At 39.8% G+C, this 288358-nt stretch overlaps 1 protein-coding gene, 1 long non-coding RNA gene and 1 pseudogene across 3 annotated transcripts; 1 reads left to right on the plus strand and 2 right to left on the minus strand.

The window, feature by feature from the left end:
- Nucleotides 1-10452: 10452 nt before the first annotated feature.
- LOC118666877 lies at nt 10453-28997 on the minus strand. The gene is made up of 6 exons (XR_004971090.1): nt 28898-28997; nt 23851-23964; nt 16929-16995; nt 14450-14495; nt 11180-11351; nt 10453-10497 (listed from the first exon to the last, which is right to left on the minus strand). It is a non-coding gene; the product is annotated as an uncharacterized LOC118666877 (long non-coding RNA).
- A 26468-nt stretch (nt 28998-55465) lies between these two features.
- Nucleotides 55466-231400, minus strand: MPDZ (multiple PDZ domain crumbs cell polarity complex component). 2 transcript variants are annotated; one of them, XM_036331163.1, is made up of 51 exons: nt 228246-228348; nt 224797-224872; nt 221682-221798; nt 217738-217789; nt 201977-202040; nt 199904-200070; nt 168761-168970; nt 168145-168284; nt 167284-167497; nt 166408-166536; nt 164655-164864; nt 161705-161819; nt 161272-161360; nt 152971-153154; nt 152111-152182; nt 149219-149328; nt 146648-146794; nt 145624-145788; nt 142953-143138; nt 141655-141864; nt 139108-139224; nt 136190-136354; nt 128614-128883; nt 128233-128356; nt 120180-120378; nt 112928-113032; nt 108811-108903; nt 99756-99933; nt 96946-97056; nt 92367-92465; nt 91561-91632; nt 89214-89376; nt 86641-86837; nt 85096-85187; nt 84787-84877; nt 79418-79498; nt 73727-73819; nt 73565-73639; nt 71952-72126; nt 69650-69795; nt 68647-68730; nt 68241-68434; nt 65940-66087; nt 64034-64120; nt 63062-63152; nt 62148-62191; nt 61207-61329; nt 59684-59788; nt 59019-59131; nt 57882-58005; nt 55466-56043 (listed from the first exon to the last, which is right to left on the minus strand). In XM_036331163.1, exons 5-51 carry the CDS (start codon nt 201990-201992, stop codon nt 55897-55899), a joined length of 6270 nt encoding a protein of 2089 aa, XP_036187056.1. In that variant the 5' UTR covers nt 201993-202040; nt 217738-217789; nt 221682-221798; nt 224797-224872; nt 228246-228348; the 3' UTR covers nt 55466-55896. The 2 variants fall into 2 exon arrangements, with proteins under 2 accessions (XP_036187056.1, XP_036187057.1); XM_036331164.1 differs by lacking the exons at nt 217738-217789; nt 221682-221798; nt 224797-224872; nt 228246-228348 and adding an exon at nt 231141-231400.
- Nucleotides 231401-259611: 28211 nt separating this feature from the next.
- On the plus strand, nt 259612-262551 carry LOC118666833 (annotated as a pseudogene).
- Nucleotides 262552-288358: the final 25807 nt, after the last annotated feature.

A 288358-nucleotide genomic window follows, 5' to 3' on the forward strand; every position in this document is an offset into this window, starting at 1 on the left:
CAGGCTTGATCTCTGGCCCCGGTCGGGGTGCATGCAGGAAGCAACCAATCAATGTGTCTCTCACATCGCTGCTTCTCTCTCTCTATCTCTCCCTCTCTTTTTTCCACTTTATCTAAATATCAATGGAAAACTATCCTCGGGTAAGGATAAAATTTTTTTCTTCTTCAAATTGCCTTATCTTTGAAAATATTATAATAGTCTTAAGCCAGATTAGATTTACGTGGGAAATCTTGGAAACCACCCAATCCATTTTAAGCTCCTCTTCCTTGAAAAAAAAAAAAAATCCACAAAAAAACTACTCTTCAATAATTCAAGTCTGGGAAAATTTTTTTCTGATATTACAAAAAAATGTATATACTTATGATAAGTAAAAGCATAACTTCAAAAATCTTTTTTAGAAGCTTTACCTTTATAAAAACATCAATTCCTATATTCATTTAATGGCTAGTTTCTAAATACTTCCCCTTAGACTAGATCTGATTAAAATATACTATCTAGTTATTTTAATTCAGTATATTCAAATTATTGAAAATTAAAAACAAATTTATTTTATTTATTTATTTTTTATTATTAGTTAAGGTATTTCAAATGTGTCCTCATCCCCCCCATTAACCCCCAACCTCCCCCAACAAATTTATTTTTAATCACTCATCCCACTATCCACTCTAATTATACATTTGCAATATATGTGCACAGAATGTCTGAAAAATCAACCACAGGGAAGAAAACACGAGGCATATTTTACTTTTCAAATGCTCTCATTCTTAGGTGATTCTCAGTCACGTCTGTGCCTCTTTCCACATGAACTATTTCAACGCTCAGGAAGTAAAACCTCGAAAACAAAGCCTTCGTTGTTGCCCTAGACCTGCTTTTCTCCCCTGTGTCTTCTCCCAGGGCGCTGGCACATTCTGAAGAGAGCAATTCAAGGAACAGCCACACCTGCCCAGCTATTAATATTCACTGTATCCCAGCCTCTCCCAAGGGTTCACTGAATGAAAATACCTGGATTGTAACAAACTGTGTTTTTTTTTAAATCTTTTCAAATCCACAGTGATAAGACCTGTAAAACTCAGGGATTATTGTTTACAGCATCACAGTGATTCAAAGACACCTGAAGCTCTCACCTGATAGTTTGCACTTACCGGGCATGTGGAAGGTGCTATCTTCTGGGGTTTTCCGGGAGCACAGAATGCTGGCGTTTGCCTCTCTAACGGAATCATTTGTGATTTCTACATTCCTTCCATCATGAGATGCGTCTCCCCCTCAGTGTACTATTTCCTGAAATGAGGATGCAGGGAAAATCTATGTTAAAATGTAACATAGTAACTAGTGTTTCTTCCCCCAACCAGAAAATCTATAACTTACTGTATATTTAACTATGTAAGATTATGATAATAAAATCAATAGAACACAACTTGCAAGACTAGATCTGTTTGGAGAATGGCATAAAAACTATAAAGATATTAATTTAATGAGTTATAAAAAATTTCATATAATGAATGTTGCACAGTTATTAGGGGTTATATTTATGAAAATGTTTAATGACAAATAGAATTGGTGGTATCATTAAAACATCAATGGGAAAAATAAAGAGAACAAAACATGTGTACCATTTAAGCTCAGACTAGACCAGCCGTGGGCAAACTACGGCCCGCGGGCCAGATCCGGTCCGTTTGAAATGAATAAAACTAAAAAAAAAAAAAAAAGACCGTACCCTTTTATGTAATGATGTTTACTTTGAATTTATATTAGTTCACACAAACACTCCATCCATGCTTTTGTTCTGGCCCTCCGGTCCAGTTTAAGAACCCATTGTGGCCCTTGAGTCAAAAAGTTTGCCCACCCCTGGACTAGACCCTACTGTATCCTGACTAAACACAGGATTTAACGATCCTGAGTTCAAGTCCTTCCTCTGCCCTTTGTTTCCCGTGTGACATTGGAAAAGTTAATGAACATTCTGAGCCTCAGTTACCGCATCAAAAATGCTGAAAATTACAAAATTTATAGGGTTATGAAAATGAAATGAATGCGAAGCCCTTAGAACAATCCCAGCATGGCCTGCACGCCCACTGGAAGTAATTATGAGTTTATAGGAAAATACAATAATTCAGGACAGAAATCAAAAGTTAATTCATAAGAAACATTTTGACTGCTTCATTAAGAATTTTGGTATTTCCTAATTTTCTAGAGTGAGTACGTTCAATTTCAATCATCAGGGGAATAACGCAACAATGAAAACAATGCGTGTTAATACCGTGCTTACAGGCCAATCGCAGATAATAAGGAGGCTATACCTGCTATCGGTTCCTGAGGCAAGCTCGCCGTGGGAGGTCAGCTATGGGCCCTGCAGCTGCTCCCAGGCCAATCTTATGTCCGTCCTATTAGGAGTGTCTGTGAGAAATGCAGTGGGTGCCACCCAACACACTTGGGCACCCGAGAACATCAAGATGGAGAGGCAACGCTTTCAGAATCTTCTACACAGAGCTCTGAGAAAGCACAAAATAATAAACACAAAAAAGTGACGGTTCCATACTTTCTGCATTGAGAGAGGACATTCTTGAATTTTACAAGTACGGAGGACTGCACAAGCCTAGCGTTTCCTAACATGTGCATACCAATCAGGGAGGTGGGAATAAATCTATTTTTCATGCTGGTAGTTAATATTTCCCTTTAAGGTCCTATAAAAACAAGTCATTCTTAATTCAAAGATAAAAGGGAAAGTTACAATAAAAATTGTTAGAAAGGTATAATGAATCATTATAATGCTAAACTCCATGCTACGGCGGTTAGGGAATGCAAAATGTACCGTTTTTAACAATACGTAGCTGTAGACATGTATTGTGGTATATGTTAAACATATATATATACGTGTGTGTGTATACATATATATGCAAACGTATATATATTAAAGCTATACTTTTATATACTTAAAACTACTTTCATAGGCACATAGGTTTCTTGAGATTAGGACTATCTTCATATTTCTATTTTCTTAGTGCCAAACAGTGGTTTATGCATATGTAGCAGATATGAATTTGCAACCTCATATTCAGGTAATAAAAATAGCACACTTTACTTATTTATCTTAACCATTTGCCGGCCATAAGCATCTATAGACCAACTTCAAAATAATTTTTCATGAGAATTGTCAACTGAAAATATTCAAGAACACCTGAATTGTAATATATTTATTTTTTATAATATTCATTGCAAAATGATTTTTTAAATTAAATTCATAATATCGTGGTGTGTGGGGATGGTTTCCATTTTGGACACGTGGCAGTTAACTGGTTAATTAACTTAAAATTGACTCCAAGCCCTCATCCCAAAATGCCATCAGGAAATCCAACCGCAATTGGGACTGGGAAGTCCTCTCTTCTGCTCCAGGGTCAAACCCCGCCTCAAAGCGTGGGAGTCCTGCATGATGTGGGGCACGGGAGAGCGCGGGGGAGCCGGTCATCTGGCAACACTGGCAGCTGCTCAGAGGCGGAAGCTCGGGCTCTCACGGTCATTCTGCCTCTGTGTGGTCACGGGGCCTGTGAAGTTCGCCCAGCGTGGGAACCTCACTGCCAGGAGGCCACTTTCCCCCTGAGCCCCTTATCTTCCTGTTACAATCCTCAGGCTAGAAGGAGATGGCCCTGGGCTTCCCATATCCTTTATGTGATTTTACCCCTACCTGGGGTATAAAATAAAATGTTATGTTTTAATCAGGGAGAGATAAAAAGAACATAGATAATTTTTTCCACTCTCAATAAATCCTGACTTTCCATTGCATGGATGAGACCTTGAGACTTCCTCATGGAAGGACGAAGGCTAACTATTAACTCTTTCCTTTTCTGTTGCTAGAACATGCCTCTCACCCCAACACCCACAGCTCACGGGGGTCAGACAGGGGTTAACCTGAGGACACCAAGGAAGTAACGTCACAGAAAGCAAAGACACAGCAGAACACTCATGTCCAAAAGCCCATCGTTCACTCTCTCTCTCCTGCAGCCTCTGCCAGGACCCGTTCAAGAACCTGCAGGGCTGGGGCAAAATGAAAATGTGGGTCGATTTTTCAAAAAGTAATAAATGTTTCAAAAGGTGACCACAGAGCATTAAACCAGGCCCAAGGCCTTTCTAAGCCCGAGGCCCTCTGTGCCTTCACAGCTCACCGCCCCCGCAGCTACCTAGCCAGGTCTCCATCACCTTGCCTGGTATTCAACAACCTCCAAAATACTGTTTTGCTTTACATCTGCTCCCTTTGGAACCATCCTATACACACCCGAAAATGTTCCTAAGCAGACATATGGTTCTATCACATCCCTGTTTAAACTCTTCAATAAATCCCCAACAGGACTTATTATGCAAACTACACACAGGAACTTCAAGGCACACCCCTGGCTGGCTTCTGACTGACTGGCGATCTCCATCTCTTTCCACTTCCTGCTCCGCATGCCGTGCCCATCCTCAGTGTCAAATCCAATGTTGTGTAGGTATCACAGATTTAATCTTCAAACAACCAGAGGAAGTAGGAAAGTCAACCCTGGACCATGCCATCCGTGGAGCCTTCCTTTCATGCTGCTTGTTGCTGTCCTTTTGGGAGAGACACAGTCAGCACACAGGTTAATTTGTCAGCTCAGGAGAGTTTGAGAACCAGAAAAATGTAATGATGTTTCAAATATGCTTGAGCTGTGTAGGCACTATCAATGCCAGTATATCTAATCCCTCCACAGTACATCTTCTCCAATATTTCGAGATTGCATTGTTCATGTTTGTTTTCATTATTTTATTTGTTTGGTCATCCTTTGAGCAAAATTTTGTTGTATACTTGCATGTGTCAGGCACTTTGCTAGGCGCTCAGGCCAGAAAAATGAACAAGAAGAAAAAACAAAAAGATAGAACCCCTTTTTACAAGGAGGTGATAGCTTAAAGGAGAGGAGGAAGATAATTCAGTTAACAAAGCTATTACAATAAAATACACCGGGGCTACCATTTACTGAGTCCCTACAATGAGTCAAGTACAGCAAGGGGTATTTCACGTATGTTATTGCTTATCCTCAGAGAAGGTGGGCATTGCTATTCATATTTGACAAATGGGAAAAACGGGGCTCTGAGAATATAAATAACATGCCACAGAAGGATATACGCTAGTACGTAAATCCCAGTTCATTTGATTCCAAAGCTCTGTTCCTTCCACTATGTTGTGATGCTGTGTCTCATATACAGGGAGCATGGCACTCTAAACCTGGTCTGTAGCGAGAGAAGTGAGCATCCAGCCCTGTTCCAGGTTATCTAAGAAGCTAGGGAGAAGGAGATACGAAGTGATGGGCCTGGTGGGCAGGAGTGAAGAGAACACACTGCCAGACTCCAAAGAGCCTCCTTTTCCAGGAACCACAAGTCGTGTGGAAGGAACGGCCCGTGTATGGACACGTGGAGCCAAAGAGCTCGGCAAAGAGCCTTGGATCATCAGGGCTTTGCAGGCCACATAAAGAGCTTGGCCTTCCTTCCGTTGGTGAGGAGGGGGCCATTAGGAGGATGTAAGTGGGAAACGACACACCAGGTGAATTTCACAAAGACATCTGCTACCAATTTGGAGAGAACAGATGAAAGGAGGAAGAGACCACAGGCAGAAGGTCATTCAACAGGCCACTGTAGTCCAAGCAAAAAAAAAAAAAAAAAATGAAGTTAGCCTGGACAAAGTCAGTGGGAAGGAGAATAAAAAGAAGCAGCCCATTTTAAGAGTTTATAGCAAGAAGAGAGATTTGGTGTCCAATTAAATCAGGGTTTTGTGATGTAAGAACAAGGAATCTAAGTAGACTCCTAAGGGTTTCTAACTTAAACATCTGAGAGAATGGTGTTTTAACCTAATTGCTCCTCAGATTTACAACCCCAAGCGAGTGGGCTTCTGTTAGAATCTTCCATTTAAGAAATCATAACGGCCTTATCATTTTCTTTTCTTCACAAGTGAAGCAAACCTTCATTCATCCTGTTTTCTGAATCACATTGTTTTGCTGTTTCTTTTTTAATGGAAGACCTGCTTGAGTTCCATAATAACCTATAGTCATGTCTTCTTTTCTTCTTTTTTTCCAATCATACAGCACTCAACACCCAATTATCTTTATGTCGTCATTTCCTTCTTTTCATCTCGATTTTTCTCTAAGAAACCAGGGGCTATTCCAGGATCCAATGCTCCTCGCGGAAGGTCCTCACATTGTTATGTGTCTCTATCGCGCCCACAGCCTTTCCACAATCATTTTCCGTTTGACCTTGAGGCAGCTGGAGGAAAATGAAACTCCTTATTCCAAAACGAAGACAGTGAGACTTTCAGAGAGTTTGTGCCATACCTGATCAAGCTGGGATGGCACCCAGGGCTCAGGTTTTCTGAAACCATGTCCAGTGGTCTCTGGGCTCCTCTCTCTCCCAGCCAGATTTGAATTTTATTGACCAGTAACAAAGTCATGGAAGGAATTTCTTTAAAAAAATAAATAAATAAGGGACCAGCCCTAGCTGGTTTGGTTCAGTGCACAGAGCCTCAGCCCTTGGACCAAAGGGTCCCGGGTTCGATTCTCAGTCAAGGGCACGTACCTCAGTTGCAAGTTGGATCTCTGTCCCTGGTCGGGGAACATGCAGGAGACAACCAATCATCTCTCTCACATCGATGTTTCTCTTTCTGTGTGTCTCCCCCCCTTCCACTCACTCTCTCTAAGAAACAATGGAAAAATATTTTCGGATGAGGATTAGCAAAACAAACGAACAAAGATAAGGGACCAACAACTTTCGGGATCTGGGGAAGGTAAAGCTCAAGTCAGTTTCTGTTACATAAGGATTCATCTGGTCACTGGACTCTCCTTCCCACCCTCCGGAGACGCTGTGTGTGATTGGATTCAGGCAGTTTGCACGAGGATGCTCACTGCCCCTCTGCTCACTACGCACAACTGGCTACATCGGTTGGAAAAACCAACCCACGGAATAGACTCTGAAATTGGTACTGAAGCTTTGGCAGGGGACTGACTGAAAAGCGAAAACACAAAGCACAGCTTGTTTTGTTTTGTTAGTTTTGTGTGTTTTTTTTAACAGTAATTTCTAGTGGCGGAGACAGATGTTTCTTGAAGTGGCAAGAGATTTGCAAAGCAGAATGTTACAGCACTTACTGTAATTGCTTTATTAATATTGTATGTGTTTATGGCTTCTACCTTTTGGCTTGTGGCACCTCGTACTTCAAATGACATTGGGTTTCTTGATGACTGGCAGCTAATCTTTACTTCAGAGACCCTGGGAGCCACATCCCCAGCCTTGCTCTGCAGGGTGAAATCTTTCACGTGAAGCCACATGTTTGTTTGCTTCAGTTACACTGAGCAGCCCTCAAGGGGCACCGGAACACCATCAGAAATGGCAGTCCTAAACGTGCAGAAAAACTCTTCCTTTGCGGAGAAATGAATACCCAGCTACATGCCCATCTGTGCAACAGAACGGACCTATCACATCCTTCGCCAAGCCTCAGGACCGAATGTCAGCTGCAGCATCACGACAAGGATCTAAGACAGTGGTTCTCAACCTTCCTAATGCCACGACCCTTTAATACAGTTCCTCATGTTGTGGTGACCCCCACCCATAAAAGTTTTCGTTGCTACTTCATAACTGTAATTTTGCTACTGTTATGAATCGTCATGTAAATATCTGACATGCAGGATGTATTTTCATTGTTACAAATTGAACATAATTAAAGCATAGTGATTAATCACAAAACAATATATAATTATATATGTGTTTTCCCATGGTCTTAGGCGACCCCCGTGAAAGGGTCGTTCCACCCTCAAAGGGGTCGCGACCCACAGGTTGAGAACCGCTGATAAGAGATTGTGATTCAGGCTCTTGCAAAGACTGGATCTGTTAGGAGGAATCAAGTTTGCAACTGGCATGTCCTAACAACCTCCTTTGCGTGCTTGGCTTACTTTGCTTTGAAAAGTAGAGACCATATTTTTATTCTCTTCCAATGTGTTACTAAAAAGAGGGAAGAAGAAACGAATAAGGAAGTGAACCAACAAACAGACATTAAGTTTGGAGTTGATACGTTCTGAGGTTTGCTAACTGCTCATCCGAGGGGCTCCTAGCTGTTCCTGTATATTATCTCCCAGACTCTTGAACTCCAGCTGGGCGCTCACTGGGCTTTCCTGGGGGGAGGCTGGAAAGGGGCCTCTTTCCGGGAGATCTGGTCCGAGTTTCATGGTTGACATCATTATTGCAATTTGCTTCAGAACTGCCCCGAACCACAGCCTGGGGGTGAAGGGCAGGCCCCCCTCAGCCAAAGGCCATACGAGGTGAGTGAAACAGTAGCAAAGCCACGGGGAGATCCTGATCATAGAGTCATTTCCGAGAAGCGCTGGGACTTCCTTCTGAAACCAGCCAGCAGTGGAGGGCTGAGCTGGCATCATGGATTCAGAGTTTTGCACTATGGTGTGACAGTTAAATCCCTTTGGGCAAACATGACTGAAGGCCTCTATACATCACTCTGGAAAAAGAAGCCTCTTTCTTTAATTCATGTCCTAAGAGAAAGCCTAGTCCATATTTAACGTTAATTGACCGTATCACATTTTCTTTCCTGCCAAGAAATCTCCGTCCAGCCATGCATAATTCAGTGTGGTGGACAAGACCTCCATCCGTCTCCGAGGAGATGCTGCTGAGAGGGGCCGGGCAGCTGCTGGAGAGTCGCTTCCCAATGATATTGGATTAAGGCATTTTTAAATCAAGCAATTTAGATTGTTCATATATAGACAGATTAGTTGATGAAAAAAGGACAAACAAGAAATGTCATAAAAACATGTAGATTAAAAAATATATTTTTTTTTTATTGATTTCAGAGAGGAAGGGAGAGGGAGAGATAGAAACATCAATGATGAGAGAGAATCATTGATCGGCTGCCTCCTGCACGCCCCACACTGGGGATCAAGCCTGCAACCTGGGCATGTGCCCTGACCAGGAATCAAACCATGGTTCATAGGCCAACCCTCAACCACTGAGCCACACTGCGTAAAAACATGTAGATTTCTTTTTTTTTTTTTTTTTTTTTTAAATATATTTTATTGATTTTTTTACAGAGAGGAAGGGAGAGAGAGAGTTAGAAACATCGATGAGAGAGAAACATCGATCAGCTGCCTCCTGCACATTTCCCACTGGGGATGTGCCCACAACCCAGGTACATGCCCTTGACCGGAATCGAACCTGGGACCTTTCAGTCCGCAGGCCGACGCTCCATCCACTGAGCCAAACCAGTCTCGGCTAGATTTCTTTAATACACCATGCACAAGAAGCATAAATAAGTGCAGCTTGGAGCTAAGCACAGACACCTTTCTGTACTTCAGAGTCTTGATCTGGGTCAATGGCCCTTCTTTAATAGTGTGTGTGAAATGGCTTTTAGAACAAAGAAAGAAAAAAAAATAAGACTGCATATAATATATATATTTCAAGATGCCCCATTATTGCTGCCTTTAGTTTGCAAATATTAAGAAACTGAGTCAACATTTGTTTTTTGTTCTCATGGTCACAAAGTATCTATATATATAAAAACCTAAGCGACCAAAGGACCGAAGGACTGGTCGACTGGTCACTATGATTCGCACTGACCACCAGGGGGCAGACACTCAATGTAGGAGCTGCCCCCTGCTGGTTAGTGAACTCCCATAACCAACCTCCCACAATCCCTCCCCCTGGCCAGCTGGCCCTGATCAGCCCCAATCGGGACTAGGCAAGACAGCCCCAATGAGCTCCAATCACCGGCCAGGCCGTGCATGAATTCGTGCACCAGACCTTTAGTGACATGATAAAGAACTACTGGATCCCATATATTCAACCATGACAACCCTACAGTCACCTTGTTTTTATCCTTCCATAATCAACACTCCCTTCCCCAAATCTAACCGAATTCCTCTCCTTAAAAATAGACAAATGCTACTCTGCTAATACAAATAATAAACAATGGGGGATAAATCTCTATAGAAGTTACATTTCAGGTACTTAAGCTAATAACATCTTACAGGTAAACAGAGTATTTCTAAAGGCCAGGTTAACATAAAAAATATTATTAAAATACTGCCATTCCCTCAAGCTGTTCAACTGCACAACCAATCTGACATATTAACATACTGCAGAGTGAAGAGGCAGCACTTGCTACATTTCCCCCAGATTTTGTTTCATTTAAAATATTGTGTATAAAAGTCATAGTCAAGATACTGCTTACCCACAATCTCCCTGAAGTGCTTTGACAGCTAGGAGACCCTTTTTCAGTAGCTGAGCCATGTATACATGGATTTGCTGCCCCGGAATGCCTTTTTTTTTTTTTTTAAATCACTTACCAGCATTTAATTTCACTTTTCCTTATGGTTAAGGTTCGTTCTGACACTGAACCCTTTTTATTTGTGTGTGTGTGGGAACCAATTTTATAAATGGATAATGCTGACCAGAAGCTACCATATCTTACCTGTATCTTACATCTGATGCCTTCCTGGTCCACAGTGAATGCTTCCCCATTAGGAAGGAAGGAAGGAAGGAAGGAAGGAAGGAAGGAAGGAAGGAAGGAAGGAAGGAAGGAAGGAAGGAAGGAAGGGAGGGAAGGGAAGGAAAGGAACTCATGAATATTTTCTTCCAATTTCTTTTTTTTTCTCAAAATTCCAAGATGTGTATTTCTCAAGAATATTATGTTCCCTGGGCTGATCAGTATTCTCTTTCAATAAAACCACAGGGCATAGCTGTTGGGTACAGGAACTAAATGTCAGAAATTCAGTGCCTTGCTACTTGGCAGGAAACTCTGGCTGCAAGCTTTGTGTGTGATGTTTTTTCCACCTTCACTCTCTTATTGTGCTTTTTTTCAACAAAAGTTAGACAGTAATAACTAGTACATTTACACACCACAGTTAATGATTGTAATAGTATAAGGTAAGAGGATAAATACTTATTAACACAAAAAAATACAGTATAACCCTACAATGGATAGAAAAAATTATTTCAGCAGTTAATGAAAGCATGGATACATTTGACAGAATTACTTAAGGGAAGATAATCGCTTGCATGTCTCCTGGGGGGCAAATTAACTGGGTGTGTATGTGTTTAATCCTTTCAAGACCATAAAGTATAATTGTTATAAACTGCCACCCTCCTTGCCTCCTACCCAAGTCTGATGAGGCACCCCCCAGTTCTATCTTACCTTTTGGTAGTTAATTTGAGTTTCTCTTCCCAAGATGCACCACACAGTCTGCAGGGAAGGAGGCTGATAAAGCCATCCTAGGAAATCCTAGATGCTGTCCCCTGGGGTTAACTGTTGATCGCATAATGGACAATCAGAGCAGTGGCCATTTGGATGAAGAAGGGGGCGGGGCCTGTGGATAGCACAAAGAAACTAAGGGCGCTTTCAGAAAACATGCTATAGATTACATCAACTCATTTTTCATTATCCATCCCCTTGTGCCTTTGGATACTGCACTCTGTATTAACTTGCTGGCCTAGCCTCATTAAAGAATGCATATGTCAATGGGCTTTCCATGATCATCCTGTTACCTGCTAATCTAGCCATGGGCAAAGAGCTTTCCCTGGAATATATGGAATATATACCCTCGAGGCGAAGCCACTCATCACATACAGGGAGCGAATCTATCAAACTGCAGGGAGTAAAATAATCTTAGTTAAATATATTAGAAAGTAATTTAATAAGATGAGTAAATGAGCAGCTTAGTGCCAGGAGCTGACACTTCCTGATTAGAAATGTCATGAGAGTGGAGAAATTCTCTCGAGACAATTAATTTATAAAGGAAATTCATTTTATAGTTCTAGCAATTGGCGATGAGTCACTTAACTGCTCTGGCTCTCTGCTCAATCACAGCCTCTATACAAGGAGGAGGCTGGGCAAGGTGGCTGCGACTCTGGAATTATTTGAGTTAGGTTACATTTAAAATTCTGAGGATTAACAAAAAAAGGGGGGGGGAGACTTTAGAAGATGGGAACATAGATTATTTTAGAGTTCTTGATAATATAGACTTTAGCAAAATAGATTACAGTATGTGATGTGTAAGAATATGTGGGATTCTACAGCCAGAAAATCTAAAAATGTCCCCAAGAAGGGATGGGAAACACTGAAATTTTCAAGTAACCACAGCGGGGAAGAAAAGGAACACAACTGAAGGAACTGTGTCACTTGGAAGCAGGCACGAAAATGGAATTTGAACAGCAAGAGGTTTATGGGGGGAGAGGGTGGGCATGCCCGTGAAAGATGAAGAAGGAATCAGATTTGGGCAAGGAACACCCTAGGATGGCAGTGCAGATCTGACCCTTGGGGCAGACAAGCAGGCAGGGGGCAGGATTGGGCAGCACACCCAATGGGAACTGGGAATAGAAGATTGTTGAGTAGACACAGTCTGCCCAAATGGCCAGGAGCTAGGATCCCTGACACATGCCCAGATATTGGCTGGGGGCTTCTTAGAAAGTTTGCAGCCCCGGCCCACAGCTGAGGTGGTGACATCTCATTGTGGTTTTGATTTTCATTTCCCCGATGACTAGTGATGCTGAGCACATTTTCGTGTACCTGTTGGACATCTGTATGTCTTCCACAGAGGAGAGTTGTTATTAAAAAACCAGCAAGATTTTGTGAGAATGTGGGGAAAAGAGAACTGTAGCCCTGGCTGGCATGGCTTGGTTGGTTGGAACACTGTCCCGTTCACCAAAGGGTGGCAGGTTCAGTTGCTGGTCACAGCATATGCCCAAGTTGCAGGTTTAATCTCCAGTCAGGTCGTGTGTGGGAGGCAACCAATCAATGTTTCTTTCACGTTGATGTTTCTCTCTTTTCCCCTTCCTCTCTCTAAAATCAATTAAAAAATGTTTTGTTTTAAAAAGAAGAGAGAACTATTGTGCACTATTGTTGGAAATGTAAACTGGTGTAGCCACTATAAAAAACAGTATGGAGGCCCGGCCAGTGTGGCTCAGTGACCTATGAACCAGGAAGTCACGGTTCGATTCCCTGTCACGTTACATGCCTGGGTTGTGGACTCGATCCCCAGTGTGGGGTGTGCAGGAGGCAGTTGATCAATGATTCTCTGCCATCATTGATGTTTCTATATCTCTCTCCCTTTCTCTCTGAAATCAATAAAAATATTTAAAAAACAGTATGGAGGATGCTCAAAAAATTAAAAATAGAACTTTCATATAATCCAGCAATCCCACTGTATATATGTATGTATGTATGTATGTATATATATATAGGGAACTGAAATTGGGATCTCAGAGAGAAATCTGATCTCTCATGCTCATTGCAGCATTATTCACTATACCCCTGAAAGCAACCTAAATGTCCATTGATAGACATTGTGAACTATTTTTTAATTCAATACAATGTTCATCTTCCACTTTGCTCTAACGGTTGCATCTTGTAATGTATTGTACTATGTGTGAGGTGTTGGCCCATCTTTTCTAGTGCCATTTATAATTGTTGATTTAGTCAGTGCCAATGGATTCAGATCAAATGCTTTCTTTTTCTTCTATTCACCAATGTAGCACTGTAATGTGTTCATTTGAATTTCTTACAAAAACATGACAGGTTATCATGATATCTATGTAAGCTTAATTGATAATTAAATTAACATTAATGCTTTCAGAATAATGATATTATAAACTTATTTTTCTAGTCCAGAAACATAAGCATGGACAATTTTATAATTTCAAATAAAGGCATGAGCGGAGATAACAAAGTTAGTAATATGATTGGAGCAATAAAGGAAAAAAAGAAAGATTTGTCACAAATGTCACATTAAGTGGAAACTGAAATTTGTTAGGGCAAAACAAAATAGTTATAGAAAAAAATTAAGATATATGACTGTGCATTTGTCAACACCCATACAGAGTGGATTTTTTTAAGTGAAGGCACTTTTGAATAAGATTTACATTTAAATCAGTGCATTTGAGTAAAGAATATGGCCATGCATAATGCTGGTGACCTTCATTCAGTCCCTTAAAGGACTTAAACAGAAGAATGACCTCCCCCAAGGAAGGAGAAATTTTCCAACAGATGGCCTTCGGCCTTGAACCACATCAGCTCTTTCTTGGGTTTCTGGCCCACTCACCTACCCGCAGATTCCGCACTTGCAGTCTTCATAATCAAGCGAACCAGTTCTTTAAATACATCTCTCGATGTGCACACATCCTATGGGTGCTGTTTGCCTGATTACCCTGCCTAATGCTCACTGCATCTCACACCATTACCGCATGGGAAGCCCCATCGCCCAGCTCCATCATTCTCTCATTCCTGTGGTCAGAGCAGGGAATCTGAGCACCTTCCAGGTTCTTAAGGTCCTTGCTTGGACCTCCCTACTGAAGGCTGTTTCTGAGAAGGTCTCTTTCCAGAAACTGACATCTCAGAGACTGAGGACCTGGAAAGGAGAGTTTAAAGTTAATCCTTGGAAAGCACAGAGTTGGATGGGCAGAAACTTACCTGTCAATGTTCTACCTTTGATCCTCTTCCTGGCTCTGGATTGATGCTGAAAGACAAGAAAAGAATGAGAGTCTAGGACTTAATTCTCACTGCTCTCTCTAGGCAAGTTGCATTCATTCACCATTCATGAATAATATGCTTTTCTGGATTAAACCAATTAAGATCAGTTTTTCATCCCTGTTACTCATTTTTAACATGGATAAAAAATAATTTTCTATTGTTTCTTCTCTGAAAACTCAAGTTACAAAGGTTTCCTGCAGGAGGTCTTCAGTTGATATTCCCACCAGCAGTCCCTTGCTGAAGGCACAGATTCTCAGATCATTAGGAACATGTCTGCTCCATCCTTGAGCACAGATGGGATAGTATCTGATCAGAGGTTTTCAGAGACTCAGCCCTGCCCTGCAGGTGATGAATATGTTTATTACCTTGATTGTGTTTATGGTTTCACAAGTGTATGCATATGTTCAAACCTATCAAATTGTATCCATTAAATATGTGAAGTTTTGGGGGTATCAGTTACACCTCCATAAAGTTGTTAAAACATAGCTGATGGGGCCATTTATAACATGGTGTATCTGTCTGTTTTATCTACCCATGCTAGCTGGATGTTTAAGGATCCATACTACTTATGGTCTTAATTCTTAAGATTGAGTTAGGGTTAAGTGGAAAACTCAAGCACTTTATCATTTCCCTATTTGATTTTTTTTACAATTCCTTTGTTAATGCTAATGAGTCACACCTTGCCCAAAATTCCCAAACCTTTTCCATCCCTGGGATGAAGTTTGAGGAGATGCCAGCTCCTCTTATTCAGTTTCCTTCTATTTCAATACCATTTGCAGAGCTGCCTGCCCACGAAGGACTGACCAACCCGACCGATTCTCGCTCCAGAGTAAACACATTTCTATTCAGAGCATGCCCTTCATTCATCCTATCTCTGGCATGATCATGTGTGGCCCAACTGTATCCCTGACTGATCATTTTTTTAAAAATATGTTTTTAAAAAATTGATTTCAGAGAGAGGAAGGGAGAGGGAGAAAGAGATAGAAACATCAATGATGAGAGAAAATCATTGATTGGTTGCCTCCTGCATGCCCCACACTGGGGATCGAGCCCACAACCCAGGCAGGTACCCTGACAGGTAATTGAACTATGACCTCCTGGTTCATAGGTCGACCTCAACCACTGAGCCCTAACCCTAACCCCAATCCAACCCTAACCCTAAACCTAATCCTAACCCTAACCCTAGCCCTAACCCTAACCCTAACCCTATCTCTATGAACATTATTCTTTGTTCCAAACTTTTGAAATGCGGTTGCATCCATCATGACCCTTTGCTTCTAAGCTCTTCAGTGTGGATTTCCTAAGAAAAAGGATAGTCCACTACAGTTATCAACTTGCGTAACTTTAACATGGACACTCTTAACTGATCTCTATCTCAATTTTGTCCCTTAACCCACCTGGAAATTCCCGTACAGCATGTTTTTCCTCCAGTGCGGGACCCATCAAGAATAACCTATGGTGCTACTAATTGTGCTCCTTTAGTGTACTTTACATTGTGTCCTTTTAGTCTCCTGATATCTGTCTTTTAGGATGTTGACGTTTTTGAATAATGCAGTCAATGAACCATTGTTAGAGCTTCTTCTTCTTCTCACCTGGAAATAGTTTTCCTGAAGTTCATTTTTGCTTAAACTTCGAAGGATATTTTTAGTTACGGGAGTCCTTTGGCCTTTAAAATCAATCAGGGAGCCCACTGGTGTGGAGTTGGTTTTGGTTTAGGGTTAGGGTTAGGGTTGAGTTAGGGTTAGGGTTGGAAAGAGAGCAAATTGGATAAATGATAAACACTAAGTAAAGCTGGGCGAAGGGTATTGGGGGAGCCTTTACCATCCTTGCAACTTTTCTATAAGTTTCAAATTGTTTACTAATAATATAGTTTAAGAAATTGTCCATTTATCAGTCCTACTATCTTGAAATCCCTTAGAGAGGAACAGATTTTTGTTTCAACGGCTGTCATCATCCTACTCACCTCCTCAAAGTAAAAAATTTCAACTTCTCAACAGTTTTATTAGGTTCTGCTTTAGGCAAAACCACTGGGATCTTCTTATTACAACTGTGGTTCTAACATTGTCATGGGTTTTAAGTAATATTGGGGGAAATCCAAGGAAATAAAAATGCACACTACATTTAAAAACCACATAATTAAAAGAATCAGCCCTGGCCAGGTGGCTCAGTTGGTTGGAGCATCACCCAGTACACCAAAAGTTTGGGGTTCCATTCCTAGTCACATACCTAGGTTGGAGGTCCGATCCCTAGTTGGGGTGTGTATGGGAGGCAACTGATTGATGTTTCTCTCTCACATCAGTGTTTCTCTCTCTCCCTTCTCTCTCTAAAACATCAATTTAAAAAACGCACACACAACCTCCAGTGAGGATAAGAAAAAACATAAAAGAATCACACTAATATCATGATTTGAAACTCTTACCTTGTAACATACCAGCTGCATAATTTCGGAAATGTCATTTTACTTATTTTTTTTCCCATCTCTTTACCTGGAAAGCAGAGGTAAAAATCCCTCATCACTTGATAAATAGTAGTTATTATTAAAAATACTAACAGAATCAATAGTAGCTTTACAGGACCTGAAATGTCTTTATTCAGAAGATCCCATTTATTTTCTGAGTGCATCTAGCCAGCTCTAAGCTCAATAATCCATGGGACACAGTCTTGCAAACCTATCGCTTGATTGTCCTAACCAAGATAGAGTGTTCCATTTTTATTATTTCTGCAAGTTAATGTCACTGCCCCATAATGCTGACCTGCTGAGGACCAACTCCAAGTTGGCCCCACCCCATTTCAGCCTTCGCCTGGTGACCCTCTAGCGAGTCCTTTAACCTCAGCCCTTACTCTGACTTTGAGCCCCTCCCAGTGTTGGGTGAGCAGATGCCACTGAAGTTCTCTTTCTCTTCCAAGCATTTTTCCATTGGGATAAACCTGCCGTGTTTTGCTTTACCAGGCCTTTTGTTGACTTTTTGTGCGTCTCCCTTATTCGTCATTTCCTCTCTGAAAAGTCAATGTGTAATTGTCACTTTCTAACAGGGACATTCTGTTGCCAGCCCTCTGCAGAATAGAAACAAGTACTGTGGGCACAGGTATTCCCCACTCTGCACTCTGTGAGTGCATCAGTGTGAACGTGTAGGAGGACATCTATGGCTGCATGAATGTCTGAATTGCATTTGGAAAGTGCAGACGGCCCAGTGTGGGGATGAAGAATGGACCTCACCAGCTTCTTGACTGAGGAGATGAAAATTCCTGACTTGAAAGCTTAAGACAATGAATAAGCCTCTATCATACAGCCCCATTCTATATAATAAAAGCCTAATATGCTAAGCGTCTGGTCGTCCAGTCTGTTCAACCAACCAAAGCGTAATATGCTAATGATATGCTAATGCCACTCAACTGCTTGCTAGGATGTGCACTGACCACCAGGGGGCAAACGCTCCAACCAATAGGTTAGCTTGCTGCTGGGGTCCAGCTGATCTGGACTGAGCGAGAAGGGCTGGACGTGCCCTAGAGCCCTCCTGCGGTCCCTCCCCGGCTGGCCAACCTCCCGTGTTTGTCCCCAGCCCTGATTGTGCACCAGTGGGTTCCCTCGGCCTGGCCTGTGCCCTTTCAAAATCCAGGACTCCTTGGGGGATGTCGGAGAGCCAGTTTTGGCCTGATCCCGCAGGCCAGGGAACCCACTGGAGCACAAATTTGTGCACTGGGCCTCTTGTACTAAATATTACTGAATGATTATCATTCATAAAGAAAGAATACAAAGGTTTTGGCACCTGACACACATAGTCACAAAAACATAACATATAGCTGTGTTTTTGGAGACTTTTTTAAAAGCAATTTTTGTCTCAAATCCATTTTTCCAGGTGTTACTTTTAAGAAATCCTGCAGAGACTTAGCATGTTAGAGTTGCTTATAACAAAAAATCACATTGGGAAATAAGAAAAATGTTTCAAATCACAAGGTAGCTCGAAAACAATATAATGACCAATATTTCTGCTCTCTGCCTCCCTTCCCCTGCAGAGAAAATCATCACGTTTATTTCCAGGGAATCAGATAAGAATGGAGCACAGGCATTGAAAAATGCACCTCACAACTTGGGAAGGATCTAAGGGGAGCATTAGTTTAACTCTCCATTTTATATAAGAAACTGGGCCCCACAGGTTTGTCATGGACCACACAGCCCTGCACATTCCACCCACACTTCAGCCTTGTCTCTAATTTGCTTTCCCTTTATGAAGGCCTCTTCCAGGCTTTCTAGAGTAATATCTATGTATTTATTTCTAATTTAGTTGTATTCCTTCTGCTATATTGATTTTTTTCAACTCTAATGGAAAATCCCATTCTTGTTCACCGATATGGAATTTGATGGCTTTTGCATCTAAGAGTCCTTTTTTATTCCTTTTCTTCCACCTCTATTTTTCCAACATTATTGAACTCCCACTACTGAATGACAAGTACTGGGATAGATGCTGTGGGTAGACAAAGTCCCTGCCAGAAAGGGCTCAGAGTGCTGCTTGCGCTACTTTCATGGTCATTAGTGAGGGTATAACCCATCCACCATTTTTGCAATTCTCTTGGTTCTTCTCGCTCTTTCCTATTTGGCATGGAGATGGCCTAGCTAGCTAATACTGGTTGTATGTATTTACCTGAGTACTCATATTGCCTGCCCATCTCTTAATTCTTAAGTCTGTCCATCCAACTATGTATCCCATCAGCCTGCTGCCTAGGGCAGCAAATCGCCTGATGTAGTATCTGGCCTAGCATGGGCATGTTTAATTTTATCACCTAATTCTCACAATGAGCAGTCTTTGGTCCACAGGGTACACAGCCCTGAATGATGTACAATGGAAACCTTGCACACAGTGGTTTTTACCCCTGTCCCCTCAGGGATGACCATGTTGTTCAGGTGCTTCCTCTGTCGTTTTTTAAAGCTGTAAAATGAGATTTAAAAATAGTACCGTATAATCAAATCTCTTCAAAATACCAGCAGAGAATCAGTAAACCTCTGGAAACTTGAGTCTTCATGTTCTTCATGGTTAGTCTCTTAATTAACAGCTTAGAGATCCCACCTGCTGTCAAAATAATTGTGCCATCCTTTCACTTAATTTTTATATGACCTCAAGGGATTCCCTTTTTGTTTTGTTTTGTTTTGCTTTGTTTTGTTTTGTTTTGTTTTTTCCTTCCTGGAGACTCACTGCACTTCCCACATGACTGTTCTCATACAGTGTTTCAATGCACATGTGACCCCAAGGAAAAACAGAAAAGGAGAACCGTTGCTTCGTTAAAACGTGAGAGCCTTTTCGATGGGAGGGGCTCTGAGAGAAGGGAACTGCCTCGTTAAAACTTTGAGCTGTGCTTGAACACATCCTAAAATGATTTAATTGCCTGTTCCGGTTATAAATTATAAGCTGGGGAGTTTAAAGCCAACTCCCATTGACTAATAAAATGAAAAATATTGGGGTAGGCCAGATACTCGTTTTCTTTATGAATTGGCAAGATGAAATGTTCTTTACAAGTGACAGTTAACAAAAGTTAGATTAAAAAGATGCCCGGAGGGTATGTGATTCATAAGAAGTATGGAATCTGGATCTACCTCCAGATAAAGAGTGCTAATAAATTACATGCACATCAAATGTAGCTGCTGATACAGTAATAAATGTTAATGTAAAACAAAACTCAGAAGATCTGCTTTGGCAGCCTGCAACCTGCAGGCCAGCCTGGCAGCTGTGTCACTCAGACTTAATCAGGGGAAAGGATATATATATATATATATATATATATATATACACACACACACACACACACACACACACACACACACACACACATATTTACTTCAGAGAGGAAGAGGGAGAGAGAGATAGAAACGTTAATGATGAGAATCATTGATTGTCTGCCTACTGCACACCCCACACTGGGGATCAAGCCTGCAACCTGGGCATGTGCCCTGACCAGGAACCCAACCGTGAACTCCTAGTTCATTAGGTCAACACTCAACCACTGAGCAACACTGGCCAGGCAAGTCTGTATCTTTTTATATGAAACCGCAAGAACAGAACGCTCTGGGGCTACCTAATGAGAAGGCATTACAGTTCCCTTAAGAGAAATGGGTTCTTGGGGAGAAAAGATTTTGTGTAACAGTCCCCCAGAAGGTCAAGTAAGTGATGCTGCTGAAGAACTAGCATATAACAACAATAAGAAAAGATGAGCTTAGATGCTTGCATTCATGGTGTTTTAGGTAGACCACAATACTTGCCTAATCCCACTCTCCTTCACAAAATAATATCTGATTTTTTATTTCCACCTAATTCATTTGTATACTTGCTCTTTGCTTTCATCCCCAAAAGTACTCTCATTTTGAAAACTTTGATGACAAAATTAACGTTTTGGAGTTGGCTTGGATGTTCACTATATGCTGAAAATCGGGAAAGTGACATGAAATAAAAAGACCCCCCCCCCCGTATTGAAACTGGAAAACTGGTTCCCTATCTGCCTTGAGTTAGCTGTGAGACCACTTCCTGTGGAAATCCACTTCCTGTCTCTGCACCTCTATGTTTTCATTTATGACAGGAGGACCCTGGCCTCGGTGACCTGCACACTCCCTCCTAACTGCAAATTATGACTTCGTAAGCTCCGTCCTTGCACGCCCAAGGCTCATTCAAATGGCTTCAGGAATGTAAAAATAAGAGAGACATGTCCAAGCCCCCTCCCCAGATTTCCTAATCTAATTTATACAGTGTGGGACCTGGCCCTGGGGAGTTTGAAGACTCCCAGATGGTTGGAATGTGCAGCCAGGGTTGCTGACCACTGCCTCACGAACCAGCTTAGGCTTCCCATTTCTCAGCCCTTGTTCAGAATCTCTAACAGCATGTGCAATCGTCTGAATCATCCAATTTAGCATTCCTTTTCCCAGCTAGCTTAGGTTTTCCTTCCCAGATTGTTAATGTCTTTTTCTGTGTTGATCACTGAGCCAACCGCTGCTCACGGCAGGTTCTGGAAATATTTCTGAAAACTGAACCTTTTTATTGTCCATGTTCTTGAACTGCAAAATATGTGTAAGTGTTGATTTTATACATGAGGTTAGGTTTGCTTGAGTTTCTATCCTGTCTCAAAACCACCACAACTTATTGTAGTTAGTCTATTACTGAGATGTCTGTGCTAGACTGTGAACTCCATGAAAGCAGGGGCCACCCCATTCACCTTTGTTTTTTTTTTTTTTTTTTAAATATATTTTATTGATTTTTTTACAGAGAGGAAGGGAGAGAGAGAGAGAGTTAGAAACATCGATGAGAGAGAAACATCGATCAGCTGCCTCCTGCACATCTCCTACTGGGGATGTGCCCGCAACCCAAGTACATGCCCTTGACCGGAATCGAACCTGGGACCCTTCAGTCCGCAGGCCGACGCTCTATCCACTGAGCCAAACCGGTCTCGGCACCCCATTCACCTTTGTAATCCCTACCACTTACTACCTAGTCAGACCAAGAGAGGCATGGAATAAATCACCACTGAATGAATAACTGAATGCAGGAATAAGTGCTTGGATAAATGCATTTAAATTCATACCAGTGTATTGACTTGGTCATGGAAAGGGAGTATACAGTCATCTGTATCCTGAAGTGGGGCATGTGTGCGTGTGTGTGTGTGTGTGCATGGGCGTACATGTGCATGTATGTGCATATACATGGGTGTATGTGCATGTATGTGTCTATATGCATGTCGATTTCAGATGCACTATCACTGCAAGCATTCTTAAGAGGATCCAAAACTTGCTGAGTATTCGAAAGGATCCCTCAGCACCTCGTGGTTCTGCACAGCTGGTAGCTCTGCTCTCCATAGCTATCGTCCTGGGAAATATGGTATTAATACTGAGTGAACAGATGGTGTAGGGTGTGTTACTTAAGACAGTTTTGCCAGAAGGTAAATTTATGCTTTATAAATGCACTTCAAAACTATGCTATTTGATTTAATCACTTAATGCAAAGACAGCTGCATACTATATTTGCCTTAACTGCAGTTATATGGGTTATCTGCCAATCTGTTAATTATAGTATTTTGAAAGGCTTCAGGAAAACAACAGTAATTATACAGATTGGGGTGGGGGGGGGGAACATTTTTGAAGCCTAAATTCAGACATTCATTCCCAGCTAACAAAAAACTTATTGAAGATTTAGAAAACCTGTTAGGAAAGTGGGAGTGGATGTGATGGTTTTCCTTCTCAAGGGGCTTATGTGTGTCCTCATTCTGCATTAATGACCGTGGGCAACTGCGGGGAGATGGGGACAGAGGTGTGCTCCCACTGGACACGGCTCCAGCCCCTCCTGAGGTCTCTGAGCCAACTGTTCAACTCCTTCAAATTACAAAGAGGAGGAGGAAGGCGAGGAGGATGAAAAAGAGGACGAGGAGGGTCTGCTTTAATTATAAGCACAGTTTTTAATACTTTCCCATAACCTGCTTGCTCCCTGAGCTCTCACTACTGATCTTTTCTCTGTGAAACAGTTGCAGTAATTATTAAGCAGATTGAACTGGTACTTTATCAAGGAAGGGTGGGGGTAGTCTGACAGCTTCCTTTTCTTGCCAGCTCCTAGATGCCACATTTGCAGAAGTCTGACCCATTTCCCCTATCCTCTGGGAGTTCATGTTCAATGCATTTCATTGCCATTTTGAGAACAAGATTCCTGTGGGCAGCTGTACTAGGTGGGATAAAAGGCTGTACATCAGAGAATTCTGGAAAGAGTATTAGATTATCTGGTCTAACACTCTCATTTGACCAGTGAGGAAACTGGGGATCCAAGTCCCTTAATTCATTCACTTTCCCAAATTAGTTAAGAAAAACGGGGACTGTGACCAGGGAACCTCTTTTATCAGCTTAGGCCCTTTTAAAATGAACCCTGCTGCCTATGTAGAGGCTATAAAGCAACAATAATGAAACAGAAAGAGCAAAGACTGTATTTCCTGTCCTGTGTCTAAAGGAGAAGCCAGTAATGCCAACAGGAGTTGTCCTAATTGGCTGCCTAGGGCCTCCATGTTCCACAGCTTCCAGCGCTACCCACACTGGGAACGGTGCCCTGTGGAACTGTGCAACCCAGCCCAGAGGCTGCAAGGCACTGTACCCAAGGACTTTCCCAACATTAACACTGCTAACCCCTGGCGGTGCCAACATCATTCCATGCACTCCACTGCGAGGGAAAGCAGCTCTCAGAGGTTAACGTGCTGGTGTCACCCAGATGATTTCTCATGGAGTCTAATCCTCAGACTTGGAATTACTGGATCAAAAGGTATTGCCTTCCCAGGAAAACATTGGTGTTCTCGACATCCTCCCCCCCAAGTGGACTAAAAGTACTTACTCCCATTCTCCGAGGCCCTAGTACTGTGTCTGCTCTCCCCAGGCGAGTAGTTTTGTGACTTGTGACTCCCAGGCACAGCCGTTCATCTGACCAACGTCTTCACAGCCACGTTTTCTGCAACATTCAACAAACCTCAACTGAGAAACGGACAGGAGCTTAGGCCAGGTCCCCAGAGCAGCCATTTCCAGGTGGTCCTGGTCATGCTGGCACACAGGTGCCCAGCCAACCTAGAGGAGTATCATTTTTTCTCACTTCTTGTGTTAGGGGAAGGAAAGGCCAATGCCAAGGTGGGCAGGTGGAGGAGGAACTGGAGAGGGATGGCTTGGATCATGACCCTTCTTAAATCATATTCACCTCATGATAACTGCACCTAAGCTATGAAGGAGCTGGGAGGTACTTGCATCTTCAGTGGCTCCTAGTACTTCCATTTCCTTGCGGCTCTTTAGATCAAAATTGTGAAACTGGCAACTTATCTGAGTCTTCACGTTTCAGCTTTGATCCACTTTAATATAAAAAGGCAAGTGTTTTATTAAAATTTTAAAATGCATACCTATGTTTGATCACAATTTTCTTATGTTTCAGGCAATATTTTTATTACTATTCTTTGGCTGCTGCTTTCTCTAAGAAGTTCCTTTTCTGACTTTTTGCCATATCTCAAAAAAAAAAAAAATTAGTCATCTTTGAACGAAATAAGTGTATTCTCTACCCAGTTAAAGAAGTTCATACATGGGAGGCCAGCATTCCAAAATAGGAGAAATTCTTTCTGGTTTATACTGGGTATGGCACAGGATTGTGTGTGTGTGTGTGTGTGTGTGTGTGTGTGTGTACTCTTTGTGGTATAAAACAGCTATGAGCAAAGTTTCTGCCACTAGCCCAATTACCCATTCCTCTCCTTCCAAAGAATGCATTGTTCCTAGGAGGTTGTGCAAACTCGGGGGAATTCCAGCTTTTTAGAGATTCACAGCCCCACATAAAAAATCTAGGTGTCTCCTGGCATCCTCATTTAACCAGCACTGCACCTGGCAATCCTTTCCTTAGATACTGTGATTTAAAGTAGAAAGAAAAATCTCCCACTGTCATCAAAGTTATAACCTGTGTTTGCATCTGCCATTATCACTGCTGCTTTGGAGAGATTTCTGAAACAAGGGAGCAAAACCAACTTCATTCAATTGTCTACAAAATGGAAGCCTTCTCTTTTATAAATCACTTGTGTTTTCCTTGTATTTCATTTCATTTTTTAAAATCTAGTAAGTTTTACTTTTTAAATACGGAAAAAAAACCCAGACCCACTCAAATGTAGCCAACTGATCTTTAGGAAAAACAAAAAAAGGCAATTTAATAGAAATAGGATAGTCTTTCAATAAATAGCTGGAACAATGGCACGCTCATATGCAAAAATATGAATCCAAACACAGACCCTGCATCTTTCACAAAACATAATTCAAAAGGGGTCATAATCCGAAGTGAAAAATGCAAAACTATATAATTCCTAGAAGATAACATAAGAGAACTTCTAGATGATCTTCAGTTTGGGAGTTTTTAGATGCAACACTGAAAATATAAAAAAAATAAGTTGGATTTTACTAAGAAAAACTTCTGTTTTCTGAAAGATACTGTCAAGTGAATGAAAGACAAGGCATACATATACTTGGAGGAAGTATCTGCAAAATATTCATCTGAAGAGTTACTTGTGTACAACAGACACAAACTTTAAAAATTCCACAATAAGAAAACAACCCAATATAAAAATGGGCAAAAGGTGCCTGAATAGATATCTCACCAAAGAAGATATATATGTGGGAAATAAGCATGTAAGAATACTCTAAACATCACATCGCATAAGAGAAATTGTAAATTAAATCAACAATGAGATATACTACACACTTATCAGAATGGCTAAAATCCAAAACACTGACACCACCAAATGCTGGTGAGGGTGCAGAGCCACTGGAACTCTCCTCCACTCCTGGTGGGGACACAAACCGCCACAAGCATTGTGCAAGAAAGTCTGGCAGTTTCTCACAAAACTAAGCTTACCCTTTTCCCTAGCCAGTTTGGCTCAGTGGATAGAGTGTCAGCCTGTGGACTGAAGGGTCCCAGGTTTGATTCCAGTTAAGGGCACATGTCCAGGTTTTGGACGCGATCCCCAGTAGGGGGTGTGCAGGAGGCAGCCAATCAATGATTTTCTCTCATCATTGATATTTCTCTCTCTCTCTTCCTCTCCATTCCTCTCTAAAATCAATAATATATATATATATTATTCATTTCATTTATATATATTCATTTCATTTTATAAAACAATGTATATTATTGTATTTCATTTCATTTTTTAAAATCTAGTAAGTTTTACTTTTTAAATACAGAAAAAAAGAAACCCAGACCCACTCAAATGTAGCCAACTGATCTTTAGGAAAAACAAACAAAGGAAATTTAATAGAAATAGGATAGTCTTTCAACAAATAGCTGGAACAATGGCAGATATTTAAATTGGGTTGTTTTCTTATTGTGGAATTTTTAAAGGTTGCGTCTATTGTACACAAGTAACTCTTCAGATGAATATTTTGCAGATACTTCCATATATATATATTTAAACACATGACCCAGCATTCATACCCATTTGAGTTAAAAACTTAATGCCCACATACAAGCTTGCACATGTTAGGCAGCTTCGTTCATAATTACCAAAAACTAGAAGAAATCGAGAAGCCCCTTAATATGTGATTGACAAATAAACTGGTACATTCATATAATGGACTGTTATTCTGTGATAAAATAACTAAGCTATTGAGACATGAAAACCATGAAGGAATTTATTCTCTTTAGATAGATAGGAAATTATATGACATTCTACAAAAGGCAGAACCATCAAAGCAGTAAAAAGGTGAGTGGTTGCCAGGAGGAGGAGGGAGATGAACAGGTGAAGCACAGTGGATTTTAGGTGTTGAAACTATTTTGATGGTGCTGTAATGGCAGGTAAATGGCATTATGCCTTTGTCAAAACCCATAAGCTGTGCAATGTCAAGCGTGAACCTTAATGTAAAGTAGGACTTTAGTTACTGATAATGTATTGATATTGGTTCATTAATCATAGCAAATACAGCACATCAGTGCAAGATATTAATAAGGACAATTGTGTTAGGTTGGGAGGAGGGATATATGGGAACTCTGTCCTATGCGCTCAAATAGAAAAAAAAACTTTAAACATCACATTTATTTTAAGAGGCCAGAACTTTGGGGTGTCATGATATCATTTATGAAATGATTTGGAAACTCCTTTTTCAGATAACCTTAACAAACTGTGATAAGAAGCAAAAGTTATTTTTTTCTTAGAGTTTCTGAAATAATCAAGTCATTAGAAGGTGACATAAGTGAAAAATTTATTTAAACACCTTTCTAAAATTTTGTTTATAAATAGAATTTCAATTTTAAAAACTGAAATTAAATATGTTTATGGCATGACCTATTTGTGAAAGATGGATTCCAGAAAGATTATGAGCAATGACAGTGTTATTAGCATGTTGCATCGTTTCTCAAGATGTTGATGTGGAAGACTGCCTTCATTTAGATGTCCAAATACTGATTTTAATAAAATCTTTTAGAAATGTTAATCTACTCCCTCATGCACACACACACACACAAATAAGGAAACAATGGTTAAGAGAGATGAGGGGCCAGGAAACAGGACCCTGATGGGAGAGATGGGTGAGAGGAGAAGACATGCATGGGACCACAGGTGGAGTATGGAAAAGGGAAGGAACGCCTGTTGGTTTGTAAGGCATTTTATTTCTGGTGCAATACATAGTGTTAGAACTAGGTCAACATTAAATTTATAATATTCATACTCACATTATTTACTTATAGAATACAAATGACACTCTCCTATAAATTACATTTTGTGAAACAATTCTGGAGTGATCCCCTCTACTGCTCAGCATGGCCTGAAGGCCAAGGGTATATCTTCTTTGTCCACCAAGCTCTTCTTTCTCAGAGATTCTTCTCACACAGAGCCACACCCGCTGTACTTTAAGTTGCCCTAGAGTGCCTCTTAAGACTTTACACAGAAAACCTTCTGGTAAGTGATTTAGAAATGGATCAAGTAAACAAAGAATATCGGTTTCCAGTGCATGCCATGGCTGTCAGAAGCACAGCTGGAGCAGGGAGCTCTGAATGCAGCTTCCATCTGAGCAACTTAAGTCTCTCCTTGCCCGGGAATAGTGCAAAGGATGCCACTGAGAGCCATACCCCTTTTGAGGAATGAAAATGGCATTTGGCCATGCAGGTTGCAGGGCATGATGCCTTGTGTTGCTTTCAGTCTCAACAAGGTTCCTTATCCCAATGGAATCCCATCAGATTCTTGCAAATATAACGTATATCAACAATTCTGAATTCTCTACAGACTACAGAGACCTAAGTCTACTACTAACACTTATACTCACTTAGCTCTACCTGATTATTTTTCCTATCATATTTCCCCAATTAAATAGTAAATTCCTTAAAGTCAGGAAATATGTGTTTTCTATTTTTGGCTCCTAACACCACTCTTAATTGAAACACAGGGTGTGCTGAAGAAATGTTTAATTAAATTTTTAAAACTTTCACATAGATTTCATTCACACCGAAGTAAATATATTCAAAAGCATATGTGGTACGGGATGTAAATTTGTTGTGCTTCTCCCTTTCCTTCTTGAAAGGATTATTCTTGTTCTAAAATAAATTTCAAAACTATATGTTAAAATAAACATAACTGCCTTTCATTTTTATTTTCTCCAAGGTTATTGCAAATCCTCTCATATTAATGTCATGTGCTATCACTGTAGACTTACCTACAAGCTCAGGGATATGTGAAGATAGCTATTATAATACATGAGCATGTGGATTTTTAGAATTTCTCTAGACTCTGTCTATATGAGTACTTAGGTGTACTTTTTATTCAGCATTGATTCATATTTTGACATATGTGTGAATATATCTAGAAATAAAACAAAATCTGGCCAAGACATAAAACAGACTTTTGATAGAACTGTTGCCTTTCCACAATACAACTTACACAGAAATGGTTGAAAATGAAATCCTCGTTGCAGGCTTTCAACTTCCAGCCATGTTAACGTAACTGGGGTCAGACTTGTCATCTTGCTGTTCAAGGAAAATAACCTGCAAACTGGTCAAAATATCAGATAAAAGTATATTCAGGTGGTGGAATACAGGCAGTAACAGACAGTGATCCAGGAGGAGAAAATAATTGTGATGATTCCTATAACTCATCCTGATGATAAAAGCCTGAAGATTTGTTTTTGAAATCCTCAGCGAGGGGGGGGGGGGGGGAGAGTGAGAGAGAGAGAGAGAGAGAGAGAGAGAGAGAGAGAGAGAGAGAGAGAGAGAGAGAGGAAGAGAGAGAGAGAGAGAGAGAGAAACATTGATTGGTTGCCTTCTGTATACTCCCTGACTGAAGATCAAACCCACAGTCCAGGTATGTGCCCTGACTGAGTATTGAACCTGCAACCATTCAGTGCATGGGGCAACACTCAAGCAACTGAGCCACTCAGGCCAAAGTCTGAAGAATTTTTTAATGGACCATAGTGCAGGTAAACAGAACTCAAGCAGAACTCAGACAACAAATTTGGAGTTTGGGGAGGCCAGAAAAACTTGAATTTTCATACAGAGACACAGGACTATCCAGAAAATATCTCCAGAAATCTGAATAGGGGTTCCTGAACATAATATTGCACATGCATAGGATAAAACTCCACAAGGAAACCACTGGAATCCTGTAACATGAAGAGTTCTCAGAGCTCCCACAGGGCTGGGCGTGTATTTACAGTTTGTCAGAGTAGAGTCCTTGTTGAAAATGCAGGGTATTCAAAATGGACACTTAAAAATGTATGCCTTAGTCATACAGTTAAACTAGCTGTAGAGTAAAAGCTATTCTAGACCTGCCCTAATAGTGCTTAAAAGCAAGACTCCAAGGTATCAAGCTGATGTGTAAGTTATATAACTACCTGTCAGAATAAAACTCAAAAAAATATTTATATAAATAAAAAAACTATCCAGCACCTCACAAAATAACATTCACAATGTTTGACATCCAACCCAAACTGAAGGGTAGGGAAACATGACCTATAATGAGATTGATCAATCCATAAACACTGCTCAGAATTGACACAGAGAAGAAAGAATTTTAAAATATTAAAAGAGCACTAGTAAATTAAGGGACAAATTAGAGCACCTCATGCCAATGGTCTAACCGGAGTCCCTGAAAGAGAGGACAAGTGAGAAAGCATTTTTGAATAAATAATGGCTAAAACATTATTTAAATTTGTTTAAAATTATAAACTTACAGATCCATGAACCTCTAGTGTAAGAAACATTAACAGTATTTCTCAACACCAGTAGTAAAGAAAAACATCTAAGAAGCAGTCAAAGAAAAAAAAAAGCACATTCTGTACACAGGAACAAAGATAAAGATGACAGCAGATATCTTATCAAAATCGATGTACATGAGAAAAGAATAGGATAAGTTCTTTAAAATAGTAAAAGGGAAAAAAAAAACCTTTGCAAACTTAGAATTTTATATCTAGTAAAAAATATCTTTCAAAGGTAAAGACAAAAATAAACACTTTTAATTACAAAAGCTGAATTAATCATCAGAAAATCCACATTTACAAGAAATGTTAAAAGAAGTCCAACCAGGAGAAAAATGATACTAGATAGAAATATCGATCTAAAAAAGGACTAAAGCACGAACCAAGATGGTGGCATAGGTTAATGCCGGAGTTTGCTGCCTTGAACAACTACTTCAAAAGTGAAACTAAAAAACGGAATGGACATCACCCAGAACCACAGGAACGCTGGCTGAGTGGAAGTCCTACAACTAGGAGGAAAGAGAAACGCATACGGACACTCAGAGGAGGCGCAGTGCTGAAGTCAAATTCTGAGGTGCAGAGTGCGCGGAGCGGGCTGGCGGCGGAGGGCGCGGTTGGCGTTTTCAACCGGGAGGGAGTCGCAGACTCTGAGCTCCAGATACAGGCGAGTCTTTAGGGACCCAGACTCAAACAGGAGAAGCGGGACTGTCTGGCTTCGGTCAGAGCGAGTGCAGCTTTCTCTCTGAGGTTTGCAGCGGGTGCTGGGACTCAGAGAGGCAGAGCCCCTGGGGACAGGACTGAGAGCCACCATAACTGCTCTCTCCGGACTATCCTGTTGATCCTGTGCGACCCGACCCGCCCCACCCTGCCCCGCCCAAGCCCTGCACACAGGCATTTGCCGGATAGCCTCAGGCAAATGCCAGATTAGCACCTCCCTAGAGGACAGAAGTTCTCTCACTGCAGACACAGCTGATTCTCATAGCCACTTGGCCTGGAGGTCAAACCCTCCCTGGTATTAGCTACAACAAGCAAGGTTTAACTATAAGACTGCGCACAAAGACCACTAGGGGGTGCACCAAGGAAGCATAACAAAATGCGGAGACAAAGAAACAGGACAAAATTGTCAATGGAAGATATAGAGTTCAGAACCACACTTTTAAGGTCTCTCAAGAACTGTCTAGAAGCCGCCCATAAACTTAATGAGATCTACAAGAAAACTAATGAGACCCTCGATGTTATATTGGGGAACCAACTAGAAATTAAGCATACACGGGCTGAAATAACGAATATTATACAGACTCCCAACAGCAGACCAGAGGAGCGCAAGAATCAAGTCAATGATTTGAAATGCAAGGAAGCAAAAAACACCCAACCGGAAAAGCAAAATGAAAAAAGAATCCAAAAATGCGAGGATAGTGTAAGGAGCCTCTCGGACAGCTTCAAGCGTACCAACATCAGAATTATAGGGGTGCCAGAAGATGAGAGAGAGCAAGATATTGAAAACCTATTTGAAGAAATAATGACAGAAAACTTCCCCCACCTGGTGAAAGAAATGGACTTACAGGTCCAAGAAGCGCGGAGAACCACAAACAAAAGGAATCCAAAGAGGACCACACCAAGACACATCATAATTAAAATGCCAAGAGCAAAAGACAAAGAGAGAACCTTAAAAACAGCAAGAGAAAGAAACTCAGTTACCTACAAGGGAATACCCATACGACTGTCAGCTGATTTCTCAACAGAAACTTTGCAGGCCAGAAGGGAGTGGCAAGAAATATTCAAAGTGATGAATGCCAAGAACCTACAACCAAGATTACTTTATCCAGCAAAGCTATCATTCAGAATTGAAGGTCAGATAAAGAGCTTCACAGATAAGGAAAAGCTAAAGGAGTTCATCACCACCAAACCAGGATTATATGAAATGCTGAAAGGTATCCTTTAAGAAGAGGAAGAGGAAGAAAAAGGTAAAGATACAAATTATGAACAACAAATATGCATCTATCAACAAGTGAATCTAAGAATCAAGTGAATAAATAATCTGATGAACAGAATGAACTGGTGATTATAATAGAATCAGGGACATAGAAAGGGAATGGACTGACTATTCTTGGGGGGGAAAGGGGTGTGGGAGATGCGGGAAGAGACTGGACAAAAATCGTGCACCTATGGATGAGGACAGTGGGTGGGGAGTAAGGGCGGAGGGTGGGGCGGGAACTGGGAGGAGGGGAGTTATGGGGGGGGGGGGAAAGAGGAACAAATGTAATAATCTGAACAATAAAGATTTAATAAAAAAAAGGACTAAAGCACATGAAATGTTGCTTAACATGATTATTCATTAGAGATATACAAAGTAAGACAAAGTAAAACCACTATACACCTAACACCTCTTAGAATAACTGCAATAAAAAGAGTGACCATTGCCCTAGCTGATTTGTCTCAGTGGATAGAGCTTCGGCCTGAGGACTGAAGGGTCCCAGGTTCGATTCTGGTCAAGGGCACATGCCTGGGTTGCGGGCTTGATCCCCATTTGGGGATGTGCAGGAGGCAGCTGATTGATGATTCTCTCTCATCATTGATGTTTCTATCTCTCTTTCCCTTCTCTCTGAAATCAATAAAGATATATTTAAAAAAATAAAATAAAATAAAAAATAAAAAAAGAGTGACCATATGAAGTGTTGGTGAGGATATGAAGAAAGTGAAACTCATACTATATAATAAAAGGTTAATATGCAAATTGACTGAATGGGGGAACAACAGGTCACTATGATGCACACTGACCACCAAGGGGAAGACGCTCAACAAAGGAGCTGCCCCTGGTGGTTAGTGCACTACAACAGGGGGAGCGCTGCTTAGCCAGAAGACAGGCGGGGATCAGGCCTAAGCTGGCAGGCAGACAAAGGGCACAGGCTGGGCTGAGGGACCCCTCCGCCCCCAGTGCACGAATGTCATGCACCAGGCCTCTAGTATTTGATAGTGAAACTCATATTTGATAGTGGTACAGTTTGGAAGTTTCAGATAGATTATATATATATATATATATATATATATATATATATATATATATATATATAAAATTATAAATATATATATAAATACTAGGGGCCCAGTGCACGAAATTCATGCACTGAGGGGTGGGAGATGGTCCCTCAGTCCAGCCTGCCCCCTCTCACATACTGGGAACCCTCAGGGGATGTCCTACTGATGGCTTAGGCCCACTCCCTGCTCCAAGGGGAGCAGGCCTAAGCCACAGTCTGGCCTCCCTTTGTGGGAGGTGACCAGGCTGATCAGGGGAAGGCACCAGCCCCATCACCCCGCTGCTTCAGCCACTGCCAGTCACTGCAGCCACCAAGGTGTTTTCATCAACACGGACTCCAGTCCCTTCACCATGAAAAAATGACAACTTTCTTTAGGCATTTTCAAGATGTGTCTTTCATAGGATATGACATTTCTTTGTTATTTTTTAAAATTCTCACCTGAGGATATGTTTCCATTGATTTTTAGAGAATGTGGAAGAGAAAGGGAAAGAGAGAAACATCAAAGTGACAGGAACACTTTGGTTGGCTCCTGCATGAGCCCTGACCTGGGCCCCAGCCAGGGAGGAGCCTGCAACCTAGGTACATGCCCTTGGTCAGAATTGAACCCAGACCCTGTGGTCAGTAGGCTGAGGCATTATCCACTGAGCCAAACCGGCTAGGGCAGGATATGACACTTCTTAGCTCTCTAGCAGCGGACCTTCGTTTTTTTTCTCCAGGAGTGAGGTGGAAAAACCCTAGATCACTTTCTTGGATTCTTATTACCCAAGTTACTAAGAATATTACCAGTGGCATACAGGGAGCTTAGCCAATGAGCAGTCAGAAAAGGTGTTTCCTCTGTAGTTCACACCGATCCCCGGCTCGGCCCCTGCCCAGGCCTAAGGCCTCTGGCCAGGCATTAGGAATGGGCAGGGGACCCCCAACCTGCTCTGATTGCCGGCTCTGCCCCTGCCCAGGCCTCAAGCCTCTGGTGGAGCCTTAGGCCTGGGCAGAGGACCCCCAGCCTGCTCTCATCGCCTTCTCAGGCCTCAGGCCTCTGGCCGGGGCATTAGGCCTGGGCAGGGGACCCCCAGCCCACTCTCATCGCCTTCTCAGGCCTCAGGCCTCTGGCCGGGGCATTAGGCCTGGGCAGGGGACCCCCATCCTGCTCTGATAGCAGGCTCTGCCCCTGCCCAGGCCTCTGGCCCAGTGTTAGGCCTGGGCAGGGGACCCCCAGCCCCGTGTGATCGCCGACTCCACCCCTGCCAAGGCCTCAGGCCTTTGGCCCAGCATTAGGCCTGGGCAGAGGACCCCCAGCCCCCTCCGATTGACAGCTCTGCCCCTTCCCAGGCCTCAGGCCTCTGGCCAGGGTGTTAGGCCTGTGCAGGGGACCCCCATCCCGCTCTGATAACCTACCCAGGCCTAAGTCCGCTGGCCAGGGCATTAGGCCTGGGCAGGGGACCCCCAGCCCCATGTGATCACTGGCAGGGGCCCCCCTCATTTCTGATTACAGGCTCAGGCCCTGCCCATGAGTCCCCTAGCTCAGGCCCTTCCTATGCTGCTCAGAGCCCACACGAGGCCTACCTTGGAGTGACCTGGGTGCCCTATGATGTTTCCTGGACCCAGGCTACTGGTGCCTAGTATGCAAATTAACTGCCTAACTGCCATCTGAGTTGGGTTAATTTGCATATCTGCTCCTGATTGGCTGGTGGCTGTGGCTGGTGGGCGTGGCTGGTGGGTGTAGGGAAGGTATGGTCAATTTGCATGTTTCTCTTTTATTAGATTAGATATTTATATATAAATTATATATATATAAAGATATAAAGAAAGATATGTGTGTGTGTGTGTGTGTGTATATATATATATATATATATATATATATATATATATATATATAATTTATTAGAGACCTGATGCACTAAGATTCATGCAAGAATGGGCTTTTCTTCCCCTGGCTGCTGGCACCGCCTTTGCTCCGGCCAGAGCTGCCTTTCCACCTTCCCACACTGCCCAGAGGTCCCCAGCTGTCTGGCGCCTGTGTATGCAAATTAACCCACTATCTTTGTTGGGTTAATTTGCATACTCACTCCTGATTGGCTAGTAGGGGGTCATGAAGGTATGGTGAATTTGCATCTTTCTCTTTTATTAGTGTATATATATACATATATATATGTGTGTGTATATATACATATATATATATATACTTCCCTTATGATGCTACAATTCTACTGTAGGTTTTAACCAAGAGAAATAAAAACGTTATATGTATTCAACAACTTTGTCATGAATTTTCTTAGTATCTTTATTCATAACAGTTGAAAACTAAAAACGAATATCTATCACAGTGGTATGAATGAATAAACTGTGGATATCTGACAGATGGAATACTGCTCAGATATGAACTACTGCTCCATGCGACACAGATGACCTCACAACCAGGCTGAGCAAAAGATGCCAATACAAAGAAAATACATACTTTACATGATTTTATTCATATGGAATTTTAATAAAGGAAAACCAATCCGCAGTGACTTCTGCGGGCCAGGGACTGCCTGTGATGAGTATGGTAACTGAGGGGAGGGGAACTTGGAAAAACACACAATCAAATTTTGGGGGATACTGGAAACAAGTGACAAACAGATTAGGCAGAACATTTTGATTTCCTACAGATAAATCTGGTACATTTTATTTATAAATTATGCCTCATTAAAGATTATTTTGGTTACAGTTGGTTCTCCTGATCGGAGAACCCATTCATTAGTGAGATTTACACAATTCTCTATAGTTAATGTAGCTCAATTTGTCCTTTACTTAAAAAAAAAAAAAAAAAAAGAATGGGCATCAAAGAAAGAATAAAAAGTGTTTCGAGAGATATATGAGCTTGCTTTCAGAACAATCATTTATATAACTGAGATTAAAATGTAACCGGCCTTTTCAGCTGAGGCATATAAAGATCTGGGCTGCTGGAACTTGTTTTCCTGCTCTATTAAACAGCTGCAATATCACTGGCACTTATTAGGCATAAATCTCAGCGCAACCCTCCTGTTTAAAGGCTTGAGCAGAACAGCTGTATTCTGAGCTTTAATGATGCAGTTGAGGGCATGGTAGAGTCTGTAGGTGCAAGAAAGCTGTGCAATTTTCTCGTTAGTAACAATGACCCTTTTATTTGGCCTTGTGAGTCTCACTCTGTCCTATTTAAACTGTGAGACCTAAAGCAATGATTTGCCTATCTCCGTGCTCGGCAAACCGCGGCTCACGAGCCACATGCGGCTCTTTGGTCCCTTGAGTGTGGCTCTTCCACAAAATACCACATGCGGGTGCGCACGTACAGTGCGATTGAAACTTCGTGGCCCATGCGCAGAAATTGGTGTTTTGTGGAAGAGCCACACTCAAGGGGCCAAAGAGCCACATGTGGTTCGCGAGCCGCAGTTTGCGGAGCCGCAATTTGCTAACGACTTGCCTATCTGATCTTTATTTTCCTCATCTGTAAAATGGACATCATTGTTGCCATTATCCAGTTTTATACTGTGTGAATGAATCAAGTCATCATGAGCCCTCAAGGGTAATGGTTGAATAGGAAATAGAGTCCTGTACAAAATGCTAACAAGTTGGAGACGACCCAGAAGTAATGCTACAGTTAGCAGAGTGTGAGAGGAGGGCTACACTGTGCCACACCAGAAGAAGATTCAAGGTCTGTTACTCTCCAGGGGGAGCTGGTCCTCAAGTTCAACCGAAGGAATCCTGGCAAAGTGGTACAAGTTGGACTGTTAAACTGGATTAACCCTGGCTTAACTAAAGCCATCCTCTTTCCAGCTTAATGTTATCAAGTGTCTCTTTTAAGCATTATCTTATCAGTAGAAAGGAAGACACTGCGCCCCCCCAAAGAAAAACAAACAAAAGAAAAAACAAACACACCCAAAAATACTTCCTTAGTAAAACTTGCAAAATAAAAATATATTTTATCAAATTGGGCAATATTCATGAGTTAAATAGGAGTTCTGACAGATTTCCACTTCTGGAAAAAATACTTTCCCTGAAAAAACAATGCTCTCTTTGAGGTCTAAGGCAGTGGTTCTCAACCTTCCTAATGCCGCAACCCTTTAATACAGTTCCTCATGTTGTAGTGACCCCCAACCATAAAATTATTTTCATTACTACTTCATAACTGTAATTTTGCTACTATTTCAAATTGTAATGTAAATATCTGATATGCAGGATGTATTTTCATTGTTACAAACTGAACATAATTAAAGCATAGTGATTAATCACAAAACAATATGTAATTATATATGTGTTTTCTGGTGGTCTTAGGCGACCCCTGTGAAAGGGTCATTCAACCCCCAAAGGGGTCGCGACCCACAGGTTGAGAACCACTTGTCTAAGGATTTCTCTTCTGCTCTAAGCAGATGAAGGTGACACATTTGAGATTAACTCGGGTTTGTTTTTTGTTTTTTTTGTTTTTTTTTAAAAAGAAGTGTTAGAATCATCAGTAGTTGTCTCTCAAGGAGTCTCTTTTTAAAATATTATTACTGGATTATCTTGATAGGAGGGCCACTGTCTCTTTAAGATCATGTTCTTGTAGTTCCCTAGGAAGGTCCCATGCAAACTGAACCATACCATGAACAATAATAGACTTATACACAAGGGAGCAGGGTAAGCTGAGCCAGGATGATTTTGTCCACAAAGCTCTTATTGCAGAGCCTTTCCAGGAAGTTGCCTGTCAAGCCCTCGGCCACATCCAGAATTAAATCCCTTGCAAATCTCCAAAGTAAATTTGTGCAGGAAGGGCAGCTTGCCAAACCTATTTGTAGGAGTTACAAAAGGAAATTTTGGTGACAACATATAGGGAATTCAGAGAAAATTAAAATCATCCACACCAGTAACTGATAACACACTTTAAGACACTCTGTTTGCTTGCAATGACCTCAAACTTTGTTTAAAAATCCTCCACCGAAATAATTAAGTTCACTTAAACTGGAAAACAATGTGTGTCATGGAACGCTTTTGTGAGGAAATGAAAACTTTAACAAGAATTAGCAAATATTGGTGTTAAAATTAATTTACTTTAAAATGAGCAATAGCAAACTTTTATTAATCTAGAAAATTTAGCTCCAAAAGGGAGGGATAAGAGTTCCCAGCATAGTGTTTGGAATTTAGGTACATCTAATAGATGCTAATTTTTGATGAACAACTTAATTATGTACTCTATACCCAGCACTGTTTGGGGGGAATAAATATTCAAAATCATAGGTAAAGGTCTAACCATGTCTAATCAAGTTTTCTAAGGAAAGCTGATATTTCTTCAAGTGTTTCTCTATAGTATTCTATTCTTTAGCAAGTAAAATGACCACTTTTCAAGTAATGTTTATAAAAAAAATTAATTCTAAGTATTTCAAGGCCAAAGATCCCAGCTAAGTTTACTTTTTATTTTTCCTACAGAGGAAATTTTATGCACAAAATGCTGAAGATGCAGTGATATCACTTATAGAGCTGGAAGCAGAAACCAGAAAATGATTTCAGAAACCAGAAAAACATGACTTTTATCAGTCATGTGTCACAACATAACCTCTCTATTGGCTAAAACACAAAATAAGCACTCACAAAATCTATTTTCAACTTAAGTCAAAGAAAAATTTCAACCAAATCTTTAATTTTACCAGAAATAAAAAAGTCAAGTTTTCTTCTAAATTCTAACAATTATATGCAATAATAACATCAATGGAAAGCCAGGCTTCTAAGTATCAAGTTATTTCCTGGGGCTTTTATTTTCTGTTTCATCATATAAATTTATTATTCAGAATACAAATAGCTTGGGTTTATCACTTCTGGATTTTCTTACTTAAAGTTAGATTTTCAGGAAAGGGAGATTTTCTTAAAAATTGACTTTAGAATTAATTGTTGCAGTGCTCGGTATTATTACTTTTCAATAACCACAGGAAAGCTTGTGGATATACCCTTGTCTATGCCCTAAGCATTTACTTCAATAAAGAGCTAACTTTAGTCAAAAGAAAAAGAATATAATCACATCTTCAAATCTGGAAAAGGATATACCTCACATTCTCCTGCTTCGTATATTAGAAAGAAATACAGCTCCCTTTCTGAAGAGTCCATTTAGCCCTTGAGAATGAGAAGACAGGCAGGGTAATGCAGAATTAAGCTGAAGTAGCATGGGCTCTACTGTCCTCTAGTGGTTGTACTCTGGGAAAAAAATAAACTCATGGATTTCCTTTATTCTATAGTGGGTTTGTTTATTTTCCCTTTGAGAATTTAAACGGAAGGGAAAGGTCTTTAACCAATTGATGATATTTCCTAAAGTGTCAGGAACAGTCATATTTTACTTCATCATTCATACTTATCATTTGGTCCTTTATTTTTTTCGGGTCATTATGGAAGCAAACCAAATACAGCTTCAGCATGATGAAGGCATTGCTGGAAATTCCCCTCCCAGATCCCCCGGTTCAATAGCCTAGTTTCATAACCACATACATATTCTCCCCAAATGCTTCTATTTCACATGAATACCTAACTCTCTTTTTAGACCTTGAAGCTCAAGCGGTAAGACAAACCTGGCCCAATGGTGTCACTGTTGCCCTATATGTGCACAAGTGAATCAATATCATTTGTTGAACCAGTCTGCATTCAGACCAGCGCAGCCACTGTGGAGAACAGTATGGAGTTTCCTCAAAAAACTAAAAATGGAACTCCCATTTGACCCAGTGGTCCCACTTCTAGGAATATATCCGAAGAACACAGAAACACCAATCAGAAAGGATATATGCACCCCTGTGTTCATAGCAGCACAATTTACCATAGCTAAGATTTGGAAACAGCCTAAGTGCCCATCAGCAGATGAGTAGATTAAAAAACTGTGGTACATCTACACGATGGAATACTATGCTGCGGTAAAAAAGAAGGAATTATTACCATTTGCAACAGCATGGATGGAACTGGAGCACATTATGCTAAGCGAAATAAGCCAGTCAGAGAAAAACAAATATCACATGGTCTCACTATTTGGTGGAATATAATGAACAACATAAATTGATGAACAAAAACAGATCCAGAGACAGAGAAGCATCGATCAGACCGTCAAACCTCAGAGGAAAGGTAGGGGAGGGTGGGGGTAAGGGGGAGAGATCAACCAAAGGACTTGTATGCATGCACATAAGCATAACCAATAGACACAGATACCAGGGGCGTGAGGGCATGAGTGTAGGGGGGGTAGGGGGGAATAGGGGGACAAGGACACATATGTAATACCTTAATCAATAAAGAAAAAAAATACTCTCTCCATAAAAGAAAAGAAAGAAAGAAAGAAAAGCAAGACACAGTAAATAAAAAGAAAATCAGTTTTTGACAACCTCACGGCTGATGCTTCTGGGGGAACCTCATATTTTAATGTGGGTGTAAGGTTCTTTCATCTGTTACATTTACTTACTGTGTCTCAAAAACTGTAGGCTAATCCATGCACTCTTTAAAAATTTATACTAAGACATCTTAATAGTGTTCGCCACTAATCTAAATTTATCAACTTGTAATACACTTCCATTCACTGACTGTCCTTTATAATCACATTTTCCCAACTGCCTATACATAAACGAATACTTTTCAAACTGCACAAAATATTAAATCGTCATGAAATATTTCTGTCTGAAAAGCTGATATTGCAGTCCCTATTACACATGGACATTTAATAAAGCTCATGTAGGGAACCTTGAATCAGGAGTTACCACAATAGCACCTTCTGGTTAAGATGGCAGAGTAGGTTCTTCCACGTCCACATCAAAATCATCAAAATGATAATTAAACTACAGAACAACCATCAGGGCAAGGGCTGGAGGGACAGTTTTCTTCCAGGCAGAAGTGGTGACAGAGGCCACTGTTTCTTAGCTGAGCCCTTACCCCACAGAGCCAGCAGGCAGGAGCCATATCTGAGTCCCAATCAACCTGGCTCACACTGTTTGCTCCATCCTGGAGATTCCCTGAGACCTGGCACCACCCAACTTGTGAGGCCCACACAATCCATTCCAAGTGGCTTTTCTATACAAAAGGACCATCTTGGCTCATGCTGTAGAATTTCTTAAAAATCTCTCAAAGGTCCACAAATCCCATACAAGGAGCATCTGGCCTCAGCGTGCCCTGAACCTGTTGCTAAGCAGCCCCACGCCCAGCACTAGTGACAGCTGGCCTTAGTTTACAGCTTGGCCTCTTCTGGGCACCTCCACATCCAGCACAGGCAACAAACCATCTGCAGATCGCTTCGAAGTTTTTACCAGGTGGACCTAGGCAGGGCAAAGGCAGTGGCTGACCTTGGCTTGGACCACCTGAGAGGCCCCAGGAGACAGATTCAGACCATGCCCAAGCATCCACAAAGGACATACTCAAGGGCATACTCATTAGGCACCAGGGCCCTGATGAAGTGAGTCCACCTCCATGGGGTGGGCCCCTGCACATCACCCCCTCCACTGTTGTTGCAGCCAATCAACCTGGGCGGGGGGAGGGGGGGGCGCGGCAATTCCTTCCACTGACATGCCAACAGCAATCAAAGCATAACTACAACAGGAGGGTGCACATAGCCACAGGGGGAGGGTGCACCTGAAAGGGTGCACCACTGGGCCCTACAGGACACCTAATACATAAGGCCACTCTACCAAGATCAGGAGATATAGTAGTATCTAAAGAACAAAATAAGTGACTAAACAAAATAGAAACAGACTCTTAAATATGGAGAACATTTTGACAGTTGCCAGAAGGGAGATGGTTTGGGGGGATGGGTGAAAAAGGTAAAGGGATTAACCAGCACAAATTGGTAGTTACAAAATATTCATGGGATGTAAGGAACAGCATAGGAAACATCCTATCTAATAATAGACAAATAGGGTAATTAACCATACCTCCGCTATGCTTCCCATTGGCTAATCAGGGCGATATGCAAATTAACTGCCAACAAAGATGGCGGCCAGCAGCCACACAGTTGAAGTGAACAGGAGGCTTGCTTGCTCCAGTGATGGAGGAAGCCAAGGTTCCCTGCCTGCCGTGACCCTGCTCTGAGCTCCTAAAGCAACAGCTCCAAAAGCAACAATGTTTCAATTATAGAAGCTAAACAAACCCCAGATACCTGCTTTCAGCCAGCCGCGGCCTCAGAGCTGGAGCCAGCTCTCACCTCCAGTGACAGCTATAGAAGGTAAGTAAATCCCAGAATAAAAAGAAAAAGGAAAAAAGGAGAGGCTGGGAGCTTCAGTCGCCCACCAGCCTGAAGACGGCCCTCAGCCCCTCACCCAGACTGGCCAGGCACCCCAGTGGGAACCCCCACCCTGAAGGGGGTGTGACCACCCTGCAAACAGCCATCACTCCCTCACCCAAGCTGGCCAGGCACCCCAGTGGGGACCCCCAACCTGAAGGGGGTGTGACCAGTTCCAAACAACCATCAGCCCCTCACCCAGGCTGGCCAGGCACCCCAGTGGGGAACCCTACCCTAAAGAGGGTGTGACCAGCTTCAAACAGCCATCAGCCCCTCACCCAGGCTGGCCAGGCACCCAAGCGGCACCCCCACCCTGATCCGGGACACCCTTCAGTGCAAACCAGCCAGCACCCACCCGTGCACCAGGCCTCTATCCTATATAGTAAAAGGGTAATATTCAAACTGACCCTAAGAGCAGAAAGACTGGGAATGACTGGTCACTATGACACACACTGACCACCAGGGGGCAGACGCTCAATGCAGGAGCTGCCCTCTGGTGGTCAGTGTGCTCTCACAGGGGGGAGCTCTGCTCAGCACAAGCCAGGCTGATGGCTGCCAGTACAGCGGTGGTGGTGGGAGCCTCTCCTGCCTCCTCAGCAGCACTAAGGATGTCTGACTGCAGTTTAGGTCTGCTCCCCGCTGGCAAGTGGACATCCCCGGAGGTCTGCCGGGCTGCCAGATTGCCAGCTTAGGCCCAATCCCCCGGGGAGCAGGACTAAGCCAGCAAGTGGTCATCCCCCGAGGAGTCCTAGACTGCGAGAGGGCACAGGCCAGGCTGAAGGATGCGGCCCCCCCGCCCCCCCCCCCCCCGCCCCGAGTGCACAAATTTTTGTGCACTGGCCCTCTAGTAGTCAATAATACTGTAATAACTATGTATGGTGCCAGATGGGTACTAGACATATAAGGATGATCAGTCTGTAAGCTATACAAATGTCTAACCACTGGGTAGTACACCTGGAACTAATATTCATCAACTGTAATTGAAAAATTAAAAAAATATATATTTAAAAATAAAGAGTAACCACAATAGTATTCAAAATACAGCTTTGGTTAGTTTGTCTTAATTAACTGTCCTGAGACTTACTAAGGTACCTGGGATGGCAATAAACTGACAGGAGATTTGCCTTATAATGCCATGAGGAGGGCAGATAAAACATAAATCAACTCCAACTCACAGACCCACAGTAGATGATCAGGAATTGATCAAATTTAACAAGCTAGAGAGTAGGCCATTGGAATACTAAACTATGTTCATGTACAAGAACTTTCCAAGTGAGAACAGCCAACTTGGAAACAAACTTGACCATTAAAGGTCTGGCTTCTACTCTACACCCTAACCTTCCAATATCAACTAACTTAGTGGGTATGCCAAAAGCTGACCCAATCTTTCCCTCTCCAGGCCCATGCTTTCTGCATAGTGGATTGGATGGTGCACAGAGAAATCCTTTTTACCACTCACAAGTCAGTTAATTCCTCAAAAATAATAAACACACCCTCTTTACCTTCCTTGCTTTTAACTCCTGCCCAGTTCCTTTATATGAAAAAAAGAACCCCCAAACATTTTCCCTAAAATAAAAAACTAAAACATATTATGGCTTTCTACATGATCTCTTTTATATTCTATGGGGGTAAAAAGCTGAAGGAGGCCCAATCCTTCTGTCCAAAAACTCAAACTCTGTTGGGAAGAAAATAAGTAGCTAAATAACTCTCTCAGATCAAAATGTGGTGTGGTGCAGGTATGCTTTCTAAAAATCTATTCCTTGAAAATGAGTCTAGTGAGACCGGGTTTGGAAACGAGTATTCTATACTCAGTGAAGAGTTATAATATATTGTTATATATGACCTCTGTCTTTAAGTCTGATATATAATGAATCACTTTAATTGAGCTTAACCAATGTTCCAACAACTTATTTTTGGACCACAGAAGATTTTTGTTAATGAGTAATATATAACGTTTGAAAAATGCTGTGCCAGAGAGAAAAATTTACAGGCATTAGAAGATGAGTTCTGATTTAAAAATAGTTCCTATTTTCTGAGTGTTTTAGGTATTGTCCATGAGAAGCACTTTAACATATAGCTCCTGAAACAGAAAATTTTGTGAAGAATAAAGGATTTGCGGTCTTGAAAGATGAAAAACCTAGGGACATGTTGAAGAAAAGGCTATTCCAGCAAAAGGTATGTACACATAGGAACACGGAGGGCAATTGAAAATTATATATATATATATATATATATATATATATATATATATATATATATATATATATTTAAAAATAAAGAGTAACCACAATAGTAGTCAAAATACAACTGGCAATCATGTTTGGAAAAGTATAAAAAGAATGACTGGACTAGGACTTCACTGGAACGAAACTGTGGAATTAGACTGGAAAATCCGGGCAAAGTTGAGGATGCTTCAACAACTATGGCCACCTTTTTCTATGCAGTGGGAAGCCTAAGAGGCATCTGAGCAGAGAAAAGAACCGTGTCACTGATACACACAGATCAAAGAAAAGAGAAGGCACCGCCAGGACGCATAAAGAACCAGCGTCTTTCACTTCAGAGCTCTTGAACATGTCTAATAGTTTTCTTTAAAATCTCCACAAAAGCAGTACACTCCTCCTCCTCTAACGAAGTCGTTTCCTCAAACACTGACATCCAACACGTCTCAAACTGTTTGCCCAACTGATGCTGCACCCGGCTTGATATGTTGTGGAAAGTGTGCTTGATAAAATAACATTCACATCATATACTTTCTTTTTTAATAATAAAAACCTATCTTGGGGAGCAACTCTAATTGAGTAAGAAGAATTCACATTCCAGAAAAGTTAGAACCATAGAGCCAGCATCTACCTAGGTACCAGGTGCTCACGGACACCACCCACTGGGCCTCGCTTCTGGGGACGCCTGTGGACACAAGCAGAGATTGCATTCTGCCCTTTGTGCCCTTGAGACACTTTGTCTGCTATAAACACATACTCTAAGGATCACCATTCTCTTAGCCTAATTTTCTCAAAATTAAACAAAGCCTTTGAAAAGAAAAAAAAAGAGACAGAAGATGCAAACTAGCATTGGCCCCTATTGATGTATTCTTGGTCTCTTTTTCCTCCATCTGTCCAAAAATGATTCTATCATTCATTTATAATCACTAAGAACTTATGAAGCTCTTAGTAATTACATGCAATATGAGAGATTTTTGTAAATTCTGCCTTTTGTTCCCAAACTAGAATTAAAATTGGCCCTGCCTTTTCATTTCCCATTGACTCTGAAGAAGTCCATATTTAGCTTCCATTTACAATGGTAGAAATTTTATCAGAATAGGCTTGAGGGCAATGATTTTCCCTCTTATTCTAAACTAACTTTTTTCCCTTCTTCATCCCTTCCTTTTGCTTTCCTTCTACACAGCTGAGCAAGTGTTATTTTCAGTGTAGTCACAGAACCCATAATGTAAACAAAATAAAACAACACAGCGCCGCATCTATTATAAAACAGATAGTTCCAAGAGACAATAATGATAAAAACAGTGGAAATATCATACTTGGGAATGAGTGTGAGTTTAATCTTTAATGGATGATCTAGCGTGTATATTTTAAAATTAAATGCCTCAAAGAAAAAAATATGTACCATCTCATGCTTTTGGATATATGTTATTCATTAATAAAGCATTGGAATAGTAAAAATGATTCATTTCTAGAACTATATAACAGGAAAGTAACATAATATATGCTTAGATAGCATTGGTCAATTTGATAACTTATTCAAAATAGCCATAAACATGTGGGTTAGCTGCTATCTATAATAATAAAAGCATAAAATGCTAATTAGACCAGACATCCTTCCAGACCAGTGATGGCGAATCTTTTGAGCTCGGCGTGTCAGCATTTTGTAAAACCCTAACTTAACTCTGGTGCCGTGTCACATATAGAAATTTTTTGATATTTGCAACCATAGTAAAACAAAGACTTATATTTTTGATATTTATTTTATATATTTAAATGCCATTTAACAAAGAAAAATCAACCAAAAAAATGAGTTCAGAGGTGACACGCGTGTCATAGGTTCGCCATCACTGTTCCAGACGAAGCTGGGGCTTCTAGGGAAGCCCAGGTCTCAGGTGCCTGCTGGTGGCCAGAGTGAAGCCCAGGTCCCAGGTGTAAGAGGGAGGCCGGTGTTGGCAGCCGGGGAAAGGAAGGCCTACTCTTGCATGAATTTCATGCATCGGGACTCTAGTTTATAATAAGGCTCTATGCTTTAAAATGTTAAGAACATTCACATCCATTTGATATTTCGACTTTCAAAAATGGGAGATATTATCTCCATGAAGAAATATGTTTAGAGAAACTAAATACCTGGTCCTAGCCCTGGTCCTGGCTCCAATCACGTATTTTTCCCTCTGCCTTCAAATTTGGAACATTTTCTGTAATCACATTCAAATCTTTTAGTGACAAAATTTCTAGTCTTTCCAGTATTCAGAATCCCCATATGAAAAGTTAAGGTCCTATTATCAGTAACTTTTTCTTTTTTCCATTTGAATGTTGAAAAATAGGTAACCTAAGTAGCAACATCTCTAAAAATCAATGGAAAAATATCCTCAGGTGAGGATTAACCAAAACAAAACAAAACAAAACAAAACAAAAAACCCCCACAAAAAATGAAGGATGAAAATAAAATTTATCCTAATTTAACACAGAGGACTGGGGAAGAAAGATGATATGAGTGATGAATATTGTACAATTTCCTGTTTACTTTTAAAGCTAGATACTTAGCTTATTATTCAAGTAATGGGGATTGTAGAATGACTAAGAAACCTCTGACTAGGGTTAATAACTCTCACTCCAAATATATATTATTTAAAAAATTAAGTAGTAGCACATTCACTTCACCAACCAATGAGACTCTGCAGTTTGCAGTTCTCCTGGCATCATTTCTGCTTCCTGTTCTAGTAGAAATTATGAGAAAATTTATAGATTGATAAAGAAAGAGGGCACTTTACAAGTTATTCTTAAAGCCGGTATGTAAATTAATACTAAGGATGGCACTCCAGATGACCTCCACAATTCCACTATATGGACCACACAGCCCTTAACCCTTTGAGTGCCAACCAATATCCTAGGAACTATGCTAAAGTTGCCATGGCATTTTTGCTGATTTTACAGCAGTTTAGGAAAAAAATTATGAATCGCAAGTAAATGAAGTTATATATTCAAAAACTTAAGGAAACCTTTACTACATTTGTTTTCATCTTTGACATATAGTTTGCTGATTGTACTATAAAATACTAGTAGAAAAAAAAAATTGGCGATAGCAGTCCTGGCACTTTGGGCGAAAGACAGGAGGAGAGCGATCGCACTCCCCGGCACTAAGAGGGTTAAGTTACACTGACTTTACTATCTATATATATGAAAGCCTAAGTGACCGAACAACTGGAACGACTGGTCGCTATGACATGCACTGACCACCAGGGGGCAGACGCTCAATGCAGGAGCTGTCTCCTGGTGGTCAGTGTGCTCCAACAGCGGGAGCGCTGCTCAACTGAGACCTGTCCTGGCAGCCCACCAGCCCTCCAGCAGCCACTCACTCCATCAGTAGTCCTGCAGGTCCAATCTCTGGAGAATGGGCCAGGCACTGACTGACCAGTGCTGTTGACCTGATCCCGAAAGCACCACCGGTCTCTTGGAAGTCAGCCCTGGGCACCACGGCTGCTTCCCCTTCCAAGATGATACGCAAGGAAGAAACAATATAAAAGCGGCTGCCAGGTGGCTCCCGACAACCGGGCCAAATGTTAGTGGGACAGGTCTGGATCCCGGGACAGCAAGGGCATCCCACAGCTTGCCTGGAGGGCCAATCATGTCCTGGCACCCCCCTCCCACCCTCTTCGGGACCCCACCCATGCATGAATTCATGCACCAGGCCTCTGGTATTAATAATATTTCTGCCATTTATCTAGTGCTGTGATGGCGAACCTTTTGAGCTCGGCATGTCAGCATTTTGAAACACCCTAACTTAACTCTGGTGCCGTGTCACATATAGAAATTTTTTGATATTTGCAACCATAGTAAAACAAAGACTTGTATTTTTGATATTTATTTTATATATTTAAATGCCATTTAACAAAGAAAAATCAACCAAAAAAATGAGTTCGCGTGTCACCTCTGACACGCGTGTCATAGGTTCGCCATCACTGATCTAGTGCCATTGTGTGCAGATACTTCATCTCATTTGATCCTAGTAGAGCTTCGAGAAGGATGTTCTCAATCTTATTTTACAGTCCAGGTGGTTGAGGCTCAGAGAGGTCAGCTACCTTCTAGTCAAGAGCCAAGCCTGGGTAGCACCCGGGCCCTGAGAACCAGGGAGCCCATGCTGTTTACACTACATCTCAGAAAAATCTAGAGTTCCTTCAGCATAAGACACTCATCGGCTATGACTTACATTCATGCAAGGCCATCAAAGTGGGAGCTGAGATATTTGGGATTTCATTACATAGTTACCTGTAATGTACACAAAGGAAAAGCTTTAGAAAAAAATCAACTACTGAACAGGAGTAATAGGCCCTTACAAATAAATGTAAATGGACAGGATATAACTCCTATCCATTAGTTCTCCAAATGATAATAAAAATTACAAATAAAAATCTTGAACATATACTTCCTTTATTAACCCTGATATCAAGCTTAAAGGAAGAAGACATTATATGCTCCTTACCCTTTGAAACAAATAACTTTCCAAAAATGAGCCAGCATCTTTTATCACAGAATGAACACGTTACCAGATCTTTTTGATAGAAACTGTCTGAGAGTATTTTACTTTTTCTTTGTTTTTAAAAGATAAATAACAAATATAAACCTAAGAAAAATAACAGTTTTGTGTAGCAAATATTATAAAAGCATTTAAAATCACTCTCAAGCTAAAATGAGAGATTGTTGGCTGTGCTTTACCAGCATAGGTATCCAACTGCAACAAAATGAAGTTCATAGAAATTCATTCCTTAAATGAAGACAATGCATATTAAGTTTTAAAAAGATCAGTGGCATCTCTGAATTATCTGTAGCAAAAACATATTTGCTTAATTACAGCAACATATTTTTCTGGAGTAGCTACTTCTTAAAGAATTGAACAAGTTTATAAATACCTGTGTGATAATTGGCCCATCCACTTTGTACCTAGAGTAAAAAAATCAAATTAACTTATTTATGACTCTGTTAGTAAACTTACCATTTAAACTAATGTGAAAAAATTGAAAAGTAAAAATGTAAACTTAAGTACTTATTAGTTTGATAAAAAACTTTTTCTAATGGGACCAACATATCTATATAATAAAAACCCAGTGGTTTTAACGCAGTAACGACCAAAGACCAGTCACCAGGAGGTGACTTGACACTGCGTCCCACAGCACCAGCAGGACTTGACTTTGGGTCCCACTGCGCACCGGATCTGGGTATCAGGCGATTTCGTGCACTTGGCCCCTAGTTTTATTATATTTACAGAAAGGACAAAGAACATGATTATAATAATGACTTGTTTTTAAAATTAGGTAAACATTTCATGTAACTTATAGAATTCTGGTTTCTTCCTTTAAAAAGTAAGCATGCTTAGCAGTGTTTTTGTGTATTGTGTTGCCTTACAACGGCGATTTTCAACCTGTGTGCAGCAGTAATTTTTAAAACATGCAATACCTGACTATTTAGTCTGGGGCACTGACCTCTTTTCCCTTAGACTATCAAATTAAAAAAAATGACAACAGCCAACACACAATACCTGTTCACTGTGAATGAATAAAATTTATACCATTTTTTTGGTCAGGTTGGCAAAAAATATTTTGTGGTGTGCCTCAGGATTTTAGTAATTACCTTGTGTGTCATGAGATGAAAAAAGGTTGAAAATCGCTGCCTTACGCAAACTTGTCTGGAGCCAGTGGATGAACATATTTTAGACTCAGTTGAGAGATTTTTATCAGTACACTTAAAGGCAGCAGGGAGCATAATTAGGTACGCCTGCCATCTGCATAGCCCTCCAGGTGCAAGAGGAATTAGCTTTATTTAATATTACCACAACATTAATTTTACTCCATTAATTTATGTCATGTGTCCTTTATTTCAAACTCGGATTGCCAACACTAAAGCACTGAAGGTGATGACCCAATTCTGGTCTTAGTGAAAGCCTGATAAACAAAATCTTAAACAAGCTCATTAACTCAGAACACTTTCAAGAACAGAAATTGACTGGCTTGGATTCATATTTTTAAAGCATCTATAAACAAGACCTTTTTGATTTGAGTACAGTAGAGTCTTTCCAAAGAGAGTAAATCATGCGATGATCATTTTAAGTGGCACTGACAAGGCACTAGAAACGACCAAGTCACATACTGAAGAAGGTGTGCTATTGCACTTCCTGAAGTCCAGGGAGAATCTCTATTGAGTCACCACCACCATTCTAACATTTGCCCCTCGCCCTTTCTAACAAGTTCTGGTCCTTGTGAGGCAACAGTCTCTTCATAGAATTTAAGAACATGGCTTTTGCTCATAGTTACTTTCTATTTATGCAAATGTATTGATTTCTGTCAAATGTACTGCTTTTTCATTCGAGGTAGTGAGATACAATTACTCTTTTAAGCACATTTTAGTTAATCAGCCTACTTTAATGAAAAATATTTAATAATTAACAGTAGTGTTATATGAGGACATGGGAAGCACTATGAAGGATTACAAATCAAATCCTGCATCCAACTTCAGAAGAAAAAAACATGATCATACAATAATGAAAATTGAGGGCTATGAAATAAAACTATCGCATTTATATTATTCTATGTCTTCCAGGATATAACAACTACAACCACCTCTCGCTAGCTTATCTTGTACATGGTATTAATGTTTGATAGACAGTCATGTAATTTTCCAAAGCAAGGTAACTGTAAGTTCTACTGAATGTAATAATGTACCTTTCGGTTAATTAAATTTAAGATAGTGAAACTTTGAATGCCAAATATTTCAAGGTAGACGCAAGTGAAAAATCTTAATTTCTAGTACGTTGATAACAACAGAAGAGAGAAAAGGTAACTGTTTATTTCTGAAAATCCGCACATAAGATGGAGAATGGGGGAGATGAGAAAAAAGGGTCACATCGTACTCACAAAAGACACAACCTTCTGAAAGACCCTCCGGTGCTAAATGAGCATGGAAGCTCCCTCCTGAGGCGGCCTGAGCACGCAGGATGGTAGCACTTCTGGAAACTTCAAGAAACATTTTCAGTGAGAGATCCTGAGTTCACCATCACAGACTCTCCTCCTTCTAGGCAGAATTATTGTAACGAGCCTACGATTGAACTCTCTTTACTGGATGGATACGTATAATTCTTAGACAAATAATATAATTACTTTCTAATTTACATCAAAATGGACAATTATGGAATACCTGTATTGTGAATGGAAAAAGAAGCTGCAGTGCCAAGTATATGAAAAATCACTCTAAGGCCCAGCCAGTGTGGCTCAATGGTTGGGTGAAGTGCCAACCTATGAACCAGGAGGTCATGGTTTGATTCCCAGTCAGGGCACATGCCTGGGTTGCGGGCTCGATCCCCAAGTGGGATCTCATCACTGATGTTTCTATCTCTCTCCCTTTCCCTTCCTCTCTCCCTTTCCCTTCCTCCCTTCCCTTCTCTCTCTTTATATATTTATATTAAATCACTCTAAGAACATTCACTATGCTTAATTTCATGCTCTTTCATTTAGAAATTTTCTTGCCACCAACATGTCCTTTTTTCCTCTTTAGATAAAAAAGGCCAATCCCAGCTTACAAAAATATTCCCTTACACATTCATGCCTAGTAGACAATGTTGGGGAACATCTCTGCACAAATCAGATGCATTCCAGAATAGTGGTGGCTGACATGAAACAACACACCAGGGCTGCTGAGAGCAGGTGATGATGGTTTTGACATTCCCACACCTAGACACAAAAAAAAGGAAAAGAAGAAAGCCTATTTACTCCCATCTCCCTGCAGGCATCCTTCCAACTCCTCTATTGACTCCCACAAGAGATCTGAAGAAAGGCTCTCAATCCCTGGGAAGCATTCATCCTCAGACAACAAGTTCCTTGACCAGATCAGAGGCAGCAGGAAAGAGTCCCTTTGCTTCTTCAAATCTACCAAAATCTGCCTGATTGAGATTCATAAAAACAAACCAAGCAAGCAAGCAAATAATAACAAATACCTCTCCATTATCTTGTTTCATCTTTCATGAATTTTAATGTTTTTATGCTTCCATCTCAATCTTTGTTCTGATGTATGAATTCCACTGACTGGCTACACCTCATTGCTACTCCTGCTGTTACATATCAGTCAATGCTGAAGGTGAACCCATCATCATCACCACCATCACCACCACCACCACCACCACCACCACTATCACCACCACCCATTTGGAGGGGTCACAAAGAACATTGGAAATGTGGGGTATTCTCCATTGTAATTTAATGGCATAGCAATTACATTGAAGCAATTATGGTCAATCCACTGTCTTGAGTTGTGCATGGCATTAACACTATAAAATTCATGCTTTCAATTTCTTCGCGCAAACACTTTCTTCCTTCACTACATAGAACGCATATTCCAGAGAAAAATGATATAGAAAGCATAAGCCTTTGTCACTTCTTTCCAAAGCTGATGCATCTATCTTATTTTCCTCTTGATATTTTTCTTTCTCCCTTTCTTTCTTCCTCCCCTTCCCACTCCTTTCATGTGCTTCAATTTGTTAATTAACAGAAATTCAGAAGGGGAATTTTTCCCAAGTGTTTTTATATCCCTACAGTAGCATTCCCACTATTTTTTTCCCTTTTTCTTTTTGCATTTAGTATGCAGGTTGGAGCGAGCTAACTAAAACAAGGTAATACCGTGAAATGAATCACAGTCTGTAATTCAGTCATTCATATGTTCAACAAAAATGTATAGAGCCTCTCCTACTAGACAGACACAATGATAGTAGCTGAGGATTTAAAAATATTTAAAATACTGTACTAGTTTCTCAGGCCTTCCATAACAAAACACCACCAACTAGACAACGTATAACAGCAGAAGTGTATTCTTTCAAGGTGCTGGGGGCCAGAAGTCTGAAATCAAGGTGAAAACGGGTCCAGGCTCCCTCTGAAGAATCTAGAGAAAAATCCTTCCCTGTTTCTCTAACCACTGTGGTCTCAGGAGTTCTCTTTCCCCCTATTTCCAGGTAAGGCCACGGTCCGAGGTTCCTGGTGAACATGAATTTGGGGGTGTGTATCAGGCAGGTACAGATGCCCACTGAGCTGTTCTCCTTAGGATACTCCCACACATTCACTCACACTTCACTTTGGTTGGTTACCTTGTCTCCCCAGAATCTGACATAGTGTCCTTCATAAAAATCTTTGCTAGTTAAAACTTACAAAGGAGGGTAGCTCAGCTTCCAGTGGCCCACCTGACATACCTTCATGATGAAGGACTATTAAGGGATGACTGAGAAGCTAGACGTGTCACTGAGATACTAAAATGAATTTTGTTCCATCAAGTACCTCCGTTTACAATGATTGGTTAATAAGGAGAACAGCTCCCAAATTGCCCATGTGTAGAGTTGTCCATTCATTTTATGTAACTAAGAATCACAGAATTCCTGTATTTTAGATCTAGATACACGTATTGAGACAAAATAAGCTATTGTCTTATAGATGAGATAAATCAGAGGAAATGCACGTTCATTAGCTAATTAAAGGCAGAATCAACACAAGTTCCCCATCCTTGCTCAGCGTTCAAAACAGACATTTCATGCTTATTAATATCAATAATTTTCATGACGACTTTTCCATCTGAACACACTTCAGCTTGCACTCCCTGAAAGAACAACTTCTTCCTGCATTAACAGCGTCTCTGAAAGCCACGCCCGGGCAGACACTTTTCTTCCTACAAAGCTGCTTATCTTCTCTGCTCCACGAGGAGTCCGTCTTCAGCATCAGTACCAATTCCAGATGTAAAGAACATTGAGCTTTTCATAATACCGCCGTCCAAAGTTCCCCTAATCCTAACTATGGACGCCACATGTTCAGTTAGACATGATACCATAAAAATCAATTTTAAATTATAAGCCTTGAACATCATTACAAAACTTTTCCCCAGTAAAAAAACAAAAAACAAAAAAAAACAAAAACAACCAAAAATATGTCTGCTTTATTCGTGCACCATGAAAACTTCTTTATTCACTTCAATTCTGCATTCACACAAAAGTGCTGCAATAAAATATCTGTACACTACCTCTGTTACAAATATAGATAATATTTAAAGTGACTTTATATATTCTAATGTAGGAGTTTCACGCTCTAAAATGGGAATGAACACATGATAATTCCTCACCAGTTGTCTCAATAAACAGCTCCATCTGTTTCCCTTAGTCTGAAACCATTGTATTATAAGATGTTAATATAAAGCAATGGGGTAAAGTTATGTTAATCCCCTTTAATTTTTCTATCGATTTTCTAATGGCATACAAGCAAAATAACTACCAACACATTGCTTTTCTTCTCTCATTTAGATGATACTAACTGAAAACCAACTAACTGCACAGCGCGCGAACACGTTTTTAGTGTTGCATCCGTTAGAGCCAGCGCTGAGGTGCTGAGAGCCTTCGATGTTCCTCCACAGCTAGCACAGCTGCTTTAGAGAGAAATGACAGTCGGTACAGGGCGGCAACATCACTTCACTTGTAGAATCACAGGAGTGTTTTATAACAGGTCAAAAATGAGCACGACCACGGCCATGTGCCTCAAATGTTTTCTTTACAAACTTAGGGACACTGCTTTAGAGATTTGCTCTTTCCTCCATCTCAGAAACCACTTTCAGAGGAAACAATATATGTGCATGTTAAAGGTGGGAGATGCAACTTTTTATAATATTCAAATATTTTAAATACTGGTTATTTTTAAATTTTTTAATAGAAAGAAACTGATTTTTTTTTTAAAGTTAGTACTAGGGAGAGGGATAGATTGACAAAACGAGGCGTTTTTCATAAAACTTGACATTTCCTTCTTTATTTTATATTTTCACCCTGACTAAAGCCATTTCTCATGGTTAGCTTTAGAATTATTATTTTTTCTTCCTCTACTAACCAGTTTAGCAGGTAATAATTCTTGCCCGTGTCACTATAAAATGCCAGGTGTCTTCAGGAAGAGAGAGCGATTTCACTATGCCAACAGCCCTACCTTTGAGTTTACGCTCACCATAGGTAAGGAGGGGGGAAGCATGAGGCCAGTAGGCTGTCAGTGAGAAAACCAGTGGCACGTGAGAGTGACACATGTGAACGGTGGCTCCCCTACAGCCTCGAAGAGCACGGGGAACACAGCCTGGGAGAGGCACCCGCAGGGCCAGTTCTGTTCTCCCCGCAGGGTGGGATGGGAGCGAGGGGTTGCGTTGGCTCGACTCTGGCGGCCGCTTCAGGAGAGAACCGTCAGGGTGACCGTGCCTTTCGTCCGCTTCAGGATGGCCACGGCTTCTTCGTGGGTCACCCCTTCCAGACTCTGCCCATTGACGGCGATGATCTGATCGCCCCTTTTCAGACGCCCATCCTCGGAGGCTGCTCCCTGCAAAGATAAAGTAGGCTCGTTGACGTCTCAAAAAATGCTGCCTCACAGGCTTACAACAGAACAAGACCTGGGCAAGAATGTAAGTGGACCTGCAGGTCCACGCGGCTCTCCGTGCTCCCGGGGTGCTCCACAGCCACTCAGCAATCATGAGCACGCACGAAGGAGACCTTTCTCCTGCATGGTTTTAGCAATGGAATTCCTATTTGAGAAAGATTTAGCAGTCAACAGATTAGCTGAATGGTTTGTTTGGCTCTTCAGCATAGCAGGTAGGAACCCAAATTAATAAAGAGTATTTGGGAATTTGCCTAGTAGAAATGATTTCATAGAATCTAGGATTTTTTTTTTTTTAATCCTGCAGAAAGAAACAAAGGATTAGGTGGGAACAAAAGCAGTTTTTTTTTTGTTTGTTTGTTTTTTTTAATTAGGACAAGGGCATGAGGGCTGTGAAACCCAAAGGTTTGCAGAAGCATAAAGTCCACATGTATGCTGACAAGGGCAGGGCAAGGCACAAATCCTGCTAATGCTAACATAAATTCTTTCTGTGGTTTTAAAAAGGCAGCTCATGCTTGCTGGTACTTTACTTTCCAAGGGGAGGTGGAGTGTTCATATTCTTTGTGGGCCCTAATGATTAAGACTAAACACAGACATTGCTGTTCAAAAAAGAACCAAATCTTAAGGCATGCTTATGGAAGGCATTTATGCAATTAAATATAAGATTAAAATACTGAGAAGTTAATGAGAATCCATAATGATGAAATTCTTAAAATATGTTCTAACTAGCATGCCTTAAATAAACTGTTCCCGGGCTGAGGAAAAGGCCTGCGTGACTCTTCTATTCACTGGCAAAGTGGTTTGTATTTTTGGACTTACCGGTGGCTTTTAAAAAATCTCATAAATTAAGTCTATAGCTTCATTGCTGTATATACGGTATTTTAAACTGGTTAAAATACTAATTTTTTTCCAAAATAATAGAATGAAACCTCCATTGGTAGGCACTTTATGGACCACAGCACTAATCTCAAGCCCCTGGTGTTCCTTTGCTGTGTAAAATTTTCAGATTTTAGATTTTCTCCTATAGGAAATTTTGTTCAAATTTTGTAGTTCCTCAAAAATGCCTTAACATATTAACAATAATTCTATGGGTTTAAATTATTTTAATACTTCAGCAAAGCCACAGTAACTTTATTCTTTCTTATTCTAAACACTCTTAACACAGAACAGGTTTCTATATAATTACAACACTATACTAATGGTTTTTATTTTTTTTTTAATTAAATCCCTTAATTGCAAATTCTGATTTATTACAGGTGACAAAGCTTCTGGATACTCTTCAAAATATTTTAGTTATTATTTTTCTTTTATTCAATGGCATTAAACTGCAAAATAAATGCCAAATTAGTTAATCTGCATGTCAATTTTATATACTTTTCTGTTCCTGTTTTATATTTCACAACAAAAAAATACCAAAAAAAAGAAATGCCAGCATATTAGAGCATACATATTTAAAGTGCCCTATTTTCCAAAGACATTCAGTCATATGCCACGTGTTTTCAAAAGAAAAAATCAGATGTTACTGTCTAATGATCATTAATATTTTTATGTATATTAAGAATTCCCATGGAATTTCAGTTTGAGCCTTTTTTCCTTAAAACATAACTAAACCTCAAATTGTACAAAAATATTTAATGATCCATTCCTGTAGGGAGTTCCAAAAGAAAATGATCAACTGTTAACCATTTGGCATTACCTCGGGCCATAAACTAATAAGCCAGCTGCTGACCACTATTAATGAATGTTTAGTGGGGGAAGAGGGTGGTTAAAATTTGCAATCTTACCTTCGCAAATACTGTTTTAACGTAAATGGGTAAGTCTCCGTGAGGGCTGCCATACCCTCCTACTATACTGAAGCCCAAGCCATCTGGTCCTCGGTCCAGTGTAATAGACTTACACTGAGGAGGTCTATAGTAAAAGGAAGGAAAAACAGTGTCTAGATTCAAGAATTTACATATTATTGTGCATCAGCAAGTTAAGGATTATGTAAAACTAGCATCATTCTCTGTGTTACTGATGGTGAGTACATTACTGGTATTTTGGGCATGCTTGAATTGTCAGTCAGTGTGTGCTAGGCTCAGATTTTAAATTTACATAATCCAATGAGATTCTATTTAACACCCTAACTCTATTACTCATTATCAGTTCTCTTAAACTAACATATTCACAGCAGGTGCTCATTGCATGGAGAAGCTTATTCTTTTTTCCAGTGTATTTAAAGTGAGAGAGCTGCCCTAGCTGGTTTGGCTCAGTGGATAGAGCATTGGCCTGTGGACTGAAGGGTCACAGGTTCGATTCCAGTAGAGGGCGTGAAGGAGGGAGCCGATCAGTGAGTCTCTCTCATCATTGATGTTTCTCTCTCTCTCTCTCCCTCTCCCTTCCTCTCTGAAATCAATAAAAATATATAAAAATAAAATAAAATAAAATAAAGTGAGAGGGCTAAAGCGTAGAGGACCATCTTGGAATAAGTCATAAACATCAGTATTCCCAAGCTCTGAGAAAAAAAAATCAATGATCAATAATGTAAAAGCTGCATCAAATTATTTAAAAATGCTAATATGCTCCTCTATTCTCTCTCTATGTTCTAATTCTTTTGTACTCACATGGTGAATACTGTGAATTTTTTAATCAAAAAGATGATTGAGTAGGCAATGTTGGAATTTTTAAAAGGATAGGTCTGGCTTGTTCCATGTCACACAGGGTAGTGACATCAAGACTAAAATGTACTCCCCCAAAACTCAGAGCTGACAATGTAGGGTACACAGTGGCATGTCTATCTATCTATCTTTGATAAAATAAATCCGTGCCATAATTATTTAAAAGTTTAGAAACACTTGATTTTTATATTTTATCCCTCATCTCCTGTTATTTCACCTTTATGTGACCGGTAGGGACCTACACACCATAATATATGAGCTCACCCTAGGTCATCCTGAAATATACTGCTTGACGTCAACCCAGTCAAAGGAAGACTGGAACTGGCAGGCTCCTGCTGGTGCCCTGTGACCACACTCACATCTCCCCCAGCTACCACCTGTGCAGAGGAGAAGGATACAGAGAAAAACACAAGTTCATGTGATGAAGGATCAGTAATTTTTCTTCAAAAGCAGCATTTGCACTAAAACATGTATTTTATGGTCCACTTAATCATTTGTTAATATAATATACAGCCAAAGAGAGAGAAATTTCACAAGGTCCTGAGGCCTCTTCCACGGACAGTAAAGATATTTTACTACTTCAATTCTATCAAGATCTTTGATGGTTTCAAACATGGTCTCTCATGCAATTAATTTTTAAAGATCTTCAGATTACAAGCCACTTACACCATTCTGGCAATTTACTGCTAAGACCTTGCATTTTCCCCCCTTAGATATAATGTGTGAAACAACAAATGCATCAGGATAAATGTGACAGAATGTGTTTCTAACCTACTCTCTTAGAACTCTCAACATAATCATTCATGTTCAAGGGAAACGGTAAATGAAATAAGAGCAGGAGATTTAAGCGTTTTTACTGGTTTAACATGAAAGCTCCTGTGTCCTCAAGCTCCCCATATTCTGGGTTGTGCTTGGGAGAAAAATCTTACCTGCATTTCGATGGAGCCAGAAGCACTTTTCAGTAAGTTAACTGCTTGGGTGTGAGTCATCCCCTCAGTGGAAGTGCCACCAATAGTGACAATCCTATCCCCAACCTGCGAGGGAGAGAAAGTAACAGTCATCTGCAAAAGCAGCTGCAGAGAGAGGGACACTGAGGCCTGAGCAGTCCTTTCCTTCCCACCCTACACATCACACATATACTGCTATCAGCAACGGAAATCTACCCAAAGAAACCCCTAATTCCAAGCAGCAGCAACCAGAAGACAAAGTTATACATAATGACTGAGTCCTACAGTCTCCAGGGGGAGGGGGAAAATCACTCTTCTCTTTGTTTCTCCTGGGTAAGACATTGCTTCCTATTAAGAAAATAAGATATCCGATGCTCTTTGGAAACCAGAATTTCTCTGGACATTATAATTATACACATTATACTTGACGATATAAGTCAGGGGCGGGCAAACTGTGACCCAAAGGCCACGTCTGACCCACTGCTTATTTTGGTGAACAAAGTCTGCTATACTAACCTGGGTGCACTCATGGGGCAGAGCTTGTCATAGGCCCTCATGTCCACAAGCCCTAAAAGGGTCAGTGGCCATCACAGAAGAGTTTTCTGACCCTTGTGCTGTGTGTAACAATCAATTTTTAAGTGTCGTTCATATATATATATACATATAGATAGATAGATAGATAGATAGATAGATAGATAGATAGATAGATGGATAGATATAGATATAGATATCAAAGGAGACTGGACCATTCCCCATGTGGACACTATTTAAACTAAGAGGTGGCTATGTTTCGAGACCATTTTGACACGAGGCCACACAGACTTTACTTTACAGACGTGAATGGAATATTCACGATTTCACGACTGAACGGTTCGCATAAATTCCATCACAGCGCTCTATGTTTGGATAATCCCTCAACTTGGAAGCACGTTTTGTATAGTTTGACAATTTTTGTCACATTTACAGGAGGCCTGCAGTTTGTGACTTCTTGAAACACAAGAGTCTATTCTGGTATTATTATTTCTGAATTATTGTATTATGTATTTGTATTGCAACTGTAAACCTACTTTTGTCCATGCTTGTATATTGAACTGTTGCAAAACTGATAATCCAATGCAACACGAATGATCATTTTCAACTTCATAAAGTTCAATCAGCATTTAAACTATGAAATGTGTAAGGAAAACATTTTCACCCCATACTGGTGTTCTGAAACACTTCCTGTTTTAACTTCTTCTATAGAGTTTTAAACAAGTAAAAAATTTAAGAAACTACAGTAAATCTTCTCATTTAATTTGCTTGCAAATGTGCATACAATAGCAAATTCTCCTTTCTTTTACTTTTCTGCATCTTTTACTCAAAGCAAGCCCTGCTGTGGTTGGATTCACTGATTTAAAAGCAGATACAGACATTTAAAACTGCCTGCAACCGGTGGCAGATTCAAAAGGTTTATCAAAACTTTTGCCAAATTTGCAAAGGTGACCAGAACCATTAGTTCAACTTACTCTGAGTTTCTGGGTCTGAGCTGCCACCCCATTCGGGTGCATCATTGCAATAAATATAGGAACGTCACCAAGTGGGCTGCCCACTCCTCCAGCAATGCTGATTCCCAGTGAATCAGTAGGCCCCTGCCATGGAATAGAGAGAGTATTTGGGTCAATATAGTATTTTAATTGACTTTTGATTTTTTTTGGCACAATATTCTATAGTTAACAGATCCTCTAGGTGTAAGGGTGAAAAATGAAGCTCAAAAATTGCATTACTTTATCTGACACAGGTCCTCAGTGTGACTTAGTGAGGGAAATAGCATCTGCGAAAGAAATCACACCCGTGAAGTGAAAATCATGTTGTGAACTGACAAAGAGCAGGTACGCTGATGAAGTGAAACGGGCGCACTTCTTCCAACCAGAGAGGCCTGTGTCCAGAGCCAGGAACCCCCACTTACAGACGCTGGGACCTGGAACAAGTCCCCTCCCCTCAATGAACACTAGACCTTCACTCACAAAGTGTGACCACAGGCCTCTCACAAAGGGCTGCCGTGCACAGTAAGTGAGAGGCTGACGGGGCGCACAGAGCGTCTGCAAGCGTGTTCAGCACACAGGAAAGGCTCAAGGAATCGTAGCTGCTTTTATCTTCTCTCTGGTGCACGGCTGCTGGCGGAATCTGCATCTGGAAATAGGAACTATCTCCTGAAGGCAGCAGCCTACTCATCTGTGTGAGGTCGGGGCCGCGCTGATGCCGTTTTTGACAATACAGCACGTGCCAACAATGACTTTTCAAACAAGGAGCTACAATGAGAAAACTCAGCAAAGACTGACTATTTCTCCTGTGTATCGTACGTAACTTTTCAGACGGATAAAAAGCTTCTAGGAAAAGACCTATGCAGGTGCCTCTGAAGTCAACAGGGTTTGCACTGTTTTCTTCCCCCCACAAACCCCTGAGTTACCTTTTTTATTTCAACTGTTCTTAATCCCTGTATTTCTGATGCCACTAAAAAGGTGAAAAAGACAAAATATGGTTATTAAAGCTTTTTAAAAATTCAGTCAATGTCAGGAGCTAGATGGGACTAAATGACACACCCTTATTTTTTTTTTTTAAAGGGCTCTAAAGTTGCTAGAAACCATGATTAAGTCTGTCTCACACGAGGACTCTATTTCTCCAGTTGGAAAAATGCACACACTGTCCCATTACTTCTTATTTCAAGCACGAGTTATATAACTGAATAATCCCCTTTGAGTGAGACAAGGACAGAATGTGGTTTGGACAGAAAGACACATGTGCACAGCTGAGAGGAATAAAGTCATGGGTGCATTAAAAAGAATTCATGGACGGAAATGCCTACATTTCTAGAATATTAGTCATATTGCAAACAGAGAATGCCATATGGTTAGTTTCTTCAATTTGAACAACTTTCAACTGATGCTCCAAGCCAAAAACCCTCTGCATCATGATTTCATGTAATTAAAACACAGGAGGATCATATTAATTTTTTTCAATCAAAAATTGTGCAGTCCTCATGGAAAAAGAAGGCTTCTCTTAATGGCATCTTCTGATTAATCGGTGTTACATAAAACAAGGAAGGGAAATAAAAATCAAATATACCAATAGGCTCAGTGGGAAAAAAAATACAGAATGCGATTCTAATGTTTGGTATGTCTTGTAGGGTAAACATAAGACGGGAAAAGCTGCTGTAGGCATAGCTTCACGTCGTTCTGAGTTTTTGCCAACACACATCTTTCCACCTGGAATAGTAGGTGGAATGATTTGGGGGAAAGAGAGCTCAGAGGTAAATTAAAGCAGGAAGGAAAATCTGTCAAAATCAAACCAGTAAATCATGCTTAAACATGCAACCAATCTTACATGCGTTCTTCTTTGAGCTGCTTTCCAGCGACTCGGAGGCACTGGACCCAGACAGCGGGAACGTGAAGGACGACAGGCTGCATTCGCTCATCTACACACGCAAAACAGTGATTTTAGAGAGTGTGAAAGAACAATAGCCCCTCCACACCACTTATTTCAGAATTCAATTCTTCTATGCATCTAGAGAGAAACACCTGTTAAGTAACACTGGCATTTGATAACTGGATGGGCATTTAAGCAGTTTCTACTGACTTTATATTCTTTTTAAGGAAGACTTTGCGTACTGACCTAAATAAATTGAAGCTAAAAGGATGGATGAAAAAGATTCCAGCCTACCTAAAGTTTTAGTGGATTTTCATAATCTCATTCAAGCTAATCCTCTAAATTTAAACTGATACTGTACACAGATGGGGCTTCAAGACAGAATTGGGGCCAGTCAACAGGAAACTGATGGTCACCAGCGAGGGGTGAACAAGGGGTCTGCATGGACACATTGATGAAAATGGGCTTCTATCATCAGAAGACAGGAATGGCGAGAGGGGCTTGACAGGAGACCTAACTGTGTAACTCCGTCTTTTACATGTGTGAGATGCATCTGCAGTTCACTTACCTGGGATTCTTTTCAGTTGAGTACAGATGGATCAATGTTAATTATAAAATACTGTAAAAATAGAGTACCTTGGTAGGCTTTCCTACATTAACTGGTTAACTTTTGAGATTATGAAAAAAAGAGTCATGTCAGAAAATAGAATAAGTTCCTTAGAATGCCTAAACACTATTCAAGAGCTACACCTTGCTTCCCTGTCCTTCAGCTCTTGCTCTTCCCTATCTCAGACTCTGCGCCCCACTGTGCCCAGCTGCCGAGAGCCAGGCCTGTGTCCACGACCCTGAACCAGCCCACAGGCAAGACCATCTTTGAGTTCCTTTTGGCGTGTGGCCTGCAGTGCCCAGGTGAATCCCAGAGCTACCTACCTGGCTGCTCTGGGAGGGCCTCCTCTCTGAATGGAATGGTCCAGCTTTGATTCTTCCCACTTCCAAGGTCACTGTGCCTAGGGAACACTGGGGGAGCAGTGGGTTTATGGAAATGTTTACATAAAGTGCTACAGTTATCTTTAGGAGCACTTTTTACTCTTTAAGACTGAGTTTCTAAAGGCATCTTCCTTTTGGAATTTCCATAGTCAAGGATACCTTCAAAGCTTTGTAGAAAGACGCTTTTTAAAAAATAGAATTAGTCAAAGTAGTAACAACAAGCAGCAACAGCCACACCAAATGTCTGTCGTATGACCTCATAATTTACATGGGGACTCATAATTTACACTGAGAACTGGGCAATTATCTCAGGAAACACACTGATTTAGATAGGCTAAATGAACTAAATAACTCAGGTTCTAAAAACAAAACAAACAATAAAGCAACTTATTTTGCTCTTAATAGCAGAGATACTCAGATAAATGGCTGAGCTCTCTATTGTTCCACTGTTCCTGAATAAACAATACTTAAATTAGCCACGTTACCATAAACACAAAACAAGGACTGAAGGCCATTTCCCCGTGGCCCTTTACGGGAAAGGCATTACATCACAGGCTGCAAGAAATGCTACACAGTCTCTGGTGTGGAAACAACGCAAGGGGGTGTTGGGCGGCTGGGCTTTTGCAGTCAGACACACTGTTCTAAATCAGACTATGTGATTTACTGGCTGTGAGACCTGAACAGATTTCTAGCTTGATAAGTCTTTCCATTTTAAAAATGGAGACCATTCTAGATTGCTGTGATAGGATAACTTAGGACAGTGTCTAGCACAAATTAGTACTTCCACAGGTATTATTATGCTGCTTCTATGACAGGGGTTACAAAAGATGTTTCACTCGTAAGTGTATTGATCACAAATCAAATTTTTAAAAGTCAAAACCTGACCTGCACTATTCATAAGTTGTTTTTCTGTTTGTTTGGTATTTTGCGGGGAGGGGCAGGAACTTATCAAACTGTTCTTGAATCTACTTATATTTCTAGCTTACATAGCTGCAGGGGTTAACCAATTCCATGCATTAATTATTCAATGTGAGAAGTTATAACTCTTTCATCTACTTGCAACATATCTCATTTAAATGTCAAGGGAATCTGTTATTATAAAAATTTTTTAGCCCTAGCTGGTTTGCTCAGTGGATAGAGCATTGGCCTGCAGACTGAAGGGTCTCAGGTTTGATTCCAGCCAAGGGCACATGCCCGGGCTGCGGGCTCAATCCCCAGTAGGGGGAGTGTAGGAGGCAGTCAATCAATGATTCTCTCTTATCACTGATGTTTCTATCTCTATCTCTCTCTCCCTCTCCCTTCCTCTCTGAAATCAATAAAGAAATTAAAAAAAAAATTTTAAGCCAAATTTTCTGTTATAAAAGCAATTCACCCTCTATAGAAAATTTTGAAATGAAGAAAAGAACCAAGGATTCCATAGTTCCAATAATCACCTCATAATTATTGTTAAAAGAATTACTATAAGACTTTATTTCACATAGATGTTTCTACACTGTGAATAAAATTTTGTTTCACCTTCTCTATTATGTTTTTTTCATGTTAATTAGTTATCCTGAACATGACTTTTAAACAGATATGTTTGCCATGCACCCTTGCCATAGTTTTGTCAACTGTATTGCTTCCAGTTTTTCTATTATTACCAATAACACTGCAACAAATATCATGTGAAGATTTTGTGTATTGAAGATTATTTATTATGGAAATATAGTTTCTTACTTATCTTTTATTTGTGAGAACATTTTAAATAAGGAGGAGTCAGTACTTGTTGCACTGAGCTAGCTCAAGGTTAAATTCCTCTTTTTCTATATCATGGCACACAATTACCATATTCTGGGCATTTGATTTTTACCTTTAGCAAAGCGGCAACAGCTTCCTGTGTGGCATTACGGACATCTTCTCCGTTCACCATCAGTATCTGGTCTCCCTGCATCAGTCTTCCATCAGCATCTGCAATTCCTCCTTTGACAATGTCTGATACAAAGACGCCAGTGTCATTTCTGCAAACATAATTTTGATTTTCAATATTACTTTTTCTCAACTGTAATGCAATGCTTATTTAATAAAAGGCTGAAATCTTTTAACTGAAAATTTTATTTTATAAGTTTTTTTTTCTTCTCAAATCAACACTGGGGCAATATTAGAATTAATTTTTATGATAAATAATAGTTGATATCTTATAATATATACTAGATGCCTGGTGCACAAATTTGTGCACAGGTGGGGTCCCTCTGCCTGGCCAGCTGGGGTGAGGGACCATAGGAGGTTGGCCAGCCAGGGGAGGGACTGAGGAAGGTTGGCTAGCCACAGGAGGTTGGCTGTGGGAGCACACTGACCACCAGAGGCCAGCTCCTGTGTTGAGTATCTGCCCCCTGGTGGTCAGTGTGCATCACAGCAACCGGTCGACTGGTTGTTCAGTCACTTAGGCTTTTATACATATAGATTTCATAGATTAAATATGTCTTGCATAAGCATATTTATTTAACAACTATATAATATGTGTAGAAATGGCTATAATACTCATTGTATGGGTCACACAGCTACCAAATGGCAAAACAATGAGATGTAAGAGTCCGTCCTTGGTTACAAAATCTATTATTCTTTCTACACCATAATGAAGCCTTAAACAGATATAGACTTGCGCCTATAAAAATATGCTGCTATTACCATCAACATCATTAACATTATTAAAAATGAGTAACTAATGTGTATCTCAAACTAAGACCATTTGTTACCCCAAACTTAAGTACCCCTGCTGTGCTGCCTTTTATTTTAAATCATTATAGACCTAACTACCAATCAAGAGAGATTTATGTAAAATGAACAAATACTAACCTATTCCAATATTTTTATTTTTATTTATTTTTTTAAAAATATATTTTATTGATTTTTTACAGAGAGGAAGGGAGAGGGATAGAGAGTTAGAAATACTGATGAGAGAGAAGCATTGACCAGCTGCCTCCTGCACACCCCCTACTGGGGATGTGCCCGCAACCAAGGTACATGCCTTTGACTGGAATCGAACCTGGGACTGTTCAGTCCGCAGTCCGACGCTCTATCCACTGAGCCAAACCAGTTAGGGCTCCAATATTTTTTAAAAAGAACTATAAATAAACCAACAACTTCTTGAGATACAAAGGCAACTGAAAGGTGAACTGCACCACTTGCTCTTGCCAAGGTCGTGACCTCAAGCCCTTTCACCAACTGATTGTCTGCTTTCCCATCTTCAGAATAAAGGTGTTGGAACTTACTGTACTATATATTTGCTAATATTTCCTATATATAAATATTTAAATAAATTTGGTACTGAATTTACGTATACTCACCAATATGCCTCCGCAGCCTCTAAAGTTACTGTCTGTCCCCTTTTGATGGCAGGCTCTTGTTCATGCTGATCTTCTCTCTGGGGTATCCTCCATCCTCTTTCAGAAACCAACTATCCTTTACCACTTCTAGCTTCAGCTCAGGCACCTCTTTCTAAAGAAGTTTTCCTAATCTACTTCCCTTAAATAGAGTTACTTGGTTCATTTTGCCTTTGCTTCCATGGATCCCCACAATGCATTTCGGTCACTCATCAACAGATTCCTTTGTTGCAAGAATGCATTTAATTCTCAATCACCAAACTGAGTTTTCTGAGGTCAGGTACCATGTCTTTCTTTTTTTTTTTTTTTTTTAAATACATATATTTCATTGATTTTTTACAGAGAGGAAGGGAGAGGGATAGAGAGTTAGAAACATCGATGAGAGAGAAGCATTGATCAGCTGCCTCCTGCACACTCCCCACTGGGGATGTGCCCGCAACCAAGGTACGTGCCCTTAACCAGAATTGAACCTGGGACCCTTCTGTCCCCAGGTCGACGCTCTATCTACTGAACCAAACCGGTTAGGGCACCATGTCTTTCTTAACTCTGTCCTCCAGAATCCAATATATTTCCCGGCACATAGCAGGTACTCAAAAGTAACAAACAGCTTTTGTTGGGTACTTTCAAAAACCCTCAAAATGCTCACGGGAAAAGTTCAAAACCAGTGTCTTTGGATGTTCCACACTTACAGAACACTAGCTGTTGATAAAGATGTTACTACTGCTACTTCTCTTTAACATACCTCAGATTTCATCATTTCTGAAAGGTCACTATGTTTGCCCTTCTCTTACCTTTTACCAACAATACTTAATCCCAGGCCTTTCCCCGGCTTCTTCTGCAGCTCAATGGTGAGGGTGTCACACACGTCCTCCTCTTTGTATGGGGCCTCATCTCTGTAGAGTGTCAGGCGCACTCTTTGTGGCGTCTGTCTCAGGACATTTATTGCTTCATCATGAGTGGCCTTTCTCAAGTCAATGCCATTCACCTGTTCAGAAATGGGACACGGTCTCTGAGGAACCCAGTGAGTTAAGGAAAATTAAGGAAGAGGGGGGAGAGGAGAAACGGGAGGAAAAGGAGTAGAAGGGAAGTGAGGGGGGAAAGGGGGGGAAGAAAAGAGAAACAGACACACAAAGACCACCCTCCCCAGAGTAGCCTTTTCTTTGTTAACTGTAAAGGTCAAGTACACAGCATCTGTACCTCTAAAATCTGATCTCCAGCCCATAGTCTTCCATCTTTACATGCTGCTCCTTCCTCATACACTTCATGGATAATAATGGCACCCTAAGGACCCAGACAAGACACACCCATGTTTTATCCCATTTTCCCTAGGGATGGTGAGCAGAAATGGAGTCAAAACACACTGCATTTTTATAGACAGTGATACGGGTTACACACTCACAGGGTCCATACGTGAGTCACATATCAAAATTCAAAGAAAAGTATAACAACAATGTTTTTGCTAAAAAGGCTCAAAGAAGGTTAAACTTCTTTCTAATGATCGGGAGGCTTAAAGAAAAAATGGTGAAATATATAAATCACACACATATATAATAGATATACATCATTTCTCCTATCCACACGTGCAATGATTGGATTTCACAAGCATTTCTGACACTTAGAAAAATTTGCCTAGTCCTGGCCAGGTGGCTCAGTTGGTTGGGCACTGTCTTGTATTTCAAAAGTGTTTTGGGTTCGATTCCCGGTCAGGGCATACATCTGCGTTGCAGTTTCGAACCCCAGTTGGGGAGTGTATGGGAGGCAACCGATTGATGTTTTTCTCTCACATCTCTGTTTCTCTCTCAGGGTGAGGATTTAAATAAATAAAAGAAAAAAGAAAAATTTGCCTATGAATAATGCATAGATTCCTCTCAATATGTGTCTAACCCAATCATGTCCAATCAGTAAGAAGTAAATGAAAACACAGCAAGGACTTTGAACTCATAGAAATATTTTGAACCTGAAGGTCATAACCACAAGTTTAACAGAGTCTCACGGAGTCAGACTGGCCTACTCAAAATAAAAACCCCAGTACCCACCCACTTAAATATTTTCCCTACAAATGAAAATAACAAAGAACGATGCATTTTTCTAAGCCTTTATATGTCATTTAATAAAATTGATAGAAAGCTCCCTGACAAGCCTCTCAGGGCTGTCTGAAGGGGCTGCCTATGTGTCAAAGCATCTCTGGGTGTGTCCTCACCAGCAGGGTATCGGCGCCCCCGACGATGCTCAGGCCCAGCCCTGTCCGCCCTTTGGAAATCTCAATTGTTGTTTCGCAGCCCGGGATAATGGGGCAGGTTGTAGGATCAGAAGCAAAAACTGCTGGTGTTGACGACCTGCTTGTACCTAAAAATGAAATGAAATACAAATTGATTAGAAGGCATATGCAGTAAACTCACCACACTGGTTGTCTTTGGGAGAACGAGCAGAAAAATGGGCCCAAGACTGGGGACAAAGAAGACTTCAAAGTCACCTTAATCTTTCAGTGACATTCTAAACCACCAAACAAATATGATTAAACCCTCATTTTTAATTACAGTATGGGCACAAAATTACCTGCTAAATTATTTTCTGCACTCTTCTGCGTGTGGTTGTTTTTTTACATTGCTACAGATACTATGTAAAAAGCAACAAGAACAGAGAGTTGAACTGAACCTCTAGTTTCACTCCAATATTCTACATTCCACTGGAGCCAAACAAACCCTATGAAATCATGGTCGGTAAAGCTCAGAACCGAGGTGTGTGGCAGGACCTAAAACACAGCCCGGGAAGAGCACAGAGCACAGTGAACGTGAACAATTTTGGTCACGGCGCCTGCTTTTCAGGTCTTCTCTGACTTTGTCGCCTTTTCTTCTTATTCCAGAGTCTCTTTTCTTCTGCAACCAGGCTGAGCATTACACAGCTGAACTTAGTTAATACCTGAGTTTATAAAATGTCAAGTGAGACCCACTCACAGTGTCTTTCCTGCATCTCACTTGATGTTTTATAAACTCATATATTACATACTGCTACATATATGCTCATAATTGGATAGACAAGAATAGATCATGAAAAAACAAGGTGAACATACGTTCACACCTCATTTTATTCTAGTCTCCATAGCCTATGTTTAATGATACACCAAAGAGCAGGCAGCAAACAGCATATTTGGGGAAAGCTGGGACACTTGGTAAAGCAGCTTTATAGACAAGATGCTCTTTTTAGGAACTCAGAGACAGACTATTTTCTTGCTCCTGAAATGGTACGAGCAGGTGTAAGATGTTTTCTTTTAGTTATGTTTTCATTTAGCAGTTCATATTTTTATAGACAATGCTATTTAGGGATCAACATAAAATTAAAAATAAGAAAACTTCCATTCAATATTTAAATAATTCACTGAAATACCCTGTCTTTCTAAATAATCACTTTCATTAGATATGTATAACCTAAACTGCTATTTCCTTAAAAAACTTCTAAAGAACTGAATATTGCAGTTTCGAAGCCAAAAGAGATTTTTTCGCCAACTGCAAAAAAAAGTCAATGTGTTTAAGTACTTTTCTTTAATGCTGCAAAGCTTAAAACGTATTGTTTTAGTAAATTCTAGCGTAATTTTTCTTAAAAGATTACTGGAAGAAATAGTTTGTCCCAATATATTAGACTGGCATTTTAATGGGAGAAAAGTGTTGTCCCCGGGGTCCCATATAACCATTTCATTTGACAGGATCTACTGTTAGACCCCAATGACAGCACTCGGATTGACTACAAACACCCGTGGCAATGACCAGCATTTTTAAGCGTTTCCTGTAGTGCCAGGCAACTTTGATTCCTCTGATGAAGTGACATCACTGTATCCATTTTACAGTGTATCCATTTCAAACACTGAGATGAAGTTAAATTACTGCTCAGTATAAAAAAAAGACAATGGACAGCCCTGGCTTGTTTTCTCAATGGTTAGATCACCGGCCCAAGGGCTGAGTCTCAGGTTCAATTCCTGGTCAAGGGCACGTATCACATCTGGTCTGGGAACGAGTGGGAGGCAATCAATCGATTTATCTCTCTTCTGTTGATGTTTGTCTCTCTCTTCCCCCTCCTCCCTTTTAAAAATCAATGGAAAATATATCCTCACTCCTTGGGTGAGGATTTAAAAAAAAAAAGGAAATGTAGGAAACTATGTTTTTAATTCATTAGTCAGATACCTAGAGTCAAGGTACCCTTAGCAAAAGGTCCATGGGGAACGAAGGGTACCACTCCTTTGTTTTAGAGACGAAGAGGCTGAAACTCAGAGGGTGGATGGGTTTCCTAAGGCTGGTTAATATACAGCACACACATCACCCGTCTAATGGTCAGTACTCCTTCTTCCCCTTATACCAGCTTTCACCAAAGAGTACCGGGTGCCCTAACTATGGCCTTTCAAACACTGATCTCCAGGCAGGCAGCTGGCTCCCACTCCCCCATGGAGAGCGCCGCTGAGCCTGAGTGGGCCGAGTGTGCCAGGCTGCGGGACTCACGAGACCAGCCCTTACTTCGGACGGGCTCCGGTTCCGGGGAGCCAGGTGGTGGGACCATCGGAGCCTGGGAACTGTTCTTTTTTTCACCATTGGATGTACCAGCTGCTGAAGCAACAGCCTGGGAATCTGGATTCTCGGCCCGAATGGTAAGTTTCACTGTTGTCTTTGCTGATTTCAAAAGGCTGATAAACTGGCAGGGGGTTGGTGTGAAGGGGAAACAAAATTCAGAGACAGAGACAAATTAGTAGGCATATACAATGAAGTCACTATTATAGTTGGAATCTAAAACCATCTATGGAGGAGAGAAAAGTCAGAGGAAAATTCTTTCCTTGTCAAGATTTGAGGGGCCAAGAAAGAATGGTTATAGTTTCATTGCAGTTTCCTCAATTGTCTAATATTAAGGCCACAGTTACCTTCTACTGTAAGTCCAGTTCTGACTCTCCTCTTTCTTATCTAAGTATAGAGCTTTCAACTTTGTATATTTCCAATTAGTTACATCCATTTCTTTGGATCACTGCCTAATATATATGGGATATTTTACCACTCCTGACTCTACAGAGAATCTGAAGCAGCCTACACAAACATTTAAAAAATGGAATCGGGGTGGGAACTAGGTGAAGGGAAGGAATGGGGGAGGGGGCACATCTGTAATACTATCCATAAAGATTTGGAAACAAAAAGCAGGATAAGGAAAACTATGCAACAGAAAAATCAAGTCAAATGGAAAGTTATGTGAGTTAAAGGATCAACCTCTACAATTAAAACGAAATGAAACAAATGATTTCAGCTTCTTGCTGGCCAATGTAGAAATGGAAGCATTTGCACACCGACTCTCAAGAGGCCTGCTCCTCGCACTTCTGTATGAAAGGCCTCAAGTGAGATTCCTAAGGATTATGAACACTTCTGAGGAAGAGGAAATGCAGGTACAAATAAATGTTAATCCCAATAAAAGTTATACATATTTTTTGGGCTAACTTCAGCTGGCTTTATCTCATATTTAATGGCTGACTGCTAAAATCTGCTTATAAAGCAATATGCATAGTGGCTACTTATGGGACCTAACATTCATAAAAAATGTTCCTTGGTCTTGACACTAAGTTGACCCTTGTTTAGAAGTCTAAACTTTTCCTAAGGGAAAATGGAAATGATACTTTATAAAAAATGTCCACTAATTACTGAATTTACCAGGCAACATAAAATAGCTCAACACAGCCTTCACTGAAAAATAGTAAACAAAAATTGAAGAACTTCCAAATAATCTCTTCCTTTAAGGCTATCTGTCTATTATAGCCACATGGCTATAATTTCCAATGGCCAACCACACAGACAAACATATGGTCAGTACTCCTTCTTCCCTTTATACCAGCTTTCACCAAAGAGTACCAGGTGCCCTAACTATGGCCTTTCAAACACTGATCTCCAGGCAGGCAGCTGGTTCCCACTCCCCCATGGAGAGCGCCGCTGAGCCTGAGTGGGCCGAGTGTGCTAGGCTGCGGGACTCACGAGACCAGTACGTACACACAAACACAGGGACACACGCACACACACGCATACTGTGGCCATGCTTAAGGATAGGTTCACAGCACAATTTGTTTTTTGTTGTTTTTTTTTTTAAGAAAAAAAAGTACCTTTTCAACAGGATAGCCAATAACAACTTCATCATCAATAGCCAAGATCTGATCTCCAACTTTGAGACGCCCATCCTAAACGGAAGCATGGAACATTTGAATGATTCTGCAGAAGTAACTTTCTCCTCCACACTTTCTGACATGAAAAGGGGGAGGCCTCACCTTGGCCGCAACCCCGTGCTCTGTCAGACTCTTTATGATGACTCCTCTGAGTGTGTCTTCTTCACTGATAGCAATGCCCAAGCCCCCTTGATCCTAGAGAAATACAAACAAGACCGCTCAGAAAATCTGAAACATCAAATTTATTCAAATGGAAAGGTATGTGGCCATAATTTCTGAACATCATCGTCTACCCAGGGGCTAAAAAAGAAACTAAAACTGTTCTAACATCTATTATTAGAAATTTCTTCTTTTCTTAAGCAAACTTTCAAGTTTTTTAAATGGGAATAAATTCTCCTCCATCAAATATTCAAATACAGGGTGGAGCAAAAGTAGGTTTACAGTTGTTCCTATGGAAAATAATAATTAATCAATAATAATACAGGGACAAGCTGTATTTTCCATACCCACAACTGTAAACTGACTTTTGCCTAACCCGGTATGTTCACTTCTCCCAAATTTCTACTAGCTCTAGTATCTTTAGCATATGTATACTGCAACATATCTCTAGTAACTTTAGCAAAATGTCCTGGAAACAAAAATGCTTTCAATAATTCAATGAGTATAGGATGCTTGAGAATTTTCTTATGTGTAACTGGCTGGCTGAATCACAGTATCCCCCCCGCCCCACCCCCCGGCTTCCTCGTTCTGGCCTAGGCTTGCAAATAACACATGAGCCGGCTCCTACTCCCCCTCTGTGCCTCTTTCTTTAGCAGGTGGGCCGCGATGACTGCTGCAAGCTCTGTCCCTTCTGGGGCTCCGGACCCAGCGTGGTTTCTCTAGGGACTTGTGTTTTGATCTGGTGCAGAGTGAAAATGCTCTCAACTCTGGGCCCAAGGACCTGCCCTGAAAACCTGGCAAGGCTAGACAGCCACACCTACTTTGTATTTTCCACATCTGCTTTTATCAAAACCAAATGTTCCACAATACTGCCGTTTACCTTTAATATTAATGCTCATAAAATTAAAACAGGGTTCAACATTTTCATTCTGGTTTGAGCTGGGTTCCTCTTCCACTACAGTCTCCAAGCAGGGAAATATTAAGCAAAAAAGAGAAAAGGAAATCTCGCCATGTTTCTTCTGAAAGGTATACAAGAGCCAAAGCTTGCTATCAGGCCTTTAGGATCATGACCATGACATTCAGGCCAGGTTCCCTACCTTTAAAGATTGCCAGCATGGGGCTTTTCTGTGGGAGATAAACAATGCCTGACAACCTGCAGGCTCTCCCTGGGCATCTGTCCACCACTGCTCTCCTTCAGGCAATCAGTCATGGAGAGAAGACAAAACTGCACTTTTAGGGCGAACAGAACTCGGTCCTAATTTACTTCCGGCCTAGCTGAAGAAATCTGGATATGCCACTTAATATCTCTAAACCTCAATTTTCTTATCTAAAAAAAAAACAAAAAAGGAATAATAACATTTGCCCAACAGCAAGGCTGCTGTGAGGATTAAGTGCAGTAAGAAAGGGCGTGAAAGCTTGATGCATTACACAAGTGTTGTTCTAACACATATTCCTTCTGCTAATAACTCTACAGGACAAAACCAAGGTTACTTCAGATGAATTCTTGAAACATGCCAGTATTCTGAAACCCCAAACTCTGATCCAGCAGTCAAAGAATCAGCCTTGATGAATAGGAAGGTCAGTGTGATACCACACTGGCAAATCCCAATGCCAATGCAAAGCATAAACAATTTAGTTACCCTGTATTTGGGATTTTCCACAGTAATGGTCTTTCCTATTATTACAAAGAAACCTTTGTTTGAATAAGTAATACTCTATATCTATAGTGAGATATAGATATATTTGTTCTATTATTCTCTATTCACTTAATTGTAGTCAGGAAAGTTCTTTACTATTACAGCAGGCATTTGCTGGCTGTTTATCTAATACTCATTCTCATCTTACTCCTTTGTACAAACTCATGTATTTTCATTAGACTATCCAGTCCCCCTCCCTCTGCTGCCTCAAATAACACACACACTCTCCCCCTCTCTCTTTGCCTATGTTTTCAGTGATGGTGTTCAGTTATGTACACAAACCCTTTGATGTTCTTCCCTTCAAGAAGGGATTCTTGAGTGGGGCTGGGCTTGGTGACTTGATGGTAATAAACAAAATAAAGGAGAAGTGATGATGTGTAATTGCACAATTTTGTCAAAAAGGGCTTCTGAACTTCCTCCTTGCTTTTTTTCTTGGGTCATTTGCCATGCCACGAGGGCACTAAAGCAGTTCCATGCAGAGAAAACAGGCATCTTGCCAGCAGCCCTGTAAGTAAACCGTCTTGGTTGGCTGTAGTTCCTCCAGCCCCAACCGAATCTTCAGACGAGTTGCAGCCCTAGCTGGCAGTTTTTTAGCAACCGTACAAGTGAGTCTGAACCAGACCACCCAGCTAAACTGCTCCCGAATTCCTGATACACAGAAACTGTGAGAATAATAAATGTCTACTGTTTTAACCATTAATTTTGGAGGGAATTTCTTATGTAGCAATAGAAAAGTAGCTCCACAGATAGAGTCTGAATGACTGAAGTTAGTTGCACAATTCTATTCCATGGCTTAGGAAAAGGTATATGACCTGAACTGGTTCAACAGGATGAATTTCAAGAGTTTTGCTCAGAAGTTTGAGATAGTCACTCTATCTCCCAACCCCCACTATATGTGAGAGAAGTATCCCTTGGCCCCCATTATGGTTCGCAGCCACTCTAAAACTATGAGGAGGACCAGTCTTGGGGTCAAGCTGCCACTGTGTACAGCTGTGCAGGGGCAGGAAGAATGGGCCCTTATGACACTGCTGAGCCACATGGTCAACTGTCCTGAGACCACAAATCCCTCCTTTAAGACTGATGGGAGTCCGTTTTTGTATAAATATGCTGCAATCCCACTTAGAATATACTATGAAAACAAATACATACACATCTATAGACAATAATGGATTGTCAGGTAAGTAAGGATAATGGGGTGTGAGTGTTTCTCTCTCCGGAACACTACTGAGGTGTGTTTAGACAGCAGTTATTTTAGAGCAGAGACACAATGTGGATTTTCAAGCTGCCTTGATTTACACTATAATGAAATCTAGTAGCAACCCAGCTACAAAACAGTGAAACTCATTGAAACACAGAACCTTTGGTACCAGCAGAGGTACCATCCACTATTCTTTACTGTGTTAGCCATCAAGTGAATTTAGGAGCTATTAAATGTTCTACCTGAAAATTGTTAAAATACTCCATCTCACTAAGGGACATGTTTGGTACAGCCCACATGAAAATAAACTGTTCTCCTTTATAATCATGGAAAACCACTTGATTCAGTTCACCAGAAGGAAACAATAGTTCGTTTATCTTATCCTATATAATTCTTTTCTAATTGCTCAACTTTCCACCTCACTTCTGCCACAGCACACAGAGTCCTCAAAAATAGATCTTAGAAACTTTGCTTTGAGCTAGTGTTTAAAGCATCATCAAAAAATAAAAAATAGAAAAACATCACCATAAGGGGAATGTGAAACAAATTAAGGAAATATATTTATGAAGGAACACTTGTACAATTAAAGAGCTAAAAAAAAATGTAAACAGGAATTAAACGTAGAAATAAACTAAACAAACTACTCTTATTATCAGGAGGACTGTTTTAAAGTTGGAAGATACCCTAAAATTTAGAAGAAAAACTCTTAATTGTATTTGAAGACTGTCACCATATAAAATTAACTGGATATGAAACAGATCTCTGGGAATCATGTAATGTTGTTACCTGCTTTGATGTATATGTACTTCCTTACACAAAATGTGCTAAAAATAAATCTTTAACAAAAAAAAATATGTCTGTTAAACTGAATTAGCATTTCAGTCAGCCACTGGGTGTACATTTATAAACCACATACACATTATGAGCTTTTTGCTTACACTTATATTTTCCCACTTAAAAAAAAAAAGAATTAAAAAGAAAAAGATAATAGACCTGTCAAGAGAGTTTCTAAGGAGTCAAAACAGAACTCAAAATGACCTGTTACATGATTTCGAATTTTCATACAAAAACTATTCTCTCCTTCCTGCCTCTCCCAATCTTAACATCTTTCCCCTTGAGCACAAACTACGTGTAAGCATGCATTCACTCTTCCCTCCCTAATGCTTAGTATGAACTATGGTACACAATTCCACATAAGATAATGGGAGAGAAAGTGTAAGAGTTATTACTTCTCTCAACATGCAATTGAAATGTTAGATACTATACTCACCTGAAAGTTTAGCATAAGAGATATATTCTTGATTATATGACAAGTAAATGAAGACATTAATAGTAAGCATTATATAGGCCATAATATTGGAGAAATATTTCTAAATAAACAGAGGTGAGATTATGCTAGGTCTTGAGTTATGTAGGATTTGGATAAGCTTTAAAAAAAGCAGGGCATCCTGATATAAGCAAAGGCAAAGAGAGATGAATTCTTAAAATAATTTCCATGGGCTCTTGATTCAAGTCAGTTTGATGAAGTAGAGAATTCTTACAAGGAACATATTAGGGACTTGGGAAAGGTAACACTACCCTGAAATCAGCAGGGGAAAGAGGAAGGTATTGGCTCTCTTACATGGAAATAGCATGAGGGATTCTTGAAGTGTATAGACTTCTTGGTAGAAGAGGAAAAGGCTTTAATGACTTCTGTTCTTTTCTCTCTAACCTACAACACGAATTGTCCATTAAGAAGGACTTCTCTCATACAGAATTATCTATTGTAAAAAAGAATTATCTATTGTAAAAAAGCAACCAATAAAGTCACAGTATTTTTTTCTCCTAAATGCTTAACAGGGTCTGATCATGTGCCAGGCATTATGCCAACCACTTGATAAACAATTCATTTAATCTTTACAATTACCTACATCAAAGATCATATTGTCCTCTCCAGTTTACAGGTGAGAAGACTGAGGCCAAGGGAGATCACACACTGTGTCAAGTGTATACTTGATGAAGTGGGTCCTCAACCCTGAGGCACTCCTTCTAAGGCTTGGCCTCAGCATCATGCTGCACTGACTCACACCTGGAGCGTGGCAGCATCTCACTGAGTACCCTCCTATCCCCCACCCCTCCTCCCTCCTTCTCTTCCCCCTCAGCTCTCCAATGCTCTTTCTGCCTGTACTCTCGTTCATCCACTGTCCACCTGCAGACCAGCATGGCCCTGCAGCACCTAACAGCCTGTATAGGTTTCTATTCAGCAAACTACTTCTTTAAAGTGGTCATTTGAACTTAAGGTTCTGATCTTCTCAAAAGCAAATTCCTCACTGTCTATCAGTGAAACTTCTAGAATTGGAGCTTTCCATTTTATGAAGGAAAAGAAACCATCATTTCTGTTTCTTTATTCTTTTATTCCTGCCTTGGCAGATCCCTGGTAAATAGATCAAAAGAGGGACCACAAAATCTCGTACCTTGGGGTACCATAAAGGAGGAAAAGGAGGGTCCCTACTAAAGTATCAGTTAGCACAGTGGTTCTCACCCTTCAGCGTTCATTGCAGTCACTGAGAAGGCTTAGTAAAACACAGGCTGTGGGCCACCCCGTTACTCAGTAGGTCTGAGTGGCCCCAAGCACCTGCATTTTTAACAAGATCCTAGGTAATGCTGACTGATGTTGCTGATGGAGACCACACTTTTGAGAACCAGTGGATGAGGACAGCAATGTGAATATCATTTCACTCCAATTCAAAGCAGATTTACCTTGGGAAGCTCCAGATGTTGCACGTTTGTAAATGAACTGAAGTCCACAGCTGCATCGGAAGTGGCAACACTTGGTTCAGCCTGACAGAGAAAGAAATGGCAAAATGGGCAATGGAGTGTCGTATCTTTTTGTTTGTTAAATTATAAGAGCCACTTAGTCAAAATCATTTTATGTAATGCAATTCATTATTACTATTTGGAGAGAACAATACACTCTCTCCGGAACACTACTGAGGTGTGTTTAGACAGCAGTTATTTTAGAGCAGAGACACAATGTGGATTTTCAAGCTGCCTTGATTTATACTACAATGAAATCTAGTAGCAACCCAGCTACAAAACAGTGAAACGCATTGAAACACAGAACCTTTGGTACCAGAAGAGGTACCATCCACTATTCTTTACTGTGTTAGCCATCAAGTGAATTTAGGAGCTATTAAATGTTCTACCTGAAAATTGTTAAAATACTCCATCTCACTAAGGGACATGTTTGGTACAGCCCATAGGAAAATAAACTGTTCTCCTTTATAATCATGGAAAACCACTTGATTCAGTTCACCAGAAGGAGACAATAGTTCGTTTATCTTATCCTATATAATAATCCAATCTAATAAAAGAGAAACATGGTAATTGGCGTACAACCGCTACCCTTCCCATTGGCTAATCAGCGAGATATGCAAATTAACTGCCAGCCAAGACAGCGGCCAGCAGCCAGGCAGCTTGAAACTAACATGAGGCTTGCTTGCTTCAGTGACGGAGGACTACAACGTTCCCCGCCTGCCTTGCCGGCCTCTCAGCCTGCAGTTTCAAACATTGTAACAAATATAGATGCTAAACAAAACCCCAGAAACCAGCTTTCAGCTGCTGGGATCTCAGAGCTGGAGTTGATACAGAGTTTCGATTATAAAACCGAAACAAACCAGATACCTGCTTTCAGGAGTGGAGGCCTAAGAGCTGGAGCCTCAGAGCTAAAGCTGGCCCAGAATAAAAAAAATAAAAGAAAAAAAGCAGCAGTTGGGAGCTTCAGTCCCAGCCTGAAAACAGCCCTCAGCCCCTCACCCAGACTGGCCAGGCACCCCAGTGGGGACCCCCACCCTGAAGGGTGTGTGACCAGCTGCAAACAGCCATCATCCCCTCATCCAGGCTGGCCAGGCACCCCAGTGGGGGCCCCCACCCTGATCCAGGACACCCTTCAGGGCAAACCAGCCGGCCCCCACACGTGCACCAGGCCTCTATCCTATATAGTAAAAGGGTAATATGCCTCCCAGCACTGGGATCAGCGGAGTCACGAGGCCTCCCGGCACTGGGATCAGCATGACACGGGGCAGCGCCCAAACCCCCTGATCGCCCTGCGGCTCTGTGTGTGACAGGGGGCGGGGCCACAACCTCCCTATCCGCCCTGCTCTCTGTGTGACAGGGTGCGGCGCCCCAACCCCCCCGCCCCCCACGGGCCCTGCTCTGTGTGTGACGGGGTAGAGCCATAACCTCCCCATCGGCCCTGCCCTGAGTGTGACAGGGGGGGGCTCCCCCACCCCCTGATCGGCCCTGCTCTGTGGGTGATAGAGGGCGGCGCCCCAACCCCCTGATCCGCCCTGCCCTGAGTGTGACAGAGGGCGGTGCCCCAACTCCCCTATCGGCCCTGCTCTGTGCATGACAGGGGGGAGATCCCCAACCCCCTGATTGACCCTGCTCTGTGCGTGACAGGGTATGGAGCCCCAACCTCCCTGAAGGGCCCTGCTCTGTGCATGACAGGGGGCAGCGCCCCAACCCCGATTGGCCCTGCTCTGTGCATGACAGGGGGGAGCTCCCCAACCCCCTGATGGGCCCTGCTCTGTGCATGACAGGGTACGGAGCCCCAACCCCCCTGATGGGCCGTGCTCTGTGCGTGACAGGGAGTGGTGCCGCAACCGCCCCATCGACCCTGCCTTGAGTGTGACAGGGGGTGGTGCCCCAACCCCCCAATTGGCCCTACCCTGAGCGTGAGTGAGGGTGGCATCGCAACCTCCCGATCCGCCCTGCTCTGTGCATGACAGGGGAAGGTGCCCCAACTCCCCAATCGGCCCTGCTCTGAGCCCGACCAGGGTCTGCACCTAGGGATTGGGCCTGCCCTCTGCCATTCGGGAGCCGGCCTAAGCCAGCAGGTCATTATCTCCTGAGGGGTCCCAGACTGCGAGAGGGCACAGGCCGGGCTGAGGGACCCCCTTCCCCCCCGAGTGCACAAATTTTTGTGCACTGGGCCTCTAGTCCTATATAATAAAAGGCTAATATGCAAATCGACTGAACAGTGGAACTGGTTGCTATGATGTGCACTGACCACCAGGGGGCAGATTCTCAATGTAGGAGCTGCCCCCTGGTGGTCAGTGTGCTCCCACAGGGGGAGCACTGCTCAGCCAGAAGCCAGGCTCCCACACTGGGAGTGGGCCTAAGACATCAGTCGGACATCCCCAAGGGCTCCTACACTGCAAGAGGGCACAGGCCAGGCTGAGGACCCCCCCCACCCAAGTGCATGAATTTCATGCACCAGGCCTCTAGTGTATAGATAAAGCCCAATGCTTATATGTTTATTGAGGGAATAGTGTTTCCTTTTCTCACTGATGACACTCATGGCTCCTCTAATTTTCTCACTCTTTTTTTCTATTACTTCCTTCTATTCATCTGAAACATGTAGCCAAAGCTTTTCCAAATAAAAATAGGACTTCCACCAAAATCTCTTTTTTGGTCACCTTCTGGCCACTGCCTTCTTTGTTCTAACTTCTTACCCATTATTTGCTTTCTCAGAAATCACTAATAATCTCCTAATTGCCAACTCCAATGGACATTCTTTATTCATTTTCTTACCTCTTTGCAGTATTCAAGGTTGTAGAATATACCCTTCTATTTTTTTCAATGTTTGGGTGGGTTGTTATTTATATACTAGAGGCCCAGTGCAGGAATTTTTATACACTGAAAGGAAATCAATTAGAAGAAATATTTTAGAGGCCAGGGAGGGACCGCGGTAGGAATCCAGGGAGTGTCCAGCCCAGGGGTGGGCAACTTTTTGACTCGAGGGCCACAATGGGTTCTTAAACTGGACCGGAGGGCCAGAACAAAAGCATGGATGGCGTGTTTGTGGAACTAATACATGTTAACACTGCTGCTGAAGGAGCGGAGGGGAGAGCAAGAGGGGGATGGATCGAACGGGCTGGATCCGGCCCGCGGGCCATAGTTTGCCCACGGCTGGTCCAGCCTATCTTGCCCAGTCCTGATTGGGGCTGACTGGGCCTGGCAGGCCAGCCTGCAGGGGATGGGGGGGGCTCCAGGGTGTGTCTGGCTCGTCTCATTCAGTCCCTGTCAACTGGACCTCAACAGAAAGCTAACCTACCAATTGGAGCTTCTGCCCCCTCGTGGTCAGTGCGCATCGCGGTGACTGGTCGAGCAGTTGTCCAAACGGTTGACCTATTAGTTGGGCACTTCGCATATCAGGCTGTTACATACATACTACAGGCCTGGTATACGAAATTCGTGCACAGGGGTGGGGCGGTCCCCTCAGCCCAGCGTGCACTCTCTCCAATCTGGGACCCCTCAGGGGATGTCCGACTGCCAGTTTTTGGCCTAAACTGGCAGTCAGACATCCCTCTCACAATCCTGGACCACTGGCTCCTAATCGCTCACCTGCCTGCCTGCCTGCCTGGTCGCCCCCAGCTGCCCCCCCTGCCGGCCTGGTCACCCCTCATGGCTCACCCGCCAGCCTGGTCGCCCCATGCAGCCTGCTGTTCAGTCATTTGGTCATCCCTCACTAACCCCCCCTGCCAGCCTGGTCGTAGGCAGCCATCTTGTGAGGGCATGAGGGTTAATTTGCATATTATCTCTTTATTATATAGGATAGATAGCTATATCAGCTTTAACTATAAGGGACAAAGATGATCCATGGTTTTTTTTAAATACTTTTAAATTGATTTTTAGAGAGAGAGAGAAAAGAAAAACATCCATGTGAGAGCACAACATCAGCTGCCTCATGTGCTAGGAGCTTGCAAATGGCGGGGGGGGGGCGGGGGGTGAGAGAGGGGCATGTGCCCCCTGATCTGGAATTGAACCAGCAACCTTTTAGTGCACAGAGCAATGCCCAACTAACTGAGCCACACTGGTCAGGGCCCATTCTTCTTGAAATGTGGTCTCATCAGCTGTTATGCAGCACGTCCACCTGGCTCTACTTCATCAACTCTGACCATATGTATCAGCCTTCTTTCTGATTGTTATTACATAATCCTGACCTTGGCCCTGTTCTCTCTAAATGTTCTCTGTAGTCAAGTGCCTCAGCTTTCACACCAAATCTGCATCTAAGAGAATTCATCTCTGAACTCTAGACCAAATGTCCCAATGTAAACTATACTTCACTCTTAGGTTGCCTAAATACATGTCTTCTAGTTTTACAAATATTTATTCCTCTTTTTATTTATTTATATATTTTGATAAAAGTCACCCATCCATCAAGTCACCAAGTCAGACATCTGGAAACCTTGTACATCTTATCTGTTTCACCTGCCAGTCTATTATACCCTGCCCAAAGAACAGTACCTGATAGAATCAGGCAGACACGCAATAAATATTTGCTGGATAAATAAATTCTCAAATATTCATTTTTCCTTAATGACTACATTTAGTTGAGGATGAAGTAATGTCAATTTGGGTCCTAAACATCTGATGTCACCATTTCCATTTTTTATTTTATTGTTTTTTTACATTACTTAGAACCTTATTTTCTTTCTCCTGAACTACTCTTATAATTTTCTTATTACCCTTTACTTCACTTCCCAGCAACTTCTGATTTTTCTCTGCTCTGCACCATTTCCAGCAATGTCTTCAAAAATTACAGTTCTGATTCTTTGAGTTCCCAACAACATGGCCTCCAAGACAAAGTCTTCATCATATTCCTATGACCTGACCCATCTCCTTCCCTTGACAGTGACTCTGCCTCACCAGCTCCCCATCCCCCGCCTCACGCTGTTCAGTATGCTCTGCAATTTTTAATTGTCTGTATTTGCCGGATCTTCCACACCATTCCTCAACCCTCTGCTTCTTTGTGCCCCCAAGTCTTCTACTTCCAACCTACACATAATCTCCTCTATAACATCCTATTCTCTCTCCCTAGAGGTGGAATTGGCACCTCCTCTTCTAGTGCCTTCATTATTCCCTATGTGAACTCTACTAATAGCCTTCATGTTAGTGGTGAGCTTGCTTACTCGAGCGCTTCTTGTACTGGGCTATACCCTCCATGGGGGCCAAGGCTATGACTTATTTATCTTTTGACAGCCTTGTAAGGGTTCTATAATTGTTTGAATTAAGAAGTGGCATATCAATCAAATCTTCCAGAGAAACAAACATGAGCTACATACCTCCTTATTTTGAAGGTTCTCTGAGGTAGAAGGCAAAGATTCCACTGTATTTCCAGGACACACAGCCATCTGACTCACTGCATCTCTATTCCTAAAAGGAAATGCATTGACCTATCACATCATAACACTTCACATTATTTCAACATTTTACTTTAAGATTCAGAAGGATTATTACAGAAAATTCTGTAACCCCAAAGGCCTGGAACTGCAACACTAAAACATTTATAAATGCTTTATTTTCATTCAAAAATAACAGAACTGAAAGGCTAACGAACATTTTTTAGTAAACCAGAAAAAGAAAATGCTCACCTGATGAAAATTATTTTCACTTTAGAAGGGGCACATTTAATGATTGAGGAAGCATTCTGATGACTTCTTCCATATAAAATTTGCCCATTGATCTATGGGAAATAAATATCATTAATTGAGCCTGGAATTTTAATTTTGTAAATTTTTATCATCCTATCTAGCTAATGAAATATTTTTTTTATTTTAAACTAATATTTCATATATATATTTACATAATAAAAGGGTAATATACTAATTAGACTAGACATCCTTCCTTCTGGACAAAGCCGCAGCGGGCGGAGGCCACACTAGAGGCCCCCAGCCATGGTGGCAGCAGGCGGGGGCTGGGGCCAAGGGCCTTGCATGAATTTCATGCATTAGGCATATATATATCCTTTCCAGAACATGAACCTGACTTTGATGGTGAATAAAGAAAAGCTCATTTAGAAGCCAACAATAAAATGGTGTAATATGGCCTGAGCTCCAAGAGCTGAGGAGGCAGCACTTGGACTGACTGAAGGAGAGCAGACAGTGAGTTCCCTGGCAGGCACTGGGCCTCAGTGCGCTTTGTACAAAGCAGGGGCTCTGTGGGAGCATGTGTGACCTGCACAGAGCATCCAGAGAAGCCCTATACTGTTGTATTTTCTAATTAGTCTGAAAACTCAAGGCTTGGGCATGGGCCACTGGGAGAAGAAATGCTGACAGAACTAGGATGTGGCAGTACATTGTGTCTATGCAGCACAGCACCTGATGAAACTGCTGGTCTTCTAGTCCAGTGGTCGCCAACCTTTTGGACCTCACGGACCACCAGTGGTCCGCAGACCACCGGTTGGCGACTGCTGCTCCAAAGGTTTCCTTACACCAGCGGTCGCCAACCTTTCGAACCTCACGGACCACCAGTGGTTCATGGACCACCGGTTGGTGACTGCTGTTCTAGTCATTCAGCCATTGCTGACTGAGCCTTTCTAACCAATAGAGAAATACACAAGTACGGGAAGAACATTAAGGCAATACAAAAACGTGGATCCCAGCCTACAGGAGGCAAGGGCAAACAAAACAAGCAGATATAGTTCTAAAACTATAAAGCATGGTCCACAAGTTTATTTTGTTTGGAGGGCTGAATTACTGTTTTAGTTAGACTTAACCTTGACCCCAATGCACCCAACATCTGTCACTTGCACTATTAGGGATACAACTTTCAGAATGTCCAGTGGGCCAATCTCATCATGGGGATTGATCGGTCATCTGGATTTTCAAAAGCTCCTGATGAAAATGCAGCACACACACAAAAAAAGTTTTTGAAGTGTAATCTTTATTACTGTCTTGGGGCAAAAATTGTTTCTGGTGCTACATTGCCATGACCTTTCAATGGAAGTTAATGGGAACATGGACACTACTTAATAGAGATTTGCTTTAGTGCCAAATTTGCTGTAATGCATCTATTTTATTAGGCAAGCGATAGTTTTCTCCATCACTCTATGAGGCCCAGGTGAATTTTCTAGAAACTAATGCTTCCTCTGCACCGACTCTGCAAAAGTAAATTCAGCATTTTCCACAAGAAATTACCTCTAGAAGCTCATCTGCAATTTGTAACCGACCATCTTTCCCAGCTGCTCCATTGGGATCAATCCCGACTATAAAGACACTCATCCTGGATCGATCTTTGTTCCCAGCAAGACTTAGACCCAAACCACTTCGACCTTTCTCCAGTTCAATCATATGCAGCTCGCCGGCCAGAGTCCCATAACGTTCTCTGATATTTTCTGCACATAACAACAGTAAGAGTATAGGTATTGAGAGTTAATTCATAGTCAAATGCTACTTAGAATAGCCTCAAAAGGGCATTATTTGTACCAAAATATGCTTGGCAGTTAAGAAAACCAAAGCAGAGTGGCCACCTGGGTTTCTAGGACTACCCAAACTTTAAGGAATTTCTTTGCATTCAGGGTGCAGGGAGTATAATGTCTAGTTAACTGGTGTACCTGCGTGATCAGGTCCAAGAGTGGTCACATTAACAAACTCTCAGCTTGTGATTAAAACAGGAATTTAATTTATCATTTTCAAAGGAGAACAGAACACTGAGTATTCATCTTTTAAAAAATATGTATATTTTTTACTGATTTCTGAGAAGGGAGAGGGAGAGAGATAGAAACATCAAGGAGAGAGAATCATTGATTGGCTGCCTCCTGCACGCCCCATCCAGGCATGTGCCCTGACCAGGATTTGAACTATGACCTCTTGGTTCATAGGTTGACACTCAATCACTGAGCCATGCTGGCCAGGCGAATTATTTTTAATTTATATTTTTATTGATTTTTAGAAAGAGAGAGGAAGAGAGATTTGTTGTTGCACTTATGTATGCATTCTTTGGTTTGCTTCATGTGCCCTGACCAGAGATCAAACCCGCAACCTTGGTGTACTGGGACAATGCTCTAACCAACTGAGCTATCCATCCAGGGCAGGAGTATTCATCTTGATTGGTCCGTGGAAGCTTTTCTCTCACAGGAAAATCTACACTGCATGTCACATCATGTTGCACAGTTTCTTGGTCCATATATCCATACAAAAGGGAACGGGTTCATTATTGCACAGAGACATCAGGTCAGGAGAATTCGATGTACCTGTCCCAGCTTTCGGACACTTGTCCTAAGTAGATTAGACCATTCGTATCTCCCACCCCACATGTTCAATAGTTAGAATTTATTCTTTAAACTGAGAAAGCAAAGCCAAGTGTGGGGTCCCAGCCACAGGCGCAGTGGAGGAATCAGCCAGTAGCAGCACTAATTGTCAGGCTGTGAGGGAGCCATGCTAGAGGCCCTGTCCCAGGGAATCCACTCAACCACAGCTCCTTGACACATCAGTAAGAAACTGCTTTCTTAAGCCATGAAGTTTCGGGTAGCTTGTGACATGACAATAGGTAACTGAAATATTCCATTTAATGTTTTCCTCAGAGTATATTCTGGTGGATTAGTAATATACTCTAATTTCATTAAAAATAGACTGAGAACTGTAAACTTTAGAAAATGTTATTACATGGCTGATGACACGTATTCTATATTGATTCTTAATTGGATCAATTTCACAAACTGCCATTTCCTGAATCCTAGAGTTTAGCAACACACCTTTTACATTCTTATCTTCTGAAAAGCATGCCATTTTTCTTAAAGGAAATAATTATATATTTTAAATGAAACTTTTTAAAGTACTGACACAGTTATAACTTTTGGCTGAATTTTTAATATTACCCTATGAAATGGTTTATCTCCTTAGGAAACAAGAGACACAGCCATGATCCTAGCAACAGCTGCCTTTCCATACTTCCTGCACATCAGGAATTGTGGTCAGTATTCCTCAGACATTATCTAATTTAATGTTAGCAACTGGAGGTAAACGCTGCATTTTATTTATTTATTTTTTTAAAATATATTTTATTGATTTTTTACAGCGAGGAAGGGAGAGAGATAGAGAGTTAGAAACATCGATGAGAGAGAAACATAGATCAGCTGCCTCCTGCACACCCCTTACTGGGGATGTGCCCGCAACCAAGGTACGTGCCCTTGACCGGAATCGAACCTGGGACCTTTCAGTCCGCAGGCTGACACTCTATCCACGGAGCCAAACCGGCGAGGGCTAAACGCTGTATTTTAAAGAGAGGGACAAACCACTAAGCTAATGCTTAGAGGTGGTTAAACAACTGCCAAATGCCCAAAGTTGTTATCTCAACAATTATACTGTATTACCACCCTCGTAGTGAAAACACCAAAATTCAAGGCATACTATCAACAATGGGAAGACTCCGAGACCTAGAGCGGGGAGATGACTTGTTCAAGACCACAAGAAAGCTGGCCCAGTACTAGCTTCTGAGAGAGTGCCCCGCCCTCTTTAGTTCTCATAAAAATGGCAAAGTGGGCTTTCACAAGAATGCAGACCAGAAGGAACGGAAGAAAATGATTTCATGCCTTGGGAATGCATGCTGTATTCAAGCAAAAACAAACAGTGTTTTTTTTTCCCCTACACAAAACTGCAGTATTAATAACTAAAGCTGAAACATCCTTATTCATCCAGGGCATCGGCATTGAGAAACGCAGAGCTATTTTAATACCTCTGACAATTAAATGCATTACAAAAAGACAACTTACTCCAGCTGTAACCAAACTCATCCTCTTTGTCCCCTTCTTCTGAGACCCTGCTTGCAGATGACTGGGCATGATCACCGCTCATTTCTGCAAATGCTGAAGGAGGGGGTAGAGGCACATTGCACAATGGAGCCTTCTCTGGCTCTGGTTCTGACTGACTGGGTGCCTGTGGGAACAAGAGGAATGCTGTGGGTATGTGCAGATCAAAGGGAAAAAAGCTAAGGAAATGAAATAAGAAAATAATGTCAAAAACAAAAAACTGGCTTTAAAAGATATGATGTATAAATAATGGGGGGAAATAGATATATTTACAAATTGGTAGACAGGATTCAGGTAAGCTTCATACAAACAAAGTGCTATGTTCAGAAAACAATTCATTAAATTGTTACTTGGTATTTTAAGGTGATAAACTATTCAATAACTTAAATAACTTAAGATGAAAAATTATACAAACTTCCCCTTCTGGAAAAGAAGTTTCATTCAAAAGTTGTCATAAATGTCCAGGGGTCTGGGCAAGATTTGAGGGGGGGGGGGGAGTGGTCTAGAAAAGTCTTCCAAGAAACTAGAAAAAAATAGCCACGGATTAATAAAAAACCAAAGACGTTCAAAGCTTATTAGTGAGACTACATATAAATAATTTTTTATTGCTACCGAATCCTCTCTCCAAATGACTCAACGCATCCCTGAAAATGTTACACGTGCAAGTTCATCTCCCAGGGAGCCAGCTTGTTAGCATGGAGCACACAGACGTGGATCTGAGGGACAGCACCGTCATTCCCTTGCCAAAGTAGCTCGGAAGGTAAATGAGAAAACATGGGGAAAAACTGCATAGAATGGTGCACTTGCTGCCACAGAGGTCCTAATCCAAAGAAAGGACTTGGTATCATCAAGTTGCAGAAAATCAAACAAAATATTCAAGTTTAGAAGGACCTTAACTCAATGAATTCATTTTGTGGATTAATAACCTGAGGCCAAGAAAAGTGAAATGTTTTGTTTAAAATCACATAGTAGCACTAGAGTTCTTTTCGCTTAATTCTTAACCCAACCCAATGCACTTTCCATCATGCAGGCTGTCTCGTCCAATTTCCACCGTAAGATAGTGAGTACCTAATTCAAAGCTCAGAGATACCTGGCTGAAGTTCTAATCCTGGCATGACACTATCCCTGATGCCTTGAATCTCTATTATACTATCTTTCCTTATTTTACCTTTCATTCTACACAAAAATCCCTCTAATATGCCTTATTTTATTTTATATGTGTATATTTGGAAAAAGGGCTGTGATTTAAAAAGAAAAAAAAACTTCTTACAGAACACACAGAATGACAGGCACAAATAATTAGGGATTATTAATTGGTGTCAAGATTCAGAATACCAGAACATACACCTAATACTAAAATTACATGGCACTGAATGTAATATTTCTTTAATGATTCAGAAAGCCCTTCAGGATTCTAAGCTACGACACAATGATCATAATAAACACAAATTACTACTGCTTTTCTGGCAAAACTTATTGATAGAGACTTACAGGGCAATTGATTTTTCAAATTACAGAATGTGCTGTCTTAAAATATTCAGTTTACACACAATTGCCCAAACAGACAAGAATCATTAGTGCAAACAACATCCTTGTTACCTCCCCAAATGCTGGGCCACAAAACTCTCACATTAACAATGTACAAATAAAAAGTGAACAAACAAAAAACCTAATGCGACCCAATAAAGGTTCATTAAACATACTAAGTTGGTGGGGAATATGTAATTTAAAATTTTTCTAATTAATATAAAAAAAATTACTTCTCTGTAAAAATAGGAAATGTTAGCAAACATGAATTAAGCTCATTTAACTTTTAAAAATAGAATAAAATTAAACTTTCCCATATTTTAATAAATTGATGGGTACACATTTTATAGATATTACTTACTGCATAATTGTTCTGAGTTGTTATTTTCCTTAAAACAAACAAACAAAGTCTGCTTGCCTACAAACTGTTCAGGATCTTAGGCATGTTTCTATGCTGTGAGTATAAATTGAAACGGTGCCCTACCATAACTGAGGAATCATAAAAAGAATCCACGCCTGTGTTTACCAACGGCAACCAGGTGTTCTATTTTACTGCCCCTAAAACATTGATTCTCACTGAGATAGTATAGTAGATTGTCACTGACACTTCTTAAAAATCTGTTAATAAAAATGTAGCTGTTTAACAAAGATGGCTTAGTTTTCATTGGTAAACATGCAACTGCACTTGAAATCACTCCATGCAATGTACGCACACAGTGTAATGTACACACACAGCACACGACAGCACACCACATACTCATGAAAACTTCACACCAGGACAAACCTTAAATGGTGTGGGAGCAAAAGGGTTAGTTGGGGAACAATGGAAGACAACTCTACTTGAATTCTGCAATTCCTACAGTAACAGAAAACATATTCCTTCAGAGATAGTCTTTGGTTTTACTCGTTACAATACCATGAAATGCCAATGAATATTCATAAAATGCTTCCTGAGAGAAATTGTTCACAGCTTTCTTCCTTTTCACAATCGCATTATAGTATCTTTATCCTTGCAATTTTTTTCCAGTTTTGGATTTATAATTCCATCAGTTACGAGAATATCCCAAGTACAGATTTACAGGCACTGAAACAGCTACACATTTCCTGAGTCAGGCATTTACATGGATGCACTGTATGAATATTCCACAGACTCCTACACGTACACAATTTTCCGTGGAGTGGTTAACTCCTAGGAGAGCTTTTAGGACCACCTTATTTTGGTTTATTAAACATTTAAACCAATACACAGTTTTAAAGAAATTATGTGACAGTGATACATATATTTAACAAAGACTTCATAGTAAGTATCAGAAAATTTAACGCACAGCAAAATACAGAAAAGGCACTGAACTCACAATTATCCCTTCCTCTTCAGAAGGACCATCTAATTCAGCTATAAAGATGTTCTGGCAAGAAAATGTGCTTAAGAAAGGATTTACGGTACATGCCCACTCCAAGCACACAGTTGTCGTGTTTTGTTTTTCTCCCCTGCCCAAATCTAGTAAACAGTGAACTGGGACAAAGGCACGGCAGTAACACAGAACAAAACATGTGCAAAAGGCAAGGGCAAGACAATGGGCATTCTCCAACCTTGTCAGCGATGAACTGCAGAGAATCAGCAAATGGGTTAGTGCTGCTGAAGTTGTACTGAGGGTAAAGGCTGTGCGTCAAGGAAGGCAAGGGGGATTTCTAAAAGGAAACATAAGAGGCACTGAGCCCAAAGAAATGGATCCCAAACAACTCAGTTTTAAGAACAAAGTACTTACTGGTTTAAATAACTGTGTAAAACTAGATCCTGTCAGATCTAGTATTAATAATAACATCTTATGAAACAGTCTGGAACGAAAGGTTTATCTTTAGTGACCGGAATCTACACTTTGATCTCAATCTGGCCACAAAACTATGTGGGAAATGAGTCTGTCCAATGGATCCCAAATTTCTTTTGTTTTCACTGAATGACTTCACTCTCTGACAGATACACATATATTTGCCCACTTTATATAGTAATATATGTCCTATGTGTATCAGTAACTATCTTTCAAAATTGAAATCATATCAGTTTTCTAACTTTATATTTAAAAGCAAATTATGCTTTTTTGGTAAAACAAATAGTTTATCTTTTTTCCAGAATGCAAATTAAATATTTGTCTGCTAGTTCAGGGGTAAACTTCATTAGTCTTTTCATCTCATTTCCCAACAAAGAAAATTATCATATTTTGACTAGATGCTAACTTTGCTTAAGATCAATAGTATTTTTTAGTTAAAAACAGAAATCAACAATTTTTTTTAAATGAACCACCATATGGTATGTTTTCTATTTCTGCCTACTTTTTTGTGAAGGTAGAAATATTGATATATATTTTTAAAATTCCCTATAAAAGTTCCCACATTACTGGGGCATTTATGAGGCTCTTAGTAACATTGGAAATGCGGCCTTAGAGTGCTTCTCCTAGGTTTTGTGGCTTGCCTGCGATATACCAAGCTAGGACTAGTGCCTTTGAATATGCACATTAAAGGCAGGATGACTGCCAGACAGAATTTAGCATTTTCATAGTTAAAAAAAAAAAGTAATTTCCTTAGCACAATAAATTCTCCTCTTCATACCCACTATCTTTTTCTTTTATTGACTACATCTTTCAGGAGAAACTGCAGACATTTAAAATTCATTCTGGCTCCAGTGAAATGTTTGTGTTGCTTCTCTCTATAAAAAAAAGCTCTCCTGGCAAGCATGGAGAGTGGGAGAGGCCGTCACGTGACACCCCCTGCCTGGGAGCACTCTCTGGGGAGACTGCCTTCGCCCATGCTAATGCTGGTGCCACCTCACCCTTCAATCTGCTCTCCAGCAATGTTTCTCCTACACAGAGGAGACGGGAAAAGGAAACGGGCACCATGACATTTCTGCTCATCTCGACTTGCGCTCTGCTTTTCAGCTGAAAATGCCAACTCCTGCTTTACAAAAGAGAAGATCACAAATGCCTAGGAACGGGACCGCATATTACGGGGGAAGAAATGACGAGGCAGAGATCAGAAACGCTTCCTAGGCAGAAAACCCAATGCTGCGGAAGATCGAGCTTATTTCCAGTCTGCACACACGGAATTATTTGGTTGTATATTTCCTTTACAATTCTGCAGAATCACATAAAATAAAACCATAGTGGCAAGAAATACAATATGTAAAGAGAGTTCTAGTTTTTTGTGTTGTTTTGGGTTCTTTCTTCTTTTTTTTTTCATATGTAGCTCTTATAGGATTAGAATTTGGCCCAAGATTAGAATATAAAAGTACAGAATGAGCACAGCAAGGGAAGTGGTGGATCAGTCTGCTATTAAGGAAAGATTGATAGAAAAAGACTATATTTTTATTAATAAATTGATGATGAAACTTCTATTTATAGCTCCAAGGGCTGATAAAAATAGAAATGTTATTAATTAAGAAGCGGCATGGGGAAGACAGAACCATTCTCTGGCCCATGTTCACGGGCTCACGCTTGCCTGTGATGGTGCAGCCAGGCGGAATTCTGTGAAGTACCCGCTGGAAAAATGAACAGGGCTGGGCCTGGGGCTGGGGCTGGGGCCGGGAAGGCTTGTTCTTGAACAGTCTGAGAGCCACAGACTGGCTTTTCAGCCTCTGGGTAAGATTTCCTTTAAGCTCCATTCCATCCACAAATACAACATTTATCATGAAGAGACTCTTAGGTATTTGTGATTTTTTTCCTTTAGATTATGGGAAACTCGATTTCTTTCCATAGGGAAGTAAATTACTGAATACAAAGTATCTCTCATTTCAAATGCAAAGTTAACTCTAATTTCCCAAAGCAAAATGCATATGCAGAGAAGGGGGAAAAAAAATGCCTGTACCCTGCTCAGGATCCCAGCTGGATCTCTGTAATAAGAAACAGATTCACAAGAAAAAATTATATACATATTGATTTATTATAAGTTTTAAGTGACACCGACCCTTCAGGAGGAAATAAAGACCCGAAGAAAGGGTTAAACCTGCGTGTTCTTCTACTAGGATGGATGAAGAGTGGGTGGTCAGGGAAAGTGTCATTGGACAAGAGAATATGAGTTAAGTGGGGTGAACCAGGGGAGCGGGGAGGTCAGCAACATCTGTCCATTCAGGTTCCTCTCAGCATCCCTCCACCTTGGAGACAAGGATGCTCCTCTCTCCAGGCAGGAAGGGCACCTCCCACTGAGAGTCTTACAAGCTGCTTCAGGGGGAGAAGGGAAATCAGTCATTCCTGTAACCGCCTTTTCTCAAATTCCTTTAGCTTAAAATATTCAACAGCCAACATGCCGTATTTTGGGGTAGCATGTCCCGAACCCTTTTTGAGTAAATATGTCATTCTACGCAAGATTTATTCTGGAATAATTGCTATAAAATCAGGCATCATTATACCACATATAATGAAACAGGACTATTTTCCAGGTGCATGAAAGAGAAAAAACAAATAAACAAAAAAACCCACTTCCCAGCTCATTAGCAAATGTGACTGGCATTGAAAGAAATGTTTATAGTTTAAGTTTTAAAAAAGTAATATGGAGAATCCTATTCGGCACTTTATAGTATTGTCCTAAATGATAGAAAAGTTTGAAATTAAAAGTGAAACAAAAAAAGAAAGGAATAAAACCCACCCACACAAAAAATAGCTTTAACTTAAACAGCCATTTACCAACATTACCATGCTGTGTCTGTGTTTAACACCACAAATGGAAACAAACGTAGAAAGATTTATAGTTATTTAAACAAACTGAATAGCATATGAAAAGAATGCGGTGTGATGCAGCCCTCCATTTGGCAGATTTTCTTATCTGAATGAATAATTATTACCTAACAATAAACAACTGAGTGATTACAAACTGCAGATGTGAAGATAAAGGCTTACACTGAGAACTACTAAATTCACTCCTTACTGTACACTCAGAGCAGCGCTACACCTGTCCCGACAACAAAGGGAAGGACCAGTGGGACAGATCTTGTCACTTTTATTCCACGGCTCAGAAGACTGACAGATCTCATCCACAGAGCTGTGTGCTACGTCTCTTCCATCATTTGGGCATTGATATCTTAAATCCTTAATTTTAAAAGTTCAATGTATTTTCTATAAAAATTCCACATTTTAAGTTTTAGATCATTCTTTTACCTACCCTCACACATATTGACATTTTCCTTTTAAAGACAGCCAACCCCAGAGGCTAATAAAAGTTCTCTTTGAGAACCAGCCTGTCAGGGATTCTTACTTACATCTAGGCAACTCCTGTCTTTGGTGTGCAAGCCCTTCAGTGAACATGTATGTTTCTGAAGAACTTTCTAAGGGGTTTGCGGTCCAAATATATTTAAGAACTGCTGCACGTTAAAATAGCTTTCTTTTTACTGAGGCATAGAGAAGGCATCGAAAAATAATTTTAAACGCTTGGCATGATCTTCCTCTTCAGCAACATTAGGGCGTATCAAATACACAAAGCCTCACGTAGTATCGTCTCCATCAACAACTTTCACTGAACGCACTTATACTTTTAAAATATATTTTTGAAGCCATTTTACCTGTGATGACTGATGGTAAAATGAGTTAGGAGGTTTCTGTCCACCATACAGTGATGAAGGGCTATACAGTGATTGGGGCTGGGAGGTAGTAGTCATGAAGTCACTGGTATAGACACATACAGTTGGAACAAAATCCACCATGTGGAAATTTAATGTTCAGTGGGATAGACAAATGCAGTCAAGATCATTCACAGGTGATCATGGGATTGCATAAACTAGAAATTCTGTCTAAGGAAATAAATTTATAAAGAAAATGTAATCTCGCTGGCTTCTAAGGGACTTCACGAGAGGTCCTGGACTATTAACCTGAAAAAGACTACACCACATTCCTCTTGTAAGTACTCTGTGACTATAATGACATTAACAATTGTCCACCTAGATATCATTGGCCACCGATGAATCCTACCTCCTGTGTGTTGAAAACAGACTTCAAGTGCTTAGTAAACAAGATAGGAGGGGTTTCCACAACAACTCAATGAAAAAGACAAGCAAAACAATCTTTCACAAGTTTCCTGAGATTTCAAGACTCGGTATCTTTGCTTCCGGAGACAACTTGGCCCTTGAGACATTAGATTCCGAGTTGAACACTGCGTGGATATGCCTCCCTTGCCCTCTGCGTTTGCTTACCCTTGGTCTGTTTATAATGCTCTGTACCATAAAGACTACAGGGTTGCCTGCTTTCCGAATGGCTTCCACAGCTTGCTCATGGCTTGCATCTCTGAGGTCCAGCCCATCCACCTGCAATGGAAGGCCTCAGCTTAACATTTCAAGAAGCTAGAGAACAATAGAACAATTTGTGGTCTGGAGTTCTGAGGATCCAGGGGGAGGCTCCTGGAAAATCAGTGTCAGAACAAAAAATAACTACGGCTGTCTGTGAGGCTTCCAAACTTTTCATCTGTTCAGCAAACTTGCGGGCCCTTGTTTTGGACACAGATTTCTGTCTTCAATAATCAACTGAAATAGTCATCAATTAGAATCAAGGCTCTGCTTCTGCTTTCCTTACACTGCTTGGCTGCTCCTTTAATAAATCAGCATAATTAAAGAAATAATATAAGGGAACTAACTGCTTAGTAGCACTAACATCATCATGAAAGTCACTGTACAAATATTTTACAAATTCATTAGAGTGGTTTGGGAAGTGGTGGCTGATACATCGTGTATTTTTCTCTGTACAGGGATGCTTGAAGTTAAAAACAAAATGCTGGCGTTCAGAAGTTACAGGTTATGGTGAGGTTAGTTTTGCAAAGGAATCTGTGCAGTAGACATGACAGGAGCTAGAAGCCAAGAAATTGTGCTTACTTGTTAGTAATTCTTATACAAATAGGTTGGAAATGAAAGTTATTTGTAAGCTTTTATTGACCATGGTTTGTGAGGGAGGAAAAGAGTTTGAAAGGCCAAATGCTAATCCTGTTAGAAAACTATAGGATACTATATAGTTTTATCACTTCCAATTACCACAATATGGTATGTACAACAAAATAGCAAAATCAGAGTGGACACACTTCTGGAAAAGAAAATTATTATTTCTCTGCATTACCATATTTAAAAAACACACATATTTAATTGAAAACCTCCCTCAGATTGATACTTAGGTGATACTTAACATCTCTTTCAGTGGGTCTTGAAAATGAGTTCTAATGTTTTATAGAATAAAAGTTATATTAGTGAGTACTATACATCCCATTAGTGGGAAAGTTTAACAGGACATTTAATATCTTTGCTCATGTTCAAAGAACTCTACTTAGAAATCATTTGCAGGTCTCTACTCATCTAATCTACATATATTTTCAGAAACTCTTAGCAGAAACATGTTACAGAATCCCTAGAATTTCAGAAGCCTAAGGCTATCTTATTTATGAGAAAAGCCCCAAAACATAACAGCCCTCAACAAACCACTGCTGAACAACATTCAGTATTTTACCACTCACACAAAAATTCTTTTCCATTCTAAAGTGATACTTTAACATTCTTAATACATTTAAAAGATATTTTGGTGCAAACTATGATCAATCCTTTCCAGAAATAATTATAAATATTTCTTACTTTTTTTACTTAGGTGAAAGATATTTAATAATGAAGTATTCATAATATAAACTGCCTTGTGATAATCTAAAAATGGAAATTTTAGGTAGTACTCCAACTAAAAAAGAGCTCTTTAGAAGAAGGCCATCTAATCATCTAATGAGAGGTAAGTATACAGGAAGAGAGAGAAAACCCACCATTCTTCCTTGTAAGTGGTCAGAGGAGGAAGAAATATACATAGCCCTTGCTTTTTCCCAGTAATAATAAATCAATCAAGGAATAAACAAAGAAGTCCCCCAAATGCTAATTTTAAAATAATAGTTAATGTGTAACCTTCTTCTAAACAATTAAGGCATTTTAATGTGTAAGCTATATGGACTTAGAAAATGAGGGTCAATCATTTGCATAAAGTAAATATAATTGTCATTATAATAGTGAAGCAATCGGTTTCCATTTGGAAATTGTCTCTTTTAGTTTACTCTGTAAATCCTAACAACTCAGCAAATCTGGGGCAGGTATCTCTCCTCTGTCCTCTTTACTTAAACCATGCTCTCCTGATCAAAAAATGTATCACACTGCTCTGCAGTGACTTAATTGTCAGGCCTGTCCCACCTGGCAGGCACAGTGCCCTGTGTACTGTGGGATGCCCAGAGCCTGCGACAGCACCTGGAATGCAACAGCTGTTCCAGAAATATTTGTTAAGCAAATGAGTGAGTGACTCCTGAGGGAAGAGTCTATTTAAAATATTAAACTTTGATTTGAATTAAAGTATTAGGTACAATTTGACCAAATGCTTCTCTCTCATATATAACAAAATACACTTATATGTGTACACACATGCGTGGGCGTGCACACAGCCCTGAGTGATGAATGGAAAGCACTGAGGAGGAGAAAAACCTGTGCTTAGATGAGGATGGGGGCATTTATATGCAAGGTAATCAGGGTCTTAGCAAAAAAAAAAAAGACTCACTTGGAAAAAAATTTTCATCCAATAAAGTTTATAATGAAGTAACTATAAAGTGGTTTTAGAAATAAAATCTCATTGGAAACTTAATTATGATGAACATATTTTTTTTTGTGTGTGTGTGTATATATATATACTATTAAAGAATTATTTCCCCAGGAAATTTGCTTTGCTCTTTTAACCAGAACTTACTTATTTTATCTCAGAGCCAATGTTTTAAAACTGGTTGGTTGTACCTTCAGACATCAGTCTATACATCAAGATATATAATCTGTCACTATATTTTGAAGAGAGCAATTATGGGTGGAAAGAAACAAATAAGAAATGCTTTAACTGCGGGCACATTTTTCTCTAATGTTTGGTCAAGTAATGGTGTAATGGTGATGATTCCCTTGGTAGAGAGCATGGAAGAAGGCGACGATTTTAGCTCAGAAAGCTCAGTGGAAGGTACCTCGACTATTCTATCTCCAGGTTTCAAGGTTCCATTTTTGCCAGCTGGACTATCTTCAAGAACATGTTTGATGAAAATGCCCCTCATCACTTCACCGTTGCTTAGTCGACTCCCCATCCCTCGTCCACCAACAATGCTGATGCCCAAGGACTTGCTCGGTTCTCTCCAAAGTTCAACCCTGTAAAAAATAAACAAAATGTTAATACATAAAAAATAAATGAAATAAAAATAAGAAAACAGAGGGGGCAAGTTCATAACACTGGATTAGGCAATTTTTTTTAAATTTTTAGAAATGACACCAAAAGCAAAGACAATAATAAAAAGAATAGGCAAACTGGACTTCCACAAAATTAAGAACTTTTGTTTATCTAATGATACTTAGAGTAAAATGGCAACCCACAGAACAGGAGAAAATATTTGCAAATTTCATATGTGATAAGGGATTAATACCCAGAATATATAGAGAAACCCGAAAACTCAAGAACAAAAATAACCTGATTAAAAAATGGGCAAAGGACTTGAATAGACGTTCTCTAAAGAAGGTATACAAATGGCCCATAAGTACACGGAAAGATGCTTAACACCACTAATCATTAGGAAGATGCAAATCAAAACTACATTGAGATGCCATCTCACACCCATTAGTATGGCTACTTTAAAGAAAAACAAAGAAAATTTGTGCTGGCAAGGAAAATTTAGAGAAACTGAAGCAATTTGTACCCTTGTGTACTGTTGGCAGCAATGTAAAAAAGCTTATAGCCACTAGGAAAAAGGTATGGACATTCCTCAAAAAATTAAAAATAAAGTTACCATATAATGCAGCAATTCCATTTCTGGGTATATACCCAAATTAATTCCAAGCATGGTCTTAAAGAAATATTTCTACAAGCACTTTCATGGGAATATTATTCACAATAATGAAAAGGTAGAAGCAACCCAAGTGTCCATGTACAGATGAATAGATAAGAAAAATGGTATATACAAATAACGGTAAATAATTCAGTCTTTAAAAGGAAGGAAATTCTGACACATCCTACAACATAGAATAACCTTGAGAATATCATCCTAAGTGAAGTAAGCCAGCTAAGTGCAATAAAGCACAAGTACTATGTGATTTCACTTATATGATGTATCTAGTATAGCCACATCCATATGGACCTAAGAAGGGTGGTTGCTAGAAGGTGGTGGAGGAGGAAGTGGGGAATTACTAAATGAGTACAGAGTTTGAATTTTACGATGAAAATAGTTCCATAGAGGGATGGTGTTAATGGTTACACAGCAGTAGGAACATTCTTTTTTATTATTATTATTATTATTATTATTAGTTAAGGTATTACAAATGTGTCCTCATCCCCCCCATTAACCCCAATCTCCTCCCCCCCGCCCTGCACACTCATGCTCCCATCCCCCTGTTGTCCATGTCCATTGGTTTGGCTTATATACATGTATACAAGTCCTTCGGTTGATCTCTTCCCCTCACCCCCGCCCTCCCCTACTTTCCTTCTGGGGATTGATAGCCTGATTGCTGTTTCTCAGTCTTTGGGTCTGTCCCTTTTCATCAGTCTATATTGTTCTCTATAATCCACAAATGAGTGAGATCACGTGGTATTTATCTTTCTCTGACTGGCTTATTTCACTTAGCATAATGCTCTCCAGTTCCATCCATGCTGTTGCAAAAGGCAAGAGTTCCTTTTTTTTTACCACAGCATAGTATTCCATTGTGTATATGTACCACAGTTTTCTAATCCATTCATCTGCTGATGGGCACTTAGGCTGTTTCCAAATCTTAGCTATGGTGAATTGTGCTGCTATGAACATAGGGGTGCATATATCCTTTCTGATTGGCGTTTCTGGTTTCTTGGGATATATTCCTAGTAGTGGGATCACTGGGTCAAATGGGAGTTCCATTTTTAGTTTTTTGAGGTAGCTCCATACTGTTCTCCACGGTGGCTGCACCAGTCTGCATTCCCACCAGCAGTGCAGAAGCGTTCCTTTTTCTCCACATCCTCTCCAACACTTGTTGTTTGTTGATTTGTTGATGATAGCCATTCTGACAGGTGTGAGATGATAACGCATTGTCGTTTTGATTTGCATCTCTCATATAATTAGTGACTTTGAGCATGTTTTCATATGTCTTTCGGCCTTCTGTATGTCCTCTTTCGAAAAGTGTCTATCTAGGTCCATTGCCCATTTTTTTATTGGATTGTTTATCTTCCTTTTGTTAAGTTTCATGAGATCCCTGTAAATGTTGGAAATTAAACCCTTATCGGTGGTATCATTGGCAAATATGTTCTCCCATGTAGTGGGTCTTCTTGTTGTTTTGTTGATGGTTTCCTTTGCTGTGCAAAAGCTTTTTATTTTGATGAAGTCCCATTTGTTTATTTTCTCTTTAGTTCCCATTGCCCTAGGAGCATTATCAGAGAAGAAATTCCTTCGGCATATGTTTGCGATTTCGCTGCCTGTGGATTCCTCTAGTATTTTTATGGTTTCCCGTCTTATGATTAAGTCTTTTATCCATTTTGAGTTTATTTTTGTGTATGGTGTGAGTTGGTGGTCTAGTTTCATCTTTTTGCATGTATCTGTCCAATTTTCCCAACACCATTTATTAAAGAGACTGTCCTGACTCCATTGTATGCTCTTGCCTCCTTTGTCGAATATTAATTGGGCATAGTGGTTTGGGTCGATTTCTGGGGTCTCTATTCTATTCCATTGATCTATATGTCCGTTCTTGTGCCAGTACCAAGCTGTTTTAAGAACAGTGGCTTTGTAATACAGTTTGATATCTGGTATTGAGATCCCACCTACTTTGTTCTTTCTCAGGATTGCTGCAGCTATTCGGGGTCTTTTTTTATTCCAGATGAATTTTTGGAACGTTTGTTCTAGATTTGTGAAATATGCCGTTGGTAATTTAATGGGGATTGCATTGAATCTATAAATTGCTTTGGGTAGTATGGACATTTTGATGATGTTGATTCTACCAATCCATGAACACGGTATATTCTTCCATCTGTTTATGTCTTCCTTTATCTCTTTTTTCAGTGTCCTGTAGTTTTTGGCATATAAATCTTTTACCTCCTTAGTTAAGTTTATTCCTAGGTATTTTAATTTTTTGGTGCAATGGTAAATGGGATTGCTTCTGTAGTTTCACTTTCTGTAAGTTCACTATTGGTGTAAAGAAATGCCATGGATTTCTTAGCATTAATTTTGTATCCTGCTACATTGCCAAATTCATTTATTAAGTCTAATAATTTTTTGATGGAGTCTTTAGGGTTCTGTATGTACAGTATCATGTCATCTGCAAATAAGGACAGTTTTACTTCTTCTTTTCCAATCTGGATGCCTTTTATTTCTTCTTCTTGTCTGATCGCAACGGCTAGTACTTCCAGTACTATGTTGAACAGGAGTGGTGAGAGGGGGCATCCCTGTCTTGTTCCTGTTTTTAGGAGGAATGGTTTTAGTTTTTGCCCATTGAGTATGATGTTGGCTGTGGGTTTGTCATATACGGCTTTTATTATGGTGAGGTATGATCCCTCAATTCCTATCTTGCTGAGAGTTTTTATCAAGAAAGGGTGTTGGATTTTGTCAAATGCTTTTTCCGCATCAATTGATATGACTATGTGGTTTTTTTCTCTCAATTTGTTTATGTGATGTATCACGTTTATTGATTTGCAGATATTGTACCATCCTTGCATCCCTGGGATAAATCCTACTTGGTCATGGTGTATGATCTTTTTGATGTACTGCTGGATCCGATTTGCTAGGATTTTGTTGAGGATTTTGGCATCTATGTTCATGAGGGATATTGGCCTATAATTCTCTTTCATTGTATTGTCTTTATCTGGTTTTGGGATTAGGGTGATGTTGGCTTCATAGAATGAGCTGGGAAGTGTTCCTTCCTCTTGGATCTTTTGACATAGTCTGAGGAGGATAGGTTTTAGGTCTCCCTTGAATGTTTGGTAAAACTCCCCTGTGAAGCCATCTGGCCCCGGGCTTTTGTTTGCTGGAAGCTTTTTGATTACTGCTTCGATTTCCTCCATAGTTATTGGCCTATTGAGATTTTTAGATTCTTCCTGGTTAAGTTTTGGAAGGTTGTATTTTTCTAGGAATATGTCCATTTCCTCCAGGTTGTCTAGTGTGTTGGAGTAGAGTTGTTCATAGTATTTTCTAACAATCCTCTGTATTTCTATGGGGTCTGTTAGTAGGAACATTCTTGATGTCACTACTCTGCAGAGTTAAAAATGATTCAAATGGTTAAAAATAATAACTATTTTTAAATTCAATGGAATAAAATGTCTTTATATATTAAGTTTGCAAATATTGCTTGCTCAATTTATTAAAGTTTTGCCAGTGGTAAGACAAGATCGTTTTAAATATTTTCTCAATTATGTGTTTTATGGGATCTGATAAATACTAATGCATTTCTGAAGATGATTTTTTAAAATAAATATCAAACGTACACAGTCCAGGCTGGAACACAAACCAAGGTACTATGTTTCAGGAGTCTATTATTGTAGACATTTAGTAATCAAGAAATTCAGCTACCCCTGAACAGACAGTTCTAAGCTTAGCCACGCAATCAAGAGAAAGAACATTCCTGCACCCACTATGTTGGAAGCTGACGTATGTATAAGTCTTTCTTGCCAGGGCAGATCTGATAACTAACAGTGGTGGACAAGATCCCACATGATCTGATTGTTCCCACTACCATTCCCATAAAAACAACAACTGCCACTCTCCCTTTCCTCTCTCCATTCCAGCAACCACAGCATCTTGCAGTGCCTTCAGTTCAGCAGACATGCTCTCCTGACTGGGGCCTTGGCCCTTGCTACATCTTTTGTCTTGAATGCACTTCATCTACTCACATAATAAACACATGGCTCATATATAATCATTGCAAATATCTCTAAGAGCTGTGAATGAGCTGAAAGTACACATCTAGTGACAAGGTCGGGATATAAGCATAAGCTGATTTGCAGAGAGGTGTTTGGCCAAGATGAGGGAGCAGCTCAGGGAAGTGGAAAGAAACAGTCACCAGGCAGAGAACTCTGAGACAGGCAGACTGCAGCTGGCCTCTTGCAAAAGGAGGACAATACTGGACATTAAAGTAGGAGAAGAAAGCACGGCCCTAAAGTGCTCTCTACCTTGACATTTGAGGTGCTCCCAGAGGGGAGGAGGTTGGAGCCAGTACTCCAGTGAGTGGGGGAGGTCCCAGTAAAAAAGGCAGGGAACAGCAGAGCCCCCAGGTGGAGTGAGAGACTGGCTACTGGCCAGACAGTCAGATGACGAGACACTGCTTTGTTCCATATTTTTCTTTTTTCTTTACTAGAAATCTATAATCCTAGAGACTCTACCTGTTTAGTTTCAAAGCTCTCACCATGCTCCTTGATCTCATGAAATCTGTGTGAATAGTTTAAACTATTTAACATGCTCTTCATCACTTCCTTTCAGTCTAGAAATTCTGTGAAAGACAAAAACCAACACGCTTCCTTGTCTCTTTAAAGTGGTTCCTTAAGTAATATGGCAAAGTACGGAAGTCAGTAAATTTAGTCACTGTATTTAATATCTAAGAATCCAGAATACATGTGTGGGCCTCCTTAACTGTTCTCTTAAAAAATGAAACAGAGAAAAGAAAAGGAAGAATGAAAGAAAATATCTCCTAGCGTTCTCCACGGTGGGTATAAGTTAAAAAGTGATTTTTATAATTTCCTGATGATAAAAATAACAGCAACGGCAAACACTTATTGAGGGCTTACCATGTGCTCAGCATTATTATCTGAGTTCCATACACTTTCATTCAATTCCCACATCATCCATGTGGGGTGGACACTCTCATTAGCCCCATCTTACAAAGAGGCGGAGAGGCACAGAGAGGTTAAACAACCTTTGGATAAAAGTACCATAAGCTTGTGCAGCTTTGGCACAAAGGGTTTTCAAACACCCCACTGCCTGGAAGAAAGGCTGTGCCAACTGAACGCACTGGAGAAAATAAGGAGAGAGGGACTGCCGCCATGACCACAGTGCTGAGGAACGGACTTATCGCCGAATGGAGAGGGTAAGCATTCCATGGGTAGAAAAAGAAGACCCCAAAAGAAATACTTCATAGAACATATTCGGAGTTAGTTTTATGGGAAGATGACAGCCTTTCTTAGACCAAGACAGAGACTTAAATAGAATGAAGTTCAGAAAAGCAGAAGTAAAACAGCTCTGAGGCCAGGCTGCCCATGCTCTGAACAGAGGGTCTCTGGGTCCAGGTCCTGCTTTTTTGCTACTAACAACTGTGGGCCCTCTGCAACCCACTTAGCCTCTCTCTTGCTTTCCTCATCTGTGAAATGGAGCCAGAAGAGGCTCTACATGAGATTGCTGCTGTGATTACTAAATTGATGAAAACATAAAGTATGAAATGAAGCTTGACACACATGAAACAACCAGTAAGTCTACTATTTCTCTTACTATGATTATGATCCCTGATGTAATGTAATTGAGCAATATATAAAATCCAATCCATACGATACATGGGTAAATGTGAACTCCACCACCTCGATCCTCTTTTACCTACGTGTTTATTAACACAAGGCACCATTTTCTACCCATCAGACTGACAAAAACTTTTTTTAAATGATCATAAGAAGAAGTAACTAAGGATGTGAGGAAAAGGGAACTCTCTTAAGTTGGAAAACGAAGGAAAATGTGATAGAGCCATCTTGTAAAACAAGTTGACAATTTCTAGGAAAGTAAATTATACATTTAAATCTATGAACCAGCAATTCCACTTTGGGGTATATACATAGGTAAATTCTCATACATAACTATAAGGAAATTGATATATATATAATGCACATAATTATTATAGTAGCAAATAACTACTAACTACTCAAATATCAATCTGGGAATAAACCGTGGTACAGTCATATACTGAAATGTACTGCAACAACTAAACTGAATGAATTAGGTCTTCAAGAATCAGCATGATAGATCTCCAAAGCACTGGATTGAGAGAGAAGAGTAGACAAGCTGGAAATTGACACAGACAATGACAATCACATGCAAAATAAAACAGGAACACAGATTATTTGCAATTTTAAAATTTACACTTTGCTAAAAAGTATTCTCTATTTCCACACAAAGGGAAATTTTTTGACTGCATGAATAAATGTCCCAGCAGGTTTCCAATGTTATAAAACATATTCATAACACTCACTCCTCATTTATTAAGAGTCCTGGTTATTTTGGTAAGTTTCTATGAACATAATACTCTATGAACTTTCCCCCAAAAGTACCTAATGCTTCTGTAAAGAATATAGAAGAGTGCAGAGTATCTTCTTTAAGATATCTGGAAGCTCCAGACATTCTCTATAAGGTAGCTACCACTTTTAGAGACTTCTCTTAGGCTTACATAAAGGTTAAAAAATTTAGGGCAGAAATTGAAAAGCGTTGCTGAACAGAAGTTACATTAATTTTTTCTCATAAGAATACTTTGTAATGATTCCTGTGTTCAACACTTTCTGTTTGCTTAGTTGTCAGTGATGATGATGATGGTGATTGTTGACAAGGCCAACCACTGAGACTCATTCTGTACCAGGCACTATACTAAGAATTTTAAATGAATGATCACGCTGAATTGTCCCCAAAATGTAAAAAGTTCTATTATTAATCCCATTTTACAAATGAAGTAACTGAGACCTGGCGAAGACTTAGAATCTTGTCTTAGAAAGCGACAAAGTTAGAATTCAAATATAGCTCTGATTGCTCCATTTTGCACAGTGCCTTTTAAAAACTACGTTTCCTCCCACATTTATTAAAACTGTCCAACCGAACTTTTTATTTCCCTGTGATTATTGTCCTCCAACCAAATTCAAGTTTGTCATTATGGTCACCAACTACAAAATAATTTCATCTACTTTCTTTTGCTTCCATCCTCAAATAAGAAACTTAATATCTTATAATACATATTCTTGCCACAGATCTAGCACTTATATTCTGTTCTATGGGTAATATAAGAGAGACTATGACTTTTCTAAGTGGACTAAACAGCTTTTCAAGAATTCAGATCAAGAAATCATTTAGAATGGCTGGAAATGCTTGCAGTTTTTTGTGAAAGTAACCTGTTTTTTTTATACTTCAAGCGTGATAACCTAGAAAATATTTAAATGTGATGGCTGCTGCTTTTTATTCATTTGTGAGTAAAGAAAATGATGAAACTACTATATCTCTGAAGAGCAGAAATTATTCTCTCTTGTAGAATAAGTATTATTATTGTAGAATATTAAGTATTTACTACTGTGGAATACAGATTAAGTATTTACTAAGTGAAAGGCACAATGTGATGGTCACCTTTACATCTGCTTAGAGGGAGTGTCCAATGATTACCCATATTTTACACTTAATGCAAAATACCTTACATTTTTCTTTAATTACTTTGTATGTGTCTATATGCTGCCTACCTAAGTAAATTACAGCCTTTATGAAGGCAGGATTTATGTCTTATTCTTCCCTGTTGTCACAAAATCATGTGCTTCTTGTCTGAGTCTATAATTAGAACTCAATAAATTTCTATTAAATGAATTTGAATTTATGTAGCATGAACACAAAAATGTGGTGTAGTGATGCACGGTGATATATCTGATCATATTTAGGAAAGTCATCTTTTCTATTATACATGAAATTGAATAACAGCAGCCTGGGAATAACAAGGTTCTTACTGACACACCATCATAAATGCACACGCGTTTTGAATCTATAGTTTGTACAAATGTTAGATAAACTTTAATTAACATTTGATGGTATATTTAAGATTAAACCCTATAGAAAATACCCATTCTAACCACCTATGCATAATTTTCTTTAATTAATTTTAGTTAATCCCTATTACATGCCAAACGCTTGCACACGTTAGTTATAACCCTGTGTGATACATGTTATCTTCTCCACTGTATATATACATAAGAATATTAAACAACTTGCCCAACATCACAGTATCAAGTTACCATACAGCACTTGAAAGCACACCTCCCTATTTTTAAACACTGAGTGGGCTGAAGACAGAAACAGTCCTTACCGCCTGGGCTGATTCCAATTGCTGTACGCTGCATTTTGAAGTTCACTTTCTTCTCCCTCTCCTTCTTCTCGCTCTGGTAATTCTGGAATGTCTCTGTTAAAGAATTATACAGTGAGTACCCCAAAATCCTAGTAACCCATGCAAGACTGTTCTTTATTGACTTGGCTAAAAAAGGCAGAACTGCTTTCTATTTTCACCATACTTGGCCAATAAGTATACAACATTTTACACTAAGGGGAAAATAAAACCCCATTAAACAAAAACACACACTTTACATTACAATCTATCTATATATAGTGATGGAAGGAGACTTGCCCTGGGGTGGCAAACACACAATACAATCCAAAAATGATGTGCTGTAGGATTATATACCTGGAACCTGTATAATTTTAATAACCAATATCCCCCCATGAATTCAATAAAAAGTAACTTTATTGCTTTTGTAAAAAAAAGAAAAGAATCAATCTATAAGTTAATCTGAAGATACAGCTGAATACTAAGAGTCTTCTCTAGTCTCTTTCCTGATGATACATGGGTGAATAAAGGAATAAAATGAGAAGGGGATAAATCCTGAATTAAAAACAACCACAACAACTATTCAACAAGTATTTCTTAACTACACACCATGTGCAGGAAGACTGAAGCTCCGTGTGGGCTATGACTGCACAGCCCTTGTTGACAACTCCTGCCCTAAAAGAACTTATCAGTGAGCACGCAGGAGTTCAGCGTCTCTGCTTCCTAGGAATGGACTGATTTCCCTTCGATGGCTGAAGAAAGATGGAAGTGCTTATGGTCCAGCTTCAGCCCATCAGAAGGGCCAGACCCAGAGCACTTCATACTTCACTTCTCAGGTTCTGTAGGAGTAAAGATTTTGCCAAATGCCAGGCATGTAACAAAATATGTCCAGAGAGGCAACATGTAAGAGCAACAGAGGATGGGTAAATCACTTATGGTGTGTCTTATGCTGTTAGTAAAAATTGGATTTTTAGAGAAACATGCTCACATGTTTATTTGAAAGCAGAGGCTATAACATTCTGATTCAAAAGTGATTTTCCATTGACTTCTACAGAAACGGAAAAATCTAAAGAAAGTATACGTTCAAATTTTACCCATCTCCATCGACAGGATTACTCAACTCAGTCAGATGAATCTTTAGATAGTGAGAGCTGAAGTTACTAATCCAGCCGTGGGCAAACTACGGCCCGAGGGCCGGATCCGGCCCGTTTGAAATGAATAAAACTAAAAAAAAAAAGACCGTACCCTTTTACGTAATGATGTTTACTTTGAATTTATATTAGTTCACACAAACACTCCATCCATGCTTTTGTTCCGGCCCTCCGGTCCAGTTTAAGAACCCATTGTGGCCCTCGAGTCAAAAAGTTTGCCTACCCGTTAACTAATCCAACAACCCCCCCCCCCCCCCCCAACCTCCGTGTTTGAATGTGTTTTATAATATGTCTGGCAAGTAAATGTCCAGGCTTTACTTAAAGTTCTTATTTTTCTCTTTGACCTGAATGTTAGTTTTTAGTTTTCAACTGTTAAAAGGAAGCCTACCTGCCCACAGGCCCTGCCCATTAGTTGTGTGTTTGAATTCTCCTCCTGTGCACATTGAGGAACAAGGTTGTGCATGAGACTGGGGTTCTGCGAGTCTAAGCCTGACAGTGGGTAGGACTTCTAGGAATGGTGGTGGTGGTGGGGTGGGGGGAGTAAAATGACGCTAAGATGCTCACTGACAATGAGACAGTCTGAGTGAAGCTTTTATCCAGATAGAAACAAGGCAGAGAGATGAAAACTAGGACTAACCCTCTAGAAACATAACTGGAGAGAATATGACAGAAAAAGCAGCTGTGGAAGACAGACAAGAATAAGAATTTAGAAAGAGGCCCTAAAATATTCAGTGACTGCCATGGGGGTGGGGAGGTTTCTCACCCTGAACTCTAGGCTATGGGAGCTACTCAGAAGCGCTCTGACACAATGCCTCATACTCATGCCTCCTTAGCCATGAGGAGACTAGCATCCTGAACCCCAGTAAAACAAGCGATTCTATTGTCCTGAATCCTTTCGCTGACCCAGACACGCTCCTGTAACTGTGCCGACTCTTCTTCACTCGGCCCAGAGTGCGGTCTAGGGGACTCTAGTGCCCTGTGTTCCAAAGAGCAGAAGGGCCCATTCTCTTCCTACAGCACTCGCTCAGCCCCGAGTGGTGTTGAATACTAACGGCATCTCTGTCAGCTATTATGACTCCCTTTACATGTGTATTTAGCTGCCAGAAATTGGCACAAGGTCATACAGTAAAGTAGCAGTACTAAGCTTTTAAATGAGGCCGTTTTACTACAAAACCTGAGCTCCTAACCTCCATGCTATGCTGCCCACAGTTTTATCTCGGGTTGGGCAATTCTTTCTTTGGATCCAATGGTTCAAAACATGGAGCCTACCTACTCGCATCCTCATCTTGGCTCTTCCACGTATTAACTGTGAAACTTGGCCAAGTCACTCCGCCTCCCTCTGGTGCTGATTCCTACTCTGTAAAATGCAGGTCGCTTTGTTTTGAGCACCTTTATATTATTAGCAAATACACTTCCTCTGCAGTGAGGCAGCCATGACAGCGCTGCCCAAGGCAGGCCGCTCTCCTTTCTGTACTGGGGGAAGCACAGTGCTGAACATGGCGCTCTCTAACGCATTTCGGGTGCATTTAAGGCCTCAGCGTTTAAAGGAATATGATGCTACCTTGGCATATTGTTTAATTAAGCCATTTGAAATGATATTTCAGAGGAACATGGGAGTGACTGCTTTTAGCATTCTGGCAAAAAGCGTCAGGAAGATAGTGTTAACCCTAAGATGGACATTCCAGAGTGGAGTGTGGCTGAGCGCTGTACAGACAGGGTGGAGTGAATACCACTTTTTCCATTAAATTCCCGAGGTCACAGCATTCCTTCCCTTTATTAAACACATATCTTCCCTTCAGCACTTTCTGCATTACCATGGCCATGCGCAATTTGCAGAGGAAATAATGATGTCGTATCGTGATGCCTGCAGAGTCACTGGACACCAAAGTGCTCTGGGATGTTCTGACTTCCCAGAGAAGCCATAGAACTCTTCAGAGAAGACCTCAGTGTGCACACAAAGCCATTTCTGCCCTGCAGCATGCTTAAAGAGCAACCTGGTACTTAGCTGCCAATGCAACTGAAAAAACCGGTCCACCCGCGGCTGAGTGTGTAACATGGCACATTCTTCCTGGAAAAGCATTAACATTCTTTCTCTCCCTGTGCTGAACTCAGCAGCAGCATCAAAACCTAGTCCCTACCTTTCCTACGAGGGGGAAATATACCATTTTCCTGTATTATTTAGAGGTTCATAATACATTATGTATCAAGAGCATTGAAAAGGCATACATTTGCTCTGGCAGGTGTGGCTTAGCGGTTAGGTCATGGGTTTGATTTCCAGGCAGGGCACATATCCAGGCTGTGTGTTCAATCCCTGCTCAGGTACATATGGAAGGCAACAAACTGATATTTCTTTCTCACATCAATGTTTCTCTCTCCCTTTCCCTTCCTTGCTCTCTAAAATTAATACAAATATATCCTCTGGTGAGGAGTAAAAAATAAATAAAAGGCATACCCTCTGCTTCCTAACATGCATATATACCAAGATGTTCAGCTTAACATTCTCCAAGAATAAAAACTAACCATTACAAATGTTTCTCAATCTGTATGAATGTTAAAAAGAGGAATAAATAAAATTTCTGAAGATGTTTAAAAATACATACAAAATAGGAAAAAGCATGATAAAATACTACACAAATTGTAGCTTCCAAGAAATTGATGAAACAATATTCATAACTAAGGTGAAATCTCTAAACTCAGTATGTTAAAAGTGCTGTATTCAAGTGGTATAATTAAAGATTATTTTAATTTCTTGATTTGAATTTTCATATATTTTCCTAGTTTTCCACAGTATGTCATAATTACTTAAGCACAGGGGGGAAAGGTAAACATTTTCTTAATGTTGAAGAAGGAAAGGAATCCTCTTTCATTGCTAGTCCTCCCTGATTCTCGATTCAAAATTCCATAACCACCTATATCATTCATCTTTGTAGCAGATTTACTGTTTCATTTACCTGCCAGTGTATGGAGAAAAAATATCCAGTGCCATTATCCCTCCAGATTGTTGTCCCAAGCTTCTTCTAAACTCTTCCAAATGTTCTGCAGGCACGTAAGTAATTCTGCAACAGAACATAACCCATGAAAGCAAAGGGAAGCAAAGTTTTGGCTGGCTGTTAGGAAAAGCTCCCAAAATATAGAAATAAATAATACTGCTCCTTTATTCCTGCTTTATCACACAACTCATTTAGTCAGCTTACTCAGCAGAGAATCCAAAGATCAAAAAGACAACGTATCCTATAGGTAAGAATAACAGAAATTTAATCTCAAATTCTGCTGATAAACTAGGTGCTTTCCAAGAATCATATGGGTGAGGAAAAAAACAACATTTTTAATATTCCTAAATGAGAAGGCTAAAACAACTTTTTGGAATTAGAAAGATCTATAAATTCTTAGGAAAATGACTGTCAGTAATAACACTGATTTCATCCAAAGATTCTTGGTATCCTCAACAGAAACAAATTAAGCATACACTATTAAAACACTGAGTTTTTATATTATTTTATGTAAATAACTTTACAGTCTTACACAATACTGGTACAGAATTAATTATGGGTATTAACAAGCATTATCAATAGGTAAATGTTAGCTCTTATATTAAGTTATGAACTCTCTCAGTCTGAAGTTAAGACTAACTTTATGGAAAGACACTCTTACTAATTTGTAGCAACTCCTCATAAGCTCATTTTGGTTTCAGAGGAAAGCCTAGTGCATACACTTGAACAATCACTTCCTAGTTCAACGAGTACTGGGTGAAAGCCCATAATGTGGAAGGCACTGAGTTAGATGCTGACCACACTATAATGTTCAGAAAATGACGTGTGAAAATTCAAGTTGACCGCTGTCCTAGAAGGCTTTGTAGTTGATACCCTTAAGTGGGCTGTTCCAAGATCCTCAAATTAATGAAAAGGCAAGAGAAATTCTGCATTTGAAGCCAGCTCAGCATGTCTGCACAACTAAAAGAATATATAAGAATCATAAAGACGAGTAAACCAGCTCTCCATAACCCACCCATAAAGACAGTACATATAAAATCTCAGCACCAGAGCGCAGGATGAAAGCACTGTCTTTCATGTTACAATAAAAGACGAATTACATCAATGTCATAATTACTGAGTAGGAAGGCATGTAATTTCAGACGTAGTGGTTATTCTATAAAGAGTGACCTCACTCTGTGAGGTCACTGAGATCTGGAGTCGGGAGACACAGCGCTGCTGCTCATCAGGAGTGTGATGGGGGCGTAAATCACTACCACTCAATCCCGTATTCTCCATCGCAAAAAGGACACCCTTTTTCATGAGGCTCCTGTAAACTAGAGGCATAACACGAACGTAAGGCGGGGTGCTAACAGGGCCTCAGCACGGCTGATCACAATTCAGGGGCCCTTGGGAATCTCTTCATGACACTTTTACCTGGAGGATTAAAAACTCAAGCAGAGAGCACAGGTCACTGGGTTTAGGACTAGCCTGGGTGGAAGAGAGGTGCTCTAATTCTGACCCAACTTAATCTATAACAACACCTTCTCTGTGAATTAAAATATACTCAATAGTAAATTCACATTTAGCCCTTCAAAATAATAAGTTAGAAATACAAAACTCCTGGTACTGGAAAAGAAGACTGATTGTATTTTACATAAAAAATAAAGATACACATAAAACCCCAAACCTGCAAAGTCTATTCAAGAAAACTGGTATTATTTCCGAAGATTAAATATAATCAAACACATATAACTAAAACATTTAGAAAAACAGCCAGGAAGAGGGGAGGGGTGGGGGAAGTTAGAACACAATGGTGAAATAATGATAATCAGTGCAAAGTATTTAATTTTTAACTGGTTTGCGAAGGAAAAGATATTCCTATACTAAACAATATTGAAATGAATTTTCCTCTATACTTGTTCAAAGATGGTTTTCAAAGGGTGAGGGATAGGGAGTTTTACATTTTTCTCATATTTTAGGTAACAGTGATAAAGGTTAAAGAAGGCAGTTTTCATAAATATTTAGCCCAATATACACAGCCCGGCCACCAGAACAAGCATCCCATAATGCAACGGCACATCCAGAGCAAATCACCGAAACTAAATTAGGAACGGTGCAAATAACACGGACACTACGGATTTGAGAGCTATGTTAAAAATTCTTACATGTAAACTAACCTTTGGTTAGACGTGGAGTGGAAGAAAAAAAAGTAACGTTAGTGATGCCGAAATGCGATATGGCTCTTCACCCAGAGCCCGTGCCTGAACATGCAGCAGGATCACCCCCGACAAAGGAGCTTAAAATCTTAGTAGCTGGAAAATATGATTTTTAAATAGGTTCACAAGCATCAGTGCAATGTGAAACTGTAACAAACCCACAGCTCTGTTGTAATTTATGTCCTTATGTAAAATGAAGAAAAAAAAGAATCCAAAATGTATACCCTGAATCTATGCCTGGCTCTCTCCCTGCATCTGATGGTACAAAAGCATGGAATGGTTTTCACAGACAAGTTGTAACACACAGCCATAATGAGCTTTTTGAATCACCGATACTCACACATAAAGGGGGGCTCAGTTGTCAGCAGGTGCTGTAGAAAATCTAGAATGTGAGGCATACGCCGTGCGCGGCATCTTTTCACAATGGTGTTAACAAATGTCAATGTCTTGTGCTGAATATGCGATGCATACATATGTAGTTAAAAGTGGGTGCTCCTGGTTGATTTTCCCTTTTCCACCTCCCTCCCCATCTACACCTCCCCCAGAAAAGCATCTGCTCTCTACTGGTGTCTATAGCAATGATTATTAACAAGCATGGGAAAATGTAACTGCAATCAATCTTTTATTCCTTGATCAGGAATTCATCCCACACTTTGGGTTAAGGCAGGTGAATTCTGATTCCGCGCGGTAATTATCTGGCAGATGTTACCAGCAGCTGCTGCTAAGCGCAAAACCCTGGCTATTATTACAGAAATGTAAGAGCTCCTGGCAAGGTGGAGTGAGAAGTGAAACAGAATGCATTCTGGTGAGGCTTCACATCTGGTTTTCCATAGAAAATAATGGAACCTGGAACTTAAACTGGCTGTTCTTGAACTCTTGAAACTCAAATTAGTTACCCAGGCGTGCACGAAGGCACACTCTCCATGTTCCTAGCTCTCTATCATAAAAGGCAAAAAAGAAATCTGTGCATTGTCTCAACAAGCAATGCTTTTCCTAAAACCAAACAGTCATATAACTGAACCATTAAGTTGGTTTTTTTTTCCTGAGTCCCTCCAATACACTTCTCTACCACCACCCCAGATTAAGCTGAATTTGTAATAAGAAATAAAAGGGAAGAAACAGGAATGGAGCCTAAATCCGGGCAATGACTACAAAGCTTAATTAGCCAAGGGCAATGCATGGTTCCATTCAGAGTAAGGGAGGCCTAGACTTTCCTTCTGGGAGGATTACTCATAGCTTTCAAGGTAATTCTAAACCTTTAGCTTCATGAAAGCAAGAGATCTGGAAGGCAGAGGGCCAAAAACACTTCATGCAAAATGCATGGAACATGCTGCTCAGCCCTGGCCAGACTAAACGGAGATTTGTTTTATCATTTAGCACATTTTTTTTTTCTGAAAAAGGGTTATATGATTCTAATTTCTTTCCAACATTCACCCAATGGTCAAACCATAACCATCTGAATCACAGCTACAGTAGGACATTTTAGAAGAAATCAAAGTGTCATGTTGTTATGTTTGGGAGTGTGTGGGAGTGTGTGTGTATGCGAGAAAGAGATCGATTAACTGACTGATTTATTGACTGATTTCCAGAGAAGGGAAGGCGGTGGGATTTTCTTTTCTTTTTTTTTATTATAAGATACCACAGTACATTTTTGCCTCCTGGGATCTAAAAGCAAGTATTTATAAAGCGAACTCTCTAGACATCCCTCAAGGTCATCATGCTGCTGTGCACATGAAAAAGTAAATTCTGGTGTTGAGTCAAAGGGTGGGAACCACACACACACACACACACACACACACACACACACACACAGGCAGTAAATACGAGAAAAGGAGAAAGAAGACTTTTGGTGTTGAAAACGTACTGAATACATTTTCTGGAACAGGGTAAATGCACGACTTATGCCAAATCAATGTCACAATGGTCTCATTTTTGGGCTACCTTTGAAGATCTTCAGTAAATTAGAATGGAGGAAAAGGCTAGAACCAAGCACCAATTATGGCACTAAGAGACCTGCATCAGTGCTCCAAGCTCAATGCGGGCATTATCACACAACAAATCAAGTGATCAGTTACCAGGCCATCTGCATTTTATGCTGCATATAAACTGTATAAGCTAAACCTTTGCCATAAAGAATCTCTATGTGGATGCATACCATTTATCTTTTAAGCAAAAGAAATGGACATTGGACCACAAGGGATGAGAAAAGCACTTACTGTTTCTCTTTTTTTCTGAGTAGAGAGACACTGATTTTTTAATGATGTTTACTTGCATTCATGATATTAATAAGGTAATTATGGAAGAGTCACAGGATTTCATTCCATAAAATAAATGTCAAAAGACATACAAAAATTTGAAAGCCCATTAGTGAAATTCTGCCTGAAAAGAATCTACTCCAAACAATATATATTTTTCTACTTTTTATTGAAGGCATAATGAAAACCAGATTGAAAATATTGTTTTTCTTACCTAAGCTCTAGAAATATGTACTTTGCAAATGAATAATACAGAATGCAGACAATAAAATAGCATTCATACAAAAAATTCTCCCCTAATAGTAACTATTACATTAATTAAAGGTCAGCAATCTTTCCCTGAGCTCTTATTTTACTAGTTTATCCCTTATACAAAAATACAAATATCCAATGGTTAATGCTATAGGGAAAAGTCAAGCTGTTACATGAAGGAGGTACAACAATAAAGTCATGAACTAATTTTAGGTTGGTTCAGGAAATGTTTAATGCCTTAAAAACCAAACCACATATGTAATGTGCATTGGGCGCATTATGGAATTATGGGACATTTAAAGCACTTCCTCACAAAACATCCTATATGACCTATATTCAGACTATATCAACATATTGGTGAATTCCCTTGGATCATGAGGTTCAGCACAGGTAAATTACTCATCCAACTGGCACTGTTCTCTATGGTCTTGTCCATTACTGGCCCTCAAACAACCGGCTTAGTTCTAGGACCCATACAGGTCACATAGGTAGTGCACAATTCCTTATATGGAGGGCCAATTAAAACATCTTTATAAGATTTTAAGAGTGGACCTTCCTGTTCTGTGAGAGATGTCATCTCATATCTAAGGTTTTTGCAAAAAAATCATATAAAAAGTAAAATTAAAAGAGACAGCAACATTGTTTTAAAATATTTCTTTTTTTTTAATAGCAGGTATTTATTTATTTCAAGAAATTAAAGAAGTGACCCACTTGAGGAAAGTTAAGTTTCCCCTTCTTAAAAGGGGTGGGTGGATCATACACTGGAGACCCATTCCAGCTGATGTGCAGGACTTCCAGGAGTGGCTAGCGTGCTCCCTCCTATTCTAGGGGGAGCTGCAGATGGGGAGGGACTAGGGAAAGGATCTCTGGAGTATGCCCCCAATACTAGTTGCAGGTCAGCTCCACTTCATTCTTTTTGCGATAAATCAGAGCCCTTCAGGGTGATGCTGAGGCTGCTGTACTCCTGGGCTGTTCTGGTCCTTCTCCTTTTGATCTCCCTGAGGGGTTCCATGGGATCTTAGGATTGACTTGCCCTCTCACATCCAGCCAGAGGGGAGGGCCTTTTGGGTGGGAGTGTCCTCCGTTTCCTTTCTCTTACTAAGGGCTTCAGCATGGCGCTGGCAGACTCTCTGACTTCCATTCTGTTCACTTCCACTGTCTTTACTCAGCCAGGCTGAAATGCAGGGTCCAGCTCTTGGACCTTCTAAGGTCTCTGTAACAGGTCGGCTGGTCATCTCCCTCCTACAACCACACTCATACTGCACAGGGTGTTAACTGCTGCTGCCCCTGGCACTGCACCCTGGTCAGGCCCTGCCAGTGCAGGGTTAGGAAAGACAGTGAGTCCCTAAGCACAGAGTGTTTGCATGAAGCATGTTGTTGGACTCCTTCCCCACTAGCATAAGCGAGAGAGGTGGCCCCAGACACCTCAGTGACCACGAGAAGGCTCCTGACACTGACCAGGTTGTGGTCACTGGACTTTTCTTGTCCTTTGCCTCCAACACAGGTATGTGCATCACATCACAAGCTGGCAGGGCATGAGTACACTGTAAGCCTCCACTGGCGGTCTCAGGAAGAACACCAAGTCTTCCCAGTGTGCAAACTGATTCTTCCTTTGCATCTGAAGGGGGCATAATTATAGGTAAAAAGAGCGGCCAGTATAAGCTTCAAGAGGAGTGTTTTCCCTCATTATGGTAGATGGACATCTTTACAGACTTCAAAGGAGGCAGCCTGGTCAGCTCAGAGCTCTTGGCTGACTTGAGTCCCCTTCCCCGGTTGTGGCCATATTTGACACCAACTGCACAGCTGACACCAGGTGGTGCCAGCAGCATGACAACATTACTGGAGCGGGGCTGGTGCAGGCGGTGCCCACAGTGACCATTCGCACACTGTGTGCACATTGATCACTATTTCTCTCTTGCTGACCTGGATGAAGTTGCTCTCAAACATGGGAATGTGCTGGAACAGGCGCACGCATCCTTGCTGCAGCTGCCCCATGGAACCACGGAACACGAGCAGCACGACAGGTGGCTGCCATGGGCACCACCCTCCCACAGCTTCCTGTTACTACTCATGTCTGTCTTTCATTAAGACCGTTGCACATCCTCTCTGGAATCTCCACCTGGGTCTGAAACGCAGCCCCTCAGGGCCGCCTTTAAACTTTTGCTGTCTATTATGGCCTGCAGCCCTCACACATAGCACCCTGTCCTCATGCCCAGAGCTGCCCCCACAGGAAGAGGCAGCGTCCTCCTGCAAACAGCCACCCATCCTGGAGCCGAGAGTGCAAGGCATGCATGCTCAGTCCTAAAATATTTCAACACTGTTATCTTAAAAATGATCAAAAATCAAAACTATTCAGGAATAGTCAAACCTGTAAGTGACTTACATTAAATAATTATGTGGTTTTTGTATATCAAGTAAAAATGTATTTGAGGGGGGGAAAACACCTCTGATTATTGAACTGAAATTCCTGAACTTTCCAAGCCAAACTGGGGTCCCAATGATACTTACTTAATGTCAGGCCCAATGAGGGAATGCCTTCTCAACATGGCTCGTGCCTGGGCGTTGGTTAAACTGATAGTAGATTCTTCATTAATAGACAAGATGCAGTCCCCAACGGCAATCCGGCCATCTCGACTAATGGCACCTCCATGAATAATGCTTCGGACAATCACACCCAAGCCATCTTTGTTAGCGCTTACTGTCATCCCTATGGTAATGGAAGAACACAGATATGGATTAAATTTGCAATTTTCAAATTCACTTTTATTTGAAAGTCACATAATCCCTATGAATTAGCACTAATTTTTCAAGCCAATAAAAAGCAATTAAAATGAAAGACACATAGGCCTACACTACAGTGAATGTATTTTAGGCGAACTGGTGTGTTACCCCTTATATAGAAAGCTCTCCCAGGGAGCATGTTTTCACAATATCCAATCAATTTCACAACAGGAGTCCATCTTATATGTATAAGAGAGTAAAAAACAGGACCATGAATGGAAAATTAGTTCAATACATCAAGAAACTCTGTGCTACTACTTTATTCCCAAATCATTTGTTCATTCAGTATAGACTTCTTAAATGCTTACTATGTGCCAAATACTATGTTGGTGGCTTGAGATAAAAAAAGCGTAACAGAATTCCTAACATCAAGAAGCTTGTATTAAGTCCTATCCTCAGTGCCTATCACAGTGCCTGTTGAACTAAGCTGATGTGAACTTAATACTAATCTACTCCCATTTTATCTCCAAATCTGAATTTCCATAAGCTCCAGATCTGGATATTTAATTGCCCTCCTGACATGCGCCCTGGATGCATAACAAGAAGTGCACCTTCATATGCATAAAACTGAATTCCCAGGCTTCTACCTCCCTTTGTTTCTCCATGTCTTCCCCTTTTTGGGGTTGACACCACAACACTGCTCTCCATTGCTTCAAGCAGGCATGCTGAAATCAATCTTGACTCCTACCTCTTTCTCACCCTTTATTCTTAATCCATCACCCAGTCCTGTTATTTCTATCTCCAGAACTTATCCTGAATCCTTGCATTTTCTCCATTTCCTTACTAACCCTAGACTAGGCTAGCACTTTCTCTTGCCTCACTTTTCAAAACAGCCTCCTGTTTGGCTTCCAGTGCATTTTTCTCAGCAGACAGAGATGACAAATCACATCACTCCCTTGGTAAAAACCCTTTAATAACCTACTGTTATGCTAACATACAACACACCTACTTGCACATTCTTTGGGCCTGGTGTCCTGGCCCTCTGAACATGCATCCTTCTTTGTTCAATGTCCTCCTTGGCTCCCTGTGTTCCAGCAACTGTGCTTCAGAAATTCACCTGGTCTCTCCCCATTTCAGAGGGACCGACAGCCTCTCAGCAGCTCCTGCACAGCTAACTCCTCACTTCAATATCACTTTCTCAAAAATGACATTCACAACAAGCCTCACCCAAATTTATAATCCCTTCTCATCCTACCCTCACTCTACTCCTTCAAAAATATAAAACCTTTTAAATTATGTTAACACGTTACGTAAAATAATGTTAATTCACTTCAATCAAGTGCTAGAAGTTCCTTCCAAAACAAGATAACATAACTAAACCAGGTAAGGAGAGTACTTATAAAAACATTTTTCTGAGGAAAGTGACAATTCCCTCTTTAAATATTTATTTATTTTTGGAAAAAAACACAAAGTAATACTTTCTGACTAAAGATTAATTCTAATTATACCAATTTAGATATGTTTTTTAAATATTTTGAAAATATTTAAAAATTTGCTTATAGCCTTAGATTTCATGCCTGGATATGGGGAATCCAGGCTACTAGATATCATTTTCTGACATAAACGAACCATTATAAAAAGAATTCAAAATATTCTTTTAAGACTCACACTAATGATTTTTAAATGCATTGTCATGAAGGAAACATCTCTGTTGATCATAAGCGAATAAACATGTTTAGACGCTGTTTCATCCCAGATGGGTCTCTTATGAGCAAAGAGGCTGGCCTGAAATGTTTCAACAGGTTCTCTAGTTTGCTCTGATGCTGCCACCCTTCGCACTAAGCTCCACCAATGTACTACAGTGACATCAAAATGTATGAGTATAAAACAAAATTTCACTCAGTGGCCCATACTGGGACTCCAACACTGCATCTTGTTCTCATTAGCACCACGCACTCTACAACACAGCAAGCCACAAATCTGGGGAGGACACCATGAGTTATGGTCAACATGACCTCTAACTTCATTTTTAATAGCATCTTTAACTCCCAGCTCCAGCAGCTATTACGGCTGTCATAAACCAAGAGATAGACATCAGTTGTCTCAGCTTGTATTTTCCTTTAGCCAAATGATCATTTTCAGGGTTCAACAACTTCAAGGTAATATCCACTAACTAGATTTTGATTGTAACTTATAAGATCTCCCAATTTCTTCTGGGAGGAAGAATAGTAGGAATAGCCTAAATCGTATACTGTAGAACTAGAGAACCGGTTCCAAATTGGAGTTCCACCACTTCTAATCAGTGTGGCATTGGGCAACTGACTTAACCTCACACTAGATCTCATTTTATCATTTTACTTATCTGTAAAATGGGGATAATGCCTATTTTTAGGGTTGTATTAAATGAGAAAATAAGTACATAATAAAAACTTATGTAGAATACCTTTCAAAGTCCCCAACCCAAAGTGCTCAACAAAGTACAAAACATAAACAAATGACAACTCACAAAATATATTTAAGATGCCTCTCTATACTAATCAAAAGCTACATTGCTCTCTAAGGGCTCAAGAAAACCATAATTCAGCTTCACAATGACACTTGTTATCACAGCAATCTCCATGTAGCCTTGGGTAACTCAAGCACTGATGTGTATTGTGTAGTATGTGAAAACCAGAGAGACTGAAGTTTGAGTTCTGATTCCACCTCCTAAAGACTGAGCACTTTCAGAAAAATGAGTGAGTATGTTTATGTTTCTATACCTAATCTGTGAAGAGAGGATTGGTCTTTCTTTCCCTTCTACCTTATTACCTTCAAGCCCTAATACAACATATCTACAGAAATGAGAACAGACCTACCAAAAATCATTAAGATTAAAAGTTTAAAAGGTCACTATATGCATGTGTACATATGTGCATATATTTGCATATGACATTTCCTCCCTAAATTTAACAGAGTTAAAAAAAAGTGACTCATGAAATCAAAGCAAATGGATTATGACAACTTTTACAGAACCTATCCAGAAAACAAAACCTAAAAACAAGCTCATGTAAGTTAAGGGGAGACTGTGAACCTAGAAAAAGTGTTCAGCTGTTCATTGATAGACCTTTCATAACATACTCACCTATCAGCACAAAGCAAGCCTCTACCTGGATTTTCTAAAATGCTATCACATTTCTTGTAACTTCAAGTTGTAAAGGCAACACCTTCCTACATTAAAAGCTTAAATGGTTGCTTTAATTAAATTAATGTTTTACGCAGATTTTAAAAATAGGCATTTCTCACAATTCCTTTACATTTAGTTACTCTAAGTGCTGCGGAAATCTGAATAGTGAACATCTCCTATCAAACGAGACAACACAGAAATGTTCTTGCGTTAGCAAAGTGAATTGGAACTCCAAAATGCTGGGCCTCAGGAAATCGCACATCCAGGAAAAGCCCTATCTACATTTTGAGTATGTAAATTAATTCAAATGAATCACAAAAGTAAAACTAAAAGTTACTCTATTTATATTAAAACTAGTGGCCCGGTGCACGAATTCATGCACACTCAAAGTAGATTATTTAGAAGAAATATTTTAATATTGCTATTCGCCCTTTCTCTAAAATAGAAGTGTCAACCAAATTCACGATCGACAATGACAGATGGAAACACATGCGCACAACTGGCGCCAGTGAGAACTTCATATGTATCGCGCATGCACAAGTCAACTTAGCTTTTAATAGATATAAACCTGCTTAATTAGACCTGCTTTCTGATTTAGCTAAACTTTTTTCCAGCCCAGTGAAGCACCCCAACTTCTCTTCAGGTAATTGTCAGCAACACAGCAGTAAATATCAACACAAAGCAGATTATTATTATAGATCACTCAGGGAGAACAAAGGGGAAAATATTTAACTGCAGCAGTGTTTGACTATGTTCTGCCCAGTGAGAAAATCTGAAGTTATTTTCAAGGTCCACCATTTCTTACTTCTTTTCAGTTGGGTCAAGTTTCTAAACTTTCTAAATATCTGTTTTCTGGCTAATGAAAAGAAAATAGGATTCCAACAAGTCTCCTATCTACCTTCTCCAGGACTTCTGTGAGGATCAAATGAGATGAGGCACAGGAAAACGCTTCACAGACATTTGGTTAAAGTGTAAATGTTTCCACCTGTGTTTCTGGAACTCCAAGGAGGCTAGTTGCTAGGGAGAGGAAGCCAGGCGTTGCCATGTGATGTCATTCCCCGGCACCCACACAACCGTTTCAGGGGTGGGCTGGGCTATGGGCTGCATTTTGCGCCATGGGGTCTTGGCAGCCTCGGCTGCGATTTGGTGGGCTGTCACTCCAGGGTGGTGACAGGGCCTGTGTCCCACTTGGGGGAAGCCAAGTGTTGCTTTCTGGGGGCCAAGTCCACAGTGCCGTTTCTCTATGCATGTCACAGCAGCTCCTGCGTTAAGCATCTGCCTCCTGATGGTCAGTGTGTGTCATAGCGACTGATTGGAAGGTGGGAAGGACACTTAGCATATTATCCTTTTAAATAGATAGATTTGGTTAATAAGCTAATGGCACTATGTCTGCACACTTCTAGGTTTTGTCACACACAGCAAATGAAAGGACTCTCTTATACTTTAATGTTATAATCAAGCTATTGAGGTTTAAATGGATTTTCTGATATGACAGAAAGCAAGGACACTTCACCTTTCACTATTTCCCCCCAAAGAGATTAATCATAATTAGTATATTTTAAAAACCAAAACTTAAAAGCTATGGTGGAATCACCTTAAGTGTCCAATAACAGATAAATGAACAAACAACCTGTGGTTGCTCTGGCCAGTGTGGCTCAGTTGGTTAAGTATCACCCAGTGCACTGAGAGGCTGCCAGATTTCTGCTCAGGGCACATGCCCGGGGTTGCAGGCTCATTCCCAGGCAGGAGGCATGCTGGAGGCAGCCAGTCAATGTTTCTCTCTTTCTGCTCCTCCTCCCTTCCTCTCGCTCTAAAAAATCAATTAAAAAAGTGGTATGTGTGTTTATTTACATATAATGAAATATTCTACCTTCAAAAGGAGGAAATTCTGACACATGCTGCAACATAGAACCTTGAGGGCATTATGCTAGGTGAAATATGCCAGTCACAATAAGACAAATACTCTATGACTTCACTTACATGATGTACCAACAGTAGTCAAAATGTATAGGAACAGATGATAGAATGATGGTTGCTAGGAGGTAGGAGACAGGGAAAATTGGGAATTATTATTTAATAGGCACGGAGTTTCAGTCAGAGAAGATGAAAAGGTCTGGAGATGGTAGTGGTGGTTGTACTACAATGTGAATGTACCAAATGTTACAGAAATGTACATTTAAAAATGGTTAAAATGGTAAGTTTTATGTTAAGTATCTTGTATCACACTTAAAAAATAAGGTGTCTGGCCTGGCCAGTGTGGCTCAGCAGTTGAGCATCGACCCAGGAACCAAGAGGTCACCAGTTCAATTCCCGCTCAGGGCACATGCCCAAGTTGCTGGCTCCATCTCCAGTGGGGGAATGCAGGCGGCAGCCTATTGATTATGTTTCTCTTTCATCAATGCTTCTATCTCTCTATCCCTCTCCCTTCCTCTCTGCAAAAATCAATAAAAACATATTTAAATCCTGACGATTTAATAGAATATATTAAAAATCTACATGATTTTTCTGAACAGATGAAGAAGAAGATTTGAAAAATTCAACATTCCCTTAGCAAACTAAAAATAAGTAAGCAAGCCAAAGTGGTCAGATTGTAAAATCAGATGTACTCAAACCATGGCTCTTACAAGAGCCTCCAACTGTTTCCAATCTAATTCTCCAAACTAAGCCAGCATGATCTTCCTAAAACACAAACCCCATCATGTCACTCTTCTGCCCTTAGCTCTCGCTTATGTAGGAGTTTAAGCCCCGAGGGTGTTACAGCAGAAGTCCTGTGTCCTGCCCATGAGCCCACCCCACAGCCATCTTCCATCTACCCTACCTTTAACTTCAATTCTTACTTTGCTCACATACTTCATCCATACCAAACGACACCCAGTAACGCTTCCCATTTCTCTGCCTTAGCTCTAATCACTTCCAGCTTTTCCTAACTCCTCAACTATGTGGTAAAACTCTACTCCTCCTTTTTAAAGAACTAAATCAAATACCTTCTCCTCCTTGAAACCTTTCTAAACTGCGCACACTCAGAGAGCAGGGATCAGTTATTCCCTCTTTTAAGCCTTCAATGTTCTATGTATGAGTGTCTATCATAGTACGCAATGCATTTAGGACTTTCTGTGTCAATTAGCTAATTTCTTAAACTCATGTTCCCTGAGAAAAGTAACTGACTCCTGGTTTCTCTAGACAGTGGCTATAATATAGAGAAAAATGAACGTTTGATAGCTGGGTTAAAATAATAGAATTGAGTTTCTCAAAACAATAGGGATTTTTACAAAACCTCTGTTTTATGAGTTGGTCAAAAAATGAGTTTTATGACAAATTAAATGAGAAATGCTGCACTCTATAACATCTTCTTAAAGAGGCGCATGCACATCTGAGTATTAAAGATACTGAGATGTAGCATAAACAGAAGCCCATCTCCTTAAATTCATCACATTTCAAACTTGGAAGCCATGTATAACTCCTACTTACATCCTGCAGAACCAGTATTCTAAGTAACATGCTTTCGGAAACATTGCATTAACAGATGAATTATTTCTGACATGCTTTGATATTTATAATATCTGTCTCAAATTAGTGAATTACAGAAAGTTCAGGAGTTTACGTTTTATATCATTCCATTAAATGTAAATATAGGCGACATGTTATAACTAAGTAAAAATTCTCTACTATAATTCTCCATTTGGCTGCTGTTGGTAGAACCCAGCCACCACCAAATGGGACAAAATCGAGAATGAGACCTAGACTAGAATCCCACTCACCATGTGAGCCCCGCTGGACTTCTTTGCCAAGTCTCAAGTTTAACAAGGAAAGAAGACCCCGCCGTGAGACATCAATGTAAAGGGCACTGGTTGGTCACATGCCAGAAGGAGTAAGATCCCTGATGCAGCGCTGACCAGAGTCCTGGACAACACTCTGCATTCAGAGCAGCTGTTCTAACATCCTACATCTACTTTCCATCAGAGAGCGCTGGGGACAGAGCTGAGTCACATGACTGCTTAACTTGAAAGAAAAATAAAAAAAGAACAAATGTGCTCTGCCTCAATAGAGCTTTAGTTATTAAAATTAGGATTTCATTTTTACAGAAACTTTTCTTTGCCCAACTCTGAAGGCTGTATGATTATTAACTAGCCACAACCCCTCCTGGCTAAGAAAGGACACAAAACTCCTGCCACCTGGGAAGGACAATTATAAATCGCATTTACATTTTGGTAGTGGCACACCTGGCTGTCTTTTTAGTCTTTCTTTCAGTGAATGAAAGAAATTAAATACAAACTGACTTAATGCATAACTGGTAACATTCAAAAAAGCTAATAATTTGCTTTTCCAAAGAATTTAGAATTCCAAATTGCTGACTTTTCATTTTCTAAGAATTTCTTTTCTGATTTGCTGTTTCATACACAAACAATTCTGTGTATCTTTTACTTGAATGTAAATGAGGCCACTGCATACTCTTAAGTAATTAAGAGAGTGAGGGATTTAAGCTAGTCTGAACTAAACAAACCTGTTAACCATTTCAGGAAAGATAATGCGCACATAAAAAGAGAAACCGTAAAAACTACAGTAAAATTTAAAACATCTATTTTCTTACCTGTAGTCAAAAATATCAAAACCGGTTCAATTTTTCCTCTTTGTGAGGGCGTTGGTTGGGAAGGTAGGTGTGGAAAATAAGGAACTTACCTAGGCTAGAATTGCCTTTTGCTATGGTAATAGTCTTCTCAAAAAATTCTCTGGATATATTCTGCAGCATGATATGCTCGGCAGCAGAGGCCAGGGAGCTCTGTTGATTTAAGAACTCAGAGCCCTGACGAAAGAAAAAAATAAGTCACATGGAAAGGGAAATTAGACTTTGGAATATGATTTCAACATCACACACATTCTCTCATTGGTTGTGCTTTATTCCACAAGAATCCATAGCCAAGACAAGTTCATAGGTTGGCTTCTGGAAAACCTCAGCGTCAGGAGAGCACCAGCTCCACATGGGGAGCTGAGCTAGAATACTTCCCTGTCCCAACCTCATGACCTCATCCTAACACACCCGCCGTATCTTTAAAATAGTACCTTTCCCGTTGAATCAGGCAGCAGAGAAGTAAGCTCTGCACTTGATATAACTTCCCTGGGTAGGTGAGACTCAGCCCACATGCCTGTGTTTTCACATCCATATTGTTGTTCAGGTGTATAATCATTTACAATAAACCCAGAAGCAGGTCCCGTGCTCAAGTCTACGGAAGATGGGCTGTCATCCTGTCTTTGCAGGAGGTTCTGGGTGTAGAGTTCTTCCAAAGGCACTTGCAGATCAAGTATTGGATCCGAAGAACTGTCAGTAACATCCTGAAGATGAGAGAATAGAAAAGCAAAAATTATGGCCAGAATTACTTCAATGTATTTTGTAGGATCCTTTCTTAATGGCTGACTACTTAGTGGGGGAAAAAAACCTAAACACAGCATAATTATTCATTAGTTAAAAAGCATTAGCAAACATACAAATTCATCACTTAGCTGATATTCTGTATACCTTTGTGTTTATAAGTGCTTTTCTTTTTTTTTATATATATATTTTATTGATTTTTTACAGAGAGGAAGGTAGAGAGACAGAGAGTCAGAAACATCGATGAGAGAGAAACATCGATCAGCTGCCTCCTGCACATCTCCCACTGGGGATGTGTCCGCAACCCAGGTACATGCCCTTGACCGGAATCGAACCTGGGACCTTTCAGTCCGCAGGCCGACGCTCTATCCACTGAGCCAAACCGGTTTCGGCTATAAGTGCTTTTCAATGCATTTCCTGCAATCATGTATCTCATGTTACACTTGTACACTATACTGTATATGAGATCATTTAGATACATTAGTATGTTCTATTCACATACTATATGAATATAGTTCAATATAAATGGGAAAGCAAGTAACATATTTCTAAATCTTACTTAAAGAGCAGCCTGAGTTCCTAAGTATTATAAGGTCAGTTGCATAAAAGAATGACATTAATTGATTCAGGTTCACAAGAACCTTCGAGGGAAAATTATTTCAACAGATATTTATAGGTATTTGTGGAAAAGAACAGAAAGCCACACAATTCATATTATTGTAGGGAATTTTTTTCATAAATATTGTGCAAGATATAACAGAAGAAATACTAAAATGGGGTATTATAAGATGTAGGTTCTAATTCAGGCTCTCTCATTAACAATCTGTACATTATAGAACCTCTCTTGGCTTTATATTTCTAAAATTCCCTAAACTCTAAAATTCCATAGTTCTACATAAATGCATGTATGTACTTACAACAGATATACTGTATCACTTATGTGCTTTGGGCAAGCAGTAGCTCCATGAACTGCGGCTGTTGAGTAAACTTAGCAATTTTCTCTTCAATTCTTTGATGGATGTTTTGAAAGTATAAAAGCAGTATATGAATACAGTGTCACTGGCAAAGATTCAAGCGATACAGGTGTATAGTGTGTATGCACACTATATTAAAGTCTTCCTGTATGGCTCCTACTTCTCCTCCTCACCCCAGTAAAACTGGCTGGCTTCAGTTGTACGTTTATGAACCAGATTTTAAAATTCATTTGCATTACACATATATATCCAAATGCACACACTCACACATCCAAGCACACATAAACATTTCAAAACCTAAACAGAACCATACACTACACAGGTTTTCCTCACCCATGGATATGTTTACTGATTTTAGAGAGAAAGGAAGAGAAAGAAGGGTTTTGGAGAGAGGGAGAAAAACATTGATGTAAGAGAGAAACAGACCAATTGCCTCCCGTGTGTGCTGACAGGAATTGAACCTTCAACCTTTTGGTGTACAAACAATGCCCTAACCAACTGAAATACCTGGCCAGGGTGCTACTTGCTTTTCTGAAGTAAACTTATACCCTGACATGAGAAATTCCCATGTCGATGAATAAAAGTCAACTTCAATCTTCTTAAGGCTATAAAATCTCCCTAAGTCTGAAAGGCCTAATGTGCAGACTCTGGCGCCCAGCTGCCTTAGTTGAGATGCTGGCTTCATCAGTAGGTACCTCTTTCAGCTTTGACAAGTTACTTAAATGTACTCTGTTCATTGGTTCCCTCCTCTATCAATGAGGGAAAATAATAGGACCTAGTCCAGGGATGGTGGGAGGATAGAGAGAGTTAAAACCACAAAGTACTAAAAACATTGCCTGACTTACTAGAAAGTGCCTGATTACTATTAGGCATTGCTGTTATTTTTCTGCACATCTTTGTGGACCCGTGAAAATTTATTTAGTATAAACTCCTACAATTAGAGCTATTGTTCAAATGATATGTACACTTACAATGCTGTGCATAGCAAATGGGCTTCCAATTAGCGGTTCAGTGCTTTACTAAGTGCACCCCTGACAACAGGTGAGGACATGCCATTTGTATGCCTCCTGTGAACTCTCTCTTTATATACTTTACCAAGGATTCTAGCACATGGTATTCACTTCCTGTGGCCATGGATATATTCTGAATATAGTCTTTGTGATATACACTAGAAATCTTTCCCCAGCTCGTTACTTCTAAGTTTGTATGATCTGTACATGCAGGAGTTAAATTCTATATGTAATCAAGAATTCTTTATGTATTTTTTAACAAATTTCTTTTTTTAAACATATTTTTTGATTTTTTAGAGAGAGGAAGAGAGAGGGATAGAGAGTTAGAAACATCGATGAGAGAGAAACATTGATCAGCTGCCTCCTGCACATCTCCCACTGGGAATGTGCCCGCAACCCAGGTGCATGCCCTTGACCGGAATCGAACCTGGGACCTTTCAGTCCGCAGGCCGATGCTCTATCCACTGAGCTAAACCGGTTTCGGCTAAAGAAATTCTTTATACAATTAAATTTGTCAATTTGTTGTTTGCTTTTGGGTTTTACATATTGCTTAATAAGTCCTTCCTCTGCACAAAGTAAACAAAATTCTTTCTAGTACTTTTCTTCTATTTTATAATTGCTTTGTTTTCAGATTCAGTTTTGAACCATCTAGGATTTATTTCAGGGTGTGGTGTGAGGTATGGAGTCTCTTTTCATTTTTCTAAGCAGGTAATCAATTGCTCCAACACAATTATCTTTCCTCTCCCTCAATAAAAAGTTTTTCTCTCTCTGGAATTAACATATTCATGGTACAAAGAACTGAGAAAAATGGAAATATCAAACAAGCAAATAATATCTTTAGAATCCTCAGGAAAAAATGATAGAAAAATATTCTTCTCTGTACTCCTAGAGCCTCATCAATAACCTGTTAGCCCCTCCACCCAACTTTGATTATTTTAGCCTTCAGTCTTATTAAAAATAGCAGTGTACTTACTAAAGCAATTGGTTAGCTTCTGTATTCTAAATTTATCATGATAACTAGCAGTAAGTCATCTCTCCCACGCCCTAAATAAACCTAACAACAAAAACCACTTTTCATCAGAAAAAGAGATCAAGTTGCCCTCCTTAGCTGGGGTTTACTGTAAATTGAGTAACAAATTTCCATGCATTATTCATGAAGGAGTTAACACAGACACACAGAAAAGAAAGAGCTAATCAACACAGCAGACAACATAAGCCTACTGAAGAAATGTTTCTGGTTGCTGAACAACCGAGTTTTATTTTTAAAAGTCTTATGGATCTAAAAGAAAAACAAGAAGAACCCTCATGTATGTCCAAAAATAACTGCAACTTGGTATCTAAATGAAGTTGAGATATCAAAAATCCATCTAACATGTGCCTCCACTTGATATAGTCTTGTTTTCGTGGGGGGGGGGGGGAATGGGGAAAGGTTAAATAAAAATGTCAAATTTACTTGAAACAGGTCTATTTCTTAAATGTAGTGAATAAGCTAAGGTTGTACTAGGGCACAGTATTTACCCAGATAATATATTTTACATAGGCTGGCTAAATGTTTAAACATTCACTGGACACAACCTGCTTTTTTCTAATAAGCAGTCTGCCACTGAAGTGTTCTTAAGACTTTTGGAAAATATATCATAAGCATAGCTGCTCCAACTCACCTTGTTTCCCACTCTTTCTGAGATCGGGTATACGTCCTTTATTGTTTATACACTGGCTCTCCTAAGCAAAAAGGCAACATCTTTTATATTTTGAAAACGTGCAGTTCTGTCACTAGGATTTCCACAACCATTCTCATCATCTTGACTAGAGTGATTTAATTAGTTTTTGACACTAATCCTCTCCTCCAAACAATACACATATTTTAAACAGGGATATAAAGATAGCAATATTCTAGGCTATAGAATGACAATAAGTGAAGATTTGGGAATTTTTTTTTTTAATATATCACAGGATCCATGAGATGTGTTTGGTGTAGGAGGTGCAAAAAGCAGTTTCTATCTTGACAAACACCAACTTCACTGTGCACCAGAATCAACAGCATATCCTAGGGGACTGATGTTCAGAAATGAAGGACATGTACCAACTAGTAATCATTTCATGCCTGGAGCAAGAGCGAGAAGTGTGTGCACAAGGGACGGTAGGGCCTGCAGGTGAGGATTAGGTGAAGGGGAGACTCATTACATAGCAATTATATTTTTATTGGGTGTATTTTTAAGCCAAAATAGGAAAAAAAAAATAAATGAAAACATCCTCTCCCCCAAAATATGTTGAGCTTTTAAACAAAAGTCTAGAACAGCCGTGGGCAAACTACGGCCCGCAGGCCGGATCCAGCCCGTTTGAAATGAATAACACTAAAAAAAAAAAAAAAAAAAAGACCGTACCCGTAATGATGTTTACTTTGCATTTATATTAGTTCACACAAACACTCCATCCATGCTTTTGTTCCGGCCCTCCGGTCCAGTTTAAAACCCATTGTGGCCCTCGCTCGAGTCAAAAAGTTTGCCCACCCCTGGTCTAGAAGCATTTAAGTTTGAAAACAATTCTCTCTGCATTTGTTATATCTTTGAAGGTGATGAGGAAAAGGGGATATAAAGATTAATCAAACAATTAAAACCTAGAACAGTAAGAAAGGAAAAATCCCCCTGGCTTTCTGCCTTTAAAATCCACATTTCAATAGCCTACTTGTATTAATCCAAATGCCCTGGAAGCAGCTATATTTTTCAGATTTTTGAGTGATGGTTATTTCCCTTAAGTCCTGATATGATTACTAATCAAATTAAGGAGGCACCACTCATTTAAAAGGAAAAGACAGCAGAAGAGACTCCCAGGGGGGAGAGTGCTGTACAGAGGAGCTCACTCTGCCTGGGGCTGAGGTCCTCTGGGGTCTAAGCTGCTGCACGGCTCCGAGGGCTCTGCATGAGGAAGTCCTCCCTTCAGGGTGGGTTCCTGCTCTGGGGAACCAGTTCTTACCACTCCCAGCACACCTGACCACGGAGATGAGTCCTCTCACCAACGAATGGACACATAAAATTACCTGTGTGCTTCCAGACATGACTTAAGGCTATAAGACTTACTACATATTTAGCAATGTCAAAAACCTGAGGAGTCACTGAGACCTTCACACCCTATTTCATCCTTCTTCACATCAGTTATCATATACTATACAATCTTATTTTATCAATTAAAAAGTCCCAATCTGAGCTCAATTTCTTTACGAAAAACGGTCAATTTGATATGCCATAACAAATTACTATTCTGTCTTTTGAAAGTAAATTTAGTGCAGGGACAAAAAGATGAGTGCATCAACTAACTTTTTATTTATTTACACGCAATTTTCTAGTAAATATCTACATGCTAAAAAGATGCCACAGAAAACAAAAACAAAATCAAAACAAAACAAACAAAAACGTTGCAGAGATTCACCACTTCCTAAGAACAGTGCTACTCTCAAAGGAAACTAAAAGCACACAGGGGTTTCACAATTTGTTTTAAAACACCCTCATTAATGCCTTCTTTGTTGTTTTGCAGTTTAAATATTTCAGTTGATAAGCCAGCTTGCCAAAATTTGCTTCAACAAAAGAGTAAACTGCTTGGGAAATGAAAAAAAAAATAGGAGGCAAACAGACTTCAGGAAGCCAATATGTTGTGCTGCATACAGCCAGCATTTGCCCTGTAAAATATATGCTTCTCAGTATGCAGATTGTGTAATCCCTTTAAGTAACAATTACAAAGTTAAACAATGCAATCTGTCCCACTGGCAAGAATTGTGCTATGCTGTGGATTAGAAGATTCCATTAGGAGATGAACTCAGCTTCCAGCCCTGAGGCCAGGAAAGGCTGAACAGGGTCCAGACAGGACGCTGTCACAGAGGCAGGCTCAGGTGTGGTGAGAGAGGAGCAGATGCTCCATTCAAGATTGTACCTTGCAAACCAATTCAAAGAGACTGCCCAGCATCATTTGCAAGAATAACAGGTGTACCTTGAACATAAAAGAAAATGCTTTGATTGTTCTGGCCAAAAAATACTTGTTAATTCAGGAAAAGAGGAAAACTGTGCTAGACCTAGGAAAACACTACTTTCCAACTTACCCATAGGTTCAAATTCCTTTCCCACTGAACGTATGTGGAAAATATATATTTCACATAATTAAGAAAGAATTATTGTCCAGTCTTTTTATCTTAATTGTTATTGGTGGTATATTTCCAACATAGAAAATTAAAGACATATATCCACATATAAAAGCTTTGCCAAAATTTAACAGATCTTAACATTTTGCCATATTTTCTTCAATCTCTGTTTCTACTTACAACAATGAAGTGTATTAAGCTAAATTCCATGATTCCTTTTTTAAGAATAACTTCTTTCCTGAAGTTGAAAGGTACGATTCCTACAAATTCTTAGTTTTTTTAACACATACACATACTCATAAAAATACACTGAACTGCTTTGTATATCAATGTCTAGAAAATATAAACAATGCCAACAAATCAATAGAAAGATAAGCAACCCATTATAAACTTAGAGGCCACTGATAGAAGTGAAACCCGAATGGCCAATATATGAAAAAGTATTCAACCTCACTAGTAATCGGGAACCCCAAATTAAATAGTAAGATACCATTTAACACCCAAAAGATTGGATAGGTTTTATAGATCATGTCACTAAGAAAATAAACAAAGTTGGAGAATTTATACCAATAATCTATTTCTAATATAGAAATGGACAGATATGTCAAATAGCAACCAGATTCTTCAATCATATCCAGTGACTTAAACATATTTTGCTATTCACGATGATTTTTGTGCATTCTTTGGTCTCATTTTATATAAAATCCTATGACAGCATTAAGTTTAACTTAGCTAGTAAATATCAAATTAATGCAAGAAATATTTTACTATCCAACTTTGCATGGAAGTCAGTTATGAAATCATGATAAAATAACTGTAATTTTTTTCCAACGGAGACACAGTTAAAAACACAATTTGAGAAATAATTTTCATTAATTTTTTTCATTTTAACAAGAAAATCCTAATCACAGCTTTGAACCTCTGTGTTCATCACTCTGCATAACAGACCCTAGAATTAAACAGTCCCTGGGAGTCATATCTGACCCAATCAATACCACCTAAATGAAACTGAACTTCAATCTGGTAATGAATCCATGACTTGAGAAATAGAACGTATCTGACTTGCTACTCCTACAACTCAACTCCGCATAAACAGTGACCTCTGGAAAGTTACACACAAGGTTCTCCCATAAACGAGTTGGCATTCCCTGTGTACCTTGGGAGGAGAAGGTGGAAGGGAGGGACCATAGTTCAGGCGATCACTACAAGCACTGCTGTGAAGAGATAAAATAGAGGCTGGAGTAGAGTAGATACTGTCATCGGGAGAGTAGTGAGACTCAAATGCAGATTCATCGGCTAAGTCAGCATCGTTTGTGTCCACCTAGGGATAAAAACAATAATGTCAGTTGGAAATTCTGTTCTATTACAAAGTCTCCACTTGAAACCAAAAGGTCCCTGGTATCATTCCTTTGTCTATGCCATTTTCTACATGACCTCTTCAACCCCTCAGAGGCTAATGCAAGAGTACAAGGATGAACTGCTCACCTGCAGCTGAGCCTGCTGGTGTCAAAGGCTATTTTTATTCCATCAATAAGGGACTAAAGGTAACAATCAATAAAGAACCTGGATCAATTCTAAGTTTAGAAATGTCATAAATTAAGGGAAATATTTGCTTTTTTCCAAGTTCACATTATTTTAAAATAATACCTGCCCAAATCTTAGAATTTCATAATAAAATGAATGAGGTCAGCTCTTTTCCTATTCAACTAAAATAAACTTCTTCAACAGAACTGCGAGGCAATCCTGTATTCATAAATCACACCAAGACGATATATTGTGTTTAAAATGCCTTTAAGTAGACTTAAAAACCAGTCAACAGACCCAGAACTTGATGGTGATCATCAGAAACCAAAGAGAAAAATCTGGCATTTCATGCTGAAATTACACTGGCAAACAAGGTGCCTAATTATGATCTAGTTATGGTAAAACTATTAGTTATAAATGGCTATAGTTGGAAAACTCACATAGAGTGAGGTAGCAAATTTCACTACGTATTAACTAAAAATCCTATTACTATCTTCTGTGGCAGAACCAAGTGAAAGATTCAAGGCATGATAACTCTGAAGCTCTCCTTACAATTCACTCACTGTTACATCTAAGAACAGGTAGAACTGACATAAATACTACCCTTATACAATACTACCACCCTTTTCTGCTTTAATGGTAAAACCTGGTATGTTCTATTTCTTTGTGATTTCAACTTACACATTTAGCCAGGAGAAGTTGCACTAAAACATTACAACAGGTCATATTCTTGCAAAAAACATGAGAGGAATAAAGATGAGCAATTTCAAAATAAACTTCTCTAATAACATTTCTTCAATACATGTTCAAAATCACTAGTGAGTATCTATGTGGAGATTTATCCTTTATGAATGTACATTATGTACCATAATCCAAACATTAAATCTTTAACATTTGCTATCTACAAAGATAGTATTAACTAAGCCTTGGGCCATAAATTATAATAAAAAAAGATCCTAACAATCAATTCATCTAATTATTGTAGAAATAAAAATGCCAGGGTTCAGAAAAGTTGAGTGACCAGTAGAAGATTATACAGCTAGTTAGGGAGAAGGCCCAGGACACTTCCTACCATAAGATGTTGAGCTCACGGGAAAATGGAACTAATCTTCTCTTTGGTATTCATTTAAGGAGATTCAAGGAAGCTGTGTCAACTCTAGAAAAAAATGTATTTCTTGGGGCTCTTTTAGAGACAATGATACATTTCTGACTTACCACATTTCAAAAGAATTTTCTATGGCTGAAGACTACTTGACATATTTATACCATAATACTTTATGTAGTTCATAGAGTTCTAAACTATCTAGTTTTTAAGTGTTAACATAATCCTATCTAACAAAAGAGTAATATGCAAATTGACCATCACTCCAACACACAAGATGGTCGCCCCCATGTGGACACAAGATGGCCAGCAGGGGAGGGCAGTTGGGAGGGACCAGGCCTGCAGGGGAGGGCAGTGGGGGCGATCAGGCCTGCAAGGGAGGGCAGCTGGGGGAGACCAGGATGGCAGGGGAGGATAGTTAGGGGCAACTGGGCCAGCAGGGGAGCAATTAGGCATCGATCAGGCTGGCAGGGGAGTGGTTAGGGGCAATCAGGCAGGCAGGCAGGCAAGCGGTTGGAAGCCAGCAGTCCTGGATTGTGAGAGGGATGTCCGACTGCCCGTTTAGGCCCGATCCCCTAAACAGGCAGTCGGACATCCCTTGAGGGGTCCCAGATTGGAGAGGGTGAAGGCTGGGCTGAGGGACAACCCCTCTGTGCACGAATTTCGTACACCAGGCCTCTAGTCCTATATAATAAAAGGCAAATATGCAAATTGACTGAACGGCGGAATGACCGGTCGCTATGATGTGCACTGACAACCAGGGCACAGACACTCAACGCAGGAGCTGTACCCTGGTGGTCAGTGTACTCCCATAAGGAGAGCACTGCTCAGCCAGAAGCCCTGAGCCGGGTTCACAGCTGGCGAGTGCAGCAGCCATGGCGGGAGCCCCTCCCGCTTGCACAGCAGCACTAAGGATGTCCGACTGCCAGCTTAGCTCAGCAGGCCTAAGCTGTCAGTTGGACTTCCCCTGAGGGCTCCGAGACTATGAGAGGGTATAGGCCGGGCTGAGGGTCCCCCCCAACCCCCCCCCCCCAACGCGTGCATGAATTCCATGCACTGGGCCTCTAGTATAGACCTGTTATCTCCTTAAAAGGCAGGCAAAATGCTGATTTCTGGCTAAATACTGAAACAGTAAACGAATGCCTAGGAAGACTCAGTATGAAATGAGAGTAAATAAGTGCTCCGACAACATTTGGTATGATGTACAGATTAATTCTACCTGTTGACATAATGCCTTGCTAAATAAATTTTCCACGAATCCAACAAATAGTTTTCACATAGGTTTGTTTTTCTTCCCATTTTGAATTATTAGAACTATTGGAGTTGAGAAAATGTTCCGTTTCACAAATATAATGAACAAAGAATACAGTAAGACTTTAGAATATTTTGCAAGATAAAATAAGACATAAGATTTTTTAAAGAAAGCTTGAAAAGCTGTGGCCACTAACCAGAGCCAAGTCAGCCCTGAAGAGGGCTTTGTCAGCCAGCCCTTCCTCCTGGAAGGAGTGTGGGGGGTAGAGGAAGGAATCCTCCTTGGCAGAAACATAACCTTCTTCTGGCGAAAGCTGCAGGGAGAATGAAGTCCAGCGAGTGAGGATGCGATCATGAAAAGAAAAGAGAATGGAAGGAGAGGGAAGAGGGGAGAGGGAGCGGGAGAAAAAGTTAAAGGAGGAGAGAAAAAAATGGGAAAGTTTTCATATGATACCACATGACTTTAACATAGAACGATGAGCATAAAATATGATAAATATTCATATTTAACATTTGTATTTGTTAAGATACAATGAGTTTATTTGAATACCAACACCATCTGTTAGATAAGAATCCTTTTCAACTAAGTTTTTTCATCCTTCTCATAAAAGATGATCAAAATCAATAATATAACAAATATTTTATATTAAAGTAATCATCTGGTCATTTTTATGTGACAAATATTCTGGCTAAACAAGTTCTTAATATAGAAATAAGGCAACTTTTAACACACTGACAGGAAACCTAACATCTTTATTCCAACCTCAGAGAAAATAGGCTAATAGCCTATACAATAAAAGGCTAATATGCAAATCGACCAAAATGCGAATGACCGGTCGCTATGATGTGCACTGACCATAAGGGGGCAGACGCTTGATGCAGGAGCTGCCTCTGGTGGTCAGTGAGTTCCCACAGGGGGAGCCCCACTTAGCCAGAAGCTGGGCTAAAGGCTGGTGAGCGCAGCCGTGGTGGTAGGAGACTCTCCCATCTCCACAGCAGTGCTAAGGAGCAGCGAGCCAAGTAGTAAGGAGCACCAAGCAGGCAGGTGATAAGGAGCAAGGGCTCCTAAACTGTGAGAGGGATGTCCGACTGCTGGGTTAGGCCCACTCTCCATGGACATCCCCCACAGGATCCAGGACTGCGAGAGGGCATAGGCCAGGTTGAGGGACGCCCCCCCCCCCCCCCCAGTGCATGAATTTCATGTACCGGACCTCTAGTACTTAGATAACTGTCATGCCTACATCACCTCGTATCATCAATTACATACCAAAGTGTTTTAGGAAAAAAAGTTTCTCTTCTTGTTCCACAAATATGAGTTAGTAGGTAGTACACTTCTCTTTATAAAAAGATATTTTTCATATTATTGCAATGCATATGGAATTTGAAATAGTTAACATTCTCATGAAAGAAATTTATTTTGGAACTAGCTAGGGAAAAACAGTATGCTTTTTAATAACTGGCATGGATCCTCCTAAGAGCAGTAAAAACATATATGGAATTAATGTTTGCCATTTTCTTTATTGAACAATAAGACTAGAACCAAATGTATGGTCAATCTTAACATACAGGGTGGAGCAAAAGTAGGTTTGAGTCATGAGTATGTGAAACACAGAGTTTCTTCTTGTACTATTATTTATTGATTATATTATTTTCCATATGAAGAACTGTAAGCCCACTTTTGCCGCACCCTGTATATGCAGAGTCCCAATGGCTTATCTTCATTTTTATATCCCCCCTCATATCGGTCTTCTGTTGTAATTTCTACAATTCTGGTTTGATTTCAGGTTACATTAACATATTCTTCCTCCCTCCCTTCCTCTCCCTCTTTCTGTTTTTATAAATATATTTTCATAGGTTTCTAATTCTTTGTGGAATAAAAAGTGAAGAACAAAAAAAAATGTAATTAACATTTAAAACAATAAGAAAGCTTACTATTTCAGTCAACAAATTTTTCCTTGATGTTTATGCAAATATATCCATGTGTCTGTGGTTTCTTAGGAGGAGTATTTGCCCTTTCACTTAAGAATACATTTATACACTGAAAAACAAACAAACAAACAAAAAAACTCCCAAAGAGTGAGAATGTCTCTCAGATTTCACTGCAACTCAGTCTTACTGGTAAGTGCTGTGTTGCAATCACTTTACCTACTAAACGTATTGGCATTATGTAAGCATGTCATTAGTTATTTTTAATATTGCAATAATTAATGACATGAGGGCTCTTCCATCCCTCAGGAAGCCACACGCTGATGAATCCACTTTGGAAAGTTCAATTTCTTGCTTTGCAGTAATTAGACAACAACTGTGTTGAAATTGACAGAATGTAGGACCTCAAGCCACTCTACAGAGAGTCTACTTTATCCCACCCAAATTACACATTCTGCTGCTAGTTGTTAATGCTGATAATTTCTCTAATACTCTACTGTATTGGTATGGATATTTTAAGGCATTATTTCTTTGAAAATATTTCATTCTGTATTATCATGACATTATGATCAAATACAAAAGGTGAAAAATGAAGCACAAAACAATGTTACCCATTTATTTCTGAACTTCCTGTTTTATTTCCTTTAAAAAAATCTTACTCAACATTAAATTTTTATTCTCAAAAGCCAGTAACAATTGTGTTTATAAAAAGTACCAAAAGTCATGATTCATCATAAGAACATGTGAAGCTAAAAATAAGCGCAGAAGCCATTTTATTTGGAAATATTGAAAAGAATCAGTAAAATCCAAATTCTTACGGGTAAAGGCTTGGCAACTCCTATTTTCACCGTGCCTGACGGGGCCCCCTTCAGGGCCTGCACAGCTTCCTCGAGACTGCTGCTCTCCAGGTTCACGTCATTGACAAACATGAGGCGATCCCCAGGAAGAAGGCGTCCATCCTTTTCAGCAACACCACCAGGAACCAAAGAACGAATTACGATCACAGTGCTGGCTGGATCCACAGGGTCCTGACAGAAGGAAAAAGGACAGAACAGGCAGCTCCATTTTACACTGGGAAATATGTGCACAGGCTGCTCCCCCTGAACTGTAATGGATGGGTGTCTTTAAAAAAGTTCATCAACCCTTCTAATGAATTATCTGGGCAAAGGTTCCCTTCTAGAGTTTAGGAAGAAATCACCCTAAACAAGCTCCCTCTCTTGGCATCATTCCTGAGTCGACCTTTCAAATTGTACACAGGTAAGTTGAAAATAATTTTAACGTTTGTCAAATGTTGTAACTATCATCTGAGGGTAGACAGATGTCAGATATATGAATTATTAACACCAGCGTTTGTTTAATAGGGAATAACGGCTCTGGAGCATCAGTAGTTGTGAGTATACTAAAGGTAGGGCCTCTCTCTTGAAATAAGGAAGTGTAAAGAGAGGCCGTACAGAATTTGGTGATGCAGTGTAAGATATACAGCAACGTTAGTATCAGCACAAGGCTCCAGAATCAGGCCCTGTGAACGACACAACCCAGAGGAGTCATCGGAGATGGCAACTGGCTCAGTATTAATTAATGAGGAGCAACAGCTGTGTCTATCCAACGGGCTGCAGCATTCCCTCAGCTACTCACACTACAGAACACAATGCAAGGTAAGGATGCAGTCACATTTGACCAATTTAAGCTTATTCATAAATTTAGTCAAAGGATAGGAATGCTGGAATTTATAATATAGCCAATTATAAATCTCTTATTCACTTCAGACACAATAAATATCTAATACTTTCTGTCTTAACATTAAAATATGAACCATTGATTAAGTGCATGGAAATAAAAATAGTTTGGACATACTCCCCAATGTCCAAAACAACAAAACAAAATGATATTTCTACGAAATTCCTCAAGAGTTACAATATAAAAGAGCTCAAGGAATTCAATATTTTAAAAAAATCCTTTAAGATAATCAATGAATCATATAAATTACTATTTTGAAGGTTTTCCTAGGAATAAGAAAATGCCTTTGATGACTAAAATATTATCTGCCTTTTCTCTATCAACATGTCTTTGTATATATCATCTTTAATTTTTAAAAACTGTTAAAAGTCAGATTTACCTGATAATCTAAAATGCTAAAGCCAAGTCCTTTGCTGCCTTTCTCCAGCTCAATGTGCTGAACGTCCGCCTCCCACATGGCCAAAGGTCCGTGAACCTTCCCTGGATCCCGACCCACATCGGGCATCTCCAGCGCAGGCTCCTCGGTCTCAGAAGACCCGATGAACTCGCCAAGATCTACATGAGGCTGGTGACAGACCAGACAGCTCTTATTTCAGAGGCACTAGGTGAGAGGATACACATAACAGCACTACAGGAAAAAGTGAGATTCTCAGTGTCTTTCCAGAAAAAAGTACTCTCAAATAAGGGTAGCAACAGCTTATCAGGAAACCCTTAGGAATTAAGGTCATAGTTACTGAAAGTTATTAGGCAAGAAGAAATGCCTAACTTATGACAGGCGTTAAAATTATATGGTTCTTTTGGAAATTTATATATATATTTTTTAAAGTATTGGAGATCTCCCCCTCTTTTTCCCCCCTGACCTCCTCCACCCCGCACTCACTCTACCCCCCAGGCCTACTGCAATATTGTATGTGTCCGTGGGTTATGCATATAAGTTTTTTGGTTAATTACCTACCCCCCTCTTCCCTCTGAGATTAAAAAAAAAAGTATGCACCAGGCTGTCATGGCTCAATGATTGAGCGTAGACCTATGAACTAGGAGGTCATGGTTGGAATCCCAGTCAGGACACATGCCTGCATTGCCAGAGGCAGCTGATCAATGATTCTCTCTCATCATTGATATTTCTACATCTCTCTCCCTCTCCTTTCCTCTCTGAAATCAATAAAAATATATTTTTTAAAAAAGTATGGTTTAAAGATCTTACATAAAAATATTCAAAGGGCACAGGCCAGTGTTTCCAAGTGGTTAGAGTTCAACCTGTTCACCGGTGTCTCAGGTTCAATTCTTGATCAAGGGCATGTACCCAGGTTGCAAGTTTGATCTCTGGCCCCAGTCGGGGCAGAAGCAGGAGGCTCCTAATCAATGTGTCTCTCTCACATAGATGCTTCTCTCTCTCTCTCTCTCTCTCTCTCTCTCTCTCTCTCTCTCTCTCTCTCTCACCCCTATTCCCTCTAAAAAAATCAATGGAAAAATATCCTCCTGTGAGGATTAACAAAATATATATAAATACAACAGTTACATCTCAGAGCATGACTGTGGGTGATTTGCACTTATTTCATCAGTGTCTGAATCACCTCCCTAGACAGAAGAAAAACAGTAAGCTATTTTGATAAAAAGTAATTATGATAAATAAAAACTCATGAAGAAATGGCTCAATGTAAAAGTTCCATGTTTTATGCACCCGTCTTGTTCACAAGATTCTTTCATTAATAAATTAACGTGCTCAGTTGCCAGACAAGATTGGAAGTCAGAAGGGCTGGGGCTTGAAAATTGTCTCTAGGATTTCTCATATGCTGCCTTGAGCAATATTCTTAACCTGGGCTTCATAACTACCCATCTCATACATTTCTGAAGATTAAATGAGGTAACGATGATAAATCATCTGGTACAGAAACAGAGGCTCAAACTGTTAGCTTCTTTGATAAAAATACATTAAAGTGACTCTAGATTAATTCAGCTGTTAATCTAGAAGAATACATTAAATTCTAGTTTGCACACTCTCTTCACTTTTATTCAATTATTGAATAGCCTAGGACCATGGATGCAAGTCTGTCCACTTGTTTTATTGTACTAATCACATTTATATCACATAAAAATGTGTATGGTTATGTGGGGTACTACATAACTACAATTTGGACTTACGTTTATTATTCTACCCTGTTCTAATCACCCATGTGAATATTAAACTATACACTTTATTCTTCAAAGTTTTCAAAATTATCTCATTTTACTGATTCCCTCAGTATAATGTAAATCAAATCCTAACATCATCTCTAATTATATCTTAAAAGGGATTTCAATTAGATTGCAAATATACAAAGTCCAATTCATAACTTCAGATATCTACTGTGAATCTTTGGAAAGGCCAATGAGCTCCATTTCTTGACATTATGATCTGAATGGAAAAGAATGAGCAAACAGAAAAATGGGAATTTCTGGATGTCACAGAGTATTATCTGACGTAGTATTACGAGTTCAAATTTCTCATTTTTTAAAGTTATTGATAGTGTGCAAATAAGACCAACACATGCAGAAACGATGTGTCCATCCATATTTTAACCATTCCCTGAGCAGTAACTGTGTGCCAGGCCCTGAGCTCAGTAGGTTACATAAAAGTATCACTCACCACATAGACAGTATATACTCACTATTTATGTACTTCAATTTTCTGCTCCATGAATGGGGACTTCATACTAGTAGTATGAATAAATTATATAAGCATATCATGGGCAATGAAATAAAATATCCATATAAGACCTTATTTTAGCTGTAGAGTAATGCTCCAAGACAGGCAACATGACTTACATTGCACAGAGGAAAAAACTGAGATTCAGAAAAGTGAAATGACTTGCCCAAGGTCCCAGAGGCTAGGAAATGCCAAGCCTGATTCAAACCCAGGTCTGTCTGACTCCGAGGTTTATCTTATAAGCCATGGCACAATGTAAGGAAACCAAACACCAAATAAAAGAAAACAGGCCTAAAAAAATTTCAAACACCATTTAGCCTTTCCATTATATATTCAGATTAGTCTCATATCCATTATCCAATACCTTTTCTGTTAGTTCAATGTCACATAGGTCCAGGCCATCCAATTCTGACTGGGTGGTGGGTGGCACAGTGCGACGACAGCACACCATGGTCACTTCTATAGGCAACTCTTTTAAAATGTTCACCACATCTTGGTGATTTTCCCCAAGCAATGTTATGCCATTCACCTGAGGAAAAAGAGAAGTTGTCCAAGAAAGAACATTTCACAGCATGAATATTCTTTAGAGAACAATTTTTCATTAAGTAAATATAAATTTTACTATTACCACAGTTCTCCTGTACTCAGAACTGTAATTAGACTCCTAACAATACTATTCAAAATGTTTTACACACAAGGTTAGAGTCTGTTGGATTTGGACCTTCTGCAGCACTCAGAAAAATCACTAGCTTGCATCCATGTTTGATCTCCCAGAGTAGTAGTTTGGAAGGAAGAGTTAATAAAAACTTCCCCAAAGGAAGAATGGGAAAAGGGATTATTTTAAAAATTTACATTTTATATTATTATTAAGTGAAAATGTCAAAATGGAAAATGGCACATATTATGCACTAGCATGCTTTTTATAAAAGCGAGGCAAAAGAATACATTCATATTTCGTATTTATGCTTAAAGATATCCAGAAGGTTGCCCAGACACAAATGTAATTAGTTAACTAAGGAAGGGAGATAGGAACTGGGTGAATTGGAATAGGAAAAAGGCTTTTTATTGTAAAGCTTTTGCATTCTTTGTGATTTTGAAATATGTAAATGTTATTACATATTCTACAAATTGAATAAATGTTTTAAAAATTTTAAAGAAGTTTTTATAGTTCTCTTTAATTAAAACAAACTCAGCATGGAATACATCTGAAAATTAGTCCAAATATAGATTTGAAATTTCTGCTTTGGGTGGAATTTTATTTGTAGATCTCCCTTGAGTATCCTTTAGAGGGGAAATTTAAATAAGAACTTAATTATTCACCATGAAACCTCCTGCAGCCTTTTAAGAATTCTCTTTGGGGAGGGAGGGTAAAATGGCATAGCTCTTACCTCCAATAGCTCATCTCCACTGAAAAGCTTCCCACTGTGTCCAACAGGACCTTCCGGTAGAACAGATCGGATAAAATGATGTCCCACTGTTGCTTCCAGACTTATCCCCAAACCACTGCTCTCACTGAACTTGCTCACATGGGCCACCTAAAAACATAAAAATCATCACAGTTCTAATATCTTTTATTTTTTAATTCTCAAATATGTATTTTATTAGTGGCTCGGTGCATGGATTTGTGCACATTGAAAGGAAATTAATTAGAGGGTGGCTGATGGTGAGGGGACTGGGCGAGATGGGCTGGACATGCCCTGGAGCCAACCTCCCTTGGTTTCTTCCCCCACTGGTCGCACCTGGGGTAGCGCCGGGGCTCAAAGAGCTTCTGCTGAGTGAGCAGGGTCCTTCTGGCAGGTGGGGTCCCTCGGCCTGGCCTGCGGGTATTGGGCCAAAACCTGTTCTCTGACATCCCCTGAGGGATCCCAGAGTACCAGAGAGCACTCTGCAAAGTTGCTGTTGTACAGGGTGTGGAATGCAAACGCAAGTGTGCAGTAAACCAGATTTGGGCCGACGGTGCTCCAGCAACAATAAAACCCTCAGCCAAAGGTGCAATTGTGTGGGCCTGTGAGGAATTGGGCCCCCTCCCCCCTGGTTCCAGGGTGCATCACCCCAGAACCGCCACTGCCAAGTCACTGCAGCTCAGCAGCTCCTGCATTGAGTGTCTGTCCCCTGGTGGTCAGTCTGTGTCATACCTACAGGCTGGTTGGATGGTCGCTTAGCCTTTTATATATATGGATATATATATAGATGTTTGCTCAAAGCAGATCAAGTTTCTCGCAAAAGTTCAAAAACATTATAAAGTAGCAAAGCTTTTCCTTTGAAAGAGTACTGATTATCTGTCAGTTTCATGAACCAACAGAAACCAAAAGGAAGCAGCGAGATGCAAGAACCTCAGATGCTTTGCTGTGCCTATAGACACTGATAAGGATGGAAGGTAGTGTAAACTGCTACAGATAAAACCAACACCTGAGCTCAAACAACAGTATAGGAAAGACACCCACTTAGCGCTTACTTTGTGCCAGGGACTGTGCTAACCCCACTACACAGATAATCTCATTTTCTTCTCAGGAATAGATATAGTTTCTATCCTCGTTTCCCAGAGAGGTTACCTTAACCACAGTCACACAGCTAGAAAAGAGCTTTGAACCTCAGCTGTCTGAACCTAGAGCCCACACTTCTCACTTATGTGGTTTTGAGGGACAACACTGGTCTTTAAAAGTCTTCCAGGACCCCACTCACAAGGCCCATCAATCCTCCTTTCTGCTGCACCACTCCCCACAATGATTACATCTATGCTGTATAACTATGTCGCCGAATATTTAAAGTCAGATCTATGTCTAATTTACTTTTGTTGAGAGCCAGTAAATAGCTTAATTCTTTTTTACTTACAGCACACTTGTGTCCTTGACAGATTGGGAGTGAGATGTGCACAAAGGCCATTAAAAGGTCCCAGCCTCAGGTCTGACATCTGACTAGTCAACACTTGCCTAGTCAAAAGGTTCCCTTCACTATTCAGTTACCAGCAGAAGAGGTGCAGTCTCAGTTATGCAAGCCAGCTTCCTCATAGATGGAACATCTCAACTTTCTTTTCATGTTAAATTAACAACAGTGAAGCTGCACTTTATTGTATTTTTTCCTCAGTGCAATTTAAAATGGTAATAACAGCTGTACTTACTCATTTCTTAACTGACAGTTAAACATCTTGAGTATTTAAAAAAAAGATCATTGTCATGAGTATTCAATGAATACTGCTTGGCACAAAGTGCTCAATAAATGTTAGTTATTAATAATATATGAAATCTGCTGTCTTTTATCTCTTCTAATCTAGAGTTACTTGAATATTATAAGCAATAAGAGAAATTCAAACTAATCTAGTATTACATTTTCCTTTTGAAATCCCTGAAATTTGCAGGTGCACATCTAAAGGCTGGTAATGTGTGTCACCCTTGTTAAACCTCTTTTTAGGAAGCAAATGATAATTGCTATCCTAGCTATGCAAACTATTAATAAACATAAAACATTCAATATGGCGTAAGTGATATGAAAAAAGCGGACAGAAGTACACACCTCTTAAGGAAAATAAATACATGAGAGTGATAATAGGAAAAAGTACTTTTACAATTTTGTATATAGGTCATGATTCATTTTTATCTTTAAGTGAACACTGTCATTGTTTTCTGATTCTTTCTATGAATCCCAAGTTTAATAATCAGAAAAACAACCTTCCTAGTATCTATATAAGATATACTACCACCAGGAATACTAAAATATTGATGATTTATGAGTTCTAAAACTTCAATGCCATTTATTTCAGTTCCCTGGTTACAATCAAACTTTCTCCAAATTGAATTTTTTAAATACCTGAGTCAGCACACTTAGATCTCTTAAAAAAAAAAAACGCTGGACATTTGCTATTTCTCAAAGACTCTGTATGACCAACACTTTCATTGCTCTCATGAACTTCTTCATCAAATACAGTTACAAGTGAGGAAGTTGGGGAGGGTAAGGTAACCTACCGCTATTTCATAATTAATTCCCATAATCCTTTGCCACTTTTTCAGCAGGGCAGCTTCCCGTTGCTGTGCATCTTCCATTTCTTCTATTTCAGCCAACAGCAAGGGATACCCTAAAAGAGTCAACACAATTAAGTCAGTGACAAACCACAAAAATTATCCTTATTTTAACATTCTGTACCAGGGGAGATCAGAACCTGTCTATCATACAAAGTCTGACTCATCACCCAATAGATACTCTACTTCTCTACATATTTAGAACCCTAACATCTGCACGTTCAAACACTACTTTCTTTTCTGAGAAGTCTTTTAAATCTTGACCACATTTCCAATAAAGTATCCATATATTATCTGACATGTATTTAAAAGAACCAGAGCCCCGAGTCCCTCCAGGTTTCACTTGGTGGTCTTTTGTGTCTCTACAGTCAAAAACCATGCTGCCTTTTATGTTAGTTTATCTACTTCATTTTCAATTGGTTCTACAGAGTAAAGAAGAACCAAGCCACACCTTAACAAAAACAGACAGAAGAAATTAACAAAGAATATATGCAACTCCATGTACAATGAGTATAAAAATAAGAAAAACTTGAGAAACAGAGTGCACATTAAAATAAAACCCCATAATTGGAATTGCACTAATTGGTAAAAAGAAAAAAAAATTGGAAAGAAATTCACTAAACAAATTATGTAAACACTATTGAATTAAAATATTTAGCTAAAGTAAGAAAATGGTTGAAAAGAATTTGCAAGTCATATTCAAATATTTCCATATTTCATCATAGTTCATCCTCATGAAGGTTGTCTTTTAAAAAAATCTCTACAAGGCACACTCTAAGTTAAAATTTTAATATCCTTGCCGAAACCGGTTTGGCTCGGTGGATAGAGCGTCGGCCTGTGGACTGAAGGGTCCCAGGTTCGATTCCGGTCAAGGGCATGTGCCTGGGTTGCGGGCATATTCCCAGTGGGAGATGTGCAGGAGGCAGCTGATCGATGTTTCTCTCTCATCGATGTTTCTGACTCTCTATCTCTCTCCCTTCCTCTCTGTAAAAAATCAATAAAATATATTAAAAAAAATGTTAAAAAAAATTTTAATATCCTTGTTAGCATTCAAATTTCAAATGTAAAGAGTGTTGTAAAAATCAGATTTCTCAACTGCCTCCTATTTAACGGAATTAATAAGCTTTCACTCTAGGTCTATTCTGCACATGTTATGCCTTGAATTAATAAAATGAATCGGTTTCTCTTTGAGAAATTGAAAACAATTATATATATATATATATTTCCCCCCAGCTTCAGACTAGCCCACCCAAATGAGTGTGTTCTTTCCAAAATTCAATTCAGTCCAGAGAGAATCACCACGCAGGGATGAACACAGATTCTTTCAACTTGTTAAGGGTTGGAAAGAGGAGTCAGCTCAGAGCCCTACCTCCTCACTCACCCCCCTTTCTCTGATTCTGCTGTCCATACAGAGCTGGGTAGTGATTCAAACAGGATGGGCTTCTGAATGCAAAAAGTGGGGAATCTGTATTCTGGCTACTAACAAATGTGAGATCTTTCTTCATACAACCCACATGCACAATCCCCCATTCTCCTCCTTCCCTAACTGCCCCAAGTCAATATGTCAGACAGATTTTAAAAATCATGAAGTCCAGTCCTCTGACCTTACTGAGAGTCAAGTGACTGTGACTTATCCAGGCTCACACAATGAGTCAAATTTCTTTGGAGGTGGCAACTTACTCCCTTGTCTAGGGACCAACCACTAGCATAGATGCATCAGAACACACATTTTTCCAAAGGAATTTGGGGGCCTTGATTCTCAGTCTAGAGCCTCACCCATCTATCCTTGCACACAAAGCCAACTACGTGGTCTGAGCTTCCAGACAATGCCCACATCCATCCTCACTTACTATCTCATTTTTGTCCTTTCTCCCTACTCCTGATAATAACTTACACTTTAGCCTAAATAATTTCTTCACCAATTAGTGTAAAAATGGCAGAATGCAATTAACACCAGTGAATCTTACACATCTCACTGCAGGTATATCTTTGCAAACACAAACACTGCTTTAAAATAATAAAGGTCAATAAAAAATGTCAGCAAAAAATAATTTAATAATGGAGCAGTAGGTATTCTAAAGAACTACAAAGCTTCAATAAAATTATTTCGTGCAGGATGGGATTCAAATGAAGGGAGAGCAGTCTCGTTCTTTGCTCAGTGGATTTAAGTTACTAAACTACCGAGAGCAACCTGACAGAGAAGGGAGGCACATAGCTCCCAGGCTAAAAAGATCACCACAACACTCAGGCATAATTACATATTAAAACAATGTTACTCTAAAAAATGTTTAAGCAGCTTCATGGATCCCAGGTTTATAAGTGAAAGAAATCTAATTTCTCTCTAATATTCCTTTCAGAACCAATTTCCCAATATTAAAGTTTCCCAATATTAAAGTTTTAAAAAATGGAGACGAAAAAGCCTCCCAAATTGGACAGTTTCATTCCTAGTAGCTTTACAGCTTTACAGATTCCCTGGTATTTATTTTAAATATGCTTTATAATTTTATGTTTGCTTGTTCATTAAGATAGACATATGTTGGCTGTATAGAAATACGGGGGTTGAAATAAAAACCATGTATTTACTGATTGAGTCCCAAAGGGTTCTAGTTTAAAAAAATGTAGAAGATCGAGTCAGTAAGAAAATATGCCAGCTATCAATGAACTATTTCAATCTACTAGAGCAATTAATCATATATATAAATAAGGATTTAAAAGATCTCTTTTTTGAAAGTGTTCTTCTGTAATTTACAATATGTCCATAGAGGCTCATGCACATTTATAAAAGTCAGTTATCTATAAAGCATATAAAGAACAAAACAACCTGCTCCAGGTGTTTACCTTCTTCCTCAATGGGTAATATGCTGGTGTTTCTCCTCAAACATAAAGAATCTTCATCTTTTTCATAATTTTCTTAAAGAAAAGAATATGTTAGTAGTTATATCTGTTATAGAAGCATTTGAATTTTTCACACCCCACTGTATATATTTGAATCCCCAAATAAGAAATTGTTTAGGTAGGGAAACTCTTCAATAACTACTTATTCTTAAAGGAACGTTTTCTTGTTAATGGGAGAAAGAAGTAATAAATTTCCCCTGTGATTTGCCTCCCTGTCTCCTCATACTGTAATAAGTAGTTTATGACATAAATACTAGAATGGTTAGCAGTTTGAGAAATGAAGCAGCACTTTCCAACCAACAGCCCGACTTCTACCAGTAAACCTTGAGCCCAGTGAGCTACATAGGGATGCCAGTGTTTCCCAGAAATACTCATGGGTAAGCAGGTTATCAACGACATTTCTAAATGGGAAATTAAAATCCATTCCTTCAAGGAAAGGCTGAGGAGTCAGAAACATCCTGGGGCTCAAATGCATAATCCAGGCAGATAGGTTCTGCCTAAGGAGAAAACATGATGAGGACACTGAAAAAGTAAGGAGGCACAGCAAGGTAAATGACTGTGTATGTTTCGGAAATGGTGACTGAATAAATAGGACAGGAAGTAATCTGCTTTATTCTTAAGTCCGTTCTACAGTTAATGAACACATTCTTGCTCCAATTCATCCCAACTTTATTAAATTTGCTTTTTACTTGGTTCATACTAAATAGTGAAGACTAAATACTATTTTTTAAATAACTTTAGAATTAGAAAAAAACATGAAATGATATAAGGGTGTAACTGAAAACCAGATAACTTGGCATTACCTTTGCTTATGCTGGCATCAGCAGGAGATAAAACCACATCTTTTGTGACGTCCTCCCTTGCCGGGAGCTCAGCTTCCTGTTTCGTTCCTCTCCTCATCAGTGTCAGGTGCACAGTCTGTCCTGTGTGTCTCAGCACCTCTACTGCTTGTTGGTTGGTAAAACCCTGAAGGTTTGTACCATCTACCTGGTAAGAACAAGACATGTTAAAAATTGAATGGATATTTGTATTACCGATTCACCAAATGCGTATTTACCGCCTGTTAGTGTGAGAAGAATGGGGAGTGAGGATTCCCCTAGCAGGGAATGGGCTGACGCCTGTTTGGGGACCAGTACTAGTTTACAATCACTAGAATCACTCAGGAGGGTTTTGTTTGTTTTGCTTAATACAGATTATGGGGTCTCATTTCTAGAAATTATGAGCTAACAGTTAGAGGGTGGGGCCCAGGATTCATACCATTAAAAATATTTGTTTCCACTCCTCAGCATCTAGGAAGCAGAGTAAGCAGGCTCTCCAGAGAATTTGTGGTAAAGAAATGATGAACTGAAAGCTTTGTACTCAGTGTCATGTATGTGAAAATGAAATTGTGGTTGAGATGCTACTCTTATTTATACCCTGTGCTAAACTAAGTTGTGAGAGGGGCCACCAAGAATAAATTTAAATTCAAGTGGTTAAGAAATAAACATTGTGTACATTTAGGACATGAAAGAGGTGCGTTGTTAAAATAAGGGAAAATTTAAGAGGCCTGTTTTTGTTTTAAAGAGAGAAGAGTTCTGAATCCCTACCACACCCACTTAGATGGTTCTTCCTTGACCTCAATTCAGAAGAGCTGTGTCACCTCAAGGAGGGAAGGATGCAGGGGACTGTGTGTAATTCCGCCAGAAGAATAAGAAAAAGGCTTTGACTGTGAAGCAAGAGAAAAGTGCTGTTATGTTGGGAACTGCTCAACAACCTGGCTTTGTTGGAAAATAGACCAGAGGAATGCCACTCCCATGGAAAGACCCAGTACCCCTCGGAACGATGGTACCCAAAAGAAAGAATCTACGGAACAAACTGCTGAGAAACAAGGGGCCAAAGTTAGATGAAAAATCCACTATTTTCTATGTAAAGTTAAGTCAAATATCTCCACTAGGATCTCCCAGGAAAACAAATGTCAGAGATGGTAGTAGCACCAAAGAAATTGCTATAATGGAATAATCATGGACTTTCCATTTCAGAATTCAGTTCAAATTACTCAGTATCTCCATCTGTCATATGGGAATAATGGTACTTCCCAAATTTACAGTGCATGCCACTCTGGACCAGGAAGATACTCATCAACTGTTATTATTAGTAGCAGAGTGAAGAAGTGATTAATAAACATGAAAATCCCGAGCTTTCATGGGAGCAGTTTCTGTTCCATATAATTAAACCCATCATTCCTATGAGACAAGGTCCCCAAAGCCTAAACCAGGCCCCAGGCCAGCTCTGGTCCCTCATTATCGAAGGAAGGGCGTTAAGCCGTGGCTTCAGATCCAGTGGTGCCACAGACAAGACTGCAGTTCAGAAAATGCCTTTGTGCTATCTCAAGAAGAGATCTAACATTCTCACAGTACAGATATATCAATTAACAGGAACAGTTATAGGGAGAAATACTAGCTGGAACAATTCAAAAATCCCAGTTTCTTAGCACACTCAATTAGCTGGCCACGCCCGCCTCCAACACAGCCTATACCTATATGTATAAAAAGTCACAGAACATCATAGGCAACATCTGACATCTTTCCATATTCACATGCTTGTTTAATAATATTTTGATTAATTATTACCTCATACTGCTTTTAGCCAAGTTCTCTGTATATCAACCTAAAAAAAATGAGTGTATATGTTTTTATTTAATGACAAGTTTGGCCAACTTTAAAAATAGAGTCCTTTTATCATATAATTCTTACATACTATATATACTAGTAAAGTGGGGGGGAAATGTGTTCATTTACTCTATTCTTTTGCCCTGTATGATCATAGTGAAACCCTAGAGCACAATCTGTGAAACAGGAATCCTACAAAAAAGTTTTAATGTTATAAAATAATAATTCCTCAAAACATTAAGAAATGATTTCTTACTCTTCTCACCACCTCAACAATTATAAAATGAAAATAATGTATAGCTCAAAATAGCTGTTACCAGACAGCTAGAAAATGTTAACAGACATTGAGAAAAACAAATGCAGTTGTGAAAACACAACTGGGGTGAAGAACTTGACTACCACTATCTCAAAAGTCCACAAGATGGTGATATTTTGCACTAAATTAAGGCATAATCAAAGCATTTCATGATGTTCCCTAAGCATTTAAGGTGCTTCTAAAAATACTGCTTAAAGTCAAAAATCGGAACATTGATGATAATGAAGACAAGTGATTTTATTAAAAGAAAAAAGATTTCACAAGAAGGCTGCTTCCACTTTTGGATCAACAATTTCCTTTATCACTGACCTTGCCTAAGCAAAATTATATTTAAGGTTCCACTTATCTTATATAATAAAAGGCCAGCCACCATAAGCATAACGACCTGAACAACCAGAGACCAGAACCACCACGGCCCCTCGCCGGGCTGGCCCCGGCCCTAAGCAAGTAGTTAGGGGCAATCAGGCAGGCAAGCAGAGTGGTTAGGGGCGATCAGGCAGGCAGACCAGCGAATACCGGTGATCAGGTAGACAGCCAAGTAGTTAGGGGAGATCAGGTAGGCAGGCCAATGGTTAGGGGAATCAGATAGGCAGACGGCCCCTCCCCGGGCTGGCTCTGCCCCCAAGCATGCGGTTAGGGGCAATCAGGCAGGCAGGCAGAGTGGATAGGGGTAATCAGGCAGGCAGATCAGCGGTTAGGGGTGATCAGGCAGGCAGACCAGTGGTTAGGGGTGATCAGGTAGGCAGGCCAGCAGTTAGGGGCAATCAGGTAGGCAGACGGCCCCTCGCCGGGCAGGCCCCCCCAAGCAAGCAGTTAAGGGTGATCAAGTAGGCAGGCAAGTGGTTAGGGGCAATCAGGTAGGCAGATGGCCCCTTGCAGGGCTGGCCCCACCCCCCAGCAAAGAAAGAGGGAGACCCAGGCCACGGTGGCAGGTGTGCAGCTGGCCAGCGATCACCCGGCAGAGGGAGGCCCAGGCCAGCCAAGTCATCGCACCCCACACCTGTCAACTGCAGAGGGAGGCCACCGGTGGCAGCGGAAGTGGGAGGCGGGCAGCGCTGCACAGATGGCAAGCAGTGGCAGTGGCAGGGGTGGGGCCAGCTGCTTGCAGCAGGGGGAAAAAAAGCCCCAATAGGCCCTTATCTCAGGCCAGGCCTAGTGAACCTACCCGAGGGGTCCTGGATTGTGGGAAGGTGCAGGCCTGGCTGAGGGATCCCCCTGAGTGCACGAATTTTCATGCACCGGGCCTCTAGTAGAAGAATGAAAAGAATGACAAGAAGGAGGGAAGCTACTACGAGACTCTTTCAAATGTGTAAGGGCTTCATTTCAGGCTCTTAATAAATATCTGCTTAATTTATCAAATTGCACTTAGGTGCAAAGTATTACACTAGGTATTTAAAATAAATGACTCATATGGTTTTCCTAAAAACTCTACAAGAGACATTTCCGTATTGCAATTTTGTAGGTGAAAGCAGCTTACTAAAACTTAAACATATGCCCAAGAAATGAAAACATACATCTATACAAAACTTACACATGAAAGTTCACAGAGGCATTATCCCCCCAAAAGAGGAAGCAACCTAGATGCTCATCAATTGATGAATGGATAAATAAAATGTGGTATACCCATACAGTGGATTATCATTCAGAAATGAAGAATTTCTTTTTATATGCTACAACTTGGATGAACCTTGAAAACATTATGCTAAGCAAAAAAAGCTAATCACAAATTACCACTTATTATATGATTCCATTTACATGAAATGTCCAGAACAGGCAAATCTGCACAGAAATTAGATCAGTAGTTGTCTAGCATTGAGATGATGGGGGAATTGGGGAGTAACTCCTAGTGTATATGGGGGTTTCTTTATTGGATAATGAAAATATACTAAAATTGATTGTGGTAATTGATACACAATTGTGAGTACCCAAAAACTACTGAATTATACACTTTAAATGGGTAAATTGGATGTCATGTGAGTTGTATCTCAAGAGAATTTTTAAAAACTTTCTAATGAGTTAAATTATACAGCTTAGGGGGAAAAAACGTAGCTGTGTTTTCAATTTTGAATTCAGTATCAAATATGTATTTAGAATCTGTATTCACTCTCCTTTCCTTTACTCAAAAACAAAAAAAAAAACACACTTAAAGTAGTTAATTTTCAGTGTAGGTTAAAATGGAGATACCATGGGAAGGCTCTTTACAGGAACCAGCCAGCTCAGAGGCGAGCACATCCAATCTTTATAGTCGATTAAGAGGTGAACAGGTGCAGTTAGGAGTTTTACAGAACTAAGCACCATAACTCAGGGAGCTGAATACAGGAGCAAATGGCAACAGATAAAGGACACCTCTACCTTTCCTGTTAAATTATGGTAGAAAACACATAACATAAAACTTATCATCTTAACCCAGCCGTGGGCAAACTACGGCCCGCGGGCCGGATCCGGCCCGTTTGAAATGAATAAAACTAAAAAAAAAAAAAAAAAAAGACCGTACCCTTTTATGTAATGATGTTTACTTTGAATTTATATTAGTTCACACAAACACTCCATCCACGCTTTTGTTCTGGCCCTCCGGTCCAGTTTAAGAACCCATTGTGGCCCTCGAGTCAAAAAGTTTGCCCACCCCTGTCTTAAACTTTTCTAACTATACATAAAGTTCAGGAGTGTTAAGTATATTCACACTGTCATACACTAGATCTCCAGATGTTTTCATCCAGCAAGGTGAAACTCTGTACCCATTAAACAGCAGCTGCTCATTTCCCCCTCCACCCAATCCCTCAAAACGACCAATCTGCCTTCTGATTGTATGATTTTAACTACTCTAGGCACTTCATGTAAGTGGAATCATATAGTACTTGTCCTTTTATGATTGGCTTATTTTACTTAGCATAATGTCCTCAAGGTTCATCCATGTTGTAGGATGTGGCAGAATTTCCTTCTTTGTATCATTAATTTTCCATTGTATATACATCACATTTTGTTTATCTATTCATCCATCGAAGGACACCAACATTACTTCCTTATCTTAGCTATTGTGAATAATGCTGCTATGACCAAGAACTATTCTATCCTAACATTCTACTTTCTTACATTCCCAAGGAAACCACAGATACTTAATTAAGATTAAACAAACACATCCTATCTAATAAAAGAGAAGCATGGTAATTAGCCGTACATCCGCTACTCTTCCCATTGGTTAATCAGGGCGATATGCAAATTAACTGTCAGCCAAGATGGCGGCCGGCAGCCAGGCAGCTTGAAGCAAACATGAGGCTTGCTTGCTTCAGTGACGGAAGAAGCCAACGTTCCCCACCTGCCGCTGCCGGCCTCTGAGCTTGCAGTTTGAAACATTGTTACAAATATAGAAGCTAAACAAAACCCCAGAAACCTGCTTTCAGCCAGCCGGGATCTCAGAGCTGGAGTTGAAACAGTGTTTCGATTATAGAACCCAAACAAACCAGATACCTGCTTTCAGCAGCCGAGGCCTAAGAGCTGGAGCCAAGCCTCAGAGCTAAAGCTGGCCCAGAATAAAAAAAAGAAAAAAAAGAGCAGTTGGGAGCTTCAGTCACCTGCCAGCCTGAAAACAGCCCTCAGCCCCTCACCCAGACTGGCCAGGCACCCCAGTGGGGACCCCCACCCTGAAGGGTGTGTGACCAGCTGCAAACAGCCATCATCCCCTCATCCAGGCTGGCCAGGCACTCCAGTGGGGACCCCCACCCTGATCCAGGACACCCTTCAGGGCAAACCAGCCGGCCCCCACCCATGCACCAGGCCTCTATCCTATATAGTAAAAGGGTAATATGCCTCCCAGCACCGGGATCAGCGTGACAGGGGGCAGCGTCCAAACCCCCTGATCACCCTGAGGCTGTGTGTGTGACAGGGGGCGGGGCCATCCGCCCTGCTCTGTTCGTGACAGGGGAAGGCACCCCAACCCCCTGATCAGCCCTGCTCTGTGCCTGATAGGGGGGAGCTCCCCAACCCCCTGATCGGCCCTGCTCTGTGTGTGACAGGGTGCAGCGCCCCAACCCCCCCCATGGGCCCTGCTCTGTGTGTGACGGGGTAGAGCCATAATCTCATCATTGGCCCTGCCCTGAGTGTGACCGTGGCAGCGGCCCAGCCCCCTAATCAGCCCTGCTCTGTGGGTGATAGAGGGCGGGGCCCCAACCCTCCCTCCCCCCACAGGCCCTGCTCTGTGTGTGATGGGGTAGAGCCAAAACCTCCCCATCGGCCCTGCCCTGAGTGTGACAGGGCGCGGCGCCCCAACTCCCTGATGGGCCCTGCTCTGTGCATGACAGGGGTGAGCTTCCCAACCCCCTGATCGGCCCTGCTCTGTGCGTGACAGGGGGGAGATCCCCAACCCCCTGTTCGACCCTGCTCTGTGAGTGACAGGGTACGGAGCCCCAACCCCCCTGATGGGCCCTGCTCTGTGAGTGACAGGGGGCAGTGCCCCAACCGCCTGATTGGTCCTGCTCTGTGCGTGACAGGGGGTGGCGTCGCAACCTCCCCATCGACCCTGCCTTGAGTGTGACAGGGGGCGGTGCCCCAACCCCACAATCGGCCCTACCCTGAGCATGACTGAGGGTGGCATCGCAACCTCCCGATCCACCCTGCTCTCTGCATGACAGGGGGTGGTGCCCCAACTCCCCAATCAGCCCTGCTCTGAGCCCGACTAGGGGCTGCACCTAGGGATTGGGCCTGCCCTCTGCCACCCGGGATCAGGCCTAAGCCAGCAAGTCGTTATCTCCCGAGGGGTCCCAGACTGCAAGAGGGCACAGGCCGGGCTGAGGGACCCCCCCCTTCTCCCCCAAGTGCACAAATTTTTGTGCACCGGGCCTCTTGTGTGTGTGTGTGTATATATATATATATATATATATATATGGCTAAGTGACTGGCCATTAGGTATGATGCGCTCTTACCACCAGGGGGCAGATGCTCAACACAGGAGCCACTGAGCAACAGCATCTTTGCAGAGTGCCCTCTCACACTCTAGGACGCCCCAGGGAATGTCGGACTACTGGTTTTGGCCCGATCCCCGCAGGCCAGGCTGAGGGACCCCACGTGCTGTAGGGACCCTGCTCACTCTGCAGATACCCTTCGAGCCCCGGTGTCACCCCAGGTGCAGCAGGCTGGGGAGGGACTGCGGGAAGTTGGCTCCAGGGCGTGTCCAGCCCATCTCACCTAGTCTCGCCCCACTGGCCACCTTCTAATTAATTTCCTTTCAATGTGCACTAATCCGTGCACTGGGCCTCCAGTATTAAAATAAACTGGAATTCCTCAAAATGTCTTCCAAAGGATATTAACATGTGTTTGAAGATAGAAAGAAACCATATTAAAGAAGTTTAGGAAATACTTATGTAAAAGAGTTAAACAAGTTTCTCTTCTGCAGAACTTCTCAGTCTTTGATTTTTTTTCCATGTCCATTGTGAATCCCTAAGAGAGTATATCGCCTGCAGTTTTTCCTGAAGTTTTTAACCAGGAAGCCCTCTTTGCAGGGTCTTTGGGGTTTGTGTTCTCAGAAGGAGTTAGGTAGTCCCGTTTCCAGCGAACACTGAACTGGAAGTTAGATCCTTTTGTACACTGCCTTGAACAGCCATGTGCTCAAAGCCTAGTGATGTTACTACAGTAAGAATGGTGGGTTGATTAATTAGAGAGGTTGTATCTTTTCTGTATTCTTGTATAGTCTTAGAGCTAAAAGTAGCCTTGGTGATGGAGTCAACAATAACAGTGTCGTTCTGCTAACCTAAGGAAGAAAATGCAAACATCCCAAATTCAGATGCAAGCAAACCAGAGGCTATGACAACTGGTCTTTACCTGGGTGTCTGCAACTACAGTCTAACTATGATATGAATGTACTAGTAACCAATGTATAACTATTATATTAATGTTATAACCAGAAATCTGATATGTCATAAATCATTCACAAATGAAGTCCCACCTTGAGAGGTGAAATCGGTAAAGCTTCTATTGAATGCTCTTAATTCCAAAAAATAATAAAACCGATCATTGTAATGAGAGTCAAATTAACAAAGCAAGCTTAAATTAGTATCAAGCTAAATGTAGTTCTCAAAACTGAGTAAAGGAGGAGAATGCACTTCTCAACGATGACAATTAAACAAAGCAAAATTAAATGTGCTACTCACTGCTATAATTTGGTCTCCAATTTGGATTCTGCCATCATGTTCCACAGCGCTGCTCTTCGTAATGCTCTTTACAAAGATTCCTGAAGGTTCTAAGATTGGAAATAGTTGTGTGTTTTTTATTATTTATGAAAATCACTCAACTAAATAATATCCATCCTCTAGTATCCAAATATACAGTCCTAATTTTGAGGGAATATACATCAGCAAGCCACACAAACAAAACCAGTAGTAGAAACTTAGGCCAGAGGATGAGACAATGGTTTTGTCTCATAAATACAAAATCACAATCACATACATTAAGTTGTTCCTAGAAAAGTTTTCAATCTGTTTATCCAATAATATAAAAATATATAAATATGATTCAATAACGCATAAGGTAATTACATTAGAGGCAATTGTCAAGTTAAAAAAACATATCAATGTTTAAAACTACCTAGTTTTTTATCTCCAATGTAACCAGCAATGGTAATTCCCAATCCCTGGACATTTTTAGTGAGTTCCACATCAAATGTCTCACTGTCTTCACTTTTCTGAGTGGAAGCATCAACCTAAAATAAAGTAGATAAGTAAATACCCAGAAAAATAAACATGTAAACAAACAAGGTAACTCAAAAAGCCGCATCTTTATTTTGGAATAAGGTGTAATTAGGCGTCAGAGAACTCTGCTGGAGGCTCACTGTGTGATTGATTACTCCTTCAGTCTTGTTAACGTGCACTGAGCATCATATTTGTGCCACAAGGGAATGTCAGCAGAAAACCTGAACACACCCCCTATCACAGAAATACAATGCTGTTTGTGTAAACAAAACTTCAGAAATCAAATAGTTTCTTAGGATCAAATTCCATTCTCCAAGATAATCATCTGCATGTGTTAAGGATTTAGGAGGTTGAAAGAACTCACATTTTGAATTCAGATCAAGTTCAAATCTGGCTTTGCTATTGAATTTTTCTAACTTTCAAATGTCTATCAGGAATAAGGACAACAGTCCAGCTCACATTTACTGCGGTAGGCACAATCACTGTCAGCTTTTCTCTGGGGAAACTGAGGAACACAGACCTTTCCAAGGACAAACAGTAAGAATTCTAGCAGAGGCAGAATTCAAATGCAGACAGGCTGGTTGCAGAACCCCGGCTCTTAAGTGCTCTGCAGTATGTAAAGCCCCAGGGGAATGCAGGGGCCACTGTGTCCTCTCAGGACACTTTGCTACTGTTACTATGCCAAGTTGACAGTTGATTCTAACACCATAAGTATGACTTCCTCTATCCTTCAGAAATATTATTAAAATACTGATGATTACTATTTAAAATATATTTTTACTGATATCAGAGAGGAAGGGAGAAGGAGAGAAACATTAATGATGAGAGAGAATCACTGACTGGCTGCCTCCTGCACACCCCCTACTGGGGACCGAGCCCACAACCCAGGCATGTGCCCTTGACCAAAATCGAACCCAGGACCCTCCAGTCCACAGACCGACACTCTATCCACAGAGCCAGACTGGCTAGGGCTGATGATTATTTTTTTTTTTAAATCAGTGAAATGTACCCATGAACCATTTAAAATGGTCCCTGTATTTGTTTTGTAAATTCATACTCTAATTTTAAAAGCTACCTGTAAGGAAAGTCTGCCTTTCTGCTATGATTCCCTTACTTCCTGCAATGATAGCAGAACACAGGTTTCTTTAACATGCAGCACTGCTATTAATTCTATGTTGGCCTGAAGGGCAAGAGTCCCTGAATTAAGCATTAGTGGATTAGTGCAATAAGTTCTCATTAAGCTATTGGCATTATATACTAAAGGGGTGTCAGCATTTTACAAATAACCCTAAGAAGATCAGGACAGAATTCAGGCTATCGGTTTGAATAGACATGCTGGTTGGGGCTAGCTGGTGATGTTTTCTGATTTTTTTTAAGTAAACTCTGATTGTATCTCACTGATAATTCACCTAAACGAGATATAATTTTATTGTAAAGTTCCATTTAGTTTTCCTCACTGCACATAATTATCTGTGCAAACTTAGCAAAAAGTTTAAAGTTTAGATAATTACAAGAAAATGACAGGATGAAATCTGCTTCAATGGAAACAAATGTGTTTTCTATTTTTAATAAGACTTATGCGAGTGCTATTTTAGAGGGTGGCAATTTGACTATCGAATGGTTTTAAAAGGGGCACAAGCTTCAGAAATGATGATATGCACAGAATAGATATTTTTCTAAGCTTTCAATTACATGAAGTGGGTCTCGGTATTGCATTCATTTATATATGCTGAATAAAATGTTTTTGTTTACCACAAAAGAATGCCACTTAAATACTTTCATAAACAAGCTTTCTTTCTTTCTGCAAAAAATAGCAACCAAACTCAATCTTGAAAACAAGAGAATCATGGAAATTTCAAGTGTTCTAATAAAGTTTAAAAGGGTCTGTGGAAGAGGTTAGGATACTAAAAAAAGAATTCGAAGCAACTGGTTAGAACAAAAACTTCAATAGAAAAAATCAGATGTTTTTAGAACTATTAGAGAAAAATGTAGAATTTACATTTGCTATAAAGCTAATCTAAAAACTGAGTGTAATTCTCTCCTTAAATATATGATTTCTAGATAAAATGGTTTTGTTGAATTTTTTATGCACTACAGTCATACTGTGATCTGAAGTATTTGTGATAATCACCACATTTGAAAAATTATGAAATTTTTAAGCTCTTGTTATATTGTTACAAACATAGATGGGAGGTTATGCATATGGGTAAAGCTTTTGTTACAATCTCAAAAACATAACTTTTATTTAAAAATTTATAATAACTGGCTGAAGAATAGTGACTTCTCATTATAAATCTGATAACAGTTGTATGATATGCCATAAAACAATATTAAAAGGTGTTAATAAGCTTTATTCACCACACCCTACTGAGGGCCTTCAATGTAAGAAAAAGTATCCAACATTTCCGGTATTTGTAACAAATAATTCCTTAATACTTTTCTGTATTACAGAACATTATTCTCATAAATGTACTGCTTAGAGAAAAATGTAAAATAGTCATCTAGAATTTTTAAGCAATCTATTTTTCATCTGTTACACATTATTCATAATTAATAACATATTATTTGTGCCGAAACATTTCTATATTTGAATTTTGTTTCATTTTTAAAAAAATGTATCTTTATTGTTCAAAGTATTACAAATATCCCTTTTGTCTCCCCACTGACCCCCTTCTAGCGCACACCTGCCGCCCCACCCTAAGGCCTTCACCGCACTCTTGTCCGTGTCAATCGGTTTTGCATATATCCCTAACATATAAATATTAATAAATCTAGTTTCAAAACAAACATCCTATCATTTAGGTGCTATTGTCTATGACTTACCCCATGAACTTTCACCTACTTACCCGCATCTCTGGTGTAGAGGATGGGGATGAGGACACGGTGATGCCCAGAGAGGTGGGTGCTGCCGGTTCTTCTAGGGCACCTCTTGCAATCATCAGTTTAACTCTGTTTCCACACTGCCTGAGGACTTGTGCTACTTGCTCACTGCTCATCCCTGCTAGATCTGTGTCACCGATCTTTAGAATGTGGTCTCCACTGCACAATCGCCCATGCTGAATAAAAAGAGATTGGTTTATCAGGCTTTGTTTTTATTACCTCATCAGAGAAGTCCTAAATGAGGGAAAGGGAATAAAAAATCAATGATACGAAATATCAATCATAGGACACTACACATGTGGCTGTGATTTTAACTGTTTTTTTAACTACATTTTTGAAGCAGCCTAATATCACTCAATGTGATATAAGTAACTAAAATTCACAAATATTCCTTAAATTGATAGTCGATATAAGCTTTTCAATTTGATTTCTACCTACTAGATACAAGAAAATATTAAGCCTCTTTGTGAATTTTTTGAGGGATAGAGGAAGAAAATGCCATTAAACAAAGATATAGTATAAGTCACTATACAAATATATATTACACAAAATATAGTATGAACCACAAGAAAGCAATGACACCACAATTTTCTGCCTTGCCATTTAGTTATAAATATTTCTAAAGAATTCATTTGCAGATGGTATCATGGTGAGATAAAAATTCAGATAGATGGGGAGTGGCAAGCAGTCTTATAAGCCTCTATACAGTGGCCACTAGGATTTTGTGCAAGAATGAAAATGTTCTGTATTGTCCAATACGGCAGCTACAAGCAACCTGCAGCTATAGAGCACATGAAATGTAGCCAGACCAAATGAGGAACTAAACTTGTAACTTTGTTTATTTTAATTAATTTAAATTTGAATTTAAAAAGTGACATCTGGCAATTACCCACAGTATTGAACAGTGCGGCTCTACACTGAAGATAAAACTTATTTATCACAAGTCTGTCAACTAAAGGGATTTCACCAGATACTGCTAGATATTGGCTAATATTTTTAAAAATGTCAAACTATTGTGTTACTGTCAATATCTCTGCCAATAAATCTGACTTTCACATATGAATATGACAAATAGATGAACATGACTCCTAAGTTCAAATACAACTATAAAAGCAAACATCATTATGAAAAGTTACAAAGCACAAATATACTTACATTAGTTGAACTTGTCTAAGAAGACATAAATTATAATAATCAACTAAAATTTTGCCACATAGATTCCAACATGGCAATTCTAGCATAAATGGCAATTCTTTAATGTATAACTCCCAGTGACAAAAACAGGCCAGGTTTCATAGACAAAGACGACACCAGTGACGCATCCCTAAAAGGACAAGATGAACCTTGTGCTTTTTCCTACTACAGCACTGTTCTTTTTTCAATAGAATCTTGTGGCCATAAAACAGTTGACTAGGTTTATAAATTTGATTTACGATCATAAAATAAAGAACTGCTATCTCTACAATGATCAAAACCATAACTTGGGCTTTAGTCTGGTGGTCTATTCCTTTAACTCAAGATCAATCTTCCCCTTTCAATGGTATTTCTCCCCAAGTTTTAAAAAAAACAATTTAGGGACAGCCCAGCAAAACAGAAGAGTCTAACTCAGCTTCTTTGATATTATCTAAGGCCACAGTTTCTTCTTTCTGGCAGATAATGTAAAAGATGAAGCCATGCTATTTAATAAAACAGCATGAACACCTGTTGGGAGTAGCTTACTTGATCAGCCACTCCTCCCGGCAGAATGGTTTTTACTATTACACCAGTTGCTTTTCCTCCGACAATGCCAAATCCCAGACCAGATCCATCATTCACCAATTCAATAGTTTCCACATGCTGCCAGTGAACCTGAAAATAAAGCTCCTGTAAGAATCTGAACATATTTAGGAAAAACTAAAATTTTCATTACAGTTGAGATTTCTGTGAAAGTTATTTTATGAGTAATATTAAATAATTGAGTTCAAACATAAAAATGAGTCGTAAGACATGTCTCTTTTGTTTAGTTACATGTTCGTTTCAAAAGATAGTTACTGCATAATCAATCTTGAAATTATAAACACATCATCACAGTGACCACATTTAACCAGGTAAAGATAGGCATTGATTTGGGAGACCTTTTGTAGAACTTTTTCTTTAAAAAGGAAAGATCAAGGAAAAAACTTTTATGTATTAAAAATGTTTTCTGCATTATCCTGCCTTGCAAGATTCCAAATTTAGATTACTTCTTAACGTCATCATAGACAGCTAACTATAACAATAATACAAAGTATAATTGACAAATTACAAAGCAAACTCAAGATTATATCTGTCGGCAGATAGAGTCAATTTTGTAAAAGGTCTGATTCATTTTCATTTGAGAGATGTTACCAAATAAAAAAGGAAACTATACAAAATATTGTAAAAATAGTTTTAGAAGCCAGAAACTTATCAAAATTAAATAACAACTATTCCGGGCGAGGGAGAGATAAAAGAATAAAAAGGCAAAAACTCAAGAAATACAAAGAACCTAAGGAAAATGTAAAATAGTCATCTAGAAACCTATAAAAAAGAAGTAGAAAATGAGTCCTATTCCTTGTGAAAATCTTACATACACACCGGATTAGAGTGAGCGGAAATTGTGCTGGCTGCGGATGGGGAGCGGGAAACCATGGGACTGATGAGCTGAGGCAACGAGCCTCTGGCAATAATGAGCTGCACAGTGTCCTTGGCTTTCTGCAGGATGCTGATGGCCTGCTGATGTGTGATCGTCTGATCAAGTGCCTGTCCATTGATGGCAAGGATTTGGTCAGTTTCCTTCAATCTTCCATCTCTATCAAGAATGAGAAAGGAGGTAAAAGATACCTGATGGCTCCCAAGACAATGACAGCTTTTCTGGCGTACAGCATCAGATTACTTTAACTCTATTTTCTAAATCCACAATTAGGTAGCTTTTTCTGGGACTTTGACTTTTAAAAGCATAGACTTTGGCTCCAGTGTATCTAATGAACTCCCCCCATTGTAGAGCCCTCTTCTTTCAGCGACCTAACCTTTTCATTAAAACTTGGATGTGCCTATCTTCTACAAATAAAAGCGAGGAGGCATATAATTTACTTCTTGCTTTGAGTATATTAATAAAATCTTTTAAATTATCATGGGCCACATGGATAGTTTTCTAAATAATAATTTTAAAATATAATCAGAAGAGTCCATTTACTAACATTCAGAAGATGTCCTCATCAAATTTTTCTTTCCTTACTAAAAAGTGATTAAGTTATAACTATATTGAAAAGCTACTCTTCTTTCAAAAGGACTAACATTTTATCAAAGCAATGCCAATGACGTCTAAAAAACTGGTTATTATCATTATTTTTGGATTCCTGTTTGTTTCCATTCATTTTGCTTCTCTACACTCTCCCAGGGTGATCAACACCTCCCGAATATGGTATCAAACCCAGACCAGCAGCCTGCCAGTCTCACCTGTGAGCCACACTGCCCTCTTGGATCTCCTGCACAAATATTCCCAGTTCTCCCCGGTTGTCACTCCTCAGTCCCACAACACTGAACCCGAGGCCTCCACAGGGAGGTTTGAGGAGCTCAAAGACTTCTACATGGCGACCCTGTCCAGGAAGCAAAGCAAGAAATAAAATTAAAAGCTAATCCTTGCACTTGTAGTCATCTTATTAGTGGCATTCCTTTGTTTAAAAAAACTCAATAAATTCTTTTTTTTTCTAAAATAACCTTGATCCCTCATCACCTAGAATGAGACATTTTATTTATACTGGAGACTATTTCTAGAACATAAAACATAACACTCAGTTGAAAATGTGATAATTTAAAGAAATGGAATAGAAAAATCTCTGAGCCATCCAAACAAAATCTACTTCATTTTCATTCCAATTTTTTTCAGATGTTATCAATGTCTTAATAAATAATAATATATTTAATACTACATTTAATACATATATATTTAATGTATATTTAACATGTTACATAAGATGAACATATAAATATTCTTCAAATTATCCAGGACTTGATTACATTCTTTTAAGATATTATACACTCTATCACAATTAAAAAGAAAAAATGTTCTTACCTGGGCCATATTTTTGATCAGTTGATCAAATTCATCACAAGCAGTTTTCCCATTGATGTGTGGAGTACCTGCAGCTGTAAGTACTTCCAGATTCCCATTGTTTTGGGACGATAACAATGATTCATTTTGCAGAGTACTAATGACAGCCGGGCTGAGATGTGGAATATGGGCACATTCTACATTTGAAATTGCTGAAGTTGCAATGTTTACCTAAGATTAATATGAAAGTCATTAACAATTTCAACATCCCATAAACAATTAAATAGGAAACATCCCAAAAGAGATAATAATGAAGTACAAACCAAATTTCAAACTGGTCTTGCCTTTCAATTAAGCAATTATATTTCAAAAATTTATTTCAATGTGAAAAATTAAAATAACATGCAAAAAACTGTGTAGATGTGCAATGCATCACTATTTATTAGATAACAAAATATTTTTAAATTTATATCCAGTGTTCAACTTCAGGGTACTCGTTAAAGCACATGCAAAAACATACACACCTTATACACTTTAAAGTAAAAAAAAAAGCTACAATATAATATGATTCAATGAACTTTATTAAACATTGGAATAATATAAAACAAACAAGCAATACTAACACTAGTTATTCCAGAGAGATGGGACTCCAGGAGGCCATTTCCTTTCCATATTGTGTGAATTTTTATAACAATGTATGTAGCAAAGAATTTGGTCTTCCCCAAAGAGCAGTCTGGCTCTTGTCTGTGGCACCTAGGAATTAAATTCTAAACCCCTGGGATTTCCCAGACAATAGGAGCATCTTTGTTATTCATGGTAGGCGTCAAGGTCACAAGATATCAACTCAAATTCTGAGACTATGTTCAGCCACTGGTGCAGTCAGTCAATGAATCATACCTATGAAGTGATCTGTATAATAAAGAGCCAGGGTCATAACAACTGGTTACGACCTAAGGCTCCACCAGACCGGAAGTCAGTGCTGGGTTGCCCTGCCGACCCAGCACTAACTGGGGCCACTGTGGACGCCCTGACCCAGCACTGACTGCCTAGGGGGCTGCAGATCACACCCAGAGAGAGGCCTGCAGAGAGAGAGAGAGGCAGGGTCTGATCCGTAGCCTCTGTAGCAGCCGTTGATCAGAACTTGCCTCTCTTTCTCTCCTGACCTGGCCAACAGCCTTGCCTCCATTTCTCTCCAAGTCTCCACCGGAGCTGATCAGCCTCGCCTTTCTGATCAGGCCCCGTTGATAGGCCCAGAGACACTGACTGGCATAGAAACTGACCAATCAGAACCAAATCTGGGTCAACTGTGAGGAGCCAATGGCTGCCTAAGAGGCGGAGCTTTTGACTCTGACTGGGATAGAAACTGACCAATCAGAACCAAATTGGCCAGCAGAGGAGGGTAGTTGGGACGAGATCAGACCGGCAGGGGAGGGCAGTTAGGGGTGATCAGGCAGGTAGGCAGAGGCAGTTAGGGGCAATAAGGCAGGCAGGCAGGTGAGTGGTTAGGAGCCAGCGGTCCCAGATTGTGAGAGGGATCGGGCCTAAACCAGTGGTTGGACATCCCCCGAGGGGTCCCCAATTGGAGTGGGTGCAGGTTGGGCGGAGGGAACCCCCCCCCTCCGTGAACGATTTCATGCACTGGGCCTCTAGTGTTCAAATAAAAACTCTGAACACAGAGCTCAGGTGAGCTTGCTGGATGGCAATACTCCATGCATACTGCCATGCATTGATTCGGGGAAAGATATCTCCTAAGAAAAATAAAAGCTTTGGTTTGAAATCCTACCAGACCGAGCTATGTGTCTCTTCCTTTAGCTAATATTTGACCTGCAATCTTTCCGTAAAATAGACCACACCCATGAGTTTAGTAGCCCAGTAAGTTCTTTGGTCCTTCCAGTTAAATGTTGGAGGGACGTTTTGGGAACAAACCTCCTAAACTTGCAATTGGTTCTGTGCTGTGGTGATTCTTTCCTCTAACTCAGTATTTGAGTTGAACTCCTTTGCTGTTGCTCTCAGAAGTCTTGGGCAGAGTTGCCAATCTGGAGGACTTTAAACTTCACAAACTGGCAAATTCCAGATACAATGATATAATGTAAACAACAACAAAAATAATTCCATTTTGGAAAAGTATTCTCTAATTACTTTTGTGTACCTGCTATAAGGAGCCCCAAGTTAAAACTAAATAATTGACAGAAGAGTGCAAACAGCCAATCCTGATTTCATATTTCCACAGGGTGTCTGGAATCTAACTTTATACCTGTAATTATTTATCAGCAAGGTGATACCAATTGTGTTTCAGGATCACTCTCTGAACTCATCCCCTTGCACTGTGTCCCCATAGCTCCAGCTATACTGACCACTTCACCTTTCCTCAAACTGCCAAGCTGCCCCCTTTACCAGTCAGGTACATCCTTCCCTCAAGTATTTTCCTTCATGGTTCTTATTGCCACCCAGCATGTACCCTGTTGCCATGGAGCTTTCATCTCAGTCAAGACAGACTAGATAGAATGTGGAATTCTCCAGTGGAGGAATCTATTTTTTTTCTGAATTACATCCTCATTATCTAGAAGAGTGCCTAGCACAGAGTTGGCATTCAACAAACATTTGCAGAATACATGTCTATTCATTTTATAAGGACCTACTCTAATATCATCTCCCCAACAAGCCTCCAAATAACTTTATTTTCATTTTACAGATGAGAAAATTAGCAAAGTCTCACACTATATATAGCAGACACCGTATAAGTTAGCTTTTTTTCATCATGGCATTCTTACCATATTTGTATTATATATATATAGAAAAAGTCATTTAAGATATCATTTCTGCAAATAGGATATTAGGTAAAGAGCTTCCACTAACAGAAGTAATCAAAATATTTCACAATGTATCACCAATCTGTGCCTTAAAAACAAAACAGAAAACTCAACAACTTACCAAAGTTACCAATTATTCAACCATAATAATTGCTATCTTCAACCACAGATGAAAAAGAGATCAATGTGCTTAGATGAGGCTTCTGGGAATACTTTCAAATGGGTATTTTAAATCTAGAGCAGGCACATGATCAATTATTATTTTTTCAAAAGCAAGCTTCTTATGCCAAACCTGCTTATTTTTTTATCCTGAGCCCGGCACTTCAATAAAGCCTGCCAGCAGAAGATACACGGCTCAGGTTGAAGCAGATGGCATAATGAAATTTTTGACATGCTGAGGATCCAACACACCCAGACCTAAGGCCTATGGGGCATTTTATAGGAACAATATTTGGGTTTCTACTATGGTAAGCCAGAATTAACAAATCACATTCCAAGAGCAGAGTGTACCCACGTGAAGGTAACTGATGAAGCATCAGCTCGGATCCATGTAAGACAAGGTGGGAGGGCACCCCAAGGGCAAAGCTACAGCACCAGAGCAAGTCTATTATTACATGAAAATGTGTAAAAGTGTTAAATATCAGTGTTTTCTCCAAATATGTGAGAGGTTTAGCCAACGTCAATGACTCCTCCTGTCTTCTCCTGGCCCTTGAAGTTCACATACAGCATTACACTAGTGAAATAAACCAGTCAGAGAAAGACAAGTATCACAGGATCTCACTCATATTGTTCATGGAATCTAATTAACACATAAACTGATGAACAAAACAGATCCAGAGACACAGGAGCATGTAACACACTGTGGAATCTCAGAGGGAAGGCAGAGGTGAGTGGGTGGGTGGGTGGGAAGAGATCAACCAAATAACTTGTATGCACATATGCATAACCCATGGACACAGATACTAGGGCGGTGAAAGCCTGGGGTGGGGAGTAGGGGTGGGCTAGAAGGGGTCCATGGGGGGGGGGCGGAAAGGAGGCATTTAATACAATAAAGAATTTGAAAAATCAATGGAAAAATATCCAAGGTGAGGCTTAACAAAAAAATACAAGCCAACAATAAATCTTGTGAATTTAAAAAAACCGAAAAGCAAATATTAAAGGCATCACACATGTAAAAACTCTAATTTAATTATGTTATCATACAAAAGGCTTGTTTTTAAATTTTCAAGTTTATGCCCATAAAAAAAGCACAAAGTCTCCTTCAGATTTTTCTATGACTTTATTAAAACAGCTTTCTGAACTACTCTCCTTGAGAAATGAGAACGGATTTTATTCTCCTTGATAAACTTGTTCATATGTTTATGAATGAAAAATGTTTAATAAAAATAACCTGACTCCCACCTTGCTTTTTAGAATATTAAATAAACAGAAGGAAACACAACTATGGTGATTTTTACATATAGATAAACAATCTGTATAATTTATGGAAGTTGTTAGTAAATGAGCAATAGATACCAAATAACTATGTGTTCTCTAACGTCTGGCTGAATATTTCAGTCTAAACAGGCCTTTTATGTTCTTAGTAAATAAACATATAAATTAATTAATAAGTTTTAATTAGTTCTAATACCTAAAATATAATTCAAATAAAGATTATGTGAAGTATTCAATTAAAAATTTGTCAAATTCTTCTTAAATGAAACACCTTCTTAGTATTTAGATGTCTAGGAGAAGCCCTCTTGTAAGATGCAGTTAAAATCAGTACTTGGTTATTATTCTAAAAGGTCAGATGAAGCAGAAATAATAACAAAGGACAAATATATAACGTAAGCACTTTATTTTAACTTAAAACATATGTATATTCATTCACAAATATCTTAATAATGGGAGGGCTCCCCCTTCTTTCTTGCATAAATCAAACTCATATAATAAGGCATTATTTTCAAATTCAGCCTCTGAACACAGAGCAGGAATTTGAACACTTGGGAAATAACTTCATTAAAGAAACTTAAATTTTTAAGAACTCTTTCACTCAATGTTTAATAGTTTAGTCAAAGACAACCAATTCACCAGGAATAGTTTTATCCATTCATCTATGTAGTTTTTCAAAACAATTTAAATAAATTTTCATAAATTTTTGTCATAAGTTTATATATTATACTAGAGGCCCGGTGCATGAAATTCATGCACTGTGTGTGTGTGTGTGTGTGTGTGTGTGTGTGTACCTTAGCCTGGCCTGTGCCCTCTCGCAGTCCAGAACCCCTCACTCCTTCCCGCCCGCCTACTTGCTGCTCCTTACCGCTCGGCTTGCTGCTCCTTCCTTAGCACTGCCACGGAGGCAGGACAGGCTCCGGCCACCGCTGCTGTGCTCGCCAGTTGTGATCCCGGCTTCTGGCTGAGCAGCATTTCCCCTATGGGAGCACACTGACCACCAGGGAGCAGCTCCTGCATTGAGTGTCTGCCCCTGGTGACCAGCTTTTAGATATCCTGTATAATCCTATATAATAAAAGGCTAATATGCAAATAGACTGAACATCAGAACAACCGAACAATCAGTCGCTATGATGTGCATTAACCACAAGGGGGCGTGTATGGAACATGGTGATCAGTGCACATCATAATGACTGGTCTATCGGTCATTCGGTTGCTTAGGCTTTTAGATATCCTATATAATTGTATATAATAAAAGGCTAATATGCAAATAGACTGAACATCAGAACAACCGAACAATCGGTCGCTATGATGTGCATTAACCACAAGGGGGCATGTATGGAACATGGTGATCAGTGCACATCATAATGACTGGTCTACCGGTCATTCGGTTGCTTAGGCTTTTAGATATCCTATATAATCGTATATAATAAAAGGCTAATATGCAAATAGACTGAACATCAGAACAACCGAACAATCGGTCGCTATGACGTGTGTTGACCACCAGGTGGCAGAGCATGGAACACGGCGGGCATCAGCAGCAGCGGCATGATGGAGCAGGTGAGTGGGGGCGCCAGACCAAGGTGGGGTGCCGAGGCTGTTATCGGAAAAGCCTCTGGTGGTTACTGAAAATTCTTTGCTCCCGTGTGCCGCAGTCTGCCCAGCATTCGCACCTGCTGCTGGCGCCAGCCCTGATTGCACCTGTTGCCAGTGTGGGAGCCACCACTGACACCCACTGCTGGTGCCTGGCATTGACCCTGATCACTCGGCTCTGTCAGCGGATGTGAACGGCGGCTGCTGGCCTGACTGCCCCTCAGGGATTCTCCACTTCCCCCTGCTCCTGAGGGGCGATCAGGGCCGGCAGCCGCCTCTCACACCCGCTGCCAACACCAGAGCCGCTGCTTGCACCCACTGCTGGCACCAGCCCCGCTCGCACCTGCAGCCATCCCTGGAGCCACTGCTCATCCCCGCTAGCAGTGCCCGGCGCTGGTCCCAATCGCTCAGCACCATCAGCGGGTGTGAATGTGGCCAGCGCCTGTCAGCACATGGGAGTGGTGGCAGCAGGAGCAGGGCTGCTGTCAGACAGGGAACCAAGGGCCATGTTGGGAGGGGACGGGCAAGGACGTGGAGGATGGGCTGAGACCCACCCCTGTGCCCACTGCAGCCTTGTGGCCCACAGTTCCTTTCAAGATGCACGAATTCATGCACTGGGCCCCTAGTATAGATTATAAAGCCAAAGAATTGTAAAAATATTTATAACTAACCTAAATAGTTATAGTTTTTGATAAATACACACTTACTTGATAAGCGATGCAGAAGCACAAAAAAATAAAATATCTGAATAAACAAGTGTTTAATGCTCTGGACAAAAGTCAGTATGTCATACAGAAGAAATGGACAGAATCCTTTCACCTAGACAGTGGTTCTCAACCTTCTGGCCCTTTAAATACAGTTCCTCATGTTGTGACCCAACCATAATATTATTTTCGTTGCTACTTCATAACTGTAATGTTGCTACTGTTATGAATCGCAATGTAAATATCTGATATGCAGGATGGTCTTAGGCAACCCCTGTGAAAGGGTCGTTTGACCGCCAAAGGGGTCGCGACCCACAGGTTGAGAACCACTGACCTAGAAAGTCGCTAATTTGGAGCATGTGTGCTGAGAGAGAGTTCCTTCTGCTTGTAGTAGTATCCCAAGAAAACAAAAATCACCTTTAGTTCTATATACAATTAAGCTCACCCTGTGGGAATAGCTCTATCAGAGTAACCCTTCTATATGAGCAATTAAAAGATTTATATAAAGAATTATTTTTTAAAAAATTAGTTTTAGCCCTGGCCAGGTTGCTCAGTTGGTTGGAGCGTCATCCTGTACATCAAAAGTTGCAGGATCAATCCCTGTCAGGTCATGCAAATAGTGGAGGCAATGGATTGATGTTTCTTTCTCACTTGGAAGTTTCTATCTGTCTACCTTTCTCTCCTTAAACAATATCCTTGGGTAAGGATTAAAAAATGTTTAAAAAACTTTAAATATATAAAAAAAAGAACACATCACTCCTGCTATATTCTATGCATTAGAAGCAACTCAATAGGCCCAGCCTACACCCAAGAGAAGAGATCACAACAAGAGCATGAAGAGATCACACAAGGCAGAGATGATCTTAAAAGCTAACACGGCTATCACAGCAAAACAGCTGAAAGCCATAACAGAGGAAAAATCTTAAAAGCCACTACAGCAAAAAGCACTTTATCTTCCAAGAAAAAGAAAAGTAACAATTGACTTAACGCACTGCAGGCAGATCATGAGCATTCTCTTGTTTTCATATTACACAGTGTTTTACATAAATGTTAAAGGCATGCCTTAAAATTAAATACCCATTGCCTTTTGAAGTTATTTATTACATGTTCTTACAAGCTAATATCTTTTTAAAGTATGACACTTTGTAAAACATTTTTTGTACTGGTTCAATAGAAACTTATCTGCCACTGGATAAAGCTAGAAATAAAACTACTAGTGCCCATTGTGTTAAGTGAATCAATGAAAGAAGACAACATTTAACAATTTAGAAGAAGAACAAAAATACTTGACAATCTAGTGCTTTCAGAACACCTCCTCCCTCTACACGTCACACACAAAGTATCGTGTTGTCTCAGATTTGTACAAAAAAATAACAAAAAAATAAAATAAAATAAATAAATTATTAGGCAGGAAGAAAATGATCCCTGGTGAAATTTCCTTTATGTAGAAAAGACTGAAGAGCACCAAAAGAATTTAAAAATGGGAGTAAATCAATAGAAATTGCTTAAAACAATAAACAATCTAAACTTACTGAGTTTTAAATACATGTAGACTTAAAGTACTGCAGGATAATCACACAAAACACAGGAGTAGAGAAATGGGGCTTAAGTGAATTAAGTTCCTTGCAATTTCCAGGAAGTAGTGATAATACTAATTAAAGTAAAAATAAAGTAAATTAAGGGTACAGATATCTGACAAATGACTCATATTTGGCCTATATAAAGAAAACTCAAAACGTAATACTTAAATACATATTTCCAATTAGAAAATCAATAAAAACACTTCAGCAATGTGCATATATGGATTTCAAATAAGAATATAAAAAATGTTCAGTATAATTACCCATTAGATAAATGCAAATGAAAAGCATAAAGAATGTGTGTGTGTGTGTGTGTGTAAAAGCCTAAGCCACTGAAGGACCTGTCGACAGGTCAACTGGTTGCTATGACATGCACTGACCACCAGGGGGCAACTCCTGCATTGAGCATCTGCTCCTTGGTGATCAGTGCACTCCCACAGCCAACCTCCTGCAGCCGGCCAACCTCCCATGGTCCATCCCCCTGGCCGGGCCCCCTCCCCCGACCGATCGGCCCTGATCACTGGCCAGGCTGAGAGACCCCACCTGTGCACAAATTCGTGCACCAGGCCTCTAGTATCTCTATACACATTTCAAAATGATTAAATAAAAAACAGTGGCAACACCAAATGCTGATGAGGATGTGTAGAAAATGGATTGCTCAGACATTGCTGGTAGAAAGGTAAAATGTTAGAGCCCCTCTGAAAAACAGTTTGTCAGTTTCTAAAAAAAGTACTAAACATGCATTTACCATGTAGCACAGTAATTATACTCCTGGACATTTACTGTAGAGAGATTAAAAAATTATGTCCATGCAAAAGCAGGCTTTATCTATAATAGTAAGAAAGTGGAAACAAAATGTACCTCCATAGGTACATCCAAACCACTGAATAATATGGAATTACACTCAGCAATAAAAAGAAAAACTATTAATATACACAACAACTTGGGTAATCTCAAAAGATCATATACATTACGATTATCTATAACTAGAGGCTGGGTGCATGAAACTCATGCACGGGGAAGGGGGGTCCCCTCAGCCCCGCCTGCACCCTCTCCAATCCGGGACCCTTTGGGGGATGTCCGACTGACATCCCTCTCACAATTCTGGACTGCTGGCTCCTGATCACTCACCTGCCTGCCTGCCTGGTCACCCCTAACTGCCCCCATTCCCCCGCGCTGACCTGATCACCCCTCACTGCCTCTACGTGCCGGTCTGATCACCCCTAACTGCCCCCACTGCCGGCCTGGTCGCCCCTAATTGCCCCCCCGCTGACAGCCAGGTCATCCCCAACTGCCCCCTCCCTGCTGGCCTGGTCACTCCTAACTGTCCCCCCACCGGCCTGGTAACCCCTTACTGTACCCCCCCGCCAGCCTGGTCACCCCTGACTGCCCCCATGCCGGCCTAGTCGCTCCTCACTGCCCCCCCCCCGCCAGCCTAATTGCCCCCAATTGTCCCCCCCTGCTGGCCTGGTCACCCCCAACCGTACCCCCACTGCTGGCCTGGTTGCCCCTAACTGCCCCCACCCCCCGCCGGCCTGGGTGCCTCTTACTGCCTATCTTGCCAGCCTGGTCACCCCAAACTGCCCCCCTGCCGGCCTCGTCACTCCCAATGCCCCCCGTGCTGGACTGGTTGCCCCCAACTCCCCCCCCCGCCCCGCCAGCCTGGTTGCCCCTCACAGCCTCCCCACCGGCCCGGTTGCCCCATGCAGCCTGCTGCTCAGTCATGTGGTCATCCCTTGCTAACCCCCCTGCTGGCCTGGTTGTAGGCAGCCATCTTGTGAGGGTTAATTTGCATATTACCTCTTTATAATATAGGATAATAAAAGCATGATATGCTAATTAGACCAGACGTCCTTCCAGACAACCTTCCGGAAAAAGCCGGGGCTACGAGGGAAGCCTGGGTCCAGGTGCCTGTCTACAGCCAGAGGGAAGCCCAGGTCCTGGGTGCCAGAGGGAAGCCGGTACCAGCAGCCAGGGGAAGGAAGGCCTACTCTTGCATGAATTTCATGCATTGGGCCTCTAGTATTTTTATAACATTCTTGAAATTATTAAATTACAGGGAAAGAAATGCTCGCCAACAAATAGGGATGGTGTGGGGAGGGAGCTGGGCATGACGATCACAGGGTAGCATAAGCAAGATCTTTGTGGTGATGGAATAGATATATATCTAGATTGTGGTGGTGGCCACACAACCTATGCAAGTAATAAAAATGACACAAATGGAAATCATTAGTGCACATTATACCAATATCAGTTTCCTGCTTTTAATACTTTACTATAAATATTAAGATGTAACCACTGGAAGAAACTTGGAGACATATATACAGAACCTCTCTATACTATATTAAAAACTTACTGTGAATCTAGAATTATTGCAAAATAAAAAGTTTTTAAAAGTTGACTCAAATAGTTCAAGGATATTTACTGTAATCTTTAGAGTAACTACTAAGAGAATAATAAAATTAAGGAAAAATAACATACCAATATAGAAAGGAGATGAAATAAAAAGGTAACAGAAAAGAAGACAAAACTGAATGGGTAAAACACAAAGAAAACAGAAAATGGCAAATAAAATGAAAAATTATCAATAATTATATTAAATGTAAAGGGGTTAACTATGTAAAGTAAAAATCTGTCAAATTATAGAATACAATAAAAGCCAAATACATGCTGCTTACCAAAGATATAAGTTAATAATAAAGAAAAAAGATAAAGAGAACAATGGAAAGACAGAGAAAAGATATACCATACATACATTAACCAGAATAACCTTGGTAAAGCTAAACTAATATCAGACATGCAGTCTTTAAGGCCATAAGCATGGTGATCAAGAGGGACAAATCACAGAGATAAAGGTTCAATTCAGTAAGAAGATAAAACCTCAGTAATGTAAAAATATAACCTCAAAACACATAGGTCAAAAGGACTCAGAATCCAAATGAGAAATAGCCAAAACCACAATCATAAGTAGAGATTAAACACCTCTCTCTCAGTAACTAATGGAATAGAAAAAATTAGTAAGGATCTAGAACAGCCGTGGGCAAACTACGGCCCGCAGGCCGGATCCGGCCCCTTTGAAATGAATAAAACTAAAAAAAAAAAAAAAAAAAAAAGACCGTACCCTTTTATGTAATGATCTTTACTTTGCATTTATATTAGTTCACACAAACACTCCATCCATGCTTTTGTTCCGGCCCTCCGGTCCAGTTTAAGAACCCATTGTAGCCCTCGAGTCAAAAAGTTTGCCCACCCCTGATCTAGAAGATATGAACAACATTCTAAATAAAATTGACCTAATTGACCAATATAGAACACTGCACTCAACAACTGCTCAATGCACATTCTTTTCAAATACAAAAGAAATATTTATCAAAGTAGACTACAGGTATTCCTAAAGTACCTATCATCAAATCTCAATGAACTGATAGCATACAGAAGTTCTCTATTACAGAAGAATTAAGCTAGAAATCAAAAACAAATAACAAGAAAAAAATCTTAGTCAATTGGATAATATATTTCAAGAAATTATAATTAAAAAAAATAAAACATTTGAAACTGAATGATAATAATAAAGATACAACACATCAAAATTATGGGGTGCAGTTAAAGCAATGCTTAGAAAGAAATTTATAGACTTATAAAATAAATAGACTAACAGAAGAAATGAAAGACAAAAAAATCAGTGAGCTGAACAGTACACCAAACTTGAAAAAGAAAATAACGTTAGACCAAAATTCAAGAAAATAGAAAACAATACATTAAAGAAATTCCACAACGTCAAAAGTTGGTCTTTAGAAAGAAGAAAAGATGAATAAAATAAATTCCTAGCAACACTGATCAAAAAAACAAACAAACAAAAAAAAAACAAAAAAACCTGCACAAGGCATAAATTTCCAAATTTGGGAATAAAAAGAGGGACCTAATTAGACTCTATACAGTGGTTCCCAAACTTATTTGGCCTACTGCCGGGAGCCGGTCCATGCTTGCTGTTTCAACGGACCTGGCATATATGGCATACTGTTCTTAATATGTTTGCTCACCTTCTTGGCACTATGTGTTTTAACCAAGGTCTCTGAGAAAGGTTGTTTCCCCAGGTAGGGATTTTCCCCTGAAGTTAGGGAGGGAATAAAACCTCTTAACTAAGTGCCAGGCAGGTAATTAATCACTTTAACTATGAACAATCATGCTTAAGCTACATAATCTTTACTCCCTGGAATGGAGATAAGAAACACCCTAACCTTTGTAATAGAGATTGATAGGATTGAATCAACTGGTATAAATACAGATGTAACAAGACAGCAACACACAGAACTTAGAAGACAGAACTTAGAAGACAGAACCTACACAGAACCTAGAGACAGAAGAACTTCACTGGAGAGAACATGGCAAAAGATCCTGGACAGAAACTGGCAACAGAACCTAGAGACAGAACCTAGCGAGAGAACATGGCAAAAGATCCTGGACTGAACCTGACTATAGAACATGGCAAGAGAACCTGACTAGAACCTGGTGACTGAACCTGGCTGGAGAACCTAGCCAGAACCTGGCTGAAGAACCTGGCTACAGAATCTGGTGACCGAACCTGGCTGGGGAACCTGGGGAACCTGGCTGGAGAACCTAGCAAGAGAACATGGACACAGAACCTGGCTGGAGATCCTAACCAGAACTTCGCTGGAGATCCTGAAGAACTTGGCTGGAGATCCTGGCTAGAGATCCTGGCTAGGCTGCTGATCAACTGAACGCTGTCTCCGTGTCATTCCTTCTTCGCCGACTCCATCCACGCCTTTGGGGACCCCTGGATCTGCTGGGGTTGGACCCCGGCAGCCTACCGCCCCCTTTCCAGAAAAAAATATTACTCAGCGCCCCCTGGAAATTAATTTTTTTTTTAATTTTAATAGCAATTAAACAGAAAGATATATGTATTAATGTTTCTACCTTTTTCGTAAAATATAGTAAAGAAAGGTGTAAATTAGAAACATTGAAGTTTGAAATTATGAAACTATTTATTGAACTCAGAATAGAAAGGTAATACAAAAAAAGTTAAAACAAATGCACCTGTGGCCATCACGCCCCCCCTGGATCGCTGCAGCGCCCACCAGGGGGCGGTAGCGCCCACTTTGGGAATCACTGCTCTATAGGTATACACAATAAAAGCCAAATACATGCTGAAACCGGTTTGGCTCAGTGGATAGGGCGGCGGCCTGCGGACAGAAAGGTCCCAGGTTCGATTCTGGTCAAGGGCATGTACCTGGGTTGCAGGCATATCCCCAGTAGGAGATGTGCAGGAGGCAGCTGATCGATGTTTCTAACTCTATCTCTCTCTCCCTTCCTCTCTGTAAAAAAATCAATAAAATATATTTAAAAAAAAATAAGTCATATATATAAAAAAAAAAAGCCAAATACATGCTGCTTACCAAAGATACAGTCTATAGCAATCTTTCTGGGGAAAAAAGTTATGAAATAAACTAATACCTTAAAAACCAAATTTAGAAAAATGTCAATAATTTTTGCCCAGCCAGCTCAGCTCAGTGATTCAGCATCTACCTATGAATCAGGAAGTCATGGGTTTGATTCCCAGTTAGGGCACATGCCTGGGTTGTGGGCTCGATCCCCAATGAGGGACCTGCAGGAGGCAGCCAATCAATTACTGTTACCATTGATGTTTCTAATCTCTCTCCCCCTCTCCCTTCTCTGAAATTAATAAAACTATATTTTAAAAGAATGTCAATAATTTTGTATCTATTAACAAATTTGAGGCCATTATTAAAAATCTTCCCACACATACTTAAAAAATTAACATCAATTTTCTAAACCCTTTCATTGGCAAGAAAAAGAAGTAACTGCTTTAAACTTTTGAGACCAATTTAACCTTGAAAAAACCTAAGAAGGACATTACTAGACAGGAAAAATTATTGATACAAAAATACTGAACAAGAATGTTAACAAGAATGTTAACACACTAAATCCAAGAGACATTAAAAAGACAATGATTACAACTAAATGGCAACACCAAAAATGTAAGGTGTCCCCCAAAAAATACACACTGTAATAGTGGATAACTCGCTTAATTTTCACTCCTTTTCAGAGTTAAACTGATTTGAAATCATGGGTAAAGCCAGACTAAGCTTTGAACAAAGAAAATTTATCCACTAGACTTTTTTGTGGGGATACTTAAAAGATAAAGTTTACAGTACAAAACTGGCAACAATTGACAAATTGAGGGCACACCAAAATGGAATAAAATGATTCATGATGTTTGCAATTCCATCGCTTCACGTTATCGGCAGTGCCTGGACCAGAATGGTCATCAGTTTGAAAACGGGGGTTGACAAAAAAAATCATTTATTTAGATTCTTTTAAATTTTGAAAATCAACTGTATGTTAATAAATTCTGATTTTATAATCATTCAAAGTGCGTTTACATTTCTGGGGGACAACCTATATGTAAAAATTTATAGATCGATCCAAAAAAATGACTGACAAACCAATAGAAAAGTAGGCAAAAGAAGCAGGAACTCCACAAAGGATATCCAAATGACCAATAAGCATATGAAAAGGTACACAACATATTGAGTTTTCAGGAAAATGCTAATTAAAACAATATGATATTACAACATAAGCCCAGAGTAGCTAAAATTGGGGAAAAAGGAATTTAAAAGTGGTGTGCCAAGTGTAAGCAATGATGTGCAGCAATGAGATATTCATAATTAGAGTGAGAGTATAGACCTACAACTACCTGGAAAAACAGTTTGACAGAATCTATAAATGCTGAATGTATACCTTAGGAAATAGAAATTTCACTCTTAAGTAAATATCCAAGAGAAATGAACACTTATGAACATCAAATGACATGTGCATGGCAATTTCATTTACAATAGCCCCAAACTGGAGACAACAAAATTACAATCAACAAAAGAAAGGACAAATATATTCTAGTATATTCATACAATGAAAAATGGAAAAGAACTTCAGCTATATATAATGTAAGTGAATGTCACAGACAAAATAGTAAGAAAAATAAGCCAGGCACAATATGTATATGTATATGTATATGTATATGTATATGTATATGTATATGTATATGTATATGTATAAATATACTGAGTGGCCAGACTATTATGATCACCTGACGTTTGTAGGCAAATTAGCTATAATTTCGCGCTGAAGTTCCTAGAGGGCCAGACCATTATAAATAGGGAAGCAGGTTGTTTACCACTACAGAAGTGATACTTTTCTGAAGATATGACAGCCTTTGAATGTGATACACACACACACACACACATACACACACACACACACTGAGTGGCCAGATTATTATGACCACCCCATTAGTACTTCGTTGGGCCACCTTTTGCCTTCAATACTGCGGCGATTCTTCTTGGCATTGACTCCACAAGATGTTGAAAGGTGATGCAAGGAATCTGACACCATGCCTGATGAACAGCACTGTCCAGTTCTGTGAGATTTGATGGTTGTAGAACCAGCTGCCTGATGGCTCTTTTAACTTCGTCCCACAAATGCTCAATTGGATTGAGATCTGGTGATGGTGGGGGCCACCTAAGCAAGGTAAAGTCTCCCTCATGTTCTTGAAACCACTCCTGCACAATACGAGCACCGTGGCATGGCGCATTGTCTTGTTGGAAGAAGCCATCTCCATTGGGATACGCCATCAACATGGTAGGATGAACTTGATCAGCAACGATACTTAGGTGTGTTGTGCTATTCAGAGGTTGTTCCACACAAATTAAAGGGCCCAAATCATGCCAGGAAAACATGCCCCAAACCATAACACTGCCCCCAGCAGCTTGAAGGGTTGTACTCATGCATGTAGGGTGCATGCTTTCATGCTGTTTCCGCCAAATTCTCACTCTGCCATCTGCATGATGCAACTGGAAACGTGATTCATCAGACCATCTGACTTTTTTCCAATGCTCGACTGTCCAATCCTTGTGTTCCTGGGCAAATTGGAGACGTTTTATCTTGGTAACTGCAGACAGCAAAGGTGTTTGAACAGGCCTTAGGCTTCCATATCCCATGTGATGCAGTGTACAGTTAATTTGCCTACAAACGTCAGGTGGTCATAATAATCTGCCCACTCAGTATGTATGTATGTGTATGTGTGTGTGTGTGTGTGTGTGTGTGTATACATATACATATACATATACATGTGTGTGTATAAACATATATATATGTATATGTGTGTGTGCATGTATACGTATACGTATACGTATACATATCCCACCTTCAAAGGTTGTTAAATCGCGTTGTTTACCCATATCTTCAGAAAAAAAATCACTTCTACTGTCGTGGTAAACACCCTGCTTCCCTATTTATAATGGACTGGCCCTCTAGCAACTTCAGCACGAAATTATAGGTAATTTGCCTACAAACGTCAGGTAGTCATAATAATCTGGCCTGTGTGTGTGTATGTGTGTGTACAGACTGCATTTATATAAAATTCAAATACTTATTTGTGGGATAAAAGTCAAAACAGGGTATTATCTGACTTTTATCTGGAATCTAAAAAAGCTATCTCATAGAAAGAGAGAGCAGATTGGGGGTTGCCAGAGGTTTGGGGCAGGAAGAAAGGGAGAGATGGTGGTCAAAGGTACAAACCTCCAGTTATAGGATGAATAAGTTACAGGATCTATACATCATGGTGACTATAGTTAATGATTCGGTATTGTAAACTTGAAAACTGCTAAGAGAGTAGATCTTAAATGTTTTCACCACACACACACACACACACACACACAGTAATTATGTAAGTTTATGGATAACTCACCCAATTGTGGCATTCATTTCACAATACATATGTATGTCAAATATCATGTTCTATATCTTAAACTTACACGATGTTATATATTAATTATATCTCAAATAGGCTACACAAAAATAGTGATTCCTTTTAGGGAGAAGGTTAGGACTGACTGAGGGGACACCAGCAGTCTTAGGAGTGTTGGTAACTGTCTATATTGTTATTTAGGTGAAGGGTTATATGTGTATATTTGATTTCTAAAAAATCCTTGAGCTATATAATTTTCCCCTTTACTGTACACGTTTTTTAAACATTTGTTTTTTAAGTTTGCAAAATAACTGATACAACCAGAATACAGAACCTGGACACCCCAATGAATGACATAAAACTACTTCTCTTTAAAAAAGTAGAAATAGCCTCTACATATCAAGCTAAACCTTTTACGACACTGAATTTACAGTTCAATTACCAGGCACTCACCCTAAATAAAGGAAACTATAGAAAGTACATGTCTATCTGAATATGGAGCTTCCTCTATTACTGTGATGGATGACCCTCCTCAGGCTTCTTATGAATTTAATGGGCTGATTTCCATTCCCAGAATAAATCCTTTAACAGGTACGCAAATCAACATGAATCGTCAGCAAATGTGTTTTACCCCCAACAATTATACATTTTTGAAACTGGTAATCATTTATCTGCAGATCAAATTACAAGAAGAAAAAAATAACCATTATGTTATCTTATACTTTTACACGCTGGGACTAGGCTGACATAATTGAGAGATTTCAAAATTATAAACTGCTTTTTATGTTTTTCCCCCAATAATAATACCTACTCTATAAAATTAATATCATACCAAAAATACCAAAAAATCAATGACTTAAATATTTTGATTATATTAACATGATCTAAGTACTTAATCTTAACTAAATTCTTCAAGTATGCAGAGTCACATAACGAAATCTACTACAAAAATATTGAAATATTGTCTTCTTAAGTTTCATCTATCTTTCCTGGGTTGTTAATTGAAAAGGAAGTTAATGTGTTTAGTTCTATTTAAATGGCCAACATCAATCTTTCCAAAGTATTGTCTACAAAGATGACTGCTTAGGATCAAAAGGAATTTACTTGCGGTTCCGTTACTGCAACTTTCAATGCTCAGTATAGCAACAAGAATAAAATGATCCAAGCACTATGGACATTTGATGGGCATTACATTTCTATCATTGGAAAGCCAAAATGTATATTATCTTGAAGGAAGAAAAATGACCACTTCTTTGGCAACCCTAACTTCACAGACTTCAAAAAAAATTATAAACATGTACTGCTAGCTCGACTTCCCACTTTTTTAATAATTCCTTAATATAATGAGAAATAAGAAATAGGCACTCTCTGGGGAATCTGACAAAACAGGTGTACCTCATAGAAAGGGAAACTTTTTAAAATCTGCACCTTGTCCTTTTTTTTTTTCTCAAAACAAATAAACAAAAAAAAAGTGAATTTACAAAAATGCTGTAAAACACTCTCTGGAACTGATCCCAAGTATGAAATGCAAAGATGGATAGGATGTGGAGGGTATTCAATGACATACAGCACCTAAAATCCTAGCTATCACAGGAAAAAATATTTTTTATACATAATAGAACTGCATTTCAAGTTTGCAACCAAAGGAGGCCTCCTTTTACATAAATCTTTCAGTGAAATACTGATTAGAGCACAACTCTGATGCATTATTGAACAGGCAAAAACCCTAGCACAATAATTGATGGTGGCACTTTGATTTAATGATCCTTATTTTTAAAGCTAATCAAAGAAATGGAGTTGCATGTTCAAAGGGGATTAGCTTAATGTGATGAGACTATTTTGGACATAAAGTCGCTCATAGCTCCTGAACTAAACAAGATACAAAATGTAGCAGCAAGTTATATAGGGGTGAGGGGCATTTTCAAATGAAATAAGCATAATTTTACATTTTCTATAAGACCTTCCTTTCATTCATTCAAATACTTAGTGAGCACCTCAAATATTTAAGACATTAGGCTCTAGTTGAAGAGAAAGCAATTAAAGAGGCAAATAAATGCTTTCTATAACCACTAATATGTTAAATATCCTATAAAATTACTCCATCAGGATTAATTCACCCACCTTTCTTTTACTAGATATGATTACTGAGTAGCAAAGCCGATAGTGGTCTAAAAACCACATTATAATTTGCAGATATTTTAAAGTAGCTGTTGACTATCATTAGCTGATCAATTTAAAAGGTAAGGAGATTGAATTTAGAGAATAATTTTTTAACCCAAGAATGTTTAGCCTAAATAAAAACTGTTTTAAAATGAATAGTCATTCTAAGTAATCAAAATGCAAATTTTCTGTCTTGTCCCTATATATAAAGTACAGAGTTTCAGTGCCATATTTGTCTTAAAATCTCCCTGTGCTAAAAAGGATAAACTATGAACCATGAAACTCAAGATGGAAAGCCAAGAACACTCAAACCTGAAGAAGAAAATGTATTAAAGAGTAAGTAAGATTCTTGTCTTCTCCCTTTCGGTATTTAGACAACTATATATGGATGATTACCATCCTACCCAAGCCAATGCTGATTGCATTAGCTTATTAAGTGACAAGATCAAGTACAAGACTTTGTACTGTTATACAATGTCATCAACCTAAGTAAAAGGCCAAGTAGCAGGTTATGCTATTTTATAATGTTCTAATTTTCACACAAAACTGCATCTATAAAGATTTTATTCATTCTTAAAATTACATCATAAAATATATCGATTAAAATGCATACTCACTAAAATGTTGGCCTCAGACAGCATAATGAAGAGTACTCCATGTATATTTTGTAAAGTAATTTTTAAAGGTCTAAATTTAACTAAACTATTTAGAAATATTCTACATAAAAGGATCAGACCACCAATTTCCTAAAACATATATGAACACTTTGATAAAGACTAGAAAATAACTTGAAATTAAAACAGTCACAGTTTTGTTTTAAACTATTTTCATTATGCATTGTTATAAAAATCTTTTGAAGTTTACCACTTAAAAAAAGTTAGGTTGCCGAAACCGGTTTGGCTCAGTGGATAGAGTGTCGGCCTGTGGACTGAAAGGTCCCGGGTTCGATTCCGGTCAAGGGCATGTGCCTGGGTTGCGGGCATATCCCCAGTGGGAGATGTGCGGGAGGCAGCTGATCGATGTTTCTCTCTCATCGATGTTTCTAACTCTCTGTCTCTCTCCCTTCCTCTCTGTAAAAAATCAATAAAATATATTTAAAAAAAAAATTAGGTCCAATAATGAAGTAAAATATAACAAGATCTTTAATCTATCCCCCGACTTTCCACTAAGATTCCAATTAGATTTCCCTAATTTCAAAAACAGTGTTTTTTTTGTCACAGGATTTGATTATTTTAATAATACCTTTATTTTTTATTCGCATCACTAGGAATCTGTGGTAGGATGAAAAAGGAAAATGACAGCAAATTCTTCTCATCTCCTCTCATCAGGAGCAACAGTCTATTTCCCCACCCACTGAATCACTAGAAAAAGTTCTTGATGGAATAGTAAAATTATTAATCTTTTAAAATCTTGACTTGTGTGTACAGCAAGCATGTCAAACTCAAAGGCTAACCAAGGCCAAATAAACGAGGCATGTGGCCCGCAGGCCATGAGTTTGACATGCTTGGTGTATAGTATATCTTTTTAAAGTACTTGTACTGCATAAAAATTAAAATTATTGTCTAGCGGAAAACCACTATTACTTGAGTTGCAACCTGAACTAGCTATAATTTTTTCATGAGCACCATTATTACTTAAAAAAATTACTGAATATCAGAAAGTGATTACTTAGCTATATGGCAGATAATTTTTTGAAAATGAAGGAAGGAAGCCTGTCACTTCAAGGAAAACAACTGACAGCAATTGTGGTCATAATAAAATTTGAGCTTTCAAGTGATAATTAGAATTTTGGAAAACTTGTATTTGCCACCTTAAGCATGACAACTTTCCATAACTTAAAGACTTTGTTGATAAGATGAGTAGCTCCAAGTGTAATTTTTTTTTTGTATTATACAATGAAGCGTAAGTTTTCTACCTTTCACATTTTCCAGATGACCAGTATGATACAAAATTATGCATAGGTTTGATATATTCGACCCGGCCAGTGTTGCTCAGTGATTGAGCATCAACATATGAACCAGGAGGTCACAGTTCTATTCGTGGTCAGGGCACATGCTCTGGTTGCCAGCTTGATTCCCACTTGGGGGGCGTGCAGGAGGCAACCGATCAATGACTCTCATCATTGATGTTTCTCTCTCTTCCTCTCTAAAATTAATAAAAATATACTTAAAATAAAATAAAATATTCAAAGAGCAAGAGAAACAGACTTAAATAAATACAAAATTTTCATTGATTTGGTTTCAGATTCTACATTGTAACTAAACTTTGAGAAACTACCAAGAAGAGCTCGGTAGCCCTATCAAAAAAAGATATCCACAAGTTTCTAAAAAGGCTATATTACAGCTTTTCAGAGCTAAATATCTGTGTGACATCAGATTTTCTCTAAATGTATCAACTAAGTAAGATCACAAATCCAAACAGATCAAATGCATAAGCAGATATGAGAATCCAGTTATTTTCTATTAAGTTACAATAAAGAGATGTGCAAACATGTAAAGCAATGCCACTCTTCTCACTAATCTACATATATAAAAGGCTAAGTGACCTGCTGACCATCTGACTGCCTGACCAGCCAGTACATATAATGCACACTGACCACCAGGGGGCAGACACTCAACACAGGAGATGCCGAGCTGTGGTAACTTGGCAGCTGCAGTTCTCAGGTGACGCACCCCAGAACCAGAGAGGAGGGAGCCCAATTCCTCGCGGGGCTGCGCACCCACCTTCGGCCATGGGTGCACGAATTCGTTCATTGGGCCACTAGTTTTTAAATATCATGGGTTTATTACAGCTAGTTTAAAATTATTAATAAATAATTTAAAATATTTCTCAATTTTAATTTCTAACCTCATAAATACTGATGTATAAAAAACATAAACAAAAGCGCACTGTGGTCCCTAGTAACTTTTAAGAATAAAATCAGGTCATGAGACTGAAATGTTTGAGAACTACTGCCTTAGACAATTAAATTTCAAATAGGAGGAAAAGGAATAAGAAGAGAACTAATATGTATTAAGTGCTTGGTAAGCATCAGAGTTGCTAGATCCATGTTATTTAGTTCCCACTTTACAACTAAAGAAGGGAAAAAAAGAGGGTCAATGAAGAGATACACACACACACACACACACACACACACACACAACATGTGCATTTTCATGTTAAGAAATAAACCCTTGCTTATCAAGGAAATCACAAGGAAATCATTAAAATATGTTCATTAAGACATTTATGAGGACAGCGAAACAGACCATGACACAGCTTCATGATTAAGACCTGGGTTCTCAAGCCAGCCTGCCTGCCTTCAAATACTAGCTTGACCACTTAACTTCTGTGCCTCTGTTTCCCCATCTGTAAAGTGAGGAAAATAATATCATCTACTTCATAATATTGTTGTAATGATGAAAAGGTAACTGTAGAGAATAGTTCACAGTAAGAACTTAATACCTGCTAATTGCTATGATGAGGAGGAGAAAGAGAACATCTTATCAATATGGTTACTATGAGAAAAACTCCGAATTTTCAATGCAACTTCATTTATTTGGTTAATTTATTTATGTTAAAAATTAGTTCTCTAATAAGGAAGGATACATTATTAATGTACAACAGTTGTGAGTATTTAAAAATATTCATGTACTCATTAATTAAGCAATCATTTGTTGAGTGAGTCAAGTATCATGTTAGGTAGAAGGTATTCAAAGATGGAAATGGCATGGTTTTTATTCCCAGTAAGTGGACTCCAAGCAAACCTGAACTACAATCCATTCCTACACTGCTCTGCATGCTGAACAAACGGCAAGCGGAGCACAGCACGCACACCCAGCCTAGGCATGTGTGTTGACGGGTATTTGCAGAATGTCTTTTCTTTATTTAAATCTCAACACTTCTGTGCTTTCTTAGCAAAACTGCCAAGGGAAAAAATGTAAAGAATGTAGCTTAAGAAAAAATAATGTTCTTATCAAAAAATGCTGACATACAAAATTTCTACATCAAAGGGGAGAAGATATCAAAATGAAGTTAATCTAATTTAAATGTCAAGAAAAACAGTAATTCAGAAAAATGAAAATTTAGGCAAACGACATGTTAGAATTTTTGCAGTGTTTTTTCTATCAGTCCTACATTTTCAGAAGACAAAATGGATTCGCTGTTCACAATCTGCTTACAGAAAAATAAAAATAAAACAAAACCTTACAGGCAAGTATAAATACATACAAGGGTGTGCAAAAGTAGTTTTACAGTTCATACAGAAAAAGACACCCAGGTTGTGATAATTACAACAGCTTTCATTAATTTTGTTTTGTGTAATCACCACTGTAAACCCCTGTATATGAAAATGAACACATGAAGACTAATATTACTTTGCCATATTGCCTCTCCATTCCACTATTTTCATTTACTTTAAAGTTGAGCATAATTATAAATAAAACCTGAATGAAAGTTTTAGTTTATATTTTAAAGGCCCTCTGGTTAAAATGTGGGGGCAAAATTTAAGACAAATGACAATCTTAATAAATTTGAGCTTATAAAATGTTTCGTTTAAGTGCAATTCTCTTTAGGAATGCTATTAACAGTCCCCCCTCCCCCCAACTTATTTGTTCCTTTATATTAGAGAAGTAAGAGTTTAGAAATAATGTAATTAAAAGTAAAAAGCATTGGCTTTAGGATCAGACAGACTTATATTCTTCTAAGTCGACCAATGAATAATTTTGTGGTCCAGATTAAGTTACATAACATCTTTCCTTCTTTTTCTTTTTCTTTTTTTAGATGCAGAGAACATTTTAATGGTTGCTAGATGTGAGGGAGGTTGGTGAGATGGTGAAAAGAACTGAAGGAATTAAGATGTACAAACTGGTAGTTACAAATAGTCGTGGGACTGTAATACATAACATCTTTAAACCCCATTTTCCTCGCTGGACAAAATAGAGATAACCCCCATCTACTTCTGAGCAGATGGACTGGTTAAATGAGACAAAGTCCATAGTACATGAGGGCTTCATAAAGGTAACTGTTATTGTTGCAATAGCTTCAAAGGTAAGCTGACTATTCTTAAATTCTTGGGTTAAAAAAAAACTCGTTTAGGTTATACCCAGTAAATTTCACATTTTTTCCCTCCAAAGAGCATTTAACTTTGTCACAAAAACACCACACAATTAACACCATTTGCTGTTTTAGACACACATGCATACCCAATGGCAAGATGGTGTTGCATTTTAATCCAGCACTGTATAAAAAGCTTGAACAGTGCCTCTTGCCCAGCATAAAACAAGAATTTCAGTCCTTTCAAAGGCTCTATATTTGCAAACGTTTAGTTAAAGGAACAAACATTTAAAAGCTGTTATTGTACCAAAAATAAAGTATTTGAAATTCCTACAGTAAATAAACTTTATGGTAAATGTAGAAACATAAGAATCACTTCTTTTCTTTAAACTTCTCTTAGACCATGTACTTCAGAGTCTCAAGACACAGACACTTTTCTGGTACGTGGCTGCAATGATCTCCCATAAAAGTAAAACCATTTCAGGGATAAGGAAAACCTCTTTTCATTCTCACAAGCTGTATGAACTGGGACGAATTCTACTCCGGTTTTTAGATAATTCCTGTTAATGGGGTAAAGGCTTATTTTCTTTCTTTTCTCTAATATATTTTTATTGATTTCAGAGAGGAAAGGAGAGGGAAAGAGAGAAAGAAACATCAATGATGAGAGAGAGAATCACTGATCGGCTGCCTCCTGCACGCCCCCTACTGGGCATTAGGCCCACAACCCAGGCATGTGCCCTTGACCGGAATCGAATCCAGGACCCTTCTGTCTGAAGGCCGACGCTCTATCCACTGAACCAAACAAGCCAGGGCCATATCTTCTTTCTTTCTGTCCCCCTCCCCTTACCGACACCAAGTCATAATTTAACTTACACATTTTGAGAGACAGGAGTCACTGCAAGCCTACGGATGAATCAGCTTCATTTCCGTCTCCACTTAGAAACCACAGAGAGAGGGGGCATGTTTCTGTCATTTACATAAGGAGTAAAATAAAGCTGAGGAAACAGGCACTTCTGCCCTTGGAGACACGAATGGCACAAAACAGTATCTTTGTGATTTCCAAAGTCAAAGACAGAGCAACAAAAGGCTCAGCTATCAAAATTCTCATCTCTCCATCAATTGTAAAAAGCTAAATGTAAGAAATTATCAGAACCACTGATGCTACGGCTTAAACGTAGCAGATACCACAACACTCTGGCCATGAGCTGGATTGAGAAGTCTTACACACATGTGCCTGTAGAATGGTGGCCCTGCAGGCATGCCCCAGAACAGTGAGTTCCATCCAGCACCCTCGCTGGTATCACGTATCTGAAAGTGATTCTCTGAAACACACACGGACTACCTATTTTTCAAGGTTCCCTAAAAGTTGCTCCTGTTTGAAGACAAAGTACCAGAGAAAACAAAACAGGGTGTACATTCCCTCATGCACATTCTGGCAGAAAAGCCATCACTTTTATAAATTAGAATGTGATGTAATCTTAGTGTGTATTCTTAGTGTATTTCATTCTTAGAAAGATGAAAGAATCATCTCTTAGGAGACCAACTGATGTATTTTACAATTATAATTGAAGCTCTTATCTATCAAACTGTTATTAAAACTCTGACCTTAATTTTATATTATGTGTCTTTTACTACATTTTTTTTTAAATTTAGAGAAATAAAAGAAATGCGATTGTTAAAATATTGTATCTAATGGAACGGTCAGAAGATAGAATTAATACAATTTCAACTTGATACAATGAAGTTTGACACAGAAAGCTGAATGCAAAAGAGCAAAGATGGTTTAAAAGACAAAACCTTAAATTACAGAATCCTTCACAATCTGGCTGGAAAGTTTCCTCTCTTGGCAATAACCTGCATATATTCAATTTCTCTGATAATACAAGTCTGCATGTGACTATTTCACAGTTTGGCAACCTCAGTCCTGAACACTTTATAGACTCGACCGTTCTGTTTAGGAGGGTTGTTATGTGCAGCGAGGGTGGGTGTTCACCATGCCAGCGGCATGCCGTCCTCATCTCCAAATTAGGACAACCAAAAATGTCTCCGGACATTGCCAAATGTCCCCTAGGAAGGGAGAATGTCAAATCACACCCAGCTGAGAACTGCTCTATTCCCATGTAAACATTGTTCCCACCACCTAAATAATTTCTCCCATCTCTGCAGAAAACTCCTAATCTCTCTTCAAGGTCCATCTTACATGCTATCTCCAGTGCGAACTTCAAGTCAAAGTTAGCAATCCGTTCCTCTCATACCACCTGCCTTCTTGTTTTTCTATTTGATTACATAAGAATATACATATGTTCTGTTTTCCTGTCTGGACAACAAGAACCTCCATCTTATTTATTCACTATAGTTTATTTATTTCAGGTGTTCAGTAAAGGTTTATTAATAAGTGATTATGAGCCTTCTTTTATAAAGCATCCCTGAGATAACCCTTCCACTGTCAAGGGAAAATTTGGTTCACTGAATGAGGTCTCACACCAAGCAATAAATAATTCTCCAGCTTTTTCGTTTCATTTTGTTTTGTCTTTGCCCCTGGGAAATGGAAATTAAAAGATATACTCAATTTTAGTAAACCAAGGTCCTAGAAATATCTACTTCTCTGATATTTTTATTTGATCTTTGTGTAGATTTATCTTTGCATCACCTGTTAGGCAACATGTTTTGCCATCAGAAGTTTTGTCAAATTTGTTTTTGGAATGTGAACAGTAAAACTTGGAAACAAAGAAATATAAACCAAGCAGGTAAATCTTAGAAACCAAACTGAGGAAAAACTTAGAAACAGAAATGCAAACCAAAAATTCATACCATGAAGATCATATTTCAGGAATAAAAATGAGCCTAGCTGGTGTGGTTCAGTGGTTGAGTGTCAACCTATGAACCAGGAGGTCACAGTTCGATTCCTGGTCAGGGCACATGGCTGTGTTGTGAGCTCGATCCCCAGTAGGGACGTTCGGGAGGCAGCCAACCAATGATTTTCTCTCATCACTGATGTTTCTCTTTCTCTCTCTCTCTCTCTCTCTCTCTCTCTCTCTCTCTCTCTCTCTCTCTCTCTCTCTAGCTCCCTTTCTCCCTCCCTCTCTGAAATAAATAAAATTGTATGTTTAAAAAGCATAAAAATGAAAAAGAATATAATAATGTTCACTAACACAAAAGAGTAATTTCCAACTTGATTTGATGTTAAGTCAGTATCTCTCTAGCTTTTTCAAGTGATGTCAAAATTTTCAAGGAAAAATTTAGAAAAATCTGGTTTAATTTTGTGTATATATGCATTATGCATCTAATTCTAGATGATATGTATAGGAGCCAAGACTTTTCTGGGAGAAAGCTGAATGAACCAGAAGCCTGGAAATATCAAACAACAAGACCAAAAACAAAAAAGAGAGTGTTACTCTCCAAAAAATCCTGAAAATCATTACAAGGAGAGTCCTCTAAAATATTCAGAGCCTCGGAGCTTGGTTCCCACATCAGCAGCTCTTGTAACATGAATTACCCACATCATTTCTTCAATCTTACTGTTGGTCTCTGTTGCCATAACTTAAAAAAGAAAAACTCAGCAATATAAACTTTAAAATATTAGTCCCAAATTTCTATGAACATGGATGGACCGTGAGAACGTCATGCTAAGTGAAATAATATGTGGGATATAAAACTGAAACTCATGATCACAAACAACAGTGTGGTGGTTGCCAGAGGGAAGGGGGTGGAGGGAGATGGGGTCCTAATATAAGGTAACAGGAGAAGATTTGACTTTGGGTGGTGGGCACATGGTGCAGTATACAGATCTTGTAACACAGAAACTCACACCTGAAACCTATATGTTCATGTTGACCAATGTCACCCCAATAAACTTAATAAATAAAATTTTTAAAAATTAATAATTTTAATCCACAGTTTTCTTACAAATAACTCAGGGTAAAAGATGTTTGATTTCGTGCCTGTGGTCAATTCATATGGCAAAGCAATTAATTCATCAAGAAAGTAACATGCACCTATACTGGACGGGAGAAACATCATAGAATAAATATGCAAATCCAATTTTCTCATGGCTGACAAATTCCTATTATCAAACTGCTAATGTGTTTATTTGCCCCGATATGGCTGGATTTTTGTCATGAATACACATTGAGCTCCGCAGTTCTTAGCTATGATGGCTAGGTGACAGGGAGGACACGACAGCAGAATTTGTACTTGACAGATCACTGACACACAGTCCCATTTCTCTTTTCTCCTTCTCTTCACTTAACAGGAATCATGCAGTAGGAAATAAACTGGAGCCATTAGCGATTATTCAGGTTTAATAGCACACATCCTTTTAGCTGGCGGTGAGAACAATACACAGTGTGGCAGAGTTAAACAGAGGCATCAATTATACTCTCAGACCTGTGAATATTTCTGACAATATTTAAATAGCACATCCCTGCAGGGCATGGCTTTCTTTGCCCTCTCAGTTACACACCTGCCAAGTGCTTAATTTGCCAAAGGGAAACAGTTTGATATCTAAGGGCAGTCTTAATACTGAAGAGCAAATTAGAAAAATTAAACATTATTGAATAGAAGTAATGAGGAGGATCTGAGGGGAAGAAATACTAGGCTTAATTCAACATGGCATGTCAGCATCTGTCGGTAAAGCAACAATACGATCATGTTCTCCAATATGCTGCATTTACCTTAAGCTTTTGAATTATTCACTTCCTTTGATTTTTGAAAAGACAGGAGAATTATGGTGAAGAAAAATCAGAGGGATCCAATATACCAATACTAAAAAAGATGGTGATAGTCACTTGCACCTATTGTGCATATAAAAAGATACCCCTGAAAAGATAATTTAGGACCAGCCTAAACAAAAGCTAGCCATTGATCAGATCTGTGTAGCTACTGATTTCAAAGCACAAAAAAACTTCATTCCTTTGATGCACTAATTAAACTACAAATATTAACAAATTACTAGTTGGAAAACTATATGGAAAATTTAAATCTAACATAAAGTTTAGAATATTTTTGTTTAAACTTTAAAACAAAAAATAATAGAAATTTTTGAAATGTTACTCTAGTCATACAAGAAAACAAAATCTGGTTCAATAAACAAATGAAGTTGAATTAGTAAAGAATGGAGACTAAAGTGACAATTCAAAACAACTGAGAACTTATCAGCGGTTTTAACAGAAGTTAAACTTTTATCAGCTAAGCACCTGCCTTTGGGGGAGAGTGGATGATGTGAGACAGGTTGCAGAGTTAAAAAAGGGTTATGAAAGGATGAATTCTAGTTCTAGTCTAATCTCTCTAAGCTGTTGTGATAAACAGGGTGTCGGCCACATGGTCCTCCTTGGCCCCTTACAGTACTTGGACAGGTGAACAAAGAGCCAAAAGTCCAAAGGCACATAAGACATGCCTATAGAATTCACCAACCTCACAGCTTACTTAGTTCTGAAATGTATCAGCATCTAGTACTGTGTGCCATACATTCCCAAGGAGGATGCAGCTGAATCATGTGGGGCCCATATCCTACTTCTACCTGGAAATGGTAAAACAAGCTCCACAACAAATAGGCCTCTTTTTCCCTCCCTTCCATAGCCCTGGTAAGTACAAACACTATTCCGCTTACATGAGATGACTAGAAGGGGTATTTTGACAGTTATCTCATTGGGCTTGTAGTATTTCCTGACATACTTACTAGTACTTTTTGTTTCAACTTTTCCTCTCATTCTAATCATACCTTCGTACTACAATAAAGGGAGAAGACATCTGCTCAACTTCACACACTCTGAATAATAACCAGGTAGTTTTCCACATCATAATCACACCTACATTCAGGATATTGGTTCTCCAAAACCTCGCCCATCCATTCTGAAAACGAGCACCTAAAACCAATCTTTACAATAACTTGCAAAGGGGACAAATACGACTGAGTATAACAAACACATACCTTCTTCTTAATTCATGATAATGACTTTAAAAATCACTACATAGAAACTCACTAGAGAAAAAGATTTTTAAATATTCTTCCTGATGTTTTGGCTACCAAAATATATAGATTAAGAACTTTCATGACATTAAACAAATTCCTTCTCTATCGCTACTATTGGTTCTTTTTGCATTTGGCACATTCTTTTTAGTTTTTTTGTGGGTTTTTTTTTTTCACTGGAGCTGAACTTTCACTGAATTATAAAACTAGTCTTCAAGTTTCATTTTTCACCTTTTAAGGCAGAATGATTGCTAGCAAGTCACCCATTACCATTAAAGTAATGTGAAAAATATTAGAATGGGAGTTAGCTTGGAATGGAGGCATTGACTGACTTTAAGCCTTGTGAGGATAATAACAATTTTAAAAATATATTCTTTAAACCCTGAGAAATGGCAATTAAAATAAGTAAATTCAAAGAACAGCTGACTTCAATTTTCATTCTGTCATTGTGATATGTTTCGGTTTTAATATAAATGCTAGGACTTTTTAATGCTCATAATTTTTACAGAAAAAAAATACTGTGTTGTTACATTTAGAAGTTCCAGTGTTTGTCACCATCTGATGCTGTCACGAAAGGAATTGCTACTTACACTTCTTTAAGAAGTGAGAACTGCAATTCCTCTAACTGATGACAATGTAATTATTCCTTTTACTGTCAAAATAGAGGTGATTTCCCTTCCTCACACACGATTACACATGCAAATCCAGGCTTATCTGAAATCTTGTGAGTGTACTGAATGTCTGAATCTGAAAGAGCAAGACCACAGGAACAATGAGCTGTGGTGATGATGGGAACCAAGTCTACAGCCATCCACCCTAAACATATTCTATTACCCCCTCCTCCTGTAGGGGCTCATTCTTTAGCATTCACACAGCTTTCAACACAATGTCATATCATCTACAGTATACAGCAACAGCCTTTACAAAAATAACTAGGGGGGGAAAGCCACAGTGAATCTGAGTGTCTCATTTGGAGGTTTAAATGACTTCATTAACTATTCATTAACACATACAAAAATCAGCTTTCCAGAACCACACAAGCCTTTCCTAAGATCTGTGCCATCCCGTGGACGCCTGCTTTGGGTGAAGGATGTCCTACCTGGTCTTTCAGCTGCTGTACAGAGGTCTGGAGGTTCAGAATCTGACTGAAGAGTGGGCTTTGCAAGACCGACTTCAGAAGGTTCAGCTTGTCTTCGTTTGCCACATCCCCACGCTCTCGCAACTTGGCTTGCAAGCGCTCTGCTGCCTGCAGGGCCCGGTTTTTGTCTACACCAAAGAGCAGCACCCGTCAATAACAGGATCAAAACACACGCGCACATCAACCCATGCTCACAGACATCCTAAAACTGTTCCTTTTGAGACCATAAAACTGACTCAGAAAAAAAAAGAGGGACTGAAATGTGTCACTATAAACATGTCCCTCAGACCTTGAGGTCTCTCCTAAGAGTCTGTTGGGAAGCAGGAGTTAGAGTATAGGCTACACGCAGCTAATTGTAAAGTACAGAAACTAATTCGGATAAAGTATATTTGAGTTCTAAAGCCAGCTATTTGAACTTTTTAATAAAAACTACTGAAGACTAAATGCTCTTGGATCTTGCAAATGCTGACATTTTCACCTTTAAAAATTTCATTTACACATAAGAAAAAACAGAAATATAACTAACTCACAAATAAATGAATGTGGATAATGTTATAACATCCAAAATATGACAATTTCATATCTTAAGAGCAAAGCTTTCTATACTTGAGAATTTACTTGAAAATATATCACAATAATGCATATCTCTTCAAAAGCACCACTTTTTAATACTTCAACTGTTTTTCCAAAAATTTAAATAGCAAATTTACATATGCATTATTGCATTATTATATATCCATTATCACCAGAAACACTTTTTATGTATAATATTAAAGGTGGAATTAAACAGAAATTGGAAATTAAAACACGAATTAATGTTGACTGTGAGTTTACAAACATATACAAATTTAAACAAACAATATTTACTCATATGCAGAATTTTAAAAGCAAATAATGATAAAAAGACACATGAGAACTTTATTCTGGGTCATATTTCCTATGGTATCTCTGAATAAAAATCTAGTACTAATTCCTCTGTCACTTCTTGGAAGGTGTGCAATTTAGTAACAACTTGCAGAATAAAAATTAGAAAGAAATAATTTAATTTAATTGCTCTCCACTTTCTTGTGAGGAGGTTTCCTGTGTGGAGAGCAGTCTTTATCATGTGGGACTTTAGTATCAAATGGGTGCATTTTCTTTTTTTATGATAAGGGGTGTGTATCGTGCACTGTGCTCCATGCATTTTCATTACTGGCACAGCACTAGGAACAAAAGTCACAGTAATGATTCCCATGATCAGAAAAACAGTTCCTTCTTTTTCTACCACCCACTCCCACCCTACCCCTCAACACACACAGCTGTCAGGACACCAGCAGCACTCATCAAGGTGCCAGACAGAAATCCAGATACCTTTCCACACTCACACTTGAGGGGTTCCCTGCAGTAGGGGCGGACTGTGGTGTCAGAGGAGGGACAACAGCAACTGGGTGTACCATACCTGACACACCCCAAAACTAGTTCCACAAACCAGCTTCTCTACAGCTAAACAACAGTATAAAAAAATTAACCCATGATCTGGGGAAATCTGAATATTTCAACTTAAATGATCTCATGTAGAAATTAAACTGCCTTCTATCATCACTGAAGCTTGTCAGCCTACGTTTTTGTTACTTATCTTTAGCAACTTAAAAGCAAGCACTCAGTAGTATTTTACCTGCTATAAAGTAAAAATATGGCATTGGAAATTATCTTTTTCAGTATTAAAAATACTGTTAAACTTTCTGGTGCTATTCAGAAATAAACATGAGCCAACATTAGGTTCATACATGAGAAGTGGGTTTACATTAAGCATAAAACCCATAATTAGTAAAACATCTCATGTGCTTTTAACTTTTGCTTATAAATGTTTTGTAACACTTCAGATAAAATTTTCCAAATATAGAAACACATTACCTACTATCATGCTAGAAGATAAAGACTTTTAAAAACTAAGTTACGAAAGATAGAATTCTGTTATATAGAATATACTGTTTTTCAAAGATCCTAGTGGAATGAGTTTCAATTTTTATAAAAATAGAAAGGAATAGATCTTACCTATCGTTTCTAACATTTTATTTTCGAAGTTCAGTGTTCTCTATACAGCAACCAAAACAGAACTCTAGGGAAAAAAGAAATAGAATGAAATGGTTATTTTTATCAGCAAATAGAACGGCCGGACAACTGAACAACCAAACAACCGGTCGCTATGACATTCACTGAACATCAGGGGGCGAGCGTGGAACATGGCGGGCATAGGCAGCAGGCAGCAGAGCATGGAACATGGCGGGCGTTGGCTGCGGCAGGATGGTGGAGCAGGTGAGCGGGGGCGCCAGACCACGGTAGGGTGCTGGTCACTGTCATTGGGGGTGAACCTCTGGTGGTTACTGAAAATTCTTTGCTCCCTCCTGTGTGCCACAGTCCCACCCGGCGCTTGCACCTGCTGCCGGCGCCGGCCCCGCTCGCACCCACTGCCGGCGCTGGAGCTGCCACTTGCAACTGCTGCCAGTGCCCGGTGCCGGTCCCGATCACTCAGCGCTGTCTGTGGGTGCGAGCGGTGGCTGCCAGCCCCAATCACCCCTGTGGGCTTCTCCACTTCTCCCTGCTCCTGAGGGGCAATCGGGGCAGCAGCAACCACTCACACCTGCTGACGGTGCTGGCCCCGCTCGCACCCACTGCTGGTGCCGGCCCCAATCGCCCTGCGCTGTAAGCAGGTGCAAGCGGGCTGGTGCTGTCAGCATGTAGGAGCGGCAGTGCAGGAGCAGGGCTGCCAGCAGAGATGGGACTGTGGGCCGTGGCAGGATGGGCCGAGACCCACCCCTGTGCCCACTGCAGCCTCGAGGCCCAAAGTTCCTCTCAAGGTGCACAAATTCGTGCAATGGGCCCCAAGTATATTATAAAAAGCACTTGATGCTATTGTAATTCCTTTGACCATTAAAATCTTGTTGACTTAAAAGACAATTTCCTAATAGGCCAAAAAAGTGATCATTTTAGGACTAATTCAAAATTATCTTTTATTTGCAGGTAATACTTGCAAAATAAGGCAAAATGTATGAAATATCTTTTAAAGAAGATGACAGACGTATCCAAATCTTTCCTTAAGATCTCTTCAACACAGCACACAAAAATCTTGGATTCCTTTAAAAATCCTTACCTACAGAGTAAGCTTACTAGACTCTGCATGAGAAATTCTGTGGGCAAAAAAATGACAACATAAAAAGTAGAGGTGACCCTGGCCTTGAATACTCAGTCTTAACTGGGGAGGCAAGTCCATATATCCCAAGTAGAAATGAACTGTGACACTCAAGCAGAATGTGAGTCACTGGAATATAATTACATGAAAGCAGAGATGAAAAACTGAGTACAAGAGTGTTAAATAAAAGAAGATTCTTCAAAGGTTTTCAAAATACCCTCCTGACTATAATATTCTCTTCCTTCTCATCAAAAACAATAAAAAAACTTCTCAACTCCTTCAATTAACACAGATCTCATCTTTCGGTGACAATGCTTATCTAGAAAGTTTTAAGTATGAATTCAGATCTCCACTGACAACGCCCACATCATCAACCCATCTTTAATCTTTGCTGTCCAACAATTTTGCACAATGTCTCCATAGATACAGGTACCCTCTGTCTTACAGGAAACTTAGTCAATAATTCCTTCAGTGGAGAAAATGAATCTCCCTGAGAAGGAACAAAAGTGTTATTTCTTTAAGAGAAAATGCATTTAGAAGGAATGGAAGTATGTGATGTATATGAACACACGCATAGACCATCAATGCCTGAAATTAGCTGTGTAATAACAGCAAACAGTACTTACTGACTTTCCTTACCTCAATTTAGAATATACTATTTAAAACATCAACTCCATTTCAAACAAATAGCTCAACCACTGGCACCTGTTTTAAAATGTGCCCTCACCCTGGCAGGTTTTCTAAGTGGTTAGAGCAGGGGTCCACAAACTTTTTAAACAGGGGGCCAGTTCACTGTCCCTCAGACCGTTGGAGGGCTGGACTATAGTTTAAAAAAAAACTATGAACAAATTACTATGCACACTGCACATATCTTATTTTGAAGGAAAAAACAAAACGGGAACAAATACAATATTTGTATTTGCATGTGGCCCGCAGGCCGTAGTTTGAGGACCCCTGGGTTAGAGTGTTGGCCTGCAGACTGAAGGGTCTCAGGTTCAATTCCTGGTCTAGGGCATGTACCTCAGTTGCAGGTTCAATCCCTGGCCCGTCAGAGCACGTGCAGGAGGCAACCAATCAATAATGTCCCTTTCTTTCTCTTTCTCTCTCTTCTCTTCTCTTCTCTTCTCTTCTCTTCTCTTCTCTTCTCTTCTCTTTTCTTTTCCCTCTCTCTCTCTCTCTCTCTCTCTCTCTCTCCAGCCGCCCCCCGCCCCCCCCCCCCCCACACACACACACTTCATCCTCCCTGCTTTTCATTTCATTTCACTTTCTCTGGAGATCAATGGAAAGATATCCTTGGGCAAGGACAAAAATAAATAAATAAATAAATAAATAAGTGCCACAACAAGAAGGCATTAGCTCCAGCCTGGAGTTGAATAGTGGTGTGGGCTTGCTCAAGAGGCCTAGCGTCCGAACCTCAGTTTCCTAGAAAACACATTTACTCATTGTGAGTAAATGAGATAAAATACACCAATTTCCAGATCACTACATAAAGTGTAACTATGAAATATATATTCAGGATCAATGCTGAGCCCATGTAGATGAGCAGTCCAATATCAGGCACTGATTGCCTGATTTCATGGGAAAATACAGCAAGATCTTAAAAATACACTAGTCATATTTTTTATTCTTACTGACAAGGAGACTATAACATTCCTTCATAAAATAGCATACAATTAGGTTCCCCACCCCTCAAAAAAGTTATTAATGTCTGACAATTAAAAAGTATAAGTACAGATACCCCAATATAAGAAGCCCACATAAGTATATTTAATTAACTCACCCATAGGAAGCATGGTAGCAATGAAAGAGCCTGGATTAGGGAGTCTGATGATTTCAGCCTGACCACTTACTGCATGTGCTTAAGTTGCTTATCTATCTTTTCTGAACTTGAAAATCTCTAATTCACATGAATGGTATTCATAAAGTTTGGAAAGGGTAAAATTATATACATAGGTGTTAATTTATTATTATATCTACATCTTGGTATACTCAATAAAATTTGGTTCTATTCTATTTCCCTTATAAAATATTAACTTCAGAAAGCTAGGCAGTATTGGCCTGAGGTGGAGGGGGAGGCACCCTATGAATTTAGAGGCCCACTGATGGAGAAGGAGTCTACAGAGAAAGAGAAGTCAGTTCCCAACTGAGAAAAACACTGCCATCCAAGAGTTCATCTAAAGTCAATTATGTGAAAAAAGAATTACTTCCTTTTTTCAGAAAAAAATTTATCATAGTTTCGTGGGTTTTTTTTTAAAGGCTCAAGCTGCAAGTCACTGATATTAGCGCTCAGATGAGAGCGCCACCCCTCTGGATTTCAGGGATAGAAAATTAATTTCAGCTTGTCCGATCTGTTCTGATGTCCCTAAAATAAATGTGTGACTTTTTTTTGGTGGTTTTCCAGATTTCACCATTATTAACCATGGTAGAGACAAGAGATTTTAAAAAACGTGTTCCTTTCTATGTCCTATATCCCTATCCCAAGGATTCAGTTCTAAGTATAAAGAAACTCATTTGTAATCACAGAATTTTTGAGATGCAGAGCTGGAGTCTACTCCCATCAAACTGTAGACACAACTCCTCCTTCTCACCCTTTCACCAGCCCCCTATCACCCTTCCCTCATTACCCATCTCAACACTATATGGAAGTAGAAGGGTGTCTGAGTGGTAACAGTGGGTCATAGTCAGAGGGTAAGACTTTAAAAAGATACAATACATGTCGGAAGAATGCCAAGTTCTGAGGGTTTTTTTCTTTAGGGCAATTCATGTGACCAGTGAGGATGATGAATCAGGGGCAGTAAAGAGAAGAAATGACATGTGGACACAATAACAAAGTAGTCAACACTAATGCTAAAGTAGAAGTAATAATAGCAGCAAACACAGCACCAACCACAAGCTGGGCCCTGTTCAAAGCGTATTACACAATTAAGTCCTTTAGCCCTCACCTCATCCACTCACTTGAGAAAACTGAAGCAGAGGAAGGTTAACTAACTTGCCCAAGGACATACTACTAGAAGTGATGGAGCCAGGATTTCAGCCCAGGCAATTTGGCCCCAGAGTTAATTAACAATTTAATTTCTCCAATATCTTGCCTCTTGATAGGAAGAAAATTCACCTTACCATTCTTATTCCTCTTTCCTAGCTAAATTTGAACTTCAGATACATTTAAAAAATTGCGGTATAAGTATATCCCATGCAATACTTGGGGCATATTTATACTAAACACTAAGTTGTTGATTATCTAAACTTCAAATTTAGCCCTAGCTGGTTTGGCTCAGTGGATAGAGCATTGGCCTGCAGACTGAAGGGTCCCAGATTCAATTCCAGTCAAGGGCACATGCCTGGGCTGCATGCAGGAGGCAGCTGATCAATGATTCTCTCTCATCATTGATGTTTCTAACTCTCTCTCTCTCCCCTTCTCCCCTTCTCTCTGAAATCAATTCTATACATATAAGAAGCCAGCGACCGGAACGCTGAAACAACTGAAACAACTGGTCACTATGATGCCCACTGAGGCCAGTGAACCCGCCCGATTGGGGGGCAGGGCTGGCCGTCCCACAAACTCTCCCCAAGGCCAGATCCACCCCCAATTGGCCCCATACCCCTATCGGGGGTGGGGCCCTCCGGCCAATAGTCCAAGGCCCCTTCCCCGAGCTGGCCCAGCCCGGATCAGGCCCTGATCAGGGCAGGCGGCCAGCCAACCTCCTGCCATCTCCTCCTCCCAACAGGCCTGGCCCTGATCCGCCCCGATTGGGGCCGGGCCCGCCGGACCCCACCCGTGCACGAATTCGTGCACTGGGCCTCTAGTAAAATATATTTAAAAATATATGTGGAATATAATGATCAATATAATTTGATGAACAAGAATAGATCCAGAGACAAATGGTGGGGGGAGGGGTGTTAGAGAGCAACCAAAGGACTTGTATGCATGCATATTAGCATAACCAATGGACACAGGCACTGGGGCAGTGGGGGCTTGCCCAGAGTGGGAATGGCGGGGGGGGGGGGGGAGGTCAATTGGGGGAAAAGAAGACATATGTAAAACTTTAGACAATAAAAAACAAAACAAAAACAAAGGTATACAAAAACAAACAACACAGATTTAAATAAATAAAAATAAATAAAATGCAAATTTAACTGGGCATCCATTATTTTACCCAGAAACCCTGCTTATCAATATATTACCTTAGAATAAACCTCAAATTTTCAAAATCATTTTTAAGGCCTTTATGATTCCTGCAAAACTTTAACATAATGACAGAACTGCCAAATCCTTTAGAAATCTCTGGAGACTTTAGCTGTGAGACCACAGGATTCTCCAACGATGGGCCGGTTACACCAGTTTCAGCAGAGGATAAAAATCCAATAGAATATTTGGTTTTACTGATAAACAGAAACTTAATAACTAACTAATCATTTTACTTTTCAAAAAGTTGTACTGGTAATGTGTACGCACAGCTTTTATGTAGTAGACAATCAGTGCTTGAGACATAAAACAAACCATTCTGCCCAATGCAGATTATATGGCAACTAACAAGTGAAAATGTTTTAGGCTAAAAATAACTCTACTAAGAGAAACTGTCCCAAATGCACACAATTTTCTAGTTTTCTTAAACAATTCTGACTGTAAAAGGAATACAACATTCAAAGCTTGCTGCAATGGTTGCGGCTTGTCAAAGTTGCTCAGCATCTGTTACTGCATTTAAATTCAGCATTTGTCCCATTCATAGCTGCACCGGCACCACCTGAAGTTAGCAGGCAAAGGCAAGGCTGTAGTCATTTGCAGGCAGTTTGTCATAAAGTCAATTGGCCATGACAACAAAACTTAACACTTTCAGTCAAAATTCATATTCTAGTATAATGCGACTGATGAACTATTGCTCCAAAAGCATAGAAATGACCCACTACCCACCCACTACCCACCAGCATCACGCAGTCATCCAACAGAAAACACTCAGCCATTTAGCATTTGTTCTGAACTTCTCCCTCGTTCTTTTTTTTAAAAATTTTGTTTTATTGCTTAAAGTATTACAAAGAGTATTACATATGTCTCCTTTTTTTTGCTCCCCTTGACCTTCCCCCGGCCTCCCCTACACCCCAGTGTCTTGGTTATGCTTATATGCATGTATACAAGTCCTTCGGTCTCCCTCGTTCTTATAGGCTTGATTGAATAAACATTCATGAACAATATTTTTATTTTCAAGTTAACATTTATGAATTTTTTGAATTCCTTCAATAACAGAATTTATTAACTCATTTTACACCACCCCCTGCTCCCCCCCCCACACACACACACACATGCACATCAAAGACAAGCAAGTATCAAGGAACCTTGCCTTTACAACACACTTTAAATACTGTTTAACAGCCTTGCCCTCCTTTATAAAATGGAAAGATAAATCAGACCTGCCCAAAGTGAAAATGCGGAAGGGGATGGAGGGGTCACAGGGTTAAAAAAGACCTCAAATTCTGTTACTCCTATTCAACAATACACGGGCTACCTGCATGAATGACATGTTGTTGGGTGGAAGAATTAGAGAATTGAGGACACGGTCTGGGAACTCATAGGCCAAGTGACTAAAGGAAAAACTAGTAAACAGACACAAGAAAACAAGGACACCAAACCCAGAAAGAAACAGCTTCTGAGACCCCTGCACAGGGTCCTGAAGAACAGGTAGGACTAGGGACAGAAGGAATAATGAAAGCGCTTCCCTCCTATAGACCAGGGTGCACAGTACCTTCTGAGAACTGCAAGGAGTTTCATACACCGGGTCTGGGGCTGAAGGAAAAGGAAGGACAGAGGCAGAGGTGATGAGGCTGGAGAGGTGGGTACAGACCAAATGACTGAGGGCCCTGCATATCATTCTTAACCAGCTTAAATGTTTAATTTTGAAGTTTATTTTGGTACAGTGAGTTGTTTTGTTTCAGAAAGGCCACCCTGAAAATGGTGTGGAAGACTTGTAAGAAGCAAGAGAAACTGACAAAAAATAATGTCAGGGAAGAGACAATTTTTTAAAATGGAGATGAAAGTGAAAATTAAATAAACATGGGAGACAACTTTAAGAATTAATTAAGAGCTACAAGTAACAGGACCTGACGATGTGGATGTAATGAGGATGAGTCCAGCATGAATTCCAGCTCTCCTGCTTAAGTTGCTGATTGGATGGTAATACCAATCGCCTAGATAAAGAATATATAAAGACTAGCAGGTCAATGGCATGACTGTTTTAGAAATAAAATCTGTCCTTATCAAGAGTTTCAAAGGCTGAATTATAGTACCTTATAATGCTGCTATGAATTGAATTGTATGCCCCCAAAACTCACATGTTGAAGCTCTAACCTTCCATGTGATTGTATTTGGAGATAAGACTTCTAAGACCTTATAAGGAAAGAAAGAGATATCATTCTACCCTCCCTTCCTCCTTCCTCCCCTGTCTCTCCACATGCAAACACCAAAGATAGGCCAAGTGAGGACCCAGTGACTATCCACAAGCCAGACAGTTCTCCCAGAAAGCAAACCCTGCCAAATCTGATGGCAGACTTTCCAACCTCCAGAACCATGAGGAAATAAATGTCTGTTATTTAAGCCACACAGTCTATGGTATCTGCTATGGCAACCCAAATTGAACAGGTAAGGGCAAAAGTAGGTTTACAGCTGTGAATATGCAACGCACAAAGTTTATTCTTGTATTATTAGTTACTGTATTATTTCCCATGAACTATAAACCTGCTTTTGCCCCTACCCTGTAGATTTCAACTTTCCCACAGCCCCTGCTCCAAGAAATACACTATCACACACTATGCTATGCCCCTCTCCTCCAACCAGAGCCAGTGGAACAAGGGTTGGGCTCCTTACCCAAAGGAAGACAATCTTTTTTTTTTTTTAAATATATTTTATTGATTTTTTTACAGAGAGGAAGGGAGAGAGATAGAGAGTTAGAAACATCGATGAGAGAGAAACATCGATCAGCTGCCTCCTGCACATCTCCCACTGGGGATGTGCCTGCAACCCAGGTACATGCCCTTGACCGGAATCGAACCTGGGACCCTTCAGTCCGCAGGCCGATGCTCTATCCACTGAGCCAAACCGGTTTCGGCCCAAAGGAAGACAATCTTAAGTGCTGATCTGAAAGGTAGAATGGGCTAGAGCCGTGGTTGGCAAACTGCAGCTCGCAAGCCACATGCGGCTCTTTGGCCCCTTGAGTGTGGCTCTTCCTAAGCCTTAGGAGCACCCTAATTAAGTTAATAACAATGTACCTACCTATATAGTTTAAGTTTAAAAAATTTGGCTCTCAAAAGAAATTTCAATCGTTGTACTGTTGATATTTGGCTCTGTTGACTAATGAGTTTGCTGACCACTGGGCTAGAGTCTCTTCTGGGAACTTAAGAAGAGAAACATTCAGAGAATAAACTAGTGGAGCCAGAGTTGAAAAGATTGAAGGAGGATGAGTAAAGGAGGAAGAGGCACATGCCAGCCTGAGTTATGAGAGAACAAAACAAGTCAGTTGATACGAGACAGAAGAACACAGCTTGGGAGACCCAACACAGTCAACAGGATGGAAACAGACTGGTCCCTAAGATGCAGTCACTGTCACCAATTCTTACAATGAACTCCATTTGGCAACAGGTAATTAGTGTGAGGCTCTTCCTTCCTTTCAAACAACCTGCTTTGGTACAGCACCATACCATCACATCCCACACAAAGCAATCCCCCCAAGCACTCCCGCTTAAGAAGTACCCTTCCTCCATGTGAACACTCTACTTCCAATCAAGACCTGAAGGACCTACAAGCAAAGATAACTATGAGAGGACCACTGAGATAATGAAGCATCCTTAATTTCATCAGAAAAACAAGGCATGGGGTAGCCGCTATTATGGCAGATGAATAAAATACTATGAAGTATTCCGTTTTGATCAGTGCCTGAGAAAAGCCATCAGGTTTCAACTAAACAAAGCATTCACCCACTATTGAAATAGCAAGGCTAGACCCAACTGATAAGGTTTCATTCTATAAATGAAACCACAGTAACTGAGAACAACATTTTAAATAATGGTATTTTTAGCCAAAATATTCCAGACATGGGAGGCTAGAAGTAATAGTTTCACTGCAAGCTCCACTAGAAACAAAAGCCAAATATGTGTGTCAAAAATTTAAAAAACAGGAAAAAACAGATATGGAATTTATAAACCAGGAGGGAAAAAGATGAAATAAAGACTCAGATAATCTACGAGAGGTGGGGAGCAGGAAAAAAAAAGTAACAGTAAACACAAAAACAAGGCGGCTGAAATAAATCTAGATTTCTGTATTCACAATAAATACTAATGGGTCGGACTCACTCATTGGTTTGGCTCAGTGGGTAGAGCATTGGCCTATGGACTGAAGGGTCCCTGGTTCGATTCCGGTTAAGGGCACATGCCTGAATTGCAGGCTCAGTCCCCGGTGGGGAGCATGCAGGAGGCAGCAGATCAATGATTCTCTCATCACTGATGTTTCTCTCTCTCTCCCTCTCCATTCCTCTCTGAAATCAATAAAAATTTATTTTTTTAAAAAAGACTCCATCTTTTAAAAAAATTGTTCAAAAATGAAACTGAGATTTGCAAAATAACTATATTTTGATATCATTTAAGTATATTTGTAAAATGTGTAAAATAATATATGCCACAGATAAATATTAAAATCTACATTTTAATATTACTTTTAATATTACTTTTTTTTTTCTGTTCCCCACCTCTCGTAGATTATCTGAGTCTTTATTTCATCTTTTTCCCTCCTGGTTTATAAATTCCATATCTGTTTTTTCGTGTTTTTTAAAATTTTGACATATTAAAATCTACATTTGCCATTTTTCATAATAAAAATTAGGAAAATACTCTATTACAGAGATTTTTCAACTTTTTTTCATCTCATGGCACATATAAACTAATTACTAAAATTCTGCAGCACATCAAAAAATGTTTCTTTTGCCAATATGACAAAAAAAAAAGGTATACTTTTGATTCACTGACACTGGACGGCTATTGCTGTGTTAGCTGTTATTATTTTTTTTAATTTCACAATTTAAGAGAAAAGACTTCAGTGCCCCTGACTAAAATAGTCAGGCACTGCATGTTTTAAAAATTCTTGTGGCACACCAGTGTGCCCCTTGTGACACATCAGTTGAAAATCGCTGCTCTTATATGAGAAAGCAGCATATTAATCTACAGTGTGCTGACATATATAAATCAAAATCATTACTTTGACCAATAATCCACGTACGCTAACCAAATTTTGGTAAAAATAATATTAGCTCATTCCTTTCCTAGGAATTTCCTACTACGGACAACCAAACCTGTTGCAAAGAAAAATATATATAACACAGAAGTTAAAATATTTTATTATAGCCATAGTTACACAACAAATGTATGTATACTAACAAACATGTTCATTAAATTATTTCGGTTTTGAAAGTTACTTCCTTTCATTTTTGAGATTGTTGGCCTGAGGTGAAAGGTTCATTGTCTTTTCTAAAAGTATACATGTTCTTACCTTAATTGCAGATTCCTTAAAGCACAAATAGCTTTATAAAGACATTTTACCAGATTCACAGTCACTTCCAGGATAACTAATTCTATTTTGGGATGCTTTTGACTTAAGCTCCCTTATTTATTGCTCACACCCAACCATGAAGTCAATCTTAGAATTAGTCCCCCAAAACATGTAGCTCACTGGCATGCTAAAGCTCACTGAGGTATGGTTAGATGACAAATTAGTTGTACTAGCATGTACTCTGCAATTAAAATCTCGGCTGCTATTATTAATCAGCTGCCTACTTGAAAGACTGAACTTTCATTTTTTTAATACAGTACACAAATCTATTCTATGATCTATTTCTATTTATTTCCTTCCTCCTCCACCCTCATCTAGAATTAAAAAAAAAATAAAACAAAAAACAAGCAAAATGAATACACAGATACATGTTAGATAACTATAGATTCCAATATTTTCTCTCTGGACACCCTTTTACATGTTTTCTATCTATAATGTTCACTCTTAATACAGCCTTACAGGACAGGGGCCCTCAACTGTTAATTCACACTAAACATGATGACTCAGAGAAAAGATTTAGTTTAGATGCCTCTGAGACCGAAGATGTAGACTCCTGTGCTCTCTCACTCCCGAGTTAAACTCAGGGGAATTTAGGTTTCTTGGGCCGTTTGCCCCTGTTGTTACCACATTTTCAGTGCTAAACACCAAGACCCGACAGGCCCGCATGCTTCTTAGGCAGAATCATGCAGAGGATTCCTTCAGGGGCTGTCCTTGCAGGCAAACAACAGCAGGCCGCTGGGGGCCCATAGAACACTCATTCCAGCCGCCTTCTACTCTTGGGGAAACAAAAACTGCGCACAGGGATTAACTCCCTGCCCCAGAATTCCAGGTGCCGGTCCTCCAACGCCAACAAATTCTCCGGAGAAATTACTGTGGGTCCCTGCCGCCTGCCCTTTTGCCGCCTGGAAGGGGGCAGTTCTCCAGAGGGCCCAGGGAGGCCCTGCCCACAGTGCTTAGGAAAAGCAGGGACACTCACCGTGTCCCCATGAGACCCACAGGCTGGCAGCTGCCCTGTGCTAGGACTTGCCAGTTGCTGAAGGAGGTAACCGTACAGAAGACCTCTGTCGTTCCTCAGGCCCCCTCCCAACTTATTTCCTCTCCCCAGCTGCCTTACGTTCATGCCCTTCACCAAAGATCACTTCCACTGAGTTTGTGAGGTCTTCATGTTGATAGTGGGGCAGGACAATACGTGGATTTGTCAGTTGTGACTTGAATGATTCCTCAGGGTCAAGTCCTAAAACAGCGATTTTCAACCTTTTTTTTTTTTAATCTCATGGCACACATAAATTACTAAAATTCTACAGCACTAAAATAAAATATTTTAAATTTTTTGCTGATCTGACAAAAAAAAATTAGGTATAATTTTGATTCATTCACACCAAACAGCTATTGTTGTGTTGGCTGCTGTCATTTTTTTTTTATTTGACAATCAAAGGGAAAAGAGGTCAGTGCCATGACTAAACAGTTAGTATTGAATGTTTTCAAAATTCTTGCATCACACCGGATGAAAATCACTCTCCTAAGGTACAGTGAACAGGAACCACTTTCCTAATACAGACAAACCTATGGAATTGGGAGGTGGGAAGGTAGAACAAAATATTATAACCTTCAACTTGTTTCCCCACCCAACTACCTCACGTTCATGCCCTTCACCAAAGATCAGTTCCTAGGGCTTTCCCCCATAACTTTTAAAGTAACTCTACTACCCACCCACCCCCACCCCCATTTCCCTATTAATGCTCCAAACTGTTTCTCCCATTCTGAAATCTTTTCTACAAAAATTATGAAGAGTGCCGTCTGTCATATCGCCTACTTAGTATCACCGAGCTGTAAGAACTACACATAATTAGATATTTTTATCCTTCCCCATCAATCAGTGCCTCCTAAATTCATTTTGTGCCTTTCATAATTTCCCTTTGCTGAATGTGGACAGGAATAAAGATCAAGTTTCAAACCTTACTTAGAAAAAGACAGGCTCAAATTTCTAACGGGAAATCCTCTGGGAAGAAAACAGCATATTGGAGCGGCATCTACCTTGGCTGCTTCCCTTTCCTGTACAATGCCTGTGGGGACCAGTGGTCTGTACCCCCAGGAGGTTTAGTGTTAGCTCTTTGCTCTGAGAAGCACCACACGTGTACTGAGAAGGGCTCATGAATGACCTCTCTCTCTCTCTCTCTCTCTCTCTCTCTCTCTCTCTGACCGCACTCTGCAATACTTTTCATGGAGCAATTTAGAACTCTTAAATTCATCCAGAAGAAGTCATTTCAAATTGATCTGAAATTATTAATGCTTAATTAAGTATTAATGCTTAATAAATTGTTAATGCTTAATAATTTCACTTATCTGAAGACAAAAGAAAATTTTGTGAGCTTTTACTCATTCTAAAGCATAACTTGCTAACACGACATTTCACAGATGTGGAAATACAAGGTCAAAGAGATGACTTTCTCAAGGTCACATAATCTGGGCATTTTATTAAGCAACCATATTTCTACAGCCATTATTATGTGGAGGTACTGAAAGTCTATGTAATAAAACATCAACAAGTACCTGAAAGTTTCAGCCAAAAATAATCTAATTCAGCTCTAAGAAAATTTGCAGGCAGAGAAGAAATTATAGGCTTAAAAGCCTTACTCAATCACATTGGGTGTGTATCCTGAGTAGATTCCCTAAGTAACAAACTGTTTAAATTTCCATGCCATTTTGCTGATTAAAAACAAAAAATAAGAACCAACAACAATTTTATTCCTCAGTTACAAAATTTATCACCAAATACTCCCTTCAAGAGGTAACAGTTTTCAAATATATATTCACCCTTGGATGTCTAAAATGTAGGCTTGGTTGGAACACTCAAATGAAAGCAGTCATTTATTTGACACTTTTAGAAACTGCTATTCAGTAACAACTAATAACACTGCATTTAAGAACTGATTGCTATTGCATCTACTGTAATAATAACTTCTCCAAAGTATAAAATGGTTCTGTAAGTGAGATTTTTAGGCAAGCAGCCACCATTAATTTTATTGTTTGAAAAGCTTTCATATCTCCTTAAACAGAGCATGTGGTTTGCACACATGCATTTCCCTGAAACCTAACAACTTTGTATTAGATACACCCAATTTCAAGTAAGAATATTGAGGCTCAGAGAGATAAAGTGTTTACCCTTACATTCATGAAGTTTTTTAACAGAGCAAACATTTAAAGCCAACCCAAGTCTGACTGACATCAAGGCAAGTCCCTTCCACCAAATCATAGCTCTAGACTCTAATAAGAATATTAAAGAAAAGCAAGCCCTGGCTGGTTTGCTAAGTGGTTGGAGCATCAGCCAATGGGACGAAGCGTCAAGGGTTCAATTCCCAGTCAAGACCAAGCATGTGTTGTGCAGAAGGCAACCAATTGGTGTATCTCTCGCACATCGATGTTTCTCTTTATTTCTTTTTTTCTTTCCCTCCCTCTCTCTTACTCAGTCTCTCTCCTCCCCCCCCTTCCGCTCTCTCTAGAAATCAATGGAAAAAAATATCGTCATGTGAGGATTAGTAAAAAAAAAAAAGCAGAAGAGCAAAAAGGTATTTACCTTCAGATTAACTAGTCCCAGACAGCTATGCTTTCACAGTTCCCAGCCTGCTTTATAAAATGCTCTTAAAAAAGCACACCATCAGATTTTGGTCAGCACCAAACCCTACTGGAGCAAATTCCACTTAATGGGGTCAGCCTCATATAGTTTTCAATTTTTAAAACATTTATGACAAGAAAAATAAAGGTTTATTATAGTACATAGTCAATTATAAAGTAATTCAGAATCAAGTAAAGAACCAAGTGCTTCCAGGGAGGAGAGCCCTGACAGGGCTGCTCACCGTTCCAGTCCTGTGTGTGCACCTATGTTTCTGTGCCCATGTGTGCATGTGTGGGTGCCTGTGCATGTGCACATGTGTATGTGTGGATGGGGAGGGGAGGGTTTCCAGGCATGCACCCTTCTGCAACCTCATTTCCCTAGATGTGGACACCGCTGGTTAGTCCTCTCCCTCCTTGGCATTTTCTGTGACCCCCATATCAGAATTTCCAAAGCCCCTGCTGTGGAACATGAGCCACTTCCAACTTTTCACTCCCACCTCTGTCCTGAAGGGAACATCTGCATCCATAAGTCTTTATTGAGGACGGGTCTCCAGAAGTGGAGATTCTCGGTCTAAGGTAAACTCAATTTTAAGATGTTGCGGCAGTTCTCTATATCTGAGGTCATTTGTCCACTTTGGGCCTTGTTTGGGAAAGCAAGGGTGCCGAGACCTGGGGTTGAGACCTCAGGGAGGGAGGCAGAAGGAGGGGCTGGAAGTGAAGGAGATGAAGATAGCTGAGAGTGACCCACCACCTGGAAGGTCCGGTTCATCCTGCCTGTGCCCTGGCCCATGTCCCCCCCCACCCTGCCCCGAGCCCACATAAGCCCCACCCTGCTCCATAGCTCAACCGAGCTGAGCAGCCTGGCCCTGCCATCCAGGACACTGCAGGGTGTGGGCCTGCACATTCTGGCCTGCTCCCTCTCCCTGCAAACACAGAGCTCCTCTTAGTCAGGAAAGCAGATCTAGGGAGGCTCAGCCAATCACAGGGACCACCATGAACGTGCTCTATGCAGGGGAAGTTCTCAACTGCAACAGCAGGACCCACTTGATCTTGGGTGAGAAGGGACCTTACAAGGGATCTCATGGAAGGTGCCAGAAGGTCAGAGCACAGGCTTGTGGCTGTGGGCAGGCCTCAGAAGGCAAACCACAGAGGTGGTCCTCCAGCAGTGAACTCTGCCCAGGCCCTGTGCCAGCCCAGCCCACACAGCCAGCTTCTGTGAGTGGGGCTCTGCTCACTGGGGACGAGGGAGAAAGCCCTCATCTCATTCAGTCAGGTCAGGTGGAGTCTGTTTGGTCTGAGGCTGCCAGATGAAGGCCACAGCCAGCGAAATGTGTCTTGTCTGCCCAGAAATGGGACAGTAGATAAGAAAAAGGTGTGGTACATACATACAAGGGAGTAATACTCAGTCACAAAAAAAGAATATAACCTTACCATTTGTGACAGCTTGGCTGGACCTAGAGAATATCACTTCAAGTGAATAAGTCTGTCAGAGAAAGATAAACACCATATGAATCCACTTATGTGTGGCACCTAAGGAGCAAAATGAATAAACAAAACAGAAACAAGGGGGTTGGGGACTGGGGAAACAGTGAAGGGATTAAGAAGTACAAATTGGTAGCCACAAGATACAGGGAAGTACAGCATAAGGACTATAGTAATACTGTAATAACGATGTAAGGTGGGTACGTGGAATATCAGGTGGGTACGTGGACTATCAAGGGGAACAGTTTGTAAAGTACATGATTGTCTAATAACCCCTATGCTGTACACCTGAACCTAATACAAAGTAATATTAAATGTAAACTGTAACATATATATATGCCCAAGCGACTGTGATGAGTGGAGGACTAGATGACTGGCCGGTAGCTATGACACGCACTGACCACCAGGGGGCAGAAGCTCAAATCAGGAGCTGCCTCCTGGTGGTCAGTGCACTCCCACAGCCCACCTCCTGTAGCCAGCCAACCTCCTGCGGTCCCTCCCCAAGGCTGGCTGGCCCCAGTCAGCCCTGATCAAGACTGGGCAAGATGGCTCCAATCGGCCCTGATCGCCGGACAGGACCCCACCTGTGAACTAATGTGCACTGGGCCTCTAGTTGAGAATTAAAACAAAAGAACACACTACTGTTTTGCTAGTTGTGAGATCCTGGGCAAGTCACTTAACTTCTCTAAGAGGCTATTGTAAAGTGGGCATTAGCAATAACATACGCAAAGTGCCTGGAAATAATCGGCATACAGAAGCTATTGCTATCGTCATTTTGACTTCTATTAACCTCTGGACACTAATATCTCTGTTTTGCCATTTCGAATTTGCTATCAGATTAACCATGTTTATTAAATAGGTAACTCCTTAAAACACATAAAATTCCATCATTTCTGGACTGGGACTGACTTGTAAATTGCACCATTTTTTCCCCCTGCAGTAAACAAAGCAGGTGGCTTTAGACATCTCCTTTCCCATTGCTAGAAACTACACATAGTTTTTGTTCTAATGAGGAACTTCAAAGTCACGCCCTACAATGGTTCAAAGAGGTAGAAATGAAGTCAGTAATTGCAAACTCCAAAATTCAGTTTGCCAAAGAACTGACACTTACTTAAAAGTGTTATCTACTAGAAAAGACAGATGGGGAGGCAGTAAGTTTGCTGTAGAGCAAGACCCAGATAAACATACAGGGGAGGAAAGGAGAAAGAAAAAATGAGGTGAGGAAGCTAAAAGAGAGAAGAGATAGAAAGATGGAGTGGCAGCAAGATAACTTAGAAAGCGCTCAGAAAATCCCTTAGCATTCACCAGGGTAACAGGAGCTGGAGCAGGGTGTCAACTGCGGTTACAGATGCACAGGAAGGACTGAATCATTTCCCACCCAAGTGAAATCTGATCTTGCTCAGAAAGTGAGAAATGCTGTTGAGGCACTGGGCATTATTATTAACAACAGCATTGGCAACAGGATGGCTAACGACGGTTTCCTAGCTTTAAGAAAATCAATAGCTGCTCTGCTCCTGCCGCTCAGTGGTTGAGCTTAGACCCAGGAACCAAGAGGTCTCTGGTTCCACTCCCAGTCAGGGTGCATGCCCTGGTTCCAGGCTTGATCACCAGTGGGGCGTGTTCAGGAAAAGCTGATTGATGATGTTCCTCTCTCATCGGCGTTTCTCTCTCTCTATCCTTCTCCCTTCCTCTCTAATAATCAATGAAAAACACATTTTTTTAAAAAAGGAAATCAACAGCCAAAAAAATTACATAAATATCCTATTTCTATAACATATTCAAAAACCCCACTGTATTATTTCCGCAAGTTTTAACTAAACACATTGCCCTAGGCATCGGGCACAGGATCCTTCCACTCTCATTTAAATGAACATGCACTTTTAATTTGATTTTGAATTCATAATTTTGTTACTTTTTATGTAAGAGGTCCACCCCACATTCTATAAACTCCACCCGCTCCAAATCTGTACATATCTATATCTGAAGCATATGGCAAAGCAGAATAAGGACAGCACCTAACTTCTGAGCTCTCGATTTAGTGGAAAACAGTAATTACACTGCAACATGATGCACTGAATTCTGTGTGAGGACAGAGGAATCCAATGCCGGCACCATGAGTCAGAAAGAATTTGGAGGAAATGTGACATGTGAATCATCCTGAAGGATGAACAATTAGAACCATGAGTAGTAAAAGCATCTCTTGCTAAGGGAAGGCTGTCTGCTAAGGCAATGAAATCGTAACGAACACATGACTGTGGTTTTAATGTAATGACAGTGGTTCTATAGTACTAGGCCACCAAACTAGACAGGAGCTAGAAAAGCCATGTTTCCATATCTCCTTGGGACTCTGCCCTGCAGACAGGCATAGTGAGTAGATACAATGGGGAGTGGAGGAGAGATTACTAAAATTTATTTTCTGGAAAAACAAGTCTGGCCAAAGGACAAACAATTCACCAAAGAGACAAAAGAACTAATGATAGTACAACCATATGTTAGGCTGTTAAAACAGCCCTATCAAAAATAAGGTAAGCCTAGAATAAGGCAGTGGCAAGGAAAAAGACAGGAGATACACTCATTAGAGGGAATAAAAAGATTCAATAACCCCTAGAAGTATGTTGGGGGCAGGTGGAATGAGTGAGAGACAGCAACAGAGATTGACTCACTAAGTTTTTAATCTGGGAAACTAGAAACATTGGGACATCCTTAGGTTAAAGAAAAACCACGGAAATAGAAATGTCATCTGTTTTTAGAGGAAGGAGTGGAAATACATTCCTTTCCGACATATTGATCTTGAAATACCTTTGTAAAATAGGAATCGGCAGAATTAAAGTGCCACGAGGGCAGTAATTTTTGTTTTGTTGTTGACGGTTCCTTTTATTTTTTTTTTCCTCACAAGGTTATTATTCCCAGAACCAGTAATATTGGCTGGCCCAGAGTAGGCACTTGATAAATATTTGTTGAAAGAGTGAATCAATTACATCTGTGAATGTAAGGTGAAAAGAATTCAGACATAGAAAAAAAGTAAATCACTAGCCTCTAGGTCAGTGGTTCTCAACCTTCTGGCCCTTTAAATACAGTTCCTCATGTTGTGACCCAACCATAAAATTATTTTCGTTGCTACTTCCTAACTGTAATGTTGCTACTGTTATGAATCGTAATGTAAATATCTGATATTCAGGATGGTCTTAGGCGACCCCTGTGAAAGGGTCGTTCAACCACCAAAGGGGTCGCGATCCACAGGTTGAGAACCGCTGTTCTAGGTGTTGCTGAAGTTAAAGCAGATTTGATTTATCGATAAGAAGTCATAGAGATGAACAAGAGGGGAGAATGGAGGGAGGATGGAACATTGGCCAACATGAACATTAAAAATATATATTATATTTTAGAATTATTTCAGTGGTAGAATCAATAAGAAATAAAGACCCTTCATGCTTCATCACACCAAATATCACACTCACAAGCACTCAACATACTAGGCCAGCAATCGTGTTTTATTTAGCTGATACTAAATAAGGCTTACTTGACATCACTTTGCTTCCTATACCAACATGAAAACAAATTACTTACGGAAAATAACCTTAATAAGGTCAAATTAAATATAGGAGAAGATAAAGTATCTTAAACAGACTTCACACAATTATCTGTAAGGTAAGTTAAAAATCCTAGTAGAATAAAAAACATACCAGCAAGTTTCAAGATTAAAGTCTCTCTCTGTATATGGAGGGGAATACTATAAAAAAAAATATAAAACTGGGCATAATCCTCTCTTATTCCCTTCCATACTCAATCAGAACATTCAACTTTGGATAACACGCATATACTCAAGAAAAAATGTCCACAGTAATAAAATCAGTGTTTTTCATGATCTGTACTAAAGAATTACTAGAGAAAACCTTGTATTCCTCCGTCAGCGAAGAGGTGTCACTGTCTGAATCAGCTGAGAATCTTGTTAGTCAGTGGTAGTCTACATTGCTGAGAATACACTGAGGCAGAGGGGGTAATGGGGACATCTGTAATAGTCAACAGTAAAAATAAACAAGTTAAATGTGAAATATACATGAGGAATTACAGGCCAGGTCCAACCATATGCAAACTGATGAATCCAGAGTCCAGGCAAACTTTTAAGTTGTTATTTTTAGGAAGAACTTGATGGATTATTATGTCTGCAATTATAATATCTGTCTCTTAATGTTATGCCATGCATTACATATTTGAATGGCGATTTTGTATTTCTGTGGTTGATTATTCTTGTAACTGACGAGATGATAGAAGGGGGGAGAAGAGGAACTTATGTATAGCTATTTTGCTGCAATAACATGAGGAATTTGTTGAGATTAAAATTCTTCTTTGTCTGTTTTTTGCCTGATATTCCATTTGTTTTTATGTCAAGAATGAATGCACCTGAAAGACTGGAACAAAGTGCACACATTCACAAACAGGAAACAATATAATAAAGCCTGGACCACCTTCGGTGCAAAGGCAAAGAAAAACTAGTCAGCAAAAGGAGTGAGAGTTTACACAGTTTACAGCATACTGGCAAGATTCCAAGTAGTTCAGATACATAAAAAAATATATTAAAAAAAACACAAATTAATATGAACCTACCTGAACATGAGCCCTAGAATCCTAGCCATACAAGATAAATTAGCATGGCCCAATTCAATTCCCTAATTACTGATTCACAGATAAATAAATATAATAGGTTACAACGATTTAGTTACCATATGTAATTCCATAGGACTCACTAGAGCCATCTTGACAACTGGTATTTTCTCTCTGAACACATTTTAAAAGGTTTTATTCTCTTTCAAAAAACATGACTATTTGCTTCTTAATTAACTCATCCACTGTTTAACAACATTCATTAGCTGTATTTTACTATGCTACTCAAAGGACTAAATGTTAATAAGATTATAAACCAATTTTTACTTTTTTTGGTAATCCAGAGAGCACGTCTGCCTAAAATGGTGTTGTTTTGGGGTTTTGCCACTTAATTTCAATTAACTGATCAAAAAGTACAGGCAGACATATAAATGCTTAAAGTGGCAAAAAGTCTGAATAATTTCTGCCAGAATATTGTGTATGCACACAATGATGATTATCCCCACTTCAACTCTTAGTATGTTTGATGGTCTTAGCCGTAAACATATACTACATGAAAATTATTTGGATAATTTAGGCACCAAATTACTCCTTTGTTAACCAATTCACTATATGGTTGTCACATAAATTTGTCACAAGTGGTGATAAAGCAATCAAAAATAAAGAAGTGCAAAAAATTAGCAAGTCAGAGCATTAGGCAAGCAGTCTGGAAAACAGAGCTTCGGCTCCCTTAGGAAACAGACCATGCTGTGCTTATACTCTTCACAAGATAGGATGCAAAAGCTGTGGTGCTCATGTGACTTTTAAAAAAAAGTAATCACTTGGTAGCTTTAAAAATTAGAAAACTTTACATCTCTTCATTTTAAACTTACTGGTAGGTTTTTTAAAAGTATGATTTACATAGTTTCAAACTTCAAGTAACAAATAAGGGCACTTAAATTTTGTTTATGAATACTGTCAAACACAAAAGTGTGACACACGCAGTTTAAACCAAGAAAAACACTCTACAAGACAATGTACAAAGCATAAAAGAATCCTAAACTATTTAAATATTCCTGAATGGTATATCTATACAATGATCTAGTACTCAGCAATAAATAATAATGAATTATTAATACAGGCAACCTGGATAAATCCCAAAATACAGAGTAAAAGAAGTCTAACAAAAAGAATATACGGTAAGATCCATTTATTAAAGCTCTAGTCTAGAGAATGTGAACTAATCTATAGGGAGAGAAAGCAAGTCAGTGTTTACTTGGTGATGGGAGATAGTCAGAAGGGGAGGCTGGGAAGGATTACACAGGGGCAGGAGCAAAGCTTATGTCCACTGTCTTGACTGTGGGGATGGTTTCTCAAAATTCAACAAATTATACACTTTCAATTTGTGTAGTTCACCATGTCAGTTGTAAAGTATGCCGCAATTAAACAATCCTTCCTCTGAGAAAGGGTGGAACCTGAATGTCCTGGTTCAGCACCCAACCAATGTCCACTGAACTTAATGGAGCTGGCTAGGGACCAATAATCCAGGCCCGGGGGGTGTTTCTTCTTTTGTTTTCCTACCTCAGAACAGATCTAAAAGTACTTTGTGACTCAGCCTGACCCAACATATATAGTCAGCAGATTCTATCAGAATAAAGAGGCATTCTGTGCTGTACTTTTCTAAGTGGGAAGAGAATAACTAACTACTCCCAGCAGAACCGTGAATGTGGAAGGAAGTGGGTGGGGTGGGAGGAAAGGCAGAACTCCAACTCCACTGAATCCTAGAGTTGAGGCCTCCCCAGGTCCTGCAGTGGGAAATAAATGTCTCCCAGAGGCAGATTTCACACTTTGACTAATTAAAATTAAATACTCAGGGGAGGCTGGGAGAAGTGGGACACAGCGAGGGGAACATTAACCTAAAGCAGCGTGAACGTTATCCAGTAATACCTTAGACAAACAGGACCTGCTAAGGGGGCCTAGCAATATTTAAGAAAAGCTGGGCATACCTGGTATAGATCAGATAGTATCTTTTAAGTTGTGGAATAATTTTTTAACTTCATGATTCTATCCTCGTGGTTTTGTTAGGTCACTGATGTCCAGAAATGACAGATTTCCATGACCATTTCTACATCCAGTTCCCTGATACAAGGCATGCCAGGGGCCCACCCAATTCCATAAGATAAAGCTATTCTAGGATTAACTATAGGTCCAGGTAACAAATAACTGTAAGCAGAAATCAAGATTTAAACATGCATTCTCCACTGGTGTCCTGTGTGCCACATGGTAGTTAACCTCCTCACAGTCAAGAGACATTGGTTCAAATAGATGCTATTAAAGAAGATACGGATGTTTAACAATCTCAGATCCCATGTCCTCACTGAGAAAATGAGCAATCAGTGAAATCTGTTGATCAACATCTCTACTTACCCGTTTGTTATATCAAAATAATTTAGCATCCTCAGTTCACAAACTTGTGTTTTCTTTGGGGGGAAGGAGGTTGCACCTAGGTGATAGAATTACAGGTAAATTTTTTTTTCCTTCTCTTAGCTAGTCTATGTCTTCCACATACATATTTTAAAAATATGCTTTTTTATTTTTTATCATAAAAAAGTTACCAGAAGAAATCACTATCTTACATGTTTTACTCTAATTTTAAGATATAAGCACTAAACAGTAAACTGTCTCAAAACAAACTCAAATGATCAACATTAAGTCATCAACACAATCTAAATAGGTTTTTCCTCAAGATCTCTCTCTCTCTCTCTCTCTCTCTCTCTCTCTCTCTCCCTCTCTTCGGTGTGTGTGTTGCTAATATTTCTGTTTTTCCCCTTCTTACGAGTGTTTCCTTTTTCACGTTCCCCTCATGCATTTATTTATATCACCTTAGATCTGGAGGTGGAGTTGTTTACAAGGAAATAACAATGAGTGCTGTTTTCACAAATATAAATCAAGCTAAAAGGAGGATAAAAATATGTATTCCTAGACCAAACAAATTTCACCACCACACGCAGAAAAAAAAAAAAAAAGAGTAAGAACTTTAAGTCTCCTTTTACCGTTTTTTTTTTAAACTCAGCTGGCCAAATTTGGAGGAATTGCTTTAACAGTCCTCTATTCTAAAGAATTGCTTTAACATTATAAATAATTATAATTTCAACACTTAAAAACATTTTCATTATTTTGTGATACAGCAAACATATTATTACTTTTAAAATCTTTTATCTTTCCGAAATGCGAAGGTTTCTGGGGAAAAAAAGATTATGCCAAATATTTGCCCACAAAATATGCAGAGGATATATGCCGGAGTCCAACCCCAGCAGGTCCAGGGGTCCCCAAAGGTGTAGACGGAGTCGGCGAAGAAGGAAGGACACGGAGACAGTGTTCAGTTGATCAGCAGCCTAGCCAGGATCTCCAGCCAGGATCTCCAGCCAAGTTCTGGTCTGGATCTCCAGCGAAGTTCTGCTGTTTATTGTCTTGTTACATCCGTATTTATACCAGTTGATTTTAATCCTGTCAATTTCTATTACAAAGGTTAGGGCGTTTCTTATCTCCATTCCAGGGAGTAAAGATTATGTAGCTTAAGCATGATTGTTTGTAGTGATTAACTACCCGCCTGGCACTTAGTTAAGGAGTTTCATCCCCTCCCTGACTTCAGGGAAAAATTCCTACCTGGGGAAACAACCTTTCTAGGAGAGGCATCCCCTCCCTGACTTCAGGGAAAAATTCCTACCTGGGGAAACAACCTTTCTTGGAGAGGTGACCTTGGTTAAAACACACAGCGCTAAGGGGAGCAAACATATTAAGAACAGTATGCTATATACGCCAGGTCCCTTGAAACATATGCTGTGCAGATGTTTCTTTCCTGCAGCGACTGTGTCAAGCAGCAAGGATGGACCGGCTTCCGGCAGATATATACATAGTTTTTAGATGAAGGTAATTTAAAGAATAAAAAAATGCTGCTTAATCAGACTCCAAAACTATTATGAAAATATTTTATGACACATTTAAAAAGAAAATGAAGGCTCTCTGTACAAAAGCGAATGCCAATTTCCCAGTAAACACCAGGATAAAGAAAACAAGTGGCCTCAGGCCAAAGCTAAAATACCTTGTCCTCAAATAGCAGTTTCCTTTATTCACAAACATCAAATTACACAATAATACTTAGTTATACTACCACAACAGCCCCCACAGGACCCCCTCCCTTACCCTGAACCAGTCCATTCTTCACGCTCTCACCAGTATACAGCCTAGTCTATGAGAGCCTTGCAGTCTCTTTAAGAACTCTTTTCTGGGCTGACCTATGTCCCCAAATTTGTATGTTGAAATCCTAACCAGTACCTCAGAATATGACCGTATTTGGAGATAGGGTCTTTAAAGAAGAAAGGTTAAATGAGGTCACTGGGGTGGTCCCTAACCCAGTATGACTGGTGTCCTCTTAAGAGATTAGGACACAGGCTTTCACAGATGGTAGCCCATGTGACGACAAGGGAGAAGGTGGCCGTCTACAAGTAGTCAGCAAGCAATCCTATGCCGATGTCTCATTTATTTGAATCCCTGTAACTTTTATTAAACATAGAACCTTTTATTCTTTTCTCTGTGTATTTTTCCAATTAAGATCATAAACTATAGCAGTATATTGATTTCGTGTTCTCCCTAGTGTCTAGCCCAATACAATATGCCTCCAATTCCATCTACTACTATCTACTAAATGAGTAACTACCTCGGACCTTCATGGGAAATATTTCACAGGAAGGCAATGGATTACTTAACATCAGTTTCCTTTATCTAGAAGTAGTTTTTCATCTCATTGTTACTTGCCCTATAATTATAATTATTTAATCACAGTATACCAACTTTACTATACTAAATATAATTTCCCAACTGTATTTATATGGATGCTCTCCTATGAATGACACTAGTTTATAAGAGACAAAATAATACCTTTCTTCTGGTAAGTATGGGGTTAATGATGTATGTGACAATGTAACTATATCAAACTAATGCCTATTTTAGGAAAAGTGTGTTTTTCAAGCAGATATAACTGATTGGGAAATAAAATCCTAAATAATAAAAGCCTAATATGCAAATCGACCGAACAGCAGAATGACCATTCGGTGGGAGGTGGAGGCTGGCAAGCGGGCGGTGCCAGGCCAGCCAAGGTACCTGCCAGTGGGCAGAGGGAGGGGACGGTGATCGGTGGACAGTGATCAGTGGACAGCGATCAGTGGGTGGTGGCGACTGGCGGTAGAGGGGTGATGGGGGGGCAGGGCCAGCCGCTTGCCACCAGCGCTGTCCCCTGATCTGCTCACCAGTCGCCTCCCACAAAGGGAGACGACTGCGGCTTAGGGCCCATGGGGAGCGGGCCTAAACCATCAATTGGACATCCCCCAAGGGCGCCTGGACTGCGAGAGGGCGTGGGCTGGGCTGAGGAACGCCCCCCGCCGCCCCTGCCCCCCGCCCAAGTGCAGGAATTTTCATGCACTGGGCCTCTAGTCATGATGTAAGATACAGTCATTCACAGGCACCATCAAGCAGTTCTGAATCTATGGGAAGCTCTCTGCTTCTTTACATTAAAGTACAGGACCTGTCACTGGCATATGTGTTGTTTGCTCCAGCATATATGAGGACATTTCCAGTCCAACACATCAACTTTAAGAACTCTGTTATGGGCTCAAGATATCTTATGAAAGTCACAGAGTTCTCTGCGCATGTTATAAATATACAAAATGGAGCCAACCTGCAAGTCAACCTAAAAGAGTCAAGTCTATGATGTCAGACTTGGGATGTAATCTGGAGAGCATAATCTGCCTTTAACTCAGACAGTTATCTTCCAGGTACATTCGTTTTCACATGCCAGCTTCTAAATCCCTTAATCTTACCTCTAGACAATGGGCTCACTTCTTTATTTGTAAAGCACAGCCTCCCCGCCAGCAGCTAAAGACGAAAGTCCTGCATCAAGACAAAATTACACTTCAAGGATTCCCATGAACATGTCCTGAGCACACCCACCTTGCTGAGCTATAATAAACTCTGGAACAGGCCTCTACTCCCTCACAGTATATGTGCAGTTAAAAGGTATCTAAAATGGAAAGACATCTTTAAGGGCCAAACGGAGCAATGTCTACATGATAGGATTTGGAGAACAATAAAAACTGACTGACATCTCTCTTTTCCCAAGCCACAACAGCCAGGCCTAGGAGATAAAAGGAGGATATGTGTTAAGGAGAGAAGAAAAACCAGAAACAAAAAAGAGGAGAAGAAATATTGGGAAAAGCAAAGGAAAAAAAAAGGAACCCAAGTAAGAGGTATGGTACCCATATGATTGACCTATTATTAGTATGTTGGAGATAAATTTTATCAGTTTTTTGTTAGTTTTAGCAAATGAGGAAGAAAAGAGGAGTAGGGAAGAGTTCACACTAGCTTTGCCTTGTCCTCTGAAAAGAACCCATGACATGCTCTAACCCCTTGCTCTCTTAACCTAAATAAATAAAACTATAGTCCTCAAACCTACTCAGGTAACAGAACGGCTAGAAGTTACTAGAACCCATTGCAGAAAGCCTTGAAATATGGCCATCTATATTAAAGTTAAAATATGTAAATACACAATGTCTGCTCATTAGAAACTCCAGTTTACCCTAGATTCCAACAGAGAAAGATACCAAAAAGTTGAGAATAAAACTTGGAAATGAGAAAATCCAACACATTGATTTATAATTAGTTTAATTTTGGAGGGGGGGAGTCTGCCAGTTCAAGGGGCACCAAAAACAGGACCTGAAAGGCAATAAAATTAAACAATGCACCTATCACAAAAGGGAGTATTTAAGCAATATTTTTCCTTACAGAGCCACATAGTAAATATTTCAGACTTTGAAGGGTATACACCTCTGTCTTAGCTATGCAACTCAACTCTGCCATTAAATGTTAAAGCAGCCATGCACCGCAAGAATGAGACACCGACAACAGGATTAAGTGTGGCTGTGCTCCAACCAAACTTAAATATGGACACACATTTGATTTTCATATAATTTTCACATGAGAAACAGTCTTTTGATTTTGTCTTTCAACCACTTAAAAATGTACAAGCCATCCCTAGCTCCCAAACCTTAGAGGCAAAAACCAGTGCAGGAGGCCAACTTGGCCTATGGCCCTTAAGTCTACAGACCCTCTGCTTGTTTTGTTTGAACCTAATGTGAAGTCTGAGCAGGGATAGAGCCCAATCTAGACAGAAACGCGCATCTGTAAAGTACTCCACTAAGGAGCAGTGTATCTAGGCATCCCAGACAAGATTACGCCCTCCCCACCCCTCCCTCAGGCGAAGCACAGGTGCATCCATCCAGAGCTCTCTCTCTGCATTGCATTAGAAGTTCAAGCCAAGGAACTCTAGGGTTTTTAAATACAATTGTTTACTTAAATTCTACCAGGCACTAAATGCATATATTACAACTGTAGATGATTCAACCTTAAAAGAAAAAAAAAGTTCATTATAAACACCTGCACCAAACCATCCCCTGGTTCGTTTTTCAGATCAGGTGTTATTTATTCTGTAAAATGTATCCTAAATGAGTAATGCCTACCCAAAACACAGAAGGATGTTTACACCACAGCTGTCCATCAACGCTGGACCATAGATCGGCCACTTTTCACATTCTTCCCCCTCTCAACATCAAAACAACACGGAGGGGTTTCCTTCAGGCCTGGCAAAGCCATGGTCATCTTATCTGCTGCTACCCCTGAAACCCTAGTCGCCACCCCAACCCTCCCCACCCAAGGCACACAGCGCCCCCGCCCGGGTTCCTTCCCAGCAGCGCAACTTCAGCAGCCCCGCCCGCGGAGAGGGCCCGAGATGTCTCACGTTCCCAACTCGCCTCGCCCCCGACCAGCGGCGCCCACCTCCCGCCCTCGCAGGCCCCTCCTTCTTCTCTGCAGCCCCAGCTTCAATTTCCAAGGGATCTGCAGGAAATAAACTAGCCTTTGTGCCTCTGCAAAGAACGCCGGCCAAAATGTACTCCATCACCACCGCCTCCACACACGCAACTCCCCAAGACACAAGGCGTCTCCCTAACCGCGCTTCCCCCGGAGCATCCGGCATCCCGGGTCTGGGAAATCGCAGATAAAAGCAGCCCCCCCGCCCCGCACCCCCCAACAGCGCCAGGGACGGGGTAGAGGGGTGGGGGAGAGGAGGGTGTGAAGCAAAACGCTGGCACCAACGTGGGCAGCAGACGAAAAGGCACAGACGCCAAGGACAGGGGGTACCAATCAGCGGCGCGGTCTGGGTCCCCCGCCGGCGGGGCGTGAGACCCCAGTGTGGGGACATTTCCCCCCACCCTCTACCCACCCCGCATGGCCCGGCACCGCATAACGGTGGCCGCCCGGGGCGATCAGCCTGGGACGCGTCCACAGCGGCGGAGAGCAACAGGCTCCTGCGACCGGCCCGCGCGCCAGGCCCGGGTCCCCCGTTCTTGGCACTGTGCCCCTCCGGGCGAAGGAAACGAAAAAAACTTTCAAGCCACTTAAAGTAAGGATGGGGGAGGGAGGAGAGAAGGACCCGGGACTGTGGCTCAGGGGCCAGGAGCAGAGGAAAGAAACTTCCAGACCTCATCCTTTTAAAGAGCCATTGGAGCAGCGGCTTCCCGGGCCTCGCGGGGTGGGGCTAGCGCTGCGGCCCCCGCCCGCCCCGCGCCCGGAGCCCGCGCACCCCGCGCACCCCCGACCGGCGCGCGCACGAGGCGCGGGCGAGCGCTCCGCCCTCGCGGCCCCAGCCCGGCGCCGCTTACCCGGCTCGCGGCGGCGGCGGCGCCCAGGGGCGGAGGGCTGGGGAGCCGCCGGGGACGCCGAGTGCCTCGCCGCGCCCACGTTCTCCCTCTTCTCTGGCGAAGTAACGGCCCGGGGAGGAGCTGCAGATAAGCGCGCAGACACGGTCACGCGCGACCGAGAAACTTCATCCGGCCGCGCGCCGGGCCCCGCGCCAACCGCGCTGCGCCGCGCCGCGCCCCCTCCCCCAGCGCGCGCCGCACTTGCGCCGAGCGAGGCTGCGGAGGCGGCGGCGGCGGCTGCGGTGGCGGCGGGGCCCCAGCGGCTCGGGCTGCGTGACGCCCGCGGGCGGCGGGGCGGGCGCGCGGCGGCCAATCAGGGGGCGCGGCCCGGCCTGCGGCCCGAGTTTTAAACCAGCTCCCGGGCTCTGAGGCCTGGGAGGGGGGGGACGGGCCCCGGGAGGCGGCCAGGGGAGACCCCGGCGCCCGGCTACATGGGAGTGTCCAATAGGGAGTTTAGACACGTATGTCCCAGGTAATGTTTGGGGCATACGTGTATAAAACATGTTTTTCGTTGATTGAAATGAGAATTTAGCTGGAGTCCTGTATTTTAATTTGTCAATCTCGCAATCTGTGGGAACTGGCAACCTCTATTTCTAGTTCCAGGGACTTAAAGTTTTACTATGTGGACTGTCCTGTGGATGCTTTCTGCGTGGGAAGCTTACGAAAGCGGTAAAATGTGATGAGAAGCACTTTAATGAGGAGGCCTGCGGCCAAGGAGAGCAAATAATTGCACTTTATACGTTACTTTTAGCAAATCAGTGTGAATTGTTAGACATGTTCTCATTAAAAGACAGAAACAATAAACATGGAGGAAGAGTTCAGAATTGCATGGTGCTAGGAAAAGCATTTATTTCCATTTTGTGCCACTGAAGATTTGTCTTTCCTTAAAGGGGGAATAAATGCTGATGGAGGGAGTTTGACTTGGGGTGGTGAACACACAATACAGTGTACAGATGATGTATTATAGAATTGTGCACCTAAAACCTATATAATTTTATTAACCAATGTTACCCCAATAAATTTAAATAAGTAAATTCTTTAAAAAGCATAAAAATAAAAAAGATTGTCTTTTTTTATACCCTGAATTCCTGATTCCCAGTAATCTTTTCCCAGGAAGAAATTGCTCCCTTTCTCAATACATAAATCTGATATTAGACTATACATCAACAAATACTCAGAAGTCCAATCCTATATAATAAAAGGGTAATATGCAAATCAACCAAATGGAGGAACACCCAGTTGCTGTGATGTGCACTGACTGCCAGGGGGCAGAGCTCAACACAGGAGCTGCCCCCTGATGGTCAGTGTGCTCCCACAAGGGGAGTGCCACTCAGCCACAAGCCAGGCGGAAGGCTGGCCAGCACAACGGCCTGCCTTCGTGGCAGTGCTAAGGATCCCTGCAGAGAGCGGGCCTAAGCCGTCAGTCGGACATCCTCCAAGGGGTCCAGGACTGTGAAAGGGCACAGGCAGGGCTGAGGGACCCCCCCTCCCCAGTGCACAAATGTCATGCACCAGGCCTCTAATTTAAAATATTTAAATATTCTTTTAGCCCATCTGGTGTGATTCAGTGGTTAAGCCTCAACCCATGCACCAAGAGGTCCACATTCCATTCCCTGTCAGGGCACATGCCTGGGTTGGGAGCTTGATCCCTAGTAGGGAGTGTGCAAAAGGCATCAATGGAAAATGTGATGATGTTTCTGTCTCATCCATGTTTCTATTGCTCTCCCTTCCTCTCTCTCTCTCTAAAAAAACAAACAACAACAACAAAATAATTCCCTTTAATATCCTGAATAAAAGTTCTATTTTCTTTGGCAGACATGTAAATTTGTTGTTTTGTCTACAAAAACAAACAAACAAACAAACAAAAAAAACCGCCTCGCATTTCTCCAATATTCACCAAATATTTAAAAGGAAACACAGTTTAAAACAAATATACAAGGCTTTGGAGGGAAACTGATCTGGGCTTTTTTTAAAAAAAGATATATTTATTGATTTCAGAGAAGGTGGGAGAGGGAGAGAGAGAGAGATAGAAACATCAGTGATGAGAGAGAATTATTGACCAGCTGCCTTCTGCACGCCCCCTACTGGGGAATGAGCCAGCAACCCAGGCATGTGCCCTGATGAGGAATCAAACTGTGACCTCCAGGTTCACAGGTCCACACTCAACCACTGAGCCATGCTGGCCAGGCTGATTTGGGGCTTTTGACTGGATGTTTTCTGAAAGCTGCTAAACAGACTGTTTCCCTGCAAATGATTGCGAGTTGAGTAATGTGAGCTCAGCACCCTGGGTGGGGACTGCCATCAACCCAAAGCCCCTTGTGCTTTAACAAACACGATCAGTGTAGATTTGCCCACTGAGGAAATAAGACACTGACTAGATTTCTTCCGAGTCTCTGGGCATTCATCTCCTCTGGGTCCTTTGCAAATGAAAGTGAAGTGAGGATGAAGGGAAAACTCATCTGAGCTTACCTTTCCCCTTGTATCTTCAACACATCTCTATCCTTTCCATCCGAATTCCCAAGCTCCCCCTGCCGTGTTAAGACACTTTTCCTCTACATAACTTTTGTGTTTTTGCCATAGAGTTATCTCAAAGCATTTGGAGAGGGTTCCGTTTTGCTTAGAAATTCCAAATGATTCCTCCTCTTCAAATAGCAAAGCACTTAAGATCAAATTTTGAGGGAGGGGGGGGCCTTCCTCCCCAGTTCACTTCTCTCCTGCTACCAGCCTTTCTCCCCTCTTCTTTATGGTTCCGTTTCTTGAAATCGACCAACTCCATCTGGCTTCCTACCCAAATCACTGCAGTGATGAACACCCACTACCTAAATCCAATGTTTCTCTGCTCATCTTTCTCAGAAGCACCCATATTGGTTAGTTGAACATCCTCCTCAGAAGTCCTGCCCCCACCCCAGTTCCACATAATCATATTTTTATTTTTGCTCTTTCCTGTTACTCAAGAGCAGATGTGTGGGACCTGAGGCTTATACAATTTGGGGCTTTGCTTTGAGAAAAAAAAAAAAGAAAGAAAAATATCTTTCTTTTGAAAATGTTACAAAAATATATGACCATGTAAACATGTGTGTAGGGCTCCTTCAAGGCCAGAGAAGGACCCAGAACCTTAAGCTTCCTTAGCTTCACAGCAGAGCTGCCTCTGTCATCAGGTCATTCACTCTTCAATCTTCTTTGCCAACTAACCTCCTCTACCTAACTTTTTTTTTTTAATCCTCACCTGAGGACATGTTTGTTTTAATTGATTTTTGAGAGAGAGGAAGAGAGAGAGAGAAAGAGAGAGAGAAAGAAAGAGAGAGAGAAGAAGAAAAAACACTGATGTAAGAGAGAAACATTGATAAGTTGCATCCCATATGCACCCAACAGGGAATCGAACCCACAACCTTTTGGTGCATGGGACGACACTCCCACCAACTGAGCCACACCAGCCAGGGCTTCTTAACCTTTAAGTTAGGGAATTCCTTATGTGATAAACCTTCTTTTTTATTTTCACTTCTAGCTTACCATCTCTTGGTCAAGGATGCCAAAATTTTATCTTCAATAAAGACTTCACCATATATTCGAGTGTTTATTTGACATCCCTGTTTGCCTATCTCAAACCTAGATTATCCAAAATGGAACCATCTCAGGAACCAAGATGTTTCTGTTCATCTTTCACAGTTCAGTGTCTCAGTGAATGGCACTGCCATGGACATTACTCCATATCTCCCACACACTAGCTTAGACCCATTGTGATACATTCTCATTGTATCCTATACTTTTGCGTCACAGTAGTCATCCTACTTTGTAATTGTATATCTCCTTCCCCCCCCCCCCAGACTATAAACTCCACAATTTAACACCCAATTAGTTTTTAACTGGCATGGGATGAATATATATATGTGCCTGCAATAACAAACAATTTGTCTATGTATAGTTTTCATGTATAACAGTCATTATCTCAAGGCATCCCATCGGAGAGGATCCTCTTAATCCTTAGAAATCCCAATGCATTGCTATTATTTGAATAGCAGAGTGCTTCCATTTGTCCATTTTCCAAATCTGGTCATTCTTAAATGCAAAGGAAATAGCATGAAGTGCTAGCTGCTACGAGAAATATATGCCATTTTACTTTGGAGGACCCTGAGAATACCTTTAATAGCTGTGAAGCAATTGTCCCCCTATATTTCTCCTAGCACAGTGATGGCGAACCTTTTGAGCTCAGCGTGTCAGCATTTTGAAAAACCCTAACTTAACTCTGGTGCCGTGTCAATATAGAAATTTTCTGATATTTGCAACCATAGTAAAACAAAGATGGATATTTTTGATATTTATTTTATATATTTAAATGCCATTTAACAAAGAAAAATCAACCAAAAAAATGAGTTCGTGTGTCACCTCTGACACGCATGTCATAGGTTTGCCATCACTGTTCATGCACCTCTTTCTTTTGCATTTGAGAAGGACCAGATTTGGGAAATGACAAATGGAAGTGCTCATAACGTTGAATTAGAGGCAAGTTGAAGGAAATTCCCTGGTTTACTGCAAGTATGTAAATGAGATTATTGCTTTGGTCTCCTTTAGCAAAGGGAATCCTTCTTTGAAGAGTAGTAAATTGGAGGACAATAAGCTACTCTGTTTGCATTAGTTCCTCCACAAAATTATCCTGCCCTGGAGGATGCATCCATGCAGCAGCTCCCCCTTTGGAAGTTAACCCATATAGTCAGTGCTCTATCCTCCTGTGCTTGTTCTAACCCTGAGGGTCTGAGATTTCCCAGAAGTAAAGTTTTATAGAGAAAGCCAAAGTCTAAAGCACATAAAGTAGGGCTGCTATTTTCTGTTGACACTCACCCCATTTATGTAGATTAACAATTCTTTCTATTAAGTGTCAATCATAGCCTCTGGATCTGAAGATGAAGGAACTAGGAATGTTGTCTGCATTCCATCTTTATCTCTAGTGAGGCGTCCTCCACAAAAATTCTTTTTTTCCTTCTTAAATTGGAATAATGCTCAGATCATTTTTGTAAGAAAAAAAAAAAAGAAAAGGGGGGGAAGGAGTTCCAGGATTGGTTTAAATTTTTTTTTATTATGATTTAACAAATACAAGCATAAATCAAGTACATAATATTACTTTACATTTGTAGCTCCTCTACAGCTTTGAAACTGGTGAAAGGCCCAAGTTGTCTACTCAAACCTTTAATGTTTGCTGAAAAGACAGATCCTGGGAATTCCATTTGAGCCATAAAGATACAGAGAACCATTCTAGTTGCCCCACAAGCACACCGTCTTTGTTCTGCTCTAACAATGGCTGACTTAGAGGTGGGCAACAGGCAGTCTCTCATGGGTCATGTCACTGCAGGGCTCCAGGGTCAGCAAAGTACAAGTGACTTTGGGGGATTCTAATTATGGGGCAATGGTCTATTTCCATACATTTCACCAGCCATGACTCTTATGAATGCTTCTTTTAAGTGCAAGCTAGATGGCATGTTTGTTATCAACTGCATATATATAACACCTATGCAGCCTACTTTATTATAATTTGCAAAAAGATTTTTATATTCTGTCTGGTTGTTCCAATTGGCCTCTACTTTATCAAATTAAAGAAAGGAGTTAGGATGTTTCTCTTTTTTTTTCAGTTTGTTCAATGTAAGGAAAATGGACCATTTAAAACCATTTTTAACTTTGTTTTTTACCTACTGAAAACAGACAAGACTTAAAACAGAAGAAGATGAAGAATAAAGAGGAGAACGTTAGGATAATGAATATATGTGTCTAGCAGAAAGCTATTAGGAGGAGGGAATGGCTAAAAAAGAATCTCAGGCATGAGAAAAATGTAAAATTATATCTCACTTGAGAACATGTAGAGCTATCTGTTTCTATTCATATAACAAACTGTTTATAGAAGAATAGAAGCCCTGAAACCTTCCTTGTGTCTGATTGGGTCTCATCTCTCTAAGGGAGAAAGATAAGGCACTAGGAGGTCATGACCATCCGACCTTAAATTCCTTAGCTTTTGTACACAGAGAATTCTAGTGCAGTGAGGAAATCGTGGGAGGGAGCATTGGGACCAGGTTACCTTTTGGCTGGAACACATCCAAACACTGTTCCAGACTCCCTGACTAAAGTTCATGTAAGCTAGCTAGAATGACATTTTGGAATCTCTCTCCTACAAAACTTTTCTTTGGGGTCATTCATGCTATGAAGGTATAAGTCAGTTGCCCAAACAAAAGTCAAGAAAAATCAGCAGTGATGATAATGGAAAGAACTTGCTCTAGCCTGGCTGATGTGGCTCCGTGGTTGAGCATCTAACCAGGAGGTCCCAGTTCGATTACCAGTCAGGGCACATGCCGGGGTTGCAGGCTCGATCACCAGTGGGGGCCGTGCAGGAAGCTGCCAATCAATGATTCTCATCATTGATTTTTCTATCTCTCTCTCCCTCTCCCTTTCTCTTTGAAATCAATTAAGATATATTATATACAAATATACACTATATATACACACCATATATCTATATATCTATATATCTATCTCTATCTATATCTATCTATCTATCTATCTATCTATCTATCTATCTATCTATCTATCTATCTTAAACTTGCTCCAGTTGTATAGTATCTTTTTGGTAATACCCCTACTTTTGAGATGAGAAAAATAACAGAGGAAAAAAACTGAGTGTTTGAGATCACCTCTGTTTCACTGGATCACAGATTACCTGAAGTCCACCCATCCCTTTTATTTCCATTTCCATGAACCAATAAATCTCCTTTAGTTCTTAAACTAGTTTGAATTGGGTTTTCTGTTATATTCAACTAAAATAATCCAAACTCGTACAATACACATATTAAGCCACCCATAGTGAGCTGGCTAGACAGGTGCTTTTAAGTCTCAAGGAACACACTGAGATGGCCTCAGTTAGTGGGAGTTTGTTAAAGAATAGCTAGCAACCCTTTCCATAGGTGGAACACGGAGAGAAATGTGTTCTATCACAAGCACACAGGGAGTAATGGGAGGTCATTCCAGCGGATGCACCTCTAGAGGCCAGGCTTTCTTGGTCTTTGTAATTCCACCACAATTATGACTCAGTGTGGCCCTGGTCCTATTTATCTCGCTTTCCTTCTGTCTCTAACCATGTTTGTTTTCATTGGTTCCTTGAAAGTCGGATGATCCTTAATGTCCACACTGAAAGGCTCGTTGACTCATGTGCTTTACTGTGGAGAGAGCAGCATTGCACTCAGGAGCCTCTAAAGTTCAGAATGAGGAAGGCTGTGCTCACTTCTATTTGATGTAATTAAAGAGCACATATCTGGGTGTTTGTCTGAGAAACAGATGCCTGGTTTCTAGGAGTTTTGAATCTCTCTCTCCCTCCCTCCCTCTTTTCCCTCTGTGTGTGTGTGTGTGTGTGTGTGTGTGTGTGTATTTGTGTGAGTGTATATATGTATATGTCTGTCTGAATGGGTGTAGGTGATAGTGGTTGCTATGGAAATGTCGATTGTTCCAATCCCCATGTTTTGTGCCTAACATGTTTTTATTTCCACTCTCCGTTGTACCTGGTATTTCAATGTTCCCAGCTTCTTTGCAGTTTTCGTAGGTAGGTGAGCTCCCTCCAGCTGCAGTACTCTAGGACCTAGGACAGTGCCTCTCACACTGTGGGGGAGTTTTTACTTTCAAGGTTATCACTGACCAATGAACTTAAAATGAATTACTAGAAGGATGATTACATGTTTGGCTACTGCATCAATGTTAAATGGCTATACAGATCTTTAAACTTTTCATTTCTTTGTGGGCCAGGTTGGAGACGACACTTTGGGGAGCAATTCTCCAATGCCTTGTTCTCAAGTATGGGGCACAAACCAGACACGTGAGCACTGGCTGGGAGCTTGTTAGAAATGCAGAATTTCAGACCTTACCCCGGAATCCTGAATCAGGAACTTCACTGTAAACAGCTCTCCAGATGATTTATACGCACAGTGAAGTTTTTAGGGAGTTTCCACACTTTCCTCTGCTTTCTGTCTTCCAGGACTGTGCCGCTATATCTCTACCTAGAAAGTTTTTCTTCAGAGCTTCAGATGGTTAGCGTCTCCTCACCCGGGTCACTGCCCAAGCGTCGCCTCTGTAGAGAATTCTTCTCCGGCTCTCCGGCAAAAGCGATAGCCTCCTCCACATCACCTTACCTTGTATTATTCCCTTTATAGTATTCATCACTTTCTAAAATTAGTGCTGTCCTTCTTCCTGTCCCCGCCCCCCGCTAGAAGGTGAGCTCCAGGAGAGCAGAGATCTTGTCTTATGTCATTTGCTGTCCTTCACCCTGTAAATGCATGCCTGGTGGTGGGAGGGACTGCCTGCAGCGCTGTCTACACTCCATTTGTTTATCTCATGACTTCTGCTCACTCCTAGCTCCTATTGCCTTACTGATTCTGTGTATTGCTTTCTCGGTGTGTCTCTCTGAATCTGTAATTTAAAATCAACCCAAATTGAGTTATAAAATGAAAAAAGGATGCTGGTGTATGTAACTAAAAAGGTGCAGAGTAAACGCAGTGATCATGCATAGTTCAGTGAGGGCTCCGTCTCTGCCCATATCTCTCAGCTCTGCCCATCTCCATGCATTCACTTCCTTTTCAGGACAGCAAACAGATACCGCGGAAGTCCCAGCTCTGGCATTCACACAGAATGCTCCTCCACAGTCCATCCTTCGCAGTTGCTCTCCTTTAAAAAGTAAATTTCCATTCCCCGAACCTCTTGCAACATTCCTCCAATATTCCTTAGACTGAATTGGATCACATGCCTGTTCTAAAAACATATACACATATAGAGAATTGTGTAAATACAAACAATAAAGTGTACGGATCTTAAGGATACAGTTCAATGATTTTTGACAATTATATATGTTCGGGTAGACATCAAACAATCCAAGGTGTCGAATATGTCCATCCCCCCAGAAAGTTGCCTTGTATCCATTCCAGTCAATCGTATGAGTAACAGTGTCTTGCCAAGCCATTCTGGAGTTAGAAATGAAAGGAACAATCAGGAATACTGATCCTGTCTTTATTTACAATGCTAATACTTTATTCATCATTTATATTTGTTTAGATCTTTTTAAAAATATTGCACTAAAATATTATTTATCTTGATTATTGGGTGTTTTTTGTGTGCCCACCCCCCCGCCTTAAATTTTGCACCCAAGGTGAATGCCACCATCCCCTCACTTGCCTCTCCCTAGTTGCAGCCAAATAGTCCATGAGCCCCCCCCTCTCTCTGTCTCTTTGTCTGTTTCTCAGTATGACACCTGCCTGTGGCCTCTGCACACGACAGCCTCAGAATAGCTGAACTTCTTACTTAGTAGGTACAGGCTCCTAGACCAAGTGCCCCAGAGAAGCCAGCGGGCCAGCTGCATTCCTTATCTGATTCGGCCTTGGAAGTCACTTTGTGCAGCTTCTGCTATACTTCATTTATCACGGCAATCACAAATGCTCGCCACATACAAGGAGTTTATCTCTTGACTCGAGGAGTATCAAAGAATTTGTAGATATATTTTATTTATTTTAGAGAAAGATAAAGAGGGAGAGTGAAAGAAACATGGATGTGAGAGTGAAACATCATCAACTGCCTCCTGCACACCACCTACTGGGGATCAAGCCTGCAACCTGGGCATGTGCCCTGACCTGGAATTGTACTGGCAACCTTTCGGTACACGGGACAATGCCCAACCAACTGAGCCACATTGGCCAGAGCACAGACATATTTTAAAGCTACCATGACCCTCAATGCTTTTAAAGCGAATTTGGAGTACAAATAGCTCATATTTTCAAGTATGAAAAATTCATATCCAAACAAAATTTTAAACATTTAATTAGGATTCAATTTAAATTAGCTCTTCTTTGCTCCCAGGTTTAGCTGGATATTGTGGGATTTATTCATTACCTCCTCTCCATTCACTCACTGCTCTTTCTGGATCATCCAAGGTAAGGGTAAGAAGTTGGGAAGGAGATGAAAAGGAACAAAAGTATCTTTTCACTTGGCTGGATGTTGAAAACTGTTTTCCATGGCAGATAGCCAAAGGTTAACTCCTTCTCTCATGGGGTAATTCAGTGAGTGCTTTGGAGACTCCTCCAGCTGGCTCCTTGGACATCTGCCCATTATAGGGACGAGATACATTCCTACTGATCTTGCTAAATTCCACTTCAACTCATGATTTCCCCACATTACCTCTTTCCAGGGTTCACTCATCCAGGCAGTAAGTTCTTTTGGGAATCCCTTTCGAAATGGTAATAGTCTAGACTCACTACATTCCAAGTTGCCTATATGGAACCACAGAGAAACTCAGCAACTTAGCTCCACCCAAATCTGCAGAGTGGTCTGGCGCCTGTGGTCACAGGCATTATCACAGCCCTCACACTCAGACTTCTCCAGGGGAGCGTCAGACAGTAGTCTCCGTGCTCCCCAAACTCCAGAAGACCCGGGTCAAGTTCCCATAAGATTTTCTCACCACACTGTCTCAATAGTGGCACCAGGCAAGGGCTTGGCTTTACAGACAGTTCAGCAAGCACACCGCCTGAGAAGTGAAATGCTGATCCACTGTCAGACACATTAGATTTGGTGAGTGATTCTCTTAAAAGCTCCCCTCACTTGTCTGGGAAGATGGTGAAGAGCAAGGCTCTGCCCACTCTGAGGGGTGAAGGAGAAACGCCCTCGACCAAGTGTGCAGTTTTCTTTCAAGAAAGCCTCACTCTGAAAGCCCTTCTTTGAATTCCTACTCTTTTTTTTTTTTATCGTAGCCGGGAAGTTGATGATAGGTGATGGGTGTCAGGATCAATTTTGCATTTCTTCGTAAGTGCCATGGGGATGTGGTTAGTACTCCTATTTAGAATATGTGAATCGAATATCCCTGAGGTCAGAGATGTAGGATTTCACCAAAGCTTCAGGACAACAAATTGACACTGCTAATGACTCCGTTATCTTATATTAAAGTCACATATTATAGTGCCTACATCTCTGATGTCCATATCATGTTATAATTATTATAGCTTTGTAACTAAATCATTTTCCTTAAGATCAGGAACAAGAGAGTGATGTGCACTTTCACTACTCTTATTCAACGTAGTATTGGAAGACCTAGCCACAGCAATCAGACAAGAAGAAGAATCAGAAGACATGAAAATTGGAAAGGAAGAAGTAAAACTCTCATTATTTGCAGATGACACAATATTATATAGAGCGAACACTAAAGATTCCACTAAAAAAAACCCCAAAACACCAAAAATAAACTACTAGAACTGAGCAATGAATTCAGCAAAGTAGCAGAATAAAAAATATTCAGAAATCAGTTACATTTTTATGCACCAATAATAAACTATCAGAAAGAGAAACTAAGAAAACAATCTCATTTACAATTGCATAAAATAATACCTAGGAATACATTTAACCAATGAGGTAAAAGATCTGAACAATTATAAGATACTAGAGGCTCCGCACACAGAATTTGTGCACTGGGGGAGGGGGTCCCTCAGCCTGGCCTGTGCCCTCTCACAGTCCAGGAGCTCCGCAATCGATCCCACCCATCCGGGGCTCCTTGATGGATTTCCCCAAAGAGGTAGGCCCTGCCCACCCAGCCAGGGCTCCACGATTGATCACTGCAAAAAAGGAGGGAATGGTGTCTGAATGGTTGTTCTGCTGTTTGGTCGATTTGCATATTATGCTTTTATTATTATAGATTGAAGAAAGAAATTGAAAAAATAGAAATAAATGGAAGTACATACTGTACTCATGGATAGGAAGAATTAACATTACTAAAATGTCCATACTACCCAAAGCAAACTATGGATTCAACAAAAGTCCTATCAAAATATCAAATGAGTATTTCACAGAAGTAGAACTAATAATCCAAAATTTCTATGAAACCACAAAAGAACCTGAATAGCTACAGCAATCTTAAGAAAGAAGAACAAAGTTCAAGGTATCATACTACCTAATGTCAAACTATACTACAAACCTAGACAAATCAACACAGCATGGTAATGTCATAAAACAGACTCATAGATCAATGGAACAGAAAAGAGAACCCAGAAATTAACCCACACTAAAATGTTCAAACAATATTTTACGAAGAAGGCAAGAACATACATTGGAGAAAATGGTGTTTTCCTAACACCAATAAATGGTGTTGAGAAAATTGGACAGATATATGAAAAAAAAGGAACTAAACCAACTCTCTATCCTATCTAATAAAAGAGAAACATGGTAATTAGCGTACGACCACTACCCTTCCCATTGGCTAATCAGTGCAATATGCAAATTAACTGCCAACCAAGGTGGCAGCCGGCAGCCAGGCAGCTGATGCGAACAGGGAGGCTTGCTTGCTTCAGTGATGGAGGAAGCCAAGCTTCCCCGCCTGCGTTGCCAGCCTCTCAGCAACATTGTAACAAATATAGAAGCTAAACAAAACCCCAGAAACCTGCTTTAGTCCTGGGCTTCAGCCAGCAGGATCGCAACATTGTTTCAAATACAGAAGGTAAACCAAGGCCAGAAACCTGCTTCAGCAGCGGAGGCCTAAGAGCTGGAGCCAAGCCTGAGAGCTAAGCCTGGCCCAGAATAAAAAATAAATAAATAAATAAAGGAGCGGTTGGGAGCTTCAGTCACCCACCAGCCTGAAAACAGCCCTCAGCCCCTCACCCAGACTGGCCAGGCACCCCAGTGGGGACCCCCACCCTGAAGGATGTGTGACCAGCTGCAAACAGCCATCATCCCCTCATCCAGGCTGGCCAGGCACCCCAGTGGGGACCACCACCCTGATCCAGGACACCCTTCATGGCAAACCAGCTGGCCCCCACACGTGCACCAGGCCTCTGTCCTACATAGTAAAAGGGTAATATGCCTCCCGGCACTGGGATCAGCATGACAGGGGGCAGCGCCCAAACCCCCTGATTGCCCTGCGGCTCTGTGTATGACAGGGGGTGGGGCCACAACCTCCCTATTGGCCCTGCTCTGTTAGTGACAGGGGAAGGCGTCCCAACCCCCTGATTAGCCCTGCTCTGTGCCTGATAGGGGGGAGCTCCCCAACCCCCTGATTGCCCTGCGGCTCTGTGTGTGACAGGCTGCGGTGTCCCAACCCCCTGATTGTCTGGGTGAAAAGGGTGACAGGATTAACAAATTAACAGTTACAAAATAGTCACAGGGTTATAAAGTACTGCATAGGGAATATAGTCAATAAGATTGTGATAACTACGTATGGTGCCAGGTGGGTGCTTGAAATATCAGAGGGAATGTTTTATACAATACACCTGAAACTAATACAAAATACTACTGACTGCAAATTATAATAAAAAGGTAAAAAAAAAAAAAATAACGTGCCCTCTCACTACTATTTCTTTCTCACCTAATAGAATAATTCCTTAATTATATACTTTCCCTTATGGAAATCCAGAAGTTTAGATAATCCAAAACATAATCCAAACAGAATTTTCTTTTAATAGAATCTGAATGTATTTGCATCTTTTCTTACACATAGCAACAATTGCAGATTTTATGGAATCTATCATTTCGAAGTGAATACTTAAAAGAGTAGTGGTTTTTGAGATGTGGTTCTTTCCCAAAGTTCTCTTTAAAAATATAATCAGTCAGCCAGAGGTCACTTTGCAAGTTAAGTCATGATAGGGTGGTAAGTGAATTCTCAGATCTGCTTTATCAGTTAGACTTTCAAAATGCTGCTGACTTAGAGGAAGCTGGAAACTGGATGAAAAAGAGTAGTGAAGAGGAGAATAGGCAAGTAAAACACTTTAAAAGTATGTGCTGCATTATGTTATTATCCATACCTTTTAAAGTCTATTTCTTCCTACTATTAGTTATTAATCTTCCCATTGTAATAATGATTGCTGAAATTGAATATATATATATATGCAAAGTGAAAGATTCAAATTATCCATAGACTGAATAATTACCATCTGAAAGGTCTTATCTTTGCTGCAAGAGGATGAGGTGAACATAGACATGTTTTATTTTAGAAGTATATAAATTGAATGAACATGGTTCATTATTAGTAATCTTAGTTCAATAATGAGATTGCAGAATTGAAAAGGACAGTAAAAAATTTGACAAGAGCAAACTTACATAACCAGTAACATTATTTCAAGGGAATACTTGAGTTTCTACTTTAGAGGGCTTTGCCTCAATAATATCCTCTGAATTTGGCTCTTCATCTCAGTGATACATGCCCTGGTCTTTATGAAATATCTCAATTATTGAAAAAACGTGCTATGGTTTATTCAACAAGTATGAGCTTGTTTATATTTAATATTCATTAAATTTTGAGACTTTTTTCTTTTATCTTATTTTGCAGTTAGGTCATATATACATGACATGTGAAGACTGAGCTTACATAAATATTTGGTATAATATTTAGTATATTTAGTATAAAATTTAAAAAGGGGTTAACTTGATATATATGTAGTAATATATAAAAGGTTTATGCTATGTGATAATTATATATATGTAGCACGCAGATTCACTGAATTAATGCTAAAGATTTTTTTTACATAAACACATCAGGTAAACGTGGGAGGGAAGAAAGAGGAACAAGACTGAGGAACATCTTCTCTGTATTCATTCCAAAGACCAGGGGAATGTAGAGCCCAGAAAAGTCTGCTACCAGGTGACTGAAAACAAAAGAAGTGTCCTGTGCCTTATTTTATTTAAGGCACATTTTCACCCTCTACTCCAGCGGTTCTCAACCTGTGGGTCTCGACCCTTTGGGGGTCGAACAACCCTTTCACAGGGGTCGCCTAAGACCATCGGAAAACACATATTTAATTACATATTGTTTTGTGATTAATCACTCTGCTTTAATTATGTTCAATTTGTAACAATGAAATTGGGGGTCACCACAACATGAGGAACTGTATTAAAGGGTCGTGGCATTAGGAAGGTTGAGAACCACTGTTCTACTCTGTTGTTTCACTTTTACTATGTAATCAATAACCTTAAACACAGCAGGGGTAAGAGAATGACTGCCACTCATTCTTTAATAAATGATAATTAAGTATCTGGTATGAGATCCTCACAGAGACAAGACTAGGCAGCGCCTGCTCCCAGGGCAATCACATTCCAAAGAGAGGCAGACGTGCATGATGACAGCCATGTGGATCTGCTGCTATAATCCGTGATTACAGGACCCTTCGTAACATTTTTCTAAGGGCATGAAGGAGCTACTGCGGAATTTTAAGGTGGGGAAGAAAATGATCGTTAGAAATCTTAAAGACCAAAAAGGCAGATGGAATGATCTGTTCAGGACAAGGTCTTCATTCTCCCTTCTTTTTCAGGTCAAGCGCTATGTGTTTCAAGCCTTTATACAGGCCCCGACTTAGAATTTGGGGGCACAGAGGGGAAGGAGTGAGCATGCTACAGAGAGTTGATTACAAACGGGGTGTGTGTGTGTGTGTGTGTGTGTGTGTGTGTGTGTGTGTGATATACACACAAAAATGTCCAGGAATATCATTCCCTCTCTATGGCCATGTTCATAACAGTTTACCCCAAAGTCTGGTTTTCCCTTATCATGTGTTCAGAATCTATATCTAGTTTATCAAACTGTCCAGTTCCAATTCCCTATTATCTCTGACTTCAGGGCTTCATAGGGTCCCCACTGACATATCTCTCAATGCCTATAAATGCTACTTACAATGAGGACTGTAAAGACTTTCCCATTACAGCTCCTATACTACCAACACCACCTCTGCCATTTCCACTATCGCCTCCCTTACTCCATAACCCACATCAATGCCACTCCAACCATCACCAGCATCCTACATGCCTTCGTGGGGTATTTCAATATTGTCTGGACCATTCTGCGCATACATATATTTTGGTGTGAACTGGTTGTACCCACTTCCAGAATTAAATTCTGGAACAATTTTCCCCCTCATTGAAAACAGAGAGAACTAGTAAAATTGGCTGTAGTTTCTTTTTTTTCGCTTAATTCCTCCAACTTGATGTACTATTGATTTGTTTCTCTAGATATCTTTTTGCTTCTTTTCACATCTTGCATGCAGTGTTTTTCTTCCACATCCAACTTCTCAGCAGAATAATATGGGATCATAGAAAAACCCTAACCATGACCCACCCATCAAATTACATTTATTTAATTGCTCTGTGGCCATTTTACCCAGCCAACTATTGCACTAGATTAGATCCAATGAACAGTTTCAGATGTCTTCTTCCTGAAATTTTATTAGCTCTTAAGGTAATTCTTCTTCTCTGATTATTTCTTCCCAACCTCCTTTCTGTAAAAAAATAATTTTTTTTGGTAATTTTTTTTATTATTCTCTGCTTTGGTATTGATTATTATTATTTTTTTTAGAGGAAGTTTTCGTCAAAACCTGCACACAGAAATAAGCTATTTCTTTATCGAAATAATTGTATCTTCATATCTTGACTTTTTGGTTGTACTTACTTTATCAACATTTTTCATCACTTAGATTCCCTGGGAAGTTTGAGGTTTATTGGGGAATGCTCTTGGGGTTAATATCTGGGTGAGAGGGTTGCAAAAGAAGAACTAGGCAAAGGAAGTGGTTGAATGTTATAGGTCCGCGACAAAGCCCTCGGCAGATCCTACAGGGTGCTCTGGAACTAAGGTGACCCTTTTACAGCTGTCCCAGAAAAACAAAGACAAAAACAGTTCTGGCCTTTTATAGGTCTATGAAAATTGCCTAACTTTCTAGACATTATTTTTGAAAGACTGTTCCAACATCATCATCCTTGCCTATATCTTTGTGGACTTTGCTTAAACAAATTGATTTTCCAGATATTTTCTTAATTCTGTAGTTCTTTTTCAAGTGAAACTGCAATATTTCAAGTAGGTTTTGCGTACTTTCCCTTCTCTCCATATAAAAGGATACAGTGCATAAAGTCCAGTGCTGAGTAGAGTACAGCAAGATTAGGGCACAGTTAGCTCATCAAAGTGGAAGGAAATTATGGCGTGGCCGAATCAAGCCTGGAAAAGCAAGTCCAAAGTCAGAAGCAAAGTAACAAACAGGAAAGATAGTTGGGTATCAGGATCAGTACAGAAACTGGAGTGTTGAAGAAACTGGAGCAGAGCAAGGGTAGGTCAGAGACAAAGCCAATTGCTACAAATAGCACCCAGTGAACACACTTTGCATTTATCTGTCAGTTAGTCCTGAATGTGTGGTGAATGGAATAGTTACCCTAACTTAAAATGACACAAAGAAAGGAGACACTTTTATATTTGAGTTTATTTCAAGAGAAATGGACTAAGATTGTGTCATGAAGAAATAGAAATTCTAAACAGATTAACTACCAGTGGGAACATTACATTAATAATCAAAAACCTCCCAATAGTTCCCGAGTTACATCCTTTTATAATAATTCAGTAATGCAGTAAGGAAAACAACACAAAACAACTCCCAGTAAGCAAAAGCCCAGGACCAGATGGTTTCCCCGGTGAATTCTACTGACCATGTAAAGAAGATTTAATGCCAATCCTCCTCAAACTCTTCCAAAAAATAGAAGAGGAGGGAGCATTTCTAAACTCATTTTACAAGGTCAGCATTGCCCTGATTCCAAAACCAGAAAAGGACACCGCAAGAAAAGAACATTGCAAACCAATATCCGTGATGAACACAGGTGCAAAAAGTCCTCAACAAAATGTTAGCAAACCAGCCCTTGCCAGTTTTGCTCAATGGCTAGAGCGTTGCCTGCTGACCAAAGGGTCCTGAGTTCGATCCCAGGCCCCGGTCAGCCCATGCAGAAGGCAACCAATTGATGTGTCTCTTTCACATCTAAGTTTCTCTCCCTCCCTCCCTGCCCCCTGCCACCTTCCTCTTTGCTACTCTGTCTGAAAATCAATGGGAAAAATATCCTTGGGTGAGGCTTAAAAAATATCTATATCTATATCTATATCTATCTCTATATCTATATCTATATCTATATCTATATCTATATCTATCTCTATATCTATATCTATATCTATATCTATATCTGTGTGTGTGTGTGTGTGTGTGTGTGTGTATTTGCAAACCAAATTCAACAACACATTAAAAGGATCATACACCTTGATCAAGTGTGATTTATTCCAAGGATTTTAAACGGGTTCAACATCTATAAGTCAATCAGTGTGATAGACCACATTAACAAAATGAAGCATAAAACTCAACTGATCATGCAGAAAAAGCATTAACCAAATTCAATATCTATTTATGATAAAAACTCTCATTGAAGTGGGTATAAATGGAAAATACCTCAACATAATAAAGGCCATATATAACAAGCCCATAGTTAACATAATACTCAATGTTGAAAAGCTGAAAGCTTTTCCTCTAAGATCAGACACAAGGCAAGGATACCTGCTCTCACCACTTTTTTCAAAATGGTATTGGAAGTCTTCGCCAGAGCAACTAGTTAAGAATAAGAAAAGACATCTACATCAGAAAGGAAGAAGTAAAACTGTCACTACTTGTAGATGACAAGATATGATATTTAGAAAACCCTAAAGACTTCACACACAAAAAAAATCTGTTAGAACTAATAAATTTAGTAAAGTTTCAGGATACAAAAATCCATATATAAAAATCAGTTGCGGTTCTATGCACAAATAATGAACTATCGAAAAAGAAATTAAGAAAATAATCTCATTTGCAATTGCAAAAAAAGAAGAAAATATATAGAAGTAAATTTAACCAAGGAGATAAAAGACCTATACAAAGAAAAAAAAATAAATGGGAAGACATTCCTTGCTTATGGATTGGAAGAATTAATATTGTTCAAATATCTGACTATCCAGAGCAACCCACCTATTCAGTGCAACTAATTCCTATTGAAATTACAACGGAATTTTCATGAAAATAGAACACACAATCCTAATATTTGTATGGAACCACAAGAGATGTATCTCTTACCTATCTTTGCAAACAACATTTTTCAGGACCCTTGGTCAACTGGCATCCAGCTCGATTCTTCAATGGAAGGACAGGAAGAAACCAGTTTTGCCCTCTTTCTCTTTGCATAGGGCAGCCTCTAGCAGTGCCTGTCTCCTTGGAGATTCCTGCTCCCTCTGAATGAATACAGAGACCTCTATTCATACTGCTCTTGAGCTCTGGTTAACCTGCCTTAACCCTTTGTCCCTTCATCTTAAAGGCACTAGAGGCAGACGGATGTAGTTAATATATAGGAAGTCTCGCCATTCCCTCTTTGGTTTTAATGCTTTTCTAATGCCTTTGTAGCTCATTTCTCATACTAAATTGCTTTTACTACACTAGATGGCATAGGTTCTGTTTTTCTGCCTGGACCCTGATATACCCACTAACATGTGCCCTTTGTACAAAATGAGGATTGTGCTGGCTTCTAGGGGCTTTTTAGTTCTTTATTGGTGATTACTTCCCACCACACTTTTCCTGTGATCTTGCACACCCATTCATTCATTCAACAAATACTTATTTTGCTACTACCAAGTGCTAGGCACTGTTCTAATTGCTGAGGATACATACAACAGTGGAACATAAAATCAGCCTCGCTCTCACAGAGCTTTCATCCTACTGTTAGGTAGGATAAGCAACTGTCCCTGTTTGATGGGATGGAGGGTTTCTCCTGACACAGGAATTTCAGTTCTAACACTGGAGAAATCCCAGGCAAATTGAGGTGTTTGGATGGTTGTGTGGCGAAATAGATAAAGGAAAATAATTTTTTAAAAAGTCAGGTGGTAGTAAGTGCAATGAAGAAAAGCAAGAAGAAAGGAAATGTAGGGGCGCGTGAGGTTCCTGTTTTGATAGCGTGGCCTGGTAGACATTTTGGATGAAGTCACATTGAGCAGGGTCCTGACTAACATAAGGATATCCAGGCTGAGAGACCAGCCAAAGGGAAGGCCTGAAACTGAAATGTGTTTGACATATGTGTCAGTCATGGCTCCAGCAGGAAACAGATGGCATTAAAAATAAACAGTAGGCCAAGAGTAGGGATGCCTTGGGGGACAGTGTAGTACTCAAGGGTTCGTAATGATGGAGCATTCATAACTCCTAGATCTGAAGAGGATAACGAAGGGAGATGTTTCCAGAACTTGGACATAGAGAGGCCTGTGTGGAATGGGATGACTGATAGCAATTGAGGTTCTCAAGAGGACACAAAGACCTCCTTTTCTGAGACCTCCCCATTACTTCAGGGAGGGAGGTGAAGGGAAGAGATCAGAATAGAGAAGGAAAAAAAGAATCAATCTGATGGTATTAAATGGGAGGAAAATGTAGGGTAGCAAAGAGCAGAAATTTCCCTGTTGTTGGCATTCCAAGGATGGCTAATGTTCTTTTTGACTTTCTTGCCTTACGTGATAACATCTTCTTCTCCATCCTCACCTAACTACAGAACTTTAGTGCACCTACAGCCACAAATGTTGTGTGCTGTGTGTGTGAGTAAGTGCAGACTGTGAAAGGGGACAGTTTTCACAGATGGACTGTCATGATGTGGAAGAGTCACAGGTATATACAGTATAAGCAGGAATTGGAAGACAGGGGTGACGACAGGATCAAATGCCACTCAGAAATTTGCAGAAATTCTCAAGAGGGCTTTGCACATTAATATATTATGAAATTGGGGACTTGAGCCAATCTTACTGAGAAAATAAGGAGCTAGAAGATCATAGATGACATCTATAATTCTTCAACAACTCTAGCATGTAGTTGTTATTACCTACATCATGGGTTAAAAAAAACACCTATTTGAAGAAATAGAATTGCTCCTCTTAGTTCATATACAATTAAACCGAGTAATGCTGGGAAACTGATTTAAAATAATGGGAACAATTTAGATAATTTCCTTTATGAAAATGTATAATTGCAATGTGCAAAAGTGGAACTTTATGTTTTCTCTGAGGAGTTTGTATAATTTCTGATCTCTACCATTGGTGATTTTTTGGGCTTAGTATGTTGTATTTATGGGCAACTTAATAATTTGCAAATCAGAGTTTGTTCTTTGCAGCAGAATTACTTTGTTGAATAGAATAACCATATTTCAGATTCTTAACGATCAACTTAATATTAAAAGCCCTAAGGTGACAATTACAAAGCTCACACTCTTTATTTTGCAACATCTTAAATCTGTCTAATAGCCAATGTTTCTATAGAAATTTCACGTGAAAGGCAAATTGAGTTTGAATCTATGGTTCTTCTAAGTTAAGCTTTTGCATGTTATGGCAGATTATCAAGGTACTTCAGTTCTCATTAGAAAGTCCTAATAAGATGTCTAAATAAGAGCTAGGTTTGAAGTCTAAAATACTTCCCCTAGAACATACATACATATATATGTCTGTTGGTGCAAGTAAGTAGAACTTACAGTTTTCTCAGACATATGAAAACCTAAGCACATGTAAATTCTAACATGTAATGTAAAATATTATTGATTCAGTCCTTGCAGTGACACAAATAAGGGATCTGTGATAGGTTTCTGACACATCACCAGTCTTCAAGTACATGTTACCATACAATCAGCAATATCAGATCTATAATGCCTCTTAGAACCCATCTACCTATGCAGGACTGCAGCCTCTCATAATTTTGAATTGTTGCCAGTCTGTGGGTGAGTTTTCTGTGTACAGAGACAGAATCATTACAGTCTTTATTTAGCACTTCTTTTCATGCTCCTAGGCACTCCTTAGGCTTATGGTGCTGTCTGTGGGAATGCTGATCTGCTGGGCATAGTCTCTGCTGTGGCCACCTGAACACTCAGGGTGCCTTGCATGGCTGCGCAGTGTGGGAAGGAAAGATGGCCTTCATCCTAGGTCCTCTTCCCAGTACTGTTAATGCACTTGGCCCACCTGAAGCTATACCATACATGATGAGAGATTTATCGCTTCAGCACTCTGGGTGGCTGGGCAGGGTTGGGGCATAAAGAGGTCCTGAGTCGGTTTTCTTAGTCATAAGCAGTTTCACCTACTTTCCCAAGAGTGTTCGAATACTATTCCACTCTGTGTAACAAGGATGTAAAGTATGGTGGTTACCACTGTCTAAGAAAACCTTTGAGGAACACAAATCCTTGAGGTTATTTTTATCTCTCTAATAGCGATTTTCAACCAAGTAGTGAGGCTGAGTACATGAAGAGGTACTATCCCAATTCTCAAGGATGCTCATTTATTCTCTGCTCACCTCAAACACATAATAAAAAAAAAATCCCTTCCCACAAATAAAGAAAAAATAAACAAACAAAATTTTCTTCTTCTTGCTCCAAATCAGACCTCGTGAATCAAATAAATGCTCTTTAGGGAAGGAGTATTTTCCACATACCTACTCTAAGTATCCAAGTTCCAGTTGCAACCTAACCATATAGCTAGATTATAATCACGCACCTATTTTAACACTTTAGCATATACTGGGCTATTTAAAGCTTTGTTAAAATTAATATATAAAATAGAAATATCAGAACATATAGAAAGCTTATGTGACTGATACTACTATTTTATATACAATTTCATTCGTTCCTCCTTCCTTAGTGACAGAACCCTGAATTTTTCAGGGTGACTATCCATTTTGGGAAAGGCAATCCACCATGGACCCTAAGCATGCCTACATGTCCTTGCTGGGTTTGCCAAGAATGCTCCTGACCCAGGTCATTTGTCAGGGTTTTTTTTTTTTTTTTTTTTTTTTTTTGCATCAAGCAGGATCAAGAGCAGGTTTACTAACCACTTGCTATAAAATATTGGGTTACCTCAAACTCAGTGCTCTTCTCTTGCAATGCAACCCATTGTATGTGCAGGCCTTTACCTAGTCCAGAGCATCATTTCCATGGAACTTAAGGGGCAAGGCAATCTATACAAATATTCTGTACCATCCTATATAATAAAAGGGTAATATGCAAATAGACCAAACGGCAGAACAACCAAACAACCAATCAAAGCATAATATGCTAATAATATGCTAAGGCTGCTCAACTGCTCACTATGACGTGCACTGACCACCAGGGGGCAGATGCTCCAACCTGTAGGTTAGCTTGCTGCTGGGGTCTGGCTGATCGGGACTGAGTCAGATGGGCCAGACACGCCCTGGAGCCCTCCCACGGCACCTCCCTGGCCCGATCGTGCACCGGTGGAGTCCCTCAGCCTGGCCTGCATCCTCTTGCAATCCGGAACCCCTTGGGGGATGTCGGAGAGCCAGTTTCAGCCCAATCCCACAGGCCACTCCCCTTGGGAGGGTGTCAGATGCAGGGCTCATGGCTGGTGAGTGCTGCTGTGGCAGCGTGAGCCTCTCCCAGTTGGGACTGATCAGGTGCGAGCCCACAGCAGGCACAGTGGGGCTGAGATGAGTGGGAGCAGCAGGTAGGAGCTGCAGGTGGTGTTGAACTGCAGGTTTTGGCCTGATCTCTGCAAGCCACCCAGAGGGATCCTACCTATGCATGAATTCATGCACTGGGACTCTAATGATTAATAAAGACCCAGGAGTCTCTTTTCTTTGGTCAGCATCCATGAAACAGTAGCAGCATGACTTAATAGTGTGAAAGTTAGGTAAAATCAAACTCCATACTTGATATGTAGAAAGTATATTGCAACTAGCTGTGACCAGGTGTCTAAATTCTGGTCAAGGATCTATAATTATTGGGAGGAATTTATGGGAAGGCTCCTTAGAGGGTGATAGGTGGCTAGCATGAACTCCCCCCCCCACAACACCCCTTCCTCCTTTCTATTGTTAGAATAAAGGAAGACAGAGGGATATGTAGCAGCCATCTTGGACCATGTGATTACCTTGAAGATGGTAGCCTATACCAAGGATGGCAGAGAAGAAAGATAGAAGAGGCTTAGGTCACTGTTGAATATTGTGGAGTTCTCATACTTATTTTGGTCTGCTTGCCTGCCTCTAGATGGTTATATTAAGTGAGAGAATAAACTGGTTGTCTGTATTACAATGTTTAGGGTTCTCCTTCTTTCAGAATCATTAAATAATTTTATACAGGGGTGGGCAAAAGTAGAGTCATCATAATAATACATAATAGTACAATAATTAAATAATAACACAAAAATAAACCCTATGTTTTGTGTACTCACAACTTTAAACCTAATTTTGCCCATCCTTATCTATACTAATAAAAGGGTAATATGCTAATTAGACTGGATATCTTCTGGCATCCATCCGGACATCCTTCCGGACAAAGCCATAGTGGCAGGGGCTGAGGCAGAGGCGGTTAGGGGTGATCAGGCCAGCAGGGGAGGGCAGTTAGGGTTGACCAGGCCAGCAGGGGAGGGCAGTTAGGGGCGACCAGGCAGGCAAGCAGAGTGGTTAGGAGTGATCAGGCAGGCAGGCAGGTGAGCGGTTAGGAGCCAGTGGTTTCGAATTGTGAGAGGGATGTCTGATGGCCGGTTTAGGCCAATTCCCACAGGATTGGGCCTAAACCAGCCACTGGACATCCCCAAGGGGTCCTGGAATTGAGAGGTGCAGGCCAGGCTGAGGGACCCCCCACCATGCATGAATTTTTGTGCACCAGGCCTCTAGCATATTATAAACACCTTATAAATGAGATATCAGTGGTATTAAGCATTTCAAAAGTGTTAGTAATTTCTCAGAAGTGCTTCATGAAACTCTCTGAGAAAACTGATTAGCAGAATGAGGAGTCAGAGAATCTGTTGTGTAGGACTCTGGGTCCTTCCCTCATCACTTCAACTAGAGAAAGCTTATTTTTTATTGGTTTTGTATCAATTAGTCTTTTGGCTAAGGTTTTATTTGAAGACAGGCTCCATCTCTATCAGAAAGTTTGAAAACTACTGAGTTAAAGAAATAGTTCATGAAGAACCATCCATGGCATTATGTGAATGTGAAATTAGGAAAGTTTATCTTAAGTTTACCACTTGGAATTCATTTGACATTAGTGTAATTATATTTGCAAAAATAGAAAATTAGTTTTAGTTGTGATGAAATGTATTTTGGCAATCCTTGTGCTTGGATTTCCATTTGTAAGTAATTTTAAAAGGTTCTATTCTTCCCTGAGTACACATTTTCAAGTACCTATTATTACTCTTCTACTTTATGCATTAGTATCTTGGGAAGAATATTGTCCTTAATGTAGAACTGGGGATTACAATGTTATCATTTTTGAGATTTTTTTTAAAGCAATTCCTAAGAGGACTTTGCAATTACAACACATTAAAATACTTTTACTATTGCGCTAAGATAATCTTACAACAACTGCTCCAGCTTTACCATAGTAAACACAGCAAAACTTCTGATACAATAAATTGGGGGCTAAACAAACACAAAATATTTTTTAGATGCCAACTATCTGATGGAGAGTATGATTTGGTTCTATTTTATTTTCAGTCATGCATCTATATCCTTTGAATTCAGATCTAATATGCAATGATCAGAGGTGAAAAGCAGCTACACAATATACTAGCTAGTCTTGAGTTGAAAGCACCAAGGTATCTTTTGGTTAATAGATGGTTTTTTTCAGAATCACAGTGATGTTTCTAAAAGCTGGTCCAGTAAAATCCTTCAGTAGCAATAGTGCTATTTCTTCTCTAGGCAGCCACCAGAAAGGATGCCTTTGTGAACCATTCGAAATGGCTCCATTTCCTTCCAGTAAAGGAAAATTACATAGCACCATGGTCCAGAATCAGCAACTGATTGAGGTTGAATAGATTGAGCTGGTGTCTATTCAAAATGTTTAACATTTGGTACATCATAGGCATTGGTGAAGAGTGGCAGTCACATGGCATAAAGTCAGATGTTATGGGAGGGGATATTTGTCACCATATTTGGAAGTCATGAATACACAAAGACAAGAGATCACAAGAACAAAAATCTGGAAGTTGAAAAGAGGTGGAAAGCTGAAAAACTACTTGATTTGCATTGTAGACTTAGGAATAGTGAAAAAATTGTAGTGACTAAAAGTACCTTTAAGTAGAAATAGGCTCCCAGATCCTCCCTAACTCATTCCATATGACTAGTTTGTTGCCTCTTCCCCATCACAGCAGAAGACAGTTTATTCTTTGTGGACAGTAAAACCAAAGGTCTTTGGCCTGGAGAAAATTGGGCACAGTTGAGGGCCAGAATACTGGACTGAAAATAGGGATACAGAAGGGAAGGCTGAGAAAGTTATTGTCAATATCCAACAGTCTTCTCCTCAATTCTGCTCCCAGAGCTCTAACAGCCTGACCTATACTCTTAAGCATGACATTAGAAAATTCTTTATTGGGGAATCCAACCAATCCCAGATAAATTCCTAAAGATATTGATATTAGGTCCTCCCTAAAATATTTTCAATAATAAGAAATTTAAAGACTATTGTAAGTTAGTTTCCCCAGGAAATAGACTCTGAAAGGGAGATTACCTTGCAGGTTGTGCTGGGATAACAAACAACCTCCCAATCTCAGTGGCATATAGAAATGCCGTGTTCTGCTCAAAATCAGCTTCAATTGCAGATCTAGGCTTCTGGAGAACAGCCTCTATCGCTGGCTTTTTGCAGAAAGGAAGGAGCATGGCAAACCATGCACTGACTTTTAAAGCTCAGACATGACGGACATCACTTCCGTGAACATGTCATTGGCTAAAGCATGCCATGAGGCTAAGCCTAATGTCATAAAGTGGGACTAGATAATATCCCCTCCTTCCGTTATCTATTACCCCCAAGCTTAGTGATTAATACAGTATGTATTGAAGTATTCCTTTTCATGATTCTAAAGATGGGCTAAGCTCGACATGGTGATTCTTTAGCTCTCTGTGGTGTCAGCCAGAATCACTGAGGTGGCTGCATTCAACCAAGAACTCAGTAGAGGCTGAAACAGCCAAGGTATCATCTCTTTCCCAAAATGACAGTTGATGTCAGCTGTTGATCAGAGTACCTTGTTTCTCCTTCATGGGCTAATCCATTATTCAGTAGTCCTGGTGTGCTTCCTTATATGGTAGTGAGAACAACACAAGAGAATTAAAATGGAAGTTGTCAGGCTTCTTAAGGCCTATGCCGGTGATTGGTACCACTTCTGCTGCACTCTGCTAATCCCATATTTAAGGGGGGGTGGGGTAGACAGGGATGGAGTGATGTACGCAGCTGTCACTGGAGGCCATCTACTGCACTTCAATGGAGAGGGAAAACAAGATTTTGGTGATTGGTGATGATATCTAGCACTGGAGACTTAAAGAACATCAGGAGTTTGAGGAAAGCTTCAAACATGCAAGTGAGAAACCTAAACACACAGGATAACTTTGTAGAAACCATGTAGGGAGAGGGAAATGTAAAATACAAACAGAACAAAAAATCCCCTACCCCTTAAAGTTCAGACAAAAAAAGAAAATATTTCATTCATAAAAAATAACATTTTAATAAAGGAAAAATAAAAAAAGAGTCTTGGAATTTAAAAACAATGGTATAAATGAAAAACTGCATTAGAAATTTTGGATTAAGTTGAAATCTGCCAGGAGATAAGGCACAAGACAGAAAGTGGAAAATAGGGGGCATCTGTAATATTGTCAACAATAAAAAAAGAGTGGAAATAATAGAGAAAAGATAAGAAAATCAGACGATCAGTCTGGGAAGTCCAAATTTTTATCTATCAGAGATGCAGAGATAGAGAACAAAAGCAACAGAGGGAGGGGATCACCAAACAAATAATTCAAGAAAATTTCCCAGAACTAAAGGTCATGAGTTTTCAGATTATAAAGTCCCCTGACAGCAAAATGGATCAAAATAGATCTAAACCAACTATGGCGCATAATATTGAAATTTCATATATTTGGGAGAAAAGATAAGAGCCTACAAGGTTCTAAAGAGAAAAGCATGTTTCATATAAAAGATCAAGGATCACAATGGCACTGAACTTGAGCAATAGCTCTTGTGGGAGCTAGAAGACAAAGGCAATTTGTCTTCAAATTTCAAGAGAAGATTCCCAATTTATAATCCTAAATTCAGTTAGCTATCACAACTAAGGGTATCTAATAATACTTTTCAACTGTACTGTGTCTCAAAATATTACCTTCCATTTACAAAAATAAGGGAGTAAATCAAGAAAGAGCAAGATATGGGAGCCAGAAAGCAAGAACTTGATTAGAAGAGAGAGGCAAAAGGAAATCCCTTAGAGCACAAACAGCCCAGATGAAAAAAGATGAAATGCATTCAGGACAATGTATTTGAACAGACTGAGAGAAGATTAATACTTCTAAGAGGCAGTGAGAGTTTACATATACAGTAGGTCCTGGGGTTACGTCGGAGATCCCTTCCTACGCCGCGATGTAACGCAATTTTCGCCATAAGTCGGAACCCACCTACATAAGCACCTACGTCACTCACATGGAGCGCACACACATAGCAGTAATGAAGTGAAACAGTAAAAAAACATTTAAAAGAAAGATAACAATTCCTGATCTTCACTTGTGGTAAATAAATAATAATAAAAAAACCCATAAAGCACATATGTACATATATCAAAATGACAGAACTTTTTTTTTTTTTTTTTTTAATAAATCAGAGATGGCGATGTAACCACGAAATGATGAACGTCGGACTTGGCGTAACCCGAGGACTGTCTGTAAATTTTAAAATGTACTTACATGGCTCAAATATAAGTATCTACATAGCTGTAGAATTTATAATCCTGAATTTTGAACAATATTTTAAAGTATAGGAGAGGTGTTGGGAAGCATCCAAGGGACAGATTGGTAATACTCTCATCTTCCACTATGGAAAATCAGTAAATAATTGAAAAACAAAGAATTGAAACTACTTAGGTTATTTAGAAGTAGCAACTATACCCCAATAGAAACATCTAACAGAGTAGACGATTCAGTAATGTAAATTAAAAAACTCTCTCTTTTGCTTGTCACTTTGAGTTAATTTTAAAAAAATACTTTTTTTTTTAACATGTAAAGAGTCGTGTCCAATACAGATATACATATTCACAGATCCCACATCATAATTTTTGGAAAAAAGTATTTTGAAAAACCTTCTAAGCGATTCTGATGCATAGCCTGGTTTGGGCATCATTACTTTGAAGAACAAAGATCTTTGTGAGCTGTGTTCTTTGATAAGGATTCTCATCTTTCAAATTCAGATAGAAATGATAGCTCACGATCTAGTACAGCTCTTCACATTTCTTCTTATCTCCAGTTTGGGAGGCAAGATTGTATCTTACACATGCAAGTATGAAATAGTGATGATGGCAGTGGCATGAAACACATTGCTTACTTAGGGAAAAACACACAAAAAACAAAGGACTTGAAAAAAATCAGGAATTTTGTTATCTGATAAACTCATAAATTGCCTAATGTACTTTGAACTTTTCTGCCTCCCTAATGTTCCTTCACCTCCCCTGCCCTAACCCTGAAGAAAAGTTTTAGCATTTTATTCTTTATAAATAATGCTGAGCAAGGGTAGCACCTTCATATTCCATTCTATGAAGAATCTGTTTCTTCTGCCAGGAAATATTTTTCTAGTTGAACTGAACCTGTGAATTCACTTAATTAAATGGCCAACTGGACATTTTAAATCCTATTTCACCTGATGAATAAATGATTCTGCATCCCAATTTATTCTGTAGAAAACATAATTATTTCTAAATATATATATTTATCGATTTCAGAGAGGAAAGGAGTGGAAGAGAGAGACAGAAACATCAATGATGAGAGAGAATCATTGATTGGCTCCCTCCTGCATGCCCCCTACTGAGGAGTGAGCCCGCAACCCAGGCATGTACCCTGATCTGGAGTCAAACCATGACCTCCTGGTTCAAAGGTTGACCCTCAACCACTGAGTCACACTGGCTGGGCAAAAGCATAATATTTTATAATCTCTACCATATTAGTGTTGCTGACATGAAAATGGGTATGAAATGTTTAAAGAATAAAACCAGCAAACTGCTGCAGTCAGGGAGGAAAGTTCAAGTTACCAATTGCTGCCTAACAAACTATCCAAAAACATATGTGCTGAAAGAACAACCATTTTCTAACATCTCATGACTTTGCAGGTAAGGAATTCAGGCTGGTCTGGGTGATTGTTCTGTTCCATGTGGCTTGAATGGAAGTCACATGGTATAGTTCAGCCAATGAGTAAGCTGGTCTGGAGGATCCAAGGTGGCTTCAAATGAAGCCGTGGCACCTTGGCAGGGATGACTGGAAGGCTGAGCGTGGATGGGACTATTGACCGGAGCATCTACCTGTGGAATCACCAGCCAGAATGATTATCTCAGGGTAGCTGGGCTTTTAATCTGACTATCCAGGGCTCCCAAGAGGGAATGTTCCAGGAGGCCTGGCTGAAGATGCAAATTGGGGCCACCTTTACTCTACCCCAGAAAGTATCATGACACTCAGGCTTCTGAGTTTGAGAAATCCCTTCCTACTGAGGACCAATCTAGAAATTACTCTTCTAATATGACACTCAGATCCTCAGAAGAAGGAACAATCGAGAAGGCAAAGCAAGATATACAGACACCTATAATAGAGACAACTTCAAGGATGAAAAAACAAAGCCTTTATTGGTAACAAGAATCTAGTATAGTCACTAACAAAACATATCACAGGAAGCAAAACCTCTGTATTAATATGATTGAAAAATACATTAAAAATAATTGCATTGATGTCAACAAAGCTGGCTGTGAAGTCGATGATGTTAAGGGATTATAGCCAGTGTAGTATTCTAAAAGGAGTATTAAAGGTGAGCCAGAAGATAGAAGTCTAACCTGGTTTTGTTTCCAAAGATAGTGAGGGAAAACTCAATCTTTTACAAAGTTGTTTCACTGTTGCCCTGGCCGGGTGCCTCAGTTGGTTGGAGTGTTGTTCAGTACACTAAAAGTAATGGGTTCGATTCCCAGGCAGGGCACATACTTAGGTGGTGAGTTTGATCCCTGGTCATGGTGCAACTGATCTATGTTTCTCTCTCACATCGATATTTCTCTCCATCCCCTACTCCCTAAAAAAAATCAATAAAAGAAACATATCCTTGAGTGAGGATTACAACATTTTTTCTTAAAAAAAAAAAAAAATTGGTTCACTGTTTACTGAATATAATGACCTTCAGTATGCTGCTCCCAGGTCTTATGGGAGTTGGAACAAAAATTGACCCTACTTTGTGCCGGGCTGCTAGAATGATGGGGCAGGTACTTGGTGCAGTTGGAGATTTACCTGAGATCTTCACAGAATTGGAAATCTCCTATTTCCTGCTTGAAAGGCTTTTAGGTACACACACTGCAGGAGACAAGAAAGCAGCAAAGGTGCAAAAGTTGTCTAAGAGTGAAGTGAACATAGGTTCCCTGTCGACTGGAGAAAGAGGCAGTGCAGTCAAGGCCGATTTGGGCAAACTCATTTTGACTAACCCTGTGTGCACAGAAGTAGGAAATGAAATCGCCCTTAGTGGAAGAATTGAGAAACACTGGTGTTTAATCGGTTGAGGTCAAATAAAAAGAGGAGAAACAATCAAGGCAACAATAGATGATGACTGAAGGATTCCAGTTAAATAGTACATTGGGATAAAGCCAGATTTTCTCTTAACCACCTATCCCTATGTTTTCAAAGCAACCCTGAGGAATGAATTTTACAGCTCATTGCCTTTGTAATAGCTGTTATTCTCATTTTTTTTTTTTTTTTTGGTGATGAAAATTTAACCTCTAGTACTAAAGTAGAGTCTACAATAAATTAAAAGAATTGGCATAGTGTTAGATTGAATCTATCAGAAATGAATCATTCCTCAATAATGCCAAATTTATATATTAATGCAGGTTTGAAATGAAACTACAACAACCAGCTTTTGCTGTAGCACGCATACCACCAAATCTATTGGAAATAAAGTTTTTCTCTAAAAAATAAAGTAATTGCAAATGCAATGAATAAGAGTTTCCTGCAAATAGTAGTAAGGCAATTACATATGAAATCCTTCCTGGTTTAGGTTGTGAAAGAGAAGAGCAATGAGGAATGCACAAGCAGAACCTGAACAATGGGAAAAGAAAATAAATACAGATAGAGCAAGAAATAAGCTAATCCTTTCAGCCCCAGATGACTAAGTGATTTGAGCAGATTTTTAGCATGGAGGTTGAAGATAGTACTATAAAAGTTCTATTATGTTGTCTTCATATTTGTTACGTACAAATTATGTTTGTATTAGGTATCTAGTAAGTGAATATGTATTTCTCTTCTACAGTCATTATTTATGACTAAATAAATATTTGTTGATTGAATAATTGAATGTATGATGAAAGTACAAATAAAAAATTAATAAAAATGAATAATTAAAATCCCCTATGATCATATGAGATTCTAATAAACTTCATAATCTATGGGACAGTTGAAAACAATATTCTAAATATGAGTAGAAAAAAGCTAAAATCTCAGTTTTTACATACCTAATATACAACTTTAATAATCCCCACTGTTTTATGACAATGAGCTATGACCTGAAGTTCTCTTAAGTGATTGCAAATTTCTTTAAAACCTCTGCTTATATTTTGTTTTTGACATAGGGATAATGATTCCAGCTATGTTGTCAGAATGTATGTAGGAGCATACAGGAAAAGTATAGATTCCATTTTTTCTTATAAGTAAAAAATAATCACTTCTCTGTTGACACTGAATCATTTCAGGGTAAGAATATCAGGCATATCAGAAGATTGATTCTCCCAGACTGGCAGGCACTCCCATAAGGAAATTGTATTTCAGTAAAAAGAAGGAGGAAATGTCACAGATTGTAATACAGTCAACGGAAAAGTAGAGAGTAAGTTATCACATGTGATATAAAGAACTCAGGACAAATAATTTTTTTTGTTTTGTTAAAAAGAAGTTTCCTTGAGAAATGATGGATAATTGTACATAATGTGAAATTGGGAAATAATGTTCATAGTTTAGTTTCCTGAAAACTTATTATAAATGTGCTCTACACTGTTAATAATATTAACTGTATAGTACAGGGAATGATACATACTGGAGCCAGGCCAGGCATAACCATAATGATTTTTTTTTTTTTAGTTGTGTGGAACTGTAGTTATGAAATTAAAACTTAGCTATAGTTATTCTTGCCTTGGACTCTAAGCATGGATCTCACGGAAGCTTGAAACTGTGTTTTTAGTGATACTGATTGCACCTGCACATCAGGAAAGGGTGCAGATTTGGTTGTCAGAATGCTTTCAGAATGTGTACTTTTTGTATTGGTGGTATGGCTTCATGTAAAGAGTGAAATATCTTTGTTCCAGAGAGGGATCCCTCAGAATTTCATTCTTAACCTAAATTTGCGGTTCTGATGATAAAATTAATATTTGCATGTTGAAGGAAATTTGGAAAGCACACAGAGTAAAATAAGACACTTGTAATGGTCACCACTTTGAGATAGTAACCATATACATGTGCCTGCTTTCCCTCCCCATATCTTCTGGGTGTGAAAACCCTCAATATTTCAGACATCAGTATAGCATCGTGGTTGCCAGTAGATGCTTTGGAACCAAAGTGCTTGGATTAAATTATGCTTTCGATTTTTATCTGTATGATCTTATACGATGCCTCAGCTTTCTCACTTATAACATAGAGATGATAGTCGATTACCTGGAGTTCTTATGGGCACTCAATGACATAATTCTCATTAGAGCCTCCTTCCGTTCTCTTCATCCAAACTTTATTAAAAAGAGCCAGGTTGTGGCGCACCGAATGGAAGAGGATTTGCTATGGTGACACATGGACACATTGGCAGAACTTGCCAGGAAACTGCCCTCTAGGCTACCAGGGGAATATTAATAAGAAAGGACCCGGAGAGTATTATGCTGAGCGAAATCAGCCAATCAGTGAAAGACATGTATCACATGATCTCACTCATATATGGAATCTGATGAACAAAATAGATCCAGAGACATAGAAACATGGAACAGACTGACTAATTTCAAAGGGAAGGTGGGGGTGGGGGGTAGAGAGAGATTAGCCAGGGAACTTACATGCATATATGCATAACCCATGGACACAGACAATAGTGTGGGGAATGCCTGGGAGAGGCAGGTATGGGGTGGAGGGAAAAAAGAACAAAAGAGAAATCTGTAATATTTTCAACAATAAGGATAAATTAAAAAATAAAAGAATGAAAAACTAAGATGCCCTATGATCATAAGAGATTTTCATAGGGAATTGTCTCATTGCTACAAATCTGCCTGTGGGGGAAGGACAGGTGCCAAGGGAAGCAACTGATCACCATGCATTGCAGGAACCAGTGCTGGGGAAAGCTGGAAAACAGGGAGTAAAACCCTCTCCTCCTGCAGTGTCTCTCCAGCAGCCTCTACTGACAAAGTTTAACAGTGCTCCAGCTGGTAAAAGAAAGATACTTAAAGGGCCTAGTTCCATTTTCTTAGAGCAGACAAAAAGGGTGAAGTTGGAGCTGAGAGACAGTAAATTAATAATTGGCAGATCTTGTCAAACACTTGGAACAGTGCCTGGAATCTAATAAGTGCTCAAGGACTAGTAGCTTCAATTTTTTCAGTCACATGAGCACACATATGTACACGAAAGGGGTCACCTGTGCTATAGTCTGCATTCTAACTTAGTATCATATTGAGGCTGTTCTCATCAAAATTTCTTGGAATCCCAATTTTATGTCTTTACTAGAGGCCCAGTGCACGAAGTCGTGCACCAGTGGGGGTCCCTCGGCCTGACCTGCAGGATCAGGCCGAACCCGGCTCGCCAACATCCCCTGAGGTGCGTCGGATTACAAGAGGGTGCAGGCCAGGCCAAGGGACCCCACCAGCGCACAATTGGGGCTGGGGAGAGACATGGGAGGTTGGCCAGCCAGGGAGGGACTGCAGGCAGGCTCCAGGGTGTGTCTGGCCCATCTCGCTGAGTCCAGATCAGCTGGACCCCAGCAGTAAGTTAACCTACCGGTTGGAGCATCTGCCCCCTGGTGGTCAGTGTACATCATAGTGAGGCACCTTAGCATATCATTAGCATATTATGCTTTGATTGGTTGAATGGTCAACCGGTCGACTGGACACTTAGCATGTAGGGCTTTTATTATATAGGATAAGTATCCTTTGTGTGAAAATATCCAAATGTATTTAGCCATTATACTATTGTGTATATTATGCATTGTTTCTCATTTTTAATCTGATAAGTAAAGGTGGGTAAACATTATGCTTTTTAAGTAATTTCCTATGGTTAATACCCAAGAAAGAATTCAAGTGAACATTCTTAAAATTTTTATATATATATTGCTAAATTTCTTTGTAGAAATATAGTTGCAATTTATACTTTCTCTTGAAATTAATATCTGCTACAATAGATTTAATATATACTTTTAACTTTGACTATTTGATGAGAAAAAATGTGTCCTATGTTTGTCTAAATTTGCATTTTGATTATTTAATTTTTTTTTTCCAAAAGCAAAGAGTCTTTATTCGAGCTAGCTCGAGCTCCCCATCCACCACACTCACCGACACAATGGCAAGCCAAGTGGCAGAGAGAGAGAACTCTGTATGGAGAGAGGTTTTATAGGGGGTTGGAGAAAGGACTGTGGGCCTTGCCGATTGGCCAGGCGCAAGTTGGTGTCTTGTTACACAGGATGTGGTAAGATGGAGGGCATAGCCCTTACCCTGGGGCAAGATGGAGGGCGTAGTCCTCGCCCTTTCATTCCCCTCTTTGTCTTGGAACTTCCGGCTCAATCATGAGATGGACTGCATTTCTCTTCCACCGTTGCTAGAGGCCCGTACTGGGCACACAGAACTATCAACTGAACTATCCCTATATGCTTAACAAATGGTCCAGTGGAAGGGAAAGAAACCATTTTAGCTTTAACAACTTCTATTGAAATAGGATTTTTCTTCTTAAAATTCCTCTATGGCTATCAAAAAGCCAAGTCAAGATTAATTTATCTACTGTATTCAATTTGGCCTGATGTTTGCATAAACACAACAAGAATGGTAACCGACCACCTTTGCTGGAATCTCATAGTTGAATCTTAATGTGCCTCGTAGGGCCAGGAAGCCAAGCCATCCAGCTGCCATCAGGCCTGCCTGCAGTATCTGCTGAGTTAGGTGATTTCCTCACCTGTAGCAACTCCACCTGAGCCCACGCTCTAGGCTTTAAGGCCCATCTCAGTAGCCCTCCTACTCGTTGCGGCCCAGAGTGTGTGGGGGTTCCGCAGGGACGCAGAGGCATCCTTATTGCTCCCCTTCTGCTCTGACCAACCGCCAGTGATGGTAGGGCATGGAACTGATGCTCCAGCGCCAGCCATCTTCAGGGCTCCCAAGTAGGATACCAGGCTTTCTTCGTGGCATTTTTACTGGCTTTAAGTCTTTAGAGCTCAGACAGGGCTCTTTAAAACATGATACTCCAGTCAAAGTTTTCCGTTAATAAAACCACTATTAGGCACCAATCTTATTGAATCTATGCAAAGAAATGTATTGCCATGACTTATTTAGCATTGCCAAATTTCGAAGAAATTACATAAGGAGAAAAACATACTGATCTGCTCTAAGATTTTCTGACTTTCCTTGCCAATTCCTTTTCATGGATTCTTCAGAGTTATAACAAAACAGTATCTGTTGGCATAAAACCTTCTTTATATGCATAACCATGCCTCAGACCGTCTATTCTAAACAGGCCTTTCCCAGCTTTCTACAGTTGAGGTTTGTACTACCCCTGACCTGGGCATGGTTATTGTTGTTGTTAATCCTCACATGAGGATATTTTTCTATTGGTTTTTAGAGAGTGGAAGGGAGGGGAGAGACAGAGAGAAACATTGATGTGAGGGAGATGCATTGATTGGTTGCTTCCCACACAAGTCCCAACCAGAGCGGGGATAGAGCCTGCAATTGAGCTTCATGCCCTTTGACCAGAATGGAACCTGGGACTCTTCCATCCATGGGCCAACGCTCTGTTCACTGAGCCAAATCAGCTGGGGCTGCATTTTGACTGTTAATGAGGTTTGTCATTTTATACTTTTCCCCTCATGTTTCTATTTGATTATTAGGGTTCTTATAATTTTGAAGAAATTCTTCATACATAAAGGATAGTGGATCATTATCTATTAGATTTGTTATAAATGGAGTTCTTGTTTAAATTTGAGATTTCATCTCTGGTTTAAAAAAGACCAAGTTTTAAGTACAATTTAATTATAGTTTCCTTCATGACTTTCTATTTCTTTTATAAGAAATACTTCCGTTTCTTAAAGATTATATGTTTACATCGTTTCTTCTGGTTTTGACTTTATATGTTAGCTATATAATTCTAATGCATCTGAAATCAAGTTTGGTGATTATCTAGCATTATTTGCTTAAAAGTAGATCATTCACCAGTATTTGTTTAATAATCTATAATTTTCTAATTGATTTGCAATATTTCCTTATACTTACGTATTTTGCTTCATTGTTTCATTTGTTAAATTCAATGTACGCGTTCTTAAATACATACTTTATGAAAATACTAGAGGCTGAGTGCATGAATCTGGGCTAGGGCCAAACCAGCCAGGGCTATTCATTATTTTTTAAAGTATTAGAGGGAATTGTAACTGTACATTTCCAAAAGTTTGTTTGCTAAAATAACTCTGCTCTGCCATTAGGTGATAGTCAACAGAACTGACCTAATTTAGAAAAATGTTGAAATTCTGTCATCTGCATAATTTTCCTCCACTAACATAAATTCTTTCTTCACTTTAGGATCTACGTTATTTCCCTGCTTCTCTAAAAATATATGTATTTGATATTAGCTGGATACAATTACCCTATGCTTTCACCTGAATGAGCTTTAATTATAGCAATTTAACTTAATCTTTAAAAATTAAATATTTTAAAATCACACACACATTCTTCACATTATATAAGTAATTCTTTACCATAGAAAATCTGAGAAATACAGAGACATATGAAGAAGAAAATTTAAATGTAATAGCATTCAAAACTAACCACCAGAAAGAACCATATGTTAACATCTTGGTGTATCCCCCCCCTTCATTTCCTGTGCATACTTAAGAAAAGAGACAATTTTAGAAGAAAGTCAGATAGTTTATATATACATACATATATTCCTTATAGACAATTAACTATTAATATTATATAACACTATTCTATTACTATATAATACTCTGTTACTATTAACAGGTTATTAAAATACTCCACATAAATATTTTAAACCTCCATATATTTTAAAATTCTACTTTAGTATTTTTATTCTATTCAATATTTTTAAACAAATGTACTTAGAATCTACATGGCATCTTAGTACCTGACTTTTCCATAGCTTAACAAATTCCATATTATTAAATGTTAATTGTCTAGATAGATCACTGTGCACTCTAATTACCTTCTAAGGATAAATTGCTAAGCATTGAGTTACTGGGTCAATGGGTATGAACATTTTTAAGGTTTCTATCCCTATTACCAGGCTGCACCTCGTGAAGTTTGCACCAACTGAATGGGTAAGTACCCTCTTCAATAATCTTTAGAAACCAATCTTAGCTTTTTGTTTTGGCCAGTTTTCTTTTAAAGCAGCCTTACATGAAATTTAAATGTGAAAAAAATCCTATGAAGAATTTGAGATTAGGTTAATTTTAGAGTTGATTTGGGAAGAAACAACATATTTTTACAATATTCTTTTTTTAAAATTTTTATTGATTAAGGTATTACAAATGTGTCTTTATCCCCCCATTGTCTCCTCATTCCCCCCAGTCCTGCCCTCACCCTCAGCATGTCTGCCCTGACAATTTATTCAAGCAATATTTTATATTCCTTCAGAAAATGTTTTCCTTACATAGCACCTATACATTTTTAAGGTTTATTTCAATTTTTTTTTATGATTTTGGTGTTGAATGTAGTTAGGCATTTTATAATGCTTGCTGACACTGAGATTGGAATTCTTTTTCCCTTGGAATCATCTGAAAGTATTTTCAAGATTAGGAAGATGTAGTAAATATGGAAATTAAACCTCAGGTTCTGTATCCAGATTTTTTATCTGTATCTGGATGCACCCCTTACTGTGATGGGCAGGCTGGGTGTGCTGAATATCTCTCTCTCCTTGGCCCCTCTCAAGCCCCCACCCTGCTCTGTGCCTGGGGAGATAGGTCTTTAAGGCTCACCTCAGTAGGGCCTCCTTGCCTTCTGGCTTCCAGTTACAGTCATCCAATGAGGCAGGAAATCAGAGGAAGGAAAGTGAAGGGAATGTGTATATTTCCACAACTCCTTCCCTGCTTAGTTGTTATCTGAGTTGAATCCTGACAAGAGTCATCTCCACATAGCTCCCATTCCAGGTTCTGGTAATGGGTCCCTCTACTTGCCCCTTGGCCTTGTCAGAAGTTACGATTTCCTGCTATTGTTAATTTAGGATGCTGCAGAATTCTTTGGTGTTTCTCTAACCCTCTTAACCAGCTTGAGTGTGTCATCTGTTTCCCACCAGGATCTTAACTGAGAGCAAACATCACACTGGGACAGCACACATCCTTGTCATTTTTCTCATACTATTGAGAATGCCTCTTGGCTTTCATTACAATTATGATTTTGGCAATTGATATAGGATAAATGCCCTACATTACATTCAGAAAGCATACTTCTCTTTGTGATTTTCTGACTTTTAGCAGGAAGGGTTGTGGAATTTCATTCTCTGTATTTTGACATATACAGGGTGTCTCAAGAAAATATATACACACTTTAAGAGCTGATAGGTCAATTGATGTTTCTTTATTTTCAGATTTAACCCATTGGAATTAATAATGGTATGCAAAGTTTGTATACCTTTTTGGGGAACACTCTGTAAATAGCGAGGGAGTGTTTTTAAATTGGACTTATTAATATATTCTTTTATATTGTAATGTTTTCTATCAATAAAGCATCCTTTCATTCCCAGAATAATCCAAATTAAACTTACTTTGCTAATATTTTATTTTAGATTTTTTAAAATCTCTCTCACCTGGCTACCTTGAGGCCATCTACAACAATAGACTTAGGTGGGAAAAGTAACGCCATTAAACTGATATTTTGCTGAAGCATGAATTGCTTTGAGTAACTGAAATCTTAGTAGTCCTTTATCACCCAAAGCCCTTTTTTTGGTGTTTGGTTTCCTACAGTCTGGAGTTCAGAAACAAGTGGCTTATCCAACATTTCAAGGTGTCATTTTTTGACTAGGCAGAGTTGAGGGTGGAGGAGTAAAAAAGCAAAAATCAATAAATTAAGAAGGCCACAAATTAATGTCTTGTAATTATGTCTGAACCAGGATAAAGAGACTATAACATGAGTGGAATGTCTTTCTATCTTTTATCTTTTAACCTGGAAAAAAATTATTCTGTTCTTTCAATTGTGTTTCTCATTATAAGTCTATCAATCTTGGATTTTTACACCTAGCAATAGCTTGAAAGTCTACATGATAAAGTGATTATAATGTATATTAGATAAAAAACTTAAAACATCAACTTATAGCAATCAATAATACCAGTATTTTACACCTGTTATATAGCTATATCATATTATACCAAGCAAGAATTTTCATTTTGGTTCCCATAGTTAATTACATCACAACAGACTCCTCAGCACAATATCCCCTAGAATAGAAGAATTTTATTTAATACTAGAGGCCTGATGCACAAAATTCGTACAAGAGTAGGCCCTTGCAACCCCGGCTGCCTCGCAGCCCCATGGCCCCCACCCGCCGCCCACTGGTCATGCCAGAAGGTCGTTCCGCCGATTGGTCTAATTAGCATATTAGCTCTTTATTATATAGGATTTGTATGAATGATTATGTATTTGGTGTCAAGCATTTGAAACATTAGAATAACTGATATAATTGCTGGGTCATTGACATATGGAAGTCAACACTATTAATTCTATCCCTGAAGAGCCTATCTTTGGAAACAGATGACTACAAAGATTGTATCTGAACTTTTAAATTAGATTCTAATTGATTTGATCTGATTTAGTTTAAGAATAGAATCTGCAAATATTGACCCTTTTATTTTCATTTAAAATTTTGTCAGGCAAATACCTAGTAAAGAAAAAACTGTAATCCTATATAATAAAAGCCTAATATGCTAAGTGTCCTATAGACCATTCAACCAATCAAAGAGTAATATGCTAATGCTATGCTAAGGCCACTCAACTACTCGCTATGATGTGCACTGACCACCAGGAGGCAGACACTCCAACTGGTAGGTCAACTTGCTGCTGTTGTCTGGTCGATCGGGACTGACCAAGATGGGCTGGACATGCCCTGAAGCCCTCCTGCGGTCCCTCCCCGGCTGGCCAACCTCCTGCATCCCTCCCCAGCCTTGATCATTCACCGGTGGGGTCCCTTGGCCTGGCCTGCTCCCTCTTGCAATCAGGGACCGCTCAGGGGATGTTGGAGAGCCGGTTTTGGCCTGATCCCGCAGGCCAGGCCGAGGGACCCCACCCGTGCATGCATTCGTGCACTGGGCCTCTAGTTACTTGTAATCAAAAAGAGTTACAAATATCAAAGAAGATTTAGTATTTGTTTGATAAGAGGCAAGTTGCTAAATTTCATAGTGGAGAGTTTACTTTTTGAGGTGTTTTCTTATTTATCATTGCACCTCATTTCCCACTCCTCAGCTAAGGCTGTTCCTGCATCTGAACCCACAGGCATGGGAGAATTCCATTCCCACCATAAACTTGCCCCACTGCCTCTCCTTTCTAGTACTCTTTTGTGGTTTAGAGCTAAAAAACCAAGCATGAGAACATAGAGTGTCTAGTAAAAACCAGTATTGCTGAATGAACTCATTAAAGCCAAGTGGGAATTGCAAACTCTGGAAATTAAAACATCTGAACATCTGTTAAAACTCAATCTGTATTTCTTTGAGAAAAAGACTAAATCTGATTGACTCTCATTATAGCATCTTAAAAGAATAAACAAAGAGGCTTGATAAGTAAAATTAATTTGGCAAGTGGTTCAAATAAGTTAGAATGTGGGATAATTCTTGGAAAGTTTTCATCAGTTGAGACATAATATAAATCAACAAAATTCCCAAGTAACAATCAATCGAAACAGGAATTGCATTTACCAAAAGCACAAGAATGGATGGAGAATGACTAAGAACAACTAGATTATTTGTAAAGAAAGAAGAGTCAACGGGCATGTATTTCAGCAGCAAATATTTTGTTATTAGGAAAGTTAAAGTTATTTACTTAAGCTTACTTTTTTTTTTACAAAGTGCCTACACACACACTAAGCATAGACATTGTTCAGTTGCGCGCGCTCTTTCTCGCTCTCTTTTGCTCTCTCTCGCTCTCTCTCTCTCAGTATGTTTTGGAACTGGATTATTCTCACAGTGGCAAAATGAAATGTTTGTAGGATTTATCAAACAGTCAGGCTTCTGTAGACTGCACATCATGCACATGCAAAAAGCACTGCATAGTCCAGTGCTGCTATAAACGGTACCTTGAACCCCTCCTATCTAGGAATAGCCAAATTCCTGTTGCTCCTACCATCATTATGTACCACTGTTCTCTCAATAGCTTCCAAATTAAGGTGTGATTTATTTGGCCTCTACTCTAGAAATTCTTAAACTTTTTCATTTTGTCACACATTTAAAAGCAGTAAGAAAAAAAAGTCACGATTGGTCTTGCATGCTTTATGTTAGGGAATAGTATTTCATCACTGAAACCACAGCTTCCCTGAGCCCTGCAGCATGGGTGTCAACGGCATCAAGTGCACCTGCATGGCTGGCCCACACCATCTGGGATCCTAAAACATCAGCGCCACACCCACTGCACCCCCATCACTGTACTTCCACTTCAAGGATGGAGGGATGCTCACAAAATGTCCATTGGCCTTTTATTTGTTCTCCATGATATCTGATGCTGCAAAGAAGGCTCTGTGGTGTCCACTTTCAAGCCATCTGATTTGTGAGCCCTCAGCTACAGGTTTATCAAGTATGTCTGGTATTTTTGTGGAAACCACCTGTAGAACTAAATGCAATGACCTGCTTCAAGCCTGCCAGAGGCAGCTCTCCAGGAGGGCACTTCCACCACATTCACTTTCCCCAGATGCTGTTTCCACGCTCCCCGCCCCCCCTCCAGGTGCAAGTTGCAATGGTATGTGTTGCCATTTTTAGGTTCTAGAGATTCTGGGCTGGGATTGAGATTGAATTTCTGGGAGAGTTCATGTTTCCCCCACTGAGCTCTTCTCTTGCACAGGAAAAGCTAAGTCCCCATTTGCTCCTCCTTCCTATGTCACTGGAGCTCCAGCTTCCCTTAGCCTCCTTCTAGACCAGAGGTTCTCAACCTGTGGGTCACGACCCTTTTGGCGGTCGAATGACCCTTTTACAGGGGTTGCCTAAATACATCCTGTATATCAGATATTTACATTACGGTTCATAACAGTAGCAACATTACAGTTATGAAGCAGCAACGAAAATAATTTTATGGTTGGGTCACAACATGAGGAACTGTATTTAAAGGGCGAGAAGGTTGAGAACCACTGTTAGACAAACTGGTTTCCTTGCCACGGTTTTCCCAGTCTGTGCCTTATTTTGGGAAAGGAAATATCAGAGTAGGGCTCATTTTAAATACAGGGTATTTCTATGATTGTATTTAAATAGGTGATGCTATGTATAATCACTTTGTGGGTTTTTGTTTTCTAGTTTAAAAATATTTTACAAAACTGATGCATGCACATGGTAAAAACCAGAAGTGGTAAAACTGGTAGAATTGAATGTACATTTCCCTCCAATCCTTGATTGCTATTTATGTGGTTCTTCACCTCAGAGGAAACCCCTATTCTTAGCTTCCCATGTATATTTCTAGAGTCAGATAAGCATACATATTTATGATTTTTTTATGCAAATGCTAGCATGCTATATGCTCTCTTTTTCATCCTTCTTTTTAAATTTAGTGAAATATAATAGAGATAATTTAATACAGTGTCACAGGTCTGCCTTATTCTTTTCAAGGGTTACAGAGCATTTTGTTATATGAACGCATCATATTTTAAAGACAATCCCCCATTGACGATCACTGATGTTGTTCAGTCTTTTTGTTGCAGCAATGATGCAGCGAGTCTCCTTGTGTACTTGTCTATACAATAACAGCAGAGAAGTAGAAGGGATGCCACCAGAAGAGTTGAGACATAAGTTTTGATAGAGATTGTGAAACTTCCCACTTAAGAAATCATGACAGTTTATGTAAACTCCTTACAACAATGAGTGCCTAGCTTCTCTCAAGCTCACCAGTGCCATGCACTTTTAAAGAAAATATTTGGATCTTTGTGAAACAAATACATGATAACTGCTGTTTCGTTGTTATGCACCAAGAGAGCAAACAGGTAAACTGATCTTCCTGACAGGGCTAAGCACGGTCACTGTGTCCTCCTGATTCCTGGAACAGCCATCCCCATTGGCTCCATGCTTCCAGTCCAGTTATTTTACCTCTCTAAGCTTCACTTTCCTTGTTTTCAAATCAATAATATTAGCTTATTATGTGTAAGTACATCATATACATCAATTCTGCCTTTACAACCAATCTATAAAGTAGCTATTAGCACCTTCTTTCATTGATGTGACAATTTCCTCAACTCTTAGACTGAAATGAAAGTGCCTTTTTATAAAATGTTATGAGAATTAAATGATAAACTGCATGTAAAAAATTAGTAAAATGTTTGGTCATAATTCAGTATACATTATTATTGTTTTATTAATAAGGAGACAGGAAAATCTTTATCACTATAAATATATAAAAAAAACAGATCCTAAAAATAAGTTTAGAATATTTCATTTTCCTATTGTATTAAACTTCCAAAAACTAGAATAAAAAGATTAATATTAATTTCTAAGCTGATGAATTTTCACTATTTCTACAGCTATCTCTAGGTTTAGCTACTAAGTCTCAACAAAATTAAGTTAAATTTATTGATTTATATGAAAGCTAAAATCATTCATCAGGAGTAGCAGGATCTACTGCAAAAGAAAATGAAAATTTAATCTGAAATTCACAAGAGGATAATTTCATCCTTATTTTTAAAGGGCGTAGTCTAGTACTTCTGTATCCAGAATTAACAAAGGATGATAGTTTTGTCATATTTGCTTTGGCTACTTGTTATATGCCTAAGTGATTCAACATTATAAAGATGAAATCATTTGTCACCCATCTGTGGAGAAAATCCTTGTCCTGCCCCAAGGTAACCCTGCCATGAATTTAGAGCATACAGGCTCGGTTTGCATATATTAACATATATTTTATTCTGCAACTTGTTCTTTTAATTAAATATACATTTTAAAATAGAACTTTGTTTATTCCTTTTATTTGAGATTAAATTTCTATATCATGGCTTATAATATTAGAGATTTGGGTTATTTCCAAATTTACTATTATAAGAAATGTTATGAATTTTTAGACAGAGACACCAGTATGGTGGTTACTAGAAAGAAATGGGGTTGAGGTAGTGAAGGGTGGGGGGGGGGTGCAAGCATATAGTGATGAAAGATTTGACTTTGGCTGGTGGGCACACAATGCAACATACAGATGATGTACCATAGAATTGTACATTGAAACTATATAATTTTATTAACCAATGTCAACTCAATAAATGCAATTAAAAAATAAATGTTGTGATACACATTCCTGGACATATTTTATTGCCTCTGGAGCATATTTACGTAAAAGCCAAATTGCTGGGTCACGGGGGAATTTGTTTTTCACCTTTAGTAGCCCTTGATAAATATAAAATATTTGAATCATTTATGCCTTTACTAAAGTACACATATGACAGTTCAAAGAGATATCCTGTTTTGCCACTTCCTAATTGTATAATCTTGAATAAGTAACTTTAATCTCTTGAATTCTCAGCTTCACCATCTGTGAAATGGGCATTATCATAACTTACCTAGTAGAATTTTGATAATTAATGAAATCATGAAGGTATAGAGTGTGTAGATGGTATTGCTTGAAAGAAAATAAGCACCTATTATTATTATTATTATTATTATTATTGCCTTAGTGGTAGTAATTAATGATAATTACAATTTTTAAATAATAGTTTATATTTGGAGGACCAGTAATGGATCCAGTTTAGACTGGTAAACTAAATTAGATTAAATTGGGAAATTCAAAGATTGACAGGGAGTGTGGCTCTTCAAGCCTTAGGGCATATGAATAATTGTACTCAATTATTTTCTTGGGTGTTATTTTAAGATATAAAATATAAATTTTAAGATTTAAAATATAAAATACTTTTGTGTCCATTTTACAGAAAATTACAGATGGTCCATTCCTATGGGACCTGGGAAATCATGGGAATTACAGCCATGTTCATGCATAATTGCCTAATTCAACTTTTCATTTCTCCTCAACACCAGCTTTAGGCAAGGCTACAGCTACAGGTTATGCATATTTTGGGTGTGAAAGCAGGGGTAGGTGGGGAAGACTGATCTGGGTAGGAGGTAGGCTGGTTGCCAGATACCCCAGGGTGATAGAGAAAGCTTCTTATTATAATTTAATAGAAAGTCTTATGCCAAAAATGTTTCCATAAATAAATACAAATGTTGGTTCTTGTTGAAAAATGCAAATCAGATGGTTTCAATGTTTTAAAGCTTACTTGAAATACCTCAAATAACAAGCACAAACATTTATGTGTGTACATATATACATTTAAATGTATACCAAATTAGGCAACACAAAAAATGTTTTATAAAATGGCATAATGGGACCCCACCAGCACCCTGACATCAGGCTGAAATTCAGATGAAATAATACAACCTTAGAAGCACTGCAGGAACTTTCATCACCACAGCAAGTATTCATTAAACCTTGTCTTACTGTATTTAAACAATTGCAGCCCCAAACAGACAGAAACAAACATCTGGTCTGTCTGGCTGCATCGTTCCTATTCCAACATATCAATCTTCTACTTTCAGGGCAGCAAAACAATCGCGGGCAGATTAAATATGTGAGTATCTGGTCCAATGTCCAACTCTTGTATATTAAGTAGAGCTGACTTGATCCTTCTTTTCTACTGCTGAGGCAAAATTCTCTGAGAATTAGGATGTCGGAGTAAATTATAGAGATTTGGTGGTTAAGCTAACCTAAGATCCTCCATTCCTCATAAAACATCTGCAGAACATAATGGTGCCTTTTGGATATTAGTTGATTGACATAGATGATAAATATACACAATTTGCTTTATGAAAGCTTTCCTTACATCGCCAATATATTTTCTGAGCTTTAGTGGCCAACTTACTTTTAAACAATGCATTCTTGGGAATGAAAAACTATACTTTAAGACTATTGGCTAATTCAGCAAGTTGCAAACCTTTTCAAAATCAATGTAGATTGATTAGTTGTAGGAAAAATAATGATTTGAATTTTTTTATGGAGAAGTAAAGAAAATGCCAATGATAGTAATGACCTAAATAATTGCCATTATTGTGATTTGACCTGTAAATGGCACATAAATCTTATTACAAGAAACACATAATAATAAACCCCATAAAGTAGTTGGGATCATTAAGTAACATGGAGGTGTTCAAATAGCTAAGTAATGGTAGCGTTGGGCCTTAATGGCAGATGCCATGTTCTGCCTTAAGAATCTCTTTTCCTATTTGGAGTTAGTTTATCCCTTATTCCAAAATTAAATGAAGTGCTTAATAAAATGACATATTATGGCCCTCTGGTGAATCATTTGATTGCTTAGACAACATCAAATAATTTATGCAACTAAATAGCCAGTGGAACTTTCCATAATTTGACATTGTTCAAAAGCGTGTTCAAGTGGAATGACTTAGTAGAAACTTTCACTGGCACAATTGAAAAAGCAGCCCAAACCCATTATACAGATGGCAGTAGGTAGTTAATTTTCTAAACATCTTTCAGAATTTCAGAAAGGAAAGGCTAATTTATTCACTTACAAGATTTAAATATCTAGCTAGGTTTATCAGGCACAGTGCCAGGTGGTAGAGATGAATAGGTGTGTTGTCGGCCCTCGGATGGCTTGCAGTCCAGTAAAATGAAATGGAAGTTAAGTATGCTCACTCATACCTAGGCGCTGGTACACGTGGATGGTGAACGTGCTTAGAGTCGTGGGATGCCTCTAGTACTGAGTCCTACGGACATTATCATGAAAGCTAAAGCTAGAATGAACATTTACCAGGTTAACAGTAGAGGAAGCAGCATAGCTAGGACTCCAATGGTCAGCAGAGAAACACTGGAGGAAGTGCTCCATCTCTATAAGCAAACGTGGATATAGACTTGAAGAAGGATGATGGTAAGAGCTCTAGGCATCCAGAGCCAAATCTGGAGCCACAGTGGAGTGGCTGGCAACTCCGATCTAAGTCTCAGAAGGCACACAAGAAAGTCCTGTGTTAGGGGCTCTGGGGCAGTGACTCAGAGGTGAGGTGGGTGGTTACACGCTATGTTACTTGCTATGGTCACTTTCCAGCGACATGGATTTATTCTTACATAGTATACGTAACAATATCACCCACACAAGTAGCATCGTCATTCAAGGGAGACTGCAGCTGAGGAATCACATGGCGATGACTCCAGAGTGTTGGTGACTAGGACAAACTCAGCCCCTGAGGGCAGAGACCCTCCAGACACACAGGAGACATGCACAGCAGTCTGCGCTTTACAATCACCTGGGGGACTTTAAGGGTCCACTCCCAGAGATTCTGAATTAATTGCCTGGGGTGGGGCCAGGTATTGCCAGTTTTTTTTATTCTGATTAAAAAACTTTGTTTTTTTTTTTTTTTAGCAGTTTTGGGTTCACAGCAAAATTAAGCATAAAGTACAATTTCTCATATACCTCCTGCCCCCTACAGGCACAATCTTCCCCCTCAGCAAGATCTCTCACACACAGGTATATTTCTTTACATTTCTTATCATCGATGATGACCACACTCACAGGTCATTATCTCCCAAGCCCTTAGGGTAGGGCTCACTCTTGGTGTTGCACACTGGGATTTGACAGACATATGGTGACATGTATCTATCACTGGAGGATCTTACAGACTGGCAGTTTTTTAATGCCTCTCTTGGTAAACCACTGCTCCAGCAGCAAGAAGCCACAAAGACAGGCGTGATGTCCAGGCAGTAGGATACTGTCAACAAAATTACAATAGGCCCATCACCTTCCAGTAGCTTTAACCTTCAGGCAAAATGCAGAACAATGTTTCTGAAACTGTGCTGACAACTAGAAGGAGCATCACTTGCTCAAGTTGTCAATTTGTGGGAAGGATGGGAGCAGCCTACAGAGGATGGAATATTCCCAACAGCCACTAAGGCTAGAGTCTAGATAGAAAGAAATTTCTGATAACAAATACATGTGTCATAATGGAAGAAGATGTCTGGACTCAAGACAGATTGAAATTGGAATCCTAACGTTGTCAAGATGTATTACTTTGAGCAAAGCATCTGACTTATCTGAGTGTCAGTTTCTTCATCTGAGAAATGGAGATAATAGTACCTAACTTGAAGGGTCATTATGAGGATTAAAGTCATTGCATCCAGTTTGCCATATTCCCAGCTTTTTGAGGATGATCCCCAAATGGACTCTATTATATATAATACTAGAGGCCCCTAGAGGCCCGATGCACAAAATCCGTGCAAGGGGTTTTGCCCCACTGCCATGGCAGCTGGGGGCCTCTGCCTCAGGCTCCGCCCGCCATGGTGACCAGGGATTCTGCCGGCCTCTGCCTTGGCCCCGCTGCCGTGGCTTTGTCTGGAAGGTCATCCAGAAGGACGACCGGTCTAATTAGCATATTACTCTTTTATTATTATAGACTAGAGGCCTGATGCATGAAAATTCGTGCAAGAGTAGGCCTTCCTTCCCCCAGCTGCCGACACTGGCTTCCCTCCGGCACCCAGAACTCGGGATTCCCTCTTCCAGCCACCCGCAGGCACCCAGGACCCGGGCTGGCTTCCCTCTGGCCCCAGCTTTGTCAGGAAGGGTGTCCAGAATGACATCCGGAAGACGTCTGGTCTAATTAGCATGTTACCCTTTTATTATTATAGATTAGCAATGACTAAAGAAGAGCATGTGAACAATGTCTTCGTGGTGTAACATAGACTAGAGAATAATGAGAATTCAAAAGCAGGGAAAACACTGGTTGGACCATCCCGTAAATCTGCAATTCATGCAGAAACCTTCCTTGCCCTTCATTTTCTCCTCAGTTTGTCAGAAGCACCATCTTTCTTGCACATCTTGGCTAAGAACAGACATCTGGCTTTGCATAAGCGTAAATGAAATGATTTGTGACAATCTGTTATCCACAAAAAGGGCATTTATTCGTCATACTCAGCAAAGATAACAGGAACTACTGTGTGCCAAATCCTTCATCTCAAAAAGAAAAGGTTATTTGTATATATTTTATGTTACCGAAAAGCTACTGAAATGAGTTAGCTGATGAAAAGAAAGGATTTGTGGTGGATGGTGATTTCAAGACCTGAGGGTGATATTATGTCAAGACCTATGATATTATTATTTTCAAATATCTTCAAGAATTTGGTGTACTTCATAACCAGTAGGTGTCACTGAAGGCATTAAGCACAATCTTTGTTTCTGAGAACTTTGTCCCACAAATGTTGGTGTGATTTGATTGGTAGACTGTACTTATGATAGGCATAAAGGATATTTATTCTAAAAAGCAATATATTTTGTCATGGTCATGAACTTGTAAAATCATTGGCTTAAGGAAGCTAAAGCATATACTTTAAATGGGCTTACTTAGCACAATATATAGCATCAGTAATAGAATCTTATGAGGTTTTAAATACATACCACGGGGTTCCTGGATAAGACAAGGTTTGCTTTTTACAGTTATTCTTAGAGTTTGATTTATAGAACTAACTTAATGAGAATTCATAGACCCATTGCTGCCTTCTAAATCTTTATGCAATTGACATTTTCCCCATTATAATGTTCTTATACGTTTTCTTAGAGAAGGAGAGGAAATTAAGAATTTAAATTTGAATTATATTAGTTACCTTCTTTTGGGTTTCTTTGACCCTTTAAACATATAGTTTCTAATATTAGGAAGTTAAATGCACCAAGCTTTTTTAGACAAGCATACTTTAGTGGATTTCAGGCATCTGACACAGAGAAATATTGGCCATAACAAAACACTGATCTCTCTTCCATTTCTGTCGTGGTTTTAGAGTTGATTCATTAGCACAGCCCTGCTGGTATGGCTGAGTTGAACTTTTGAACACGGTATTCTCAATAGAAATCCTCACACTTTGAAATTAATTTGCCTGCTGGAGGTGTTGGTGGTTCTTATTTATGCATAATTTAAGGGCTAGGTGTGTGAATGTGCCCCTAGCGTCTATTTCACTGGCTCCATTTTACAAATTGAAACTGATGGTGGTGGTTGTGGTGCTTTTCAAGTGTGACTTGGGGGCAATCTAATTTACCTAAACTGTTCAAAGGTGAACTCAATCTTTTCAATCATAAATTAAAAATCTATTCCAGTTTTCAAATTAGAAACAGTGCAAATTACATATCTGCAGGCCATAAGGAGTCTCCTCTCCTGGCCTACCTCTGTTGATTTCATCAGGAAAAATGAGACATTCCCAGACACCCTGTGTTTTAACACGTCCTTGTAACATCTAAAGTATTTTAGGAACACCACATTGCCCTTCTTTCTGTGTATACTAACAAGAACTTTGGGAGCCTCTTGCCTTTGCCTGTCAGATGATAATATTTTTGACCTATTAGATTACTGTCTCTGAAAGATATAACATTATGGACTAAAATTCTAGACCTTTGGAAAACACTTAACAATGTCAAGGATGTGTCTTCTTAACACATAATATAGCTGTGTTCACTATAAGATGTAGACACTGCTCTCTACGAAGCCTACATTCCAAACCTACATTATAGATCTTATAAAGGGAACAACACAAAGAGACAAAATCATGTCAATCAACTGCAGGACACAGAAATCACTGATTTTCTAGTGTTTGTAGAAGCACTCCAATTCACATTTGTCTGTTGCAGTCAAAGGCCAAACTGCCTTATATAGTCTAAAAAGTACACCTGTATAAAATGGATTTCAGAGCTCAATGTACTTCAATCATACTACTGTGGCACCTACTGCCATCCTTTTTACTTTAATTCATTCTGTTGGGATGCCTTTGGCTTTTATTGAGGGCCAGCATCGGAAACAGGTTTTTTTGCAACTTGATGTGTTAGGAGTAAGGATGTTGTTGAGAATGCTGATTGTTATGTTTCATGGGGTTCCGACTTTTAATCTTTGTGTCAGTGATGGCTTGTTTCTTTTAAGCTCTTTATAATACTTTTAATTTAATTTTTAAATACAATAGATTATTTTTAAAATAACCAGATTCCTCTCTCTCCCCCAAATTTGGCTCATAAAAAAGTATGGAACCAAAATTATGGTCCTGGAGCAAGTGTAATAGTCATTCTGGTTTACATTTTTATCATAACTTCACTCCTAAGCACTCTTGGTTTGTTTTCATCTTTCTTACTTACTTTTACTCTTGTATTGCTATAGGATACATATCCTTGTAGGCTCTGGGACTCTGGGGAATAAGTGAGGTAGAGTATAAATAAAATGCATCAAAATAAATAGAACATGTCTTCAGAATGGACCTATATTACATTTAAAATTCACGTAGTTAACCATACCCTACCCACTAGATTTCACAATAAAAGTATGAGGGAATACCACCCACAGTTAGAAGGAAATGGAAACAACACTGAGAGCCTACCACAATACTCAATTCTTTATGCTGCATAACATTGCAAGAATTGAGTCTGTAGATCTGTGTTAGGGTAGAACTCACATAGTAATTATGTTTCCAGGCAGTTTGAAAAATACAGTGTTAGGGCTTTCCTCAATTCAAAGGAAAAAATACCTGTTAAACTAGAAAGGGAGCTCTTGAGATTAGAAATAGTAGTCCATTACTGAAGTTTAAGATGTAGGTATAGATATATTACATTATTGTAAGACCAACGAGCAGAAAGAATGTGTTAAGACTGAAATTTGAGGCATCTTTGAATTAGCAAAGCAAACAACTATATTGAGTCAGAAATGCATTGCCTTTCTAGGCTCAGAATATGGCTTGGAGGAATGGGATAACCAGCTGAATAAAGGAGATGAAGGTTGGTCTGGGTGAAGGAAAATGAGGCGATATAGGCTAAGGTAAGGGAAAGTGACTCATTAAGGTCCCTTTTTGCATTATGATTTTGTTACTTGATTTTAGACTCAGGGTATTTTGGTAAAATTTGCTAAAGCTGAGACAGGAATTTAGTATTCATTTATAAAGCCTTTGAATGGTTTTGAAAATGGGAAATAGTGTCAAAACAGAAGTAAAATATTTTACTTTAATAACAGAATGAGTACTAAGAATGACGGGTGGATATGCACTCGTGATAATGAATTCCATAGTAAATATTTATTGTTATATAGACACAGTAAACAAGTGGTTGATAGGAGCATTCATCCCAAGGAAGGATATTTACATTTAAAGATCTTATTTTCCCAATCTTAATTTTATATGATCAATTTTTATTCTTCTTGTCTTTATTTTACAAATTCCTTGATTTTTTTCAACCCAACTTATGTAGGTTTTGTTAGAATTAAAGAACTAAAACTGTTTTTTTTAAATGGCACCTTAAACATTTTAAATTCTAAAATAGTAAGAAGAAGACTATCATATGTGAAGATTTGAGAATTTCTTCTGAAATAATATGTTCCTACATCTCTAACTTTGTAAATGCGATACAAAATGGGACAAAAAACACTTATTTGTTATTCAGACTTATATATGATCAAATGGATACAGGAGAAATATATTATTTTGAATTTGGGTTTTGGCTTGAAATATGTTTATCCCTTTGGCATATGGATAGGTTTAGTCATTACAATTTGTCATCTCAGAAGAGAAGTAAGCAATCATTTGACTTGGAAGCTATGCATTTCCCAAATGACCAACCTAAATTTTCTGCTTAGCTGTTTTTATAAATGACAAAGCAGGGGCCACTCTATTTAAGTGACTGAGAGACAATTATCTCTGCCTCAATGGCAAAGTTAAACTTGTGTTCATCTCATCTCTTTTGGTCCCACAATATCATTTCAACTATGGGATAATTATATTTTTAAATACTCATGTGTGAACGGCATAATACATGAAAATTTACTATGAGTTAGCTGTAATAGAATACTGAAACTGTAACTGGATCTGAATTTTTACCCTCTAATTACTGGATGTGTAATCTTGGGGAAATTACTTTATTTCTATGAATTTTAGTAATGTCTCAATAAGTGTATTATGAAGACCAAATGAGAAAAGTTACAGAAAATGTCTGGCAATTTTCAATGCTAAACACATGGCAATCCCTTTCTTGTTCCTTTTCCAATTACAGTTGCCACAACAAACCTTACCATTTTTACTTGAGACTCATCATTTACATAAAATTGTATTGGTGCAGGTAGATATGTTAGCAGTCTAACCTAGACAGCTACGTTGCCATTCCTCATACTGTGTATAAACAGCACTCTATGTTAAGAGAAGCACAAAAACTTGGAATCTAAAAATTTGCCAACATGGGTTTTAATTTACTTCAAAATCTAAACTTTTGAAGTTCAAAACATACACTTTAGAACTTATTAGGCTTTTTATTGGTTTCTATCATTTTAATATGAATCTAGTGTCTCTATCTAAACTGTTAAGTTAGAAAAAGTAACATGCTTCAAAGAGGTCTACATACCTAGACTTATAGTTTTATCCTCAATAAATACTTGATGACTGTATGAAAACTTTAATAATTAACATGCTATTGAAAGAATAGCATTACAGCTGATAGTATTTCAGAAAAGTAGACTCCATTTCCCTAGATTTTTTGATTCAGTCTTGGAATTTTAAAGAGCATTACTATATATAACTTCCATATACTATGCATTACAAGTCTCTAAGAGAATCTACATGAACAACATTAGATATCATTTGAGTTGTGTGGCACAGGAAAAGGATTATTCCTTATTTTTTGTTGTTTTAATCATCTTAAGAATTTGCAAAATCATTTGAAGGGATAAGACAGAGTACATTCATAGCAACATATTATATTTTAAAAATATGAAGATGCTGTAAAGATCATGCCAAGGGAAGCAACAATATTTCTAGTCCCATTAATCTTAAAGTTCTCCTATTAATTCATATCCAAGGACTGAGCTAATACATTTTCCATGGCTAGGCACTCTAAATCCTTTTCATGTGTATACCGTAAGAATGAATGTTTGTCCTTGGAAAGTGGTAGAGTTTTAATGGTAAATGAAAAAGGTTTTCATTTCTTCCTTTTGAGGCAAACTAATGACTCTGAGAACTTAGGCCAGTGTCTTTTATTTTTCACCCCCAAAGACTTAGCCAATAAACTACTAAAAGTTAAAAACATCATGCCTTTATCTACTTAAAAACAAACATAACTAGAATACAATTCAATAAAAATTACTTTATCTCTTGGGGCCCTTATCACTGTCCCCAACTTTATCTTTATATCCATCCCTGGACAGTGCTATCTTCACTCTACTGTCAGCTCTAAAATGTACCAACTAGATGATCTCTAAGCCTCCTTCCATGTCTGATATTCTCAATGTGTTAGTTCACATAGTTTTCCAAATTCTTCAATAAAAGCTTGTTGAATCAACGTAGAATGAATATGCAGATGTTTGACACCATATGGTCAAACATCTGGATATGGGGCTCAATTTTTTAGTTGCTAAACGTGCTTAATTTGTAGAAGATACCCTCTGCAGCTGAGTTTCTGATTTAAGTCCATAATGGTAGAATGGTAGTGTTAAGCTGCTCTCTAAGGAAAACAGCTTACCTGAGCCACAAAGAATTAACACATCAGAAAAGATTTCAGCCTTTTTCCATTATCTTTTAATAGCAACATTTAAAACTATTACCAAAGGATAAGTATTATTATTCGGTGTTACAGTTCTGCACATCTGTTCTCTCTACCTCTTACTCATCATTGCCATAAGTAACTATAGAAATGGGAGTCTGGCTTTTATTAACAAAATGAGAGAAACTTGTGCAGTAATAAGAAGGTAGTCCACCTCACACTTAACAGTAGTTGCAAGGCTCAGATACCTTCAAGGCTTTTTCCTTTATGTAGAAGTTCTTTCTCTGGTATACATAAACAAGACTGCATACCGAAAACATACAGTCATTGACTACATTCACTATAAGAGAATTGGGCCTACAGCCATACCACCAACAGACTACAAACTTGCCAAGGCTCACAAAGAGGACTTGGGCCAGCTTTTCTTTGGATAAGTTAACCCTGACATATCAGGTCAGGAAAGAAACAGGATGTCAGAATAAATAGATTCCAGAGAGATGAAGTCTCTAAGATATATCATATTCTATGGTCCCAGATAGAAGGGGTGCCATAGTGGCCTCCATCTTTGTTAAACTAATTTTTTGTAAACTAAATCTAAATCATGTGACCTTTTATTTTCAGCAGAGACATCTTCAATCTGGGCTTTTTTACTCAACATGCAGATTGCTTTTAAGAACAATCTTAAAATTTAATGTTTCTCTTAAATTTTAGAAATTTGAATTGTGCTTGCTTAACCAGTTACCAATACTTCATCTTTTTTTCTTTATATATATTTTATATATTTTTCTTTATAGATATTTTACCCCATATCCTATACCACCCTCCCACCTCACTCTCAAAGCTCTCCTGATACTCCTTCTAGTAAAATCTTGAAATTGATAAACTTGCAAGCATGTCAAACTCACGGCCTGCTGGCCGCGAGTTTGGCATGCTTGCTAAGGCTTCATTTCTTATTTTCACTTAGGTGGAAATCAATTCTCCAGTCATTTTGCACATGAACCCAAAATAAAAATTATTCAGGAGATGGTGAACATAATAAAAACGAAAAAAGAAATTCTAGTTCTAGATTTCCTAAGAAATGTTACATTTAAGGGCCAGATCCAAGATGGCAGTGTAGGAAGTACCTGAATTCACCTCCTCCCATAGACATACCAAATATCCACTTACATATGGAGCAATTCCTCCTGAATAAGAACAGAGGCTGATTGAACACCTCTACACAATAATAGAGGGACCACATAGGGTAGAGTAGAAGAGATACAGGTATCACACCAAGGAAACCCACCTCCAATGTGGTGACTTACAGTACTGAGGGGAATCACTGAGGGGTGACATGCAGACTGCCTGCCATGGGGCATAGCAAAACAAAACAAAATGAAACCAGCAGTTTAATGGGCACGGAGGCTATATGTAAAGAAAATCCACTTACCCTAAAGTATCTGCCAAAAGGATGCAGAAGTGCTGGAACTCTCTTGGTTCAGAGGCACCATCGAGCAC

This window comes from Myotis myotis, unplaced genomic scaffold (genome assembly GCF_014108235.1).
Source record: "Myotis myotis isolate mMyoMyo1 unplaced genomic scaffold, mMyoMyo1.p scaffold_m19_p_12, whole genome shotgun sequence".
Lineage (NCBI taxonomy): Eukaryota > Metazoa > Chordata > Mammalia > Chiroptera > Vespertilionidae > Myotis > Myotis myotis.

What these genes read in the sequence shown, in the direction of transcription:
- MPDZ (XM_036331164.1), bottom strand. An exon ending in TTTTCTCCATACACTGGCAG is followed by an intron (nt 108,904 to 112,927) that starts GTAAATGAAACA and finishes ATTCTTTAACAG; the next exon opens with AGACATTCCAGAATTACCAG. An exon ending in TTGGCTATCCTGTTGAAAAG is followed by an intron (nt 72,127 to 73,564) that starts GTACTTTTTTTT and finishes ACCCCCTGCCAG; the next exon opens with TTTATCAGCCTTTTGAAATC.